Source organism: Tursiops truncatus, chromosome 3, assembly GCF_011762595.2.
Source record: "Tursiops truncatus isolate mTurTru1 chromosome 3, mTurTru1.mat.Y, whole genome shotgun sequence".
NCBI lineage: Eukaryota > Metazoa > Chordata > Mammalia > Artiodactyla > Delphinidae > Tursiops > Tursiops truncatus.
In genome coordinates, this window is record NC_047036.1 from 58,407,090 (window position 1) to 58,695,447 (window position 288,358).

Below are 288,358 nucleotides of genomic sequence, written 5' to 3' on the forward strand. Positions count from 1 at the left end.
AATTGACGCTTTTGCCTAGAAGGTCCTTTAAACCTTCTTTAGAGTTGAGTAATGCATTCATATCGCAAATGAAATAACCCCTTTCAGAGTATTTGTTTATTCAGGATTATTGAGATGCCAGCAAGGCTGCAAAAACCAGTTTGTAGCCCCATTTGCTCCCCAGAGGACGGTTCTGACAGTTCCTGCTCCTTTGAAGGAGTTTCAGTCCAGGAAAACATTACATTACTAAGAACTGTACTAACAGTAATGGGCTGGAGGAGATAACTGAAGCAATGAAAGAAACAGAACGATTACATGTGAAAGGGAGGCCAGTTTTACTGGTGTTTCTAAATGAGCTGTAAGAGATGAGGAAAGAAAAGACAAATGAGTCCAAACCCCTCTTTGCTAGAAGGTCCCCTTCAAAGGTGTGAAACATACTAGGGAACACAGAACCAAACCTTTCCAAGGAAGGAGTTCATTTTCCCAGCAGTTCCTCCAAAGCAGATTTTTAAATTTTATTCTCTTATTATTAGTAATGAGCCCATTAGTCACCAAAACAAATCAATCCATGTGTTCTGTGCTACACTTAGATACGCTTAAGTGATTCCGGGGCCAATCCTGAGAATGCTTTATTTTAACAGCAGCAAAGCGGCCATTAGCTTCCCGAACCCTGAACTGTGTAGGCCTATTAATTATTTGAGCCAAGAGTATTATATACTCTTAAGTACACAAGACAACCATTATGTACCCAGATATATGACACAGAAACACAACTTTTGTTCGCCCTGACAATGGGGTCAGCTTGACTGATTAACTCTGAAAAGCTGCAGGAAGGGCAGTTTAGATGGCTCCGTGTGTCCATACATCAGACAAGCTTATACAATGCAGGTGCAACCTTTTATAAGGACAGACCTAGACTTCTCAAAAGTTAATAAATGCCCTAAAGGGGGCTATTCTGGAGGGGGGGGGGAAGAAGGAAAAACCTTTAAAATAAGCTAATGAATAATTCTAGACAGAATACAATGGGAATAATTTTCAGCATTCAATTTTTTAAACCCCACTTCATTCTAAAAAGGGTTTGAGGAAGTTAAATTTTAAAATCTACAATTATTTCCTGGGGTGATAACAATGTGAAGTTTATTAAGTAGCCATTCGGCGTGACCTCAAGTGCTTACGTTCTAGAGCCAGACTGCCTGGGTTGATGTCTTGACCAACCCTTCCGCCTGCTAAGCCCTATGACCTTGAGCAACTTACTTAACCCCTGTGCACATCAGGTGTTTTCATATACGAAGTGCTCTCATAATAATATCCCACAGGGTTGTTGTAGGGACCAAATGAAATGATCCATGGGAAACACACAGCCCAGCTGCCGGCACACAGGGAGGGCTCGGGAGACAAGGTTCCCAACCTGGCCGTAATTAGAATCACTGAAGAACTTTCTAAAAATGCTAATGCCTGGGTCCCACCCAGACCTAATGAAACCCAGCCTCTGGAGTGGGCAGGTTTCAAAAAGCTCTTTGGGAGACTCTGAGGCCCAATAAAGGCTGAGAAGCACTGCCTTATGTTGGGTTGCAGCTGTGGTCAACACAAGTGTTTAAGTTCCGGGGTACAAGTGCTCTTATTTGTAGTTCATGTAGAACCTCTATAAGATGCGCTATATGGAGCCTGTTTCACTCATGTACGGGCTCACACAGCTAGCTCAACTATATGGATACTTACAGCTAAACTGGCTCTTACCTTACGCTCACTCTCTTTAGGATGCATTGTGTTTAAGAGGGCAGATGTTTCCAGGTGCTGACGAACGCAGTAGGGATCAGCGAATACGGGACCGTGGTTATGCTGTTCCACGCGTCCAACGTTGGATCGTAGCAGTCCAGAGTTTTGCATCGCTGAATGCCAAAGTACCCTCCAACCACGTAGAGTTTGTTTCCGGAGGCCACAGCGTGGCAGCTCATCCGCTTTGCTGTCACGTCTCCCACCTTGGTCCACTGGTAAGTCTCGCTATTGAATTTATAAGCAGAGCAGGCGGAGAACTCGGTATCTCCCCCCATAATAAAAATCTGGTTACCCAGCACAGCTGCTGCCGTGTAACGCCAGGGTTGGGGACAGGTGGCCGGGACCGTCCACCTGTTTTCACACTGATCGTAACACTGAACCTTGGGGAGCTTGTCATGACTGACGCTGGTACCTCCGAAAGCAAACAGCTTGAGCTTGGCACTCACCACTGCGGCATTGCTGACCCCTTCTCGGAGAGGGGCCACCATGGTCCATTTGTTGGTTGTGGGGTCATAATGTTCTACTTGCTTTAGAGAGACTGAGGGGGAGGCCGGGAGGCAGCCAGTGGCGGCAGTGTGCCCCCCGACCACGTACAGGCAGTGCTTCAGTTCAGCAGAGCCATGGCCAAACCTGGCCACCAGCATGGGGGCCGCCTTGGACCACTCCTCATGCAGGGTATCATAAACCCAGACATCTTTCGAGACTCCATTCTCAGACCCTCGCCCCCCAGTAATGTATACTTTGCAGCCAATTGCACAGGCACTGAACTCTTTTCTCGGGCTGGGGATGTCGGCCTTGGGAATGATCTCTTTGGCCTTCTGGTCGACCAGATACAGCTTGTCACACATGAAAGTCTGTCCTCCCAAGAGGAAGAGGGCATGGCCGGTTTTCCGGGGCCGGGCACAGAGGCTGGTCACCACACCGTCGTTCTGCAGGATTTTCAGCTTGCACCTGATGGCCTCTTCCACGATCTCCTTGCTCTTCCTCTGCTTAGTGATGAGCTCCTCCATGGCCACATTCTCCATGAGATAGATGGCCGGCAGCAGAGCCAGCCTCACCGTCTGCAACAGCTCCGGGAGATAGCAGTAGCGCTTCTTCAGGTCGTAGCTGATCCAGTTAATTGCAGACTCGTACACAAGTCTTTCGTCTTCCGTCTCCAGCTCTTCACTGGACAGGAGCTGCACTACCATGTCCTGAGGCAGCTGGAGGAAATCTTCGTTCTTCCTGATGGTCTGGAAATTGCTGAGACACATCCTCCAGGAGAGCTCGTACAGCTTGGTGCACTGGTGCGCGTCGGACAGCAGCAGCATGCCCAGGCAGTTGGTGGGGTGCAGGTTCTTTTCTAGGAACTCAGCGCAGGCATCCCGGATGTCTTGAAACTCCAGCATGTCGCCAGCTTCCAGGAGCGATTCCGCGTTTTCTTCATTGATGATGACCCGGGAGGAGTAAGCGTAGTCGAGGAGCAGCTCCAAGACTTCCGGGTGGATGGAGTTGTCGAAGTTGACTTCGCTGTCCTGGCTCTCCTTCAGGCCGCCGCTGAACATGGCTTCAAAGTAGCGGCTGCACGCGGCCAGCACTGCCCGGTGACACGGGAAGGTCCTATTTCCAGCATGAAGAAGGACGTCGGTGAAGAGACGCTGCTGGCGTAACAGGTTCAGGTGAGTGAGGACACTGTCCGCGTAGGAAGACTTGTGGAACAGATAGATGTTAATGGAGCCACTGCTGGCCCTGGACTTGCGGTTCTCGTGCACACTGACGGACATTTTGTTTCCACTCCTGAAAAACAAAACACAACTATTGAACCTGATGCTCTCAGTGTTCAGAACGGCCGAACCAAACCAGCAATTGTTTTGGACAGAGGAAACAGAACACTTCGCTGCTGGCCCTGCCACCCTACTGTTCTGAATAATGGACAGTCAGGCCTATACAAAGTCAGAGATGGCTACCTACCTATAAGGAAAGACACTTATTATAATACTGTTGAGCTATTTAAACTATACACTGTTTAAAAAAAAACAAACAGGCACTGCTTAAGAGCAGGTTCATCTTGGAAAACCTGATTGCCAACTTGCAGGATATTGAAGTCCTTGAGAATGTAAGTCAGCAAAAGCCAAGAGGAGCAAGGTCTCATTCTCACAGCTCCCTGCCCTGGTCCAGCTGATTCACTGCTGGCCACCTGAAATGCCAGGCCTCCAGCTCTTGTAACGCCGGGATGGGCACAGGCTTTAATACCCTATGCAAGCATCATAAAGCCATGTGTAAAACAAATACCTACTAATTAATTCCATTAAGAATTCCTTTGGTAAGACCCAGTGCCTTACCAAAGTAAGTGCAGTAAATGGGAAATGTAACATTAAAACCACAGGCTTAGGCCAACTTCTAAAATGACCAAACCTTTATTTATCATTACAAATAATTTGTAACCAGACACCTCTACCACTACAGCATCCTGAAAGAGCCCCAATATAAACACAACCATATACTGATCAGCAAGCTATCGTGGAAAAACAGGATAGATTCTGGCCACAGTCACCACTCCCCTTTCCTGCTCCGGACAGCTTCCAAAGTGGCGATTCGGGCACAGAAAGGGAAGAATATTTTGAATAGCAAAGTCAGGAGTTCTGTTGTTCTGTTCTCCCTGCTTTAAATCAAATCTTAGAAAACCAGTTGCAAGAACAAAGGATGTATCCACCCATCTCTCTTGATTAAACAGGGCATCACCAGGACCATTCTTGTGTACCTGCAAACGCTGGCACCTGCATCTAGGCAGTCCAAAATGCAAATGTCGCTTTATCGAAATCAAAACACACACGTGTGTGTCTATGTGTATTGCCTGCCATTGTTAATTTAGGGCCACTCTAGACTTTATTTGCTGACTAGAGTGTTTTCCTCAGTATCTAAACGGAAATTATAGCAGAACCGAATGCTCTCTTTGGCTTTCCTCAGTAATCAAACTGTAGGCTAAAGATACAGGACATGCCTATCACCTATCTTCAAAAACTGAACCATCTTTTTCCTTTTTCACCCTACCCTTCTGTTACTTCAAAGAAATAATAGCTTCAAGAACCTGCCTGTCAAAGGATTCCTAGGGAAACTGTTTATCCCAGGAGGGTAAACTGCGTGGTTACAGTATCTGTTCCAAACACGGAACAGCCAATCCTTAGGGCAGAGCTGAAACCCAAGGCCTGCTTGTTTCCTTCAACCTGAGCAGCGGAGGCAAGGCAGGCGCAGAAAACAACAGAGGCAGGTACCTAACTTGCCTTTGACACACAGGCCTCATACTATTAGGAGTTGCAACTTGTTTTCTTTCATTTGGGGCATGTAACTTTTCACTGTGAGTAAACGTGACTTAGTGGAAGAAAATAAACAACAGAGTCCTAGGGCTCTGGTGTTAAGAAGCCTTTACGAAGCACCCATCAGTCTCCACAGTGACTTGGGCACAAATGGTGAGAAGGCAAGCATCACCGCAACCCTCAAGCTAAGCCTCTGTGGTCTAATCCATTTTACCCAATGCCCAATGCTCCTAAGAGCAAGTGACAGGACCCTATGTGAATACACCAGGTTCTCCAATGTGTTAAAACAGTATTAGCATCCCTGCTGTTCTACTGCTGTAGTCATCACTTGCATTAGTACATTCAAGCTGAAATTCTTTGAGAAAGATTTTAAGCCTAAACCTCAAAAGATGGTATAAATATTCCTATGCCTTATACAGAAAGGTGCAAGAATTCCAAACGAGTAGCTATGCTTTTTTTTTTTAAGCTAATGCTTCCAAAGCAACCTCAAAAGCTGCCTCCTGTGGATGGACCTAGAGATTATCATACAAAGTAAGTCAGACAGGGAAAGACAAATATCATATGATATTGCTTATATGTGGAACCTAAAAAAAGATACAAATGAACTTATTTACAAAACAGAAATAGACTCACAGACAAAACAAACGTATGGTTACCAAAGGGGAAAGGGGGAGGAGGGATAAATTAGGAGTTTGGGATTGAAATATACACACTACTATATATAAAATAGATAACCAACAAGGATCTACTGTATAGCACAGGGAAATATACTCAATGTCTTGCAATAACCTATAATGGAAAAGAATCTAAAAAAGTATATATATATTATATATATAATGAATCACTTTGCTGTACACCTGAAACTAACAGCATTGTAAACCAACTATACTTCAATTAAAAAACAACAACAAAAGGGCTTCCCTGGTGGTGCAGTGGTTAAGAATCCACCTGCCAATGCACCAAAGTGCCTGCAGACTGAGCTGGAATTACACCCACCTGGCCCGGAAGGCGTTTCCCTAAGCAGTGTAAAATAACACTCACAGCCAGGCTTACGCTTAACAAAACAGTTTAGAAGACCTTGGGATATAGGATCTGCATCTCTTTGCATCCTGTGTTTATGCTCCTGTATTTCCCAGGTAGGTTCATAAAGCCAGCAGAAAGAGCCTAGCCTGTCACCTTGGATGCCACCCAGATGGAGAAGTGTGTCAGTCAAAATCCAACAATCTTGCAGCAATATTTGATTAAAATAAAAGGTAAACTTGAAGACCCAAGGGAAACGACTTGCCTTCTAGTTTAAAATTATGCAAATGTGAGAACGTCAGCAGAAACCACGTATACAGCCACTAAACACACCTTCAACATGAAATGAATCATCCTTCTGGCATTTTATTAAGTCCCCAGAGAAATAATATTTGCATGCCAAGTTAAGTAGCAAAAAAACACACACATATACTTAACCTGCCTCTACAAAGAAGGGGAAAAGGGCTGCTATTACCAGTGAACATCAAAAGGGATTCTAGCTACAGTAACTTCAGTTCACTTAATGCTCTTTAACCAGGCTCTGGGCCTCCAATACTTAGCGGCGTGTCACATTTCTTTGGGTTTTAAACCTGATCTCAATGCAATCAAAGGAGAAACTAGGCAGATTTTCTCGGACACTCATATTATTGATAACAACGGAACATTATAAAGAGATTGTTAACAAGAAAAGCATTTTACTACACAGTCCTCTATAACACCTGTAACGCTCTTTAACACTCTGGCCATGCCTGTGAGGGCGACACCACACACACGCCAAGTTCAACGGTTCATCTCCACCCTGCCCACCAATTCCTATCCTTCGAAACTAAGCATGGTAAGACTAAATACTTCCATGAGAAAAAACTAATTTTTCAGAAACCAGTTTTCATTCATTCCCTACAGACATCTGGCCGCAGTGAACGTGCCCTCACTAGGGGTGTCTGCGCGTGGCCCTATTGCTCACCGTGCCGGGTAGGGTGCAACGTGGACCAACAATCCCGCGCGCTCGACAACGCTCTTTCCGCTGGGGGGGAGGGGGGGAGGTGCGGGGGGGATTGATCGTATTCCGGCTCAGCTCCTAGCTCTCCAGCAGCTCGCCCGGGCGGCGCTCCACCGAGAGAAGCCCCCTCCAGCAATGCCCGGCTCTTCTTGCTGTGGGAGGGCAGCGGTGGACACCAGGTCTCCCCCCCGAGAACAGCTCCCCACCGCCGCCTAAGTCGGAGCTCCAGGCTCCGGGGCGCACACACACCCCTCGCGATCACACCCCGCAGGCCAGGCAGCCCCTGAAACCCGGCGGCGCCCGCAACAGGTCCGCGGCGATAGGGGAGACTTACAACAGTGGCGACCAGCCACAGTGCACGACCGGCTGGGTTCTTGCCTCGGTCACCGGGTAGGGAGGGGACGGAGCGGACGTCTCAGCCCCAGGAAGCAACAGCGACTGACCGGGCGAAGGGAGCGCGCATGTAACTCTGGCTCGCGGTCTGGTTACCGCGGGCGGATCGCCGCGGCCTCACGATCCCCACGTCGCGGACTCTGCGCCCGCCACCCGCGGAGCAGCTCCCGGAGTGAGCTCCGGAGGCGAGAGCGAGCCCCCGGCTGCAGGCGCCGCTGAAGGAGGCGGGCTGTACCCTCGCGGGAGGGAGCTGGAAAGCGCCTTGCGCGCCGGCGGCCGCCTGGCGTCTCGACTCGGCCTCTGCAGCGCCACCGCCGTGCCGCCTCCTCTCCGGCTTCCCGAGCACTCTGCGCCCGGCCGCCCAGCGCCCGGCTATAAGCGGAGCGGCGGGGAGGGAGGGGAGGGGAGGGAGGGGAGAGGGCGCGTAGGCAAAAAGTGACACCAGGGGAGGGAGGGAGGAAGCGCGTGAATGCGGCCAGCGGAGAAGAAGGAGGAGGAGGAAGGGAAGGAGGACAAGAGTCGGAGGAGAGTGTGTCGAGGGAGTTAGTCGTGAGAGGAAGCGGGGGAGGGGGCTGTGGCGAGTGGAGAGAGACAAAGCGCACGCGGAATCTCAGCCAAGAGCAGCTGCAACCCTCGGGGATCGCGAATAAAACAAGTTTTCCTGCGTCGGTGTGTCTGCGTCTCTAGCCCAGCCAGGTGCTGAGGGATCCTCGGCCGGGGAGCGCAGCCCCTCGCTGTGCGCTCCGAGCTGCAGGAGCCCGCCTGATGCTCAGGACAGGGCGGCGAGGGGCGAGCCGGGTGTCCGCGGCACGCGCCGTGGGCACGCACAGCCCGCGCGCCGGGTGGGATATCTGGAGGGAGGACGGTGGCGAGGTTTGGACACTCCGGGGACACCGCAGGTTGGGCAAAGCCGGGCCGTAGGGTTTCTCGGTGGCAGTGGACCAGAAAGACTTTAGCCCCTGGCGCTTCCCGCCCCCTCAGTCCTCCCTCCCCACCCCCGGCGGGTGCTGCCCCCGCGGCTGGACTCTGCCCCACGCCGCCCGGGGCAGCAGCAGCAACCCGGCGCTCTCCGGCGAGGCGTGCACCACGTGCTTTGCAGCCAATCGCCGCCGCCGCTTTATTCAAAGCGACCCGCTCCTAGGAGCTGCCCAGCCGCCGCCTCTTCGTAGCGATAAAGCGTCAATCGCCCTCTCAGTCTGGGCCCTTTCCTGTCTTTTATCGCCGGGTCGTGTTAGTTAGGAGTTCAGCAAAGAAATGGTTCAGCACACACACGTTTGAAGCGCCCTTGTGCCACGAGAAGGGAAGGCGATTAGAAAACTAATCTCGAACGGCGATCACTATTTATGAAGCCCACTTTTGATCTTCGTACCAAGGGCTTGTCTTTCCACTGGGAGCTGAAATGCCTGTTTTTCTTTTTATTGGGTATTTGGAATAAAGTATATGAGGGAACTGTAGAGATTACCGATCCAGCTCCCTCGTTTTACAGGTTAGGAAACTGAGGCCCAGGGAGATGTGAATTGTCCAGCTAGAGGGCGCACAGCTACTTGCAGTGGCCCAGCCTTATAGCTGGAGTGGGGACCCACGACGGAGTTTTCTCTCCCCACTCCACCTCCCAGCTTTCTTTTAAATATTAGATGCAGAAATGGTTTAACAGGCAGAAGAGGCTCTGCCTGGCGCGCCCAGAGCCCAGAGACTGCCGAAACCAAGGCTCTGTCGGTCCTTTAATCCCACTTTCCTTTACACGCGGTCCCTTCTGGTATTCGCGCTGAGAAATTTCGCTCCTTGCAAACAAAGAAAGACAGTGCCCTCTGAAGTCCTTTGTTAGCATTAACTCGTCAGCCTCACCACGAGCCTTTACAAATCTGCTTCGTATTTTAACGTATTATGCAGAGTCTCGGCTCGAGACTGCTTCACAAAGCCGGAGAGGCCAGATCAATTCCCGGTCAGACCCACGTGCAGGGGTCTGCCTGCTGCGAGGTAAAGACAGGGGGAGCGCCGCGAGCCGACCCGGTTCCTAAAGATGTGGATAAAATCAGCGAAGACCAGACGGATAGAAACACCGTAGACGTCAGAGATAGGTGCTGAAAAGCCGGGTGAGGGAAACGTGAAGCTATTGCACATATGTCTTTGAAAAAACATGCTCTGTAGCCTTCGGCAAGGAGTGGGGGGAAGGTGATCAGTGCAGCCCCCAAAGGCACCTCCTCCAAGCGCTTTGTCTGTCTGGGTTGTGGGTCAAAAACAAGCAGGTTGGTTCTGAAGACCAAACGTTAATGTCTTCCGCGGGGAGTGGGACTGGGGTGGGGTGGGGTGCTCTGTTTAAATTAAGAGATTAACATTTTTTTCTCATTAAGAAGTATTTCCTTCTTACTTAAATTACCTAACAAATCTGCTGGGAACTGTACCTAGATGACCCTGCCTAGGAATAAAACAGGTCCTCAGTTCAGCTGGTTGGCTGGGGATTTTGCCACAGAAAGCCACTGAGCTAGGAACAGGCCATCTATTTTGGTTGCATCTTTACCACCCGGAAACTGCAGTGTCCTTAACCGAGGGGCCGGGGGGAGAACAAAGTTTACATGTCTTTGCAAATAGCTTTGCTAAGCAGGCAGGGCTAAGAGTGAACTCGTCTGGCCATTGTGTCATCATCCACCGATGCTAATTTCCTGTGTCTGTTCTACCTAACGTTACCACCTTTCTACGCTTCAAGAAAAGAGAAGGAAAAAAAGTTGTGGCCTGGAAAATCTTGAAAGTATTCAGTGACCACATACATTTGCTTCATCTGCCTTAGGGAGATAAGCAACATGGACGAAGGGAAAAGAAATTACTTCTTATATGGGTTATGAAAACTGGAAGACAAATGACCTGCTGCAAACCGTACGCTGGTTTGCTTGAACCGATATATGAAAAGTTTTCAGGCCTATGGGCAGTGGCTAATGTTTATTCCACAGCTGAAAGTGATTTGCAAATTAGCATATTACAATCACAGCAACTAAAACTGTTATTCATCCGGCATCTCTCAGCCACACCTAATTCTTATCACTTCACTTACAGGAAGAAAAGGTGAGTAAGTCTTGTATCTGTACAGGAAGAACTCTAGACAGACTTGTGATCAAAATGGATGATGACAGACGTTGTAGATATGAGTCATAAACAACTTGGGAAACACTACAGACATCCCTGTTGTACAATGGCCACCACCTCCCTCAAGATGTTAGGCCGGTCCCCTGGGCCCCTGGGAGCTGGTCTGCGCCTCTGCCTTGTGACACCAAACCAAGGTCTTGTTTTTAATGCTATTAAGAAGCTGTGCCCAAGGCTTTGGCCTTGTTATCTCCCTTAACGATGTTATTTTGTTAGGCTGAAAAATAAACAGCATGGGGTTAAATGTATTAGCTGCCTTCAAACGTAATTTATCTTCATTCCATCCTAATTTACACTCTGTCTGAATTAATGAGAATGATTTAATTAACACCGTGTGACCATAGTACCAGGGACAGGACAGCTCAGGGGATTAGACCAAACAGTGGCTAAGCAGCTGCCATCCTGCCTCCTGTGGTTCCCCGCACCCGAAGCCCCACCCGCATTTCAGACACATTCCCTGCCAGTCTTCCCAAAGTGTCCCTGTTTGTTCTTTGCTCGTCTTCCTGAATGTGTGACGAAGATGGCTCAGCTTTCCTTCCTCCTGTGACTTGCGAAATGGGCCTCAAGACTGTGGCCTGTCGTCAGTGTGGCCGAGAGCCTAACAGCCTGACAAAGACTTGTGCTCTTCCTCCCCTAGTGTCAAATTCGTGCTGCAAGTGGATACCCAGCCAGGGACAACACGCCTCACCTTCCACCCCGCCCCCCAGCCCGCCGTGGCGCACACGCGCGCATGCGTGCTTACATCTTGGGCGCAACACCTGTGGAAGGAAAGGGAGGGAAGCAGAATGGGCAGGGGAAGAAGTTGAGCTGGCGTGCGCCCTCAGTCAAGGCCTTGGCCGACCCCAGGTGGAGCTCAAGAGCGGAAATGACCCCGCGGAGTTGTCCTCAGGTAAGGCGAGAAGGCCAGGCTTTAGAGGGCTGCTGCATTACCAGTTGCTGAATGCAGGCTGCCCAGGAAGGGGGCCACGGCCACGGTCGTGTTCCTCAGAGGCAGTTCTGAGGAGGGCAGAGAGCTGTGTGCCTTCTGCTGCCAGCACCCCCAGGGGCCTTCATTCTCCAAGGAGATTCTGAGGCGCTCAGTGCAATGCCCGCTTTGACCCTTCACCCTAACACAGAGATACAAACCTAGGAAAATGAGGCCTCAGTTCCGCCAGCAATCCTCTTTCAAAAAGAGGGAGATTTTTTTTTTTTTTTTTACTCTGACTGTTTATTAAAAAGACAAGGATAAGAAAAAAGTAAGGTAATCAATACAAGAAGTCATCAGCATTGTCTAAGTCAGTAATTTGTCTCTCTGGGCACAAACAAGAGGTCTAAACTGGTAGTTGTCTAAATTTTGGTTTACCACCTGCTGCATTTATGTCTTTTTAACTGTATTTGTGTTAAACACGTCATGATAAACTTTGAGAGTATTCTTAGAATTGGATCCAAATTGGCATGGTCATTTTTTTTTTTTTTTTTTTTTTGCGGTATGCGGGCCTCTCACTGCTGTGGCTTCTCCCGTTGCGGAGCACAGGCTCCGGACGTGTAGGCCCAGCAGCCATGGTTCATGGGCCCAGCCGCTCCGTGGCACGTGGGATCTTCCCGGACCGGGGCACGAACCTGTGTCCCCTGCATCGGCAGGCGGACTCTCAACCACTGTGCCACCAGGGAAGCCCGGCATGGTCATATTTTAAAATTTTAGTTGCTTCCTAAATCCATTATATGTGCTACCACTTTATGTGTATTTTGTGAATTAAGTTGGATTATAGTGTGACTTTTTAATTTCCAATTCCAACTGCTCATTGCTGATATATAGGAATACAGGGGACTTTTGTATAACGATGTTTAATGGAAAGTTTTCTGTGACAGTGTATTTGTGTCCTTTCAGTGCTGAGCGCTACCATCGGGCTGAGCTCCTTTATTTGGGGTTTATTTGGGAATTCATTCTTCCTTTGAGACTCTGTCACTTTCCACACCCCCAAGTGACATTGCAAGTGGTAGATAGTTTATTGGCTGCTTACAGGACTGCAGAGGGTCACATTTGAGGCACTTTTCCTTGGTATTCCTCGCTAAGGTCCAGTCATTAGTAAATCAAACCATTTAGGATGCTTCTGCTATTTCTATTGCAGGACCCTTCAAAACACTGATCTTCACATCCTGTGGCTGGTTATATATTTTAGGGTCAGGCTTTTAAAACTGCATTTATTATTTTCTCTCTGATCACAAAAGCACTGCATGATAGAAGGTTGGAAAAAAACAGAAAAGTAAAAGAAAAAATTAACCATAAACCTACCACTTAGAGATAATGACACCTAGCATTTAAATTCTAGTCTTTCTGGGACTTCTCTGGTGGCACAGTGGTTAAGAATCCGCCTGCCAACGCAGGGGACAAGGGTTTGATCCCTAGCCCGGGAAGATCCCACATGCCACAAAGCAACTAAGCCCGTGTACCACAACTACTGAGCCTGCACTCTACAGCCCGTGAGCCACAACTACTGAGCCCACGTGCCACAACTACTGGAGCCCACGTGCCACAACTACTGAAGCCCGCGCACCTAGAGCCCATGCTTCACAACAAGAGAAGCCACCACAATGAGAAGCCAGTGCACCACAACGAAGGGTAGCCCCCGCTCGCCACAACTAGAGAAAGACCGCACGCAGCAATGAAGACCCAATGCAGCCAATAAATAAATGTTCCTTTAAAAAACAAATAAATAAATAAATTCTAGTCTTTCTGTATCCACATAGTATTTTATTTTTAGCAGTTAAGTGGTTAAGGACAGAGACTCTAGAACCAAGCTGGAATTCCTGCTTTGACATTCACTAGCAAGGCTCCTTAACAAGCATATGGAAAGCGTGTAGAACAGAGCCCAGCTAGTGGTAAGTGCTATATAATGGCTCCTTTTATGATTGCGGTAGACTCTTTAAGGAGAATGATATTCCTGCAACCCCATAGCTATTTCCTAGGAACTCTCCTAAATAAAAGTGACTTGAATCCTTATTAAAGTTGCTGTTTCCACAATCTGCCCAATAGCACTGGATTAAAGGACACTTCTGGTCTTGAATGAATTTACATACTCTTTTGGAGTGTTTATCTGAGGCTCTGCTTCTCTCAAACCGAGCTTGTGCAGTGAAAGCTCATATTCACGGGAATCACCTTTGCTTCCTTCCACCTCTTACAGACACTGTCTTCTTTTTGTCCTGGGACCATCGTTCTTCAGTTGATGCTGGAGAAACAATTCTTTTTTTTTTTTTTTTTTGTGGTACGTGGGCCTCTCACTGCTGTGGCCTCTCCCGTTGCGGAGCACAGGCTCCGGACACGCAGGCTCAGCGGCCATGGCTCACGGGCCCAGCCGCTCCACGGCATGTGGGATCTTCCCGGACCGGGGCACGAATCCATGTCCCCTGCATCGGCAGGTAGACTCCCAACCACTGCGCCACCAGGGAAGCCCTGGAGAAACAATTCTTAATTCTCCATTACCTTAAAAACTAAGCTGCTGAAAGGGAAAAGTATTTAGGAAAGCACATTTTTAAAAAGCAGCTAGCTGTATTTGGAAGGCAGCAGGCCAAAACAGAGCATACGTGAAATACAGGTCCCTGCTTTTTCCTGCCCTGAAGAGCTGGTAGAGGGCACTGGGTAAAAGCTTACTCATATCTGTCAGAATCATACCAGGTCTCTGCGGGGTGTGGCCTTTCACAGCCCAGGGGCATCTGAACCATTTTCCTTCTCTTTTCCATAATTTTTGAGTGCACCAAGCCCCTGGATCTAAACTCTTAATTTGTTCTCAGTAATTACATTGAAGAATTGACCGTTGTTCCGAGCGGTGAAAATGAAGGTTTTGTTTGGCCTATAGGCTTTGCTTCCAGGGCAAGATGCCAAGTCTGAGCATGTCTGGGCATGAAGAAGGCCCCAGAAGAAGGGACCTTTGTGGCCCAAGAGCTCGTACCTTTGAATGAATGAATATTCAGAGGATTTTGTGGCACTCTGTGAGCACACACTTCACTCAGACAGGAGTCTGAAATCAGGAAGCTGCAAGTCAATGTTACGAGAATGAAGAAAGACTGAAAAAGGAGAGACATGCTGGTGAGGGTATTATCTTTATTTTTTTATTTTTATTATTTTTGCGGTACGCGGGCCTGTCACTGTTGTGGCCTCTCCCGTTGCGGAGCACAGGCTCCGGACGCGCAGGCTCAGCGGCCATGGTTCACGGACCCAGCCGCTCCATGGCAGGTGGGATCTTCCCGGACCGGGGCACGAACCCGTGTCCCCTGCATCGGCAGGCGGACTCTCAACCACTGCGCCACCAGGGAAGCCCGAGGGTATTGTCTTTAAGTTCTCATAACTGTTCCTCCTTGTGATTTTGAAAATACAACCTGAGCAAGGATATGAAGTCACGTGCATTTTACGGTCTCAAGTTTCCCTTAGCCACGTAAGTCATTTTTGACAACAGTTGCTATAAAATCCCAAATAAAGTTGGAAGACTTGCTATTCCTTTATCTGAGGATATTTGGAAATATTGAACTATCAGGAGGAAATGATAACTTTAAAAAATTATGTATATTCACATAGTACTAAATCTATTTTCATACCCACAATTATCTGAGAAGTTGTGGTTCCATTCATTCATTCGTTATTCAATCTGTCATTCATCCAGCGAATATTTATTTACAGGCGTCGTATTAATACTGAAGGCTGGGGTATTCCCCAGTCCCATCAGGGTTTTTCCAGCCTTCCACTGTGATTTCACATCCTTAAGGCTTGGCTTGCCATCAGTGTTCTCATATTTGCATTTTGAATGTCTCCTCCCAACTCTGAAACCCCGGAAAGAAGTCATATAGGGAAACTTGAGAGGAATGAGGAGGAAAAGAAGAAAAGCACAGGCAGAAAAGGAGCTCAAGTTCTGTCACCCTTATTAGACCGTTAGCCTAGAAGAGAACCAGAAGAATGCAGAGTGCCTGGGTTGTGAAATGGTGGTCTCCAATTGCCATTTTTCACCCAAGGATTATAAATAAAGCCGTTATTGCCTCATTAAAACCTGGCCTGTTAAAAATGGTAACGTGGCTCAGAATGGCACCAGCCAGGAAAGGAAAAGGGAAACGTCATAGGCAGGAGGTGAGAGTCAACATTGCAGCTCCTTGCTTTTCACAAAGGCTTTTGTTTTCGAGAGGCTCCGAGTTTTGCCACAGTGTGAGGAAACATCCCAGGGGTTCCCAAAACTGTGCATCAATTTCTTCTGCACCTTTTCTGGGTCACTTGTGATGTCCCCGATGAGCAAAAATGAGCAAGGTACACTCTGATTTTTCTGATGGTGGTGGGGCTCCAGGCAGATCCTTGATCAGTTTCATCTGCATGCCTTTTCTCTGTCTCACTTGTGTATTTTTAAAATGCCATATACAATGTTACCTAACTTAAACAAGTTAAAACTTTAAAAAGTGTCTCAATATTGTTTATATATATTTTCCTGCTACAGACAAAAGGTTCGGTTTTTTTCACCCCTTGCTGGTTACATAAGAAAGGAAACTATCATCCCGGACAAAGCCAGGAATGGGACACTAGTGCAGGACAAAGATGCAGGGCCACAGTGCAGAATTTGAGTGAAGCAACAGTGCCCTCTTCTGGTTACAATGAAGAATCAGCCAAAATTCAAGACGATTAAGGCTTAGCGATTCTACTGTACAGCATAGTGCCCATAGGTAAAAATACTGTATTGTGTTCTTGAAATTTTGCCAGGGGGTTAGGTCTTACGTTAAGTGTTCGTATCACAAAATTATAATAATAAATAAAGAGGGCGGGAAAAAAAAAGAGGGCAGGAGGAAACTTGGAAGTGATGGATATGTCCATGACCTAGATGGCAGTGATGGTTTCATGGATATATACTTACTCCCAAACTCATCAAGTTGTATATATTAAAAATGTACAGCTTTTTGTACGTTAATAATACCTCAATAAAGTGCTTTTTTAAGAAAACAAACAAACAAACACCAAGATATTGGAAAAGAGTGAACACAGCGTGGAGCCTTTGAGCAGCTGCATAGCCCTGAAGGTTATGACTCGAATGAGCACGGCCAAGTGTAATCTGGAGGCCAGTCTGTCTGCAACAATGTGATGCCACTCTTGTGCTCGACAGGCTGGCAAACAGAGGGCACAGTTGGGCCATCTGTCTCCCCAGCACAGACTGGGCGATTCCCACTGTCCAGTCCAGTGCCATTGCCCCTTCTGCACACAATGCTAATATAAGTTGTCCTCAAGGCTACTGGACAGGGACCCGTTTGTCCACGGGGATGGTCTTGGAGCTAATAAGAATGACGAGAATGCCTAGCATTTATTTTTGTCTTATCGTGTGCTAAACACTACACGTGCCTGTCTCATTTGATCCCTGCAGCAACCCAAGAAGACTGAAAGTCTCAGTGGGTGAAGCCAGAACCCAAGGTGGGTTTTATCCCACTAGAGTTGCGCTCCTAACCACTGACCTACCCTGTCTCCTCTACTTACCTGATTAGCTAGGGCCCCTGCTTTTCCACCCCCTGGAAGGCCAGGTTTGGACCCCTGGCACATATGCAGAGAATTTACAAGAGGAGGAGAAAAAGTGACTTGTTTGGTTTTCTTTGCTTCACGTTGACAGGTCTGATAAGGAGGTGACAAATGAGAAGCTGGAATCAACTGACTAAAATTGCATGTTTTTTTAAAATTCATTTTTACCCTTTAACCACAGTTGATTAAACGTCTTACCAGATCATTCTTTCATTCTGGCACACTGTACCCACTAGAAATGGGTACATCAATTCACAAGCAAAATAATGTCCTAATCAAGTTGCTTTTAAAAATGTAGTTCAGGCATAGTTTCTTAACTATGGAACGAAACACTATTTCCCCAGCTATGATTAAACACCGAATATTGAGAGTCACATCTCTGCTCACTTCAGTGTCTGCAGTCCAAATATCTAGGGAAGCTCTGTGTGTGTTCCTGGAAGGATTTGGAGAGAACATGCAATGGAAAATGAAGGAAGCACTGAACTTCTTGGCTATATCCAACAACTGTGAGATTATAGTTAAAAACCTAAGATATGGGGCTTCCCTGGTGGCGCAGTGGTTAAGAATCTGCCTGCCAATGCAGGGGACACGTGTTCGAGCCCTGGAAGATCCCACATGACGCAGAGCAACTAAACCTGTGCGCCACAACTACTGAGCCTGTGCTCTGGAGCCCACGTGCCACAACTACTGAAGCCCGCGCACCTAGAGCTTGAGCTCCGCAACAAGAGAAGCCACCGCAACGAGAAGCCCATGCACCGCAACGAAGAATAGCTCCTGCTCGACGCAACTAGAGAAAGCTGCGCGCAGCAGCAAAGACACAATGCAGCCAAAGATAAATAATTAATTAATTTTTAAAAAAAAACCTAAGATATACAGATTATGCTAAAGTTTGAAATCCTTAGATTGGACAGTGGTTTACAGATGGGAAGGATGTTGTCAGTGAGGAGACATGGATCCTCCTTGAGAATGTCACGGTGCTTTTCACTCCCTGAAGAAGCCAAACACAATAAACCTCAATTGTCTAGAAGCCAACTAGACATTAATAAAACTAGATGACTAATAAAACATCTAGAATGATTAATAAAACATTTTCCTGTGCTGAACTTTTAGAGGAAAGATGCTAAACACAAGAAAATATGTCCCTGTTGGAGCTTTTTTTATTATTTATTTATTTTGGTGGGGGGAGCTTTTAAAATTTTCTTCTTTTTTTTTTTTAGCTGCACCATGCAGCATGTGGGATCATGTGGGATCTTAGTTCCCCCCACCAGGGATCAAACCTGGGCCCTCTGTATTGGGAGCGTGGAGTCTTAACCACTGGACCACCAGGGAAGTCCCTGTTGGAGCTTTTTTTTAAAAAGCAAGTAACATCTACCCAAGAAACAAATCAGTAAGAAATATCTCAAATTGAGAAATAAAAATGAACAGTATGAAGGCAATATTGACAGATGTGGGAAACAGCTGAAGAACAGAAAACAGAAGCCATCCCACATGGCCACCTCTGCAGAGTGGGCTGGAGCTTGTGGGGTGGGGACCGGAGACACCGCCGTTCCTGTTGTCCTTCTGTGCTGATTATGCATCCACTAGTTTGGTTAATGTTAGGAATTTTTTTTTTTTTGCGGTACGCGGGCCTCTCACTGTTGTGGCCTCTCCCGTTGCGGAGCACAGGCTCCGCACGCGCAGGCTCAGCGGCCATGGCTCACGGGCCCAGCCGCTCCACAGCATGTGGGATCTTCCCGGACCGGGGCACGAACCTGTATCCCCTGCATCGGCAGGCGGACTCTCAACCACTGCGCCACCAGGGAGGCCCAATGTTAGGAATTTTTTAAAGTCAACAACAAAAATTAAAATGTTATTTTAAAAAAATACCCATTTATTATCTCACAGTGGGTCAGAAGTGCCAGCACAGAGTGGCCCAACTGTTTCCTCTGCTCAGAGCCTCCCATGGCTGAAGCTGTGGTTCAGCCAGCCTGAGCTTTTATCTAGAGGCTCTGAGGAAGATTCTCCTTCCAAACTCATTTCAGTTTGTTGACAGAACTCAGTTCCTTGAGGTTGTAGGATTGTGGTCTCCGTTTCTTTGACTCACAAACCCCTTCATCTTCAAGCCAATGATGGTGCATCGAATCCTTCTCCTGCATCTATCTGTTTTCCTTTTCTGTCTGCCTTTTCTGCTTTTAAGGACTCATGTAATTACATTGGGTCCACATGGATGATACAAGATAATCTACCTATCTCAAGGCCAGTTGATTAGTAACCTTGATTATATCCACAGTGTCCCTTTTGCTACATAATACAACATAGCCACAGGCATGACAATGGAGGGCAGAGACCGTGGGGGCCAAGCTACTATAGAAGCTTAAATATCGAGATAAAATCAACAGTTCTTGGAAATGGATGAAGAAACAATAATTATATTCTTCTTCCTTGAAGACAGATGCAAGTGGAGAGAAGTTATAGCCCAATATCAGGTAACAGGCTACTGTTCTTTGTCAGCTAGTATCATCAGATGCTTTGTAGGTCTGGCACGTAACTGTAAGTGATGGGAACTGGATCAGAGCAAGAGTGGCCTGAGCTGTAGTCTTAGCCCTGTGGGTTGTTAAATACAAGACAACAGGCCCAAAATGGAATCACTTATGCTAAGCCCCACATCACCAAACTGAGTCTTAATTACAATTTTGGCTCTCCCAGAAATGGAATTTTAAACCAGTCAATCAGGAATGGCCCGATCAGCACTAGTTAGGTCACCTGCCTGATAGCCCTGTCATCCCCTAAAGGTTGCTATAACCAACCTGCTTTTTGCCTACTATAACTTGCTTGTCCTGCTGCCTTCTGTCTGTAAGGCTCTTCCATTCTGTACAGCGCCTTAGAGCTCCTTTCTATCTGCTAACTTGGATGCTGCTCAATTCAAATAGATTTTCGCTCAAATAAACTCTTAAATGTTTAAATATGCCTCAGTTTATCTTTTAACAGCATCCTTGGGCTTCCCTGGTGGCGCAGTGGTTGAGAGTCCGCCTGCCGATGCAGGGGACGCGGGTTCATGCCCCGGTCTGGGAAGATCCCACATGCCGCGGAGCGGCTGGGCCCGTGAGCCATGGCCGCTGAGCCTGCGCGTCTGGAGCCTGTGCTCCGCAACGGGAGAGGCCACAACAGTGAGAGGCCCAAGTACTGCAAAAAAAAAAAAACAAAAAAAAAAAACAGCGTCCTTGAGCAAGTCAGTCCATCTCTTGAGGCCCTGGTTTCTTAATTTGTAAAAGGAAGGAATTGAACCAGATAGTTTCTTCCAAAGAAATTCTATTTTTTTTTAACATCTTTATTGGGGTATAATTGTTTTACAATGGTGTGTTAGTTTCTGCTTTATAACAAAGTGAATCAGTTATACATATACATGTGTTCCCATATCTCTTCCCTCTTGCATCTTCCTCCCTCCAACCCTCCCTATCCCACCCCTCCAGGCGGTCACAAAGCACCGAGCTGATATCCCTGTGCTATGCGGCTGCTTCCCACCAGCTATCTATCTTTCGTTTGGTAGTGTATATATGTCCATGCCTCTCTCTCGCTTTGTCACAGCTCACCCTTCCCCCTCCCCATATCCTCAAGTTCGTTCTCCAGTAGGTCTGTGTCTTTATTCCTGTCTTACCCCTAGGTTCTTCATGACATTTTTTTTCTTAAATTCCATATATATGTGTTAGCATATGGTATTTGTCTTTCTCTTTCTGACTTACTTCACTCTGTATGACAGACTCTAGGTCTATCCACCTCATTACAAATAGCTCAATTTCGTTTCTTTTTATGGCTGAGTAATATTCCATTGTATATATGTGCCACATCTTCTTTATCCATTCATCCGATGATGGGCACTTAGGTTGTTTCCATCTCTGGGCTATTGTAAATAGAGCTGCAATGAACATTTTGGTACATGACTCTTTTTGAATTATGGTTTTCTCAGGGTATATGCCCAGTAGTGGGATTGCTGGGTCATATGGTAGTTCTATTTCTGGTTTTTTAAGGAACCTCCATACTGTCCTCCATAGTGGCTGTACCAATTCACATTCCCACCAGCAGTGCAGGATGGTTCCCTTTTCTCCACACCCTCTCCAGCATTTATTGTTTCTAGATTTTTTGATGATGGCCATTCTGACTGGTGTGAGATGATATCTCATTGTAGTTTTGGTTTGCATCTCTCTAATGATTAATGATGTTGAGCATCCTTTCATGTGTTTGTTGGCAGTCTGTATATCTTCTTTGGAGAAATGTCTATTTAGGTCTTCTGCCCATTTTTGGATTGGGTTGTTTGTTTTTTTGTTATTGAGCTGCATGAGCTGCTTGTAAATTTTGGAAATTAATCCTTTGTCAGTTGCTTCATTTGCAAATATTTTCTCCCATTCTGAGGGTTGTTTTTTGGTCTTGTTTATGGTTTCCTCTGCTGTGCAAAAGCTTTGAAGTTTCATTAGGTCCCATTTGTTTATTTTTGTTTTTAAGAAATGCTATTTTTAATAAAATATAGAGTCAAAATAGAAATGGCTTTTCTTTTTAAATGTCCTACTGTTTGGACCATTTAGAATGATTTTCATAGAGCAATGCAAGATTCTCAGGCATCAAATAATATGACCATTCATAGAGAACTGCAATTTTTAGAGTGTTTTGTGCTTTATAATCCTCAAATGTCCTTGGCAACTAGACATTATGGTTATTGGGGCCCATTTTCCTGATGAGAAACTGAGTCCGAGAGAATATATACCTAGCCCAGGATCACATAGTTGTGAAGTGGTGGTGTTACAGCCGGCACATGGGTTCTTTTGACCTCCGTTAGACTACCTTTGTCTTTTTTCCACCATGTGTCTAGCCCCTAGCCCAGCACACAGTAGTAAAGCAATAAACATTTGTGGAATGAACAAATGAATGGTTTAACAAATGAATGACTCTCCCAACTATCTCACAAAGAAATAACCAAAGTATGCTCATTGCTCTGTACTTGCTAAGTCAAGAAATCTAACAAAACATTTAAAATAGATGTTCAACTTGGGCTAAGCCCAGATGATTCGTCTGACATGATCTGGAAAACCCCATTTCCAGAATATTTTGCCTAATCAGAGTTTCACTGGATGCCTCAAGAAATAGGACCACATTCAGAGCCATGAATTACAGGAAAGTTCCCCCAAACCTCCAAAGAAGAACCGTCATCAGCATGTGATGAATGGACCTTTGCAAACAACTTGGGTTTCCTTGGAAGCATGGACCGTTCCAACTGTTAACTAACCAGCATCTCTGTGCTTTTCCTCTCGAGATAAGAAGTGTTAAATCACCCAAAGAGCAAGCCACCCAAAGGGGAGGTAATTTATTTCTGCTCCTTGGTGATTAATTGGTCTGTACTCCTTGGTGCAAGAAATGATAAGACTTAGGTAATGGAAAACCAGAGCATATCTCCCGGTGGGAAAGCCTCACGGTAAGTCGTGGGTTGTTAATTCTAACATGCCCGCACAAATCCTCCTGGCCTGTGGTCTGGTAGGTAAGTCTATTCACCAGCTCTATGTAACAGTACCTTTATGTCAGACAAACTAGGAATTCCCTTAAAAGTCTAACCCTAACTTTTTTTGCTGGGTCTAATACTTAAGTCTGGAGTGAGGAGCCTACACAGAAATTAGTTTGAAGTCCACAGGTAATACAATACACATGGATCACCTATCAATAATAATTCATGTCCACTTACAGTCACACCACGGCTTACAGAGTGTTTTGAACGCTTAGTCATCCTGGGAGGTAGGTACTATCATTATCCCTGTTTTGTTAATGAGGAAACAGGGGTAACAATGTATTTTAATTTGCCCAAGAGCCCACAATTAGTAAATGGCAAACACCAGACCCCAGACTTTTTTACTCAGAACCTGTGTTCTTCCTAATCTGTGTGTCTTCTGGTCAGCGAAGCCGCTCGTGCAACCAGCAGGCAGCTCGTGAATACAGAGTGGCTTCTTACCTTCCTGTGTTTTCTCAATCGGTGGATACAAAAATCACAGCACCTCTCATACTTGGGGACATTCTGCAAAATTTTTTACATTGAAAGGGGTCCTTATACTTGGGTGGTAATTATGACTCTTAGGACACAAACTTAGAAGTATAAGAAATATATTTTTCTCTTTCTAGAATAGAACTTGATTTTTATTATAAGCCCCTAATCTGCTGGTTTGGTGAAAACTTAATCTGAGTCATTTCAGGGATTCCCTCCCTCACCACCCACCCTCCCACTTTTCCCCTAGGGCTGTGTCCAAGTTCCAAAGTGCTCTATAAGAGCCAGAAGGTCAAGGACAGAGGCCCATCTGGTGCCCTCCACCATCTGTCCATGACACCACTGCCAGAACAGCCATCCCCCCTTTCGATCTTCATTAGGTGGTCACTGAGTCAGCCCAGCTTCCCTGACCCTGTGTCATCTCGCTGCCCTGTTCACACTGGAAACTCTGCCCTTTCAGCCCCAACACGCCACACAGCTCGCTTCCTCTGAGGTCATGTCACAGCCCCAGGCCTATCCCATCAGGAGTAAGGGGGAAACGCCTCCTTCTCAGGGAAGTACCCCCACCTACACCAGTGACGGTCTCTTTTTATGTCAATTATTTTTAATCCCCCCTTTGCCTTCCTAAAACAGAATTTGCAGACAATATAATCTATCAAATATAACTTCACAAAAACTCAATAAAATTCCTTAACTGTAACGTAGAGGAGAAACAAATGGAAAATTATAGTAAAATCATATACACTTAAATATGTAAGTGCCCTAGCATGACTCTACTAAAAGACATCAAAAGAAGTCAGATGGCCGAACACGTATGCAGAATCATTGTGAATAAGGGTCTCCAGATGTAGCCTGACAATGGGCCTTATATTGGCCATTCAAGTACCGTGACTCACGTCAGCAACGTGATTTAACAAAATGATGATCAGCTCTTGCTAAAGTCCCAAACAGAACAAAGAGCTGTCTCTCAGTCTTCACAGTAGTCCCCCTCCTGAATAATCTGGTGGGTATTAAAACACTGCAAAGGTACTATGTGTTTATAAGTAAAGCAGGTAACATCCACTTCTGGCCAAAATGGAATCACAGGGACCAGATTTACCTTCCCACTTGAAACAGGTAAAACCAGACAAGGCATACAAAACAAGGGCCTTCAAGACCTCGGGTCATCAGGCAATGAAGGCCTGGACCTCTAAGCACCTCCTCTGTCTTTGCTTGAATGAACAGACACACATTTACAGTTTACTGAGTGAGGCTTCCACAGGAACTGTGGTGAGGTGGGTGGTGGCTCGATGTAGATTGTTTTGGCTAAAAGTGATAGCTTTAAACCCTGATAAAGTCCCTGGAATTCCGTCATGATTGACTCATTTCTGTTAATGACTGATTTCTGTTCATCACAGTGGGATTGTGCACTGTGCTGGCCTGAGAGGCATGAGAAGACACAACGTTCATCACTTAAGCCAAAATCCACCCATCAGTGTTTATGGAGCCCCCGCTATGTGTCTGGTTCTGGGGGGGTCGGAGGATACACCTCCAGGGAGCTCAGAGACTAGCCTAAGCGTTCTAAATCAGCCATAAGGCCACCTCGTGCCAAATACCTCCGTGTCCTATGCAACAAAAGATAAAGATGTCGCATATCCCGTGGACGCCCGCCTGGGCGGCTCCAGGGTATAGGTGGCGAGCCTGCCCAGCTCTCTCCTGGTGAAGCGGCCTTTGCTCCCTGTGCCCCACTCAGACGCGTGCCTCTGGAGCCAGGTGTGGCCAGCCATGCTAGTGCCCAGTGTGAAGAGCCAACACGTCTTTGGAATCTGGCCAACTTGAAACCTCCGCGCCCAGGAATTAGCAGGTATCGTGCCCCTTCTATTTAATCCTCACACCAGCGCTTCTCAAACTTCAATGCGTGTACAAATCACTCATGGATCTTGTTCAACGGCAGATTCTGATTCAGAAGGTCTGGGGTAGGTGCAGAGATTCTGCTTTTCTAACAAGCTCCCAGGTGATGCCCGTGATGCTGGGCTGCAGGCCACACCTGAGTAGCGAGGCCTCACGAGATACAGCATCATGGAAGCCATCTGTAACCACAGAATCACGCAAAGACATTCCCGTGAGTTTTACAGACAGCTCTTCAATCCCCTGGGACTATGACTCCTTGGAGGTGAGGTTAGCCTTCATTCCTTAGTTAAGGGGATCCGACACATAAATAAATACATTACATGGAATGTAAGGAGAATGACGGACTCTCTGGGGAGGTGAGGGAAGGCTTCTGGGAGGAGGTGATTTCTGAGCTGGGTGTGTAAAGATAGGAGTTCAGCGGGTGGAGAGGAGGGACAGCCATGGAGGGGTGAGTGCCTGAAGGCACGCACAGCCACACTGAAAGGTTAAACTGGAAAGACTCCATGGATCATGTATTTCAGAGACAGCACATTGACTTCTGTGTAGGGAACCAGCTAGAGAGGAAGCAGACCAGGGAGATAGCTCTGCCCAGTGCAAGAGACAGCACAAGTCTGGACTAAGTAGAGAGAGCAGGGAAGCAGGAAGCGGGATCTTCATAACCTGTGGATGGGTGCCTGGTGCCTTTTACTGGGACAGTTGTGGATGTGGAAGGTAAGGGCACAGCTGTGCAGGTGCTGAGGCTGGGTGGGGTTGAATGTCCAGGAGACGGACACCAGCTATCTGACCTTGATCCCATGAGCACAGGAGCAGTGGTGGAGTCGGGGCACTAGTCCTCCCAGGGAAGGTGCAGGTGTGGTGAGGCACTGGGAAAGCCGCACAAAGTGGTTCTTTGGCTCAGGGTGACCTTTCCCATTTCAACAATACCGAGTATCTATTAACATGAGGATATAAAATGATATGTTTGCTTCTGCCGGGCACTAATAAGGGCTGTGATGGGAATATCAATGTTATTTTAAGAATGTTCTAACCAATATCCAGGTAAGCATGGTGATACTAACCCTTAAAGTGTTGAACCTTTTTTAAAAAATTTTTGGATAGAATTTTAGACTACTGACGATCCCTCAGCATCTATAAGAATCACCATTCATTATCGTGTGGCAAAGCCAGTTAGTTAGAACCAGTCGGCAATCAGTCTCTATGCTAATTCACACAATTAGGTACTGCACTATTATTAAATGCAAATGACTTGCAGCAATGAAAAAAATCAGTTTATTTTTAAGGGAGTCAAATCCAATTTTCACAGCAAAGCCAGTCTTCTACCAATGATTATTCTTGCTACTTTATGTGTTATTTGTCAGAACTTCTACATAATAGGTTCCCCCCCCCGCAATGGATATGCATATCTTACTGGTGTTTATTTTTTTAAGTTATACTTTCAATAATCTATTATGCAACTTGAGATATACAAGTTATAGTTTGGAAGAATTTATTTTGATTATTAGTAAAGAAAATTTATTCACAGGATTGCATACTCTGAAATATGAGAGAAGCAACGTTTTCTATGTCTTTCTTGACTTATGGAGGATAAAAAAGAGATTCCAGCAATTTGATAAAACTTACTGTACTCTGATACACACATTTTTCTCTCTTCTGACCAAATCAGTCTACTACTGACATTTATGCACAGCTAAGCTGACAGTGTACAGAATCATTCATTTTAATTATTTCTTAAATTTATTTCACATATATTTAGTGAGCACACAGTAGTATCCAAATTGGTAATTAAAGGAAAAGTGATCAGTTAAAATGATGACTGTCATTTGCATTATTTTTTACATGCACAGTAGCATTTAATTCTCAAGATTCTGGGTAGAAATTTTTAAAAATTATCTTCCTTTATGGATAAGACTACTGGCACTCAGAAAGATCAGTTGACTCATCTGAGATAACATGGCCTCCCCCAATAAAGCCTTGCCTGAAACAAAAACAAAAACGAAACAAAACAAAAAACATGGCCTCAATAGCAAATTTGAGACTCCAACTGAAGTTACTTGTTGCGTGATGACAATTGCATAAATATTCTAAAGTGACACAGAGTGTTTTTTTCAATTGTTCAAGGAAAAAGACAATATTTAGAGTTGACTAGAAAAGGCTGTTGAACAGCTAGGTCATTGATCTCGTCATGGACACTATAAATAGAAATGAAACCTGAATAAAGCTGGGCCACTTTGGGGCTGGTCTTGGCACAGTGTCATGTCCAAAAGAAACACGAATCCAGCTGCAAAAAGCCTTGCAACGTGATGTAAGGAGTCTCTTGGAGAAGCAGCATGACACTGGGGAGTTTCCCTCATCTCGGTAGCTGCTCCCCCTAAAATGGCTCTTCCCCAAAAGACCAACCTCCATACCCCCTCTCTGCCGCTGTGCTGCCCCTTTGCCGGCCACCCTTATCTCTCATGCCTTCCGGAGTTCATTTCTTTCCATGGTCATTCCACAGCCTTTCTAATATAAATCAGTGTAACACTTCAGCTCCCTCTAAGGCTCTTCTGCAGTTACCTCTGGTCAAGATGATGACCATGGGACCAGAAGACAACACAGAACTCAGGCTGAGGATGGAGACGCGGAGATGGCCGTGTGTGTGTGTGTGTGTGTGTGTGTGTGTGTGTGTGTGTTACGCGAACCTTTGTTGTCCCTGTCACGCACACTTACAGTTGACATCCTTCAGTGGTTCCCATCTCCTTTCTATAGCCACGAGGCCCAGTTTATCTGGCTTCATCTCCGCTCCAGCCACACCGCTGCTTCATGTTCACACTGCTACTTCATAGTTCATCACCAGCCACTCTCCAGCCTCAGGACCTTTGCACTTTACTGTCCTGCTGAGAACACTTTTCCACAGATACCCACATGACCAGGTACCTCCCTTTACTCAAATCTCTGCTCAGATCTCTCCTGATCAGCGGGGCTGTTCATAGGCTCCTGATCAAAGATAACACGCTCTTGTCTCTCCATCTCTTCGCCCTGCTTATTCTTCTTCAGCACATTTATCACCACTTCAGGGTATATATTTATTTATTATTTGTATCTCCCACTAGAAAGCAAGCTCTGTGAGGGAAGGGACTTTGTTTTGTTCTCTGCCGAATCCTCAGTGCCTAGAATGTTGCATGGAAATAGTAAATGCTCAATAAATATTTGTTAAATGAATATAGAATGTTGCATGGAAATAGTAAATGCTCAATAAATATTTGTTAAATGAATATAGAATGTTGCATGGAAATAGTAAATGCTCAATAAATATTTGTTAAATGAATATAGAATGTTGCATGGAAATAGTAAATGCTCAATAAATATTTGTTAAATGAATATAGAATGTTGCATGGAAATAGTAAATGCTCAATAAATATTTGTTAAATGAATAGATGGCAATTATTCATCAAGATCTTATGAGAAGGCTAATAAATCCTTCACTTAAGGAAGAATATATTTTCCTTCTGAAACTTGACACTAATTGTGTAGTCACAAGTTTCCTAACGAATCTCTGTGTTCTATTTGCCCCCTTTGGCTTCTTTAGTTCCTGACTCTGTGCCTCACGTGTTGTGTGGCGCCTTCCACCCCCAGCCTGCCCCTCCCACCTGTTGTATATAAGGTCCAAGTTTTCCTGTCCAGTTTCCAAGTCAAGCCGCTTGGTCTCGTTGAATCCCCGAAGGCTTCGTGCCCCCAGATCTCCAGTTCAGGTGTTCACAGACTCTGAACTAGTTAGAGCTGGTCATTTGCCTCCAGAAGCGTCAACTATCTGTGAGTCCCCAGGGCACTGGTGTCTTGAAACACAGAAGACTCAGGAGCCCTGGCTTCTCAGCATCTCTGATGTCTGTGAGCGAGCCGGGCGGGGAGTGGTAGCTGGGGGCTCTGGTATGTGTGGCCCCCAGTGTCGTTAGGGCGTTTCTGGTGAGAAAGAAAATGGTTCAAAGCAACTGTGTGTGATCACCAGCACCGCTAACAAACTGCTGCTTCCAGGATGGCCCCATGCCTCTCTCACTTCACACTTTCCTGGAGACAGCACCATGATGTCAAGACCAGCAAGAAGCAAAGCATCCTGCTAGTAAAGAATTTGGCTTTGCCCAAAGAGAGGTCTGGCCCTTGCCCCCTGCTTCTGGAAGGCAGTCTGTGTCATTCCTGATAGAAGTGTCTTTGTTTAGGGCAGAGCCTGGACACAGCAGATCTTGTGGGGTGGGGGTGGGGCAGCCACACCCCATAGTTTTAGGGTGGGAGCTGGCCAGGCCGGAAAGACCAACCTTGTGACTTAGGATAGGAGCTTTAGGTCACACGGTATCAGTGGACCTGGAAGCTGGGATCAACTCATGGGCAGTTGGTCAGTCAACCATGCCTACAGAATAGGGCCTCCATAAAACCTCCAAACATCGAGGCTCAGGGGAGCTTCCCTGGTTGGTAATATTCCTTGTGTTTTGTTGCACATCGATGTCAGGGTGGTAATGTGTCCTAAAGACAGAAACTTTGCTCTCAGCACCCTCTCAGACTCTCCTTTCTGTGTCTCTTCCTTCAGCTAATTTTAATCTGTATCCTTTTCCTGTGGTGTTCCGTAACTGTGAGTATAATAGCTTTCAGTGGAGTCTGTAAGTCCTTCCTTCTAGTGAATTACCAAAACTAAGGGTGGTTTGGGGAACCTCCTCCCACAAACTGCAGTTGGTGTCAGAAGTGAGGGCAGGGCTTCCCTGGTGGCGCAGTGGTTGAGAGTCCGCCTGCCGATGCAGGGGACGCGGGTTCGTGCCCCGGTCTGGGAAGATCCCACAGGCCGCAGAGCGGCTGGGCCCGTGAGCCATGGCCACTGAGCCTGCGCGTCCAGAGCCTGTGCTCCGCAGCGGGAGAGGCCACAACAGTGAGAGGCCCGCATACCGCAAAAAAAAAAAAAAAAAGTGAGGGCAGTCTTGAGGACTGCGCCTCCAAACCTTGCAATTAGGCTAACTCTGGGTCCGTCTCCGTGCCATAAGGAGACTGACGCTTCTGCTGCAAGGTGTTTCAATTCAATACAACATGCATCCTTTCTTTTTCCATTTAGCTGTAACTTTTATATTTCTTTATATCATGTTTCAAAGCTTTCATAGAGGAAAGGGACTTCTAAAACAGGAGAGAAACGTGTCTGTTCTTTATGTAATATTCGCATCAGTAAGTCCCAAGATACTCTAAAAATATAAAATTTCAAAATGATTTCCCAGCACAGTATTACTTTTTCAGCATAATTCAATCACCCGCCTAAGGCCTCATAACACTCAGAGCAAAACTGAGAAAGGAACGTGAAATGCCTGATTTCCCTCTGCCCAGCAGACCATGGTCAAGACCAGGGACACACTAACCTTAGAACACACTGGAAAGGACACGAGCCCCAGTGCAGCGCAGGTGAAGGGGCCGAGCCAGCAAGAGATGAGGGAAAAGTACAGCAATGCTGAAGTGGGAGCCACAGGCAGTTCTGAACTCAAAGAGATCACAAGGTGATACATGAAGTTCCCACCAGCAGGCGATAAGAAAGCAGAAGGAAAAAAGGAGGGGGTGAAGAAAGACCCAGAGACACTTAGTAGATGTGAACACAGAGAGAAAGTGGGGAGGAGATCACAGAGCTGAGGAATAAGCCCAGCTCATCCCTGTTCTAGGAAAAAGCAAGGATTGCGCTCAATGCTTTCTCCCTTTATCTTTTCAGTCAGCCAACATGTAACACTAGGGGCTTTTAGCAGAACCTAGCATTGCCTTATTGTCAGCTGAACATGAGTGTTCTTCCTCAACCCAGGAAATTGCATTTTGATGAGAATAAATGGAATTCAAACCTTAAAATCCTGACAAATAGCTGGAATTTAGCACCATACCTCAGAAGTCAAAGAAGGCGCTTGCCTTAGAAATCACGTGCTTTTCCACCCTGAGGGTGAAGGGCGAGAGGGGAATAACCCTCTCTACACCCTGTCTATAACTGATGGAGTGGAGAAGAAGGGGAAGAGCCCAAAGGCGGAGAGGCAGTTGCCACATTACCTGAACAAGAAGCAAAGGGAGAAGGAGGCTCTGACCTTCGTCGAGGAACAAAGGGTCATTTGGGAAAGAAGCAAGAGGATAGGGCATGTGTGGTACAGAGACCTCAGCCTGGCAGAGCCCACTATCAGGCCCGACTGCAACCCCAAACACGAATGTTATGCCGCTCAGTGTGCCCAGCCGTAAGTAATGAATGCTGATTGGTCTAAGCCAATCATAGCAACCCTCTTCCTCTTACCAAGTGCTGGTTGCCCAGCCTCCCTCTTCAGCTAGGGTAGCTGTGTGACTTAGTTGGTGCCAATAAAATATAAAAGGAAGCCTGCTACGAAGTTTCTGGGAAATGTTTTGCTTTTTTGTTAGAACAAATCAATATGGCTGGTTGGATATGCAATATGGAAGCTGCAGCGGCCAACATGCAGCCGCAACGGACGGGACAGGAGAGTCACAGAGACTCCAGCCCTGACGACATTAAGTCACTGAATTGAGCCAGCAGCTGCCCACCTGCGGACGTCATGGGAGGTAAGAAAAACCAGAACTTGTCTGCTTAAGCTACCCTCGCTTGTGTCTGCTCTTCCCAGCAGCCGCTGAGTGCAGCCTCAATACAAAAGTCTTATTCCAAGAAAACATCTTTCAATCTTGATAGCCTTTATAACTGGTAAAACCACAGTTTAGGGCTTCCCTGGTGGCGCAGTGGTTGAGAGTCCGCCTGCCGATGCAGGGGACAAGGGTTCGTGCCCTGGTCCGGGAGGATCCCACATGCCGCGGAGCGGCTGGGCCCGTGAGCCGTGGCCGCTGAGCCTGCGCGTCCGGAGCCTGTGCTCCGCAACGGGAGAGGCCACAACAGTGAGAGGCCTGCGTACCGCAAAAAAAACACACCACAGTTTAGATGATCACAGGCGAAATCCTGCAAAAGAAAAAAAAGGAAAAAAGAAATTTGTCTTGGAGCTCATGGAATCCACCAAAGAGGCCTCTGATTCTCAGGGCTTCACACACTCCAGTTTGAGAACTGAACTAGGCCAGAGACGCCATTACAGCGAGGGTAAGAAAGACAGGGCATTGACTGGAAGAAAAGGGTCAGCTCAGGAAAGTGAGAACATGGGCACTGGAACATGGGCCGGCCCAGCATCTCTCCGGCAGAAGGAAAATGACAGTAAGAAATCCCTTTTGTCTCGGCCTCTACCCTTCAGGCCAAACAGCAGTGGACTGAACCGCCAGGAGCCAGGGAGCCTTGTCTGTTGGTGTTGACTGGAGGTTGAGGAGCAATCAGCCTGCCTCTGGCTCCCAGCACAACAAGCCCAGAGCTGGAGCAGAGGCCAATTGCGTTTGTACTGAGCATTCATTAGATCCCCAGAGCATTCTGGAAACTGAACATAAATTGAAGTTTACAGTCCTTGACCCCCAAGAGTTATCCTCTGAAGGAGCATGAGAATAAGGGAAAACCAACAGGGAGACAGAGGGGTGGAAAAGAAAAGCCAGAAAAGGAGCAGACGCTAGAAAAACCAGCTGAGGGCTCATGTCTTCCTCTAGTTTAAGAAGGCTTTTCTTTTTTTTTTTTTTTTTGTGGTACGCGGGCCTCTCACTGTTGTGGCCCCTCCTGTTGCGGAGCACAGGCTCTGGACGCGCAGGCTCAGTGGCCACGGCTCACGGGCCCAGCCGCTCCGCGGCATGTGGGATCTTCCCAGACTGGGGCACGAACCCGTGTCCCCTGCATCGGCAGGTGGGCTCGCAACCAGGGAAGCCCAAGAAGGCTTTTCTTTTTCAGTTCTGACTATATTTTGAAACTGACATATTTTAAAACTGAGTTCTACTTAAAGGAAATTCAATACATAAAAAAATGTTGAAACAAGATCATTCACATTGTGGATGGAGAGTTCATTTTACATACTGCAGAGGTTGTTCATAAAATGCACTCTCATAATACCTTTACTGCAAGATCTGAATTCAGCAGAATTCTTCAGTATCGTCTCCATGTACAATCATAACATCTTACCTGTGTGTAAAGCACTTCATACTTTACAAAACGTGTCCACAACTTGTTTGCCCTCATGACAATTCCATTTAAAACTTATGATAACCCTATGATTATGAAAGGAACATATTTTTCCTTTCATAATTATGTTTTAGTTCAAAGAAGACATATTCATTTTAAAAGTGGGTTTACTTTTAGCTGAGTATAAAATTTATATGTGTTCATTGCACGAAATTGGAAAATACAGAAAAGTAGAAGGGGAAAAATTTACCATACCCCAAAGAAAACCTCCATGATTTTAAACTTTTCTTTCTTTTTAAATAATTTTTTAATTAAAATATTATTGACAGATAACATCATATGAGTTTCAGGTGTACAACATAATGATTCAGTACTTGTATGTATTGCAAAATGATCGCCACACTAAGTCTAGTTAAACTCCATCGCCATACATTGTTACAATTTTTTTCCTTGTGATGCCAACTTTTAAGGTCTACTCTCTTAGCAACTTTCAAATATACAATACAGTATTGTAAACCACTGTCACCATGCTGCACATTATATCCCCATAAGTTTTTCTTTTAGTCTTTGTGCTGTGTGTGGTATTTTTCCATAGGCATAATAATATTGATTAGACCATTTTATTTTCCACTTTTCTTTCACCTAACATTATAACATGAACATTTTCTCAGGATATTGTTACTCTTACTAAATATCATTTTTTAATGATTGCACACTATAATTTACTTACGTATTTCTGATAGTGAAATACTTTACTAAAGTAAATACTTGCTTTGTTTTGAATTACCCTATCAGTGTCATTTAAGCAAAAATCTAAATGAATTATGTCATTATAAGATCTTCCAAGCTAATCGTTCTCCCTACTATTGAGATTTTCCTGGTTTCACTCGCTCTCCGACGAACATCATTATGTGCAAATCTTTTTTTTTTTTTTTGCGGTACGCAGGCCTCTCACTGTTGTGGCCTCTCCCGTTGCGGAGCACAGGCTCCGGACGCGCAGGCTCCGGACGCGCAGGCTCAGCGGCCATGGCTCACGGGCCTAGCCGCTCCGCGGCATGTGGGATCCTCCCGGACCAGGGCACGAACCCGTGTCCCCTGCATCGGCAGGCGGACTCTCAACCACTGCGCCTCCAGGGAAGCCCTGTGCAAATCTTTTTATATACTTAGATGAATTTCTTTTAGGCTAAATTACTAGAGATGGAACTACTGGTCCCAAAGGAAAAAAATGTCTTAAGGTGCTTGATTGTAAAAATTGCTTCCCAAAAGTACAATAGCCATCTATACGCCAAAGTTTCCATTTAACCACACCCTCACAGCACTAAGCAGGTGTTTAAAAAAAAATTTATCAGTAAAAAATCATATCTCATTATTATATTAATTTACCTCATCTTTGATTACCACCGAAGTTGGTACATCTTTCCAGAAATTTATTAACTAGCTCTATTTTCTCTTTTGTGAAGGATTTGGTCCTAGGTCAGAAACAGGGAAAGAATGCTAGCAGAAGTTAAACCATTCCCCCAAGACTACACAGTTATTAAAATGATTAAGTGAGGGATCCAGTTCAAGCATTTAGAGGCCTACTTAAGTAATTGCCCCTCCCACCACCGCCAGGGTTTTTTTTTAATACCTCAAACCTAGTTGCAAATATTAGCAAGATAAGCACATTTTAAAGCACACACTTCGGGACTTCCCTGGTGGCGCAGTGGTTAAGAATCTGCCTGTCAGTGCAGGGGACACGGGTTCAAGCCCCGGTCCGGGAAGATCCCACATGCCGCGGAGCAACTACGCCCATGCGCCACAACTACTGAGCCTATGCTCTAGAGCCCACGAGCACAACTACTGAGCCCACGAGCCGCAACTACTGAAGCCCGCGCGCCTAGAGCCCGTGCTCCACAACAAGAGAAGCCACTGCAATGAGAAGCCCGTGCACCGCAACGAAGAGTAGCCCCTGCTGGCCACAACTAGAGAAAAGCCCACGCGCAGCAACGAAGACCTAACGCAGCCAAAAATAAATAAATATATATTTAGAAATTAGTTCCTTTAAAGCACACACTTCAAGCTCGTAGCGTCTCTGCAGGTTTATCATTGAGTAAACCGAAGCCCACAGAAACACGTGGGCATCTGTTGCAGACCTAGAGTCGGCTCTTCAACTGGAAAGAGGGCCTGTTTCTAGTTGTGTGCTGTGTGACTTCTCTTAGGCTTAAGGCTTCAGGTGCTTACACAACAGAGATGTATATATTATGGTGAAATGTCATGGGCAAGCTAGGAGCAAACTGAGAAGAATTCATTTCTAAACAAAACTCTTAGGAGTCAAGGATTTCAGAGTCAGGCAGAGAGTTGTGGTTTGCCATCAGTGAAAACAGGTAAATCCTATTTTCAGGCAGAGCGATTGCCTAAGGGAAAAATTAAATATTGGTGAATTATCTGTGAGAGTAAATACATTTAAGAAAGACCCCGATAGAGAAATAACACAACTTCTGCTTTTAATTTTTAAAAAATGGATTGTTTTTAAATGGAATATTGAATCAGTGGTGCTGATACAATCCGTTAACCACTTAGAAAAGAATAAATTATTCCCTACTTCATGTAATATGCCCATTAGTTCTGGATAGATTGGTGTTACATATGAAAATGAAGCCATTAAAGAACTAGAAAAGCACAAATTTAAGAAAAGCCTAAATCTAGGTTCTGATTTCAAGGTGGGAAAGCTTAAAAGCCAAGGAAGCCTCCAGAAAGGAAGAGACAGAGGAAAGAAGTTTCAAACTTCTAAACAAGGGAGAGGAAGGGAAGAAGACTTGGCAAAACAAATAAAAATTTTCCAGCTCACCATCCAAGTTAAAATGCAAATATCAAACTAGGGAAACAGTAGCAACTTAAACAGCAATCACAGGGTTAATATCTTTACTATGGAACTGTTACTAATGGGAGGACCCAGAGAGCATGGTAAGTAGAACATCCTTATTCTCATAGTGGGCGTGTATGACATACATCATTACACCCTTTCTGAAGAACACTTGGGACAGTATGTCTCAAATAAAGTCTTAAAAATAAAAGCTCATACCCTTTGATCCAGCAATTCTACTTCTAGGAAAGAATCAGAGATCTGTGAAAAGATTTTTATGTAAAAATATTTATCATAGACTTTTTTTAAAATTGAAGTTGAGTTGATTTACAATGCCGTGGCAATCTCTGCTGTACAGAAAAGTGACTCAGTTACACACAGAGACTTTCTTTTTTCATATTGTTTTCCATGATGGCTTATCACAGGATACTGAATATAGTTCCCTGTGCTGTACATTAGGACCTTGTTTATCCATTTTACATGTAATAGTTTGCATCTACCAACCCCAGACTCCCAGTCCATCCCTCTCCCTCCCCCGCTCCTCCTTGGCAACCACAATATCATAGACTGTTTATAGTAGTGAACATTTCTAAAAATTCTAAATGTCCCCAAGTAAACTAGTTCAATAAGAATGGTCTGGGCTTCCCTGGTGGCACAGTGGTTGAGAGTCTGCCTGCCGATGCAGGGGACACAGGTTCGTGCCCCGGTCCGGGAGGATCCCACATGCCACGGAGTGGCTGGGCCCGTGAGCCATGGCTGCTGGGCCTGTGCGTCCGGAGCCTGTGCTCCGCAACGGGAGAGGCCACAGCGGTGAGAGGCCCGCGTACCACAAAAAAAAAAAAAAAAAAAAAAAGAATGGTCTTTCCATCAAGATTCATATTTTAAAAGAACATTTAATACAAGGAAAAATGTTTGTGGTATTTGAAGTGACAAAACTATATAGAGCATCATTGTAATTTTATAAAATGAAAAATACTACCTATACACACTGTGGTGATAACTGGATACGGTTACAGATGATTTTTTAGTTTTCTTCTTGTACTTTTTAAAAATTTTTATTTTTTTAAATTGAGGTGTAGTTGATTTACAATGTTGTGTTAGTTTCAGGTGTGCAGCAAAATGTCTTCTCGTACTTTTCTGTGTTTTCCAAACTGTCTAAAATAAGTCTGTGTGTGTGTTTCTGTCTGTGTGTGTCTTTGGTGGTGTGGTGTACAGTAGATCTTTGGAATAGTAGCCCGGTGGACAGTGCTCTAAATATCTTCGTTTCCCTCCCCCCATACACACACACATGTTAAAAACATCTTGTTGGAACCCCACAAAGGCCTATAAAATGGAGACTACACAGGTGGGTTACCAGATAAGCTTTCTTAATGAGAAACTGGAAAGAAGTGAACAGCAGGTTTGATGAAATCATTTTTTTCATAAAGCTGTAAATATTCCAGAATAGAGATAAGAACATAAACGACGGCAAGATCAAAGACCCTCTGGAACAAATCCACTAGGAGAGAAGGTAAACTTTATAGACTGAATTCTTCTTCTTAAGCCAGTTCCCCGTGAGTGTCCAGTTTAATGACGGTTTAAATGATATCTGCAATTTTCTTAGCGATTGGCTTACTTTTCAAGTTTGTAAACCAACACATCAACAATTCCCAATCAATGGGATAGCATTTCTCCAGGGAGCTATGAAAATATGCCTTGCATTTAAAGGTAATAAAAAGCATGACTAAACATGCCTCTGTTCTTCATAACACAAAAGTACCACATCTGGTCATTAAAAAAAAAAAAACATGCATTATACAGAGTTGCAAGGATGCCAGATACTTATTACAGAGAACTGTTTTATCCATTTAGCCCAATTTTCCAGATGTTTTATTACTTGGACACAGGACAATTGTTGAAACTGGTTATTGAAGCCCATTTATTTCAAGGGGTTCGTCTGCAAGCCATAGGAAGTGTTTGAGGGACAAGTAATTTATGACAGGCCACAAGGCAATGCTTGAGGAGGGCTGCTGTCTCACTGGGTCACAAATAATCACAACAAAGGACAAACTACCCTATTTTGTTAACAACCAGCTTCATTTGCAAAATTTGCCTCTTAGGCCAGCACTTAGTTGTCATTTCACATGTAAATGTGATGCACATAATTGGAGCAATTTCCATAATAGTAGGTCAAGTTGACTGTGACAGTTTAGCTGTGATTGGAGGCCTGGTTCTCATTGTCTACCAGCAACAAAATACTCACTTGGACCAGTTGGAAGTCTTGTCCTCATAAAGACAACAGGATCAGGTTCCACCGGAGCAGGTGTGGCTTCCCCCAGCCCTTCAGCAGCCGGGTGTCCCTACTCCCGCCTCCCCCATCCCTTCCCAACACCCCACACAATCAGAACCTGCAGAGTACTAGCCTTGGGACATCCGTGGAGCTGGTCCTGGCAGCCACAGTCATTGCAGCTAATTAGAAGGCATCTCACTGTGGTCAATTCTCTCCACATGTCCATCAGCGTAGGGATTTGAGCAGGGAGCAAAATCTTTTTTAGCTTTGCATCTCTGAAATCACAGCCAGACACAGTCACTCTGTGTCTTTGCTTCACATACAGATGTAGGAGATCTCAGGGCATCTTGTAGGTATGTTTTCAGGCTAAAAGGGCCGTGTTGCAAATTACCTTAAGCCAAAGCATTCACAAGCAAGTAAGTATTGGGCAATTTATTTGTTGTTGTTTTTGGTATTCTTGTACATGCTGGTCACCTCTGGCATTCGAGAGAGTGGAGACTACGTCTTCTTGACAATTTTGCTGCCAGGTTGTTTATTGCAATGAAATGGAATCTGAAACCAAATTCTGCTAAGTATGTCACAGTGTTTATTAACAAGCAGGTATAAAAATGATCATATAGTGCTCTCTTGTGAGTGGGGGAAATGTCCCCTCTCTCTTCAGGCATTCCAACTAGCTCTTTGCTTGAGAAGATTCACTCCAAGGAGGAACAATATTTTTTAGAGCAGGATTAGCCAACTTACTGGTTGGGTCAGGGGATGTGGTCACAGGGATGAGGAAAACCGCAGAGTCAAGCAAACGTCTGAGGGTCAAGTACTGCTCCAAAGGCTTGGGCTGGGCTGGCCAGATCCTCATGTTACCCAGTCCAAGCTCACTCTGCTTGCCGCATGACAGGCCAATAAATCAGGAGACAAGGTGTTGAGGCAAAAAATACGACTTTATTTGGCTTTAAGCCAGCAGACTGAGAAGATGGCATACTAATGTCTCCAAAAGAACATCTTATGGGGTCTGGATGCCAGTTTCTTTTCTAGAACAGAGAGGGGGAGGAGGTGAGGAAGTAAAGTGAAAAGGCCATTTATCTTGCAAGACATCTCACAGGGCCTGCATCAGGGAGGGGATGTGTTAATTCTTTTCTGCAGCCATTCACAGGTGGGCAGGGTCCCTGAGGCAGGCCATTATGTATGATTATAATAACAAAAGCAACAAAAGCAAAGGTTAAAGTCAAAGAAACAGATCCAACGTGGAGTCAAATTGGCTCTTCCCTGTTACACTCATACTTGCTCAGGTGAGGGCAGTAGGGCCCAGGACAGTCTTTCTAGCCAGCCACAGATTTCAACTCTGCGTTTCAATGGGGAATCATTCCAGTCATTACTTCCACTAGTTAACCAACCCTCTACTGTTAGATTTCAAAAGCAGTATTCAAATCCATAATTCTGGAGTGTATCTTCTTGATTAGGGTGCTTTAGATGCTCACTAATCATCCCCGAAGTGTGGATTCCTGATTAGGGGGCTTCAAATGCTAACTGGCCGCTCATGCATCACACTGTTTGCAGTGGATAATATTAAACTAAATGATCTCAGGTTATATGACATCCACAATCCATAAGGAGTGGGTTGGGAAGGGACAAAGCCTCCCAGAGAAAGGACAACTTGTTCTGTTGCTCCACAAAGGGACGGAGCCTGGCTTTTTGATATTCAGCCATAAAATGCCTTGATTGTGATCTATTAGGAGGCTGGACCCAGCCCAGGCAGGGTTACCTGATGGAGATAGGGAACAGGTGCAGGGGTGGGGGAAGGGAAATCCCAAGAACTGTAGCAGTGTGCCTCATCCAGCAGCTTTTCTTTTTGGTTTGTTTGTCGTTGTTTTTGTTTTGTTTTTACTTTTTACGTGGTGTATCTTTTCTTTTTTAAATTGGGGTATTGCTGTTTTACAATGTTGTGTTAGTTTCTACTGTACAGCTAAGTGGAGTTCCCTGTGCTATACAGCAGGTTCTCATTAGTTATCTATTTGATACATATTAGTGTATATACGTTAATCCCAATCTCCCAGTTCATCCCACTCCCCTTCCTCCCTTGGTGTCCATACATTTGTTCTCTACATCTGTGTCTCTATTTCTGCATTGCAAACCGGTTCAGCTCTACCATTTTTCTAGATTCCACAAATATGTGTTAATATACGATATTTGGTTTTCTGTTTCTGACTCATTTCACTCTGTATAACAGTCTCTAGGTCCATCCACGTCTCTACAAATGACCCAATTTCATTCCTTTTTATGGCTGAGTAATATTCCATTGTATATATGTATCACATCTTCTTTATCCATTCATCTGCTGATGGACATTTAGGTTGCTTCCACACCCTGGCTATTGTAAATAGTGCTGCAATGAACATTGGGGTGCATGTGTCTTTTTGAATTATGGCTTTCTCTGGGTATATGCCCAGTAGTGGGATTGCTGGGTCATAGGGTAGTTCTATTTTTAGTTTTTTAAGGAACCTCCATACTGTTCTCCATAGTGGCTGTATCAGTTTACATTCCCACCAACAGTGCAAGAGGATTCCCTTTTCTCCACACCCTCTCCAGCATTTATTGTTTGTAGATTTTCTGATGATGCCCATTCTAACCAGTGTGAGGGATACCTCATTGTAGTTTTGATTTGCATTTCTCTAATAATTAGTGATGTCGAGCATTTTTTTCATGTGCCTCTTGGCCATCTGTATGTCTTCTTTGGAGAAATGTCTATTTAGGTCTTCTGCCCATTTTTGGATTGGGTTGTTTGTTTTTTTGATATTGAGCTGCATGGGCTGTTTGTATATTTTGGAGATTAATCCTTTGTCCATTGATTCGTTTGCAAATATTTTCTCCCATTCTGAGGGTTGTCTTGTTTATGGTTTCCTTTGCTGTGCAAAAGCTTTTAAGCTTCATTAGGTCCCATTTGTTTATTTTTGGTTTTATTTCCATTACTCTAGGAGGTGGGTCAGAAAGGATCTTGCTGTGATTTATGTCCAAGAGTGTTCTTCCTATGGTTTCCTCTAAGAGTTTTATAGTGTCCAGTCTTACATTTAGGTCTTTAATCCATTTTTGTTTTTTTTAAACATCCGTGCCCATGAGCTTCTTTTTTTTTTTAATTAATTAATTTATGTTTATTTTTGGCTGCATTGAGTCTTCATTGCTGCGTGCAGGCTTTTCTCTGGTTGTGTCGAGCGGGGGCTACTCTTCGTTGTGGTGCACGGGCTTCTCATTGTGGTGGCTTCTATTGTCGCAGAGCACAGGCTCTAGGCGCGTGTGCTTCAGTAATTGTTGCTTGCGGGCTCTAGAGTACAGGCTCAGTAGTTGTGGCACATGGGCTTAGTTGCTCCGCAGCATGTGGGATCTTCCTGGACCAGGGCTTGAACCTGTGTCCCCTGCATTGGCAGGTGGCTTCTTAACCATTGTGCCACCAGGGAAGCCCAAGAAGGGCTTTTAAAATGATAGCTTCTCTGAGCCCCCAGGAGCCTCCTGCTGTGAGAAATACTGAAATGAAGCAGGACCCTATGAGGCCTTCCCGGGACAGACACTTCCCCCTCATATCCTCTGCTTTAGCTCCTCTCTGAATTACTTAGATAATAGTATCTGATGTACATTTCCTGAGTTGTTTTACAGATACAAAACCTCCCACCAAATGGAAGATGTTAACTATTTAATGACCGTGAGCACATAGCCCCTAGACCTACTGGAGCCTGAGGATTCATAATATTAACCCCTGTGACATTGCCCTGTTACCTCACCATCATCCAATCAAAGAACTGTGCAAGAGTTGATAACATACCCTGCGACCCTCCCTCAGCTTGCCTTTAAAAATGCTTTGCTGAGGGCTTCCCTGGTGGCGCAGTGGTTGAGAGTCCGCCTGCTGATGCAGGGAACACGGGTTCGGGCCCTGGTCCGGGAAGATCCCACATGCTGCAGAGCGGCTAGGCCCGTGAGCCATGGCTGCTGAGTCTGTGCGTCCGGAGCCTGTGCTCTGCAATGGGAGAGGCCACAAAGTGAGAGGCCCGCATACCGCATAAAATAAATAAAATAATAAAATAAAAATGCTTTGCTGAAACCCTTTGGGGAGCTCAGGTTTTTTGAGCACTAGCTGTCCTGGACTTTTTGCTTGGTGCCCTGCAATAAATGCTGCACTTTCCTTCACCACAGTCCAGTGTCAGTAGATTGGCTTTACTGTGTGAGGGCGAGTGAACCCACATTTGGTTTGGTACCAATACTATAACATGTATGAATCTTAAAAAAATTATGCTGAGTAAAAAAACAGGACCAAAGAAGAGAACATACTGTATGGTTCTATTTCTTTAAAATTTTAGAGAACGCAAACTAGTTTTTGTTTACAAAAGCAGATCAGCAGTTGTGTGGACAGGAGGTGAGGTGGGAGTGGGGTGAGGGTAGAGAGGGTAGGGGCAGGGGGCAGGGACTGCGGAAGGCAGGAAGAAACTTGCGGGGGTGATGGATATGTCCATTATCGATTGTGGCGATGGCTCCACTGTGACATCCCTAAAACTTACCAAACTGTACACTTTGAATCTATGCAGTCTATTGGATGTCAATTATACTCAAGAAAGTTGTAGAAGAAAAAAAAAGAATCGCCCTCATCTTCTACCTGCTGATTCTTAATGAATAGATCTGGGCCTGAACTCCAGCATCAGTGTTTTTCCTAAGCTCCTAGGTGAGCCTGAGGCATAGTGAGGTTCAGGACCGCTGGATATCTGAGCCGCTTCCTGGTTCTCAGATTCTGTCTCTTTGGAATGGGAGAACTCCTTGGTGGATACTAGGAAAGTATTTTCTTGCCCGTGTGGAGTCTGGCACCTTGGTAAAACCAGGAAGGAACCCCTCCTTTGCTGTTGGTTACTCCTGCCTCTCTTCTCATGCTGGGACTCGGGGCTGATGAGGTCTATGTGGTTTGTTCTCCTGGAGGTCCCTGTCTGAGTTCCTTCTGCTGTCCTAACGTATGTGACGCTTGTTCTCAGGCCGTATACTCTACCCCAACCCACTCTGGTCCCATGACACGATGAAGTGTCAAAAGGGGTCACCATGTGTCCCCTCATCCCCATGTCTGTGCAGGCCATTTCAGGTACATGCCCCCTTGCTCAGATGGGGCAGTTCTCCAGGGGAGCCCATGGTTCCTTCTTCTAACCAGCACATTTTCAACAAAAGGAAGCAGTTCCGGTTTAGCGCTCTTCTGAAGGCTTCTAGCTGAATTTTCTCGTCTTCCACACACCACACCACACTTCCCAGAGCATTTCCATGAGCGCCAGCTGCCTGCAAGTCCTAGTGAGAAGTGAAGCCTCACTCAGTGTCAACTTCACATTTCGTGTGTGGTTCTCTTGCAATCTCTCAGCCTCCGAAGCTGCAGACCAGACTGGATGACTCTGGCAGGGAACAAACCAAATGCTAGTCCGTAACTCCCAAGAACTTGGCTCTTCCCTAGAAAACAAACTCCTCACCTCTCTCTAGACCTCTTCCTGTGGAGAGCAGGGCAGGTTAACATTCAGGTCTGGCGGCAGTGCCCTCCTAGTAAACCCTGCCCCGGGTAGCTAGTGCCATCTCTTCTCACGTAAGAGATGTTCTCTGACAGGCCCTGGTTCATCTCCACACATCAAATCAAGTCCTTCGGTCATTACATTTCTCATTTCCCCCCAGTTCAGATTCCTCCATCATAGCATCTCACATTCCATGACAAATTGGGGATGGTGGGAGGAGGGTAAGAAGGAGGGGTAGGTGGGCTTCCCTGGTGGCGCAGTGGTTGAGAGTCCGCCTGCCGATGCAGGGGACACGGGTTTGCGCCCCTGTCCGGGAAGATCCCACATGCTGCGGAGCAGCTGGGCCCGTGAGCCATGGCCGCTGAGCCTGCGCGTCCGGAGCCTGTGCTCCGCAACAGGAGAGGCCACAACAGTGAGAGTCTCACGTACCGCAAAAAAAAAAAAAGTAGGGGTAGGAGATTAATTTTATTCTAGGGACAATGGGAAACAAGCCATTGACATGTATTGAGTAAAGAAGTGACATGACTTAGTTTACCTTTTACAAGGAAGACTTTGGCCGCTAGCTGTGTTTCCACACTGGTTGAGGTAGGGGTGAGGTCAGTGGTATAAGCAGCAGGTGGAAAGATCTTTCCAGGCCAATATCTAAAGGTCTGCCTCATTCTTTTTTAATTTCTGGGGGCAAACTAGGGGTCAGGAGGGATTATATTAACACCAGCAACAAAGGAGTGAAAGGTCTAGGAACATGCCTAACGAGAAATAAGAAAGCCCAGGTAAAGTAGACTATGGGACTTTGGCGACAAGCATAAAACAATTTTATAAATTCAGAGATTATGTCTAAGTGGAAAGATTCAATATTGCACATTCTCTCACGGAATATCTTCGGCCTAACTTTTTTTTTTTTTAAATATTTATTTATTTGGCTGCACCAGGTCTTAAGTTGCGGCGTGCGCGATCTTAGCTGCCCGGTGTGCGATCTAGTTCCCCTTCCAGAGATATAACCGGGCCCCCTGCATTGGGAGCAGGGAGTCTTAACCACTGGACCACCAGGGAAGTCCCTATCTTCTGCCTAACTTTTAACTTCCCATCTGTTCAAAACTCTGTCCTGAGGGGTTCTGATGGGAGGCTTTAATAATTAAAGCTTTATTGCAGTTATAGAAAAGTCCAGACTGAGGGGCAAATAAGCACCCGGTTATCTGGTGTTAGGGGTGGGGGAAGTTAGGTGTTCGTGGCGTGCGTTGTGCAGTTTCTCTAAGTCCAGAGGCCGGGAGGAGACCGCGAGCGCTGCAGGCACGAAGCCAGCGTCCCGCTCAGCGCCTGGAAGAGTCCGGGGTTGGGCTGGGCGGGGAGGGCAGCTGGGGCGGGGCGGGGCGGGGCGGGGCGGTGGTCGCTCTGGAGGCGGAGCCGGGGCGGAACACACAGTCAGCTGACTCTGACTCACGCGCGCGCGCGTGGCGCTCTCTGCTTCCCCGCCGGGGAAGAGAAGTCCGGTACCGGGGCAGCAGCTCGGGCATACCTGGCCGAACGCGGAAGAGAGCAGCTGAGCAGCCATGGAACATCGCGGGCTGGGGTGGCCGAGGCTCCCCAGGCTGCTGGAGCTGCTGGCGGCGCTGGCGGTGCAGGCAGTGCGCGCCTCCGCCGTCGCCGCTGCCTCGCCGGACCTGAGTCTTTGGCCCATGCCTCTCTCCGTGCAGACCACCCCGCGCGTGCTGCACCTCTCTCCCGACAACTTCTTCTTCGGCCACAGCTCCACTTCCAAGGCCGGCCCCTCCTGCTCACTGCTGCAGGAAGCGTTTCGGCGGTGAGTGCTCCCGACGGGCGGCCGGGCGGGAAGGGGACCCGGAGACCCCGGTACGGGGAGAGACAGACTACCCTGGGACGCAGTGCAGGCGCGGGGTGGGGGGGGGGGCGAGAGGAGGAACACCTGAGCGCTTATTACCACCTGCACAGCCATCCAGCCGCGCTGGCGCTCTAATCTCCATTCGACAGGGGAGGAAACAGTCTCCGAGTCGGCCAGTGACCCCACCAGTCACAGGTCTAGAAGATGGCAGAGCCGGCTCGAACCAACACGAACTGAAACCCAAGCTCTTCCCCTTCCCCTCCTGTCTCCTGAGGAGCTTCCTGGGTGCTCTGGAACCCTGCTTTGAGTGCGGGATACTGAGTGGATGGAGTACGTTGCTCAGGGTCAGTGGCCGTGTTCGCCTCGGAGAGGAGAATGGGGTAGACGAAGAGGAGGGAGGGAAACGGCAGTTTATTTGAAGGGAGTTCAGAGAGGAAGATGAGTGCTTAAAGCTTGGGGACCAGGGGTTCCCCAAAGTTGCTTGTCATTTATAGGCCATCTCTCCCCCTCCCCAAATCTGGCTACAATTCAGATGGCAGAAAGTCCGTAGGTTGGAGCACCGCCCAAACCTCCCCTTCCCTTCCCAAATCTCTATTCCATGCAAAATGCTGGATATTTTCACCTAACTACTTTGATATGGTCGCTGCGCTGCAGTATCTGCTTCTCCTTTTGTTTCCCAGAAGCACTTATGTGCTTAACTCTCCCAGCATCTTGTTTAGATCTTTATCATCTCACATTTCCACAGCCCTCTAGTCTGTAAACCCGTTGGCCACAGGGTGAATTGTGTAGTGAGGAGGGAGCCCACGGTGCTAGCTTTTGGGGTTTTTTTGCCTTTTTAAATTGATGTAAAGTTGATTTACAGTGTAGTGTCACGACGCTAGCTTTGCTAACTACACCATGTACAAGACAGATTGCACTTGGGGAGATGTTTCAGTAAGGCTCACTCTGCGACCTGTGTGGGCAGGACTGTCCTGAAGGTGTTCAGTGCCCCGAAGGATTGTAATTTGGTGCCGACAGTACTACCCCTTTTCTCCCTCAGATTTTGGCCGCCTCTGTTCCTAGAGGTCATTATAGTTTAATTGTGCCTGCAGGACACCAAGCAGCTGGTGGAAAGATGCAAAACTAGTTTAATAACACCTGCTGGCCCCAGGTAGGCCTGGAGCTTAGGCGGAAGAGGCTCAAGACGTTGATGGCAGAGACGTTTTCTTCTCCTTCGGTTGTGTACAATTAAAGGGAGATTGTTACCCTCAGTTTAGATGCATACTCCAATGAGCCTTTGATGTTGAATCTGCTAACAGGTCAGAATGGCTAGAGCCTGGATGAAGAAGTAAAATCAGGGTGGTTGGTTGCCTTGGGGTATCGAGAAGGAAAAAGTACCCGCAGGCCATCTAATGGAAGATCATGACTAGGAAATCTTTTAAGAACAAACACACCATATTTGCTTTGGGACTCAGTTCATAAATGTGGATTTTCCTTCTGTGCCATCGTGCTAGTAAAGTAAGGACTCGGTAATAAGCTGAAGTGATGGCCGCTGAGCCTGCGCGTCCGGAGCCTGTCCGGAGCAAGAAAGCGCGTCCGGAGCAAGAAAGCGTGGAAGACTTAAGTTAACCACGGTTAGATAACCAGAACTTGAATCAGCTGTGAGACGGTTTAAAAACAAATCTTGGCATCTCAAGGCAGTGCAGGTACTTATCTGAGGATTGCCTAACTAATTCATGCCATGTGTGTGAAGCAGCTATTAATTATACCCTGCATTGTTAGGAAGCAGGTTATAAAACATTAGGCCTGTATGGGGATATATGTATACGTGTAGCTGATTCACTTTGTTATAAAGCAGAAACTAACACACCATTGTAAAGCAATTGTACCCCAATAAAGATCTTAAAAAAAATAAAACATTAGCCCTAATGGCTAAGACTTGGAAGCATTCAGGTGAGCATTCTAGGAACTCAGGAGGGGCAGTCTCTACTTCAGGGTAAAAGCATGATGGGGTTGTTCCAGAAGCTCTAGGCCGTGGGGAACACACAAGTTTGTTCAGATTCTCTGGCTCCTGAAGAGCCCAGTTTCTATCTCAAACCCTGCTTTGAAACACTATGCATTTTGCAGGCAGAGTTCTGTCTGTTTGGTGCGTGGCTGCTTCCTCAGCTTCTAGAACAAGATCTGTCACATGCTAGTTACTCTTTTTTTTTTTTTTTTTTAGTTACTCATTTTTTTCTTTTTAAATTTTATTTATTTATGGCTGTGTTGGGTCTTCCTTGCTGCGCGCGGGCTTTCTCCAGTCGCGGCGAGCTGGGGCTAACTCTTTGTTGCCACAGCATGTGGGATCTTCCCGGACCAGGGCTCGAACCCGCGTCCCCTGCACCGGCAGGTGGATTCCTAACCACCGCACCACCAGGGAAGTCCCTAGTTGCTCATTTTTTTAAATGAACAAATAGCTTTGCTCCCTCAGTTCCTGAAAAGCTAAATTAACCCACAGACCTTGCACACCATTGCACCAGAACCCTTTGAGTTTTCTGTTAAGAGTTTTAATATGCAGAGCCAAGATTTTCCTTATGTGGGACAAGCCAGCACCTAACTCAAATCTCAAAGCCGCTGGCAGCTGTAATTTCCCTTAAAAATTGTGGTAAAATATACATAAGATCACTGTCTTAACCGTTTCTAAGTATACAGTTTAGTGATCTTAATTTCCTTTTCAATCTGTCAAGGCTTTCTTACGACAAAGGTCCTCAGCACCTTCATCTGTTCCACTGTCTCACTGGTTAACTTCCATACACTGACTTCCAAGTTCATCAGAACTCTCCCAGCTCTCCTTACGTCCCTGGAAAAACACAAGATGGTCTTACATATAAGTAGCATATACAACCTTCTGGCTTATCAAAATCTATTAAATATCATAGGCTTTGAGGCCTGTGTGATCTTGTATCTTCTAGCACCTTCAAATGTTTATTTAATATCCTCCTTCTCTGCTATTCGGGTACCGGCAGAAGGTAAATTTTCAAGGCCCTAGTGAGAATTCTGTGGTGTTTGTGTATTAGCTAGGATACTTTTGTTGGAAGGTAACAGGAACCCTGACTCATTATGGCTTGAGCAAAAAGAAAACCTATTATCTCTTGCATTATGGAAATATAAAAGCAGGCAGGATTTCAGGGCTGGTTGGCTAAGTGGCTCAACAGTATGATTAGGAAATCCGTATTCCTTCCACCTCTGCTCTGCCATCTTTGGTGTGGCTGCAGCTGGTCTAAGTATCACGTACAGAGAAGTTTTCTTCTTGGGGCTCACTTAGGAGAGGAAGCATCCTCCCCCCGTCCTCCCACCCCTGCCCCATCACTGGTCAGAATTGACTTGCACACCCAGGATTATTAGTTTGGTTATTGGTCCTTAATGGGGACTTCATAGGAGTCACTTGGGATTGTGGCAGGGGGACTTTTAAAATCTTTGTGCCTGGATCATGCTCTCGGAGATTCTGATTCTGAAGGTCTGGACATCAGTACTTGTTTGCAAAAGGCCCTCCATGTGATTCTAATGTGCAGCTTGGGGTGAGAGCCTCTAGTTGGACTGATATGGGGTAGCAGGGTTTGCGGAGTCAACGACAGTGTCTGCTACCACATATGTATTTAAAACTTGGCTACAGTGCTTTAAAATTTTGTTTGACTTTCTCTCTCACACAGATATTATGACTATATTTTTGGTTTCTACAAGCGGCATCATGGCTCTGCTGATCTTCGTGTTGGAGTGGAGTTGCAGCAACTTCAAGTCTCGGTTGTCCTGGACCCAGAGTGTGACGCTTTCCCCAAGATCTCTTCGGATGAGTCCTGTGAGTACCTACGTCATGTGAATGTATTGTAAACAAAGCTGCTTGTCACAGGCTCGAGTGCCAGAAGCTGGCTGCATGCCGTGAACTATTGTGAGCTCTTGACCAGTGAGTTTATAATTCCTATTTTTAAAATTACCATTAGGGGACTTCCCTGGCGGTCCAGTGGTTAAGACTCTCTGCCTCCACTTCAGGGGGCACAGGTTCGATCCCTGGTCAGCGAACTAAGATCCCACATGCCGTGAGGTGTGGCGCAAAAAAAAAAGAAAATTACCATTAAAGTCTGATGGCAAAACGAATACATAATTGTTGTAGGAAATCTTTAAGTACAGTAAGTGAAGAGGAGGAAATAAATTACTCATAACCCCAGCACTCAGAGTTAACCACTGTTATTTCAGATTTTTTTTTTTTGCAGAGTGATACATTGAAATATTTTACATAGATATAAATAGAAACATATGGTAAACAGTGGCATGAAAAAGGGGTAGTTCTGTACCTGTGGTTTTTCTGTTTTGCATAACAGTCCATTACAAACATGTATTTCACTAAATATTTTTCTATGACAGCATTTTTAGCCTCTGAATAATGTTCTACCAACTGTACGGATGTGTCAAAACTTACCTGGCTTATCCCTGATTTTTGGGCATCTAGGTGTTTACTTTGAAGACAAGTCTGTGCTGATAGGCATGCTCTCGTTTTTTCTTTTTTGGCTGTGCTGCACGGCATGCGGGATCTTAGTTCCCAGACCAGGAGCCATGCAGGATCTTAGTTCCCAGACCAGGAGCCGAACCTCTGCCCCCTGTAGTGGAAGCACGGAGTCTTAACCACTGGACCGCCAGGGCAGTCCTGGCATGATCTCTATTTATAATTTAACTTGACACAAAGATAATGCAGAACTGGGAGGGGTGAAGTGTTGCATTTTCTTTTATATTTATGTTGTATTATATATGTTTCATCTTCATTTATATTGATTGACAATGTAATCAACATTTAGCTACATGATTCTTCTTGTTTGCCTAAAACATTATTCTCTAAGGCTTTTCCTAAATTGTTCTAGAAGGAATAAACAAATGGGCAGCCCTTTTCCGTAGAGTGTACTGACTGGGAATAATGTGGAATTGTATCAAGGAATCAAAGAGCAATCAATGGGTGATATAAGATTAGTGCAGAAAGAGCAGACTGGTGAGTCAGGTGTAAAAATAGAAAGGAAAATGCATATCTTAGAGAAAAGAGTGACTCCTTTGTTCTCAGACTGCCTCACAGACAATTAAGTACATCGCTTCATCCTCTCAATAGAGATGAGATTTCTTAATACAGCTCTGAAAAATAACTTAATTTCTCTTCAATTCTGTAGCGGTTCTTAGAAGAGAAACAGGATGATTTGCCAACATCAGCCATGGGATTTTACTTGACAGTCAGCACTCAGACACTTTATTAATTAGGTTTTGCAATCTGAATTGAGAAATGGTCATTAAATTACCAAGGAATCTTTGCTGACAGGCAATACAATGACATATTGTAAATTCCAAAAAATGGAACATATCGAGGCTGGGGAGTTATAGCCTATCTTCCATTCAGCTTTTCAAACCCTCTTTTTTCTGAAAGGGAAGCTTCTGGAGACAAGCTGCCTGTGAAATTTTCTGGTTAAAGGATCAACTAGTTTCAAACTAGTTGATGATGATGATAAAAGTAACACACACAAATGGAAATAACAAGATATCAACCGTTGTCCAAGAGTATGAGGAAATCTTGGAGAAAGTGACAAGTGTTACAGCATCATCAATTAAAATAAAAATATGCATACCCTCAGAACCAGAAATAGACTAATTTCTACCGTAGAGAAATAATTACATACATCAAGAATGTTCCATGCAGTTTGCCTGCAATGATGAAGATCTATAAGCAAAACTAAATGTTCATCACTAGAAGAATGGCTAAATATATCTTGTCAGTTGACACTAGAGAATACTGTACAACAATTAAGAATAAAGAAGTGGAGTTATAAAGAACAGATGTGGAGAACTTGCGAAGATAAATTGCTGAGTTGGACAAAGAAATTTATATAATATGTACAGGAGGATACCATTTATATACCAACATGCAAAAGAAGGCACACATAAAGCAGTACTGTATTTTCTTGTTACATGTATGTGTATGAAAATGCCTAAGAAAAGGCCTGATATTTCCTCTGAGGAAAATAGGGGGAGTTGAGTGGTCATCTCAAAGGGGATTTTAGCCTTATCCGTAACATTTTATTATTATTATTTTTTGCGGTACGTGGGCCTCTCACTGTTGTGGCCTCTCCCGTTGCAGAGCACGGGCTCCGGACGCACAGGCTCAGCGGCCATGGCTCACGGGCCCAGCCGCTCCATGGCATGTGGGATCTTCCCGGACCGGGGCACGAACCCATGTCCCCTGCATCGGCAGGTGGACTCTCAACCACTGCGCCACCAGGGAAGCCCACATTTTATTATTTTAAAAAGAGGAACCCATTACTGTTATTTGTATGTACCCCCTTCAAAACCACAGTGTGGTGCAAAAAGTACAGAAAGGGATAACTGAAAAAAAAAGATGTCTCCCATCCCCTGTCAGGGAGGTAATCACTGTTAACACTAAGAATTTGGCTTTGAAATAAAAATTGAAATTCTATAGCTTATTTGTCCATATATTTAGAAACCAAAATCTCCTTCTAACTGCTCTATATCTGCGGTTTTTGCGTTGAGTTGAATCAGAATCCTTTTAAATATCAGCCCGTCCTCAGCTATTGGAAAATAATTGGCATGAGGTACATGCCACATGTTAATGTTTTTAGATAACTCTTTAGGCTGACTAATTCCAGGCTATCTCAAAACTGTAATGTGGCAAAAACTGGCTTTTAAACAGTGACCGGTGGAATGGTAAGCTCTATCTAGGTAGCTAACTAAGAATTGGGTATAGAGGGGGAGAATCGTGGTTAGATTGTGGTCATAATAGCTATAGCATTCTTAGCCTGGCCTTTAGCTAACTCATGACTCTGTTCTTCTGATGGCAAAGGCTACCTTGTCAGAAGACTGTTACCTGATTACTGGCTGTTGATAGAACGGTTTTCCCTACCTGTAGCCAATTATCGTGGGGCAGCCTGGGGTGGTCAGGGTGGTGGAGGAGGAGGATGCAGCCCAAATACGCTATTAAATCATTAACCTGCAGCCCTTGAATGTCTCTACCGTGGCAAAGTCTGCATCTGTCACACCCCTTTAGCTTTCGATCTCTCTGTGCTTTCTGGTGCTTTCCTTTATCTGTGGATGATTCCATCCCAAACCTCTCCAAAGACTAAGATGACTATTGGGGTAACCTCAGGCAGAGTATGATTTCAAGGATTGAGAGATTAGTGCCCCCTTTGCCCAGAAGCAGCTAACTGGAGCCCCGTTTTAGATGGATGTGAACTTTTTATTGAGTGGGACAAAGCTGAATTAAGCTATAGTGAGTTAAGAAGTGAGTCTTGGAACTTCCCTGGTGGCGCAGTGGTTAAGAATCCGCCTGCCAATGCAGGGGATGCCGGTTTGAACCCTGGTCCAGGAAGATACCACATGCCTCAGAGCAACTAAGCCTGTGCGTCACAACTACTGAGCCTGCGCTCTAGAGCCCGCGAACCACAACTACTGAGCCTGCATGCCACAACTACTGAAGCCCGCGCGCCTAGAGCCCGTGCTCCACAACAAGAGAAGCCACCACAATGAGAAGCCCGTGTACCACAGCAGAAGAGTAGCCCCCCACTCCCCGCAACTAGAGAAAGTCTGCACGCAGCAACGAAGACCCAAAGCAGCCAAAAATAAATAAATTAAAAAAATAAATATTTGAAAAAAAAAAGAATTGAGTCTTAAGGAAGATTTAGGATAATGTTGGGGGAAGGTAGGTACAGGGCAAGTAGGGGAGCACAGGGAGGGAAGGGACAGAGTAGAGAAGACTCTCTGGCCTTAGAGGGAATGGAAGATTGAGTGATACTGGAGGCTTCACCAAGGAATTATGGGCACTGAGGAGTTTGCACTTTTGACTTAAATTCTTAGCTTAAGTAGGACCCTACTCTGTAGTGGGGTAGTTGGAGAGAATAACTCTCCTGCAGGGGAAAATGAGGAATCATGGAGGTGACACCCAAGTTCCTGACTTGAGCAAATCAGCTGGTCGGAGTGTGGTGCGCGATGAGCCCAGAGCCCGACAGGTGAAAGAGGGAAGAGTGCAGAGTGGGGCATGTGGAGTTAAAGGAACCTATAGGACTTCTAAGTGAGGATGTACAGGAGGCAGCTGGAGAAACAGGTCTGGAGCTCAGGAGAAAAGAATGATCCAGAAATACCAATTATATGTTTAGGGAAATGTGTGTTATTGAGGGATTAAAAACAAACATTTTTTTCTTCCAGTTTTGAGATATAATCGACAGCACTGTTTAAGGTGTACAGCGTCATGATTTGACTTATATCATGAAATGATTATCACAGTAAATTTAGTGAGCATCCGTCACCTCATATAGATACAAAGTTAAAGAAAGAAAAAAATTGTTTTCCTTGTGATGAGAACTCTTAGGATTTACTTTCTTAACAGCTGTCATATACTGCATCCAGCCCTGTTTACTGTATTCATCGTGTTGTGCATTACAGCCCTAGTACTTATTTATCTTATAACGGAGTTTGTACCTTTTGACCGCCTTCATCCAATTGCCTCTCCCACTACCACCCCCCTCTGGTAACCACAAACCTGATCTCTTTTTCTATGAGTTTGTTTGCTTTTGAAGTATAATTGACTTACAACACCATGTTAGCTCCTGTTACACAACATGGTGATTTGACATTTCGAAATGATCACCATGATAAGTCTAGTTACCATCTGTCACCATACAAGAAACATTTTTTTTTTTCCAATACAGATACTTTACTTGTGAAAGGACCAGTGGCCTCGCTCACTGCCAACAGAGTTTGGGGCGTATTACGAGGTAAGTTCTATGTCATTGTTATTTTCTAGTAAGGAAATGTTTTCAGTTGCCACTTTGGGAAATGAAGCACAGCAAAACTTTGCTTCCTTGGGCTCTTTACAGAATGATTTGTTGGGTATTTCCAAAACAATGCCATTAAATATATACCACTTAAAGCATGGGAGAAAGATCATTTGACTTTTTAAAAATGCTTGAAGGTTATTACATTCATAATGCTGTAATTCATTGATGTTCTTGGGACTATAATTTTTTTTTTTTTTTTTTTTGCGGTACACGGGCCTCTCACCGCTGTGGCCTCTCCTGTTGAGGAGCACAGGCTCCAGAAGCGCAGGCTCAGTGGCCATGGCTCACGGGCCTAGCCGCTCTGCTGCATGTGGGATCTTCCCGGACCAGGGCACGAACCCGCGTCCCCTGCATCGGCAGGCGGACTCTCAACCACTGCACCACCAGGGAAGCCCTATAATTTTTTTTTTTTTAATTTATTTATTTTATTCATTTATTTTTGGCTGTGTTGGGTCTTCGTTGCTGCACGTGGGCTTTCTCTAGTTGTGGTGAGTGGGGACTATTCATTGCAGTACGTGGGCTTCTCATTGTGGTGGCTTCTCTTGTTGCAGAGCACGGGCTCTAGGTGTGCGGGCTTCAGTGGTTGTGGCACACAGGCTCAGTAGTTGTGGCTCGTGGGCTCTAGAGTGCAGGCTCTGTAGTTGTGGCGCATGGGCTTAGTTGCTCCACGGCATGTGGGATCTTCCCGGACCAGGGCTGGTAGGCGGATTCTTAACCACTGCGCCACCAGGGAAGCCCCAGGACTATAATGTTTATAGAGTTATAAACGGCTCTGACCTGCTCTGATTAAGGAATTTTGTTTTATCATCACTTCTTGCTGCCTTCAGTAGCAAGCATGTCCCTTCTGCATTTGTTTATACATTCAAACAAAAATATACTCACGTATTTTTTTCTGAACCAACCTATTAGTGCAGAAGCATGAAAACAAAGAGAATAATCATTTTCCCAGTAAAACATGTCCAACTGTCCATGTGGTGGTGATGTTTTCAGCTTGATGTGGTAAGATGCTAGTGATATAGATGCAGCATAAATGCATGTGCCATCGCATGTGAGAGTCCTTCAGCTCAACTCGGTTCTTCTCCACTGTCTCCTCATGGGAGTTGTACTTGATCTCATCACCAGCTTTCATCTGAATGCACTGGGGAATGGGACGATTCTGCTTCTGTTTCTTGGCCAGGAATCATTTGATCCTAGGAGTGTTGTGAGAAGACAAGGTCAGGAACAGAGTCAACCATACACACCATGATGGCTGAGAAAAGAAGAGAACCCTTCCCCCATTTTAAATTCCTGTGGATTTAGAAATATAACGAAGTTTGCAGGAATAGCATGAAAAGATAAAAATATACTCTAGAGTGATTGGAGGTAGTGGGCAGAGAGGAACCTTAAAAGCTTTTCCTGTGACTTTCAGTCTGAACTTCGAAGTTTGGGCATGGGACGTTCATTTTTGCTGTTCAAAAGCTGCTATTACCTCTTCTTTCAAGTAGATAAGATTTTGTTGTACTGGCTTCCAAATTAGTATAGTTTTGAGAAAGGAGAGTAATTTTCTTTAATGTGAGCAAACCAACCAAAGTTATTAAAAATAAAGAAGGCTTTGGATTTGACTCAGGTGAGTGTTATCTAGAATAAAATGATCAATGTTATACTGCTATGTGTTTTGTAGTCATAATAATAATGGTATGATTATAATCATTGTTACTGCTATATGTATTATAGTCATAATAATCGTATGATTATGATCTTATTTCAAAATATGACATGAAAATAGCTATAGATGTTTACCGCAAATGTAACTACAAACACTATCATGTAGATCATCTATATATAATGTTATGTGATTTTAAGCTTCTGTCGGTCTGATGTGCCCGTCTTGTCTGGGGCCTGTTAGGGAAAACGGCTTTATTGATGTTTGCCCTGATCCACATCAAAATAATAGAACTTTTGAGAGCATTTTGTGAATCTAGTCCAGGAAGGCCTTATTTTCTGCTTACTGTCAGACTTCGAAAGTAACAAACGTGCTCTAAATGATAATTGAGTGTATTGCCACTTAACAGAAAATTCCAAAGTTATTCCTCCTGGTTTGGGCCTGTATTGGGGGTGGGAGGGAGGCGTAGCAAAAATGACGTTGAACTTTTTATTCTTTCCTATTTTTTTTGAGGTATAATTGACATAACATTATATTAATTTCAGGTATACAGCACAATGACTTGATATTTGTATATAATGCAAAATTATCACCACAGTAAGTTCACATTGTCACCACACATAGTTAGAAAAATACTGTTTTTCTTACGATGAGAACTTCTAAGATTTTACTCTTTTTAGCAACTTGCAAATAGGCAACACAGTATTTTTTAACTATAGTCACCATGCTGTACCTTACATCCCTAGGATTTATTTATAAACGAAGATTGTACCTTTTGACCCCCATCACCCATTTTGCCTACCCCCTACCCCCGTCTCTAGTAACCACAAAGCTATTCTTTATATTTATGAGCTTGGTTTTTGTTTGTTTGTTTAAGATTCCACATCTAAGTGAGATCATTCAGTGTTTGTCTTTCTCTGACTTATTTCATTTAGCATAATGCCCTCAAGTTCCATCCATGTTGTCCCAAATAGCAGGATTTCCTTCTTTCTATGGCTGAATAATATTCCGTTGTGTATATATATATATATACCACATCTTTATCCATACATCCATTGATGGACAGGTTGTTTCCATATCTCGGCTATGGTAATGCGGCAATGAACATAGAGGTACATATGTTTGGGGGGTTAGAGTTTTGTCTTCTTTGGATAAATACCCAGAAGTAGAATTGCTGGGTCATGTGGTAGTTCTAGTTTTAGTTTTTTGAGGAACCTCCATACTGTTTTCTGTAGTGGCTGCACCAATTTACATTCCTGTGAACAGTGCATGAGGGATCCTTTTACTCCACGTCCTCAGCAACCCTTGTTCTTGTTATTTCTTGTGTTTTTGAGAACAGTCATTCTAACAGGTGTGAGGTGATATGTTACTGTGTTTTTTTTTTTTTTTTTTTTTTTTTTTTTTTTGCGGTACGTGGGCCTCTCACTGTCGCGCCCCTCCCGTTGTGGAGCACAGGCTCCGGATGCGCAGGCTCAGCGGCCATGGCTCACTGGGCCCAGCCGCTCCGCGGCATGTGGGATCTTCCCGGACCGGGGCACGAACCCGTGTCCCCTGCATCGGCAGGCGGACTCTGAACCACTGCGCCACCAGCGAAGCCCTACTGTGGCTTTGATTTGCATTTCCCTGATGGTTAGTGATGTGGAACACCTTTTCTTATATCTGTTGGCTATTTGTAGGTCTTCCTTGAAAAAATATCTGTTCACATCTTCTACCCATTTTTTAATTGGATTGTTTGTTTTTTTGCTGTTGAGTTGTATGAGTTCTTTATATATGAACCCCTTAACAGATATATGATTTGCAAGTATCTTCATCCTTTGGTAGATTGCCTTTTCATTTTTCTTGGAGGGGGGAGATAAAGGGCTGTCATTCATTCATTCATTCATTCTGCACTGGGTCTTAGTTGCAGCACGTGGGATCCTCTTTTTGGCATGCGGGATCCTTAGTTGCAGCATGCAAACTCTTAGTTGCAGCATGCATGTGGGATCTAGTGCCCCGACCAGGGATCGAACCTGGGTCCCCTGCATTGGGAGCGTGGAGTGTTACCCACTGACTGGACTACCAGGGAAGTCCCAGATTGCCTTTTCATTTTGTTGATGATTTCCTTTGCTGTGCAGAAGCTTTTTACTTTGGTGTAGTCCCACTTGTTTATTTTTGCTTTTGTTTCCTTTGCTTTTGGTGTCACATCCAAAAAATTAAATCTTTTTTTTTTTTTTTTGCGGTCCGCGGGCCTCTCATTGTTGTGGCCTCTCCCGTTGCGGAGCACAGGCTCTGGACGCGCTGGCTCAGCGGCCATGGCTCACGGGCCCAGCCGCTCCGTGGCATGTGGGATCTTCCCGGACCGGGGCACAAACCCGTGTGCCCTGCATCGGCAGGCGGACTCTCAACCACTGCACCACCAGGGAAGCCCAAATCTTTTTTAAATGTTTGGTAGAATTCACCAGTGAAGCCTTCTGGTCCTAGACTTTTGTTTGTTGGGAGATTTTTGATTACTGATACAATCTCCTAGTAATCAGTTTGCTCAGATTTTCTGTTTCTTCATAATTCAGTCTTGGTAAGTTTTCTCTCTCTCAGAATATATTCATTTCTTTTAAGTTGTCAGATTTGTTGGCATATAGTTTGTCATAGTAGTCTCCTGTGATCTTTCGTATTTCTGTGGTATGTTGTCACATCTTCTCTTTCATTTGACTTTGAACTACAGGCAAACCTTGGAGATATTGTGGGTTTGGTTCCAGACCACTGCAGTAAAGTGTCTATCTCAATAAAGGGAATCACACAAATTTTTTGGTTTCCCAGTGGATATCAAGGTTATGTTTACACTATACTGTAGTCTTTTAAGTGTGCAATAGTATTATGTCTAAAAAAAACAAGGTACATACCTTAATTTAAAAATACTTTATTGCTAAAAAATATTGATCATCATCTGACAATGCAGAGTTGCCACAAACCTTTGATTTGTAAAAAATGCAGTATCTGTGAAGTGCAATAAAATGAGGTATGCCTGTATTCTTTTATTTTAAATTTATGTATATATTTTTAAATTTATGGCTGCATCGGATCTTAGTTGTGGCACGCGGGATCTTCGTTGCGGCGTGCGGGATCTTTCGTTGCGGCTCATGGGTTTCTCTCTAGTTGTGGCGTGTAGGTTTTCTCTCTCTAGTTGAGGCACGCGGGCTCAGTAGTTGTGGCACACGGGCTTAGTTGCCCCGCAGCATGTGGGATCTTAGTTCCATGACCAGGCATTGAACCCGCATCCCCTGCATTGGTCCAGTGGGTTCTTTACCACTGGACCACCGGGCAATTCCCTATGCCTGTATTCTTAGGTTAAAATTTTCCTTGGCAATATAGTTGTCAGCTAGAATGATGAATTTTGGTAAAGTCAAGGCCAGATAGAGGAGTTGGCCTGTAATATAGAGAACAATGCACTTGAATAAAAAATGGTCAGGAGATAGTCTTTGCAGGTATAAATAAAACACTGTAAGTTGGGCCTTTATCTATAGTTTCATGGTGTTCTCTGAGCCTCTTTGCCCTCTGTTAAGTTTAGGTACTTCTAAAGTGCCTATACTATTTTATGATAAGAGTTCTTTCTTACAGTGCTATAAGTTTATTAAGGAACTGGCATTTTGTTTTATTAAATCACTATTTTGTGTTTATCGTTCAGACAAAACCAAGGGTATGGGTACAATGAAGTAAAGCATTTTTATTAGATGGCACAGGGATTTTTTTAAATTGAACTTTGATTTTAGAAAATATGCTACAGGGTATATGTATAACATTTAATTTTATTTGCCTTTTCTGCTTATGGTTCTGTGTACGGATAATACATCTTTTATTGTCTCTTTTATAAATTAATGCAATAAATTATAAATTTTACTTTCCCTAGGTTTAGAGACCTTTAGCCAGTTAATTTATCAAGATTTTTATGGGACTGTAAGTATGATTATTTTATGTTCCTAACATTATTGGGTAGATATAATACTATAGGAAAAATATAAACTTTTTAGCTGTTTATTACTTCTTGAATGTTTTTTCTCCCCTAGTGTGTATCTTATCTGGTAAATGTATATTTCACACTTTTTGTTGGTTTTAAATTAATCTTTTATCCAATACTTGCATAGATAGGTATAATTTATTTATTACATAAATAAAATGAGTACACATTTTATGTAAGACAAAATAAATAAAAATTTTCTTTTGTCTTTTAGTTCACTGTCAATGAATCCAACATTGTAGATTCTCCAAGGTTTCCTCATAGAGGAATTTTAATTGATACATCCAGACACTTTCTGTCCATTAAGAGTATTTTTAAAACTCTGGTAGGTAATTATTTTATTTTAATCCACTGTCTATTCTGAAGATGTGTCCTTTAATGTTGTTACTTTACGTTGGTTACATATGCTGTTGTGCAGGTTGGAACAGGGGATTCATTTTCCATATACTAAGTATAAGCACTGGGCTTTCTTCCCTCCCTCCCCTGGGAAGTATATTTCCTCTACTGAGAAGTGGAGGCTCCCTTAGGGAATCACTCTCTTGTTTTCATTGGGGTGGGAGAGGGGCTTAACCAGTATTCAGTCAGCATTGTTAAGAGAAAGACTCAGTTTTAATAGTGCCCACTGGCCCTCTGTGAATCATTTGTCAAATCATGGGTCTAGACTTCTGGTTAGGAATATATGGTCATTGTACCTCTAGTTGTTTTTAATTTTGTGATCTCCAGTTGCTTTTTTTAAAGTGGCCTAGAAAGGAATCTGAGAGCAGCTTCATACCTAAGGAAGTGTTGCAAAGGAATATGGAACTTCAGGTGGTGGGAGCTTGGGGGCAAGGTAGACATTAACTATTTTCTCTTTTCATTGGTTCATCCCCACCATCACTGCCAGTTTGTAGGGATCGGGAGGTTTTCTGGCCATGTTTTTCTGCACCTTCACCTGATCATTTATGAACACACTATGTTATAAAAAAAATTATTTTTATGTTTACATTAAAACTCTGAATTTCTTTCTCCAAAAGACATTATTGTAATTTTTATGAAAGAAATATATGCTTAGTGTAAAGAGTTTGAACATAGATATGCATAAAATAAGTAGCGATCCCATAATTTCATTTACCAAAGATTGACATAAATTTTTATGTCCCATTTATCTCATTTTAAACTTAAAAAATGAATACCTTAACGTATAATATGACTTCTTTTTTTTACGGAAATATAGTTGACATACAACATTATGTTAGTTTCAGGTGTACTAAATCATGATTTGACATTAGCATACATTATGAAACGATCATCATAAGTCTAGTATCCATCTCTCCCCATACAGAGTTATTACAATATTATTACATCCCCTTGACTTTATTGTATAGCTGGAGGTTTGTTCCTCTTAATCCCCTTCACCTATTTTCCCCCACCCCCTTACCCTCCTCCCTCTTGCCAACCACTCTGTATTTATGAATCTACTTTTGTTTCATTTTGTTTTGTTTTTTAGATTTCACATATAAGTGAGATCATTGATATTTGTCTTTCTCTGTCTGATGTATTTCACTTAACATAATATCCTCTAGATTTATCCATGTTGTCACAAAGGCAAGATTTCATTTTTTTATGGCTGAGTCGTCTCTGTGTGTTTTGATTGGAGAATTTAGTCCAATTACATTTTTGTTTAAGAGCCAATCATCTTTTAAATTTTTTAAAAATATTTATTTGTTTGGTTGCACCGGTCTTAGTTGCAGCAGGTGGGCTCCTTTAGTTGCATCTCGCAGGCTCCTTAGTTGCGGCGCGGGACTTCTTAGTTGTGGCATGAGAACTCTTATTTGTGGCACGCATGTGGGAATCTAGTTCCCTGACCAGGGATTGAACCCAGGCCCCCTGCATTGGGAACTCAGAGTCTTAACCACTGTGCCACCAGGGAAGCCCCAGTCCAATTACATTTAAAGTAATTATTTTTTTTTTTTGTTTTTGTTTGTTTGTTTTTTTTTTTGGTTAAATTTTTTTTTTTAACATCTTTATTGGGGTATAATTGCTTTACAATGGTGTGTTAGTTTCTGCTTTATAACAAAGTGAATCAGTCATACATAAACATATGTTCCCATATGTCTTCCCTTAAAGTAATTATTGATGGATATGTACTTACTGCCATTTTGTTAATTGTTTTGGGATTGTTTTTATAGTTCTTTTTTGTTCCTTTCATCATCTTTTGCTCTGTTCCCTTGCCATGTGATGACTGTCTTTAGCGTTACGTTCGGATTCCTTTCTTTGTGTGTGTACCTATTAATAGGTTTTTGGTTTGTAGTTAACTGTGTGTGTGTGTGTATCTATATATATATAGAGATACACATATACATACATATATATGTATAGTTTTATATACATGATTAGGTTATATATACATGATTATTGTAAGTTGACCATCTCTTAAGTTCAAACATTCTAACAACCCTACATCTTTACTCCACCTCTCACATTCAATGTTTTTGACATCATATTTTACATCTTTTTGTTTTCTGTATCCCTATGCTACTTATTGTGGACATAGATGATTTTTATTACTTTTGTTTTTTAACCTTCCTACTAGCTTTTTAGATGATTGACCTACTACTACCTTTACTGTATGTTTGCCTTCAGCAATGATATTTTTCCTTCTGTAATTTTCATATTTCTAGTGGTGGTCATTTTTTTTTAACATCTTTATTGAGGTATAATTGCTTTACAATGATGTGTTAATTTCTGCTTTATAACAAAGTGAATCAGTTATACATATACATATGTTCCCATATCTCTTCCCTCTTGCGTCTCCCTCCCTCCCACCCTCCCTATCCCACCCCTCCAGGCGGTTACAAAGCACCGAGCCGATATCCCTGTGCCATGCGGCTGCTTCCCACTAGCTACCTACCTTACGTTTGTTAGTGTGTATATGTCCATGCCTCTCTCTCGCCCTGTCACAGCTCACCCTTCCCCCTCCCCATATCCTCAAGTCCGTTCTCCAGTAGGTCTGTGTCTTTATTCCTGTCTTACCCCTAGGTTCTTCATGACATTTTTTTTTCTTAAATTCCATACATATGTGTTAGCATACGGTATTTGTCTTTCTCTTTCTGACTTACTTCACTCTGTATGACAGACTCTAGGTCTATCCACCTCATTACAAATAGCTCAATTTCGTTTCTTTTTATGGCTGCGTAATATTCCATTGTATATATGTGCCACATCTTCTTTATCCATTCATCCGATGATGGACACTTAGCTTGTTTCCATCTCCGGGCTATTGTAAATAGTGCTGCAATGAACATTTTGGTACATGACTCTTTTTGAATTTTGGTTTTTCTCAGGGTATATGCCCAGTAGTGGGATTGCTGGGTCATATGGTAGTTCTATTTGTAGTTTTTTAACGAAACTCCATACTGTTCTCCATAGTGGCTGAACCAATTCACATTCCCACCAGCAGTGCAGGATGGTTCCCTTTTCTCCACCCCCTCTCCAGCATTTATTGTTTCTAGATTTTTTGGTGATGGCCATTCTGACTGGTGTGAGATGATATCTCATTGTAGTTTTGATTTGCATTTCTCTAATGATTAATGATGTTGAGCATTCTTTCATGTGTTTGTTGGCAGTCTCTATATCTTCTTTGGAGAAATGTCTATTTAGGTCTTCTGCCCACTTTTGGATTGGGTTTGTTTTTTTGTTACTGAGCTGCATGAGCTGCTTGTAAATTTTGGAGATTAATCCTTTGTCAGTTGCTTCATTTGCAAATATTTTCTCCCATTCTGAGGGTTGTCTTTTGGTCTTGTTTATGGTTTCCTGTGCTGTGCAAAAGCTTTGAAGTTTCATTAGGTCCCATTTGTTTATTTTTGTTTTTATTTCCATTACTCTAGGAGGTGGGTCAGAAAGGATCTTGCTGTGATTTATGTCATAGAGTGTTCTGCCTATGTTTTCCTCTAAGAGTTTGAAAGTGTCTGGCCTTACATTTAGGTCTTTAATCCATTTTGAGCTTATTTTTGTGTATGGTGTTAGGGAGTGATCTAATCTCATACTTTTACATGTATCTGTCCAGTTTTCCCAGCACCACTTATTGAAGAGGCTGTCCTTTCTCCACTATACATTCCTGCCTCCTTTATCAAAGATAAGATGTCCATATGTGCATGGGTTTATCTCTGGGCTTTCTATCCTGTTCCATTGATCTATCTTTCTGTTTTTGTGCCAGTACTATACTGTCTTGATTACTGTAGCTTTGTAGTATAGTCTGAAGTCAGGGAGCCTGATTCCTCCAGCTCCTTTTTTCGTTCTCAAGATTGCTTTGGCTATTCGGGGTCTTTTGTGTTTCCATACAAATTGCGAAATTTTTTGTTCTAGTTCTGTGAAAAATGCCAGTGGTAGTTTGATAGGGATTACATTGGATCTATAGATTGCTTTGGGTAGTAGAGTCATTTTCACAGTGTTGATTCTTGCAATCCAAGAACATGGTATATCTCTCCATCTATTTGTATCATCTTTAATTTCTTTCATCAGTGTCTTATAATTTTCTGCATACAGGTCTTTTGTCTCCTTAGGTAGGTTTATTCCTAGATATTTTATTCTTTTTGTTGCAGTGGTAAATGGGAGTGTTTTCTTGATTTCACTTTCAGATTTTTCATCATTAGTGTATAGGAATGCCAGAGATTTCTGTGCATTAATTTTGTATCCTGCTACTTTACCAAAGTCATTGATTAGCTCTAGTAGTTTTCTGGTAGCATCTTTAGGATTCTCTATAGTATCATGTCATCTGCAAACAGTGACAGCTTTACTTCATCTTTTCCGATTTGGATTCCTTTTATTTCCTTTTCTTCTCTGATTGCTGTGGCTAAGACTTCCAAAACTATATTGAATAAGAGTGGTGAGAGTGGGCAACCTTGTCTTGTTCCTGATCTTAGTGGAAATGCTTTCAGTTTTTCACCATTGAGGATGATGTTTGCTGTGGGCTTGTCATATATGGCCTTTATTATGTTGAGGAAATTTCCCTCTATGCCTACTTTCTGCAGGGTTTTTATCATAAATGGGTGTTGAATTTTGTCAAAAGCTTTCTCTGCATCTATTGAGATGATCATATGGTTTTTCTCCTTCAATTTGTTAATATGGTTTATCACATTGATAGATTTGCATATATTGAAGAATCCTTGCATTCCCGGAATAAACCACACTTGATCATGGTGTATGATCCTTTTAATGTGCTGTTGGATTCTGTTTGCTAGTATTTTGTTGAGGATTTTTGCATCTATTCATCAGTGATATTGGCCTGTAGTTTTCTTTCTTTTGACATCCTTGTCTGGTTTTGGTATCAAGGTGATGGTGGCCTCGTAGAAGGAATTTGGGAGTGTTCCTCCCTCTGCTATATTTTGGAAGAGTTTGAGAAGGATAGGTGTTAGCTCTTCTCTAAATGTTTGATAGAATTCGCCTGTGAAGCCATCTGGTCCTGGGCTTTTGTTTGTTGGAAGTTTTTAATCACAGTTTCAATTTCAGTGCTTGTGATTGGTCTGTTCATATTTTCTATTTCTTCCTGATTCAGTCTTGGCAGGTTGTGCATTTCTAAGAATTTGTCCATTTCTTCCAGATTGTCCATTTTATTGGCATAGAGTTGCTTGTAGTAATCTCTCATGATCTTTTGTATTTCTGCAGTGTTGTTACTTCTCCTTTTTCATTTCTAATTCTATTGATTTGAGTCTTCTCCCTTTTTTTCTTGATGAGTCTGGCTAGTGGTTTATCTATTTTGTTTATCTTCTCAAAGAACCAGCTTTTAGTTTTATTGATCTGTGCTATTGTTTCCTTCATTTCTTTTTCATTTATTTCTGATCTTATTTTTATGTTTTCTTTCCTTCTGCTAGCTTTGGGGTTTTTTTGTTCTTCTTTCTCTAATTGCTTGAGGTGCAAGGTTAGGTTGTTTATTCGAGATGTTTCCTGCTTCTTAAGGTGGGCTTGTATTGCTATAAACTTCCCCCTTAGAACTGCTTTTGCTGCATCCCATAGGTTTTGGGTCGTCGTGTCTCCATTGTCATTTGTTTCTAGGTATTTTTTTATTTTCTCTTTGATTTCTTCAGTGATCACTTCATTATTAAGTAGTGTATTGTTTAGCCTCCATGTGTTTATATTTTTTACAGATCTTTTCCTGTAATTGATATCTAGTCTCATGGCGTTGTGGTCGGAAAAGATACTTGATACAATTTCAATTTTCTTAAATTTACCAAGACTTGATTTGTGACACAAGATATGATCTATCCTGGAGAATGTTCCATGAGCACTTGAGAAAAATGTGTATTCTGTTGTTTTTGGATGGAGTGTCCTATAAATATCAATTAAGTCCATCTCGTTTAATGTATCATTTAAAGCTTGTGTTTCCTTATTTATTTTCATTTTTGATGATCTGTCCATGGGTGAAAGTGGGGTGTTAAAGTCCCCTACTATGAATGTGTTACTGTTGATTTCCCCTTTTATGGCTGTTAGTATTTGCCTTATGTAGTGAGGTGCTCCTATGTTGGGTGCATAAATATTTATAATTGTTATATCTTCTTCTTGGATTGATCCCTTGATCATTATGTAGTGTCCTTCTTTGTCTCTTCTAATAGTCCTTATTTTAAAGTCTATTTTGTCTGATATGAGAATTGCTACTCCAGCTTTCTTTTGGTTTCCATTTGCATGGAATATCTTTTTCCATCCCCTTACTTTCAGTCTGTATGTGTCTCTAGGTCTGAAGTGGGTCTTTTGTAGACAGCACATATAAGGGTCTTGTTTTTGTATCCATTCAGCCAATCTGTGTCTTTTGGTGGGAGCATTTAGTCCATTTACATTTAAGGTAATTATCGATATGTATGTTCCTATTCCCATTTTCTAAATTGTTTTGGGTTCATTAGTATAGGTCTTTTCCTTCTCTTGTGTTTCTTGTCTAGAGAAGTTCCTTTAGCAGTTGTTGTAAAGGTGGTTTGGTTGTGCTGAACTCTCTCAGCTTTTGTTTGTCTGTAAAGGTTTTAATTTCTCCATCAAATCTGAATGAGATCCTTGCTGGATAGAGTAGTCTTGGTTACAGGTTTTTCTCCTTCATCACTTTCAGTATGTCCTGCCACTCCCTTCTGGCTTGTAGGGTTTCTGCTGAAAGATCAGCTGTTAACCTTATGGGGATTCCCTTGTGTGTTATTTGTTGTTTTTCCCTTGCTGCTTTTAATATGCTTTCTTTGTATTTAATTTTTACAGTTTGATTAATATGTGTCTTGGCGTATTTCTCCTTGTATTTATTCTGTATGGGACTCTGTGCTTCCTGGACTTGACTAACTATTTCCTTTCCCATATTAGGGAAGTTTTCAACTATAATCTCTTCAAATATTTTCTCAGTCCCTTTCTTTTTCTCTTCTTCTGGAACCCCTATAATTCGAATGTTGGTGCGTTTAATGTTGTCCCAGAGGTCTCTGAGACTGTCCTCAGTTCTTTTCATTCTTTTTTCTTTATTCTGCTCTGCAGTAGTTATTTCCACTATTTTATCTTCCAGGTCACTTATCCGTTCTTCTGCCTCAGTTATTCTGCTATTGATCCCATCTAGAGTACTTTTAATTTCATTTATTGTGTTGTTCATCGTTGCTTGTTTCATCTTTATTTCTTCTGGGTCCTTGTTAACTGTTTCTTGCATTTTGTCCATTCTATTTCCAAGATTTTGGATCATCTTTACTATCATTATTCTGAATTCTTTTTCAGGTAGACTGCCTATTTCCTCTTCATTTGTTAGGTCTGGTGCATTTTTATCTTGCTCCTTTATCTGCTGTGTGTTTTTCTGTCTTCTCATTTTGCTTATCTTACTGTGTTTGGGGTCTCCGTTTTGCAGGCTGCAGGTTCGTAGTTCCCACTGTTTTTGATGTCTGTCTCCAGTGGCTAACGTTGGTTCAGTGGGTTGTGTAGGCTTCCTGGTGGAGGGGACTAGTGCCTGTGTTGTGGTGGATGAGGCTGGATCTTGTCTCTAGTGGGCAGGTTCACGTCTGGTGGTGTGTTTTGGGGTGTCTGTGGCCTTATTATGATTTTAGGCAGCCTCTCTGCTAATGGGTGGGGTTGTGTTCCTGTTTTGCTATTTGTTTGGCATAGGTTGTCCAGCACTGTAGCTTGCTGGTCGTTGACTGAAGCTGGGTGCTGGTGTTAAGATGGAGATCCCTGGGAGATTTTCGCCATTTGATATTATGTGGAGCTGGGAGGTCTCTTGTGGACCAGTGTCCTGAAGTTGGCTCTCCTACCTCAGAGGCAGAGCCCTGACTCCTGGCTGGAGCACCAAGAGCCTTTCATCCACACGGCTCAGAATAAAAGGGAGAAAAAGTAGAATTAGTAGAAGTATGAAGAGAGAAAGAAAGAAAGGAGGGAAGGAAGGAAGGCAGGAGGGAAGGAAGGAAGAAAGAAAAGAAAGAAGCAAAGAAGGAAAGAAGGCAAGAAGGAAAGGAGGGAGGAAGGAAGGAGGGAAGGAAGGAAAATAGAAAGAAAGAAGATACAGTAAAATAAAATAAAGTGTAATAAAGTTATTGAATTAAAAAATAATTATTTAGAAAAACAAGGGACGGATAGAACCTTAGGACAAATGTTGGAAGCAAAGCTATACAGACAAAATCTTACACAGAAGCATACACATACATGCTCACAAAAAGAGGTAAAGGGGAAAAAATCATAAATCTTGCTCTCAGAGACCACCTCCTCAATTTGGGATGATTCGTTGTCTAAAGGAAGGAAGGAAGGAAAGAAAGAAAAGAAGGTAAAGTATAATAAAGTTATTAAAATTATAATTAATTATTAAGAAAAAAATTTTTAAAAAAAACCATGGATGGATAGAACCCTAGGACAAATGGTGGAAGCAAAACTATACAGAGAAGATCTCACACAGAGGCATACACATACACATTCACAAAAAGAGGAAAAGTGGAAAATATCATAGATCTTGCTCTCAAAGTCCACCTCCTCAATTTGGGATGATTCGTTGTGTATTCATGTATTCCACAGATGCAGGGTACATCAAGTTGATTGTGGAGCTTTAATCCGCTGTTTCTGAGGCTGCTGGGAGAGATTTCCCTTTCTCTTCTTTGTTCTCACAGCTCCCAGGGGCTCAGCTTTGGATTTGGCCCTGCCTCTGCGTGTAGGTCGCTGGAGGGCGTCTGTTCTTTGCTCAGACAGGACGGGGTTAAAGGAGCCGCTGATTCGGGGGCTCTGGCGCACTCAGGCCGGGGGGGAGGGAGGGGCACTGCGTGCAGGGCGGGCCTGCGGTGGCGGCGTGACATTGCACCAGCCTGAGGCCTGCCATGCATTCTCCCGGGGAAGTTGTCCCTGAATCCCGGGAACCTGGCAGTGGCGGGCTGCACAAGCTCCGCGGAAGAGGGGTGTGGAGGGTGACCTGTGCTCGCACACAGGCCCCTTGGTGGCAGCAGCAGCAGCCTTAGTGTCTCCTGCCTGTCCCTGGGGTCCATGCTTTTAGCCGTGGCTCATTAGTTGTGGTCTTTTCTGCTTAGAAAAGTCTTTTTAACATTTCTTGTAAAGTTGGTTTCATGGTGCTGAACTCTTTTAGTTTTCACTTGTCTGTAGAACTCTATCTCTCCTTCAACTTTGAATGATAGTCTTGCTGGGTAGAATATTCTTGGTTGTAAGTTTTTTACCTTTCATCACTGAATATGTCATGCCACTCCTTCTGGCCTGCACAGCTTCTCCTGAAAAGTCAGCTGACAGTCTTATGGGAGTTCCCTGGGAAGTAACTAGTTGCTTTTCTCTGGCTGCTTTTCAGATTCTCTGTCCTTAATTTTTGCCATTTTAATTGCAGTGTATTTCAGTGTGGTTGTCTTTGGGTGACCCTGTTTGAGATTCTCTGTCTTCCTGGACTGTATGTCTGGTGTTTTTTTCCAGATTAGGGAAGTTTTCAGCTATTATTTCTGAAATACATTCTCTGCCCCTGTCTCTCTTCTCCTTCTGGGACCCCTCTAGTGTGTATGTTATTATCCTTGATGTTGTCCCAGAGGTCTCTTACACTATCCTCATTAAAAATTTTTTCTGTTCAACTTGGCCGATTTCCACTACTCTGTCTTATAGTTTGCTGATCTGTTCCTCTCTATCTACAAATCTATTATTGATTCCATGTAGTGTATTTTAAGTTTCATATACTATATTCTGCAGCTTTTTGGTTCATCTTTATGTTTTCCAGCTGTCTATTAAAGTTCTGTGTTCATTCATTCTTAGGTGCAGTGAGCATCTTTATGATCATTACCTTGAACTCTTTTTTGGGTAGATTGCTTCTCTCTACTTCGTTTAGTTCCTTTGCTGGAGTTTTGTCTTGTTCCTTTGTTTAGAACATATTCCTCTGTGTCCACATTTTGCCTAATTCTCTGTTTATTTCTGTGTATTAGGTAGGTCAGCTACATTTCTCAATATTGCAGAAGTGGCCTTATGTAGGAGATGTCCTATGGGGCCCAGCAGTGCACTCCTCTGTGGTCACCAGAGCCACCTCTAGGGGTGTCCCCTATGTGGGCTGCGTGGGCCCTTCTGTTGTGGTACGGCTGACTACTATGAGTACACTGGTAGGTAGGGCTGGCCCCTGGACCAGTTGGCTGTCAGGCCCTGCCTCCTATGGTGGCTGCTGCCCTGTGGGTGGGCAGAGCTGGGTCTTGGGGCAGCTGGCTATGGGGACCAGGGTTCCTGGGACTGGTGCTGGCCTGTTGGTGGGCAAGTAAGCCCCTGGTGCTGATAGTCTAGAGGGAGGACTCCAAGATAGCACTTGACAGCACCACTGTCCTCGTGGTACAACAAGCTCCCTGAAGTGGTTCTCTCCAGTGTCTTTGTTCCCAGGGGGGAGTCCCAGTTGTCTCCTGCCTCTCTGAGAGGCTAGATCAGCAAGTGGGTCTGACCCAGCCTCCTTATAAATTACTGCCTCTGACTTGGGACTCAAGAGCCTGTAAGGTTTTAAATGTGTTTTGTTTTGTTTTTTAATTGGAGGATAATTGTTTTACAATGTTGTGTTAGCTTCTGCTGTGCAACGAAGCAAATCAGCCACATGTATACCCATATCCCCTCCCTCTTGGATCTCCCTCCTGCCCTCCCCATCCCACCCATCTAGGATATCACAGAGCACCGAGCTGAGCCCTCTATGCTATACAGCAGGTTCCCACTAGCTATGTTTTACACATGGTAGTGTATTTATGTCAAACCTAATCTCCCAATTTGTCACACCGTCCCTTTCCCCTCCCTATGTCCACATGTCTGTTCTCTATGTCTACGACTCTATTCCTGCCCTACAAATAGGTTCATTTGTACCATTTTTTCTAGATTCCATATATATGTGTTAATATATGATATTTGGTTTTCTCTTTCTGGCTTACTTCACTCTGTATCACAGACTCTAGGTCCATTCACGTCTCTACAAATGACCCAATTTCGTTACTTTTTATGGCTGAGTAATATTCCATTGTATATATGTACCACATCTTCTTTATCCATTCATCTGTTGTTGGACATTTAGGTTGTTTACATGTCCTGGCTATTGTAAATAGTGCTGCAGTGAACATTGGGGTACATGTGTCCTTTTGAATTATGGTTTTCTCAGGGTATATGCCCAGTAGTGGGATTGCTGGGTGGTATGGTAGTTCTATTTTTAGTTTTTTAAGGAACCTCCATACTGTTCTCTATAGTGGCTATATCAATTTACATTCCCACCAGTGTGCAAAAGGGTTCCCTTTTCTCCACACCCTCTCCAGCATTTGATGGTGGCCATTCTGACTGGTGTGAGGTGATACCTCATTGTAGTTTTGATTTGCATTTCTCTAATAATTAGTGATGTTGAGCATCTTTTCATGTGCCTCTTGGCCATCTGTATGTCTTCTTTGGAGAAATGTCTATTTAGGTCTTCCGCCCATTTTTTATTTTATTTTTTATTTTTTGCGGTATGCGGGCCTCTTACTGTTGTGGCCTCTCCTGTTGTGGAGCACAGGCTTCGGACGCGCAGGCTCAGCGGCCATGGCTCACGGGCCTAGCCGCTCTGTGGCATGTGGGATCTTCCCGGACCTGGGCACGAACCCGTGTCCCCTGCATCTGCAGGCGGACTCTCAATCATTGCGCCACCTGGGAAGCCCCGCCCATTTTTAAATTGGGTTGTTTTTTTGCTGTTGAGCTCCATGAGCTGTTTGTATATTTTGGAGATTAATCCTTTGTCAGTTGCTTTATTTGCAAATATTTTCTCCCATTCTGAGGGTTGTCTTTTCGGTTGTTTATGGTTTCCTTTGCTGTGCAAAAGCTTTTAAGTTTCATTAGGTACCATTTGTTTATTTTTGTTTTTACTTTCATTACTTTAGGAGGTGGGTCAAAAAAGATCTTGCTATGAGTTATGTCAAAGAGTGTTTTTCCTATGTTTTCCTCTAAGAGTTTTATAGTGTCTGGTCTTACATTTAGGTCTTTAATGCATTTTGAGTTTATTTTTGTGTATGGTGTTAGGTAGCGTTCTAATTTCATTCTTTTACATGTACCTATCCAGTTTTCCCAGCACCACTTATTCAAGAGGCTGTCTTTTCTCCATCATATGTTCTTGCCTCCTTTGTCATAAATAAGGTGGCCATATGTTGTGGGTTTATCTCTGGGCTTTCTATCTTGTTCCATTGATCTATATGTCTCATTTTGTGCCAGTACCGCACTGTCTTGATTACTGTAGCGTTGTAGTATCCTTTGAAATCGGGGAGCCTGATTCCTCCAGCTCCACTTTTCTTTCTCAAGATTGCTCTGGCTGTTTGGTGTCTTTTGTGTTTCCATACAAATTGTAAAATTTTGTTCTAGTTCTTTGAAGAATGCCATTGGTAGTTTGATAGGGATTGAATTGAATCTGCAGATTTCTTTGGGTAGTATAGTCATTTTCACAATATTGATTCTTCCAGTCCAAGAACATGGTATGTTTCTCTATCTGTTTATGTCATCTTTGATTTCTTTCATCAGTGTTTTATCATTTTCTGAGTATAAGTCTTTTGCCTCCTTAGGTAGGTTTATTCCTAGGTATTTTGTTCTTTTTGTCATGATAGTAAATGGGATTGTTTCCTTAATTTCTTTTTCTGATTTTTTTGTTGTTAGTGTATAGGAATGTAAGAGATTTCTGTGCATTAATTTTGTATCCTGCAACCTTACCAAAATCATTGATTAGTTCTAGTAGTTTTCTGGTGGCATCTTTAGGATTTTCTATGTGTAGTATCATGTCATCTGCAAACAGTGAGAGTTTTACTTCTTTTCCAATTTGTATCCCTTTTATTTCTTTTTCTTCTCTGATTGCCATGGCTAGGACCTCCAAAACTACATTGAATAAGAGTGGCGAGAGTGGACATCCTTGTCTTGTTCCTGATCGTAGTGGAAATGCTTTCAGTTTTTCACCATTAAGAAAGGTGTTTGCTGTGGGTTTGTCAAATATGGCTTTTATTATGTTGAGGTAGGTTGCCTCTATGCCCATTTTATGGAGAGTTTTTATCATAAATGGGTGTTAAATTTTGTCAAAAGCTTTTTCTGCATTTATTAAGATGATCATGTGGTTTTTATTCTTTAATTTACTAATATGGTGTATCACATGGATTGGTTTGTGTATATTGAAGAATCCTTGCATTCCTGGGATAAATCCCACTTGATCATGGTGTATACTTTTAATGTGTTGTTGGATTCTGTTTGCTAGTATTTTGTTGAGGATTTTTGCATCTATGTTCATCAGTGATGTTGATCGGTAATTTTTTTTTATGTCTTTGTCTGGTTTTGGTATCAGGGTGATGGTGGCCTCGTAGAATGAATTTGGGAGTGTTCTTCCCTCTGCAGTTTTTTGAAGAGTTTGAGAAGGATAGGTGTTAGCTCTTCTGTAAATGTTTGATAGAATTCACCTGTGAATCCATCTGGTCCTGGACTTTGTTGGAATATTTTTAATTATAGTTTCAATTTCATTACTTGTGATTGGTCTGTTTATATTTTCTAATTCTTCCTGGTTTAGTCTTTGGAAAATTGTACCTTTCCAAGAATTTGTCCATTTCTTCGTGGTTGTCCATTTTATTAGCATATAGTTGTTTGTAGTAATCTCTTATAATCCTTTGTATTTCTCTGGTGTCAGTTGTGATTTCTCCTTTTTCATTTCTAGTTTTATTGATTTGCATCCTCTCCTTTTTTTTCTTGATGAGCCTGGCTAAAGGTTTATCAATTTTGTTTTTCTTCTCAAAGAACCAACTTTTAGTTTTATTTTTCTGTGCTATTGTTTTCTTTGTTTCTATTTCACTTATTTCTATTCTGATCTTTATGATTTCTTTCCTTCTACTGACTTTGGGTTTTCTTTGTTCTTTCTCTAGTTGCTTTAGGTGTAAGTTTAGATTGTTTATTTGGGATTTTTTTGTTTCTTGAGGTGAGATTGAATTGCTATAAACTTCCCTCTTAAAACTGCTTTTGCTGTGTCCCATAGGTTTTTGGGTTGTCGTGTTTTCATTGTCATTTGTTTCTATGTAATTTTTAATTTCTCCTTTGATTTCTTCAGTGATCTCTTGGTTATTTAGTAGTGCACTGTTTAGCCTCCATATGTTTGTGTTTTTTACAGTTTTTTTCCTGTAATTGATTTCCAGTTTCATAGCATTGTGGTCAGAAAAGATGCTTGATATGATTTCAGTTTTCTTAAATTTCCTGAGGCTTGATTTGTGACCCAAGGTGTGATCTATCCTGGAGAATGTTCCCTGTGCACTTGAGAAGAAAGTGTATTCTGCCACTTTCAGGTGGAATGTCCTATAAATATTAATTAAATCTGTCTGGTCTATTGTGTCATTTAAACCTTGTGCTTCCTTATATATTTTGTTTGGACGATTTGTCCATTGGTGTAAGTGGGGTGTTAAAATTCACTACTCTTACTGTGTTACTGTCTCTTTCCCCTTTTATGCTTGTTAGCATTTGCCTTATGTATTGAGGTGCTCCTATGTTGGGTGCATAAATATTTATAATTGTTATGTCTTCTTCTTGGATTGATCCCTTGATCATTATGTAGTATCCTTTCTTATCTCTTGTAACAGTCTTTATTTTAAAGTCTGTTTTATCTGATAAGATTATTACTACTCCAGCTGTCTTGATTTCCATTTGCATGGAATATCTTTTTTCCATCCCTTCAGTTTCAACCTGTATGTGTCCCTAGGTCTGAAGTGGGTCTCTTGTAGACAGCATATATATGGGTCTTGTTTTTGTATCCATTCAGCCAGTCTGTGTCTTTTGGTTGGAGCATTTAATCCATTTATATTCAAGGTTATTATTGATATGTATGTTCCTATTACCATTTTCTTAATTGTTTTGGGTTTGTTTTCTGGGTCTTTTTCTTCTCTCGTGTTTTTTGCCTAGAGAAGTTCCTTTAGCATTTGTTGTAAAGCTGGTTTGGTGGTGCTGAATTCTCTTAGTTTTTGCTTGTTTGTAAAGCTTTTGATTTCTCTGTCAAATTTGAATGAGATCCTTGCTGGGTAGAGTAATCTTGGCTGTAGGTTTTTGTCTTTCATCACTTTAAGTATATCCTGCCACTCCCTTCTGGCCTGCAGAGTTTCTCCTGAAAAATCAGCTGATAACTTTGTGGGGATTCCTTTGTATGTTATATTTTCCTTTTCCCTTGCTGCTTTTAATACTTCTTCTTTGAATTTAATTTTTGTTTGTTTGATTACGTGTGTCTTGGTGTGTTTTTCCTAGGGTTTATCCTGTATGGGACTCTCTGTGCTTCCTGGACTTGGGTGATTATTTCCTTTCCCATGTTGGGAAAGTTTTCCACTATAATCTCTTAGAATATTTTCTCAGACCCTTTCTTTTTCTCTTCTTTTTTCTGGGACCCCTGTAAATCGAATGTTGGTGTGTTCAGTGTTGTCCCAGAGTTCTCTGAGATTGTCTTCAGTTCTTTTCATTCCTTTTTCTTTATTCTGCTCCTTGGCAGTTATTTCCACCATTCTGTCTTCTAGTTCACTTATTCGTTCTTTTGCCTCAGTTATTTTGTTATTGATGCCTCCTAGTGTATTTTTCATTTCAGTTATTGTGTTGTTCATCTCTGTTTATTTGTTTAGTTCTTCTAGATCTTTGTTAAACATTTCTTGTAGTTTCTCAATCCATGCCTCCATTCTGTTTCCGAGATTCTGGATCATCTTTACTGACATTACTCTGAATTCTTTTTCAGGTCGGTTGCCTATTTCCTCTTCATTTATTTGGTCTTGTAGGTTTCTACCTTGCTCCTTCATCTGTGACATATTTTTTTGTCATCTCTTTTTTTTTTTTCTGGGGTGGGATTGTGTTCCTATGTTACTGGTTGTTTAGCCTGAGGTTTCCAGCACTGGAGTTTGTAGGCTATTGGGTAGAGCTGAGTCCTGGTGCCAAGGTGAGGACCTCTGAGAGACCTCACTCCAGTGAGTTATTCTCTGGGGTCTGAGGTCCTCTGTTGGTCCAGTGGTTCAGACTTGGAGCTCAGGCACGACCCCCAGCTTGTGAACCAAGATCCTGCAAGCCATGCAGGGTGGCAAAAAAAAAAGGAGCTGAAGAATAACAGAGTAAAAAAGAAAATAAGATTAGAAAACTAAGAGATACGTTAGAAAAAAATAAACATATAAAAATATGGGTGAAACAACAACTGGAAAGTAAAAAAGCAAAAAAAGAGGAGGGAACAAAAAGCTGGAAAAGGCCTTGGCTGTGGGAGGCAGGGTTTAGTTGGTGGGCAGGGCCTATGCTTAGGACCCACTGGGCTGAAAAGGCCCTTCGGGGGTGAAGCTTAGGTTCTATGCAGCAGGAGGGGCCCAGGGGTGCCTCTGGCCTTGAGGGCGGTGGACCAGGTCTGGGACTCCAGCAGGCTCCCTGGGCCCGACTGGGCAGGGGAAATGCCCGCTGGGCCTCCCCTGATCCTCTGGTCCTGGGGGTTCCCCCCGCCACCATCGGCCTCCTCTTCCCCGCTCCTCCCTCCCTCCCACACCCCTAGGACCTGCGAGGCCCAAGGAGGCCCTGGAGAACAGAGGACCAGGCCCAGGAGCCCAGCAGGCTTCCCAGGGCCTGAGTGGGTGGGGGAAACGCCTTCCGCATCTCCCCTGATCCTCCGATTCCAGAGGGCCCCTTCCCGCCTCTGTCCTACACCCCTAGGAACCTCGCGGCCTGGAGGGGGCCTCAGAGAGTGGAGGCCCTGGCCCGGGAGCCCAGCAGGCTTACCCAGACCTGATTGGGCAGGGAAACACTAGGCACGCTCCCCACTGATCCTCCAAGCCCCTGAGGGTCCCTCCAGGTGTGGGAACCCCTGCCCTCTCCCATCCACCCCTCAGGGGTGCCTGTCCTGTCCGGCCTCCACTTCTCCTCCCCCCTCACTCCCCGACATGTCCTACCCGGTTGCTCGGGGGTTCCTCCCATCTCCTTGGGTATCGAGGTCCCCCACCAACATCTGCCAGGTGCCCTAGTTGTGGGGAGATGCGAACTCCTCGTCCTCCCACACTGGAGGAGGAATCTACATATGCTTTTTAAGAGCACAATCTGTTTCCTACAGCCTGCCAGCTCATCCATATGCAAGCCCTGCTGTCCTTCAAAGCCAGATGTTTTGGGGGGCTCGTTTTCCTGGTGTTGGACCCCAGGCTACAGAGCCTGATGTGGGCTCAGATTCCTCACTCCTTGGGGAGAACCTCTGCAACTGTGATATCCTCCCATTTGTGGGTCACGTAGTCTGGGGTGTGGGTCTCTCCTTGTGGTTTCTTCTTTATACTGTTAGTTGTGGAAAAATCTTTTCTGCTAGTTTTCAGGTGGTCATTCTCATCAATAATTGCTCTGTTAATAGTTGTAATTTTGGTGTGTCTGTGGCAGGAGGTGAGCAGGAGGGTCTTCCTGCTCTGCCATCTTGGCCACATCATAAGGAGAAGGGAGGCTATAAGTTTTGATTCTCTGATAGGGCAAATCTCTCCCCTTATCATTTTTCATCTTCTTCATATAGTCTTTTATATTTTATATGCATATTGTTTATTCCTCCAGAGTGTACCTAAAATCAATGTCAATTTCCCCCCAAATTTGAGAATTTTAATTAGAACTGTATTGTGTTTGTACTGAATTTCTTTCATCTGTAAGGAAGGGTTGGCACTCAAATCTCAGAATTGTGGGAATTACAAGTCCCATTTTTCCTCTGCTGCATTCCCAAACACAGTAGTAGTGGTAGCCAAGAGCTATTTTCCATTCTTGGCTAACCCCCAAATACTTACTGGAAATTTAGAAGCTTGCTCCCTTCCCATAGGGCAAAGTTATTATAGCTTACTGTTTAGAATAAATAAGAATTCTGTATAGGCTTTTTGAAAAGCAACATGCCATGTAAAGAAGATAAGGAATTTATATTTCTTCACATCAACACATATTTCTTCACCCTTGTTGAAAAAATTTTAAAAGGAAACAGACACATTGGAAATAATCATGGATGCAGATAAGTAAATTGGATTGTATAATATATCTGTGGTAATTTTTTTTTCCTTCTCTCCCCACTGGGTTTGTTCTCTTTATCTGTGAATCTGCTTCCATTTTTGTTATTCACTAGTTGTATTTTTTAGATTCCACATATAAGTGATATCATACATATCTTTCTGTCTGACTTACTTTACTTAGCATAATGCCCTCCAAGTCCATCCATCTTGTTGCAGACAGCAAAATTTTTTTTTATTGCTGAATAGTATTCCATTGTATATATATACACCACATCTTTGTCCATTCATCTGTTGATGGATACGTAGCTTGCTTCCACATCTTGGCAATTGTAAATAATGCTGCTACGAATATTGGGGTGCATGTATCTTTTCAAATTAGTGTTTTTTTCAGGTATGTATACCCAGGAGTGAGTGGGGATTGCTGGGTCATATGGTAGCTTTATTTTTAGTTTTTTGAGAAACCTCCAAACTGTTTTCCACAGTGGCTACACCAATTTATATTCCCACTAACAGTGTACAAGGGTTCCCTTTTCTCCACACCCTCACCAACATCTGTTGTGTTCTTTTTGATGATAGCCATTCTGACAGCGTGAGCTGATAATCTCATTGTGGTTTTAAGGTATATACATTTTTAACATGTTTGCTTGCAGGATGCCATGGCTTTTAATAAGTTTAATGTTCTCCACTGGCACATAGTAGATGACCCGTCTTTCCCTTATCAGAGCATCACTTTTCCTGGATTAAGCCAAAAAGTGAGTTATTCATGTTATTGTTGTTGGTATACAAAAAAAAAATTTGGGTATAGTTTCATTAGAAGTTTGCAGCTTAAATGTTTCTTCTTATGGATAGAATTGAAGTATAAAAGTTAGATATTTGGGGGACTTCCCTGGCGGTCCAGTGGTTAAGACTCCATGCTTCCACTGCAGGGGGTGTGGGTTAGATCCCTGGTCAGTGAGGCCAAAAAAAAAAAAGAGAAGATATTTGTGGTTTTAAATGTTTTTAATAGGCTTCTGCTGAGCATTTTAGATCCACAAAACTGTTGTGGTTTTGTAATTGTTATGTTATCGTAAATGTAAACAATCTCTAGGGGCTATACAAATAAAAATTTAAAAACCTTAATGAATGTAGCAGACCTGAAGCATTCGTGATTAACATAAGGTTAAGTAATTATATTTACCAAGTAGTCCAACTGTATATTTGTTTCAAACAGAATTGTTTTGAATTCTATAAATGACAACTTCTTTTCTCTCTGAAAAACTATATGAAACAGGGAATCTTACAGATAACGGCTCCTTCTTGGAAAATAATGGTGGTCTTAGGAGTGTTCAGATTCACTGTATTACAGACCAGGGAAGCTGGGAGTGAGCCTCGATACCATCTAGTTGAATCCCCCTCTAGTACAAGGCCAGTCACTGACAGCCAAGAGAAGCTGTATGTCTCATCCAAAGTTGTAGTTAGGAAGAGGCAGAGCCAAGACCCTAAATTTTGTCCTCTGGCCACAATTCCAGAACTTTCTCCAAGGCTTTGATGTAGTTTAGGTTGAAATCCTAGCAGCACTCCTGTTGTTGTTTGCTTTTAATATGGAAAACTTCAAACATATACAGAAGTAGAATTTAATGAATTCCCATTTCCTTATCAGTTAGCCTCAGTAATCAAGTAATGGCCAGTCTTGTATCACCTATACCCCTTCCATTATTTTGAAGGTAATCCCAGACATCATATCTTATTGGTTAAAAAGGCCTGTTTAAAAAGTTATAGTTCGTTATCACCGCTAAGAAAATAGCAATAATCCAGATAGCCAGTCATCATTCGTGTTTCCCCAAGTGCCTTTTTCAAGAAAAATTTATTTGCATTTGGATGCAAATAAGGTCCATACATTGTGGTCAGTTAATATGTCTGTTCTCTTTTTTTTTTTTTTTGCGGTGCGCGGGCCTCTCACTGCCGTGGCCTCTCCCGTTGCGGAGCACAGGCTCCGGACGTGCAGGCTCAGCGTCCACGGCTCACGGGCTTAGCCGCTCTGTGGCATGTGGGATCCTCCCGGACCGGGGCACGAACCTGCGTCCCCTGCATCGGCAGGCGGACTCTCAACCACTGCGCCACCAGGGAAGCCCTGTCTGTTCTCTTTTATATATAGCTGCCCATCTCTTTTTTTTTCTTATAATTTATTATTTTCATTGAGGAAACTAAGCTCAGTTTGTCCTATAGTTTCCCACAGTCTGGGTTTTGCTGGTTGCATTCCCAGTGTCAATATCTTCTTCTGTCTCCTGTATTTACTGTAAACTGGTAGTTAGATCTAGTCTTGATTCAGTACAAATTTGATGTTGAGGGTGGGGGTAGGGCAAGACTACTTTTTAGAAGTTGAGCATTTATTTATATTTATATATTTATACCTTGAGAAATGTGCCATGGTAACACCTTTAATGGACCTTTATGTTTAGTTACCACCAATATTGAGTTCTAATTTTTCAAGGACCTATAGTAGGACCAAGGGTAATCTTTAAAAACAAAAAACAGCTCACTTATCAGAGCATCTCGGGGAATTTTTAAAGCTGACAGTAATTAAAGTTACTTTGAAAGACAACAGCTATGCTTTGTAATAATGTGTGAATTTTGATTCTAAAACTGACAAGGGCAGTGTATTCAGAATTTTCACTTCAAACATTTCTGTTTTGTCATACAGTTACATGAGGTTGAAACAGCCTGACGGTAGACATTGCTGAAACGAGGTGCTGGTAGAGAGAGACAGTCCTATCAGTAAATCTGGAATTAACCCAAAGTGTGCTGAGAGCTTATTAAGATACAGTAAACAAATAATTTAAATGAGTCATCCAACATCACATAAGACTATTTTATACTTTGTAATAATTGAATAATCTGCCAGCAGATACTGAAGTACAAACAGAGCTGTAAACAGTTCATACATTTTAAGAAATATGGCTTTTACAGGGAAGCTATTCTTCGTCTCATGTTTATACTCCAAACGATGTCCGTATGGCGATTGAATATGCCCGATTACGAGGGATTCGGATCTTGCCAGAATTTGATAGCCCTGGACATACGCAGTCTTGGGGAGAAGGTAAGGAGCGTGTTTTATGAGTTGCAGAAAATGAACATTTGAGGTCCTGCATCTCATGACTTGGTGTTTGCTCATTTTGTTCTTGTGATTTGCACAAAGGTTGTGCAAACTATTGATAGTTGTAATTCAGTAACTATTATGTGTCTGTTGTGAGCAAGTCACTATCTAGGCATTGCCTAAAGTATAAACACAAGGGATAAAGGAAAACAAGAAATGATTATAACAAGTAGAATGCATAAGTGAATTAAACATTACATGAATGAAGTAACACTTAAAATGCTTTTGAGAGATCAAAGAATATATTCATGTTTCTGGTAGAGGGAATAACAGGAAAGGCAATTTAGCTGGAGTACAGTGCAGCAGAGAGTAGTTGTACTGTCGGGTGCTTAAGAACTGGCTCTGGAGCTAGATTGCCTGGATTTGAATCCTGCTTCTGGCGTTTATAAACTGAGTGACCTTGGGCAAGTCAGAACATCTCATCCTCAGTTTTCCCATCTCTAAAATGGGAGTATTAGCAGTAGCTATCATGTAATTTTTTTTTCTGAAGATTACAGAATGAATGTAAAGCACATAGCACCACACCTAGCATTTATAATTGTGCAATAAGTTTATTAGAATAGACATGGAGTACAGTGGGAAATGAGTCTGAAAAAGTAGTGTAGAGGGCTTGGGTGAGGAATGTGGGATTCATCAGGACACATGGAAGCCAGTGAAAGTTACAGAGTAGAAGAGTGACATGATGGGAGCCACACTAAAGGGAATCCTATGTGAAAGTGACAGATTTGGAAGGGGGAGGAGATTGAAGGTCCTAGACCAGAATGGTGATAGCAGGGATGGAAAATAATATACAGAACTGAGAGACATTCTGGAAATACAACCCATAGAACTTGGGTAACTGACTGACTCCAGGAGGAGAGGGACAAGAGACTTATTAGGAGGATGGTGTCTTGCTTACCAGAATGTGAAAATCAGGAGAAGCTACAGAAGGAGCTTGGGGAAGACTATTTGGTTTTTGTTAGATTATATTTGAAGTGAAGCTAGAATATCTAATTGTATCCAGCAGGGACTTTGAAATATGGTTTGAAGCTCAAGACAAAAGGATTGGGGCAAGGTTTAGATTTGGGAGTCATTAATATTTGAGATAATATTTGAAATGGGTAAAATCTCAGAGGCTGATGGAAAGGGAAACAGAAGAGGTGTACAGGGATAGTATTCAGGAAACAGTTCTTATTTGGAAGAAATTATAATAACTCTTAGTAAACACATTTATCTTTTCCTGTATAAAATCTCTTTTGGCTTCAACAAAATAATATAATCATGTGCAAAGCCGTGTCTTTGTGACTGAAATACTTCTTTAGAAAAGATTCTCTGTGTTTCCTTCCAGGCCAGAAAGACCTCCTGACTCCATGTTATAATGGAAAAGATCCATCTGGGGCTTTTGGACCTATAAACCCTATTTGGAATACAACTTACAGCTTCCTGTCTAAATTTTTCAAAGAAATTAGTACCGTGTTTCCAGATGAATTCATTCATTTGGGAGGAGATGAAGTAGATTTTGATTGTTGGTATGAAAATTTGTTAAAACCCACGTATTTCTAAAAACTTGTATCTGAAGTAGGTGTAGAGGTCTCCACATGAAAAGGGAAGATTTGGGGTAACATCTCTACGGTTTTAACTTGGCAACACAACTCGTGAGATGGTGGATTTCTGCAGAATGTCCATATGGGTGGTATGACAAAGTAAAAGCTTTTAGGAAGGAGAATTAAGATGCAGAAGGAAATGGGAATTAAAAAAAAAGACTAAAGAGTGAACAAAGAATAGCTTTAGTGAAAGAGGGTAATGATTAAGTGGGAGAGATTTTTCAAGTAAAAGTCCTCTTTGCAAATAGCCTCAGATGGAGGAGAGAGGCGGGAGGTTAAGGAAAACCATTTTTCTAGGAAATCGGCTTCTAGAAAAAAATTATTTGCACTGGAAAGCTAAGATAACTTATAATTAAATTTTTAGGTTTATTTTACTCTACAAAATTTAATAGTTTTACATGTGTATAAGATGTTAGGGATATATGCTGCTTTAAAAAGATTGGGCAGGGACTTCCCTGGCAGTCCAGGGGTTAAGACTGCGCTTCCAGTGAAAGGTGTGTGGGTTCAATCCCTGGTCGGGGAACTAAGATTCCATGTGCCATGCGGCCAAAAAAAAAAGAAAAAGATTGGGCACATTGAACTTTTAATGAAATTTTGATCACTTTTTGTTTAAGGGCATCCAATCCAGAAATCCAGGATTTCATGAGGGACAAAGGCTTTGGCAGAAATTTTAAGAAACTAGAATCTTTCTATATGCAAGCGTAAGTTACTTTAAAGCCTACTTCTGTTTTTATTTCATCAATGCCTTTTGTAAAAGCTTAAGCTGTTATTTAGTACTACTTTATTTTTCATTTTCTCTCCACTCCTTGCCAAAGTATAGACGTTATATTCTTTGTTACACAAAATATAGATGAAAAATCATAAAGGAGGGAGCAATAGCCACTATTTTCTTTAAATCAATAACATGGTGACTCTGATCCTTTTGCAGTAACTGTTGAAACACAGGATAACAGTCATCTGTTCTAAGAACTCAGCTCAGAGCCCTGGCTGCCCTGCAAAGTCTTTGTCACCATCCATCCCCTGGAATTCAGTCCCTTTTGTCAACGCCGGAGCATTTCTTTTACTTTATATCTGTGCTGTCTCGTGTGGTAGCCACAGCCACATATGGCTGTTTGTATTTAAATTAGAATTGAAGAAAATTAAAAATTCAGTTCCTCAGTCACATTAGCCACATTTCAGGTGTTCAACAGCTAGATGAGGCTAGTGGCTACCATGCTGGAAAGTGCATATATAGAACATTTCCATCACTGCATCAAGTTCTAGCAGATAGTGCTGCTCTATGCTAGGGAGCAGTAAACTTGTTCTCTGAAGGGCCAGACAGTAAATATGAGAGATTTCATCGGGCACATGTGGTTGCATACTCTTTTTTTTGTGCATACTCTTATTTTTTTAAACAATGCTTTACAAGTGTAAAAACCATTCTCAGCTCAAGAGCCATACAAAAATAGGCTGCAGGCTATAGCTTGCCAACTCCTGCATTGAGCAAGCCCAGATTCTAGCCTTTTCCTGTTCAGCTTTTTGTGTGATACAGGCTAATTTTTTTATCCTGCAGAGCACCTGCCATTGTCTGAACATCAGGAAATATTTGTGAATTGATTGTCGACACTGTTGGAAGTTATTTAGGTGATGTCACAGGCTAGTTTCTTTTATTCTAAGATACCCATGAAATTACAAAGGTTGCTGTTTATACACTTCCCTAGGAGTTGTCCCATCTTCCTTTCTTTGGGGTATGCTTAGCTCATTCATTCTGCAGTTGACTGTTGAACCCCTCTGCTGTGTCAGGTTCTGAGCCACGTGCTAGAAAGAAAGAACCACATGGGTCACCACCCAGCTTTAGCTAGTTCTGCTGTAAAGCTGTGCTATACTGAGAGGCACCTCTCAGTGTTGGGAGTTCTTGGGATAAAAATGTGCATTCTTTACACATATTGGTAAGCTTGTGATCTGAAATAACTGTAATTTTTTTCAATGGTAGGGTTTTGGATATGATTTCAGCCATAAACAAGAGCTCCATAGTCTGGCAAGAAGTTTTTGATGATGCAAGCAAGGTGAGAAGTATTAAGACTGCATTTGGTTTTGATAATATGAGAGACTTAATACTTCCTTGGATGGAAGGAACCCTAATGAAGCTTCCCTGTAATGCTGGGGAAACGAGTTTACCTTTCCATTTGAGCTGTAACACTGAGACCAATGATAATGGTACTGATCTGATTTCTTCCATTTACTTCATTCTTCAGCGCCGCCACCTCCTCATCTCCCCCATCTCCCCTCCTCCCCCGCCATCTCATTTTTAATCACAAATTGAAGTACTCTGAAGACCGTTCCTTTATTCAGAAGGGCAGAACAAACAGATAAATAAGTCTTTACTGCTGTTAAGAGAGTTTTAAGTAAAATTGTCAATGTACACTTTCTATTTTAAATGGCGTTTCTCTCTGACATACTCAGAATTCTTTATTTTCCTTTGGGGGCAACTGAGAATTTGCAAGTCCAGATACTAGTATTATCTTTCCAGAAGGGTTGGTGGCATCCTCAGAGTTCCAAAGTAAGTACAATAGTGTGGTAGAAATGGGATGAAAACCTTTAATTCATTGCACCTATATGGTATCATATGTAGACAAAGGTTAAATATCCAACCTTAAGGTTGATGAAACTTCTAAGTCCCTACAACAAATAGCATTTGCTATTAATTCTAAGGAGAAAGGGGAAAAAAGAAAATGCTGCTTTTTTCAAGGATCTTAAAAGTTATTTTCTTCGCTACAATGCCTTGGACTTTTAATTTCATCTACTGTAGTTGCGAGACCTAATAATATATATTGTGATTTGTGACTTTAATAGCTCACGCCAGGCACAGTAATTCAGGTGTGGAAAGTGGAGGACTATACTCAGGAACAAAGTAAAGTTACAGAAGCTGGCTTCCCTGTGATCCTTTCTGCTCCTTGGTACTTAGACTGGATCAGTTATGGACAAGACTGGAAAAAATACTATGCCGTGGACCCTCTTAGTTTTGAGGGTAAGTGAAGCAACCATCGTTACTTGATTTGTTAGGTTTTTTTCCCTACCCTCCCTCCAGGGAATCCTTACCTAGGTAGCATCTACCAACTATCCTCCCTTTTATGTTTGACCCTTGATTTTGTTTGTGTGTACTTAAACAGATCAACTACAATATGAAAGAAACCACATTCTTCCCTAAATGAAAGAACTTCAAAGTAGATTCCCTTAGATTTTGCTCTCCATTTTCACTGATAAGACTTGTTATCACTATGCATTTAAAGATGCCTGACTGCATTAACCTTGTATCTCCTACTCTGAGCTGCCTCTCCAATGCAAGACACCTAAGCAGGGATCCCGTCCTGTTCAGTGGCTTCCAGGTTCTGAGGAGGAGGCATCCTTGGGGGTGGGCATGTCTGAGTGGTGGGGCTTCAGACTCTCAAACCCCCTTCATTAAAAACAGTTCTACTTTGTCCATTTTTGTACACCAGACTTTAATATAAAATTTCCTTTGAGGAATAGTATTTTGCTGTTTAAGAGTTTCAAAACTGTAGGTCTATTAGGAATTGACATAACTGTTTCTCTAAAAATCTCTAAAAAGCATTTTCTGAGAATCAAAAAGTCATAATTACTATAGATAGTCTCTTTAATAATAAAATGGTATCTTTACTACCAGACTGCCTAACTACTACATTAGTTAACATATGCTAACAAATACTGTGTGAACCATGGGGTCAGCCATGGCAATAAAGTTGGCCACCTTTTTTTGTGCCACAGCCATGAACATCTCCCAAGGTCCTGATTAACAGGAGAGAAATGTTGCCCTAAGATAACAATAGAAATCAGCATTGCCTCTGTATATAGGCCTCAAGTTGCAACTACCTAACTTACATCAATGATTTTAATCTAGGTTCTCAGGAACAGAAAAAACTTGTCATTGGTGGAGAAGCTTGTCTATGGGGAGAGTATGTGGATGCAACTAACCTTACTCCAAGATTATGGTATGGAATTTAAGTGATAACATTTGAATTAAGGTGCCTGAGTTTTCCTTCTGTACCCAAGTTGGAAACCACTAGGAACTTCCCCAAGCATGTGGTTTGCTTATTTAAGAAAATAGAAAAGTACATTGGGGCACATGTGGTTTAAATTTTAGGCCTCGAGCAAGTGCTGTTGGTGAGAGACTCTGGAGTCACAAAGACGTCAGAGGCCTAGAGGATGCCTACAGGAGACTAATAGTTCACCGCTGCAGAATGCTCAGGTAAGACAGGTTTATTTTTCAAAAATGTATGTCACCTAAGAGGCTGTGATTTAATTAGGAGGAATTGGGAACTATTTCCAGTACCTATAAGGAGAAGATATGCTTGGACTTTAAACTGTTTTATAGATATATTAAATTTTGCTGTAACTTAGAACTCCACTATGAATCTCTTTTTTCAATAATTAGTGGTATGGTTTAATGATTCTGATTTGAGCTGTTAAGTTCCTTAAAAGTTCCTTAAGATGGAGATGAGTTATATCAATCTAAAACATCTTTTGTTTGTACTTTACCTGTCGTACAGACGAGGAATAGCTGCAGAACCTGTCTTTACTGGATATTGTGACGAGGACAGAATGTAAAAATGAACTGAAACAAAAGAAAAATAGGGGAAAATGCCCACAGTCATCTGCACCACGATCAGCTTGATTTTAAAAATCATGTTTTTGAATAAAATCTTTTTATTGATTGAACCTCCATCTTACTTATACGTTATACATAGAAGACTGACATCTTTCCTGTGAGCGCAGCTTAAAATCAGCCAACCAAAAACCTCGTGATATCTATCACTCAGTATATTCCAAAAGACTGAATCTTGACTACCGACAGTAATAGATACACAATACAATTCAGGTGCATTAACCTTCAACATCAAAGCACGTTTCTCATTCTATAAAATAGAATGGGCAGCACCAAGTGCCACTGTTTCACGTTCTACCTTTTCAGTTGTTCTTACGGAAAATGAAGTAGGTAGGTACTCCTGAGTTTCTCTCCAAGGACTTAGGACGAGCCACTTCTCTGGCTGAGCAGTGTACTTTGGTCTTGAGGATTCATGGCTTGATAATTAGACAGCTCTAAGGCAAAGGTAGCTGAGCCTGATGTTAACGTTCGAAGCACAGTTGAATAACCCTAATTAAAATAATTTTAAGTCAGTTGTTATCTCTGCAAAGTTAAGCCTCAAGTCTCTTCCTGCAGAACCTTTGACCATTATCAGGAAAAATTTGGTAAGTATTGTGGATGACAGAAAACCAGTAGTGTGGGTATGCTTCAGAAGTATTCCTTGGTCCCAAATGGTAAAAAAGGCTCTGCTGGCACTCAGGTGCCTGTCCTAGCAGGAGAGGCTGGTGGGGAGGAGAATGAAACTTGCCTCAAAGCCGGCAACAGAAGTAAGATAAGTGCTTGGGATGGAAAAATGGTCATTCAGGCTGGTGGCTGGTGACACATTTTGGTACAGCACACCTCAACCTCTGTAGAGGAGTGGAAAGGGATACCCCTCCTGCCCCCATGCTGCCATAATCCCCTGGATTTCTCCAGCAATTCACATAAAGTATGTGTACATTTAGTCACAAAGTACCTACCATAATTTCTGCTAAGGGAACAAATCCAATAACAACTTTGTTGTCCTGACGAGTCTGGATTTCCTGAATGTTCCCTCTTCTTTGTGCTAGATCTGCTAGGACAGGACTGAGGTAATCTCTAGTCACTGTAACCTCAAGATTCATCAGGGGCTCCAAAATTTGCTTATCAGCTTTCTTCAGAGCCTAAAGAAATGAAAGAATATTAACTCCTCTTCCTTAAACTGCAGAGCAAATTTCTGTTATGAAGGGAAGACTCATAAAAATTTAAATACTGTTCATAATCTTAGCCTAGAGCCTCTAGCAAAGAGACATAAGCCTGCTTTAACACTCTATAAGAAGTCCAAAATTTCAATATTTGCTTGTACATGCATGACAGTAGCATGTCCGAGACCTCTTGTATGGTGTGTTGCAAGGGAATGCTTGGCAAAATCTCATTATGTAGAGTACCTGTGAACATGTGCCCAGAGACAGAGGGAAACAAAATGGTTTTCCCCCTTCAAAGACTTATTTCTTCATATTTAAACCTCTTATTTTGTTTTTGATACCTATAGTTATAGTCCATGCTACAAGTCAGGGCAAGCAGGAGGGAAATAAAGGAGAGAGCTAAAAACACAGTAAGTTAGTAGAAACACATTCTCTTCTATTTGAAACAGACTGAAATCTAAAATTCTGAACAGATAACAAAGGCCAAGAAGAATAAGCACGTGGAAAGGAAAGAGCACGGAAACTATAAAAAGCTAAAACAGCATAGGGCAAATAGGAAGTGGACGAAAGCAGAGGTATAAAGACTTACTGGGGTCCTAGTCAGACGCTGTCTTTAGAGCATCATTCCATCAGGCCAATTGCTAAACGGATTTTGGAGGGCGTTTGCGAGCACCATAACTACTGATGGGTTTGATTTTAAAAGCTAACTCACTCACTTCTCCAGCCTGCCAGAGTTAAAAAATAACAATTTCCTATAAATTCTAAGCCTTTGTTTGGTTGTCAGGTGGGATGAGCAGTGTACTTTGGTCTTTATTACAACTTCCTCAGTTGTAATAAACTTAGACTTAGCAGCGGAAACCAGATAGAAGAGCCAGGGCTCTGGAATGTACCCCTCACCTTTATTTGGCTATGGCTGGTCCTCTCTCTGCTCACCTGCCACCACTCACTTAGGACCAGGCAGTATCTTCGCCTATATTGTCAAGTAATGCTCTTCTGTCCCCGATACCTCACCACCTCCTCCCTCCCCCCCACCCCTGCCTCCTACTTTCACGATCATGAAAAATGGCCAGCAGTATATTCTCTTTATCACAGAAATTTCAAAAAACATAGCACACATATAGAGTAAAAACATAATCTCAGTTCTTCACAGCAGATTAAGCCTTTAAAATCACTATCAACCGAAACAACTCAACTATAGAAAACGTAATAGTCCTTGAATGAAAACATTACTAAAAAATAATGACAGTCAACAGCAAACAACTAAATATATCCTCTGTATTTTTGCAATTCTTACCAAAAGCTTTGTGCCACTTCACGCAACACGTCTTTTAGAACAACATAATGGAGTGGGAAAAGGTTAAAAATTAAAGAGAAAAAAATGCTACAACTAAGGAAAGGACTGAGTTCTATGTAACTGAACAGGAAGTACTGTGCTTGTGGGTCTGTCCTTAGTCCTCTTTTCTTTTCACAGCCTTTTCCTTGGCAACACTGCCTAGTTACAGAGCATCAAGAACAGCTTCTACATAGCTTCCTCAAAAATTCTAAACTTTATCTAAGCCATGGTCTGAGTGCTCCAGCCTTGTACTCCACTGGTCTGCTCTGGGATAGTGTCTAAATATCTTATAGCAACCCAATATGCCCCAAACGGAACTCATCATTTTCTTTTCCAAACACTCCTGTCTGCTTTTTCCTCTTTGTTGATGGCATCACTACTCTTCAGTTCACCAGGACATGCATCTTTGATTTCCCTTTTTCTACAAGCTGTAAGATTTCCACTCCTGTTGCTGGTATCCTGGTTCAGACCTAGTCCATTCCCTGTCCTAGACTCTTTTCCCTACTCCAGTCCCTTCTGTATTCTAAGGATTATACTCTCTTCAAAAACTTTAAATTATTCACCACTGTTCTCAAAACAAATCTCAAACTTCTAGATGTAGTTTTTAAAGGTTTCTCTAAAGCCTGGCCCTGCCTTCTTTAATCTCCCCTTGTCTGGAATGCTGCCCACTGTGCCCAAATCTTCCAAAACATCACAGCTCAACAATTAATGAAACCATGTACAAGCCCCTGTTGTGTTTTGAAATAAAATGCTGACTCAAGAGTTAATGATTGGGAAATGTGAAGATGCAGAAACAAAGAACAGCTGTTGGGCTAGGGAACTGGGAACAATTTAGACTGTAATGCTGCCGCATGGCAGAATCACCGAACTCCCAGTTCCCTGAAAGATACAAAGGCCTGCCACACATTCCTAAGTTGTTTGTACAGGAAGCAGACCCCTGCCAGAGGAAAACTGCTGACCACAAGCACATAGACCCTAGACTGGTTGAAACCAGAAGGCTGATTGATGATGCTTGAAACTTCACCTTGATGCCAACCAATCCCAGAATTGTCCACGAGCTGATCACACCCCTGCTCCTTGAACACTATAAAACTCCTCATAACCCCTCCAGGGTGGATCACACAGTCTTGAGGGCGTTAGCCCTCTGTGGCCCCCTTTGCCTGGCAAAGCAATAAAAGCTACTCTCTGCTACTTCACCCAAAACCCTGTCTCCGCGTTTCTGTTCGGCACCGGTGAAGAGGCTGAGTTTCGGCAACATAAACTTCTTTCCAAGAACCCTGCCCCAATTCCCCACGTCTCAGCTTTCATGGATCTCAGTCCATTCTAATATTCTGGCTATTTGGCTATTTATTTCCCTTCTAAATCATAAGCTCCTTTAGGTCAAGAAAAATGTATGCATCCTATTTGTGCCCCTCTCAGTGCCTGGTGCACTATAAGCACACCACCAGTGGCTCAATAAATATATGAAGCGTCATTAACTTCTCATAGCAGAGAGAAGGAGCTTCCCCACTAGATGAAGTTTAACAAGGGCCACAGTATTTCCATTAGTAGTATTTAAAGTAATGAATTAAAACAAAAGGTTAAGTGTAAGCCCCATAAAGTTAATTCTTGTTCTCTACTATGATCTTAATAAAAAGGCTAACCAAGGCATATTAGATTTTGAAGGACTGGCCCATATACTGGGGCTTGGGGTTAATTTAGAAACGTATCATCTTTCAGGTTACCATTATTTCAAAACTAAAACCAATGTCAGGAAAAACTAAGAATTACTGGAAGGTAAATGTTCTCAACAATTTAATCATGACCACTTTACAGGTAATATTTCTAACTATATGCTTAGGCAAACAATATTTAAACAATTTTATTTTTGAAAGTGTAGTGTTTTTTCTTTTTAATCAAAAACTTTTTGTTTTCAAAAACTTTTTAAGAAGTATCAATTTGAACTTATCTGAAGGAGCCATTAAAGTTTAGCCTTCCTAAGTCAGGGGCTTAGGGTATTTAACTTTATAATTACGGATTCAAATAAGACTATAGAAAATCAGGTCTCAACCACAGTCCAAAACATTAGAAAATGATAATAAAGGCAAGCGTTTTAATGCAAAATCAGTCACCAACAAAACTATAGTATTCCCATACTGAGAAGAATGCATGGAATCAGCATTCAGCACACTAAGGCCCTTGGGGGTTAATCCAGCTCTGGTAGATTACTGGGGCAAGGCACTCAAGGACATATCCCCAGGTAAACACAGAAGACCAGACTGCTTTATGCTCTGAGAAGGAAAAATGCTTATTTGATCTGTTATTCAACAGGACTTATCTGATTTCAATGATCCTTGATTAATCTTATTAGAACAAACATGAACTCCAACACTGGAACCAATATTAGACCTTCAATGTCCTTTAGATTATAATCCATTTCGGGCCAAGCTGACCCCAGATATGTCTTTTACTCAAATCTACCAAGCTTGCCTCTTATGGCTGTGTATCTGGGATGGGGAAAGCAGAGACACCACTTAAAAAAACTTGCCTCTTTGCCAAAATCAGAGGATATTTAATAACTATCTGTGTCAAACAGTAATTTCTTAGATCCTCTTTTGAATAAAACCCTGATGATTAAGAAATCAAAGATTCTCCATGGTAAAAACTCTTGACTATAAGGCTCAGGATACAAAGACACAAGGTCAGGCACTGCGAGCACAGCTGTCTGTGGACTAGTGGTTTACTACTGTCCAGAGAGTCACCTTAAAGCAAAAAGGATTAGGACACTTCTATACCTTTTGTAGGCATCTTGAGACACAGGCAGAAATCATAGCTGTGGAGGTACCGGGATGAATTGCCAATGAATGTAAAGTAATTGCTACATCTTGAACTGGGGATCCAAGCAATGGTCCTAGGTAAGGGGGAAAAGATTTTATTAGGACTCAGTATTACAGTGAGGGGTAAATGAAATGAATAAAGAGATAGGCAGAGAACTTCTAGTTTCCAGTTCTGCATGTAAAGGAGCTTTGAAGTCATCACTTTGTTGTAAATAATAAGTAAAAAGCAACAATTCTTATTGAATTGGTAAGAGATGGGAGGACAAAGGGCAAACCACTGTCCCCAAGACTGGAGAGACAGGTGAGTGCGGGCAGTCACACCTGATCTGTAATTGATGAACTGCTTGAGGCTAGGTGTGGCCAAGTCAGAGTTAAAAACTCCAGGGGGGCCCAGTCTTGGGGATGGAGAGGGGCATAATTTTGTGAGCTCAAGCAGGTTCTCACAGTAAATATCAGAGATTCAGGGGGAGGGGAAAAGAATCCATTCTGAAATACTCCAAGGCACTCTATTCTTAACAAGGCCTGCCCTCACGGGAAACTAGTTAATTAGAGCAAAACCTGCAGGGATATTATCAGAGACTAACTGACTTGAGGGAAGTACCCAATTCCAGTCTACTCTAGCCATCCTGTCCCACCTAAGGGGGGTGAAAAAAACTGAGAAACACTTGTGCAGCTCCGAGTCCAAAGGTACAGGCTGACTAGAAGACAGACCTAATCCTGGGACTACAGATGCTTCCCCTCCCCTTTACCTCACCACCACATTACTAAAGGCCGGTTTATAGCAGTCCCTTACCCAGTACATCACTTCTGGCTATCAAGAAAAAATTATGGGATGAATTGGGAGATTGGGATTGACATATATGGACTAATATGTATAAAACAGATAACTAATAAGAACCTGCTATATAAAAAATAAATAAAAGAAAAAAAGAAAAACTTATAAGGCATATTGAAAGGCAAAAAGCACAATTCGAATTTGAATACAGAGAGCAAGCATCAGAACCAGATGTGGCAGGGACACTGAACGATCAGACTAAGAATATAAACAACTATGACTAATATGCTAAGGGCTTAAATAGGTAAAGTAAAGGGCATGCAAGAACAGATGGGCATGACAGCAGAGAGACAGAAGTCCTAAGAAAGAACCAAAAAGAAATGCTTCAGATGAAAAACACTGTAACAGAAAGGAAGAAGCCCACTGATGGTCTTAGATGGGACACAGCTGAGGAAACAGTCTGAGTTAGAAAATATATCAGTAGAAACCTCCAAAACTGAAAAGCAAAGTGAACAAAAGACTGGAAAAAAAAAAAACAACAATATCCAAGGCTGTGGGACAACTATAAAGGTATGACATATGCATGATGGGAAGAGATAGGGAGAAAACACCATCAAAGTTAGAAGAGAAGAATGAAACAATTTCTAATATCAGGAGGGATTAAATCGTTGAGTGTGATACTAATGCGTACTCTGATTGGAGTACCTTACCTTGGAGGCACGCACTGTGAAGGCCATTTTCAATGGCCTCTCGTGAGGCCTGAGAAAGGTCTTGGGCAACACTTGCTGCATACTCGATGACTGGCAGAAGAGATGATGTTTCCAGTGATTTTGCTTCCAGTTCTACAGTCACAAGATGCCGTCTGTCTCCTAAAGTTCTATCTAAGGTATCTGTAAACAAATCGAATATAGTACCTCAGAGATTTGTTCCAGAAAGATGTCAAGGTACCACAACTAGCAAAATTACAGTCAGCAAGTTCAAGGTCTCATGGAAGGTAAAGCGGAAGAAAATATCAACAATGACACTAAATACAGTATAAAAATGTCAGAGTAAACAGTTCTACCAAGAAAGCATCTGCTGGGACTTTCCTGGTTGTCCAGTGGTTAAGAATCCACCTTCCGATGCAGGGGATGCGTGTTCGATCCTTGGTCGGGGAGCTAAGATCCCACATGTGTTGGGGCAACTAAACCCAAGCCCATGTGCTGCAACTACAGAGCCCACACACTCTGGAGCCCGCATGGCACAACAAAATATCCCGGCGTGCCGCAACTAAGACCAGATGCAGCAAAAAATAAATTAATTAAAAAAAAAAAAGGAAGCATCTGCTTCTGTGTTTACCAACATTAAAAACCTGCTCTGGGGCTTCCCTGGTGGCACAGTGGTTGAGAGTCTGCCTGCCGATGCAGGAGACATGGGTTCGTGTCCCGGTCCGGGAGGATCCCACATGCCACGGAGCGGCTGGGCCCATGAGCCATGGTCGCTGGGCCTGCGTATCCGGAGCCTGTGCTCCGCAACGGGAGAGGCCACAACAGTGAGAGGCCCGTGTACCGCCCAAAAAAAAAAAAAAAAAAAAAAAAACCCTGCTCTGAATCACCTATTAATATTGCTTTAGGACTTCCCTGGTGGTGCAGTGGTTAAAAATCTGCCTGCCCACATATATACAATGGAATATTACTCAGCCATAAAAAGAAATGCAATTGAGTTATTTGTAGTGAGGTGGATGGACCTAGAGACTGTCATACAGAGTGAAGTAAGTCAGAAAGAGAAAAACAAATACCGTATGCTAACACATATATATGGAATCTAAAAAAAATAAAATGGTTCTGAAGAACCTAGGGGCAGGAGAGGAATAAAGACGCAGACATAGAGAATGGACTTGAGGACACGGGGAGGGGGAAGGGTAAGCTACGACGAAGTGAGAGAGTGTCATGGACTTATAAATACTACCAAATGTAAAACAGATAGCTAGTGGGAAAGCAGCGCATAGCACAGGGAGATTAGCTCAGTGCTTTGTGACCACCTAGAGGGTTGGGATAGGGAGAGTGGGAGGGAGATGCAAGAGGGAGGAGATATGGGGATATATGTATATGTATAGCTGATTCACTATGTTTTAAAGCAGAAACTAACATGCCATTGTAAAGCAATTATACTCCAATAAAGATGTTAAAAAAAAAAGAATCCACCTGCCAACACGGGACACGGGTTCGATCCATAGTCTGGGAAGATCCTACATGCCGTGGAGCACTAAGCCTGTGTGCCACAACTACTGAGCCTGTGCTCTAGAGCCCGTGAGCCATAACTACTGAGCCCATGCTCCACAACTACTGAAGCCCTTGCATTCTAGGGCCCACGTGCCTCAACTACTGAGCCCATGTGCTGCAACTACTGAAGCCTGCATGCCTAGAGCCCGTGTTCCGCAACAAGAGAAGCCACTGCAATGAGAAGCCTGTGCACCACAATGAAGAGTAGCCCCTGCTAGCCACAACTAGAGAAAGCCCGCGTGCAGCAATGAAGACCTAGCACAGCCAAAAAATTTAAAAAAAAAACAAAAATTACTTCAGTGTTAGGGTGTGTTGAGGCAGGTGATCGCACAAATTTTGTTATGCAGATTACACTTTTAAACATTTCTTATGTGACTGATATTCTTCTAAATAAAAAATTTTTATTTAAAAGTAAGACAGTACAAACGGTTATCTAATGAAAATTAAAAGGCTTCATTCACCCTGCCAACCAACAAACTTAAATTTCATACACTCTTCCAGCAATATTTTATGTATTGGGTTTGGCCAAAAAGTTCGTTTGGGTTTTTCCATAAGCTGGTATGGAAAAACCCAACGAACTTTTTTTTTTTTTTAATATTTATTTGGTTGCACTGGGTCTTAGTTGTGGCAGGCAGGCTCCTTAGCTGTGGCTCACCGGTTCCTTAGTTGTGGCATGCAAACTCTTAGTTGTGGCATGCACGTGGGATCTAGCTCCCTGACCAGGGATCAAACCTGGGTCCCCTGCATTGGGAGTACAGAGTCTTATCCACTTGCACCACCAAGGAAGTTCCCCGAATGAACTTTTTGGCCAGCCCAACATTTAATGTTTATGACTCTTCCCCCAAAACTAGTTATCTATTTGTAAAAATGAAAATAGACTCCCTCATTAGCTAACAACCAATAGCTGTCAGTGAAACCGAGTGGGGCCCTGTGGGGCTCCGAGGCATGGAGGCCCTTTTGTCCCCCATTTCTTGAAGGCAAGACTCCAGCCTCCATGACTTTCCTTAGTTCCAAAGGGCAGATTCGAACAGTTGCTAATCAAGGGAGGAAGCAGCCAAGAAACCACCTTTGGCAAGATTAAAGGGACCAGAGAAGCTCCTCAAGATTAGGAGACCACCTGAAATGAGACGAAGGAAGTGAAAGCCCTGTGTACACCCTGATGTTGTCAGAGACCCCACCTTTGAACCACTGTTACAAAACCCTCATCAAATCCTCCCAGGTTGGGATACAGTTTTTCGAGGCAGGAGCCTGCTGTGTCCCCCTTTGCCTGGCAAAGTAATAAGGCTATCCTTTTCTACTTCACCCAAAACTGTGTCTCTGAGATTTGACTTGGCACCAGTATACAGAGAAGTTGAGCTTTCGGCAACATCACCAATCTCCAAGATTTTACTAAGACAAAACTATGTTGTATTTATGTGAGTGACCATGGAACACAGTGACTCATGGCCCAAGTTCAAAACTAAGAACTAATTATGCTCTATAATTCCTCTTCATAATTCCTTTTATATTATGAAATATAAAACTAACTTTTATATTATGAAATATTTTATACTTAAAAATACATGCATAACCTAAAAACAAAATGAACATTCATAACCTAAAAACAAAATGAACATTCATGAAACCTAATACTACTAAAGAAACAGAACATTACCAGTAACCTAGAAGCCTTCTGAAGAAACAACCACTATCATGATGTTGTATTTAAACATTCATATGATTTTCTTTAGAGTTGTATCACAGACGCAGGTATCCCTAAACAATATAGTTTACTTCTGCTTTGTTCTGAATATGTTATTATACTGCATGTATTCAGCAACCTGCTTTTTTTGGTTCACATTTGTGCGTCATCTGGGCTGACACCTGGTGATGTAGTACATTCTTTTTCACTGTTATATAGTATTCTGTTATATGAACAGAGTACAATTTATCCACTATGTCCACAAATATTTGGATTTTTTTCACCTAAAGTTTTGTTTTATTACAATGCAATTATGAAGGTTCTTGTATCTGTCTCTCAATGTACATGTGTAAGATTTTCTCTAGGGCATATACCTACTAGTGGAACTGCTGAGTAGTAAGGTCTGCACATTGTCAACTTCATAAGAAAGTTGCCAAACTGTTTTCATAGTGGTTATATAATTTACACTCCCACCTGAAGTTTTTGTAAAACTTTCCATTGCAACTTTCCATAAAACATCTCACCAACACTTGGCATTGTCAGATTTGCATTCTTGCCAATTTTGTTGGTATAAAATGCCATCTTGTCCTTTTAACTTGCATGATCCTAATCATTACTGAGATTGAGAATCTTTTATGTTCACAGGCCTTTGGGGTATCCTCTTTTGTGAAACGTCTGTTCAATCTTTTTTGCTCACTTTTCTACTTGGTTGGTTATCATGTTTTTAGTGATCTTTTGAAGTTCTTTATATATATTCTGGATACTAACCTGTCAGTTTTATATGAGGCAAATATCTTCTCTCAGCTTTTGGCTTGTCTTTTTGCTTTCTTTATAGTATATTTGAATAAATTCTTAATTTCAATAATACCAACTTTAGTAATCTTTTAGTTCATAGTTTCAACCTTATCTGGTTAGTAAAACAATTCTATATTGTCTTCCAAAAATTCGAAGGTTTCCCTTTCATAAAGTTTTGGGTTTTTTTTTCTTTTTTGCATATATTAGCATTTATTCTCTTTATTCTTTTGTGCTCAAAGAGAGATTTCCAACTTTTCTTTCATATTTAGGCTTTTAAATTCACCTGGAATTGACTTTTGTATACAGTATGAGGTAGGAATCTAAATCTTTTTCCATATGAATAATTATCCCAGGCCCCTTTATTGAATATCAGTCCACCCTTTCTCACTGAGCTGCAATATCACTGATGTAAATCCAATTTCCACATAGATATGAGTCTGTTTCTAGGCTTTCTGGTTTGTTCCACTGGTATATTTGTCTATTCTTAGCTTGATTTGTGTCATAATGACTATGGCTTTCTAATAAGTATTAATGTCTGATACAGTTCTTTGGGTAGAACTGGTATGTTCATGATATTTAGTCTTCTTATCTATGAATAGTATGGTTTTCCATTTAACTTAGGTCTTCTTTAATGTCTGTACATTTTGATAATTTTCTAGATGTACACAAATGTAATCTGCTCCTCCTCAGTGACGTGATCATTAGTGATCTGACTGTCCAGTCAGGGTGTGGTCTGATTGCTGCAGCATCTGGTTACTAATTTTCACCTTGTAACTAATAAGCAATCTAGAGCGAGACGCTTGAAGACCATGCAAATATGCTGCTCAACAATGTACTCAATATTAAGCATTCACCATATTACAAGATGACGATTTCTTATTCCAGCCCTCCTCCTCAACATCTAACAGTCAGCATTTGGCACTTCAGTGTAAGGAAGAAGAGTCTCTTCTTGTTGATCTATCATCAGTATGGACTCATGAGTTCCAACTTTTTCTCAGTGGTCTATGATTATTGTTCGTAATTATTTTGGAGTTCAAATTAACCCAGATTTAGCCAGTGGAGCCTCTTCGGGTTGGTTCCTGTGTCCTTATGACAAATCCCCATTATTTTTTTGAGCATTTCCTTTCTTTCTCAGATAACATGATGTTCTGTTGCTTGCTTATTTTTGATAGTCTCCTATTTCTAACTAATACTTTCTATCCCCTTTCTTATTTCTTCAAAAATAATACTTATTTTATACTCAGCATATGATAACTCTAGTATCAGAAGCCTTTGCTGGTCTGCCTATGATGTTTATTGTTTCTGCTGCCTTTTTTGCTCCTTGTGCCTTTGCTCAAGGTTTTATGATTAAAAATAAATAAATAAATAAATATATATATATATGTATTTTTTTTGCGCGGGGGCTTCCCAGGTGGCAGTGGGGGTAAGAATCCGCTTGCCAATGCAGGGGACATGGGTTCAAGCCCTGGTCAGGGAAGATCCCACATGCTGCGGAGCAACTAAGCCCGTGTGCCACAACTACTGAGCCCTCGAGCCACAACTACTGAGTCCTCAAGCCACAACTACTGAGCCCACGTGCCACAACTACTGAAGCTCATGCACCTAGAGCCCATGCTCCGCAACAAAGAGAAGCCACAGCAATGAGAAGCCCGCGCACTGCAACGAAGAGTAGCCCCCACTCGCTGCAACTAGAGAAAGCCCGCGCGCAGCAACGAAGACCCAACAGAGCTAAAAATAAATAAATAGGTAAATTTATTAAAAAAATTTTTTTTAAATTGTGAGTTCATATTCCTTTGTGGGATTTTCTTTGAGGCCTGGATTGAGGATACATTTATCTAAAGAGGCCCTACATTTGTTTTCTCCAGGTTCCTTGGTATATTACCAATCCATAAGCACTTTACACTAAATTCTTCTCTGTTTGGAGTTTTTCAGGTCACACTGGTTCTATGAATTTAGGCTGAAAATGCTATCAGAAGCCTACAGTTACAAATTCTCAGAAATTTTGCCCCTTTGCCCCACAGTCAGTCAGACAAGTTTCCTTGTCCTCTTCTTTTATGGACAAGATTTTCCTCATTACTTCCATGAGGATGTGGCCCTCAAGTTCTAGGTTAGACATTACCACAGATTTCTCCAAGATAGCTAGTGGCTTAGGTGCTGGCTTATTTTCCAAGATTCCTGCTCCAGTTTCCTTTTTGGCCTCTAGAAATTTCCATTACATTCTAACCATCTCAGACATTAATTTAAAAGATGTTATTTATATTTTCCCAGAATTTTTGGTTTTTCCAGATATAAAGTCCAGAAAGAGAAATCATCGTGTCATTTGCCCCTATATCCTGCTTGTTTAATTTTTCAAGTTTCAATGAAAAATAACCACCTGGCCTTTTTACAAATCGCTGAGTTGCTTAAAAGTTCCTAGTTATCCGAAACATATCTTTTCTATATTTTTTCACAAACCTGCCCATGTTTTCTCCTTGGTGGGGGGCGGGTAGGAATGATTGTCAGGTTCTTTTGTTTAAGGGAACCAAATTGAAATTATCATATGTAGAAAAATCATGAATTCTTACATTTTGGGACAGAAATATAAAAAGTACACTTTCTTAAGAATACCATCAGCACAGGATTACCATACTTATTAAATAGTGGAAATTATTTTCCACTCTATTTTTGGTTTTTTTCTTTTTAAATTTTAAAATTTTATGTCTTATTTTTTGAGATATAATTGACATACAGCACTGCCGGAGTTTAAGGTATACAACATGATTTAAGTTACACAGATCATGAAACGATTACCACAGAAAGTTTAGTGAACATCCATCATCTCATCTAGACACAACATTAAAGAAATAGAAAAAAAATTTTTTCTTTGTGATAACTCTTAGGATTTACTCTCTTAACTTCCATTTATAACGTACAGCAGTATTAATCATCTTTATCATGTCATATATCATATCACTAGTACTTATTTATCTTATAACTGGAAGTTTGACTACCTTCATCTAATTCTACCTTCCCCACCCAACATTTCCATTCACTTTATGGAGTAAAACTGACACACCAACTTCAAATTGTTATACTCCTTCTGGTAGTGAGGACTGGGATGAGCTGTCTACTTCAATGGCTGATACCACTGCACACCTGCTTGATGAGTGGCTCAGCCAATATATGTAATAAATGAGTTGTAATGAAATAGAGCTGTGTCTAAAACAAACAAATGCTAAAAAACAAGAAAACACACACATAAAACCTGTCCCCACTGATGGAAGACACTAGTGACTATAAACCCTGCCTTATGCAACTAAACTGAGATTCAGAAAACAGGTCCTGGAGAAAAAGAGAGCAACAGAACCAGCGAATTCTAAATGCTATGAATTCGAAATGTATTTTTTACCTGTGGCACGAACTGAATTTAGGATGGTCTCTCGGTATGCCACCTGGAGGGGCCCTAGATAGGTTTCCAGTCCATATTCCCTCTTGATTCGGTCATGAATTATCTCAATATGTAACTCCCCCATGCCACAAAGGATAGTCTGGTTAAAAGAGGAAGAAAACAAAGATCAAGGAAAAAATTAAGTTTATCACAAAATACTAATAAAGGTATATCAATATATTTTATTTTTCATTACTTACAAAATGAATTTCTTCCGTAATTTTTTTTGGCTCCTACATCAAAACACTGCTTTTAACTTTTCTGATTGAAATAATAAATCAATTAAAAGTGAATCACTAGGCCAATCTCTTATTCTTTGATAGCTGAATTATCAGCTGGGTAAGTGGTATCTAACGAGAACCACACTTCCCAACCACAAAGGTAAGTTCTGGCCAGTGAAATATAAGCATAAATGATGTTGGTAACTTCTGGGTTATGTCTTTAAGGGTAAATAAAGCCCTTCTCTTAATGAAGATATAGACAACCGTCTTGAAATGTGAATGAGGGCAACATCTTGTGAATGGGGGGAATAATCCCTCCCTCAAACACTGCCAACCACATGGCTATTTCCAACCATCCTGGGCACCTTACAGTTTTGTGGGCAGTTGAAACTTCCAAAGTAGCTTGGAACTTTACGTGACAGAGAAACTGACTTTTATCTTCTTTGAACCAATGTTATTTTGGGTCCTTGTTAGAACAAATTTGCATCAAAACCAATCAAAACATGTTTTTGTTTTCAGAAAGCAACAATGGTTATTCCTGAAGAAGGTCTTTGTGTATGAGAGAATATAGTGCAAGGAATCCACATTTGCCCTATTTTATTCATATACCATCTGTGTAGTAAGGCATTAACTTTACCCTAAAGAGAGATCTGGCCCCTGCCTTCAGCTACTGGGAAGTTATCTCTAGGCCAAGATGCTGCCTGATAGAAATGTCTTTGCTTGTCTGGGGCCTTTGTCCACTAGATAGTCTAACAATGTGATTTATGATGTGGCTTTGGAATAGCTGTACCCATTTACAACCTAGAGAGTAAAGGTAGTAGCCCAAACCTACAGGAGGCACTAGAGATTAAATGTCAACCACATAGACAGTATGTGATTATGCCCTAATAAAAACTCTGGGCATGGAAGGCCTGGGTGAGCTTCCCTGACTGACAATACTCTATGCCAGGAGGATGAAGAAAAGCCTTGCATTTAGAACCTCTCAGACTGCCCTAGGTGTCTCTTCCTTTGGCTGGTTCTGATTTGTTTCCTCTCACTATAATAAAACTATAATTGTAAGGAACAACAACAAAAAACTATTTGGTGTATGAGGGCTATACTTTAATATAAAGTTAAAGAAGTAATTATTTGGAAAAAAGCCAGTTGTAGAATAATACAAATAGAATGACTTCTTATATATCTGTACATATATATTTGGAAACATAAATACTGTGTTTTATAACATTGCACAGCAGAAAAATGGATGTTTGGAAAAGTGTGAAAGGCTATTCACCAAGTTTTCACAGTGATTACCTATGTAGAAAAGGATAGAGAGACTGAAAGGGAGACTTTAATTCTTTACTTTGTACACTTGAATGTTATTTGCTATTTAAAAAAAAATATGTATTGGCATTTTTTATATAAAAAGTTTCTGTTTTAATTGCTGTTGTAGCCTTCAGAATCAATTAAACTAAATTGCTACCTCATTTAGCTGGCATTTGGGAAAATAAAGTACTCCATATTTTTCAGATTAACTAAATCAGTTTATCCTTTTTAAAGGCAAATTTATAATTTTTTAAGGAAATTTTTCTAGAATTTTATATAAACTCTACCCTGCCCCCCTAAAAAGAAGATGCAGAATGAATATGTGTTCTTCTACTGTATTATATAATATACAGCACAGTCCTGTACCTACTTTAGGTCTCTATTTCCTCCCACATTGTTAGGCTGTAATCTATCACTTCTCACCCATTTTAGGTGTATTATCATCATTAAAAGTATACCTAGGGCTTCCCTGGTGGCGCAGTGGTTGGGAGTCCGCCTGCCGATGCGGGGGACGCGGGTTCGAGCCCCTGTTCGGGAGGATCCAGCGTGCTGCGGAGTGGCTGGGCCCGTGAGCCATGGCTGCTGGGCCTGCGCGTCTGGAGCCTGTGCTCCGCAGCGGGAGAGGCCGCAGCGGTGAGAGGCCCGCGTACCGCAAAAAAAAAAAAAAAAAGTATACCTATGCATCCTCCCTTTAGAAAGCTGCTTCTATAAGTTTTAGCATAAGAGCCTTAAGGTTTTGTCTTGGGGTTGAACTTTATTTCAAAATTTCACAAAAGGCTGTCTTCTGGAAGGTAGAAATGTTGGGAAGTAGTTTATATAAGTAAGGTATAATCATACCGAGGAATTAGGAGAATTTAGCTTGACAGTCAAAATATAATCAGAAATTTATATTATGAGAACCAAAAAAGGCTTTCTCTTTTAGGGGCACAGACCAATCAATGTTTTGGATATATGCACTTAAACACTCTCTCTCACACACACAGATGTTTTCATTGAAAGATTCTGGGGATTAAATAATAATATGCATACTTGTCCAGAGTCAGGATCTAGCTTCACTTTCAAACTGGGATCTTCACGCTGAAGGCATTTCAATGCATGATCCAAATCTAGAGGATAAACAATAACTGTTATCTTTATGTTTCATTTTTTTTGATAAGGTACTATACATTCTAGTGGGAAAATAGATGAACAAGCAAATTTTGAAAAAGAAAATTTCAAACAGCCAGAAATGTTCTGTAGAGAATAAAACAAGGTGATGAGATAGTGATGGGAGGTTACTTGAGATTGAGAGACCTGGGAAGACCTGTCCAGGATGATTTAGATAAAGACACAAACCAAAAAGAATGACATCGCAAGTAAAATCCTGAAGAAAAAGAATTCCAGATAGAGGAAATGGCTGTGCAAGGAACGGCTTCTACTGGAGAAACAAGAAGGCTAGTGTAGCTGGATATTGGTGGACAAAAGGAAGAGTAGCATCAGATGAGGCGGGAGATGTGTGACAGGGAGCACACCATGTAAGGTATTGAAGGCCATGGTGAAGAGTTTGGATGTGCACTGGGAAGCCACTGAAGGGTTTAAATGGGACAATAACATCATCTGATTATGTTCTGCAAAGGTTAAGGAACTGACAAAAAAAGCAAAAAAGACTTTAGAAACACATACAATAATAAGAAACTGGCAAAAGGAAGCTAAATTACATCATGAATAAAGAGATACTAATGTGATCACTCTATGATGAATTATCACACCAAGGAGGAAGTAAGAATACAGCTGACCCTTGCACAACATGGGTCTGATGTGGGTCTGCTTATACGTGGATGCAGAATCGGAGGACCTAAGTATAGGGAGGGCTGACTGTAAGTTATACTGGGATTTTCAACTGTGTGGAGGGCTGGGGCCCCAACCCTCCTCTTGTTCAAGGGTCACCTGTATGTTATTTGCATTAAATATGCCATCTAAAGTAGATACTTTGATACAATCAATTAACTGATATGCACATGCTCCCTCTTTAGACCTGCACTGTCCAAATGGTAGCCACAACCCATCTGTACAAGATATTACTAGTCTGAATTAACGTTAGCTGTAAGTGTAAAATTCATACCAGGTTTCAAAGACTTCACATGGAAAAGAAAAAAGAAAGTAAAGTAGCTCAATAATTTTTATATTATGTTGAAATAATATTTTGATATACTGAGTTAAGTAAAATACATTACTAAATTAATTTTGCCATTTTAACTTTCTTTAAATGTAGCTATAAGGAAATTTTAAGAAGCGGGATGGAAAGACTGGAGCTTGGGTGCCTGATGACGTGTGGAGTCATCCTTGAACCCCTGGGATACCAATTCAAGGCATATTTTACAAGAGAAAGAAGTGAACTTTGGTCATTAAAGCAACTGCTATTTGGGGGTTTTATGCTCTATGTAAGCAAATCTAACAAGAAATGTTACAGCTGGAATCATGAGCTTTACTATATACTATACTAAGGAGTTTGGGTTTCTGCTATAAGTAATGAGAAGCCACTGAAGTATTCTGAGCCAATATGCTAAAGAACAAACTATTTATCACTCAAAAAGGTCAAATGACATTAAACATACTATATAAATATCTTCACTGAGTTCTAAAAGTTAAGCCAGAAAACAAGGGAAAGTTGATTTTTATAAATGGTGATCGGAAACTGAATCGGTTATGAATTGGTTACCATCTAATCTAATACACTGGAAGGGCAGTCCTGAGGTCAATTACTTAGAATCCCATAGATAGCACCACAAGAACAGAATAAGGAAAAATATGGTAAGAGAAAAATGGCAAAGCTGAAAGAAAAAAAAATGAAAAGAGTTTGTAAAAATCAAAACAAATTAAAAAACTAGACCAATCATAAGAAATACTTACCAATAAATGCTCATAAAATTGAACTCAGTGACATAAGAAACCTTTTGAGGTTAAAATGTAACTATTTAATCTAAATTATCAGAGCACTAATTAATTGATGCACCAAGATTATTTATACCTGGCTGCTTAGCCACTGATGGAGGTTCTATGGTACAGAAGAAAACAGGTTCTGGAATCTCCACCCCAGCCAACAAAAGCCTCTCTGCTTCATCGTTTTGTCTATGCTTCTTTTCTCCCTCCCTTTCTGCTCGACGACATGCAGCTAAAGCACTGGACTTGGATGAGACAATGGTGTCACCAGTGGCAGTCTGCAAGCAAAGAAGATGCCTTGGGACAAAACAGGCTATTGGCAAGCACTCAGCTTCCACCAAGGACCACGAAAACCAAAGAAAAATTTTAAGGTAGCACTTCCTCTTCATCAGAACTTAAAAGAGAGACAAATTCATTAAGCTCATTATAACTCTGCATTGGTAAAGCTAATTTAAGTTGTAGAAGAATTCTGTCCAAAATATTGCTGTAATAAGTTCTAACAATAAAACATTCATACACACAAAAAATACATTTAAAACTCATTTGGTAAAACAAATTCATCTTTGAACAAGAGACAAAAGAACGAAAGAGACAAAAATCCTTGCCCTTACAGAGCCTTCATTGGCAAAATATCTTCACTTTTTAAAAAACCTGATCAGTTATAAAGTTAGATTTAATTGTCTGCAATAATCAAGATAGGAAAAAAACAATAAAAATAACATTATTTTACATAAACTTAAAACATAAGTATATATCCATAGTGTGTGTATTTTACTTGGATTTGAACTTTATATGAATACAATCCATTCTGTAATTTACTTTTCTTTCTATTAAATGTTTGAGATTCAACCATGTTGATGAATACACTACAATATTCATTATTCCACTACTGATAGCTTTTGGATTGTCTATGGGCTTCTGCTATTACAAAATACCTACTTTTAATTAAACATTTAATCTGTTATTTCCTAGAGAAAAGATTTGGTCACTTACGTGTTTAAGCCCAACAGTCAAAGCAATGTTACCAGCAGTCAGTGAAGGGATTTCTACATGCTGGTCAGCAAATGGCAAAAGCAGACGACTTATTCTCTCCCTGTAAAACCATGATTTATATTAGTAAAAGTATATTTAAAGAAATGAGTGAAGTTTTAGAAAATAACCTAGGCTTCTACTTACGTGCAGTTTCCATTAATATTATGGATGGCCAATTGGCGTTTTATCATGCCTGAGTAAATGCGCAAAAATACCAGTGGGCCTCGTTGCTTGTCATGGAGAACTTTAAATGCCAGGGCACATAAGTCACCCTTATACCACTGCCTATAAAATTAAGAAGTTCCAGAAAAGCCACTTTAAAATACACTTCCTATATATCTATACAGATCAGATCAGAATCACTGCATAAACCTAACCTTGATGTCCTCAAAAGATTCCTCATATCTTCTAGTTTAGCTACCAAGGCCAATTAAATAATGTATTATGTACCTCTCTTCCTCCACCGGACTAAATTATTCATTGGAGATCTTACCGTTAATTCCTCAAAACCAAAAACAATGGATTCTCTTCCAAATATTACCTCTATTAGCAAATAATTCTTGCCTAGATTTCCCTCCTCAAAAAATATACCTAGGAACATCACACCACTTCTTAAAACCCCATACAGGGTAAACAAATAGGTACTTTCCAATTATTGCTTTCACTCTCTCCTCCCACTCTTCTTCAGCTGCATAGCCATATAAATTTACACTATAAACTTGAACTTGTTTACACAGCGAACACTTACAGAATGATGTCCTTAAATTGGAGTTCATTACTAGGTTTCAGAAAGTTTGAATCCCTCTCAAATTGCCAAACTTTGCACATAGGTTCATTTTTCTGAGGAAATATGGAAATATTTCTCCATATTTTCATCAGTTTCAAAGGAGTTCATGATTCAAAGTAGGTTAGACACTTCTATTATTGAATTTCTCTAATCTTATTCCTGTTTCCTCCAAATTTTAATTTTATTTAACAAATCCTTATATAGAGAGTTGATCATATACTAGGCACTGTTTTATGTGCTTTATCAATATTAGCTCATTTGATTCTTGTAACAATCCTATGAGATAAGTCCTATTCTCTGCATCTTATAGATGAGAGGTTAAAGCAACTTGGAAGACCTGAGATTTAAATCCAGGCAGTACACAGTCTATGCTCATCTCACATCACCATAATGCCTCTCCACTTGAGAGATATGGAAAGTGACTCAGGTCCTAGTTAATAGGATCAAAGTTCACCTCTGTTTGCCATTTGGCACAAAACTCACTGAGATTTTAGAGGGTTTATTACGAAGGACAAAGCTGTTAGTGACAAGAGGAAGAAAACAATGGACCTTTCCTTACAGTTACAAAATATTATGAAAAATCTTGAAATCCAGAATATAAATGTATCTATAGAATATTTATCAAACATCCCCAGTATACTACTTTTTTTTTTAACTAAGATGGCAGAGTCAACATTTATACTTTTACACAGCAAAAAAGCCATAAATTCTTATTTAGCTCCATCTGTAAACACAGCAGGTTACAAGAGATGATGACAAATATCCCTTTCAAGTAAAAATTACTATGGCTCTATATTATATTATTTAGAATAATATTCTTCACCAATGTTATTCAAAAACTGTGATTCAACTACTCTCTGTGAAACATGACCTATCTGTCTACCTGTCTTTTCAAGGCTATACGATTTTAATCTATGCACTTGCATACTTACAGAAATTCATAGTTGCGTTCTTCAGGTGAAGGCAAGTACATAGTAATAGCATCTAACAAGGGCTGGACCCCTTTGTTTTTCAGGGCACTTCCACAAAGCACAGGCACTGCTGTCTGAGCCAGTGTTACTCTGTGTACTGCAGTTTGTAGCTGTAAAGCAGAGATATAAATGTTTTATGTGTAGTATTCTGGTCTCAGCCAAAATATCCCAGAATTAGATGCCTCCCCTAACCAACCACGTAAAATATCACTCCTCAGCACACTTCCATCATTCTTTATGGCCTCATTCTTCTTTATTTTTCATTGTAAATAACATTAATCACTACCTGGTATATTAGCTATATATTTATTACTTTATTATCTGTGTCCCCAGTCACTAGAATGTAAAATCTATATAAGCATTATAGTAAGTCCCATAAAGATACTGTAAATCACAAGAAACTGGAAAAGTGCTTAAAATAAAGTAGATGCATAAAAATATTTCTTGAATAAGTGAATTAATATACTTGTGATTTAACCTCGATAGTCTACTAGAGGAACTGGTTAGAAATTAGAAATATAAATGAGTTACAATTTCTTCAAATAAATTAAATCCACATTAAATAAAATCCAAAGGAAAATGAGGTATCAAAGTAGAAACCATTTTTAAAAGACCTCAAAAACCAAGAAAAGCTTAGGTGTGCTTGCAAGCTATTGATAAGAGAAACGGTGGGTTAATTTTAGATTGTAAGCTCTTTGAAAACAGAAATCATGTTATGTGACTATAGGGCACAATAAACATCACATTTAAGCATTCAAATACTAAACAAGAAAAAAATTCAAACTTACAGCTTTTCATTCAAAAGAAAAGAAATAATTTTTTCCACCTCTAACTTCAAATGGCTCAAAATTAATCTACAGATCTTGTGTTTTTCTTTACTTCTTTTCATGAAAAATAACCAAGTGAATTTGCTGGGCTCATCTTGGAGCCCACTTAAAACACTACCACTTAAAAAACTTTTCATGGGGGAAGGTTCCTGGCAGAAAAAATAAAAAACGCCTTGAATAAATCTGTCATAATTCAAATACTACCAGTATTTTACTGGCCTATTCTCTGGTTTAATATATTTCAAAAGAAAACCAAAAAAAGGGAAGACCTGGAATAAGTTTCCACTAACAATTAAAACAGATTCAGAAAAAATGTTCTGAGAAAAATGACCATTATAGTATCCAAAAGACCAGTAGATCAAAAAAAAAATTCTATCTGTGATTTCCCTAATACTACTTAGTGAAATGATCACAATGAAGGGAAAAGGCTGCAGTAAATGAACAATGTCTTCTAATTTTTAACAGTGTTCTCCTAATTTTTAAGTCTGCATTTTCTAATGATATGCAAAGTTGAAAAAAAAACCCACCTACAATAGAGTAATCAAACCACATCCAATTAGTAAAACTTGGTCAAAGTAAATGAATAAAATTTACCTTTTCAGCCGGTAGCAAATCAAAATTCTCACTAAATTCTCCTAAAACCAAGTCAGCAAATTCATCATCCAAATCTGCAACCTACAAAGAAAGGCTTTAGTTCTGTAACTTGCATTCATCATCACAACTATTATCTTAAGTCTATACACCATAAATATTCATTAGCCAAATATTTCAAGACAGCTACATGATCTAACTTATCCAGACCAAGGAACTCTTCACATCTTCTAAAGAGATAAAGAGTTTTTCTTTCAAAGGAAACGGGATTGAAAATTGAAGATACGCTCTCATAAGTTTCCTAAACTCATGGGAAGCCAGAGCCAGACAGAGCACCTCAATGAAGTGTGCTACCTACTCAGTGCTCAAAAGAAATAAAAAGTCCACAGCTGATAGCCAATGATAATATATACAATGAATTGCTGTTTTTAAATACATTTGGGGGGGGGGTCTTAGTTCATAAAAAAAAGTTTCATTTGGTAATCCTCTAATATTTTGAATGTTCACCAGATCTCCAAGACGTTCAAAGTAAAATGACTGAACTTGTTTATAATCCTTCACTGAGGGAATAAATTTAAGTTGAGGAGGTAGTGGTATAATTTCAATAATAAAAATGTAATTATCTAATTCATGTTCATTTCCTAATCATCTGTGCTTATATGACAGGAGAATTCAACTGACAATAAAATTAACAAAAGAGTTTCAAAAGTTTATAATAGTAAAAGGGAGCAAAACATTCAACCTTGGTGAGAAAAACACATTTTTAACAGCTAACTATAGTAGAAATGTACCCAACCATCTTTCCAAAAAGCAGCAAATATGATGATTAAGCATAGCTTCTGGAATCAAACTGTCTGGAAATGGCTCCACTACTTACAAACTTGTTCAAAAAAACTTTAGTCAAGTTACATCACCTCTCTTTGTCTTGGTTACTCATGGAGATAATACTAGTACTTATCCTATGGTGATACTGGGAAGTTTAAATAACCAATTCCAATTATGCTTCCAGAATATACAGTAAGTATATAATAAGCATTGTTTTCATCGCTGTTCACCTTTAGAACACAGGAAGTTGATTCTAGTCCACACTAATCTTATTCTCTAATTCAAAAAAATTTTTTTAACTTTGATAAAATATAACAAACATAAAAGTACCACCTTAACCATTTCTAAGTGAATAGTTAGGAAGTAGTAAGTATATTCCACACCGTTGTAAAACTAATCTCTAGAACTTTTTCATGTCACAAAACTAAAACTATACCCATGAAACAACTCTTCCTCATTCTCCCCTCCCCACAGCTCCTGGTAACTACCATTCTACTTCCTGTCTCTATAAAGTTGAGGACTCTAAATACTTCATGTATCTGTAAACTATGAAGTAAAGCAAATGAAAGATAAACACTGCAGTCAAGATAGTGGTGATGGTGGGGTAGATGATTAGTGGAAGGGAGAGAGAAGAGCAGGGAGTAGCACAGGGAGATTCAAGAGTATTGCTGATATTCTATCTCTTAAGCTGGGTGGTGATTACACTGGTGTGCACTGTATTATACTTTACATATTCCATATGTAATTTTAGATGAAATTTCACAATAAATATTTTTTAAAGTTTCTAAATATTTATGCAATTTTAAGCTCAAAGTATTTATTTTACTTGTTCAATTAAGGCATTCCTTGCTTCCGTTATCTCCTTCAGCAATTCAGGATCACTCATTTCCAAGAGGGGTTTTCTCTCAAAGTCTTTTCCATCATCTGAATTGGGATTCCAAAGAAGTTTTTCTTTACTTACTACATCCACCACTCCTTTGAAAGTTTTGCCTTCACCAATTGGTAACTATAAGTCAGAGTGAGATTAACATTTTATTAAATGATCATTAGAACTCAATTAGAATTGCACTGGTGATAGAATTTATCTCTCCCCACTCCCCCCCAAATGTCTCTTATCATTATTGCCATAATCTATACTTATTTTTATTTATATCCTAACTTCTTCCAAAAGGATTTGCGAAAGCTTCAAAAATGTATATAATATGCCACAATAAAATACGTTGATGAGGAAACTGAGAAGGACCTCTTCATATTAATAAACCAAATATTAATCAACCAACCTGTAAAAGCAAAGGCTTTGCCTTCAACTTCTCTCTGATGCTTTCAACTGCATAGTTAAAACTGTAGAAAGTAAAATCATTTAAAATGTTAAGATACTTAAAACAGGATTTAAGAATGTACTCTAAAATTATAACCCTCAATTGTTCCTAACGTTTACCATTTAACAGTTTTCCACAGGACAACATCTTGTCTAATCTTTTAACATTAACTTCAGATAATAGTGACTGAGTATCTACCATAATTCTGCCACACAGGTATTTAGGGTATCATTATTGTGAGCTTCATTTAACTAAAGTTTGAGGTTAAGTGACTTGATCAAGGTCACACATAATAAACTGGAGTTAAGATTCAAATGCAAGATTTGTGATTACAAGTCAAAGATTCTTTCTTCTAACAACTGTATTTGTTATCACACGACTACCCACTTTCTTCCAAGAGCCGGCCTAATCTTTCTACACTTTTATCTTAGGCATTGTTCGTATCATATGCTATGCTGTTCACTTCTGTGCTAACACTAGGGTTGGCTACCTATGGAACACATGACACATCTTTGGCACGTGGGCTGATTCATACACACATGCAGATCATTCTGGTCCCAATTCTTTAAGAAGCAGCCTAGTATCCAGTCATCTCCCTCCCCATCATCACAGGTGCTGTCAGTCAGTATAGGCAGTATTTCCCTCAACCTCAAGGAACTCCAAACAGAAAAGGGTCAGAACTTAAGCCTAGCACATTTTGAAGGTTGCTGTGCTTTTACTAATCAAGACAAAAGTCCTCTAAACCAGCAGCTTTAGAATTACTGTAGAGAGTTACAGAAATACAAAGCATACTGTGTGATATCAGGAGAGACACGGTTTATGTTTTTTTATTGCCGCTCTCATACCACAGATCAGGATCTCTCCCTTTCACATTTCCCCAGTATCCTTTGATGCTTAATTCTTGCTCTTTCACATTTTCTCCAAATCCTTCATCGTTCTTGATTGTCTGGGTTCTGTTCTCAGAACAACGTATCCATTTTGGATTACCACTCTGTAAGTCTGCAGTATTACCACTACATCTCAGCATTAACTCTTTTGCCCTATATGCAGGTCTCAAAACATCTACATTCTCCTCTCCTAGTTTCCTTTCATTGAGAGCATTTTACCCATTAGCTAAAGAAAATCGGGGACAAGGAAGAACATCATTCTCTGAAGCAACTACAAGAAACAATTCTCTTCCCTCCCCCATTAGCAATGACAGTGAGCACCGTAACATTCAGCAATACACGGACTCCACCATACAGCTCTAAATAGAAGCAATGGATTCAGCAAGACATCACTCTGTCAGGAGCCTAGAAATCAGGATAAAGCCTCTCTACATTAGAATCAGAATGATTCATCATCTATCAGCTCTCTATTAATCCCACATTGTTACTTTACCTATGAATCAACTGCTCCGAAATTTTTTTAAATGGGATTGAATTGGGATTCTATGGAATATTTATACCTTATAGGGAACAGCTGTTTATAAATTTAAGTTATAGTGCATTAAAAGCTCAAATCATATTCTTACTTTGATAAGCCAAAGAAACACACGTTAAATACCTTGCTCCAATTTTGTCCATCTTGTTTAAAAAACAGATTCGAGGTATCTTGTGTTTATCAGCTTGCCTCCATACTGTAAGAGTTTGTGCCTAGAGCAAAGATAAGGAAAAAGCCCATATTTGACAAAAATAACTATGTTACTACACATGGAATAAGCATACCTAAGACTCTATTATAACATAGAACAGGGTCCTATTCTAGCATAGAATTAGCGCCATTGCACACATACCTCTGGACCCACTCTTATGCTATCAGGTTAAAACAGTTAAAATGATCAAGCATGACTGAAGATTATGCTTCAAACTGAGAATACTTTGGGTGAACTAGGTTGCAACACAAAGGGAATTAACAACTGGGAAGTACTGGGAGTCACAGAAAGAGGACTTAACCAAGAATTACAAGACCTACTTTTTGTTTGGCTTCACCTTACTTAGTAACGTCACACAATACTGAACTCATCAGTTTTCTGATCTGTGAAATATGGACTTTTGCCTTAATTAATTCAGACGGTTGTGATGTAAAAAGAATAGGAATGTACTATAAAATGCTAGTATGATAAAAATCGTGTATTTTTACTGTGAATGTTTGAACGTTCATATAAACTGAAAAGGATTTAAGGAGGGGAAGGGAAGCCAACACCTGTATTTCTAAGTTACAATTCTCATATGCGTTTCTATTTAGCTTTCTGGTTATTGTTAAACAAGTAATTTTTAATATTTGGCTTCTTTTAATTCCACTTTCTGTACATGTTAAATATAAACAGTTTGCCTAGTACAGTCTAATAGCCCTGAAGCAGAGCATTAAAAGCCTAATGTGCTGACACTGTTAAAACAGAAGCCAGTTTGTCATTTGTTTTATTAGGTAAAATTGATATACAATAAAATACAGTTGACCCTTGAACAATATAGGGATTAGGGGCACCAACCTCTGCAAAGTCAAAAACCACTTACAACTTTACAGTTGGCCCTTCCTATGTGCTATTCCGCAACTGCGGATTCAACCAAGCACGGATTATATAGTTCTGAAGCCCGTATTTAGAGGAAAAAATCCACATATAAGTGAACCCATGAAGTTTAAACCCATGTTGTTCGAGGGTCAATACAGATTTTCAGTTTATACTTCAATGAATTTTAATAAATGCATATACTTGTATAACTATTACCCCAATAAAGAGAAAGAACATATAGAACATTAGAGATTTTTATGTCCCTCTCCCCATAGCAACCTGTTCTGATTTCTGCCACCATAGATTCATTCTGCCTATTATTGAACCTCATATAAATAGCATAGCTTCTTTCACCCAACATAATGTTTCTGACATTCATTCATGTTGTTGGGCATACTGGTTCAGTTTTACTGCTAAATTCCTTTGTATAAATGTACCAGTTTTTCTATCCACATGTGGATGTGCACTTGTGTTGTTTCTAATTTGGGAATATTATGAATTTAGCTGCTATAAACATTCTGAACAAATCTTTGGTGAACAAATGTTTTCATTCCCTTGGATAAAGATGGAGGAGTAGAACTGCTGGGTTATAGGACAAGTGTATATTTACCTTTAAAAGAAACTGCCAAATAGTCTTCCAAAATGGTTATAATATTTTACAGTCCACCAACAATGTATAAGAGTTCCAGTTACTCCACATCCTCAACCACGATTTGCTATCATTGTTTTTAATTGTAGCCATTCTTGTGGGTATGAAATGGTCTCTTCGTAATTTTAATTTGCATTTCCCTAATGACCAATGAGACTGAGCATCTTTTCATGTGCTCACTGGTCATTCACATGTCTTCTTTGGTAAAGTACCCATTCAAGTCCTTTGTCTTTTTTTTTAATTGGGTTGTTAGTTTTTATTATTGATATGCAGTTCTTCATATATTCTGGATACAAGTCTTTGGTCATACACATGTACTGTGAAAATTTCAGCACATACTCCCTACGACAATAATATTCTCTACATAATCGACTATTATTGCACTCTGGAAGTTTAACATTCATATAATATTTTATCTAACATTATAAATTTTCTCACAGTCTAAGGTTTGCCTTTTTTTTTAAGTTTCATGCACATAATTTTGAAGAGGTCCAATTAATCAACTTGTTTTTGTTTTATGCTTCTTGTGTCTTCTCCAAGAAATTGTTACCTACCACTCCCTCCACCCATGCCAAAGTTGTTAAGATAATACTTTATTTTCCCTCTAGAAGGTATATGGATTTAGCTTAACACTATGATCCACTCCAAACTAATTTTTATGTGGGGGTGGGGGGATATATACTATAAATTTCCCAAGAACTAAACATACTAAAAAATAAAACAACAATTCCCATCACCCCACCTGCCAGCTAAAAGTCCATCTACTGTTTTAGCAAACAGTAGCCTCCTGTATCACAAATTCAGAAACTTCCTATTACAGCATATTTCAATCTTGTAAATAATGCAATCTGAATGATTAAGTGTCGAATTTATGTAAAGAAGTTATAATGACAGGAAGGATGCAACCATTAGGAAATGAAATGACTCTAAGAAATAGAAATAATAGGTGTATAATCAACCTCAGACATCAGTGTCAGGCTTTATATCAAGCAAATATCACTGTCTGTCAGGGGTCCTCAATAACTGTATTATTTCCCCTCGAACTAGTACAATAAGTATCCACTTAGTCTTCACCTAGATTCACCAAATATTAACATGTTACACTTGCCTTTTTTCTCTCTCTATAAAACATTATGTGTCTGGTGGCTGGGAAAATGTGCCACTTGGAACTACTATAAAGAGCATGATTAACTGATGGTTCCAACTGTTACCCTTCTAGATCTACCACCGTGTATTCTCAAGGCGCACCTTCTTGGGGGCTGTTTCCAGCTAATGACTGAGCTCAGCAGAAGGACAAATGGAGGCCCATTCCCACAAGACATGGGTTCCTCTAACAGGTAACATTAGCTTGAGGACTCCCCATGAGCGAAGCCAAACGCTTTTGGAACTGTACTATGGCCTGAGACTCTTCCTGCCTAATCCCCCATCCTTCCCCCTCTCCTTCAAAGGTGTCAGCCTGCCCTGTGGTCTGAACGCCCTCTCCCACTTCCCTCTTTTCTCCCTTATTCTTCGCAGGTACTTCCTCCCTGATGAATCTCCTATACATCTAATCCCATCTTGGCATCTACTGATCAAAGTACCCAAACTAACACCATGTGTGTATGTGTGGGTGGATGGGAGCTGAACCATGAGAGCAAGTTGTAGACACCATGAGACTTTAATTCTAAATACTTCAGCATGCATTTCCTAAGAATAAGGACATTTTCCTACATAATCAATTTCAAAGACCACATTCAGGAAAATTTAAGTTGACACAATACTTTAATATATATATATTACATATTCAAATTTCTGATTTTCCCAGTGATGTGCTTTGTAACTTTTTCTTTTTGATCCAGGATTCAGCCAAAAAGGATATATTACGTTTAGCTTTCTTGTCTCTTTAGAATCCTTTAATCTAGAACAATTCCACAGCTTCCCCCCAACCCCAATTGTTCATTTTCCTTATGTTAAAACATTTTTTTTTTGAATTTCTGAAAAGTCTTGGCCAGTTGTTTTGCAGAATGTCTTTCAATTTAGATTTGTTTGTTTTCTCATGATTTGGGCCAAACATTTTTGCCAGGAATACAACATAGGTAATGTTGTATCCTTCTTAGTGCATCATATCAGGAGGCCCATGGTGTCAATCTGTCCCATTTTGGGGGATATTGATTTTGATCCCTTAATTAAGGTATCGCTTTTAGTAATTTTAAGATTAGAAGAACTAATGTGGGTTCTATATTCTAGATAAAGCCAATCTTGAGATTATAAAACAAATGGAGTACCAGCTAAAGAGAGCATAACTGACCCCAGTAGCAATTTTATTATAAACCCACTTTCAGGATTTATTCACGGAGTTATATATTAAGTTTTGGGAGAAAATCCTTCATGGGTCGCTCACATTTCTGCATGTTTTGTCAGGAGAGGCACTGACTGACTGCCTTTATTCTGGACTATCTTTTCAAAAATGTTTGTATAGCGAACAGTTTAGAAAGATATTGTATTTCCCTTCAGAGCAAAAGGTAGGTTGGCTTACAACCCTGGAAGATAATGTATTCCTTCAGAGCAAAGAGCAGGCACTTTTACTGCCCATTATAAAATACTTGCATTCTCTAAGCACAGGGTTCCACTGCAGCTGTCACCTGACTTCCCTTTGTCACCCTATGGGAATTAGGGCTTGAGGAACCAACACAAGGAAATGCTGATACTCTGGATATTGCTATTTTGGAGATTAATAAAGTCCTTCATCCCTGACTCAGAAATCTTGTGTCTTCTGCCAGAATCCATAAAACTATGGCAGACGAACTTGTTAGCTTTAAAGTAAGAATCTCAGCCTCTTCACAGTTCTCAAAACTTTCATATTTCCTACAGAAAAGCAAACTTTACTTTCCCTTTTACTATGAAGTATATTATATGAGATCATATATAGATCATATCTCAATATTCAATTCCAAATTCCTTTAACCATAATTGGATTTATATGAGCTTACCAAATAAAGGGTTATAGTTAAATCAATCTGATGCATTCTACTTTTTTAAAAAATCATGCTGTTCTATCTTCACTTTACTTTGACAATATTTTTTACCTCTACACCAGCAGAGGCATCAAACACAGCCACTGCACCATCTAACACTCTTAGGCAGCGCTCAACTTCCAAGGTAAAGTCCACATGACCTAAGAAAAGGATGAGAAATGTAACACCTAAAATCTTTAAACCATCACCACCACCACCACCACGTGATCCAGCAATCCCAGTTTGGGTACATACCCAGAATAATTGAAAGGATAATCTCGAAGAGATATTTACGCCCCCATGTTCAGAACAGCACTATTCACAATAGCCAAGAGGCAGAAGCAACCCAAATACCCATCAATGGATGAATGGGGGGGGGGGGGGGGGTGGTGTGTGTGTGTGTGTGTGGTGTGAGTGTGTGTGTGCATGATTTGTGTGAGTATGTGAGTGTGTGTGTCTGTATAAAATTTTGTATATATACAAAATGTGTTACTTATGGGCAATGGAATACTATGCAACCTTAAAAAGGAAGGAAATCCTGTCACAGGCTACAACATGGATGAATCCTGAAAAATTTTGCTAAGTGAAATAAGGCAGTCACAAAAGGACAAATAGAGTACGATTCTACTTATAAGAGGTATCTAAAGAAGTCAATCTCATAGATCTACAAAGTAGAATGGTGGTTATCAGGATTCAGGGGAGAGGACAAAGAAGAAAAGTCATTTTATGGGTATAGAGTTTCAGTTCAACAAAATGAAAAAGTTCTGGAGATCTATTTCACAATAATGCGAACATACTTAACACTACTGAACTGTACACTTAAAAATGGTTAAGACAGTAAATTTTATTATATATATTTTTTTACCACAATTAAAAAAACCCCACACATACACAAACAGAAAAGCCTCAAAATAATGCAGCACCTCTGCATTGCTGAAACAGCACTATACCTGGTGTATCAATTAGATTGATTCTATACCCCTTCCAATCGAATGTAACAGCAGCTGACTGAATAGTTATGCCTCGTTCTCGCTCTTGAGCCATGAAATCTGTCACCGTGTCTCCATCATCAACATCTAACCAGGAAAAAAAATGACATAGTTAGGCTTAAAAGTATATTTTATAGGTCTTTGATATCTACCTGACATAGTTTCAGAAAAACTGTTCATAAATATTTGGTTTAATATTTAGAGCCCTTAATCATTCTCTAAATAAATCGTCATTCTAGAAAAAGATTTTTCAGCAGATGAGTAATTTTTCCATAAAAATAATCTTTCTGTAATAACTAAGATTAAAATCTTCTAATATTTTAATTTTACTGAACCATATACTTCTTCCATTTTTTTTCTAGTTTAACTTTCATTATCCCGTCCTTATCTGACGTTCCTCACACCTGATCCCTTGACAGGAGGCAGAGTAATGCCCTAAGAGCAGACAGACCAAATTTAAATCCCAACTTTATCACTTCTCTACAATCTTGAGCAAGTTACTTAACCTAGTTTTTAAAATATGGCTAATAAAGCCAACCTTGCTGGACTGTTATAAGAATGAAATGAGACTATATATATAGAGTACCTAGCTCAGTAAATGGTAGCTACATGGAATAAGGTAAAGACAAAATTCCTCCAAAGTTAAATCATCTCTTACAAACCTTTCTCATTACTTAACTCTCCTTTTAGGATTTATTTATACAAACATAAAGTCTTCTGTAGTATAAAGTCATGGATAAAATTTATCCTGACTACCAAAAAGGTCACTCAAATTACTCTGCAGGGCTTCCCTGGTGGCGCAGTGGTTGAGAGTCCGCCTGCCGATGCAGGGGACACGGGTTCATGCCCCGGTCTGGGAAGATCCCACATGCCACGGAGCGGCTGGGCCCGTGAGCCATGGCCGCTGAGCCTGTGTTTCCGGAGCCTGTGCTCCGCAACGGGAGAGGCCACACAGTGAGAGGCCCGTGTACCGCAAAAAAAAAAAAAAAATTACTCTGCAGTAAAATTCTTGGATTATGCATTTTACTCTTACTCTTATTCAGTAAAAGAAATGACAAAGAGCTGATCTTTACCAATCAAAATTCAAGTTATCATGGCCTTATACTACCACTGCTTATGTCAGCATTAAACCTCTAAAATGCTAGCTAGTTACTCCATATCATTTTTGTGTGTGTATACGTGTGTATAAATATACATACACACACAAATGCACCAACAGAGGGGAAAACAGCAAGAAAAATGTATCTGTTAGCAACTCCAAATATCAGTGTTAAAGAATTGTAGCAGTATTGCCAGTTATTCACAATATAACTAACCGAGAAAACAAACATCATTAAGAAGACAAAGACCGGGGCTTCACTGGTGGCGCAGTGGTTGAGGGTCCGCCTGCCGATGCAGGGGACACGGGTTCGTGCCCCGGTCCGGGAAGACCCCACATGCCGCGGAGCGGCTGGGCCTGTGAGCCATGGCCGCTGAGCCTGCGCTCCGCAACGGGAGAGGCCACAACAGTGAGAGGCCCACGTACCACCAAAAAAAAAAAAAAGAAGACAAAGACCAAATAACTAACCAGAGGTTCTAAATAAGGCAGTAAGTTTCTAAGACACTCAAAAAATAAAAATTTGCACAAAGATAAAGATCTTTATTTCCTATTATTTTTTAAAAATATAAATTATTTATTTATTTTTTGGCTGTGTTGGGTCTTCGTAGCTGCGCGTGGGCTTTCTCTAGTTGCGGTGAGCGGGGGCTACTCTTTGTTGTGGTGCACAGACTTCTAATAGAAGTCCTCCTATTATTTCTTTATGATGACACATATGGCTAATAAAATCAACCTTGGATCAACAAATTCTGCCACAATTTGGATAGTTTCTAGGCCTCTGGCCTGAACCAGAAAAGAACTTCAAAACATATCTAGTTTATGTGTGTGTGTACATGTGCGTATATATATGTATCTAATATATATATATATATATATATATATATATATATATATATATATATATATATATATATTCCTAGAGTAGTCAGATTCATAGAAAAAGAAAGTATAAGGGTGGTTTCCAGGGGCTGGGCAGAGGGGGCAATGGGGAGTTGTTGTTCGATGGGCATATAGTTTGGGCTTTGCAAGATGAAAAAGTTCTGTAGAATAGTTGCAAACAATGTGAATATACTCAACACTATTGAACTGTACACTTAGAAATGGTTAAAATGGTAAATTTTATGTTATGTGTTTTTTTACCACAATTAAAAAATAACTGTTTACTTGAAAATTGCCTGCGTCCACCTCATCTGGACCCTCGACTCAAGGATACACTCGGGGGGCTTCCCTGGTGGTGCAGTGGTTGACAGTCCGCCTGCCGATGCAGGGGACGCAGGTTCGTGCCCCAGTCCGGGAAGATCCCACATGCCGCGGAGGGGCTGGGCCCGTGAGCCATGGCCGCTGGGCCTGCGCGTCCGGAGCCTGTGCTCTGCAGCGGGAGAGGCCACAACAGTGAGAGGCCCGCGTACCTCAAAAAATAAAAATAAAATAAAAAAATAAAAAGGATACACTCAGGGAATATGAGGGAAGGATTCTAATCAGACTCGTGATACAAAAGAGGAAGCCTAACAATGTTCAGTGTTTTGCTGTCTGTTATTTCCCCATTTACACAGCAATAAATTCTATGAGAAATTCATGTGCTTATACATTTAGGAACCTATCATCATGAAGATTCTAATCGTGAGTGGTTTTCTCCTCTATAAACATTAAGTCTCAGCCAATTCCAAGGGTCTAGAGAAATAGGTCTCAATAGAGCACATTTCAAAATCACTGTGGAGCGTTTGAAAAAGACATTAATTTCCACTTCTGGTATTCTGGACCTGATGACCTCCATGTCACATTTCAAAACAAACTGTTTCACCAGAGATAAAGAAAGGCACTTCATAATGATAAAAGGGTTGATTCATCAGAGAAATATAACAATCATAAGTGTGTGTGAATCAAATACAAGTTTCAAAATACGTGATGCAAAAATACAGACATCCAGGCCATACCCAGACATGTTGAATCTTAATTTTCAGAGTGGAGCTAGGGCACTGTTATTTAAAAACAAAACAAAACAAAACAAAATCTTTAAAAGATACATGGGCATTAAATGTGCATGCCTGGTCAAGAACCACAGTTTTGGGACTTCCCTGGTGGTGCAGTGGTTAAGACTCCATGCTCCCAATGCAGGGGGCCCGGGTTCAAACCCTGGTCAGGGAACTAGATCCCACATGCATGCTGCAACTAAGAGTTTGCATGCCACAACTAAAGGAGCCGGTGAGCCGCAACTAAGGAGCCCTCAAGCTTCAACTAAGGAGCTCGTCTACCGCAACTAAGACCCAGCACAACCAAATAAATAAAATTTTTAAAAAAAAGAACCACACTTTTTGACATACTATAATAAAAAAGTAAATTCAAAACTTAGGTAAATTATACTACTACTGGGGGTTAAGGATTAATGAAATCCTTTCTTGTTCTGCATGGGAATTTGACCTCTGGTTAACTTTCTGGCTCTCTTCTCCTAGAGCCCAGAAAACAAGTATGCCAACTGCATTGCTAGGCAACACACTTATGGAAAAAATAATTTCCAATTGGTAAACTACATCTGACCTGGGAAGAATAAATAATGAATTATAAATACCTGCTGAAGATACATAGCTTTAGGCTTCCCTGAGTGGGGTATGGCATGCCCCTTGTGGGAAACCAGGAAGATGACCCACGGAGCTGTAACAAGAGATGCTCGTTCCTACGGGGCATGAGTCTTCTAAGCTAGGGTGGCTCCTGTGAATCTTGTTACCTTGCAACTAAGCTATCGCTTTTGGGTGGCCAAAGAAGACAGTTCCCACACAGCTATGTGGACTGCTATAAGAACTTCTATAGAAAGAAACATCTATTGCTGGCAAGCTATGTTTCCTGTCTCACAGCCTTCTGAGTAGACCAGTGCCAACTATAGCCCAAGATAGTCTTGTGAGTCTGATTGTTTAATTGAACCTAAAAAGACCCTTTGGAGTACTGTAACTACCTTAACTTTATGCTGTGGTTTAGACAGCAGTGCCTCCATGCCATACTCAAGGTCTCTAGGTCGACTTCTTAATCAAAATATTTTCCATTGATGTTTTTTTCTAATGGGGGGGGCAGGGTGAGAGGAGGAATCCATTCTAACCTCCCAGTGATCTTGTGTATCCAGAATAATACAATATTCTTTCTGTGGTGGTAGTTTTTCCTGCATCGATATGAGCCATAATTCCAATATTACGGATTCTGTTTAAAAGGGGAAAAATTAAAAAAAGACATGTATTATAAGGTGGACATTACTAAAATTGTAAAACCAAAATATGCTGCACAAATTTCAAAGCTGGTTGGTATTTCAACAATTTATATAATGGTGTAAAAACTAGAAAAATGGAAAACATATCACTATCACATTACTCTGACAAAACAGCTAAGTAACAAAAGAGCTAACTACAATTTTGTGACTACCTTATATTAATTTCTATGAAAAGTGTGCTGTTGCTACATTAAAAATTTTTAGCATCGAACTGAGACAAGAAAATAGCTTTTAAGATACATACCAATATCTATTTATAGTTAATTAGCTAGGGCAGGAAGTTACAGAAATTAGAGCATTCACTAAATGCTGAATAAAGCCTATGTGAAAAACCTGTAACTCTTCCTGGCAGCCTATGGAAAAGACAATATCAATGACAGTACTTACTTAGCAATAGGAGGATTGATGATGGAATGAAGGGACTTGATATCATTTCCTATTAAACCTAATGGAAAGAGTGTTAAAACCCAACTGTTAAATTTAAAGAAAATTTCCTTTAATTTATAAATGAAAGAAATTAAAAGAATTTTAAGCAAATAGTAAAATTACTATTAAAGTAAATCCAATTAAAGTAAAATTCAAGCTAAATATAACACTCATTTACCTAAAATTTATTTTCTTGCAATCTCTAAAAAAAACCTGTGGATGACAATAAAACAAGATAAAGTTTTTAAACATCAATTTCTAGATTATATCCTTAGAAAAATATAGATTTACCCCAATCTCTGCCACCTGCTACAATTCTATAATAGAATTCTATAATAAATAGAATTTCAAAAGTAGAATGTTCATAACAATAATCTTCAGACACTAGTAGATCTTGAACCAAAAAAAAAAAAAAATAAGCACAGTCCTGTAAACCTACATTGTCAAGGCTTGAAGAGCAAAGAGTGATACTCATATCAGCTAATAATGAGTTTTTGTACAGCTTGAAACCTACCTTCCCTCAGCAATTCCAAGGACATGATACCTATAAAGATAGCCTGGGAGGTAACACTGAATAGAAGCTATAATAATCTAATACTTGTAAAGGGCCAACTTGTAAAAACTAACAGTATTTCTGAGGAAAAAAAGTCCATAATGACTTACTCCATGCTTACCATTTATTCTATTAATACTAAAGAAACAATGAAGTTACATTTATAAATTTAATTTATACCTTCCTGCTATTTAAACCAGTTCTCCCAAACTTCTATAATAAATTATGATGACTTCTATTACATTTTGAAAACCTGATAGCAGTTTGAAGACTGAAAGATAATCTGTACTGCTATAGATAAATTTGTACGGGCAAAATATAGAAACCCAGATATACACCAATAATGCAGAACAGTAAATTCACATGCCTTTAACAAGTCACACAGCCAACTGGTATTTTTACTCCATTATTCTCACATGACAAAGATGGTAATGAGAACAGCTACAGAATGAAGCTACAGGTGACCCCTGAACAACACAGGTTTGAAGTGTGTGGGCCCACTTATCCAAGGATCTTTTTCAATACATGCATGCTACAGCACACGATTTGCAGCTGGTTGAATCTGCACACGGAACTGCAGATGCGGTGGGCTGACTACAGTTATATGTGATTTTCAACTGTTTGAGGGGTCAGCACCTGTAACCCCCTCATTGTTCAAGGGTCAACGGTAGTTTCACTAAGTCTCCCACATGCTTGCTTACTTCAAACACAAGAAGCACATTCAGAATTACAGTACAAATGACCTTTGAACAACCTGAAGGTTAGAAGGGCCAACCGCTGTGCAGTCAAAAATCCAAGTATAACTTCACAGCCTGCCCTGTGCACACATCGTTCCTCTGTATCCTCAGTTCTGCATGGGCAGATTCAACCAACCGTGGATCATGTAGTACTGCAGTACCCATTTAGTGAAAAAATTCTGCATATAAGTGGACTCTTACATGGTTGAACTTATATCGAAGCTCAAATCTGTGTTCAAGGGGCAACTGCAGCCAGTTCCTCAGCCTTCAGGCTTTTAATAGCCATATTACCTAACCTAATCTATTCCAGATAAATATTAAACCAAACTACTCTTAAGAACCCTCAAAATAAATTATCCTGTTAAACCTCTATTAACAGAAAATACTTCTGTATAAAAACCAGAAATGAACTAGGAAAATCAACATTTTACAGCAAGAGCACTCTACAAGTAGACTCACTGCTAAACCTCTGAGCCGACCCTTCCCTTTGCTCAGCTCATGAGGATGGACAGCAGATGAGGAACACAAGTCTACTGGTACTACCTCCTAGCATCTATCAGAATACTCCAACTCCTAATAATCTCAAGGAAAGAGCCAAGAAGTAAAAGGGAGCCACTGTTTTCAAAATGGTTGGAGACCCCTAATAAGGGAGAAGATTGCAAATGAGAGAGAGAGAGACAGAGAGAAAAGGGAGAAAGCAAGCAAGCAGTTTAAGTAAAATGAGAAGAACCTAACATTTGTACCTGGTAGGGAACTGTAATTTCTTCCAAGAAGCACATGTAGCCTTAATCTTTTTAGACTTGCCCTTATTTTTGAGGAACACATATTCTAGCGAGGAGAAAAAGAAACGTTAATTTTATTTTAGCATAACTCACTACTGTAGTTTTAACATCATAATTATGCTTTGAATCTCCATATAGTAGTCTCAATTTATTAACTCCAATTCTTTTAAAAAGTGACAACACAAAATTACATTACAATAAAAAATAAGGATTAAAATTAGTACTGCTTGCTCTTTTGAGCTGACCTTAGATGATGGCTCTCCTAGACATGCAGCATTAGCATCACAGGGATCTTATTTGAAAGACAAATTCTCAGGACCCACTCCAGAGAAGAGAATCAGAAACTCTAGGGATAGCGTCCAACAATATGTTTTAACAAGCCCTCCAGGTGATTCTGATAGCTGCCGTTTGAGAATGACCCTAAAGTTTCCAGAGAGCCAGAAAGGTTAAATAAGGTTGCTAACCCTGGATACCCCTTGGTTCTCCTTTAAGCCTATTAAGAGCTGGTGCGAGTCATGAACTCTGAAACCATTAGGTGTTTTCACCTAGATTTATAACAGCGGCTACATATTAGAATCACCTGGAGAGCTTTTAAAAAGGAAGGGAAGTTGGAGGAACTACAGCATTTTTAAAAGCTCCCCAGGTATCTTCTCCTAATATTCCCACATAGAGGTTGAATGTTCTCCATCGATTTATTCCTGGACCACTAAATACACATTTAATGGCTGTCAATATATTTGGAATTGTAGTTAGTGTATGTAGTGATTTTGGGCTGCCACAATCTGCCTTTCATGATGTCACAGAATGCATACCTGTGCCTTCTGTATTATTTCTACATTAGTTACCAAGTTTCTGGCAATAAAACACTATTATTCTAAGCAAGTATATTAAGAGTAGAGAAGAGACTCAAACTATTTAAATTTCTACTTCATAATGGCCAGGGTAAGACAGCATCACCTATCACAGGGTGTACAGTCTGAAAGCATCAGAAATGAAAACACTGAAGAAAAACTGTGCAACTCCTTGGGCTGCTAACGACCTCAAAAATGGAACACAGATAGTCTCAAAATGCTGCACAGGTGATTTTAAAGTAGCAAAATGAATTTATAGACTAATGATAAGGCATACTTCTTGTTGATTACAGGTTCCCCCATACCCCCTGTTAAGAAACTGTTGATATACTAGTATATGAGATACACTAGACCTTTGGGGAAGTCAAGTAACTGAAGCTGTTGAAGTACATTTAATTTTACAAGAAAAACTTACGTTAATGTGCAAGCTGGATATTTTCTTATGATTCACTGCAAATATCCTCAGATTGGACATCTTGGACCTCTAAGCTGTTATTCTCTGAAAAAGAAATATACAAAATTACAAAACTAAATTTATGTATTATATGTAAGACATATGTAAGTAAGGCAAATGTAATATATTAGGTAAAAATGTATTACTTTTAAAAAGTAGGAATAATATTTGTAGCTATCAAAAAGAAAATGTGCAATTCAGAAAATGAAAGCTCAAACTAAACATGAGAATATGGTCCCTTATGTTTTCAACATCCTTTAACTCTTCAAGAAAGATATGAAGAGGGACCTCCCTGGCGGTCCAGTGGTTAAGACTTCGCCTTCCAATGCAGGGGGTGCAGGTTCGATCCCTGGTTGGGGAGCTAAGATCCCACATGCCTCGAGGCCAAAAAACCAAAACATAAAACAGAAGCAACATCTTAACAAATTCAATAAAGACTTTAAAAATGGTCCACATCAGGGCTTCCCTGGTGGCGCAGTGGTTGAGAGTCCACCTGTCGATGCAGGGGACACAGGTTCGTGCCCTGGTCTGGGAAGATCCCACATGCCGCGGAGCAGCTAGGCCCGCGAGCCATGGCCGCTGAGCCTGTGCTCCGCAACGGGAAAGGCCACAACAGTGAGAGGCCCACGTACCACCCCCCCCCCCAAAAAAAAGGCCCACATCAAAAAAACTTAAAAAAAAAAAAAAAGAAAGATATGAAGATACTGTAGGAAAAGATATACTGAAATTACAAAAATATATCATACCAACCAAAAAGCACTTTTATGTAAAAATAAAAAACAGAATTAAGTATAGAAAGGTAAGCATCTACATGTTAACTTGGTAATTTCTCACTGATAGTATAAGTTTTTGGTTTATTTGTATATTGATTTTCCTAATATATTGATTTACCATATTTGTATATTGATTTACCATAAATATGTAAATATGTATTTCTACCATGTAAAAAATATACAGAAGTAAATCCTCTTCTTCTATGATCACGGAAACTAAGCATCTTTAGTTTAAAAACATTTACTAAATATTCACGATGCATCAAGTACACTGTCAAAGCTATGAGAAATGCATGGAAGTATATGAGACTGAGGAAGGTGGGCAACAACAGAAAAGGTTAAACCACTGTGCACCATGTTATGTAAGAAGGCATGTCAAAACTCATTATTCCTCCTAAATCTGCTCCTTTCTGTATCTTAAGACAGAAACATTCACTACCCTTATTTAGGAAGTTACCAAGTCCTTTTATTTCCTAAATATATCTTGAATCTATTCCCCCTTCTTCATTTCCAATGCCAAAGTTCAAAATGTTTGCAAAATCATGCATGTTAGATCCATTCTAAAACAGAACAATGGATTCTACAAAAGCTCACTAATATGGTTTGATCCCACATTGCAACTAACCTTTAAGAAACCATCACTTGTCAAAACCTGGTATAACATCTAAGACGGTCCACAATTTTCTGAAAAGACTATTAAAATACTCCTCCTTTTCCCCACCACATATATGTATGCTGCTAGATTTTCTTCAGACACTTCAACCAAACATTTTACAAATATATATACAGTAACATAATAAATACAGAAGCAGATGTAAACTGTTTTCTGTTAAGCCAGGCATTAAAAAGACTTGCAAAACTGTAAAGCAATATAAAACACTCTTCAAACAAAATCATTTTTGTTTTTGAAAATATATTTTTCATAAAAGTATATTAATTACATTAATATTTAATGGTTTATTATTTTTAATGAATTATTAAAACATTTTAAAGATTTGTTTTCATTTCTGGTATTTGAATATAAATTACAACCCATACAAACAAAACTGTTCATTTGGACTCATTTTTAAGTGTGAAGGGTTCCTATAGACCAAAAATTTTTTAAACTTATTCCAGCACTGTTTCTTGAAGTGACTGCCCATGATTATTTTACGTTATAAGTAAAAAAACAAAAAAACTGAACAAATGTTAGAAACAATAGCCAACAAAATCTGTGATCTTGTAGTGTTGCTTATGATGAAATTATCTACATAAAAGTGTGAATTTAAGGAAAAATATTAAGTAATTAATAGCACAGGTAATTCAGTTGTCAGTCTTAAAAAAGTAGTACTCGGATCACTTAAGTGGGAAACACTTCTTGAATCCATTCTTGACACATACCTTTGAAGTAAACAACCTCATCTTGTCAATTCCCTACTTAAAAACCTGTAAAGGTTCTTAATACAACAAATTCTGTCCCTAACTACCTTCACAGCCTTGTACTCGCCTACTCCCTACTCTATTCCAGGGGCTCTAGCCAAAATTCCTCTAAAACACTGCGCTCTAACACCTTTGCATGTAATGGTGCCACTGTCTGAAAGCAGTCCTCAAATTCCCAAAGTCACACACCTGGCAAATTTCTATTCAGTATTCAAGCCCCAACTTGGAAGCCTTTCTTAATCTCCTACAAAGTTTTAATGCTACCTTGTCTGTGTTTTCATAACACTTGGAACTTATATTTACTCATGACAAATATGGTATTTCCACGTTATCTCCACTACTGGGAGCTGCCCAAAAGGTGGGATTTTCTACCAGCAGCCTAGCACAATTCCTCAAACATTTTTTTGACCTATAAAGTCATTTAGGGCCTGCCACTGATTTTCTTCTTCCGCATGGCTCAATGATTTTCAACAAAAATGGTTTCCTACTGGTACTATCAAGTGAGTTATTCTACAAGGCCCAGACCTCCTTAGGCCTTGGACAACACATAAGTGTAACAAAGCAGGGCCCTATGGGCCCTTCCCAGAACAGACTCCTCTCCCAAGTCCTCTGTCTGCCCCTTGTCTGTAGAAAAACTTTAGCCTCCTAGGGCTTCCCCAAGTTCCAAAGAATAAATTTAATAAGAGAAGTGAGAAAGTGCAGAAATAAAACAGTCAAACAAGACAAAATAATAATAGTTTAGCCATTAAACAAAGTCAAGGACCTTTTAGTTCCTCCTAAAGGGCTACAGATAATATTCTGAGCCATGTCCTTTGAGTTATTTTGCAGATACTGAAACCCCCACCAGGCGGAAGAAGTTAACTATATGCTGCCCACAAGCATGTAGACCCCAGAACTGTTGGAACCAAAAGGTTGATGATGTTGACTCCCGACTATCTCACCACCAACCAGTCAGAAGAGTGTCCATGAGATGATCACACACCCCACAATCCCCCTCCCTCTCCCTATCTTTAAAACCTTTCCCTGAAAGCCTCTGGGGAGTTTGGGTCTTTTAAGCACTAGCTACCTAGACTCCTTGCTTAGTGCCCTGCAATAAGTGCTGCAGTTTCCTTCACCACAACCCGGTGTCAGTAGACTGGCTTTATTGCTCTCAGGCAAGTGGACTCAAGCCTGGTTTGGTAACGTAAGTACTCACCAAAAACTGTGACACCTGATGGTATAAAAACGGCAAGTAATGAGAAAAAACAGGTAAATACCCATTCTACATTATCAACAAGTTCACAACCAATAAACAAAAGAATCCATGGACTTTTTTTTTTTTTTAAAAATCAGTAGACTATCACGCCTGTAAGGCTTAATACACAAAAACAGGAATCACGGTACACTAAAGTACAATCACAACATACATTAGCATAAAAGCACAAATGAAGATGATGTTGCTGATGATAAAGTAATGTAGGAAAAGAGATTCTAAAGCATCAAGTTAAAATAGTGTTTTCATATGGTATTTGTTACTGTACTTAGTAATTTTTCCTAAATTAGAAACTTCAATTTAGATTTGTGTCATATTCACTGTTTCTTAAAAAAGTATCAAATATGAATTAGGCCAATATGTTCATTATTGATTAACGTCAATCCCTAATGTCATCTTTGCTCTTTTTCTCTTTATATTGAATAGATCATCTCAAGCTATCTATCTAAACATTCATTTTCACTACAGAATTTATGTCACAAGTTCTAAAACAAGCTACTTATCTAAATTTTAAAAATTAGTTCTAGCCTTTAACTTCATTCAAGAAAAAAGCTTGGCAAATCAACTTTTACTCGCTAAAAAAAAATGCTCAGTAAAGATACTCTTAAATTTAAGTCACCTGGACTGAAAAAGCCCCTTCCAATTCCCTGTTCATCTAACATTCATTGGAGCAACACAAGGAGTTGATTATTGGAAACATGAAAATGAGTAACACATGATCCCTATCCTCAAGAAAAATATTAGGTTTAACAATCCTGCATATCACAATAACAAACATTTCATTCATAATACTTTCTGCATGGCTCTTACTACTGTACCTGTTCTTCCTCTTTAACACAAATAAGCTTCATTTTTTAACACCATGCAATTTATAAAGCAGCTCTCACATCTCCTGGCTTATTCTTCTCAACTATACCAATAAATACTGTCAAAGTTTCACACAGATCGAAGGAATACATTTTTATGCTTCTGACTGCCAAAATGCAAAGACTGGGTATCTAGTATATACTTGTAGATGTACCAAAGTAGTGGTGATACCCAACTTGGCTACTGCCAGTTACACAGGAAGAAATTTTTTAAGAGACCTTTTTGCTGACATCGATCAGTTTAGGCCATTTTTATCCCACCATCACAGCTGAAAGAACAAATGATAACCCACATAGCGATAACTTTGCCTTGTCTATTTCACACAAATCAAAATGTGACTATTGCTTAACCTCTAAAACATTTATTTTCTATTTCTGATTCAGAAGAGAAAAGGGCATTATGGCTTTGAGAGTTGTAAATGAAAAAACATGAGTTCACAATTTAAACAAACCTATTAAAAATTTCTATAAACTGACAGGAAACAGGGTAAATCTCACAATGTTAAGCAAAAGAAACCAACACAAAAAAGTTCATACTATATGATTCCAATTACGTCAAGTTTAAAACAGGCAAAACGAATCCATTCTGTTAGAAGTCAGGATAGTGTGTACCCTTGGGAATGACAGTTACTAGAAAAAGGCACGAGGAGGGCTTCTCAGGTGCAGGTAATTTCTTGATTTGGGTGCTGCTTATACAGGTATATTCAGGTTTTAAAGAATCCACTAGGAACATTCATCTACAATATGCATTTGTCTGCCTGTCATAATTATAACACATCAATAAAGTCTTTTTAAAACTCTCCATAAACTTTTAATTACACCAGAAATGTCAAGTGGGCCCTTTACTTGTGGTGGAAAACGCCAGACTAGGCTTTACAGTCAGAGGACTTGCTGGAGCCCCAAGTCTTCTGTGATCTCTGACAAGTCACTTCAAATCTGAGTCTGTCATTTCATCTATCACATCACAGGATCCACATGAGAAGTAAATTCAATTATCAACAAGAATATATTTATTGTGTGTCTACCACTGCCTTCTAAGTAATAGGGTTAAAAGTAGTGAAGAAAAAACAATCCAACAATCCCTTCCCTCATCCTGTCCCTATCGTAATCAGTGGATACAAACAATAAACAAAATAAATAAAATACATAGCATCTCCTATGGTGACAGGTGCTACAGAGAAGAATTAAGCAGGAAAGGGGAACTGGGGCAGTAGTAACTATAAAAAAGGAGCTCATGGAAGGTCTCAATAAAACAGTGACCTGAATCAGGTGAGGAAGGCAATACCAGGGGGAAGTGTATCCCAGGAAGAGAGATTACATAATTTACTGTACTTGAAAATATACAAACGCTAGTTAGAATTAGTTCGGGTTTTAAAGGAAATAAGTCCCATTAGAAGATGAAGCCTTAAAAAAAAAAAATGCCTCAAATCCAAGCTCTAAGACTTAGGGAGACGAATAACAATGACGTTCCAGACCGTGAGGGTAATTAAGGGAACTTCAACGACCGTACATTAAAATGTAAAAACCGACAGCTTTCCTCGCTACCACTAGAGGACCACTAGATGCAAATCCACTCGGCACCGTCCTGGGCACCAAAAGGCCTCAGGAATTTCAGAAATTAGTACAGAAAAACAGGACGTTGTCTTTCTTTTCTAACAGCTGTTAAGGCCCAGTAATTTACTTTCCTCTACAGTTAGTTTTCATTCCCCTGCATCCTTCTCAATTGTGCACACATTACACACGGTGACAGGAACCAAGACCAGTCGCTCTCGCCAAAGGCGAGACAGAAAGGCCCACACGTAGGCGGACACCGAGGTGATGGGGCGGGAGGCCCTGCAGTCCTCGTGCTTGCCTGGCTGTAGCATCCTGTAAGGTCGCCAGTGGCCATCGTGGGCCTAGGCACGCAGGAGTCACACGGCACGGCCCCGTACCCACCTGGCACTTGGTCGCATTCCGGAGGCCGGCTTTTCCCCGCCGGGCTGGTTAGAGCCGAGGTGCGGGCTGCACCCAACAGTGCAAAGGCCTCACCTCGCGACGCCCTACCTCGGAGAACGCCCTACCCGTGAGCGGAACTTACGTTTTCTTCCCTCTGCCTCCGGCGACGCCGCTTTTCATCACTTCCGGCGGTGCCTCACTCAAAAGCCGCCGGCCAGCAACTTCCGTCCTTCTAGCTGAAAGTGGAGAACGGAGGCTCGGAACGGCTGTGTAGCGCTTTCTCTGGAGTCGGTCGAGTTACAAGCGTCCCTTTCCTGCCGCGGGCGGCGTGGAGTCGGCTCGTGGGTCTCTAAGACCAGAAAATTGAAAGCTTCTTCGCGCCCCGGCGGCTGCACCCGGTGGCGCGGCGGCCGTCACCATGGTGAGAAGGTCGCCTCAGGAGCTCGCCACTTAGGGCGTCAGAGGTGGCGGGGCCCAGGGGCGCTGGGGTTAGCGGTGAGGGGTGGTAGGCGGAAGTGAAGTGCAGTTGAGGGAATGAGAGTGGGGTGCGCTCCGAGGAGTGAAAACAACTTCAGTCTCGGGCCATAGAGTGGGGTATTTGCCCGAGCACAGGCTTTTAGAGCCAGACAGGTTTCACTCTGTTAAATTCCTGGCTTCGCCCAAAGTTGTGTGACCATCAGTGCCAGAGCCTAGTGATAACTCTATACCGTAGAGTATAGAGGAAACCGAAGGTATGCCCTGCCACCGGCCAAGCAGCTAATGAATTGCAGAGCCGGGCTTATAGCCCAGATCTGACTGCCAGACCCTTTGTCTTTCTACCACATGTCTAATCTCTGTTTCTCTGCAAAGTGGCATTCCACATACCTTTTTCATGGTTGCTGCCAGGTGTATGTGATAGCAGTTGAAAACACCACACAAAATACCTAGTACCTTGTTGATTGTTACATAGCATTATTCTCCGTGCTGGAGTTGGCTTTACACCGTTGTTTTATTTTTGTAGTCTTAAAGTACAAATAGACTGGGGCCGCGTGTTGAAATAAAACAATATTGGTGTATAAGATAAAACAGGCACTTAAAAAGCAAAAGGGGATCCCATACATTGCTCATGAAACGCAAAATAGTACAGCCACCTTGAAAACAGTTGGGCATATGTCCACACAAAGACTTAAATGCAAATGTTTATTCACTAAGAACTGGAAACAACCCAAATATCCATCAACTGGTAAACAAATAAACAAATGGTGGTATATCCATAAAATGACTACTTGTCAAAAGAAATGAAGTATGGATACGTGCAACAACATAGGAGAATCTCAAAAGCCTTATGCTAAGTGAAAGAAGCTAAATGCAAAAGGCTACATACTGTAGATTCCATTTACATTTCATTCTGGGAAAGGCAAAAGTAGGACAATAGATATCAGATTGGAGATGGAAAAAGAGGATTGACTTCAAAGGGGAACTTTCTGGGGTGTTGGAAATATTCTCAATTTTGATTGTGGTGGTTACAGAGCTGTGTAGCTTGTCAAAACTTACAACTCTATATCTATACCTAAGAAGGGCACACTTCATTGTATGTATGTAAATTATACTTCAATAAAACTGAGTAAAATGTTATTAAATTTTTAAAAAGTATGATGATGATATTGAAAGACCAGATTATCAATGTTCAGAAGAGAGAGATCCTAGAATCAGATCATCCCTTTTGTGGTCCAGTGGATTTTGGACAGTTCTCTTCAATGAACAGTAACTTTCACTGAGTTTATTACAGATGTAAATCCTGATGCCTCATATCATTCAGGATCAAAATTTATTTAACTTACATCATGTGATTAGGCTTAACAGTGCAAGAGTTATTTAATCAAGTGATCAGTGGATGACCTAGGACCTTCTATACGTTATATGCTACTCAAAAGAAAGTATTTTAGGGCTTCCCTGGTGGCGCAGTGGTTGAGAGTCCGCCTGCCGACGCAGGGTACACGGGTTCGTGCCCCGGTCTGGGAAGATCCCATGTGCCACCGAGCGGCTGGGCTGGTGCGCCATGGCTGTTGGGCCTGCGCATCTGGAGCCTGTGCTCCACAACGGGAGAGGCCACAACAGTGAGAGGCCCGCGTACCGCAAAAAAAAAAAAAAAGTATTTTAGAATAATTCTGTCAGTGATTTTTTTAAAATTAAAGTAACATTTCTTGCATCGTTATAGCCACAAAATGAATATATCGAGTTACACCGTAAGCGCTATGGATATCGTTTGGATTACCATGAGAAAAAGAGAAAGAAGGAAGGTCGAGAGGCTCATGAACGTTCAAAGAAGGCAAAAAAAATGATTGGTCTGAAAGCTAAGCTCTACCGTAAACAGCGCCATGCTGAGAAAATACAAATGAAAAAGACGTAAGTGATCATTTATTTGTTGTACCAAGTTAGTCTTTTGAGTAATAATTATTAAAACCAATAATCCTGAATCTTTTTCATTCTTGATAGTATTAAGATGCATGAAAAAAGAAACACCAAACAGAAGAATGATGAAAAGACTCCACAAGGAGCAGTACCTGCATATCTACTGGACAGAGAGGGACAGTCTCGAGCTAAAGTACTTTCCAATATGATCAAACAAAAACGAAAAGAGAAAGCGGTAAGCAATAAAAATTGAAATCTTTATTTTTGTTGCCGTTGTTCATGAGAATTATTTAAATACATATTTGAGGTTCTTAGTTGTTTCTTCAGTTAAATGGAAAAATGAAGTCCAACTATTCCATTATTTAGATGTTGAAGTCTTTGTAAGTTTCATTTTATATAAAATGTTTAAGTAATAAAAAAATGTGCTTTCTCACCATGAGAACATTCAACAGGATTTAAAATTTTTTTTAGAATGCCATGCGTCTTTAGTTTTAAAAAATTATTTAAAACAGGTTCTTATACTTGACAACTCCTAATGTTGTGCTGTTGTGGAGAAGGATACAACTGCTTCTTGTTTTTGCTGCCGTGCAGTGCCAAAACTGGTTAAAAAGTAGAATAGTGGAAAGCATCCTAAGTGATTTGACTAGATAAAAATAGAGCAATTAAAAAAAATAAATACTTCTGGGTTGCACTTGGTGTCAAATTAAGTTAAATTCTGCTAAAAGCAGAGAAAAAGACATAGATACTATTTTTAAACACCTGTGGATAGACTGACAGAAATCTAGGTATCAGCAGAATATGCAGTATCTGCATTTAAAGAACTTAGTCTCCAGATTGGATTTTTAAAATCTTACTGCTTATTTTTTGATATGTAAGTATCAAAATTAGAATGGTAGAACTTTAGCACCAAAAGAAACTTCAGAGATTATCTACTTAACCCCTCTTCATTTTACAGATGAAGAGACTGGAATCTAGGACGTTGTAAATCACTCTTCACAGGCGCTTATCTGTGAAATGGTAGAGTTGCTTCTAGAACCTATGCCCTTAGTGATAGGTCCAGAATTCTTTCTACTGCCTTGCACTGCTTCCATTTTTTCATGGAATCTGCATTCTAGGGAGGAACAAAATATGGGGTGATGATTTCGTCTTACTAGTAAATGTAATCTAAAAATCCATTCAAGGTAGAAATATAAAGATATGTTAAGAGGTGGAGACAGTTTACAATAATCAGGACATGGAAGCAACCTAAGTGTCCATCAACCGATGAATGGATAAAGAAGATGTGGAATACAATGGAATATTACTCAGCCATAAAAAGAAATGAAATTGAGTTATTTGTAGTGAGGTGGATGGGCATAGAGACTGTCATACAGGGTGAAGTAAGTCAGAAAAACAAGTACCGTATGCTAACACATATATATGCAATCTAAAAGAAAAATTGGTTCTGAAGAACCTAGGGGCAGGACAGGAATAAAGATGCAGACGTGGAGAGTGGACTTGAGGACACAGGATGGGGGAGTGGTGGGCTGGGACGAGGTGAGAGAGTGGCATGGACATATATACGCTACCAAACGTATAATGGCTGGCTGGTGGGAAGCAGCTACATAGCACAGGGAGATCAGCTCGGTGCTTTGTGACCACCTAGAGGGGTGGGGTAGGGAGGGAGACACAAGAGGGCGGGGATATGGGGATATGTGTATACGTATGGCTGATTCACTTTGTTATACAGCAGAAGCTAATGCACCATTGTAGAGCAATTATACTCCAATAAAGATGTTAAAAACAAAAGGTGGAGACAGTCTTCCAGTTTTACCCTATTAACTATTTAGTAGTAAACTTAACTAGTTCCAATTAATTTCAGGAGACAGTGCAGATCTCTAGAAAAAAATTGAGCCAAAATGTTGGTTACACAAAAAAGTGAATCTACTACTTTGTACAACTAAAAAATATTTGACTTTTTATTCTCATTGTCTTTTACTAACAATATAAATTTTAACTGTGGCCTGTTTTAGGGAAAATGGGAAGTCCCTCTGCCCAAAGTTCGTGCCCAGGGAGAAACAGAAGTATTAAAAGTTATTCGAACGGGAAAGAGAAAGAAGAAAGCCTGGAAGAGGATGGTTACTAAAGTTTGCTTTGTTGGAGATGGCTTTACTCGAAAACCACCTAAATATGAAAGATTCATTAGGCCAATGGTAAGACCCTGCTAGAGTGCAATGGCTTAAATATCATTTCCTATGTTAAAACTGGATAAAGTACTTGACAGTTTCCTGAAATTCCTAAAACTGATAGAAAAGAACAGGTTGAAAGATGTTTTTAGGCTATTTTTGTTATTTTAAGTTATTGATGGAATTGGTTAGCACTCTTCCACTACTGTCAAGAATCTTCAGCTTCATAGGATATTTGAGATGAAAAAGAATTTTCATTACAGAGATTGTCAGTGAATCTTGACTTTTAAATATGACATATTAGAATCTTCATTTTCCACAGTCATTTTACTCATTGAACAAGTGATCTACTATGTGCCTGACACTTGTCTTTGAGAACAGTTAGAAAATGAGTACAATTGTTTTTTTCAAGAGTTAATTCCAGTTTAGTAAGGGAAGTATCTTAATGCTTTTGAAAATACTTAGTATGCAGTCATTGACGAAAGAGAATATTAAAATGGGACTTTAATTTCTGTTGACAGCAGTGATGGTCAAAACCAATCTCCTCTCCACCTCCCCAAATAAAATTGAAGATATATTTCTGCAGAATGTCTTTAAACAGAATGAATTAATCTGCCCACTGGATACCAGCCTGCTTACAAAAACAAAGAGGGGAAAGTTGGCAGTGTTACTCTAGCTCTCAACCTGAATAATTTTCAATGAATTAAAATGTTGTCAAACAGCCTGCTTCTATTAAAAAAAAAAAGTTCTATTGGAACACAGCCGTGCCTGTTCATTTACATATTGTCTATGGCTATTTTTTTCTACAGAGTTTGAGCACAGTATTTGTAATAGAGACCATGTGGCCTGCAAAGCCTAAAATAAGAGCTTCACTATATGGTTATTGACAGAAAATGTTCACCCATCCCTGGATTCCATCATGGACTCCCCTTATTTTGACTGTATATTCATAATCTTCTAAATACATTTTGGTAATCTTAACAAGTTCTACAGGGAGAGAATATACTAGTCAAGGTGTTCTAGGCTTTCTGTAGTTTGGCAGATACGTTTCTTATTGTGAATTAATCATACGGCATTCTGAATGTTATGTAAGCTTGACAAATGAGTCTGTTACGAAGAATTTGATTTACTGTCATTTGCCCCCTTCCCCCCATACAGGGAAAAATCAAATTTAAAAGATTGCAAAGTGTTGTGGCTTCTAAAGTGCCTTCACCCCAGAAGACCGTATCTAGGTGACTGGGTGAATCTGGTCTCTGTAACAGAGATCTCTCTGGGCTCTCTCCAGTTTTTGACCAGTATTAACCATCAACGTAAAGAAAGCTGACAATCTTTCATCATGGAAGGTGGCTGAAGTATACAGACTTGGAATCAAGATACTTAAGTTTGATTCCACCCTCACACTATTTACCCTGGGAACAAGTTATTTAACCTGCTGATCCTTGTTTTTATCGTTTAAAAAAAAAATAGGGAGAGTTGTAAGGCTATCATGTTTAAATGGTGCTGTTTGTGAGCTCTAGCATAGTGCCTGGCATGTAGCAAGTCCTCAGGAAGTATAGGTAACTGGACAGGAGAAAATCTGAATATGATGCTAGGTAGCTGTTCCATGGTGAAAACTTTTCAGAAGTATGTGTTTGGGTTTTTCCCCCACATACTTTTCCTGTTAACTATGAGGTTTTTAGTCTGTAGAATTAATTCTAAGTATTTTCTTCAATGCCTTAAGATTAGACACTCAATCCTTTTGGGGCAGGGTGGGGAGATGATTGGAAAAGATAAGCAAAAAGGATCAATATTCATCATTAACATTTTCGACTCAAAACATTGTGTTTGACTTACTAGGGATTACGTTTTAAGAAGGCCCATGTAACACATCCTGAACTGAAAGCCACCTTCTGCCTGCCAATACTTGGTGTGAAGAAGAATCCCTCATCCCCACTATATACAGCTTTGGGTGTTATTACCAAAGGTACTGTTATTGAGGTGAACGTGAGCGAGTTGGGCCTAGTGACACAAGGAGGCAAGGTCATTTGGGGTAAGTACAATTTTGAATATGGGCTGCTAATGTTATAATCCTAAGATAGAAGTTTTTAAGTTGACATAAAGTATAGAGCAAATTTTAATGCAGTTAAACTTGATGTGAATCAGATTTAAATCTTTAGGAAGAACACTGTAGAGAGTTATGAATGCAGTTCTTCTTTACTGGTTTCAGTTACGTAAGGTTTACTACATTGCTAGATATTTTTTTGATGCTTTTTATTTAAAAAGATATGAGAAAAGCAGATGGGAAATTGTAACTGAAAAACATTGGAAGAAAATAAATTGCCCACAAATGGGGGAAGGGAGGCAGACAGCGAACACTGTAGCCACACTATTTCAGTAATAATTAAAGCCTGAAATATGTCATGCAACAATTTACAATTTTTTCTTCATTTTCTTAGTTTTCTGCTTTCAGTACCCAGATATTTCTAAACTTTAATGTTATTTGAAACATTAATGTTCTTTTAAACTGTATAGCTTCTTGATTGAATCTTCAGTATGAGTCATTGGCACATACTTCATGTTAGTTGACCTCGGTTGTTTGTTTTAAATAAATTTATTTTGGGGCTGCATTGGGTCTTTGTTGCTGCGGGCGGGCTTTCTCTAGTTGTGGTTAGCCGGGGCTACTCACTGCGGTGGCTTCTCCTGTTGCGGAGCACGGGCTCCAGGCGCGCGGGCTTCGGTAGTTGGGGCACGTGGGATCAGCAGTTGTGGCGCACAGGCTTAGTTGCTCTGCGGCATGTGGGATCTTCCTGGACCAGGGATCGAATCCGTGTCCCCTGCATTGGTAGGCGACTCTCAACCTGCGCCACCAGGTAAGTCCCTTGACCTCGGTTTTAAAATAGGTTAAACTGATTTGAAACTTAGTTAATACCTGATGCTTTTTCCAGCAAGAATCGTGTGGAAAAGGAGCATTGCTCAGGTCAATCCATAAAGGCTTGTTAATATAACATAGTAACAGAATGAAGCTAGCCACCATTTATAAAAACAATATTTATATAAAAATTGTATGGAGAACTCAAGCTTGGTCTTGAGTGATTTCATTTTATAAAATCTCATTTATATACTATGGTCGTCCATTTTTTCTTTCTTAAAAGTGGTAATTGTAAATAATTTGGGCAAAGATTATATGTATTCTTTAAAGGTAATATTTATTAGCTAACATCCCTCCTTTTTGTTTTGTTTTCCTTAGGAAAATATGCCCAGGTTACCAACAATCCTGAAAATGACGGATGCATAAATGCAGTCTTACTGGTTTGACAGCAGATACATACAAATAACTCCTTATAATTATTGAAGACTACACACCAATCAGGAAACCATTACTCTGATATTTCTGAATACTGCCAATCAGCCTTACATGTCTGCAGTCATCAAGAAAACTATTTATTCTATTGTTTTAAAAAAAAAGATTAAAATGGCCTAGTTTTACAAATTGGTCTTTTGCATCTGTTTAGCGTTTAGATGTTCATCAAATTGCATGATTAAAAAATCAATTATAGAAATATCCTACTTCATCAGTATCTGTATTAATAAGTGGTACTAAGCAGTGTAGATCTGTCATTGTTGGAAAAGCCAGTGCAGTCGAAAACACATTTTATCAAAGGTTTGTGCACACTTTACTGTGAGGAATAAGCCAAGAAACTTTTTGTCACATCTAAGACCTTACCTGAGGTCTCCTCCTCCTCACTGTAGATTATTAATCCTAAGAAATGTAGCATTAACACAGCATTTTAATGAAAATATAAAGTGTATGAGAAGGCATACTACACTATAAAGTTCAAAAGAACTTAGATAAAACTTTTTACTTCTGATTATTCCTATAGTAAGTCAGGGAATTAGTATTTTAAACATTTTCCCCCTCTCATTCATCATATATAATGCCATATACTTGGAACTGTATTTTCTACTCAAGATAGATACATGAAAAACATACCAACCAAAATGTTTATACTTTTAGCATTTCCTGTATTCTACACTTAGGGTAGTGTATTTATATTTTTAAAGTGGTAAAAATTTAAGTAATTCTAGGTAAAATAGTTTTAAAAAGAAAAAGGCTGCACTGATGTCCTTAAAGAGAAATTTATTTGCAGTTACTTAGATAATATTAAAAAGGTCATGTTTTAGTCAAAAGCACATTTGTGATTTGAGTTATGTTTGTGACTTTGAGCTTTAGGGTGTCTATAATATTTATTTATAATCACATTAATTGTTTTCAATTCTGTTTATTTTTTTTTTAAGTCTGTCTTGAAAGTACAACCAACGTGATTGTGCCTTAAACGAAATCAGTGTCTAAACAAATTCAGTATCTAAACACAGCTTCACCAATGAACTTAGGGGAAAGGGAAGGAATTTCAAAACACAGACCAGGAAAACAATCACAAAATATAGGTTTAATTACTACTGTTAAAAATAAAAAAAAAAAATTAGAAAAAAAGAAACTACCAAGAAAACAAACATAAGTACTTGAGTAAGTCTTGCTATTCTGAATAATGTAACATCTTTTCTAAATTGTATAAACACAGTAGAAGTTTTAGAACACACAGACACTAAGGAAAAGAAAGGCTAGTTCCTTGGGAATTACTATGCAGTATGATACAATTACTTCAGGATAACAGAAGCAGAACCTTCCTTACAATTAGATTTTAACAAATGATTTTGCCGCTAATAGAAATGGGGAATGTGTGAATGACAAATTTTGGAGGGTGAAAGAAAAAAAATCTACTGAAGGTAAGCACTGGATACAGAACTGAGGTTTGCTTATTTTTCACAACCAAAAATAAGCAAGTTAAACTATCTGTACAAATAAAGCTTGATACTAAGTATGCAAACAGAAGCATAAACATTTGTAACTAATCACACCCATGAAAGACTGGGTTAACATTTCAAACACGGTATTGCAACTAGTGGACATACAAGGCAGAAATTTCTAAAATACTGTTACACAGATGAGTAATGTTAGTATAAATTCTTTATTTACATTAAAATCTGTTTCAGTTTGCTGGTGTGACCAAACCTTAGAAGGTATAATCCCTAAGGGTAAATCAGAATATAAGAGCAGATATTTAGATACCAGGTAAAGGCTCAATTCGAGGCAATCATAAACCTTCAAGATATTTTTCTAAAGTCACTGAAACCATTTTAGGTGGTGTTCTGGTGGTCAGCTAAAAGTGAACCGTTAATCACTAGTAGTTTTTATCCTTGCCATGATAATTTTCTGCACTGAATGGAAACACCATGAATAGAGACACATTTTAAGTAGTAGAAGATTGACATTCTGTCATGCTATTTGATTTTATAAAAAATCATAATAGACCCTCTCACTGTTAAAAGTTGTAGAGGAACTTTATAATAAATTCTTAAATATATTTCTGTGATGTCTAGCAATTGAATAAACTTGAAAGTAGAACAAAAATTTTGCTAATAACTGCTTTATATTACACAAGGAAATATATATGTATTTACACAAACTGAACTGAACTCCCTTCTCCACAAATAAGACTTCTAAACAGAAAAAAGTTCACAAAGGACTATAGAATGTGACTGGACACTTAACAACTAGACTACCTGGTTGAAATCAGATTTCAGTCCTCTGTCATTCTCAGAGTTTTTCTAATGCCTTTTGCAAAAAGTACAAGTAATGTGATTAAGTTTTATTTAGATTCCTTATTGAGGATAAATTGTTATAAATTCTACACTCACTCACTGAGCATAGAACTCATTGTTACTGAACATGAAAGTTAGGTTTTTTTCATGTGACCTAACTTTCCTCTACCAACTATAAACTCCAAAATAACATTTTCTGTCAGAGATAATATGGACAAAAATTGTGTGCTGAACAGAAAGTTTTGAAACTGCTTAAAATGCACCTACTGTTTAAACCAAACAAGTTTAACAAGTTTAAATTTATACTGCGAGTCCTTAGTGGTCATAAATAAACGTTTCTCTTTTGTAAACCTCAGCAACTATATTCACACATCGAGTTGTCATCGAGTTAAACTACACCTTTTTAAAGAAAGTATTTTAAAGAGAACAATGAAGAATCCAAGTAAAAAAGTAGGTGTTAGGTTTTTAAATCTATTTTAAGAAATTAAAAATGGAAAGGTTAAGAATTTACTAAATCCTTATTTCCCTAATTGTGGTATTAACAAAAATTTCACAAAATGTATAAAACAGCATAAACATTCAACAGATAACACTAATATCAGTCATACTTATTCTTTCACTTGATTAGCATTTGTTGGGAAAACAAATGGCCAAAGTGCTTAATTTTCATTTAGAATGGAATAATCTGGCCTAACTGACCAATAATTAAAGAAAATAGTAGAGGATACAAGTATTCAAAGTTTTACACGAATAAGGAGGGTTTGCTATTTTGTCTGCTAAAGAGTTTTACCTCAACTTTAAATCTTCCTAAAATGCCAACATCCCAAAATAAAATTTAGTATTATCTGACTGTAGACTGAATAAACCTTCAACATCAATCCTTAGCACCTCAAATAATGACACAAAGTCATAACACATTTTTTTTCATGTAAGGACCAAGCAGTTTTAAAAACAATCTAAATGGCCTCAAAGCATTCTCAAACTTACATGAAAATTTGAGTACACATAATACTTCCAAAGAGTAGGACTGTTTTAAGATTCTCTTTGGATTCTAAGGATAACCATTTTGTTCATTTTTAAATAAATTATTATACAAAAATAAACAATTGAGGATGTTCTTTGTTTTTAGTTTACCCAGGCAAAGGCAACCACAATGTACACACAGGCTAGATTGTAACCTGTCCGCACAGAACAAATCAAGAGCGAGCAAGCCAAAAGGGACAAACGAAGCCTCCAATCTGATTTAAGCTCTTGTAACCATGGCTCCTAGAGCAGCTTATTCCTGCCATCTAGGTCTAAGATTGTGGGGCGCAGTTCCAAACCTACCAAAAATGGAAGCCAAGGGCATAAGCTGGCAGGCAGGCAAAAAGATCTTTTGACAGGAATCACTCCATGAGTTAGGGAAGTGGATGGAAGTGAGGGGAATATAATGAAGATTCTAGAATAAAGGCAGTGGCAGGATTAAGGAGAAGCCTTAGGAAGGGTTCTCACACTTCTAAAGTATACATGTTAACTGGGTGAGGACAAAAGTACAGTCCCCAGATTCAAATGAAATTTTAAATAATTATACGAGTGCCTACAGGCCAGAGTTAAATCCCTAGCAGTACTGTTAATATCAGATGTTATCAAGAGTGAACTGGAAACAGATTTTGTTTGTGCCTTTCCACAGACATTGAAGTCAAAGGAAGAAATTGCACCTACAACTAAGAACTAAGAGGCCAAAATACCACCTTCATAAACATTTGACCATAAATTTCCAAATTTGTGCTCTCATTTAGTTGAAGTTGCATTTATCCTAATTTACTGACATTTTTGTTTAAGCATGCCTACATTTTAAAAAATGGTGATTAGTTTTGAAATTTAAATCTTCTAGAACCTTCACCAAGATTACTATTAAAACCCTTAGTATAAAAGATTTCTGTGATCCTTACAATTGATGGAAGCCCTACTACTTTCACATTTTTTAATTTATATTTTGTGAAATATTAATGGTCAGATATCCCCAATTGCTAAAGAAAATATAGTATGATCTGGTTTCCCAAAATCGAAACATGGTTAATAAAAATAAAAAAAATTGTATTTACACAAAATAGCCTGAAAAATTAAAAAGAACGGTGAATCCTAGGTCCTACAGGGGAGGGAAAAGCGGCATCATAAATAAGTTCAAATTGAAAATTTGGAGTTTTTATCCTGTGCCCCATGCTATTTATTAACTGCCATATTTTAAAAACAACAATTACGTTACAAAGAAGAGGATTTATCATCCACATTTCTTCCTCATTCAGGTCAGCTTGGCTTTCTTCTTCGCAGGTCCTTTGTGCCCTTTGGCCTTTCTTCTTAAATTCCGCCTGTCGACCACAGGCACTTCCACTTCTATCTCCTCTGAGCTGCTATCCACAGTCTTCTCTGTTGATTGTGTCAACTGATCCAGTTGCTCAGAAGATGCTTCAGACTGCTCCTCTGACTGGTTCTTCTGTCCTGCATTCTGTGAAAATGGCACATCTTCAAGTTCAACCTCTATTAAAGAGCTCTGAGGAAGAGCTGGAGATGTTTCCTGGGGCTCAGCTACCCCCTCCTCACCCTGGTCTTCCAATGAGGCAGTAGTGTTGGGTGATACATTTTCAGGAATCGATTCTTCAGAAAATTCAGTTATCACGGAGTTTGGAAAACCACTGTCGGACCGTTCTTCATTTGGGCTAGTAGCTACATTGTCTGAACTCCCAAAATGTGCTTTCTTTCTTGAAACTAGAGGCAGCCTCTCTTCAGTGTGCCCCTTGTCATCAGATGGGCCTTCATCTAGCAACATTTCTGAGTCAGTTACATGTGAAGTCTAAAAACAAAAAACCCGGTGAACAACTTTTGCAGTATAGTTCTTACATAAATTATTCTCAGACACTAATATGCAATGACCCTGAACCACATTTTAAAGAATTCAGTACTCACTACTTTTGTTAATCGTGTGCACATGTTCTGAATACAGCTCAATTTCTTCGAAACTGTCTTACATGATAATTTGGATTCATTAAGTTCTTGCTTTAAAGATGCAATAAAAGTAATGATTTTACCCCAAAAAGTACTTAGGGCACAAACTTTATGTCAAGATTCTTCAAAACCATGAATCAACTCAGTTTTTAGTTTCCTGGTGTTACTGGAGCCAGAACCGAGAATCCTGGGACTTGACACTGTGCTACCCCACTGAGTTTGACTATTAGGTGAAAGGTGAGGGCAGCGAAAATGTTATTCATGTAATTATGTGAGACACTAATAAAATAATGCGATACAAGAGTTTTTTATCCTTAAATTGGAATATTCAAAAGTAGAAATTAAATTTCCTTTTTGATGTGGCACCTATATATACAATGGAATATTACTCAGCCATAAAAAAAGAATGAAATCTTGCCACTTGCAACAACATGGATGAACTTAGAGGGGATTATGCTTAGTGAAATAAGTCAGACAGAGAAAGATAAAAACCATATGATCTCATTTGTATGTGGAATCTAAAAAACAAAACAAAATGAAAACAGACTCAGATAAAAAGAACAAATGGGAGGTTGCCAGAACGGAGGGTGTGAGGGGACTGAAAGAGGTAGGGGATTAAGAGGTACAAACTTCCAGTTACAAAATAAACCACGGGGATGTAATACATAGCATAAGGAATATGGTCAACAATATTGTAATAACTTTATATAGGGAACAGATGGTTACTGGACTTACAGTGGTGATCATTTCATAATGTATGCAAAAATCAAATCACTATGTACTACACATGAAACTAATATTGTACATCAACTCTATTTCAATAAAAATAAATAATTAAATTTCTTTCAAAATATTCCATCAAGTTTTCCCCACTAATCTAATCTGTCTCCCTAATTAAAACAAATTAAAATGACAGTACTGGTCACAGACTATGTAAGTAATAGGTATTCAAATATTTGGTAAATAATGCTTTACCCATTTTTCTAAGCATTTCCTAAATCTACAAAGTGAAACTCATTTTGTTACCGTAAGTCAGACGAATGAAGTTACAAAGATTTGAATTTTAAAAAACATTACTGATTGCATCTTCTTAAAACACCCAATGTAGTAAAATTTATTTTTCCTGAAGGACTGTACATGTTAAAGTAGAGGAAGATATATATCCCACACTGCCCTAGCCAAGTCAGCAACACTGGACACTATAACTATAAAAAATTAGGATATTTCTCCATTACCTTATCCTGTGCAACAGCCTCAGGAGATTTTGAAGATTCTACCACCAGTGGAACAAGATTCGTAGAGTCTTCACTGGAATTAAAAGACTGCAATTTTAATTCTTCACCTAACACTTCACTAGTGGAGTCCTCCTCTTCTGTTATAAGTGAAGTCTTAAGAGTATCATCCATTATCTCACCATTCATAGGCTCTGATTCAGATTCCTACACCATCGAGGGCAAAAAAAGTCAGGACAGAATTACAGATTAACTTACTTGCCATACAAGGTGGGTCCATTCTCAGTCGCCCTGTCAGGCACCAGGACTCAAGATACATTCTACCACGTTACAGGACACAGGTTAAGGAACAGCAGAGTCAGTAAGAGAAAAGAATCCATAAGTACCCCAATTTCCCTCTGTTCTCATGGAGAAAAGACAGGACCAGGATGCTCTATGGACCCAGTGTGGGCCTGAGATTCAGTGAAGAGACCCTGCCTCCTTCTTTCTCTTCCTCCATATAGGGCAGTGACAGGAAGAACCTTTTCAGCAAAAAGCCACCAGAGAATGTCTAGATTTGGTGCCAGCTCTTTACAGAACATCAGCTGCTCAGCGCTCGGAATCCTTGGGGCCCCTGGGAAGTCACAGTTTAGCATGCAGGGGGAGGAAGCAGTAGCAGTCTTGTGGGAAGCTGAGTTTGGGTACAGCTTCTTGCTGGGAGGAGAGAGCCCTCAGTCTTAGTGAGCTCATTCTCCTGTCAACAAAGGGTCATCTTTGAACAATGCTGCTCCTTAAATCACATTAAAATACGGAAAAGCGATTTGATAACACTAAGTCTCCAATTTCTGAAACTCCTCCTCCAAGGTTTATCAATTTACAAGATTTTCATTAACATCTAATATTTCTAATTAATCCTAATGACATTCTAATAATTAGAGATCATTTTATTTAATTATCATTTAAAAAATTAGAACACTGGGCTTCCCTGGTGGCGCAGTGGTGAAGAATCCGCCTGCCAATGCAAAGGACACGGGTTCGAGCCCTGGTCCGGGAGGATCCCACATGCTGTTGAGCGGCTAGGCCCATGTGCCACAACTCTGAGCCTGCACTCTAGAGCCTGCAAACCACAACTACTGAGCCCGCATGCTTAGAGCCCATGCTCCGCAGCAAGAGAAGCCGCTGTAATGAGAAGCCCATGCACCGCAACGAAGAGTAGCCCCCGCTCACCACAACTAGAGAAAGTCCACTAACAGCAACAAAGACCCAATGCAGCCAAAAATAAAATAAATTTAAATTAATTAAAAATAAAATAAAAATTAGAACACTGATGCACTCAAATTTTAAGAAACAGACTTGGCTGGATTATATAGAACCCCTGAATTCATATAATGAATGCTTTCCTAAGGGATACTGAAATCACAGACTTAGAAAAATTAATCTGGCCAGAGAGTATAAAGAATAAACTGCACACAGAAGGTAATTATAATAAAACTCACAAAAGGACCAACTACGGTAAGAGAAATGTTAAAAGGAAGGAAATGAGAAAGATATAGCAAAAGTTTTTATAAAAAAAAAAAAACCAGAATTTTGGTGAGTAGCTACAAGGGAGAAGCAACAGAAGAGAAAAACTCAGTCCTTCAAGTTCTAGGTTTGGGAACAATGAAAAATAAGAAATAGGAAAAAAGGCTCAATAGAGAAGTGATAGGAAAGAACAGAGATGTTAAAATTTAAGATGATAAAAGACATCTGTCTAAACAGAAATATTCAGAAGGCAAGTAATACTGAAGTCTGGATCAATATTGAAAGTCTGGAGTTATTGGTCATCCCCACAGAGATGACCATTCAGCCATTAGACTAGATGCATTTTCAAAAGAGAAGAAAGTCAAGAACTGAGTCTTCTAGAATGTCCACAAATACAGGGGAAAAAAACAGGAAGCAGAAGAGTCAAAAAGCAAATAAATAAAACCAAAACAAAACTTCAGAGAGGAAAACCAAGAAACCAGAACACAACAGTGTTAAAGCCAGGGTACTAAAGAATCCGGAGGAAGAGAGAGTAGTCAACCTAGGTAAGGAAACCCACCAGAATTGAGTGAAAGTGTCACTGGTGACCTACAAGAGTAGGTACTCACATGTATTGTTGGACAAAAGAAACAGGTTACATGAAGGATGTACAGTATAATCTTAAATTGAAAAAAAAAAAAAAAACCACAAAAATATACATTCCCGTAGACATCTAGAAGCATATAAATCCCTTTTTTAAAATATGTTTTGTGGCTTCCCTGGTGGCGCAGTGGTTCAGAGTCCGCCTGCCGATGCAGGGGACGCGGGTTCGTGCCCCGGTCCAGGAAGATCCCACATGCCGCGGAGCGGCTGGGCCCGTGAGCCATGGCCGCTGAGCCTGCGCGTCCGGAGCCTGTGCCCCGCAACGGGAGAGGCCACAACAGTGAGAGGCCCGCATACCGCAAAAAAAAAAAAAAAAAGTGTGTGTTTCCCTAATTTTTACAAGAGAAAAAATGTCATTTAAAAATACAACTTCATGAAGTAGAGGAAACAGGAGCTAAATTGGAGCAAGTTAATAAATAAAATCAGTAATGCAGTTTCACTTGCTTAGCTCCTGGCTGGACTTGACAAACAGGTAAAAGATTTTTAAAGAAACTTAAGTATGTTTCAAAGAAGAAATAAGGAATCTGTAAGAGAGGAAAAGATTGAAGATATTAAAGAAAAAGAAGGATAGGAAATAGAGAAAATGAAAAAAGAAACGAAGCCAGATAAAGAGTTTTTTACTCAGTCACAAAGGATTTTCCTCCTTGTTTTCTAGTTGTAAAAAAAATGAATTTAGTTATTTTTCTAGGAATTTGTAAATCAACTGTAGTCAAATACATATGTTTTTTCTGGACAACTAATTCTATCCTTCTAACCAAAATAGGGGTGCAATTTAGGGCTTGTTGGACATTAAGGCGTTCTAACTGGTTTTATAAGGTAGACCTCTTATAGTCACATTTGTCACTTCTTAAGTATGTTTAATTCTACAAATTAATTTGTATTTTAAATACACTGAGGGACATTACTAACTAAACATCCTCTATTTTATCTTTGCAATATGTCAAACTTTATAAACTCAGTTTGAAATATAAAATACTCGTAACTTTATCCTCTACTACCGGACCTTGCTTTAGACATATATGCTTTTTTTTTTTTTTTTAATTTATTTTGGCTGTGTTGGGCCTTCGTTGCTGCACGCGGGCTTTCTCTAGTTGCAGCAAGCAGGGGCTACTCTTCATTGCAATGCGCAGGCTTCTCACTGCGATGGCTTCCCTTGTTGCAGAGCACGGGCTCTAGGCTCACGGGCTTCAGTAGTTGCAGCACATGGGCTCAGCAGTTGTGGCTCGCGGGCTCTAGAGCGCAGGCTCAGTTGTGTGGCACACAGGCTTAGCTGCTCCGTGGCATGTGGGATATTCCGGGACCAGGGCTCGAACCCATGTCCCCTGCATTGGCAGGCGGATTCTTAACCACTGCGCCACCAGGGAAGTCCTGACATATATGCTTTTTAACATTAAATACTATTTCTACTAAGAGTCTAAAATACATCGTTATGCTTTTCTTACAATATATGACTAAGAAAGTTAAATTTTACTTCCATTCATTTTATTTAATAAGTGAATCTCCTACCTTTTCACCTTCTTGCTTTTCCAGGCCTGGCTGGGTTTCTGGTGCTGGTCGAACATTTTTATCACTACTTTCATCCTCAAATTCAATCACACTCTGTTCAGGTTCTTCTTCCAAGAATTCTTCTGAGCTCTCTGATGTTCGTGCAGTAGACTCCAATCTACAAAACCAAAAAAAACATTCTTACTTGTTTTATTAAAGATGAATATAAAATTTCAGGAATCTGTTAATAAAGTAACACTTTAGAGAATCAACTAAGTGTTGTTCAGACAACAACTTCAAATTTTATAGGTCCAAAACCAACCTCTTCATCTTCTTACAAGTTTGTTCTCTTTCCTACCTTGTTCTCCAGTTCGATCACCACCTTTTCAATTATGTAAACTAGACCTTTCTTTTACTCTATCTATATTGATTGGATCTTACTCTCCTAGGATGAGCATACATCTCAGCTTACCTGGGACAGTCCAGTTTACAACTTTTGTCCCTGGCATAATTACGGGCATCCCTCATTTTATTGCACTTTGTTTTACTGCATTTTGAAGATACTATGTTTTTACTAATTGAAGGTTTGTGGCAATCCTGTGCTAAGCAAGTCCACTAAAGCCATTTTTCCAACAGTATTTGCTCACTTCATGTCTGTGTCACGTTTTGGTAATTCCCACTATACTTCGAACTTTTTTTGTTATTATTATATTTGTTACAGTGACCTGTGATTAGTGATGGTTGATGTTACAATTTTAACTGTTTCCAGGTGCCACAGGTCACACATATGACCAACTTTTTTTGTAATGAATTTTTATATTGGAGTATAGTTTACTTACAATGTAGCGTTAGTTTCTGCTGTATAGAAAAGTGAATTGGTTATACATATACCTATGTCCAGTCTTAAGATAGCAAACTTAACTGATAAATGTTGTGTGTGTTCTGACTATTGAAACTGATTGGCCATTCCCCATCTCTCTCCCTCTCTTTGGGTCTCCCTATTCCCTGAGACAAAACAATACTGAAATTAGGCCAATTAATAACCCTGCAATGGCTCTAAGTGTTCAAATGAAAGGAAGAGTCACACATCTTCTCACTTTAAATCAAAAGCTAGAGATGATTAAACTTAGTGAGAAAGGCACGTTGAAAGCTGAGATAGGTAGAAAGCTATGTCTCTTGTGCCAAACAGTTAGCCAAGCTGTGAATACAAAGCAAAAGTTCTTGAAAAAAATTAACGGTGCTACTGTAAGTGAACACACCAGTGATAAGAAAGCAAAACAGCCTTATTGCCGATATGGAGAAAAAGTTTTAGTGGTCTGGCTAGAAGATCAAACCAGCCACAACATTCTCTTAAGCCAAAGCCTAATCCAGAACGAGGCCCTAACTCTCTTCAATTCTATGAAGGCTGAAAGAGGTGAGGATGCTACAGAAAAGGAGTCTGAAACTAGCAGAGGTTGGTTCATGAGGTTTAAGGAAAGAAGCTCTCTCCGTAACAGTGCCAGGTGAAATAGCTAGTGCTGATGTAGAAGCTGTATCAAGTTATCCAGAAGATCTAGCTTAGATAATGAATGAAGGTGGCTACACTAAACAACAGATTTTCAATGCACACAAAAAACCCTATTGGAACAAGATGTCATCTAGGACTTTCAGGGCTAGAGAAGAGAAGCCAATTCCTGGCTTAAACTTTCAAAGGACATCCAAAATATATAAACAGCTCATGAAGCTCAATATTAAAAAAAACAAACAACCCAATCAAAAAATGGGCAGAAGACCTAAATAGACATTTCTTCAAAGAAGACATACAGATGGCCAAGAGGCACATGAAAAGCTGCTCAACATCACTAATTATTAGAGAAATGCACATCAAAGCTACAATGAGGTGTCACCTCACACCAGTTAGAATGGACATTATCAGAAAATCTACAAACAACAAATGCTAGAGAGGGTGTGGAGGAAAGGGAACCCTCTTGCACTGTTGGTGGGAATGTAAATTGATACAGCCACTATGGAGAACAGTATGGAGGTTCCTTAAAAAACTAAAAACTGAATTACCATATGAACCAGCAATCCCACTACTGGGCATATACCCAGAGAAAACCATAATTCAAAAAGACACATGCACCCCAATGTTCATTGTAGCACTATTTACAATAGCCAGGTCATGGAAGCAACCTAAATGCCCATCAACAGATGAATGGATAAAGAAGATGTGGTACATATACACAATGGAATATTACTCAGCCATAAAAAGGAACGAAACTGGGTCATTTGTAGAGACGTGGATGGATCTAGAGACTGTCATACAGAGCGTAGTAAGTCAGAAAGAGAAAAACAAATATCGTATATTAACGCATGTTTGTGGAATCTAGAAAAATGGTACAGAGGAACCAGTTTGCAAGGCAGAAATAGAGACACAGATGTAGAGAACAAACGTATGGACACCAAGGGGGGGAAGCGGGGGTGGGGGGGGCAGGGGGGATGAATTGGGCGATTGGGATTGACATGTATACACTGATGTGTATAAAATGGATAACTAATAAGAACCTGCTGTATATAAATAAATAAATAAATGTAGCACAGCCACAGATGTATCCACCCACTTAAAAAAAAAGTTTCAAAGGACAAGCTGACTCTCTTGCTAGGCACTAATGCAGCTGGTGACTTGAAGTTGAAGCCAGTGCTCATTTACCATTCTGAAAATCCTAGGGCCCTTAAGAATTATGCTAAATCTACTCCATTGTCCTCCATAAATGGAACAACAAAGGCTGGATGACAGCACACCTGCTGACAACGTAGTTTACTGAATATTTTAAGGCCACTGTTAAGACCTATTGCTCAGGAAAAAAAAATTTCTTTCAAAATGTGACTGCTCATTGACAATGTACCTGGTCACCCAAGAGCTCTGATGGAGATGTACAATGAAATTCATGTTGTTTTCATACCTGCTAACACACCATGCACTCTGCAGCCCATGGATCAAGGAAGCATTTCGACTTTGAAGTCTTATTATTTAAGAATTACAGTTCATAAGGCTATAGTTGCCACAGATAGAGATTCCTCTGATGGATCTGGGCAAAGTCAATTGAAAACCTTCTGAAAAAGATTAACCATTCTAGATGCCACTATGAACATTCACGATTCACGGGAAGAGGTCAAATATCAACATCACCAGGAGTTTGGAAGAAGTTGATTCAAACCCTCATGGATGACTTTGAGGGGTTCGAGACTTCAGTGGAGGAGGTCACTGAAGATGTGGTAGAAATAGCAAGAGAATCAGAATTAGAAGTGGAGCCTGAAGATGTGACTGAATTGCTGCAATCTCAAGATAAAACTTTAATGGATGAGGAGTTGCTTATTGTGTATGAGCAAAGAGACTGATTTCTTGAGATGGAATCCACTCCTGCTGAAAATGCTGTGAAGATTGTTGAAATGACAAAGGATTTAGACTATGACATAAACTTAGTAGACGAAGCCACATCAGGGTTTGAGAGGATGGACTCCAATTTTGAAAGAATTTCTACTGTGGGTAAAATGCTATCAAACGGCATCGCATGCTACAGAGAAATCGTTAGTGAAAGGAAGAAGTCAGCCAATCTATGTGGCAAAGTTCATGGCTGTCTTATTTAAAAAATGGCCACAGTCAACCCAACCTTCAGCAATCACCATCCTGATCAGTCATCAGCCACCAACATTGAGGCGAGACCCTCCACCAGCAAAAAGATTACGACTCATTGAAGGCTCAGATGACAGCATTTTTTTTCAACCAATAAAGTATTCTTAAATTAAGGTATGTACTTTTTTTTTTAAACATAATGCTATCGCACACTTAACAGACTACAGGATAGTGTAAAAAACTTTTATGTGCACTAGCAAACCAAAATATTTAATTTATTGTGATGGTCACTTTATTGCGGTAGTCTGGAACTGAACCTACATCTCTGAGGTATGCGTGTATTAATAATGCCCCTTTCATTCTCAAAAATTTCAGTTTGGACAATAAACGACATAGTTTAGTTCTACCTGTGAAATGCCTTTCAAACAAATACGTAACTTTATTCCCATTCTCATCTTCCTACTTCCGGCCCAATTCTCTCTGGACACTGTAACTTCTTCCCAACTCATGTTCAGACTTGCAATATATACATTCTTTAGTAAGGTTTTCAGAACTATGTTTCTTTTTTTTTTTTTTTTTTGCCTGCATCCATGGCATGCAAGATCTTAGTTCCCCGAAGAGGGATCGAACCCAGGACCCCTGAAGTGGAAGCGCAGGGTCTTACCCACTGGACCGCCCGGTAAGTCACCAGAGTTTGTTTCTAATACACATATCTGTACCAGTGACAGTCCAGCTCAGAAAATTCTGATGGTTCTCTATGGCTTGGAGAATAAAGCATACCTCCTTTCAAAGCCTAACATGACCAGACCCTTATATTTTTACCTCCTACTCGATGCTACCATTTACCTATACATCAGTTTTCCTTACCAACACTCCTCCCAGCTTTGTGCCTTTGCTCATGTTACTCCTGCAGTCTAGAACTGCACAGTGCAATACAATAGCCACGAGACACTTGTCATTATTTACAGTAATTAAAACTGAGTGAAATTAAAACCTCAGCTCCTCAGTTGCACTAGCCATACTTCAAGTGCTGGGTGATGAGCAAACTGAGTAGTGGCTGCCATGCTGGACAGGGAAGGGCAGACAAAGAACATGTCCACCATGACAGAAGGTTCTTTGAACAGCCGTGGTGGAGACCAGGGGTGAGCAAACTTTTCCTTTAGGTTTTGTGAGCCATATGGTCTCTGAACAACTACCCAACTCCACCAGGGTAAAGCAAAAGCAACCATAATAAAAATGTGAACTAATAAGCACAGATGTGTTACAATAAAATTTTATTTACAACAATAGGTGGTGGGCCAGATTTGGCCTATAGACCATAGTTTGTAGACCCTCGAACTAGAAAAGAAAGTCTTCTTTCCCAACTCTGCTTGTTGAGTTTCTACTTATCTTTGAAGCCCTGGCACAAATGTCAAATTTCTCTATCCCCTCAATTAGAATCAATCACACCCTCCTTTGCATCCACAGCACTTTGCACTTCTATTATTATATCACAATCCACCTTGCAGTGCTCTTAACCTGTGTCACAGGTACAGATATGTGTATTAGAAACTTATAGACAGTCAATTCTTCAAGGGCAAAGATGAAGTTTTGTTCTTCATAGTGTCTGAGCACTTAAGCATTTAGTCTCACTGTTACTATTTTATGAAAAGCAAAAAAAAAGTCCACAATAATTCTGAGATGTTCAATTTAAAAATTTACTGTTACATTCCCTTCTAAAAAGGGTATGACAACAAAATGTTGCTCAGTGAAAAAAACTATAATTATCTAAACTCATTACTCTTTTCACAAATTAAATATTTACTTAAATTTGACTTTAAAGTGATGAATTTTTCATTAAAATATAACATTTACATAATTATCCAAATTTAAAGTTACATACATAATGAAATTGGCAGAGTTACAGAATTCTCTACCTGAGTAGAATAATTTCACAACTAAAATGGCAACACTATGAATGGTTGACTCAGGAACAGTTAGCAAGACTATCAGAGCAAAAGCCTAATTTAACTATAATATTGAAAATCTTGCTTTCTTTAAGATTCAAAGGAAGATGGAGAATAAGGTTTTAATCCAAGTGGTCTGTTGATTCAGCTGGCTATTAAGTTTCTGGAGGAGTTGACAATACCATTTATGGCTATCACTAATTTGTTATATTCTATAACCCAGTAAAATGAATTCGTTATAAAGTAAAATTGAGGGTTTTTTAAATTGACTAAACCTCAGCACTGCTAAAAACCATAGCTACTGTCAAATTCAAAGTTGACAATAATGACTCATTTGGGATAATATAATCACTAGAATATTCTCCTGGATTTTCACACAAGAGACTAAATCATGAGTTTATTCCACTCTCTTACTAGCAACTTCTCGCTATACCACTGTCAAAGTGACACTTACCAAGTGTAATCAATAATCTTGTGGAAGAACTCAAATACAAAGTTCTACACCAAGGTCATTTACTACACAAACAATAAACTTCACCTTAAAAACTAAACACTAATAATATGAAAATAAGAATAAACAAAATAACGAGAGTAAAATAAACAATACTTCACTTGTTCACTGAAGCTGTAGGTGAAGTCTGGGGAGTCTTTTCATCTTCCCCTTGAGAACTACTAAATTCAGAATCCTGAAACCGTTTTCCAATCTTTGGCCGCTTTAGATGACTACTTCGAGTACGAGTGGAAACAGGTGTTTTACCGTGACCTGAGGAAAAAACGGCAAAACTATAATTGATTGATTATGTATTCAAAGGATTACCTATTAAAATACACAGAAATGAAAAAAAATACACAGAAATGCAAGAACTACGCTAGTTTACCTAAATCCCCAACATTACACACTTCCTCTCTGTCACTTCAGGTTAAGAAACCATGTCAGTGTCTTTTTCTAAACTATGAAATAACCTTGTCAGTATTCATTCCTCACATTTCTGTGTCACCTTGAGTTTTTGCAAAGTGTTTCTGCATTTTCACTTAGACCCCCTTCCAATAATCTTGGGAAATGAACAAGGTACACATTACTGTCCCTATGTTACAGGTAAGGAAATGAAAACAAAAAAAGGCAAAATAGCTTACCTAACTGTTCACACAGCAAAATCAGTGGTAAAAGAACACAGATCTAGATTTTAGGGCGGGAGAAGTCTTCACTTTACTCTAAGGGACACACCCACACAGACACAGACACACACATAATTCTAACTGTCTCAAACACTTACTAATAGACCAGCTGAATTTCTTACCTTCAGAAGTACTTGCAAAGGCATCTTTTAGAGAATCAATCTAAAACAGAGATACAGATTAAAACCACAAGTTTTAGGTCCTTTCTTCTCCCTATGGATCTACTTCATACAGTTACAAAGAAAATCCTTTTAAAAGTTTTTCAAATAGCACCTTTTGTACTCACTATTCATCGACTAAGAAACTCACTTAGGAAGTAAAGAAGTTATATTATAGCTTCAGTTTATTATGAGCTTAAGAACTTAGGAAGCCATCTAACATGCTATAGTGATATACACGGGGTTTCTGAATGTTCTGTTCTTGGCTCCCTTCTCTTCTCAGTCCTCATCCTCCTTCTATGTAACTGTATCTACTACCTTTACTTCAACAGCTATTTGCTGATGAATCCAAATATACAATTTAATCTCCCCAACTCTCGCCCCGATTTTCAAAGCTCTATTTCCAGTGAAATCTCTCTCCAGCGGATACTCCACCAATTTCACATCCAACTTGTCCCAAACTGAAATCTTACATTTTCCCAATATTATCCTCTATCTTGGTTAATGGCAATAACAATTCAGTATGCCATTCCAACGAAAATCCTGTGAGGCAGTAATGCTTTCTTCTTGTCCCTCATTCAATCAACCACAAAGCCTGTCAATTTTGACTCTGAAGAATCTCTCAAAACTGTCCCCTCTTTTGTACTACCAATGCTTTAATTCAAGCATTTATCATCTTTATCATGAAGGTGTACACATTATATATGTACAATTTTTGTCAATTATACTTCAATAAAGCTAAAAAAAATTATGTAGTTAAAATAAACAAACAAAACCACTTCCCCATGTGGCTACTGATTAATAAAAAAGATAAAAAAACAGTTTAATATGAGAAATATTTTTCCTTGAATTAATTAAAATATTAAAGTAATATAAGGAATATGAATTTCTAAAATGAAAAAAAGTCTAATTTATATTGCCAACCTTATAATATGGTGAAATCTTAATATGTTCTCATTAAAATGACACATTTTAAACTATATGGCTTAAGATAAAAGTAGATCATTGCTCTCACCACAGGTATGAGAAGAGTAGATTTTTCTACTTTCCCTGGTCTTATGATATCTGACCAGGACTAAAATGCATTTGAATATATCTGAGGAATTTGGAATGCAGTATAATAGAACTGGGGCTTATTCTGAAGTCTGAAATTCCAAAGGTAGAAAAAAAAAACTGAACTCCTTATATATAGTTACTGTATCAATATTATTTATATTATCCTTAAAAATGTTTTTAAAAACTTTTACTCAAAATAGTCAACGCTCATGCTAACTAAGACAGGAGAAAAGAGGCATAAATAGGGCCTCCCTGGTGGCGCAGTGGTTCAGAGTCCGCCTGCCGATGCAGGGGACACGGGTTTGTGCCCCGGTCCGGGAAGATCCCACATGCCGCGGAGCGCCTGGGCCCGTGAGCCATGGCCTCTGAGCCTGCGCGTCCGGAGCCTGTGCTCCGCAACGGGAGAGGCCACAGCAGTGAGAGGCCCGCGTACCCCAAAAAAAAAAAAAAAAAAAGGGCACAAATAATTCCCCAAAGCACTGTGTCTCCAAAATGTACATGCATTTACAGACATATTCAACACTCACTAAAAATATATTCAGATACCCGTGTACAAAACAAATATGACTGTATTAAACGCCACCACAACAAAACACTGCATAAAAATAGACCTCTAGGACCCCATCAATGAACATGTATTTTAAATAATATCAAGTAGTTTCTAGAAAAGTACCTGGTAAATCCTCTGGAATTCAGTAATGGGACCTGCCCTTCTACTTTCACGTTACCTAGTATTTGCAAAGTATATTACATTCTACAAAGACCTAACACATATAGCCACAGACTTCCCAAAGTAACTTCATAACCTTTGACCTACTACTAATTCCACTTCTAGAAATTTATCTGTGCAAGGAAATAATTATATTTGCTCAAAGATTCATATATAAATGCATTCATGGCTGGGTCACTTATAAATATAAAAAACTTAAGTATAAATGTTAAGGAAACAAATGCTGATATTTATATATAATAGAATAGTGTACTATTTAACAACGATTTAAAACAGTAATGACATAGAAAATGCTTACAATATTATGTTAATGGAGAAAAGCAGTTAGAAGCAGCATAAAAGAATAAAAACAAAAATGAAACATATGCAGATACATGTTTCATAATATATATTAAGTACATATACAAAAATGTTAGTTGCTACATCTAATGTAATGGAATTATAGCTTTTTATTTTCTTCTATATTATTTTGTGTATTCCAAATTATTTTTCAAAGAAAATTAAATCTTAGAAACCAACTAACATAAAATGCCAAGTAACTAACACAACAGAAGTTACATAAGTCTGTTGAATGAACAATAACATTAAAAAAGTTAAATATTAGTATTAGCTGAACCTCTTTTTTAAAAACAGCAAAATTATTATTTCCTACAGTAAACAACAGTGTACCTACCGTTAGCTGCATCTCACTAGACAGACTGTCTTCAGCTCCTGCTTCATAGTCTGGAACAGATCCAAGACCGTATTCTCCAGACACAGGTCTTTTAGCTTCATTTTGAGAAACTGCTGTGTGTAAAAGAATTTTTTAAATTGTAAACCAGTTAGTGTCTGCTTTTAATTGTAACACTCTTTGTACTGATTTTTACAAAGCCCTAAAGAAGGGTGTTGAAAATCCAAGTATGGGATATCCCCTTCACCAATATCTTATAATGAAGCCTTGCAATTGTAAAGAGTCTTAAACAGTTATCTGTATGTAGTGACTTCAAGGGGAGATGCATGAAACTGGGTACTACCTTTGATCCACTGATGCCTATTCTATGCTGTTTGAGTAAACTGTGTTTATTTCTTATCCACCAATTCCTACTGGACTACTGGGCTACGTTCTACTGGACTACTCTAGGTCCTCTGACTATTAGTGACTCAAATGTTTACATATAACAAAAATTCAAAGTTTAGAAAAGGAGGTCTGTTACTAGAGAGATCATATTACAATACACCACTATTCTGGACTATAAGACACAACCATAATTAGGCACTGCTTTTTTAAGCTGGACTTGTGTTCAAACTGAAACATTCTTACCTGTAATTTTAAATGTTTCTCTTTGTAATGCTCTGGTGATTGGTATTCTCTGGTACCAGTGTCCAACACCTTCAACTTCCCAAAGCAGTTCATGGTCTCCTGGATATTTTTCAAAGTACTGGTTGCAAGCTGAAAAACACATTGAAAGTTTTCTAGAAATCCCCGAAATCAAATGTTTGGGCAAACAGAAGATGGAAAGTAAGCTGTCCAAGTCACTTAATGGGGCTAGCACAACTTTGATACCAAAAACACCAAGGAAACTCAAAAAAAGTATACAGCAGTCTCATTTATGAATAAACAAAGATAAAGATGATAAACCTCACCAGCTGTGAAGGAAATATAAGATGAAACAGCAGGATTCCATTTTCACACCCATCAGATAATAACAAGCATCAGAAAAATAAGGGAAATGGAAACTCCCACACTGCTGGTGTGAGAACAATTTTAAAGTGCTTAGGCAAGTTGAAGAAAAATATTTTATGATCCAATTCTACTTCTAGGTATACACGATAATGACTTAAACATATGCAGAAGAAGGCATCTATAATGATCATTACAGGACTGTTTTAGGCAGTATAACCTCAGTGCCCATCATTAGGGGATATATGAATAAATTATGTATACAATAAAATACTATACAGCAACTACAACCAATAAACTACAGCTACATATAATCAACGTTGATAAATCTAAAAAAAAAGTCAGTAAAAAAACAAGTCAATATTACCTACAAAAGGATGTCATTTTATAAGTTTAAAAACACATTAAACAAAATGATGCAGCATCTAAAAAAAACAAAATAATGCCATTTGCAGTGACATGGATGGACCTAGAGATTGTTATACTGAGTGAAGTAAAACAGAGAAAGACATCATATGATACCGCTTATATGTGGAATCTCAAAAAAGGTACAAATGAACTTATTTACAGAACAGAAATAGAGTCACAGATGTAGATAACAAACTTATGTTACCAAGGGGGAAAGGGGTGGGGGGTTGAATAAACTGGGAGACTGGGTAGTGTACACTACTATATATAAAATAGATAATAAGAACATACTGTATAGCACAGGAAACTCTACTCAGTACTCTGTAATGACCTAAATGGGGAAAACAATCTAAAAAAGAGTGGGTATATGTATAACTGACTCACTTTGCTGTACAGCAGAAATGAACACAACATTGTAAATCAACTATACTCCAATAAAAATTAATTTAAAAAATAATAAAATAATTTAAAAAATGATACAGCCTCTGTGGAAAATGGTTTGACAATTCTTCAAAAAGTTAAACATAGAATAATAACCCAGCAATTCCACTCTTAAGTTTATATCCAAAAGAACTGGAAGCAGGGACTCAGATATCTGCACACCCATGTCCACAGCACCATTATTCATAGAAACATAGAAAGGTAGAAACAACCCAAGCATCCATCAAAAGATAAATGGATAAACGAAATGTCACATATTCACACAATAAAAATCTACTCAGCCATAAGAAGGAATGAAATTTTGATATATGCTACAAAAAGGATGGAACTTACACATTATGCTATGTGAAATAAGGCACAGAAGGGCAAATATTGTATGAATCCACTTATGTGAGGTACCTAGAATAAGCAAATTCATGACAGACAGCAGAAAAGAAGTTAGAGAATGAGGGGAGAGGAGAAGGGGGATTATTGTTTGAAGGGGACAGAGTTTAGACTGGGGATGATGAAAAAGTTTTGGGTATAGACAGTGATGATGGGGACACAGTATTGGGAATGCAGTTAATGCCACTGAATTGTACCCCTACAAATGGTTAAAATGATAAATATTATGTTATGTATATTTTATGACCAAAAACTGTTGAGGAGACACTGCTCTGGGAGAGATCCCCGGTGCTCTCCTTACTTACTGCAAGTGGTAAGTTCTCCCACTCTACGGCCTGGTGTGTCTTCTGGCTCAACAATCACCAAGAGGCGAACCCAGTTTCCGGGCAACACCTCCAATAGGGCAAATGAGGGGAACTTCGGTGCTATTTAAATTATATTTTGGGAAGTGTGAAAATCTAAAGTAACTGTTTAAATAAGAATATATACAAAATAAATCTAAAATTATTATTTTTAAAAACTCTAAATTTCTTAAAATAAAAAAGCACAAGAAATAATGTTTTATAGTATTTATAGACATAGACTTATGTGTGAAAACATGGGCAGGAAGGATATACACCAACTTGAGAAACACAATTATCTCTGGGGAGGAAAGAAGAAAGGGGAATGGGATTAGGGAGGGGTCCAAAGAGAACATCAACTGTATCTACGTTTTGTTCGGGTCTCCCAAAAAATAAATGAAAACAAATATGGCAAAATCTTAACATTTGTTAATCTGGACACTGGATATGTGGACACAAGGATACCATTTGCTCACTTTTCCCCCACATATTTGGCAATATTTCTCATGTTTTCTGGTTGTAGTTCCTATACTTATTAGGAAGGGAAAAGCTGGAGAAAACCAACAGGCCACACCGAGTCCTCTGCCTGAAATAAAATAACTAAAATAGCAGAGGATACCTTACATAATACATAAGCACCTATAATTCACTTGGTATTCAATTTATTTATCATGAGAATCCTAAAAAAGGGTAATAAGAGAGTCTGCCTGCAGTAGATGTGTTTGCATTCCTCCCCAAATTTAGTAAAGCAATAATCAGACTTTAAGAGGAAAATCCATTTTCATATTTTCCAAGGGTATACAGGGTTCATTCCATTCTCATGTATGGGTCTAGACAGAAGCTGTGATTCAAGATGGACATGCAACACTTGGCTCTTGTTTTATGGATTTTTGGTATTAAAAGGGGGGAAAGAAACTTAGAACAAAAATATTTTTTCAGTGGAAATAAATATCTGATGTTAGGTTAAAATCAATGGTAAATTATATTTTATACAAGTTTTCTAATAAATTACTTTCCAGGTTAAATATTACTTCATTAAGAAAAGAGTAGTGCTATGGACTTTACACAAGTGCAAACATAAATCCACTAATTGCTTTTAAAACACCACAACACAATATATCCACACAATGAAATACTAAACAGCACTAATAAAGAATAAATAGAGCTACATGAATCCACGGGAATGAATCTCATAATGATAAAGATGAATAGAAAAAGAAAACTACAGAAGAATTCATACAGTACATATTATTTATATAAAATTCTTTATTTTTTTTCTGCACTGCGCAGCTTGTGTGATCTTAGTTCCCCAACCAGGGACTGAACCCCGGGCCCTCGGCAGTAAAAGCACAAAGTCCTAACTACTGCACAGCCAGGGAATCCCCTAAACTTTTTAAATATGTAAAACAATATGACATTGTTGGAGGATGTATACGTATGTATTAAAAGTCTAAGAAATGCATGGGGAAAATAAATGCCAAATTGAGGATAGTGCTTATTTCAGGGAAGGGAGTAAGCTAATTGGATAGGACAGAAGTTCAACTTATATTGGCAATGATCCACTTCTCATGGATGGTACATGCTGGATGATACATGAGTATTTGTTACCTTATTCTTTATATTTTTTGGTATATCTGAAATTTCTTTTTTTTTTTTTTAATTTAAAAAGCCACCACAGACAAATAACCCAAAGAAAGAATGGTTAAAGGATGTAAATAGACATTTTTCCAAAGGAGGTACATAAATGACCAATAAGCACATGAAAAGATGCTCAACATCAAATGCAAATCAAAAGTACAATGAGATGCCACTCCACATCCACTGAGATGGCTCTAACAAAAAAGACAAATAGGGCTCCCCTGGTGGTGCAGTGGTTCAGGGTCCACCTGCCGATGCAGGGGACACGGGTTCGTGCCCCGGTCTGGGAAGATCCCACATGCCGCGGAGCGGCTGGGCCCATGAGCCGTGGCCGCTGAGCCTGCGCATCTGGAGCCTGTGCTCCGCAATGGGAGAGGCCACGACAGTGAGAGGCCCGCGTACCGCAAAAAAAAAAAAAAAAAAAAAAAAGACAAATAATAATGAGTGTTGGCGAGGATATGGAGAAATTGTAACTCTCATACAATGTTTATGAGAACGTAAAATGGTGCGGTTGCTTTGGGAAACAGTTTGGCAATTCCTCAAAAGGTTATGGCCAAGCAATTTCATCCACGCCTAGGTATATACACCAGAGTAATGCCCACACAAAAGCTACACAAATGTTCAAAGTAACACTATTCGTAATATCTAAAAAGGGGAAACAATCCTAAAGTCCATCAGCTGATGGTAGATAAACAAAATGTGGCATATCCACACAAGGGAATACTCCTCAGCCATTAAAAAAATGAAGCACTGATTCATGCTACAACGTGGATGAACCTTGAAAACATCTATGCAAAATGAAAGAAGCTAGACACAAAGGACTTACAATATAATTATATCATACAATTCCATTCATATGAAATGTCCAGAACAGGTAAATCCATAAACACAGAAAATAGATTAGTGGTTGATTGCTAGGGGATAAAGGAATGGGGGAATAGAAGAGTGACTGCTAATTGGTACAGGTTTTCTTTTTGGTGTGATGAGAATGTCCTGGAATTAGACAGTGGTTATGGTTGCATAGCTGTGAATATAATAAAAAACCACTGAATTGTACACTTTAAGAGGGTGAATTTTATGGTATGTGAATTATATTTCAACTTTTTAAGAAAGTTACCACACCCCCAAAATGCCATTTATGTGGAGGTAAGGGCACATTTGCAAAATTAAGCCCTAGAGAGCCAAGGAATATAATTTACTTAATATTGATATATGCACATTTAAAATATCCTGCAGAAACAAGTCAGAAGTGACACCGAGACAAGTTTAACTTTCTAAAAACTTAATCCAATTACCTATGTACATGAGAGAGGTCAGTGGATACCGCAAGCCAAGTGCATCTTCTGTAAAGGAATCAACAAAGTCCTCCAGCATATGAAGCCCAAAGTCTTTGCCTCTATATTTCTTTCTAACGAACATTGTATCAAGAACTGGCAGTTGGTAGCTTTGGGTAAGAAACGAGGCACATATGCTTCCTGCAGGAATAAAACAGAAATCCGACAATTTTTCACATTTAAAAGGCCACATATGTATATACATTTAGAGAACATGAGTTAAATCTAAAATTGGTTAGTTTTTCTTACATCAAGAAAAATGTTAAAGACACACTTAAGTTTTATAATATAAAATGCTTTCCAGCTATTACGTATCATAATGTATACGAGATGATGAGAAGAGCTATTTATTTTACGTTTGCCAACAGTATCTCATACAAGATAAACAACTATTACCATTTGATGAACTATATACTAGAATACATATCACTGTCCATAGACTTGCACAGCTTTAAAATTCATCAATTATTAAAATTTCAAATTTAAAGAGTATTTGGTGATTGTATATAGTTTATATTATAATACATGAAGTATCTAATTCCAACCTTAGTAATGTGAAATAGTCATCTTTTCCCTTTACTTTTTGCCTAGTGATTACAGTCTCATTTGTTATCTATTTAATGATGGCAAAGAAGTGAATTAGTTCTCCAAATTTTTAAGGACTATGGATTAGGACTAAATGGAAACATCTGTTTTAGAAATGGCTAAGTCAGCAATCTTTCTGCTGTGAATATATGTTTTAAAATATCTTGTACGTTTAAGGTTTAACAGGAGAATGTTTGTAGTAGTAATTAAATATGTCTCTCCTTGTTACATTACAGAGCTATTCTGATTTGTCTTTTAAGAACCCTGATTTGGGTTTTGACCCTCCAAATAGATGTGTAAGCGCCTGTAATGTATCTTAAGATAGTTTATAAGTTGAGGGCATCATGGTGGGGCGGCCCACTTTCTATTAATTTTAGTATTAATTCATAGTTAGCTATCAGTCAACATTCTACTTTTTTGTGCCTCAAGTAAAACAATCTATTATTCTCAGTTACATTATTCACATGGTTTTGGATAATTATAATAACGTAGTTCAAGAAAGAAACAAAATTTCAGGTAACAAACACCCCACAAATTAACTTTTACCAATCATATCATTTGATGAGTTGGTCAATATAACAAGGATTTTTTTAGTTCAACCAAATAATGAATTACTTATGATTAAATTGGAGAACTTCAATAACTTTTTGCAATAGACTCTAAGACTATCAACTAACTTAAATTCAGAATAGTTAACGCACATTGCTACGTACTTAGATCTTAACTGCTGACATTCAGTTCGGATACTGCTAAGGGTCAAAATGTCTTTATATAGTGATTTAGTTAACAATATTGTATTATATACTTTCAATTTACTGAAAAGGTAGATCTTAAGCGTTAGCACCTCAAGAAAAAAAAAAGAAAGAAAATGGTAACCATATGAGGCAATAAATATATTAATTATCTTGATTTTGGTGAATATATCACAACGTACATCAGATCATCAAGTTATACACATTAAACATATACAACTTCAAATTATCAATTATATTCAATAAAGCCAAAATAAATAAATAAATTTTTAAAGAATCTAACAGGTAGTCTCACCAACAAGCTACTGTGACCATTATCAGTTTTTAATGCCTTAAAATCAGGGTTTTCTCATAGCAACTGCTAGAAGTGATAATGAAATCAAAGGAGACATTACTTTAGAAGTAGCAGTAGTTCAAAGGACAAAGCAAAAATGAGAAGAGAAAGCACTATTTAGTTCTCAATACCATCTGAGGATCTGCTGGTATTTACTATTATGCGTGCCTCAGAATACCAACTATATGAAGTAAATTTCCCACAAATTATTTTTTTTTCTGTTTTCACACAAACATTCCTTTAAGTAGAGAAAAGGTAAAGTCCAGCATCTAATAGTGTTCAAATGATCAATTTATGGAACTAATAGTGTTCACGAAGTGTAAAGTTCTACCATTTACTCACCATGTACATATTCATTTCAAAAAATCATGCTAATTCTCTTTTGCCTACACCTTCAATACTTATTTTTGTATTTGTATCAGGTTCTACCCTGATACAAAAAGCAATCAAATAAAGGGCAGAAAAAGAAAAAAAAAAAAAAAAAAAAAATAAAGGGCAGAAAACCTCTGCCCTGTTACCAGAGATTCTTCAGACACATCAAACAGCTGCAGTTAATAGCACAATTACTTAGTAAAGTAAAAACCACAACCTCCTAACTTAGATGAAGTTTTCATTAAAATAAATCTACTAATTGAAATAAAATTAAACTTAGCATTGCATATGGCAGCTTGAATATTTTCCTCAGAGGACCACTTTTGGCCACCTTCTTTTTCTACATGCTCTCTCTGGGTAATCTCACCTACTCTAAAGCCGTCTACCATTTATCCAAATGCTCATGACCACTAAACTCTTATTTCTGTAATACATGAGACTTACTACAAGATGAATGGAAGAGCTCATATAAATGTAAATACAACAAAAAACACATGATCATCTCCAAAGACAAAGCAAAATTCAGTACATTCATGATAAAAATACTCAACATCCTCAACCTGACAAGGGATCTATGAACAACCCACAGCTAACAAACATCACACTTAATGGTGAAAGTCTGGATGTTTCTGCCTAAGATCAGGAACAAGATAAAAATGTTTATCCTCGCCACTTCTACTCAACATGGTAAGGAGGTTCTAGCCAGGGCAATTAGGCAAGAAAGGGAAATTAAAGGCACCCAGATTGAAAAGAAAGAAGTAAAATCACATTCACAGATGACATGATCTTGTATACAGACCTTAACATTTTCATCTTAAGAAAACCACTAAAAAATTATTATTATTTTTAAAATATTTATTTATTTGGCTGCACTGGGTCTTAGTTGTGGCACATGGGATCTTTGTTGCCAAGTGCAGGATCTTTTAGTTGAGGCATACAGGATCTAGTTACCTGACCAGGGATCAAACCTAGGCCCACTGCATCGGGAGCACGAAGTCTTAACTACTGGATCACCAGCGAAGTCCCAGAAATCCACTAAAAAATTATCAAAACTGATTTTTTTTACAAGTTCGGCAAGGTTACAGGATATAAGATCAATATACAAAAATCAGCTGGGGACCTCCCTGGCAGTCCTGTGGTTAAGACCCCAGGCTTCCACTGCAGGGGGCACAGGTTCGATCCCTGGTCAGGGAACTAGGAACCCACATGCCACGCAGGACAGCCAAAAAAGAAAATCAATTGTATTTCTATACACCAGCAATGAACAATCTGAAAATGAAATTAAGAAAACAATTCCACTTACAATAGCATCAACAAATAATAAAATTCTTAGCAATAAATTTAACAAAAGTACAAAACTTGTATACTGAAAACTACAAACATTTAAAAGAAATTAAAGAACACTTAAATAGGGCTTCCCTGGTGGCACAGTGGTTAAGAATCCACCTGCCAATTCAAGGGACACGGGTTCGAGCCCTGGTCCAGGAAGATCCCACATGCCGTAGAGCAACTAAGCCCGTGCGCCACAACTACTGAAGCCTGTGCTCTACAGCCTGTGCACCACAACTACTGAAGCCCATGTGCCTAGAGCCCGTGCTCCAACAACAAGAGAAGCCACCACAACGAGAAGCCCACGCGCCGCAACTAGAGAAACCTCAGGCACAGCAACAAAGACCCAATGCAGCCAAAAACAAATAAAATTTAAAAAAAAAAAGAACACTTAAATAAATGGAAAGACATCCCATGTTCATGGTTCAGAAGACAACACTGTTAAGATGTCAATACTCCCCAAACGGACCTACAGGTTCAAAATTCCAGCTGGATTTTTTGCAGAAATTGACAAAGTAATCCTAAAAATCATATGGAAACGCAAAAAAAATACAAACAGCCAAAACAATCTTAACAAAGAAGAACGAAGCTGGAAGACTCACACTTCCCATTTTAAAACTTACAAAGCTACATAATCAAGCCAGTGTGATATTGGCACAAGAATAAACAGAGACCAACAGAACAGAAGTTCCAGAAGCAAAACCTCTTATTTATGGTCAACTGATTTTCAACAGGAGTCCCAAGGCATTTCTATGGGAACAGAATAGTCTTTTTAAATGAATGGTGCTGGGACAACTGGATATCCCTATATGCAAAAAAATGATGTTGGACCCCTCCCCCTTTCCTCAGACCATATACAAAATTAACTGCAAATGGATCATAAACATAACTTTAAGTGCTAAAACTATAAAATCTTAGAAGAAAACATAGAAGTAAATCTTCATCACCTTGGGGTAGGAAAAGCCTTCTTAGCTACAACACCAAAAGCGCTACACCACCAAAAGCAAAAGTGACACGTAAGAAGAAGATAATTGGATTTTATCAAAACTAGTGCTTCAAAGGATACCATCAAGAAAGTAAAAAGACAACCCAAAAAATGAGAGAAAATACTTTCAAATTATATATCTGATAAGGGACTTGTATCTAGAATGTATGAAAAATGCTTACAACTCAATAATAAAAACACAAAACCCAATTTAAAAATGGGTTGAAGGGCTTCCCTGGTGGCGCAGTGGTTGAGAGTCCGCCTGCCGATGCAGGGGACACAGGTTTGTGCCCTGGTCTGGGAAGATCCCACATGCCGCGGGGCGGCTGGGCCCGTGAGCCATGGCCGCTGAGCCTGTGCATCCGGAGACTGTGCTCTGCAACGGGAGAGGCCACAACAGTGAGAGGCCCACGTACCACAAAAAAAAAAAAAATGGGTTAAGGATTTAACAGACATTTCTCCAAAGACATACAAATGGCCAACAGGTATATAAAAAATGTTCAATGTCACTAATCATCAGGGAAATGGCAAATCAAATGAGGTATCACCTCATACCTGTCAGGATTGCTATTATCAAAAAAACAAAAACAAAAACAATGAAGACAACAAATGCTGGCAAAGATATGGAAAACTGGAACCTTTGTATACTGTTAATGGGAATGCAAAATGGTGCAGCCACTATGAAAAACAGTATAGAGGTTCCTCAAAATATTAAAAATAGAACTACCACATGATCCAGAAATCCCACTTCTGGGTATATATCCAAAATAATTGAAATCAGGATCTCAAAGAGATATTAACAATCCAGTGTTCACTGCAGCACTATTCACAATAGCCAAGGTGTGGTAAAACCTAAATGTCCACTGACGGATGATGGATAAAAAAATATGGTATATATATGTACAAAAGAATAATATTCAGCCTCAAAAAAAAAAGTAAATCCTGCATACAACATGGATCAACCTTGAGGACATTATGCTAAGTGAAATAAGCCAGTCACAGGACAAATACTGCATGATTCCAATTATATGAGGCATTTAAAATAGTCAAACTCACAGAAGCAGAGAGCAGAACAACGGTTGCCAAGGGCAGGGTGAAGGGGAATTGGGGAGCTGTTAATCAATGGGTTTAAAGCTTCAGTAAGGCAAGTTCCAGAGACCTGCTGTATAACATTACACCTATAGTCAGCAGTGTTGTAATCTACAGTTAAAAATCTGTTGAGAGTAGATCTTATGTTAAGTGTTCTTACCACAATAAAGATTACAAAACATTTTTTAAGATAAATAATCTAGACAGAAAGGAGATTAGTGGTTTCCAGGAATTTCAGGGTAAAGGAAATGAGGAGTGATAGCTAATGGGTACAGGAATTCCTGAGGTGATGAAAATGTTCTATATTAGACAGTAGTGATGGTTGTACAACTCTGTGAATATACTAAGAATCACTTCAGGGTGAATTTGATGATATATGAATTATAGTAGAATGGATCTCAAAATAGCTGTTCTGAAAGAACAGACTAAAAAAAAAATGTATATACTGTATGATTCCATTTTATAAAATTCCAGAAAAAGCAGGCTAATATATAATAATAGACAGCAAATAACTGTTTGCTTGGGGTCAAACAGGGGGAAGGAAGGATGGTTACAAATATGCACAAAGAAACTTTTGGGGGTGACAGATACGTTCATTATCTTGATTGTGGTGATAGTATCACAGCTGTATAAATAAGTAAAAATACAACAAATTGTAAACTTTAAATATGGTCAAGTTTTTGTATGTCACTTATACCACAATAAAGCTGGGGGGGGGGGGAGATTTTTTTTAAAAAGGCTAGCTCGATTTAAAAATGGGCAAAGGAGGGCTTCCCTGGTGGCGCAGTGGTTGAGAGTCCGCCTGCCATGCAGGGGACGCGGGTTCGTGCCCCGGTCCGGGAAGATCCCACATGCCGTGGAGCGGCTGGGCCCATGAGCCATGGCCGCTGAGCCTGCGCGTCCGGAGCCTGTGCTCCGCAACGGGAGAGGCCACAACAGTGAGAGGCCCACGTACCGCAAAAAAAAAAAAAAAAAAAAAAAAAAAAAGGGCAAAGGATTTGAATAGACATCCCAAAGAAGACACATAAACAGCAAATACGCACATGAAAAGATGCTCAACATCCTTAGCCATTTAGGAAATGCAAATCAAAATGACAATGCCATCACTTCACACCTACCAGGTTGACTATAGTCAAAAACATAGATAGGGCTTCCCTGGTGGCGCAGTGGTTGAGAGTCTGCCTGCCAATGCAGGGGACAGGGGTTCGTGCCCCGGTCTGGGAAGATCCCACATGCCGCGGAGCGGCTGGGTCCGTGAGCCATGGCTGCTGAGCCTGTGCCTCCAGAGCCTGTGCTCCGCAACGGGAGAGGCCACAACAGTGAGAGGCCCGTGTACCGCAAAAAAAAAAAAAAAAAAAAAAAGATAAAAATAAGTGTTGGCTCACAATGCAATGCTTAAATGAAATGTTTATTTTTTCACAATTTTCTGTGCATCTATATACTTTTGCTGAACAAAAAGAATCATTGCTTTATATCATGTTTACTTTTTCTTAAATAGTCTATTTTCCCATGTCATTAAATATTCTCTGAAAGCATTTTAAAAAGTATCGGCAAGGATGTGCAGAAACTGCAGTCCCGGTGCATCGCTGGTGTGAATGTAAAACAGTGCGGTTGCTTTAGAAAACAGTCTGACAGTTCCTCAAAAGGCTAAATTTAGAGTTACCATATGAACCTGGAATTCCACTCTTAGGTATATAACCATGAGAAATAAAAACCTGTACACAAATCTTCATAGCAGCATTATTCATAATGGCAAAATCATAAAAACAACTCAAAAGTCCATCAAATGATAAAAGACAATGTTAGAATATCCATACAAGGGAATACTATTTGGCCATAAAAAGGAATGAAGTGCTGATTCAAGAATGGATGAAACCTGAAAACAGTATGCTAAACAAAAGAAGTCAGATGCAAAAACTATTCTGATTGTATGATTTCATTTATATGAAATGTCCAGAACAGGCAAATCTACAGGGACAGAAATCTATAAGCAGATTAGTGGTCGCCTCGGGCCAGGTACCAAGGGCAGGGAGGGAATGGAGAGTGACTGTTAACGAGTACAGGGCAGGGTTTTTTTTGTGGTGACGAAAGTGATCGAAAATTGGTTACAGTGAAAGTTGTACAATTCTGTGAATATACTAAAAAAAATTGAATTGTATGCTTTACATGTGTGAATTGTATGCTATATAAATAAACCTTAATAAAGCTGTAAAAATGTAAATAAACAAAATTTATACATGTGACTCCAATAAACCATTTATAATTAGGTTTTTCATATACTCCCCAAACCTGCTTCTCCCCTCCTGTTTACTGATTTTTCAGTAAATCTCATCACCATTCTACCAGTGGCTCAGAGCAAAACGTGAGATCTCATCCCTGACTCTTCCTTCATAGGCCATGTACAATCCATCAGAAACACTGCAGCAATAACTTCATAATTTATCTCAATTATGGTGACTCCCACCTCCTTCTTCCTTGCCCGAGCCACCATCACCTCTCACCAGGGTTTTCTGCAATAATAACCTCTTAACTAACGTAGCTCCTAACCCTGCCACCTCTCTTTCTGGTTTTCTACACAACAGAGCTACCTTTTTTAAAAGGCCAATCAGATTGTGTCATGCCCATGCTTAAAATCCTCCACTGGATTCCTATCACCCGCAGAGTGAAATTTAGACTCTTTCCTTGGCCTACTGGACGTGTCAGGATGTGTGCCGGTCTCTCTCCATCCCCATATCACTCAACTCCCTCTACTCTGGCCACACTGGCCTTCTTGTTCTTTCTGAAACACCCTGAACTTTCTTCTGCCTCATGGCCTTTGCCTTTCAGTTCTTTGCCTGAATACCTCTTCTCTTGAAACTTCACATATCTCATCATTCCCTCACTTCCTTAGAGGTGCTTCCCCGACCGCTCTATTTAAGATAGTACCCCCCAACACACACTCTCTATTCTTTTAATCTACTTTTTCTTCACAGACCTGAGAGCATATCGCCTATTTGTCTATTCATTGCTATCTTCTCCTCTTAAATGTAGGTTCTGTGATGACAGTTTACTTACAAAAATTGTATTACTATCTCTCAATTTCTCCATCTTGCTCCTTCTCCTATTCACCCTCCTCCCCTTTCCCTCTCCTTCCCTATCAATATGGCACAAAAAATAACTTTTGAATAAATGAATAAATTTCAACAGTACCATTCAGGATCTACGCATCACATTCAAGAACAGCTATTCTGCTGCAACTGAATAACTCTCTCTTTTCATGGAATTACCATTTCTTCTTTGTCCAACCAGTAATGTGTCTTTCCTGACCTTCATAAAACCTTCATAAAGCCAACAATGTGTGACTGTCTCCACAGAGCACAACATAAAGTGAATTCTAAACAAATAATGTGATTATCTTTACAGGAGAGATCCTGTCATACACCACTAGGCAAGTACTCTCGTTACAGTCTTCATGCTTTATAAATTGGTTAACATAACGTTAGCTGTTATAACAAACCAAATCTGGAAAGCTTAACATTAAAAAGTTCCATTTTTGTTTAAGTAATAGTCTCACATAGCTGTTGCTGGGTAGTGGACGGCTTTCTGACTCACAATCATCCAAGAACTTTTTCAGTTACCTATTGTTGCCTAACAAACCAGCCCAAAATGTACTGGCTTAAAACAAAATTTATTATTTCATTATTTATCACAACTCTCATATGGTATCAGATGGGCCACTGGCACAGCTAAAGGTCCAAATGGCTTCACTCCCACAGCAGCAGCTAGCCGGCTGCTGACTGGAATTGCAGCTGGCCTTGCCAGCTGGGCACCTCAGTTCAATGTAGTTGCTTGAGCTTCCTCACCACGTGGCGGTCTTGAGGTAGGTGTGTTTCTTCCATGGTGACTAGTCTCTAAGAGTACCAAAGTGGAGACTACCAGGCTTCTTAAGGTTTAGGACAGTGTCACTTGTGCTGCTGTCTACTGGTTAAAGCAAGTCACAGGGCCAACAGATTCAAGCAGGCTACACAAGGACATAAATACTGGAAGCACGGTTCACTGGGGGCCCTCACAGTAACACAGGAACTCATGTTCCTTCTATCTTGTGGCTTCTCCATCCCCTAGCTCTTCAGAATCTTTTGCATTTAGCAGACAGATGAGGAAAAGGAATGCATCTTAACCACTCTGCTCTGATGTCATACATATCATTTCTCTCATTACCATGGGAAGAATTAGTCACACAGCCCCACCTACTTGTGAAAGCAACTGAAAAACATAATCCCTGACTGGACAGTTGCTGGCCAATGACAAGAATACAGAAGAGGAAGCACAAATATTTGGTAGACAGCTAGCAGCCTCAGCTAACTTTCTGCTTTCTCTTTTCTCCCAGTAGATTAACACTTCCTTTTCAACTTTCAGGAAATCAACTTTGCATCTCAGCAGATAGTACCTTTTGCTGGCAGACTCCTTTCACAGTTATGTTTGCTTATCTCAGGCTATTTTCAGTAACTTATAGCCTAACACCAATATTGACAAATACACATACTCATGTTATACAATAGTTTTGACTGACCTCATTCACATTTTAAGATTACACTAACTTCTGTGGCCCACACAAATATCCACATCTCCCCCATGTGGTCCACCTTACATTTCTAACTACTCCCCCATGTGGTCCACCTTACCTTTCTAACTACGTATCTCTTATATGTCCCATAGGAACACTGAACTTTACATATCAAAACTGAACTCAAGTATTACCAAATCCACTGCTCGTATATTCCCAATTTTAGTTAACAGCTTCCCACCTAGGCACCCGAGTCAAAACCCTCAAGATTCATCACTGGTTCCTCCCCTCCCCTTCCCACACACACGCACTGCAGTCACCTCACTCTGTCCATCCAGAAATCTCCCTCAAATCTGTTTCCTTCTTTATCCCTATTGCCTCTTTCCTAGCATTGGTCCTTCCTTCACCTGGATGACTGAAATAGCTCTTTTAATCGAAGTCCCTGACTTCAGAACACAATTTCTTTATCCATCACCAAGTGCTACAAAAATTATCTCCCTAAAATACTTAACCATGATGCCCTTAAATAAAATTCTTTGATCCCTTCGTGCCAATAAGATGAAGTTCCAATGTTTAGTATGGCATTTAAGAACCTTCACAAGGGGACCTCCATCTTTACCTCTCCCCACCCTACAATCCTTTTAGTCCCACCAGCTTGCTCAAGGTGGTGTTATAAATACACTTTGAACTTCCATGATTCTGTTCCTTCTTTCACATTTACATTCATCTGTTTACTAAGAATTTTCCTTTTCTTTCCCCTTCTCTGCCTACTGACATCCTACTTATCCTTCAAAGCCACTTTTAAATATCTCTTTCTCAGTGACACCTTCCTCCAGGCAAAATTACCTGCCCCATTCTTCCATGACTACTACTGTTGATACCTCAAATACAGTACTTATCAAACTGAGTTTTGATTAGGTAACTAGTTTTCTGTCTCATCCACTAGACTTTTGGTGCTTTGAAGGCTCACCCCATGACCAGTCATTTTTGTGTCTCTACTGAGAATGGAATCAGCCCTACCTCCCCAATAAACAGAAACCTTATTGGGAAGTATATGCTTTTTAAGATGGCTAAAACTTGACCTGAAAACAAAGTACCCACCTCATTTCCCAATGATACATTTCAGGCAGCCACAGAGTACAGTGGGACTCCCCCATGCCTTTGCTCACCACCTTAAGAAAAGGATTAAGCCTAGACAGTCTCAACGCCCTAAAATATAACCTCAACCCTTCTCAAACACAAACTTCCACTATGTTTTGCCTTTAGCTATATGTATTATCAATACTTATCATTTTATATCACAGTTTTGTTATTCCTTAAATAATCTTAAAACAGAAGGGCCAGATATCTGAATTTCAGTGAACAGAAAGTGAGTGATCTGCCCAAAAGAGGAGGTAAGATCATAGCTATAGCTCTCAGTAAAAAAGTTGGAAAGTCATAAGGAAAGCTAACTAGCAAATGAAGAGAGGAAAGAATGCTTCCACTATAAATTATTTCAAATGGAAATTACAAAAACCAAAACTATGTCTCCTGGTATTGATCATAATTCCCTTTAGAAGTGAATCAACAAAACTGATTTTAAAGTAGTTGTTGATTAGATTCTGCTTCTGTCATATGGTTCTTGTGCTTTTCCAAAACATGAGTCTTCAAACTGGACCAGGGTGATTCACAGTTGAGGCCAAATAATATTTCCAGGGCTTCCCTGGTGGCGCAGTGGTTGAGAGTCCGCCTGCCAATGCAGGGGACACGGGTTCGTGCCCTGGTCCGGGAGGATCCCACATGCCGCGGAGCGGCTGGGCCCGTGAGCCATGGCCCCTGAGCCTGCGCGTCCGGAGCCTGTGCTCCGCAATGGGAGGGGCCCCAACAGTGAGGGGCCCGTGTACCGCAAAAAAAAAAAAAAAAAAAAAAAAAAAAGTCCAAAATAGCACCTAATGATAGTGGCCTCCATTTTGTTTTTTTCTCAGCTTGTCTACACTAAAATGTGATATCTGATTTATACACATTTATATCTTTTGTATTTTTTGACATAGGACAGTTAACAGAACTTCCACTGAATTAACAAGTGGTTTTCTTATTTTTCATACCTGTACGAGATTTTTTTCCTTAGCCGTTTTCTAGTTAGCACAGCCCTTTTAACACGGGGACGTGATCATCATAGGCCCTGTGAGGATTTATAAACTTCATCTAGTTTTGCGGTAGGCACTGATTAGACTCTGGGAATAGTTCCTTCTCTGATCATGTTTACTTCTTACTTTTAATCAAAGTTTTACATGTACATTGTTAGCGTACAACAGTCCTCTAAGATTTGTTGGGAAAAAAAACGTCCTGTGACTGCCTCCCTGATCCACACATACAAACACACTTTCCATCCCGCAGAAACGCACACTTTGATCTTTTTCGGTATTAACCCCCATAACTCTAAGTAACTTACTACTTCTTGCCTTTTCCATTTTAGGCATAATCAACTGGCTTCCCAGTATGGAAGATGAGAATTTAGCTTCTATATACATGTACATACCCTACTCCCAATACACCATCACCATACTTCCTCTACATGCCCTGCCCTATTACCCCAATACAGTAATTTATAATTTTGGCTAGGTCAATTCTCAGCATTTACATTACACACACACACACACACACACACACACACACTTTTGATAACTGAGCCATGTAGTATATCATGATTGTTTTCCTTTTCCTGCACTGCTTTTTTTTTTTCCTGCACTGCTTTTTGATTTGCCTTAATAATGGTTTATCACTCTTTATTTAGTATTTACCTCTAACTTACCCCCCAGTGTCCCACAACTGTAACACTTACGTTGGTAAATGCAAACACATCAGGTATTCCATATTCTTGAATCAATGACCCAGAGCTTTCTGACTTACTACAATCTAGATTAGCCAATCTCTAGAAAAGTGCTGTCCAAAAGAACTTTCTGCATTGATGGAAATGTTCTATATCTCTCTGTTCAATGTGGTAGCCACTAGCCACATGTGGCTACTGAACACTTACACAGTGGCTAGTATGACTGAGAAACTGAATTTTAAATTTTATTTCATTTTAATTAATTTTCATTTACATAGTCACATAAAGCTAGTGGCTACCAATCTGGACAGAGAAGCCTCAGAACTATCAAACAGCTGTGATGTGGGGATATTTCTCTCCTTATTTTCCTGATCTGGTATCATTCTTTCCTGACTTCCTTCCTTATTTTAGTAGAGCATAAATTCTGTTAGCTTCCTGGAAAATGATGCATGAGAGGTAAAAAAAAAAAAAAAATTAAAAAAAAAATTTTTTTAATTAACCATGTAGAAATTTCCTTCTGTCACTCTCATACTTCATTCATTATTTGGGCATAGAATTATATTGGAAATCACTTCCTCCCAGTATCTTAGAGGCACTGTTCCACTTCTAGTGTTCAGTGCAGTGCTGCTTTTGAGAAATCTAATCATTATGATTCTTGATCCTTTGTATAAATTCCCCCTCTCACTCTGTAGAGGATTACAGAATCTTTTCTCTATCCCAGATGTTCCGAAATTTTGCAACAATCTACCTCAGCGTGGGCCTATTTTAATTCATTCATTGCGATGGATGTTCAATGGGCCTTTTTAACTTGGAAATACATGTGCTATAATTCTGAGACTTTTCTTGAACTACTTCATTCGTGATTTCTTCCCCTCCAGTTTCTCTGTTCTCTCCTTCTGAAACATCTATTATGCAGACTGCTCCTCTAATTTTATCTTTTCTTTCCTATTTTCCATCATTTAGGGTTTGTTGTTGTTATGATTGTTCTCCTTTCTAATCAACATCAACTTTATCTCCCTTATACTGAGTTTTTAATTTCCAAGAGCTCTATGGATATTCTTTTAATATATCTTGTTCCCATTATGAATGTACTAACTACTCTTACGTTCCACAAATATTGAGTTGTTTTGTTTGTTTTTGCATTGTCTGTCTCTTCCAAATTGCTTTTATTCTTTTTTGGTTTTGATCTCCATCTTTCGTATCAGTGACTTTTCCTAACTAAGCTATTTGTTCATAGTTAAGAATGAAACATTAGAGACTTCCCTGATGGTCCAGTGGTTAAGAATCCGCCTTCCAATGCAGGCGATACGGGTTCGATCCCCAGTTGGGGAACTAAGATCCCACATACTACAGGGCAACTAAGTCCGCACACCACAACTACTGAGCCCACGCACCACAACTAGAGAGCCCATGTGCTGCAACTACTAAGCCTGTGCACCATATTAGACAGCCCAAGTGCCGCAACTACTGAGCCCGTGCACCACAACTACTGGGCATGCACACCACAACTAGAGAGCCCACACGCCACAACTGCTGAGCCCGTGCACCACAACTAGAGAGCCCGCAAGCCACAACTACTGAGCCCACACACCACAAGTAGAGAGCCTGTGTGCTGCAACTACTGAGCCCACATGCCACAACTAGAGAGAGCCTGCATGCCGCAACTAGAGAAGCCCGTGCACCACAACAAAAGATCCCACGTGCTGCAACAAAGATCCCATGTGCTGCAACTAAGACCTGACTCAGCCAAATAAATAAATGAATATTTTTTTAAAAAAAGAACGAGACATTAAAAAGTTGATCAGTGTGCGAGGTGGGGATTGCTGACAATGACTGGAACCTTTCCCAGGGGAACCATTTATACTGGTATTTTTAGAATATTTTTTCTCTTGGCCCAGTCAAATTCCTCAAAGAGTACTTTTTTGCTCATGTAACCATTAAATAATATTGAAATAGATGGCATGTATTCACACATTTTGGTAACATTTAAAATTTCCATCTTAAGTTTCAATAATTACAAAGAATGTAATTTCTAACATCTTATAACATTAACTTTTTAACAACTATTTATCATAAAAATAACTTTAGACTTACAGAAAAGTTGCAAAAATATACAAAGAGTTCCCACATACCCTTCACCCAGATTCCCCTAATGTTAACATCTTACATAGCCAGAGTACTATTATCAAAACCAGAAAATCAACATTAATAAAATACTATTAGCTAAACTACAGGCCTTATTCAAACTCTGCCAGTTTTTCTACTAATTTTTCTGTTTCAGAATCCAATCAAAGATTCCATATGGTATTTAGTTTAATGTCCCAACTCTGATCTTTGATAATTCCTCCACCTTTCCCTGTCTTTCATGATCTTGATACTTTTGGAGGTTACTGATCAGTTATTTTGTAAAATAACCTTCAATTTGGCTTTGTCTAATGTTTTCTCAAGATAAAATTGAGGTTATGCATTTTGGGCAAAAATACCTCAGAAATGACGTTATGTCCTTCTCACTACATCATAAATTGGGGTCTCTGATGGTGATGTGTCTCATTGCTGGTGATGTTAACCATGATCTATTAGTTAACATGGTGTCTGCCAGGATTTGCTATGTAAATTTACTATGTTTCCCTTTTCAATTAAACAATATTGATTAAAGAAAAACACTATATCACTACTCTTTTAAATGCATCAAATGGACCCTAAAAACTATTATCAATTTGATTTGATAACTGTCATCCTCCATTGAACAACCTGTTCCTTTACTATTGAACTAACCACTCTTAACACTCAAAAAGCTTACATTGTTCCTTCTCCACCCCTGACCTTCTATTTCTATTATATTTATACTACAGACTATTACCCTAATGTAATATATTTTTATACTTGGATTATATATTGATTATCTAATCATTCTTCTCTGCAAAAACGTATCTGTATATAAAAATATACATTTTTTAAGTTTCTTGTGACCATAAGATTCTAAGTATCAATTCAAAAGAAATTCTGAGTTATCATTATAATTAATATTAGTATATGATGGATCAAAACACAAGTATATTATACATTTGGAAAACTATTATACATTGGGAAAACTAATTATTCAGCAAAAAATAAAGTTTTATTGAAAATACATCTCAACGAAATACATGGAGCTTACCTTTTTTTTTCAGTTTATGAGTCCATGAACAAATATTACTACCAGAATGTGACAAGGTTCAGCATTAATCCTGTTCCTATTTTTTATTTTTATAGATTAAAATGCTTAATAACCATAGAAGGGACCAGAAAATCTTATTATAGTGATGTTACTCAATTCTGCAAGTTCCCTTTAGAGTTATGTACCAGATATTACACAATGACCTACTGTTAAAAACTATTTTTAATGATCTGACATCTACCTAACCCAAGAAACAAACAAACTACACATCCCTCATAGTAATCTCTTTATTTCGGGCAAAAAAAAAACTTATATACTTTCTTGAATTTCATTATACTATAATAGGATTTGACCTCATAAACAAATATATATATTTGTTTATATATATATATAAACAAAAAGCCTCTTATATATCAAGGCTATATTTATGTTCCAACTAATATCCCTATATACTGATTTGCTATTTTATTTTTAAAAATCATAAATAGGGCTTCCCTGGTGGCGCAGTGGTTGGGAGTCCGCCTGCCGATGCAGGGGACATGGGTTTGTGCCCTGGTCCGGGTAGATCCCACATACCGCGGAGCGGCTGGGCCCGTGAGCCATGGCCACTGAGCCTGCGCGTCTGGAGCCTGTGCTCCGCGACGGGAGAGGCCACAACAGTGAGAGGCCCGCGTACCGCAAAAAAAAAAAAAAAAATCATAAATAATAAGTGATATCATAAGGCTTTTATTCAACTACAAATGTATTTAATAAAGATCTTATCTTTTTGCTTCTGGTACAGTTTTTTCCTGATATGTACATTAGGAATACTTCTATCACAAAGTGTTTCAGTATTTGTTTTGGACAATTTTTTTCAAATTATTTTATGTTTGGGTTTACTTTGTAGAAAAAAACACTGCCAGACTGAATTAGATGGTTACTGAGCCAAAGGCTAGCATAAGCACATCTAATGCCATTGTTCTCTGGCAGATGAGAGCCAGAGCTTAAAGCAGGAAAACACTGAAATAAATAGTAAGGAAGTAAGGCAATTAGTAGAGAAGTATGGAAAGTGCTAAAAGGGGTAGACAAGTAGTACTTGGAAGCTCCAGCATATAAAACTGAGCTGACTAACAGAAAAAGTAAAAATAGAAGCCAGGTCCCAAAGGAGTGGAGGAGCCCCCAAAACACAGAAAGCAAAGAGGAGCCAATGCCTGGAATCAAATACTGATCAGAAATACTGAGGGGGAATGCTATGTCCTTTCTTAACTGTATGTCTTTCATCTACAGATGCTCTAAATGAGAAAGCATAAACTCTTATGTACTTCACATGTCTATGAGCTACTTTCAAGTAGGAAACCCCGCTGCAGCCAGCGTGAGCAGCAAAAAGCCTCCAATTCCATAGGAATTACTTGTATAAAATAAAGCATAAAGTAATTAAACCATATTCCAGCCTCAAACTTATGAAAACATTTTAAAAACAATAAAGTGATGCCTTTTATGCAATGCAGCACTAAGCTTCCATTTAACAAACATTATTATTCTGCCTCTGTATGATGATATCTTTCTGAAGTTGCGTAAATTATTGGTTCTACTTCAAATTTATACAAGAATAAAATAGCATATTAAGGGAGAGTTAAAGTATTTACTAAACAGCAAAAACATTTAAAACTATAGATCATAGTTTTTTTATTGAGAAAAAGTGACCTTCCTTTTACTGACTATATGTACTCATCCTACTCATCGTGACTGATGTTCTCATCATAAATGTGTACTAATTATACTATTAAGGTATTAGTCACAACTGTCCTTCAAATTAGCAGGAAATTTGGTATTATCTTTAGACTGCATCTGACCACAAGAGCTAAATTTGGCAAGTGTGAAATATTAAAAAGACAAAAATAATGTGAGTACTCTCTGTGAAAGGTGTTTTGGCCAAGGTACAGAACAAGGCTGCCTTTGTTGTGTAGTGGTTGTAAGGTGTGGGGTATATGTGTACATGGAGTAAGCAGGTTTGATTTTTCTGGCTCCAGTAGCTCTAGGGAACTGAATGAACAGGAAAACAGGTAAAGCAAGATGAAGCTGCACTAGTCTTTCAGGAAAAGGGTATAGTTGGGTCTTAGGATCAGAAATAAAAACTTTACAAGATTGACTATTTCAAAGCTGTTTGGATTCTCTAAATGTATTGAAGTGCTTTGCTTTAGCTGCTTTACTGTATCAGGCTGAATCAGCTGCACTAGAAGAAAAAGCCTACGCATTTGGTCCACAGGTAGACAGGGGATTTAAAACGAGCCAGTAATAGTGAGAGCAGCAGGAATCAAAGTAAAACAAAGCCCTTTAAATAAAGGGAAGGCAACGAGAGGGAAAGAAGACAAGGCTCAACATACAACTCTCTGTCCACATACGTGGAGAAATTTTCCACTCTGTTAAATGTTTACTTTTTTTTCAAAAGACTTTCCTAACCAATCCTCACTTACATAGAATCAAAGTACTCCCAAGAAATACTGAGTAAAATCATCTCAATTCGTACTCTAGATACTAATTTAAAAGGGACATTGATACAGTTGGGGTCCAAAAAGTGGGTTTACAGAATATATATTTTAAATAACTTTTAAAGACTCACCTGTAGGCTTAACTGAATAAAACCCAATGGCCTCTCCTTTCTTCCACAGAATCTTAGCATAATCAGTACTGCTATGACACAGGAATGGGATCTCATTTCTCTCCATTTCCTGCTTTCTATAAATAATTCGATTCAGAACATACAGAACCACTCTCTCCCCAAGAGTTCTCACCTACAAAGAGATGAGACACCAGGCACAACAGTTAGCATCAACTCAGAGATGCAGTTTACCTTGCTCCCTGCTTCCATACCTTGTACTGACATTCAAAGGACTTTGAATACATTCAGAATGATTTGTAAACCATTTTATTATCACAAAGATGAGACCAGTCATTCATACCAATAACAATCCATTTCTATGGACACAAATTATGCATGAAATAATGCCTCTCAGCAAAATTCTAAAACAGGCAAAACAGGTTTCCAATATACCAATCCCCAGCATCTCCACGTTAGCAGTCAGTGCTCTTTCTGCTTCCAGCTGCCCAGATCCCAGGTCTCCCCCACTCTAACTGCTGCCCCCCACCATTTCTAGTGCTTCTTTTCCCCCCATTCCAGCCTACACATTAAAAAAAAAAAAAAGAAAGAAGGAAAAGAAAGTGAAAAAAGCTTCGTGTTATGCCCTGAAGACTTTAAAAACAATGATTATCTCATTTGATGAGCAAAGCCATAATTATGCTCTTGGGAAAGGAATCTCTCTCATCTTTTCTAGGTAAAATGGTCATTTAACAGTCATGTCTTTGTTGTCGAACTATAAGGAATACCTGTCTCCCCCTACACACATACACACATAACCCTCTGCCAGACCAGATAGGCAATGACAGGGGCACCAGGGCAGTCTGATGAAAACAAAACTTGGGGCAATCACAGAATGGAAACAACCTCACTTCCTACAGGCAGGTCTGCATGGTCACAGGGACACCCTCACCAATTGCCTGACATTGAACAGTGGGGTTTTCCCCATAGACATCTGTCACTGCTAAAAACAAGAGTCTATCCATGAAATCTATCCCCCCTACCCCACCCCAAGTCTCCTTAAAGAAAAACAAGAATGTCCTCTAATTAGGCGAGAGGAGAGAAAAAGCATTAGGCATACACACACTACTCTCAAAAACCTCCCCGGTAAGGAATTTCCAATACCGAACACCGCATGAAATGACAAAGCTCTCCAGCTTACAGGGTATCCCACACCTTCCTTGAACAGCTCTGACCAGAATGAAATTCTTTCTGATACTGAGCTGAAATCTCTTTCCCAAAGCCTATACTTTGATATTCTGGATCACATAGTCTACAAATATTTGAAGACAGCCATGATATTCTCTTAAATTTCCTATCAAAGCTAAACAGAGGAAAAGACTAATCTAATATGATTTGGGGTACTCTTGCCACTTCAGTCTTCTCCCTTCAAATTGCTTCAGATCCCTAACCTTTTTTCTTTCTCTTCATGTTGGGCATGCAGATATTACAGGTATAAACATCGAAGATATGGGTAAGATAATGGGGCTTTTCTGTATAAACTTAAGGTTTTTATTAGCTTTTTTGCTTTCTTTGATTTTACTTCTAATTAACTAAAGCCCAATCTTTTTCATATGTGCTGCTGTTTTAGTATGGTCTTCATGGTATACAGTAGAGTTAAATTTTTGAACCCACAGATACTACTTTACCTTTCTCACTAATTTAATTTCATCATGTTAGATCTTTCTCTTTGTTTCTTAATTCTGCCTTTATGGATTAGTTCTCCCATCCAGCACTGTGGCATGCAGAATTGATAAGTATGCCAACTATGTCTTCTTCTAAGTAACTGATAAAATGGTGACTAAGACAGAATAAAGGACCCAGTTTTACAGCATGCTGCTGAGGACCTCCCTTCCACTACACTGTTTGGAACACTGAATAGACCACCCAAAATGGCCCTACTGATAAGCAAGTTTACTGGTCAGTCTCTCCTAGAGACAGAGAACTTAAGCAACCACACAGAGATAAGCTTTTTCCCACCCAAAAAGAAAAATCAGAAACTAAAGTTGATATGGGTAACTACAGCTTAACTAAACCACAGGTACTCATTTTTCCTCCCCCAATTCTCAGACACTTTCACATAAAATCAAGGAAGCCCAATCTAAGTGCCAGTTTCACTGTTAACAATGGAACTCTAAGGGTTTAATATAACCCGGTATACTAAAATGGAGAAAAGCTCAATAACTTCAAAAACTATCACTGTTTATGGGAAACATATTGTGAAATGGCCTCCTAAACACTTTTAAAACTACAGGATCTTGTTACCTGCTTAAGTCCCTCTCTAGAAGGGACAGATGTTTTCACAATATCATCAATAGCCCACCACTGATCAGCAAGGTAAAGTGCCACAGCTAAAAGAAAATAAATGATTGTTAACATTTAAGTCTTAAAGTACACGATATTACTATTCGGTAAGGTTTTCAAGGATACCCTTACATATACCCATAGTTTACAATACAATGTGGCAGCCCCATTTATACCATTTTTATTGTATTTCACTCACTAAACATTTAATTATAAGCAACTGAGAATTTTATTTTCCTGAATTTACAGTTTGAAATAAGTTTTCTTTTTAAAAATTCCTTCATGTAGCTATCTTTCAATAAATTTCTAATTGTTTGAAAAAAATTCCTCAATTTACAAATATTAAACAAAACAGAGACCTGTGAGTGAGTCCTCAGGTGCAAAAAGAGCAAGAACTTTCTGGGTCTGATCTCCACCATAGAGAGGTACATAGCCTACATTTGACAGGCTAATAGGAATCTGAAACGACAATTTATTAAAGATTAGTGAAGAGTTGGTGTAAGAAAACATCACACAAAAACACCATGCTTCTATCAAAATGTCAAACATACGTTAACGCTAATTATATAATTTCATTTCATAGGAGACATTTCTAGTCTTAAAAAAAAAGAGCAAATCAGATAGACTTCGCTTTTGCAGGAATTTTATTAACTTAGGCGAAAAAATGAAAGTCTATTTCAATAAATATTATTGCGCTCTAGCTACGCATATGAATAAAAACAAAAGCATGATATGATCCATAAAGTTGTTAAACTTTATCATCTGTTATTTAGACCACCTGAGGGAGAAAAAAATTCCATTTTCTAGTAAAAACCACTAGGGTAAATTCCTTTTTCCAGTAAGATATATGCAATACTTTAAATTTTTTCTGCTTTCATTAATCCAACGCTAATTCCCTACTTACACACAATATTGCCATTCAGAGAATTACAAAATATTGATGTTGGAAGAAACTTTAAAGAATTCTTTGAATAAACATCATCTTCCAGAAGAAAAACCTGAGGCCTAAAGAGGTTAGAGATTTGCCTATCATCAAATTCACACTAGAATTCTAATAATTTCATGTCTAATGATCTATCAAAATATATCTCAGTTTACTAATTAGAAATTTTATTTTAATATTTTGGGAAAAGGAAGATTTGTGACACAAAAATGTGTAATGTAGTGTTTTGCTGACATTTTTTATTAAAAAAATTTCTAAAATAACGATTTCCAAATCTAAAGTAGACTTAATTGGGTTAGCTCAAATATGGTAATCAGTCTTAGCAAAACTAGTAAACTACTTACATATAATTTTAAAGGCACAGTACAAATAATAAGCAACTGCCTGTAAAGTTAGTCTTTTTAAAACTTGATCACGCTGCTGTACTAACTAATCAATATTTATCCAGTTTACTGAAAAGTCTTCTGATAAAATTTTTAAAAGTGATTAGGTAACACTTTAAAAGATAATAAAAGGATACTGATTTCATGGATAAACTCAACTGAAAAGATCGATAAATCACTGCAGGATGCCTTACCGTAATATTGAGAAGAGAAAAACATTCAGGATTTTCAGGGTCCCCACACCTGAGATCTGACATGTAATCTTCAGCAGAATTTTCCATTTCCTCATGACTGCAATTATCCAGCATATCCACAGGGAATGCCATCCTCTTTAACAAAAAACATGAGACAAAATGTTTCAGAACATGAAAGGCTATCTTCCTGTACTGAGAAAAAACTTTTTATTTTAATAGCGCAGCATTTTATTGTAAGGAGACTTCTTTTTCACTATGCCAAGACAGACTACAACTTAAGCCTGCTAATCTAAATGTATGTCAGAAAGAAAACTTAAACACTCACTTGTATTAAAAACGAGCAATGAAATAAGAATTAATGCACATGCACCTACGGTCAATTAGTCTATGACAAAGGAGATAAGAATATACAATGGACAAAAGACAGCCTCTTCAATAAGGAGTGCTGGGAAAACCGAACAACTACATGTAAAAGAATGAAATTAGAACATTTTTCTCACACCATTTACAAAAATAAACTCCAAATGGATTAAAGACCTAAATTTAAGACCGCAAACCATAAAAGTCCTAGAAGAAAACATAGACAGAATACTCTTTGACATAAACCGTAGAAATATTTTCTTGCATCTGTCTACTAGGGCAAAGGAAACAAAAGCAAAAATAAACAAATGGGACCTTATTAAACTGAAAAGTTTTTTCACTGCAAAGGAAACCATCAACAAAATTCAAAGACAACCTACTGAATGGGAGAAAACATTTGCAAATGATATGACTGATAAGGGGTTAATATCCAAAATATATAAACAGCTCATACAACTCAATATCAAAAAAAACAACCAATTAAAACACGGGCGGAAGACCTGAATAGTCATTTTTCCAAAGAAGACATACAGATGGCCAACAGGCACATGAAAAGATGCTTCCACATCGTTAATCATCAGAGAAATGCAAGTCAAAACCACAATGAGATATTACCTCACATGTCAGAATGGTTATCATCAAAAAAACCCCACAAATAACAAATGTTGGAGAGGGTGTGGAAAAAAGGGAACCCTTGAACACTGTTGGTGGGAATGTAAATTGGTACAGCCAATGTGGAAAACAATATGGAAGTTTCTCAAAAAAACAAAAAATAGGGAATTCCCTAGTGGTCCACTGGTTAGGACTTGGCACTTTCACTGCCGTGGGCCTGAGTTCAATCCCTGATCGGGGAACTAGGATCCCACACGCCTTGCAGCACGGCCAAAAATAATAATAATAATTAAAAAATAAAAATAGGAGTAACATATGATCCAGCAATCCCACTCCGGGCATATATCCAAAGAAAACAAAAACAGTAATTCAAAAAGATTCATGCACCCCACTGTTCATAGCAGCACTATTTACAATAGCTAAGATACAGAAGTAAACTAAGTGTCCATCAACAGATGAATGGATAAAGAAGATGTGTTAATATATACACAATGAAATACTACTCAGCCATTAAAAAAGAATGAAATTTTTTCTTTTAAAGAATAAAAGAAAAAGAACAACATGGATAGACCTAGAAAGTATTATGCTTAGTGAAAGAAGTCAGACAAACACTGTATGTTATTACTTTTATGTGGAATCTAAAAAATAAAACAAATAAATGAACATAACAAAACAAACTCACAGATATAGAGAACAAACTGTTCATTACCAGTGGGGAGAGAGAAACAGAGAGGGGCAAGACAAGGGTAGGGGATTAAGAAGTACAAACTACTATGTATAAAATAAGCTTACAAGGATATATTGTTCAGCACAGGGAAATATAACCATTATTTTATAACTTTAAATGGCGTATAATCTATAAAAACATTGAATCACTATGTTGTACACCTGAAACTAATATTGTAAATCCACTATACGTCAATTTTTAAAAATGAATAATTCCTTAAATTATAAAAATAAATATTTATAAGGTATAGGATATAAACACACATACATACAAATATATCCTCATATACCTCCCAACACAAAAGTCATTGTAAAAGGACACAAGGGAACTTTTCAGAATGATAGAAATGTTTACAACTACATTGTAGTGATGGCTGCACAACCCTATAAATTTACTAAAAAAAACCACGGAATTGTACAGCTGTAATCGGTAAATGTTACAGTATGTAAACTGTATCTCTCATGTATACAGCTGTTAAAAAAAAAAAAAAGCCAGCACCTTAATGGGAAAAACTCTAAAGACTTTTTCACTAAAGTCAAGAAAAATAAGGACTTAACTAATAAATAACATTAGATAGGTACTTGCTAATGCAATTAGACAAGAGAAAGCAATTAGAAGTATAACAATTGGGGATGTGCATGGCTTGGGGTGAGGGGAGACTATCTCAACCTCAATTCGCAAATAATAAATTTAATTGAAAAACCCAAAAGAATCAATGGAAAAATTATTCCAAACAATAAGAAAATGTAGTAAAATGGTAGGACATAAAATTACATACAGAAATCAAGCCCTCATATATATAATAATAATCAGTAAGGAGAAATAATAAATAGAAAAAAATGAAGTAAAAATAGAAAAGACAACCCCATTAACAGTGGCAAAGATAAAAATAGACTTAAATTTAACAATAAACAATATAAAACATATAAGAAAAACTATAAAACAGCATGCCTGAAGGAAGCAAAGTGAACAACAGGGAAGACAAACCACATTCTTGGAAAGGAAGATTCTGCATCATTAAGGTAGCAGTTTCCTCTAAAATAATCTCTTAATTTAATGCAATCCTAATGAAAACATCTCCAGGATTATTGTTTCCTGAAGCAAGACAAGTTGATTATAAAGTGAATTTGAAAGAATAAATAAGAATAGCTAGAAAAATCCTAAAAAGGCAGAGCAATGATTGGAGAAAAGTTCAAACCCTCTAAGATATTAAAGCACGTTATAAAACTTCTATGATACAAGCATATATAAAACTTCTATGCGATACAGGCATATAAACAGACAGACCAATGGAGCAAGATAAATATACCCTAATGCCTATAGAAATTGCGTATATGATTACAGAGCTATTTCAATCAATGGGAGAAAGAAGCACTTTTTAATAGGCAGCATTGTTTCACTGGCCTTACAATATGTTTAAATGAGAAATTAATTTTGCCCATTTTTAACTTCTTATATCTGAAATCATATAATATGCTCTCTATTGCATCAACTCTTTTCACTCAACATTATTTCTGTGAGAAACACAAGCAGTGCTGCATCTATCATTTAATTTGTTCCCTTTTATTGCTATGTAGTATTCCACAACACACATATACAGTTTATTTACCAATCTACCGCTGATGGGCATTTGGGCTGCCATGAGCATTGCTGCAGGAATATTTCGGTAAATATATGCACTCACTTCTGTTTTTTTCCCAAGGTATAAAATATTTAATAATGCGTTGTTGATTTATGTTTTTTTAAAATGCACTCCTCTGTGATAGGCCTGCATACCCCGACTTATCAATCTTACTAAAAGTAAGACAAGCAGTTATTGTATGTAGTTTGATGTAATGCAACAAGAAAATTGGATCCAAATCTACCTATTAGACAAACGTGAAACGATGTTTAAAGTATGCGGCTGGCCAAATGTAGAATAACTCAGTTTCTTCAATATATATACAGAATAGAGTTTAAAGAAAAAAGTGGAAACTAATGTAAATTAAAAGAAACTTAAGAGACATACTGATCAAATGCCTTGTGGAGAGCATCCTGATTTGTGTATTCTTGAAAATTTCCATGAGAAAAAGTTAAAAAAAAAAACAACTTATGAGCTATGTCAACTACTGATCTACTAGTTCTTAAAGGAGGTACAAATAAAGCTGGTAAAGATTATCTTGTCTTAAAAGTTACCTGCTTTGTATTTACCCACAATAAAAATTGCAGAGCCGAACAGCTATATCTGTCAAAAACCTCAATTTTAATTTTTAAAAAAATGTATAAATGGAAAGGCAGGAGAAAATAAATTGAAAAAATAAAAGTTACTTTTCTCGAAGGTGACCTTCATCAAATCTATTTTAACACAACAAAAGTATTAGTAGACAAGAAACTGAAAATCTAATGGAAATATGAGATAAACACAAAAAAGACAGGACAAACATATATTGTAACAGTTATACATAGTTAAACATATTTTCATGAATTTCGAAGATATGATAATGAGAGGAAGTTACTTTTTTACCGCAATCTGAAATCTTGGTGCTAAGAACTTTAAAACTTGATATACATATGATTGGGGCCCTGATTTGTATATATAAATTTATATACATACAAATATGTATTTTTTAATTACATTGATTTTTTAATTTTTAAAAATCAAAACCTAGAAATAGAACACATAAATTCAGCCCATCTGTTAGTAAATGTAAATGTCTAAATAAAAGGAGAAAGCAAGAAAAATTTGTGAACCATTTATGAAAGCAATACCACAGAACTTCCAGCCAACTTACAAAAAGGAGGAAAAAAGACTGAATTTCAAGAGAGAACCATCAGGAGCTTATCTAAAAAGATGTTATACTTAGAAAAGGATCATAAAATAACACAGTAGCTCTGCATTGAAGGACGCTTATTTGTTAGTGTGGCAAATCTTTATAACTCTATCAAAGTCAATATGCAAAAGCAAACTAAGGAAATACAACATTATGTTCTATAGTCAGATCTAACAATTGTAGTGAAGATTAAGATTTAGACAAAACTAAAAACATGAAACAAATGGTCAATAGTGGGTGAGAGAAGCATAATGAGGATGCTAGTTAAAAGAATGTTAGTAACTGTTTTTGCTCTTTTGTAGACAAGCTCCCAGCTTTGTATCCAAGTAAAACATTCAAAAACATTTAATATACTATAGAAGCTCAAAAAGTATTAATATAAAAGCATTCCTGGGACTTCCCTGGCGGTCCAGTGGGCTACCACTGCAGGAGGCGCAGGTTCAATCCCTGGTGGGGGGGGGCAGGGGACTAAGATCTTGCATGCCGTGGCCCACCCCCCCAAAAAAGTATTCCTCTTAAACCAACTCAAAAGACTCTAGAATATTAGCTACCAAAACAAGGTATGAATGAAACATTTAAAATTTTCACTTGCTAAGAGTAATCATGATTTAAAGGATAAAATGTAAATTAATATTTGAAGATTGCTGCCAAAAACTTGGTCTACAAAAGCATAGTTAATTACAATCCCATAAAAATAATACAGTATTCTAGACAAAATGGACCCACAAGGAAGAGACTGGCAGAATAGCAAGTTTATCGGGGATTGGTTTTTTTAATCTATTACTAAATTAACTTTCTTAGGGACTTCCCTGGTGGCACAGTGGTTAAGAATCTGCCTGCCAATGCAGGGGACATGAGTTTGAGTCCCGGTCCAGGAAGATCCCACATGCCGCAGAGCAACTAAGCCCATGCGCCACAACTACTGAGCCTGTGCTCTAGAGCCTGCGAGCCACAACTGCTGAGCCCACGTGCCACAACTACTGAAGCCCGCGCACCTAGAGCCCATGCTCCGCAACAAGAGAATCCACAGCAGTGAGAAGCCCACACATCACAAGGAAGAGTAGCCCCCACTCGCCACAAGAGAAAGCCCGCACGCAACAACAAAGACCCATCGCTGCCAAAAATAAAAATAAATAAATAATAAAAATTAAAAAAGAAGACACTACTACAGATCAAAGGCAAGTATAACATGACTAAACTCAAGTGTAAAAAGAGAAAGTCATTATCCTTCATTCTTAAACCTTTTTAGATTGAGGTTTTTAAAAAGAAAAATAATCTCTTCTGGGCTAATTTTTATTATTAAAGATTATATAGGGCTTCCCTAGTGGCGCAGTGGTTGGGAGTCTGCCTGCCAATACAGGGGACGCGGGTTCGAGCCCTGGTCTGGGAGGATCCCACATGCCGCGGAGCAACTAAGCCCGTGAGCCACAACTGCTGAGCCTGTGCGTCTGGAGCCTGTGCTCCACAACGGGAGAGGCCGCCACAGTGAGAGGCCCGCGCACTGCGATGAGGAGTGGCCCCCGCTCACCGCAACTGAAGAAAACCCTCGCACAGAAATGAAGACCCAACACATACAAAAATAAATAATTAATTTAAAAAATTATATATACAAACACAAAATGAAACAATCCTATTTTCCTGAAATCCAATCATTTAAATACTCTGAAATTTACATAAAGAGCGTTACTGGAGGGAAGAAACTTCACTTAATTAGAGGTTGTGATTTTTAACAACTAACTTTTATTAAGTGCCAGAATGTGTCAGAACTGTGCTAAAAGAATGCCATTCACTCTCATTCAAGCCTTGTAGCAAAGATATGTGGTGGACCCGACTAATATTCTTATTTTATAGAAAAGTAAACCACCTTGGAGAGGTTAATCATTTCCCCAAAGTCACATGGAGAGCGGGTGGCAAACCTGAGATCCAGCCCATCCTACAGAGTTAAATACTGGGTACTGCATCACATTCAAGGCCCTTTAAGAGCACGTTTTATAGTGAAAAACTTTAGACTTGGAGCACTAGAAATCTGGCAATTTCCAGATACATCTGACTTGATTTTAATATTGTTGATCTAAAGGCCTTTTTTTAATCTTTGTTTTGAGATTTGGAAACATAACTAAACAAATCCTTAAATCCATCATTTTTGTGGCAGCAAAGCTAGTTTAAAATGAATGTATTTCTTCTTCACTATAGAAGGAATTATTTCACTCTTTTCTCTCTCATCTCACCTCCAGGGCATCTCCCAACAAACTTAAAAGTTGTGATTTCTGGGGTTTCCCTGGTGGCGCAGTGGTTAAGAATTCACCTGCCAATGCAGGGGACACAGGTTCAAGCCCCGGTCCAGGAAGATCCCACATGCCGCGGAGCAACAAAGCCTGTGCGCCACTACTACTGAGCCTGCGCTCTAGAGCCTGCGAGCCACAACTACTGAGCCCGCGCACCTAGAGCCCGTGCTTCGCAACAAGAGAAGTCAGCACAATGAGAAGCCCGCACACCGCAATGAAGAGTAGCCCCTGCTTACCACAACTAGAGAGAGCCTGTGTGCAGCAGCAAAGACCCAATGCAGCCAAAAATAAGTAAATAAAATAAATAAATTTATTATTTTTTAAAGTTGTGATTTCTGAATATAGTTTTAAAACAACTACAGGGCTTCCCTGGTGGCGCAGTGGTTGAGAGTCCACCTGCCGATGCAGGGGACACGGGTTCGTGCCCCGATCCAGGAAGATCCCACATGCCGCAGAGCGGCTGGGCCCGTGAGCCATAGCTGCTGAGCCTGCGCGTCCGGAGGCTGTGCTCCGCAACGGGAGAGGCCACAACAGTGAGAGGCCCGCGTACCGCAAAAAAAAAAAACAAAGAACAACTACAGCATCAGTTTTTAATATGAAAAAAATTAGAAAATGTTTCCCCAATTCCAAAAGCCCAGACACACACCTCTTCTAAAATACTTCTGTGTTATCAAATCTGTCCTTAAATCTGTTACGTTTATTACTGGTCATTCTCAGGCTAAATTGTATTGGCTAAACAATCACCAATTAATATTTAAAGAAGATGAAAGAACTAGCAGTTATTATAAATCGGTAATAGCAGGTAACATTTACTGAGAAATGACCACACACCAGACTTTAAAGGGACTGTGGCATGTAATACGTAATGAGGCACTTCTATCAGCCCCATTCTATAAAGAAATGGAGCTTTAGAGATTAAGATTTGATCAACGTCATACCACTAATGGAGCTAGAAGAATACGAATCCAGACAATCAAACATATATTCCAATATAATTATTTGTACTCAATATGCAAAATCAAATATCATAGTCTTTGTCATGGTTATAAGAAATTTCCTTTTGCAAAATATCACAATAATTACCTTTTATTAAATATTCTATTCACATATTACACCAGAAAAAGTACTCGCATTGGAATCCTGTGACCTTGATTCCCAGGTCAGCTGTGCTAACCAGCTCTGTGATCCTAGGCGAGTTACTCACCGCCTTTAGGCTTCTGTATTCTCATTGGTAATGTGATGCAACTGGACAGGATAATCCTAAGGACCTTTCACCTCTAAATGTTTTTAACAGTTTATTTAAAAAAATAGCGGTTACTTAAGACTGTGTAAACTACTAGCCTTAAGCTGGTTCTGCTAGTTCAGGGAGGCAAGAGAAGGGTAATAAGGTTCTGGAGAGAAATATAAGTTGCTGTGAAAAAAATCAGTCACTTCTCTCTCTTTTTTGTTGTTTTTAAGCTTCTGTTCTATGTTACGTAACTGTAAAGCTGTCAGATCAAATTCTGTCAAGTACTTTATGCTCTGCCCATGAGATGAACCAAAAGGCCTAACTAGATTCTACATGAATGAGAAAGCTTAATGTCGCCTTAAGCGAACTAACTCGTCAAAAAGTTTACGCAGAATGGACAATGAAGTGTAAAAAGTGTCCAAATTAATTTATAAATTAAGCAAATGGCATGCTCATTAATCCTAGATAACCTGTAAAAAAAAATTAATGCTCACACCTCTTACGTAAGAACTCTAAGATGCCCACCACCTATTTTACACCCATCTTTTAATAATTTCATCCTTTTCTCCTGAAAAATTATCTATTTGCAAGAATGAATGCTCTTAACAAGAAAGAAAATATAAGAGTTAAAAACCGTACTCCTATTATTGTGATTTTTTTCCCCTATTTAAGGTTAATTACTGGATATCAACTATACTCTTAAAACAGGGAAATATATTTTTTAACTTTAGTTCCTAAATAATTTCAAGATTCTTATAGATTATTGCTATTATCTGGGGGCTTTAGGAGGAGGAGAAGATCCAAAAAATTACGGAAATTTTAGAGCTGAAAGAGTTCTTAGAGAAAAAACAATTAGCTCAACCAATCCAAGGCATGATCCTACCTCTCTCTCCTCATTGTTCCCCCAACACCAAAAATAGCTTAGGTGTCCCAGCAACATAATCCGCAAAGCTCTCAACCTTTTACACAAAAGGCCTGTTTCTGGACCTTATTATGATTCTCCTCTTGATTCTTCCCTTGTCTCTTTCTAACATCATAACCTTCCCTAACGAACCTAACCCATGTACTACATCAGCTCAACTGAACTCTCTCCTACTCACCTTTTATCCTTCTATCCCTCCTACCCACACAAGGCCCTAGTTCCTAGGTTAATCCTTCTTTGCTCTTAGAGCTGAGTTTTTAAGTATGACAAAAATGAAACCACTGAACAGACTGCTACAACTATCAACTCTCAAGTGGGCTCAACACTACTCAGAAATCCTTTTCTATCTTCTGAGAGAGGAAAAAGATTTGATTACATATAGGTAAAGACTACCTATAAGTTTATGGGTAATGGGGCAGGAAGTTAAATGCGGTTCATACCTGTTACCTCTTTTTATTTCAAGTAGAAAACAAAATCATCTTTTGAAATAATCATCACTGAGCCAACAGTGGACTACACACCTGGTTCTATTTGAAACATTTCACATGTATCCCTGATAGAGTTTTTATACCAAACCCATGAAGTGGATAATTTATCTCATTTGTCAGATGAGGAAATTAAAACACATAGCAGCAGAGTAACTTATTCAAGGCACACTATAGTAAGTGGCAAAGCTAGAATCTGAACCCAGGCAGTCTAGCTGTGAGGCCTATCCTTTTAGTTACCACGCTATGTCTGAAAGCACAGCGCCTTAGGACCCTAAGATGGTATAAGATTGCTTATACATATCAAGAGAAATCTTAACAGTTTTCTTTATAAAGGTTTAATTCCTCTCCATATCCAGAAAAATGGTCCTAGATCTAAGAAAACATTTAAAGATGAAGGTACTGGGTACCTGGTATGTTTCAGGGCTTACAAAAGCAAAATCCAGTCATATGTCATAGAATTTTGTACACGTGAAAGGTGGAATATGTAGAATACTAGCTAAGGGAGTGTGTTCTTGAGCCAAACTGCCAGGATTACTAGCTGTGTGACCACAGGCATATTACTTGAACAGATAGAGAAAAAGAAACTCTGAGGAAGGAATAAATTGCAAGGGTAAAACTAACTTTGAATACATAGTAAAATTTTTACATCTAAAAACAAAAAATTCAGAGGCAAACGTTATATAACCAATATGACCCACAAGAGTTAGGTTGCTTAATACAAATACAATGGTTTTTAAACTAAGATGCAAATAAACAAGCAAGTGGCATGGCCAATTCATAAAACAGGACAAACACCAAAAATGCTCAACTCTTAATTTCTTTTTAAAAAGCCTATTGCATGTACTTTTAAAACTAATTTATGAAAAATATTGGTATATACTTGCATGTTTATACAGAAGATGATGTGGAAGGGCATACATTATATTGTTATTGTTAACAGTAGTTATTCTTGATGAAGGAGGAAGGAGGGACCCAAGGGAAGAGACATGCGGGGAAGAAAGGAGATTCCATATAGAGCCTCTTCCTCAATCGTTTTTGTAGTGCAGTCTCTCTTGGATGCATCCGATTGACAAAATTTAGGTTACATGCCTGCATCCTACCTCCAAGGGAGACAGAATTTGATATGGGGGTTCTACCTTGGGGAGGCAAAACAGGGCTCATAGGGCTGAAATGAGACTCCTAAGCAAAATGAGTCAGAACACAAATACTAAATGACCACACCCAGGAATGGATGCTAAATCCTTTTCTAACTACATATACACTTGCAGCAAGATATAGAGAGCTACTTACACTCCTCAGATACATATGCAAAAGCCTAACAATAAATTAATAGGTGATATTTCCACTACTGGGCATATACCCTGAGAAAATCATAATTCAAAAAGGGTCATGTACCACAATGTTCACTGCGGCTCTACAATAACCAGGACATGGAAGCAACCTAAGTGTCCATCGACTTATGAATGGATAAAAAGATGGGGCACATATATACAATGGAATATTACTCAGCCATAAGAAGAAACAAAATTGAGTCATTTGTAGTGAGGTGGATGGACCTAGAGACTGTCATACAGAATGAAGTCAGAAAGAGAAAAATAAATACTGTATGCTAACACATAATATGGAATCTAAAAAAAAAAAAGGTTCTGAAGAACCTAGGGGCAGGACAGGAATAAAGACGCAGACGTAGAGAATGGACTTGAGGACACGGGGAGGGAGAAGGGTAAGTTGGGACAAAGTGAGAGAGTGGCGTGGACATATATACACTACCAAATGTAAAATATCGATAGCTAGTGGGAAGCAGCCGCATAGCATAGGGAGATCAGCTCGGTGCTTTGTGACCACCCAGAGGGGTGGGATAGGGAGGGTGGGAGGGAGATGCAAGAGGGAGGAGATATGGGGATATATGTATAGCTGATTCACTTTGTTATAACGCAGAAACTAACACACCATTGTAAAGCAATTATACTCCAATAAAGATGTTAAAAAAATTTTTTTAAGTTATACAAAATTTTTTAAAAATATGCTTATAACTGAAGCTTCCACTTGACTGACTACATATAGTACTACAGAATACACGTGCCTCTAGAACATGTCAGCTACTATAGCCCTTCATGACCCAGCTTACCGAACACTGTTTATCTCACAGGAGCGGTGGTCTACAAACATCAGGAAGGGCAAAATAAGAACTACTGAAATGAATACACCATAAAGTTTTGTCCTTCATTTCAACATTAGACAATCTATTTTTTTCTTTAACCTTGTTTCTTTACCATGGAACAGGTCTGATTTAATAGTGCTTAAAGTTAACAGGGGTTTGGTAGAAAACCTCAAGGACACAGGCAATTTTTAAAAACAGGAGTCCAAACAACATGCATATTGTTGTAGATATCTTTAACATAAAATATCACAGGTTTGTCTCATTTAGAACCACGAAGATGGATATTTTCTTTTTTTTTTTTTTTTTTTGCGGTACGCGGGCCTCTCACTGTTGCTGCCTCTCACGTTGCGGAGCACAGGCTCCGGACGCGCAGGCTCAGCGGCCATGGCTCACGGGCCCAGCCGCTCCACAGCATGTGGGATCCTCCAGGACTGGGGCACAAACCTGTGTCCCCAGCATCGGCAGGCGGACTCTCAACCACTGTGCCACCAGGGAAGCCCTGGATATTTTCATTTTAAAGGAAATACTCAGAACAAAAAGCAAAAACAAAACAAAACTTGGTGCTTAATTTTGGCATATGATTTATGAAATATTCTGCTGAGTCACAATCAGCACCACCAAAACCACCCCACCCCATCTCCTAGTATTTTCACTGCACAACAAATAAATGTAACCAAGGGCTGCTGCTATCTGCAGAGTATCACCCCAACTTGGAAAACCAGCAGCCTCCAACCCACAGGCTAACCACTCCGCTCTACGTTCCAGGCTTCTCCAACTCTGCACGTAAGACTCATGGCCCCATACACCTGCTCTTGCAATCCTCGTGCAAACTCAGGTGTGTATGCTTACCCAGGTCAAGTGAAATCGTTTCCTTACCTTTCACTGGCAGCAGTCCCAGGGAAAAAAAGAGATAGTAGTAGCCTTCCTCTCTGGCTTCAACACATATTTACTACATAAATGAATGACTGAACAAAGGTTTGTATAAATAAACCACACACTGGTGCTAGGAGCAAGAGCTGCCAAAGATGAAACACGTGAAGTTCTGCTGCTAAAGGAAGAGCAATAGATAGTCTCTCAACAGGCAAAGATAGAAGTGAAGACCCTCTAGTAAAGCAACTATACTCCAATAAAAATTAATTTAAAAAAAGAAGAAAGGAAGACCCTCTAAGAAGATGGGAATGCTAAATGGAAGCCAGAAAGCGTGCTGAGAATGGCAAGTAGTTGGATTCACCAACAGAGTTAAGGTATATAAAAAGTAGTAGTGGTAGGTACACTAGGAAAATAAATTGATAGAACGTAACAGGCCAAGAATACCAGACTAAAGAGTTTGGACTTTATTTGGCACACAGAAGGAGGCAATTTAAAGATCCTGAGCAGAAAAGAGACATCCAAGGCTATGCTTGAAGACAGTTTATCTAGCAGCTGTGTGTAGGATGGATTAATAGGTAGAAATGAAGGCAGACAAGTTGAGAAACTCATGAGTTTCTCCTAAGTTCCTTGTGCATACTTCTTTTAACATACTTATCACATGAGAGTGTGATTTACTTTTCTTCGTCTATTCTACCAGGCTCAGAACTCCAGAGAAGCATAATCCATTTTTCCAAACATATAAAAAGTAGGGATGAATCAAATGATGTCTGATGTCCTTTCTAACTAGTAACTTAGGTGTCTATGTTCAATTACTTAGAGAACGAAGATAGGAAATAATTTACAAAGGGGTGGTATCAGCAAATTCATTTATAACCACTTTTTATAATTCAAAATGTTTTCTGATGATGGAAGATCATTCATCGCTTGCTTACCTTGCACAAGGCATTATGTTCAATACTCTACACATATTATATCACTTATTCCTCAAAATGACCCTATGAGGCAGGTATTCATACATTCTTCCAACGAGCCTCAGGTGTAAAAAGGTTAAGTAAGTGGCCCAAGTTCACACAGTTAGTAAGCGGCAGAGTCAGTCTCTAAACCTAGGCAATCTCTCTCCAGAACCTGGATTTAACCAGGTTCCCAGGTCAAGACAAAAGGTCAGTATAACCCATAATGTATCTAATCATACAATTATCATAGAATATATCAAGCATATTGTTCAGTCACTCTTTAAGTGTTAGATTTTTAAAAAATCTTGCAGTATCCTCTCTTCAGGCTTTAGATACTTGAAAAATTTGAAGAGTCAATACGCAGATGAAAACTTAAGACTTTTTCAACATATCTCTAAAGAGTAAAAGAAATGGGCCTTCCCAACAATAAATTCTACCCACAAATGTATCACGCCGCATGAAAACACAGACCAACCAATTAGCTGATCAGAGTCCTGTTAGTGACAGCTGATACATTCCAACTCTGGTTGGAGTAACATCTCTCTGCCCTGTTGTAAATAAAGAACATCCGTGCGCCAGTTCTAGAAAGGAGAGCCAAGAGCTTCTAGACTTCAGTTGAGTGGTTGTGTATGAAACTGTAAAATCATATGAATCATTTTATAAAATAGAACTATGCTTTTTGTTGTTGTTGTCGCCATTCTGAGAAGCTACTCAGATACAAAAAGTTAGTATTCTCCAAACAAAATTTACTCAGAATCACTTCCATTTCTTTTTCACGGTTTAGAAAAATTTAGCAAGAAATCTCCTCAGCCTTGAAATTAATTTCAAGGACTTTCAGATATGCATTAACTTACAAAGCTAAATATCAAGACTTCTAACATGTGGTTGCTGTTTGCTAAGTATAGCTCTATTTTCCACTCATATGATTAATTGATAGAAAACAGATTCTTAGTCTGGGATCCACAAAAGCTATAAAGGGGACTACATGAATTACTTTCAATTTTTCAAAAAACACGTATTTCCCCTACATAATACACAAAATAGTGAAAACCAAAGATTTTCTTGGTTTTAACTAGAATTCTACCAACTCAACTCATTTTGGTTATACTTTATCTCAGGTAAAGCAAAAGCTCTGACAAGTGGTAGAGAAATCACAATTTTAAAAAAGAAAAAGTAAATCAGTGCTTTGAAATGTACCTCAAAAAAGTGCTGTACGTGGCGCGATGTGGGGAGAAGAAAATAAAAGGGAGAAAAAGATTAGAAACACTGAACTAGATACCAAAAAAAACAAAAACAAAAAACGATCCTAATCTCACAGATGATAACATTAGTTGTAGCTCACCTTTAGGAACATTGTAACATTTACCTCTGCCAACATTTTGAGATAAGCTCTGTTATAACTACTCTTTTATAAAGCCAGGGTTCAAACGTATGTCTATTTGGTTTAAATTGTGGAATTATACTGCCTCTGAATAATAACTACTGTTAACTTAAGAATCAGAATAACTTCATCTGATATATCAGGGGCTGGCTGATCTAAACCTGAAAGCATTGTTAATACGTATAAGACTTTAGAGGGACTTCCCTGGTGGTCCAGTGGTTAAGACTCCGTGCTTCCACTGCAGGGGGCTCAGGATTGATCCCTGGTGGGGGAACTAAGATTCCACATGCCTTGCCATGTGGCCAAAAAGTAAAAATACTTCAGACTAAAAAGTTCCTTATCAGTACAGTTTATTACTTTATCAATCATTGTACAACAAACAGTCAAGCTCATTGACTTTTTCTCCACGGCTATTCATTCTTAAAATTGGCTTCTCCCCTTATCGCTATACTTATATTACTTTTCTTAAGGCCTCCAATAACCTCTCAATTCCCAAATTCAAGGGATTATTTTCATTCTCACCCCTCTTGTCCTTATGACAGACCAGACCCAACTGACTATTTTCTGCCACTTAAAAGTTTCCCTCCTTCCCTGGACAACACTCTCTCTCAATTCTATTTTTTAGCTTCTTTCCCTCAGTTTCTTTCAGCAACTGAACCCTCTCCTCTGCATAATCCATAAATGCAGGGGTCCCCCAACATGCAGTCTGGCACTTTTTTTTCTTTCTTTCTTTCTTTTTGCGGTACGCGGGCCTCTCACTGCTGTGGCCTCTCCCGCTGCGGAGCACAGGCTCCGGACGCGCAGTCTCAGCGGCCATGGCTCACGGGCCCAGCTGCTCCGCGGCATGTGAAATCTTCCCGGACCGGGGCATGAACCTGTGTCCCCTGCATCGGCAGGCGGACTCTCAACCACTGCGCCACCAGGGAAGCCCTGGCACTTTCTTAAAGAATACGATTTACTAAGTTTATTTGTTCCCTATACATATTTGCAAAAATCTTTTCTGCATTTAGATTTTAAGGAATTTTTAACATTTTAATCCACAATACTTCACTAAACTATAAACACCATGAGGGTGGGGTCTATTTGGTTTTGTGGTCCATAACATAAGACACTCAGTGTTTGCTGAATACATGAAAGCTCCCTTTGGTGTAACCTAGACCTAACATCTCATTGGAGCAGCTGGTAACTAAAATCATGCTTTTTTTTTTAAAGTATGTGCTAAGTCACAAACTTTCTGGCCCAAAAAATAGGTTGGACTAGATGAGTAGATTCCTCCTACAGAGCAGATAAACCTTAAGGTTTCATATACCAGCTCTAAAATTCAATGAGTCTAACAATTATCAGCTGTTCCCAGATTATCTTTAAATCATCACACCTCTTCCTTAATAAATACAACCTCGAGTAATTTTGTTGTTGTTGTACTAAAGAATTGTGAAATACCCCTACTACCGATGAAGCATGCCAAATTTAGTACTTTAATTTCAGCGTTAAACATACAAAGGATCAGAAGCCTAAAGGTGTGTGAAAAGAAAATCACTGTAAACACAATAATCGTGCAATTCTTTTTTTCAATTTAGAATCATAAAATCTTAGAAATGGGAATAAACATTAAAGTTTTGTTTAACTTCCTACTCAACCAACGATCCTTTCTAAAGAATCCATGATATTTTTTGCAAACCTGCCCGAATACTCAATCCTTTTGTATTCTAATTAACTCTAAAAAGTAAATCTTAGGCACATGACTGGACCTAACACACACAGAAGGCTTAAAAAGGGTTAGGTAGGAGATAAGTAGAAAAATGTTAGGTTTTTCTTTCTCTTTTCAATTTCTCAACCATTGGTATAATAATGCTCAAAATCTCAAGCCACATTAAAGATAAAAAAGCACACCAAGATCACTTCCAAACTCAGGTTAATTAAATTCATTAGTACCAATTCAGTACTGACACGTGTATTAAGAGAATCAGTGTAAAGATATAGGGATTGTGTTTGACTATGTGCTGAACTTGCCGGCAGGAACAATCTCAATCCCTTGGGACCTAGCACAGGTCCAGTCCTTAGCAGGCAATCTTTACTTCCTTAAGTTCTCTGAAACAAGACATCTCTCAGCTCACCTCTTGATGTCCAAGGTCCCTTTCACCTCCATAATTCTTCCCACAGAACATGTCATTAAGGAGTGGCATGACACTTCTGCTAGGGATGGTACATGATATGGAATCATGTGTTTGCAGAGATACTAAGTGAAAGAGTCTTCAACTAATCAGAAAAAAAGTTCAGAGTAATTTAATAAAGAGGATGACTCTCAAAAGCATCTAACTATAAAATATTTTGTTTTCTCCAAATCAGAGTTAAGCCTTTTGTTTGACATATATTGTATCTTTATTAGAGAAATGATACCAGTTGTAATGATTCGAATACTCTTTCAAAGGTCAGTCTCATTTGGAACTTGTTAGAACCTAAAATCCACAGGTAAAGCATCTTAGGTTATAATCACTCAAGCAGCAGACCAATGGTGCTACTCATATAAGCTAAGTTCCCTAAGCCAATCCTCATCATAAATTCAAAGAGAGGAGTTCACTGTGACAGCTACAAGCTTTCCGTGAAAGGCTCTGATAGTTTACCTTTATTTGTACTGGAAGTCTTATCACAAACGGACTTTTCGCAGGCTCCTCTCACCACCACATTCCCTGGGCTCCCCCCACCAGAAAAAACAAACAACAACAAACAAGCAAAGGTTTTTAAAAACCAAAAACTTAGTCTCATCCACATACCAAAAACTTAATCTTGTCCATGTTAGTCACTAAAAATCGTTCCTCTTGAAGGAGAAAAGCAAAATACGGTTTGCAAAAATAACCTACACATCTTTTGTACATACACACATAAATGCAAGCAGACGATACAAGGCACATCAAACCCAGATCCATTTTAGTGAATTCCCTCCAGGGCCCAAATGTGTGTATTATGCAACTGCCACCATTCCAGACTTTAATCCCTGTCTGTGATGCAGTGATAAAATACAGATGACCGGAGTATAATCTACTAGGTACGTACGTATATTTGCGAGGAGACAAGTTAAAACAAGAATTACCAAATTCTCTGGAACCGTGAAAATGACGGAAGGTGTAACAGTTCTAAATCACAACTTTTCCTTTGGGTAGTCTTTTAGCAACCTGTCCCTACCCCCCTCAAAATCCTCACACGAGAGCGTTTTCATTGAGGTTTTGAAACGATATCCCAAAAGACGAAGGGGTAGTGGTTATTTTAGAATCTACTCCAGGCAAGACACTCATACCACTTTCCAGAAGCTGAAAAGCCAGTGAGATACTTGACCCCCTCTCCCAAAGGGCGATAATGGGAGTAAATGTAACCCAGATCCCTGAGCCATAAACAAACCAAAGCTTCACCCACTGATTTCCGAGGGCACAGGCCTCGAAAAATTGCATAATGGACAACTAAGAATTAGAACAAAATTGTAATGACCTACATTCTAGAACGGAATCTATACAATACCTATTCCAAAAGCGGTTAAAGGTAAGAGCAGCGGTCAGAGCATCCGTGGCTGAACCCGAGTCCAAACGCTTCCGCCCCACCAGCCACCAAGTCCGCTTCCCCCACGCCGAGGCGACCGACCGGGCGGACAGGCTCCAGGTGGGAGAGGTGGGAGGGGAGGGGAGGGGAGTAGAGGGGGCACAGCAAGCAGCAGCTGGGGAACGGGCCGCGGCGGGCGGAGGAAGAAGGAGGCATTCCCTCACACAAAATGGTGGCGCTGGCGCGGAGGCCGGCGCACCTGGGGCGTGCCACACGCCCCTCGGGGGAGCAGGCCAGTTACCCGCAGCTGGACGCGCGCCCCGGGCCCGGGCGGCCGACGTGGGCCTGCGTCGCGCCCGAGTCCTCGGGGCAGCCCGCAGCTCTTGGTCCAAGTCACCGCCCGCGCACGGGGGTGCGGGGCCGTGGCCGGCGGGGCGCGAGGCCGGACCGGGCAGCCTCGGCCTGGGCCCGCGGCCCCCGCCCGGGACGGGCCGCGCACTCACCTCCGACGCGCCGCCGGAGCCCGGGAAAGGAGGCGGAGCCGCGGGAATGAATGAAGCCGGCGGCGGCTCGCTGGCGACCCCCAGCCGGGCCCGGGCCGCGCCGCTCGCGGCTGCGGGGGCCGGTACAGCCGCCTGCCCCTCGCCCGGGACGCCCGGCTCCTGGTCGGCGGGTCGGCCGCAGCCCACCGTGCCCTCCGCCAGCGTGACGCACTCGCGCCGCAGCGTCTCCAGCCTTTGCAGCCGCGCGGCGCCCGCGCCCACCGCGAATCCCCCCGCCTGCGCCGCGCGGCCCCTCCTCAACGCTCGGGACGCCGCCCTGCCTCCCGCCGGGCTCGCCGGTTAGGCGGGCGCCGGGCAGGTGCGGGCTTGGCCGGCCGGAGGGCGCCACGCGGCCGCCGCCCCGCCACCCGCGCCCCCTCTCCCCGCTCCCGCCGCCGTCGCTAGTCAGAGCGCGACGCCCCAGCTCAGGCAATGGCCGGGTATTAAAGAGTGACCTTGGCTTAGGTATAAAAATAGGTGCGGGTAAGCTGCGGGGACCACGACGCTGAATTTGCGTATTCCTTTAATGTCAACATTCGCAGGATCCCGTTTGCACGCCCCAAGGAGTTCTCCTCTAGCGAGGGGCGGGACCTCCGGGAATTTATCCAGGGTGGGCGAGGCCTGCCGGCCTCGGACAGGGATGCGGAGGGTGCGGAAGAAGTCCACAGGCCCTCTCCGGCCACCTCCCTCCGAAACCCACTGCCACACTGGAGGATGGAAGGCGAAAGGAAGTCGAGAGGCCCCTTCACAATTTGGACAAGCCCAAGTGCCCAGACTTCCATCTTGAGATTACAAGGAACCACCAGATTCCTGCGTTGAGCTTTTCTCTTTCAGAAACTAGCACACGCAAAACTATCCCTAACCCAGGAGGACCGCGCTCCACCCTCCTTCGCTTCCTCTTCCTATTCATTTCCCTTGCTTTAGCGCCCAGGGCCCTTTTGCTAATTACACTCCCAGGAGAGAAAGATAAACTCTCAAGTATTTAAAGCATGGTAGATTTCTTTAAAGTAATGCATGCCACGGTTTAAATATGTTTAATAAGTGAACTGAGGAATAGTATTGTATTTGAGTAATTTTAAGACTTCCTATTATCCATAAACTCTGGAAAATAAACTCATCATTCAAGAGGCGTGGCACTGTTTTTAGCTCATCCAGTACCTTTGAAATTGCTTCTTTAATTCCTCAGAAATATTTAGCAATCATAGTACCGACCTTTCATGAAGTTACTAACGATCAATGAGATCAATAAATACTTCAAAGAATACTTGTTGATGCAGAGATATTTGGCTCAGAATTTTTTCATCAGATAGAATTTTCTACCTTCAGTTGCTCGTAAGAATCAACCTCACATCTGTAATGTTTTTTTATTTGTAATATTTAATTAGCAGAAATCTTAAATGTTATACATAAAGTAGTTACCATTTTTGTGGACCTTAACAATGAACTAGATTTAATTGAGCAGGAATTTTGAATAGCTGGGTTTTTTTTTAATTTTTTAATTTAATTTAATTTTTTTATACAGCAGGTTCTTATTAGTCATCCATTTTATAGACATCAGTGTATACATGTCAATCCCAATCTCCCAATTCATCACACCACCATCCCCACCCGCTGTGGCTTTCCCTGCTTGGTGTCCATACGTTTGTTCTCTATATCTGTGTCTCAATTTCTGCCCTGCAAACTGGTTCATCTGTACCATTTTTCTAGGTTCCACGTATATGCGTTGATATGCGATATTTGTTTTTCTCTTTCTGACTTACTTCACTTTGTATGACAGTCTCTAGATTCATCCACGTCTCTACAAATGACCCAATTTCGTTCCTTTTTATGGCTGAATAATATTCCTTTGTATATATGTACCACATCTTCTTTATCCATTCATCTGTTGATGGACATTTAGGTTGCTTCCACGTCCTTGCTATTGTAAATAGTGCTTCAATGAACATTGGGGTGCATGTGTTTTATCCACAGCAAATCTTGAATGAATGAAGTTATATAACTGTGGAATTTATATTTCTAGGGCTGTATGTAAGTGGGAGTCCCCAGGGCAATTCCAAACAATTGCCACTTGGGAAGATGTTCTTTTGGCTACCACACTACAGGTGTTGAAGCCTTGGGCCATAGAGTAAAGCTAGCCAATGCAACTTTTTACATTTGAAATGCATGAATGTGATTGGCTTTTAGCTATTATTGTAGTCAGTGGCTACTTGTGCCTGGGAAGCCTGTCTTTCAAATGTCTGGCCACTCAGTTAGGAATCAAAGCCACACTCACCTAGCCCTATAAAAGAGAGGGTCCAGTGGCCTCTCATTCAAGCAGCTAAACCCAGCTCTCTTCCTGCAGCAAGGGTCTTTCCTGCAGAGACCTGCTAAAGAAGTGCTGTCTCCTACCTATGAGGAATGTCCTGTGAGGAAGCTCTGGCTTCGTTCTCTTTACCTGCAACGTGATAAGGCTTTGAGTGTTTTAAGAAAAAAAAAATCACCATTTACGTTCCTCTTTGGCTGAGATACATGAAATCTTGCTTCTGTGTTTACCCATATTCTGAAAATCCATGTGCTCTTAGTGCGCAAAGAATTAAAAAAAAAAGTCTTTATCAGATTAATACATGCTGTAAGTCACTACCAAATAATTTGAAATATGCTTTGACTCTTTTGTCTAAAAAGTTTTGCAGCAAGTAAAAGGATTATTGCTTTGATCTTTGTTGTTGCATATGCTTGCTTTAATTATTATTTTGTTAAGTTATAAGCAGAAAGAAACATGTTGAGTTCTTACTGCATTGTTAGTATATGTCAAAAGTAGAATGAAACCATGTTAAGAGAGACTTGTTACAACACTGGACTTTGGAGACTGCTGATACAAATGACCCAGAAAAGAGCCCTTAAACTGTACTGGAAAAGAGAAATTCCTAATGGCTAAAATAATGGCTAATGTTTTTGATTGTTAACAAATTGCAAGGCACTCTACTCACTTCTTTGTGGAAATTAACTCATTTAATTCTAGTAACCATCCTTCGAGGTATATACCAATGTTATCCCTGGTTTACCTACAAGGAAATTGAGGCACACAGAGAAACTAAGTAATTTGCTCAGGGTCACACAGCTAATAATCCTGGCAATTTGGCTCAAGAGCACACTCCCTTAACCAGTGTTCTATACCGCCTTTCATGGACACAAAATCTTATGCCATATGATTGAATTTCACTTTTGAAGCCCTAAAACATACCAAATACCAATGCCTTCATGTTTAAATGATTTCTTAGATCCAGTAGTATTTTCCTGGACATGAAGAGGGAATTAAACCCTTGGTTAGAAAACTTGTAAGACTTCCTCACATATATATTAAGCAAAATTATATAATCTGTTAGTTTTTGAAAAGCAAAAAAAACCAAAACAACAACAACAAAAAAAAAACTTTTAAGGTTAATTGCTTTCCAAGTTTTTTTTTTTTTCAGGTTCCAGAGAGCAGTTATAAGTTTTATTTACACATGTATTTAGAGAATGGAAGAAACACATTTCCTGAGAAAAGATTCATCACCATCTTTGACCCTCCATTAGACTTAGATGGGTAGAATTAGGGTCCAATGTATACAATACACATGTTTTAAATTCATAAAATTACAATGAAAAGGTTTTCATGACTGAGGTAGCCCAGGGACTTCTAGATCTAAAATATTAGCCAGTTAGTTAACTAGTTAGCTAATAGGGTCAGCCATGGAAAATGGGAAGCGGGAAGGTAATCTTTCCTACTCACCCTAGAAGAATGCTTTATTTTTTCCTCAGGTATATAAAGTATGTCACAGGAATGCTTTAATTATTTTTTAACACTTTTATTGGGGTATAATTGCTTTACAATGGTGTGCTTTAATTATTAAAAGCAGTATTTTGTTGGGGTTTTCTTTGTCAAACACTACTACTATCTGAGGATTTCAAATTCCTGAATGGTACTATGCACTGAGAAAAAGAAGAAAAAAGAACCTGAAGAACAAGAGAAATAACAGGTTTGAGAAGACCAGTTACATTTCTTCTTCTGGTTTGGTTTGATCTAATATGAGATACAAATTTAAGCACAGAGTACTTGGTAAGTTTAGGCTCAGTTTAAGAGAAAGAAGCTGTGGTATTTTTCATATTACTAAAGAAAAATTACATATTTATATCCATATATAGCAAGATGCCTAGTTAATATCCATTTTCCCCTTCTCTCTGCCAGACCCAATTTTGTTCAGGGTGGCAATGTGTCCAACCAAAACTATTTTCCTTCCCAGACTCCTCTTGCAGCTTATGATCATTTTGGTCAATGAAATGTAAGCAGAAGATTATTTGGTATGGCTTTCCAAGAAAGCTTTTTTTTTTTTTTTTTTTCCTGATAAAAGACACGCTGAGCTATCCCTTTGCCTTTTGCCATTTGTGCTTTTTTCTCCTTCCTGCCTGGAAGAAGGCCTTACCTCTAGGATCAGAGCAGCCATCTTGTAACCATGAGCTGACCATGAGAATGAAACCCATGTATTAACTATGCCAGAGTCAAGATATAGTAACATGGGACAATCATGACGTGATGGAACTACCACACCAATTCCAGACTGCCTACCCCCAGTCTTCTTGGTCACTTGCCAACAAATGCAATCCTCACTAAAATTCAAAGTTAAACACTGTCTCCTTGCTATGGCTAGAAAAAAAAGAACACACTTCTATAATATGTATACTATACTTTATAGATGCTCTTCTATGATTTTGCTGCTGTCTTAAGGAACTGCATTTTGCAGAAATCAGTGCTCTCTGTGACTTACCTACCTAGTATTTGATGAAGAAAACACACTACTCCCTGACCATGAAAAGAATATCTTATACTTGATCATTTAGTGCATTTGATTCTAAACATTTCACACATGACCTCAGTAAGTCTGGAATATCACTGTGAGGAAGGATAAGAAGTGGCTGTAGTAGTCTAGAAACAAGTTACTGGCCAAAGTAATCGCCATGCCAAGTGTATAAGGAATGTACAGAAAAGTATAATTATGTTTTTCATTTTTAATTAAAAATAAGTAGAAGAATCAAGGCATCAAGAGGGATCCTAAGATGAGAATAAGTAGTCTATACTTCATAGAAAGCCACCTGGCAATACGTATCAGAAGTGATGAAAGTGTGAATGTTCCCCTTAATACTTAAGGAAACTTTTAAAAAGAAGAAAAAATTAACTACAATCTAATGTTTTTTATTGAGTCTATTTCCTAAAGTGGCTATTGAATAAACGACAAGAAAATAAGTAAAAATTTCAAAACAGTGAAAAAGAAGTTATGTGCATGATGTCACTAAAGCATTTTTTTAAAGCCAAAATGTATAAATAATACCATGAATGTCTAAAGAGGTATATTAATATTAATCAAAGAAATACAAAAAAGTTTGCCTATCTTATTGCAGGCAATAAGAGGTATTATTTTTAATCACTAATAGCAACCACAAAGCTTATTGAAACAGCTACTCACTCTATAATAGGTTGACATGCAAATGGACTGCCCATCTGGAGGCAAAGTATCATGGTCACCGTTGTCATTGTTGCCGGGTTACGTTTATTAAACACTTATGTACCAAACATTGTACTAAATGTTTTACTTAAGTTGTCTTGTTTAATCCTCACACTATCTATTTCAGGTAGATACTATATCCTTATTTCAAAGATGAGGAAACTGAGGTTTAGGGAGATGAAGAAATTGACCCAAGGTGGTAGAGCAGGAATTTGACCATTGTCCTGAATTATACTAGACTTTAAATGCTAGACTTTAGACTTAACTATACTGCTTCTCAGTTAGTATATATCCAAGCTTCTAGAAAATATTTATATTAACACCCTCTCACCCAATATTATATATTTATTAACTGAACATTTGTCTTTTGAAAAGTCTGTTATGCCAGGCACTGTGCTGTATAGACCCTGTGATGTGACAAATGGGACAGGCAGAGCCAACAAGAAATGTGGATGTGCCTGTAGAACAGTGGTTTGCTGGCAGAACTGAGAAGACAACTAGTGCTTTTAGCAGAGTGCAGGGTGTCAAGAAATGAGACCAGAGAAACAGGCAGGACCAGTTATTCCTCTAAAAAGCCCTGGTCAGCCATGGTCAGTATGGACTCCCTCCCAAAGGCGAGGGAGAGCTGTTTAAAAAGTTTAAGTTTCAGAGTGACACATGTTAGCAAATTTTCTCAGGCTGCAATGGGGAAAATGAAATGAAGAAAATATGACTGAGGCAGGGAACCAGTTTTGGAGCTGATTAATTAATCTGGGTGAGAGAGGGCCGTCTGGTCTAGAGGTCACAGTGAGGATGAAGAGAAGTAAATGAATTCTAAAGCTCAAAGGTGGGAAGTGGAATCAACAGGACTTGGCAAAATGTGCAAAGTAATAGAGAAGAGAAGCAAGACAACCAGGCTTCTGGCTTCAACCAGGGTAGATATCGGTGCTGCTTACTAAAATAGGCATCACTAGAGAAGGAGAATTTAGGAGGTAAAATCATGAATTCCATTTTGGCTATGTTGAGTTTTCTGTGCTGTGAAACATTCAGGTGGGAACATCTGAAACAGATCTTTAGGAACTGGAGCTCAGGGTTGTCGGGGACAGGGGGGCAATTTCCCTCTCTATCCCTCTTGAGTTCTTGTGGTGTAACGAAGCAGGATCCTATGGGGTCTTCCCAGAACAGACTGCGCCCTCCCATTCCCTCTGCTTTAGTTCCTCCCTGAAGTACCTAGATAATAGTATCTGATGCACACTTCCTCAGTTGTTTTACTGAGATGCTAAAACCCCCACCAAATGGAAGAAGTTGACTATTTGATGACCCGAACCTACTGGAGCCTGAGGATTGATAATGTTAGCTCCTGTGATCAGCCGGTTAACTCATCATCCACCAATCAGAGAATTGTGCATGAGCTGATCACATACCCTGCAACTCCCCTCCGTATCTTGCCTTTAAAAATGCCTCCCTGGACTTCCCTGCTGGTACAGTGGTTAAGAATCCACCTGCCAGGGGACACAGGTTCAAGCCCTGGTCCAGGAAGATTCCACGTGTCGCGGAGCAACTAAGCACATGCGCCACAACTAACTGAGCCTGCGCTCTAGAGCCTGCGAGCCACAACTACTGAAGCCCACGTGCCTAAAGCCCGTGCTTCACAAGAGAAGCCACTGTAATGAGAAGACCGCTCACCCGCTCACCGCAACAAAGAGTAGACCCTGCTCTCCGCAACTAGAGAAAAGCCCCCGCACAGTGACGAAGACCCAATGCAGCCAAAAATAAATAAATAATTAATTTTAAAAAATAAAGAATAAAAATGCCTCCCTGAAACCCATCAGGCAGGTTGGGTATTTTGAGCACTAGCTGCCCTGGACTTTTTGCTTGGCACCCTGAAATAAACGCTGCACTTTCCTTCACCACAACCCAGTGTTGTTACTGGACACAAGTTCATGTGCCCCATGCACAGTGAGGCCAAACACACCAAAATGTGGGAGTTTGGAGCAGAGAAAGGTTTATTGCAGGGCCAAGAGAAGAGAATGAGTGGCTTGTGCTCAAAAACCCGAGCTCCTCGAGAATTTTTGGGAAAAGTTTTTACAGGCAAAATTTGGGGTGAGGAGGGTGTGTGATTTTCTTCTAATTGGTTCGTGGTTGAGGTAAAGGGGCGGTGCCCCAGGAATCTTGTGCTCAGCCTGAAGTTACCATCCTCCACCTGGGTGGAGGCCTTAGTTCCTGCAGAAAACTCAAAGATATTGTATATTCCTTGAGGAGGCACCAGGATCCTGCACTATAGTTTCTTGATTGTTACTCCTTTGTTTCTGCATTTCCTTACTTCCCTGATTAGCAACTGTTTGAATCTGCTCTTTGGAGCTCAGGGAGGTCTAGGAGGCTGAAGCCTTTATCCTGCAAATAAGAAGCGGGAAATGGGACACGGGACACGGAAAGTCTTTTGTACCTGGGAGGGCCCCGCAGGGTTTCAGTGTCAGTAGACTGGCTTTACTGGGCACAGGCAAGCGGACCCGCGTTTGGATCAGTAACAGTGGCTGGACTAATATACAAGACAGATGAACAAGAGAAAAACCAATTAAATTTCTTGCACATAGGAGATCATAAAATGATGCTCAGAGAGTGACCAAAGGCGGGTAGCTTTTATATTTTTTCACACAAAGAAACAATAAATTTGTGAGGATTTGACAGGACAAAGAACCTTAGGTTTGGATGCTTAATTAGTAAGGAATTTAAGCAAAGTTTGGGCTTGGATAGTAAATTAGTAAAGGAGGAATAAGGTTTATTTATACAGGCTTCTCAGCCCCGAATGCCCTACCTCTGGTGATAAGGATATCTTTCTACCTCCTGGCACAGGGAAGGCACCTTTCACATGGGAGATTTATTTCCCGCTTTCAGGGGGACAGAGAGGAGGGTCAAAGTGTCTCTACTGCATTGGCTGTTTTTTAAGTTTCTTTTTTTTTTTGGCTGTGCCTCGCAGCTTCCTCCCCAGCCAGGGAGGGATTGAACCTGGACCCCCCGACACCCCCCCCCGCCCCCCCCCCCCCCCCCCCCCGGCAGTGAAAGCGTGGAGTCCCAACCACTAGACTGCCAGGGAATTCCCTTAGGTAACTTTCATTCAACATAATCAATATGCCACTGAGGCTTGTTGATTATTGAGGTGGCCTGCCCTGGGCCCCAACAGGGGAGACATCTAGACTGAAGGTATAGATGGGGAGTCATTGCATAGGGATGGAAGTTGGAGGAGCCATGGGATGAGTGAGCTTACTGTGGGAGACTGGGAGGAAAAAGCACAGGCACAGGAAAAACCTAACAGAGACCAGGAGAAGGTCCTACATGGGAAGCAGAGACGTAGCCAGAGAGGAGAGGGCAAATGTGGGATATTGAGGCCCAAAGAAAGGAGTTGAGTCATCAGTGGAGTTAAACGCTCCATTCAGAATTTATCCAAAGGAACTAGTTAAGGGTGAGCACAAAGAGTTGCAAACAAGATGATTTCGATATTGTTTGTAACAGGAAAATACTGGTGGTGGGGAAGCCCACCAAAGAGTTGTTACTGAAAGTGTTGGTACCTCCATACAGTGGAATGTGCTGTGGTCTTTACATCGCCTTTCTGAACAATATTTATGGACATAGGAAAATGTTGAGTAGCAAAGACATCGGTCTAAAGAGTATGATACCACTTTTGCTTTTAAAATTATGCTCAATTATACAGATATATTCAGAGAATGTATAAACCATAAGGATAGATATTGAAATGTTAACACCAAAAGTTGGAAAATGAATTCAAAAGGGGAAAAACTGGGTAGTGGCATTACTGAATAGGTAATTTATATTTTTTATATTATTTTTTCATGATAAACATATAGTCCTTTTATAATAAGAACAAATTTAGTGGGGTTTTGGTTAAGAAATGTGTGGCACATAACCCATAACATGCAGTGATTAAGTATTATATTTATAGAAACTAGATATCAACATGGAAAAATATGTGTGCTAGAACATTAAGGGATGGCAAGTTAAATTACTTTTATAGAAAGGAGCAGGCCAAGAATTGGTAGAACCATCAAAGACAAACAAATCCACACACTAGTTAAAGGGGATAAAGACAGATTTTATTCAGTAACTACTGCCGCAGGGGAAAGAGCCGAACTCAATTCTGATTTGCGAATTGGGCATTTTAAAAGGAGAATTAGGGATTAGGGAGGGGGGAGCAAAGCAGGGAGGGAGAGGCGAGCAAAATTAGAAAAGGGAAAAGTTACAAAAAGCGGGTAAGGAGGTTGGTTAACGTGAATGTGAATGTGATTAGGCCTTCTGTGTCTGCTAAGTGGAATTCATCCAAGTTAGGCATCTGGTGTCCCCCAGAGACTGGGAGGCAGAGGCCCTATCATCCTGATGATTAAGCTTCAAAGAAATGGCTTTCAGGTCTTTGAAAAAGACATTCTTGGGTTGTAGGAGGCTCACATATATCTCAAAGGGACAGAAGAAGAATTTACAACTGTAACTTTTTTCAATAAATGCTCTGAGAATGGGAGGTCAAGGGCCTATGGTCCGGTGTTGGCTGGAACAAACAGTAATTCCTTTGTCAGCTGAGAGCTTTTCCAGACAGGAACTTAAGGGGGGGTGGACGGTGGGTCATGCCAGGGCCTTAGGCTGCAAGAAGCTGGCTAGAGTTTGGTCAAGTCTCTTAGGATGAGGGTTTGGATGGAGTTATTCGTACCCAGAGTTTTTGCAGTTTTCAGGACCAACGTGTCCAAGATCAAAAAGAGGGGACAAAAAAAAAAAAAAAGGTGACAGATCAAGGAGAGGCTGTGTAGGTCCTCTTCCTACACAACTGGGTAAAGGCCTCTGCCCCATCAGTCTCGTAATAAATGAGTCCCATACTTTAATCCTTGCCCACTCCCCAGCAGAGTCGATTCCTAGCTGAAGAGGGACCCTGAGAATACACACTATAATGTCCTTGCTCCATGGTCTTTATACATGCTGGGCCTGGCACAAGGCCACACACCAGAGGGCACGAGAACAGGCTAAGATCCTACCTGGGCTCTGTGTGCCACACCAAGTGCCTTAACTCCATCAGCCAGAGGATGGGGCGCCTTTTTCTTTTCTCTCTTTTTTTTTTTTTAATTAATTTTTATTGGAGTAGAGTTGCTTTACAATATTGTATTAGCTTCTACTTCACAGCAAAGTGAATCAGCCATACATGTATATATCCCCCCCCCCCACCCCATTTAGGACACTACAGTGCATTAAGCAGAGTTCCCTGTGCTATACAGTGTGTTCCCGTTGAGGCAGGAGATAGATGGGCTCCAGGCTAGATATTTACAACTAGCCTCCTGTTCACACCTCCTGGGGTGAGAAGAAGATGAGCTCCAGGCTCATTACCAGCCCCCTGTTTACATTTCCTAAAGCAGGAGACAAATGGGCTCCAGGATTACATATTTATGGCCGGACTCCTATCTATATTTCAAGATCTGTACCTTGATATAAAAACCAGCGACAGGAATAGGGTAAATAACCGGACATTGGGCATTTTTATGGCGGGGATAGAGTGGGACTAAACCCTGTTAAAAGATCAAGCGTTCACACATTTCCCATCCTTGGAGCAAGGGAGGCACTACTACACATGCGCAAAAGCCTTCACGGGGTCAAAAAGGCAGGAGATGCCAGACCACAGTAAGTCCTACTATCTCCTCCCAGACGCCTTTGCAGTGGGATCCATCTTAACCGAGGGGTGTGTGCGCACCCAGGGGAGGGTCCAGAGGCAAATTAGCCATGGGGTCAAAACAATACGATTGGTCAAAAAGAAGACAAAGACTCGGAAGACTGCCCCCTTATAAAGGACTTAAACTCCCCAGAAGGGCAACTCTGGGGACTCTCTCTCCCTGAGTTCGCCCATGCGTCTTTCCACAGGTACTTTGCTTTCCCAATAAACTGTTCTACTTTTCTTTTTACTTTCTGCCTCCTTGCCTGAATTCATTTTTGACAAGATGGGCAAGAACTAGGGATCCAGGCCCTAGCTGCTGGCCCCTGTAGTCCAGTGGTTACAATTCCCGGCCCGGGAACTAAGACCTTGCTTGCAGCTACTGCTCCCTGCTGCTGGCTGCAAGCTGACACTTACTGCTACCTGCAGCCGAAATCACTGTCAGTTGTCTGTTTTATACATAGTATTAGTAGTGTATATGTGTCAATCCCAATCTCCCAATTCCTCCCACCCCACCCCTTTCCCCCTTGGTTTACATACATTTGTTCTCTACTTCTGTGTCTCTATTTCTGCTTGGCAATTAAGGTCATCTAAACCATTTTTCTAGATTCCACATATATGTGTTAATATACTATATTTGGTTTTCTCTTTCTGACTTACTTCACTCTGTATGACCGTCTCTAGGTCCATCCACGGCTCTACAAATGGCCCAATTTCATTCCTTTTTATGGCTGAGTAATATTCCATTGTATATATGTACCACTTCTTCTTTATCCATTCCTCTGGTGGTGGACATTTAGGTTGCTTCCATGTCCTGGCTATTGTAAATAATGCTGCTATGAACATTGGGGTGTACATATCTTTTCAAATCAAGAGTTTTCTCTGGGTATGTGCCCAGTAGTGGGATTGCTGGGTCATATGGTAGTTCTATTTTTAGTTTTTTAAGGAACCTCCATACTGTTCTCCATAGTGGCTGTATCAATTTACATTCCCACGAACAGTGCAAGAGGCTTCCCTTTTCTCCACACCCTCTCCAGCATTATTGTTTGTAGATTTTTTGATGATGGCCATTCTGACTGGTGTGAGGTGATATCTCCTTGTAGTTTTGATTTGCATTCCTCTAATAATTAGTGATGTTGAGCATCTTTTCATGTGTTTGTTGGCCACCTGTATGTCTTCTTTGGAAAAATGTCTATTTAGGTTTTCTGGGGTGTCTTTTCCTAATTTGTCTATTCTGGAAATAATTAACCTTTTTTTTAACCAAACAAAGTGTTCCTCTACACTAAGGTGATCCTAACAGTATTAGGTGAAGGATCTTTGATACTGGAAAGCAGATCTAAGATAATTTGGGATTGGGAATTCCCTGGCAGTCCAGTGGTTAGGACTACATGCTCTCACTGTCGGGGGCCTGGGTTCAATCCCTGAATCCCTGGTCTGGGAATTAAGATCCCACAAGCTGCACAGTGCAGCCAAAAAAAAAAAGATAATTTGGGATCACCCTTTATGGGACCTTATAAACAGACATTAACTCATTTTATTTTTTGTTTGTTTGTTTTTGTTTGTGGAAATGAACTAGATTTATTGAATAAGTTAATACCTATGTTGTATTATAGTTTCTGGATGCTGTAATTGAAAGCCCACTTCATACAAAGATATAAGGAGCACATATAAAAATGAAAATTTTATATAGTTTTGACCTTTAAATTAGATATTTTTACTAAAACTATAATGTGTAAAAATATACAAAAGAAGCGACTTGATAATTGTGTTGAAGATGTCCATGAAATTTTCCATAATCTGTATACATATATATGCTCCATGGATTAAATGATGGACATAAAATTAGTGAATAATCACTAAGTACCTTTCATTAAACATATATGTCTTTTTTTTCTTAACATCTTTATTGGAGTATAATTGCTTTACAAAGGTGTGTTAGTTTCTGCTCTATAACAAAGTGAATCAGCTATACATATACATATATCCCCATATCTCCTCCCTCTTGCATCCTCCTCCCACCCTCCCTATCCCATCCCTCTAGGTGGTCGCAAAGCACCGAGCTGATCTCCCTGTGCTATGTGGCTGTTTCCCACTAGCTATCTCTTTTACATTTGGTAGTGTATATAAGTCCATGCTACTTTCTTACTTCGTCCCAGCTTACCCTTCCCACTCCCCATGTCCTCAAGTCCATTCTCTACGTCTGCGTCTTTATTCCTGTCCTGCCCTTAGGTTCTTCAGAACCATTTTATTTTATTTTTTTAGATTCCATATATATGTGTTAGGATATGGTATTTGTTTTTCTCTTTCTGACTTACTTCACTCTGTATGACAGACTCTAGGTCCATCCACCTCACTACAAATAACTCAATTTCATTTCTTTGTACGGCTGAGTAATAGTCCATTGTATATACGTGCCACATCTTCTTTATCCATTCTTCTGTTGCTGGACACTTAGGTTGCTCCCATGTCCTGGCTATTGTAAATAGAGCTGCAATGAACATTGTGGTATATGACTCTTTTTTTTTTTTTTTTTTTTTTTTTTTGCGGTATGCGGGCCTCTCACTGTTGTGGCCTCTCCCGTTACAGAGCACAGGCTCTGGATGCGCAGGCTCAGCGGCCATGGCTCACAGGCCCAGCCACTCTGCGGCATGTGGGATCTTCCCGGACCGGGGCACGAACCCGCGTCCCCTGCATCGGCAGGCAGGCTCTCAACCACTGTGCCACCAGGGAAGCCCCATGACTCTTGTTTGAATTATGGTTTTCTCAGGGTATCTGTCCGGTAGCTGGATCGTATGGTAGTTCTATTTTTAGTTTTTTAAGGAACCTCCATACTGCTCTCCATAGTGGCTGTATCAATTTACATTCCCACCAACAGTATAGGAGGGTTCCCTTTTCTCCACACCCTCTCCAGCATTTATTGTTTGTAGATTTTTTGATGATGGCCATTCTGACCAGTGTGAGGTGATACCTCACTGTAGTTTTGATTTGCATTTCTCTAAAGATTAGTGATGTTGAGCATCCTTTCATGTGTTTGTTGGCAATCTGCATATCTTCTTTGGAGAAATGTCTATTTAGGTCTTCTGCCCATTTTTGGATTGGGTTGTTTTTTTTTTTGATATTGAGCTGCATGAGCTGCTTATAAATTTTGGAGCTCAATCCTTTGTCAGTTGCTTCATTTGCAAATATTTTCTCCCATTCTGAGGGTTGTCTTTTCATCTTGTTTATGGTTTGCTTTGCTGTGCAAAAGCTTTTAAGTTTCATTAGGTCCCATTTGTTTATTTTTGTTTTTATTTCCATTTCTCTAGGAGGTGGGTCAAAAAGGATCTTGCTGTGATTTATGTCATAGAGTGTTCTGCCTATGTTTTCCTTTAAGAGTTTTATAGTGTCTGGCCTTACATTTAGGTCTTTAATCCGTTTTGAGAAAGACGTAACTCATTTTAAATGAAAATGAATTACAGCACATTATTTTGGGTTTTGGTGGCACATTCCACACACTGAGTACACTGTTGTGCAAACACTCAACTAACCAAAATGTATAAAGTACCTACCCTTGCGTTTACTAAAGATGGGGAGGCATTACAATCCCACCCTGCCATTCACCCTCCTCCCCACCCCTCCAATACCCCCAGGGCCTTCCCAGGACAGACCTCCTCACCCATGTCCTCTGCTTTAGCTCCTCTCTGAAGTACCTAGATAATAGTATCTTATGCACATTTCCCAAGATGTTTTACAGGTACTAAGACCCCCACCAGTTGGAAGAAATTAACACATCCCCTCTGGAACCAGGAAATATGTGCAACAACTTATTGCCTTTTACTTTACCTCACCATCAACCAATCAGAGGATTGTGCAGAAGCTGACCACACACCCTGGGACCGACCTCCCTCCCCTGGCCTTTAAAAACGCTTTGCTGAAACCCACTGAGGAGTTCAGGCTTCTTGAGTATTAGCTGTCTGAACTCCTTATATGGTCCCTTACAATAAACGCTGCACATTCCCTCACCACAACCCAGTGTCAGTGGATTGGCTTTACTACACATGGGCAAGCGGACCCAAGTTTTTTTCCGCTAACACCACTGCCCGCTTCATTTACTGATTTTTTAAAATATTGCAGAGCAGAAGGCGGCAATATTACCAATTGGCTTTTTTCATGTCAGCTTAGTTACCAGAACGAGGAATTTGCTCAACAGCTAAATTCTGTCCTACTGTTCCTAATGCTGGAACTAAAAATGCTTTCAAAGTAAAAATTTGCATGTGGAAGCAATAGACGTTGTAATCAAGAAAACATAAAGCAAAGAATCCTTTACCCCAACTTCAAAACCAAAAATCAATCAATAAAACAAACAAACAAAACCCCACGAAACTCTGAACTAGGATGACTAGGAAAAAAAAAAAAGAAGATCAGGCAAAACTCTTGATTTCTTTTATATATTGGAAAGGAGCAAAAAGAAATGAACTTTCAATCCAAACAAAGGCACATCCGGCTATGAAAGGCATGTCCTGCCAAGGATTAGAAGAGGGACAGTCTTCTGCTTCCCCCACATCAAAGCTAAACAATGCACAGTGTCTCTCAATGTTTCAGCTTGGCCTTGGTTTGAAAATGCTACAGTGGAACTGATCAGCACCAGGGTGTGGGCTGGGCTGGAATTGGCCTTCAGTGTGCAGGCTCCCTGTGCGCCCCAGCTTCAGTGTTAAAATGCAGAATCCTGAGTCTCTTCTCTCTAAACATTCCAATCCCGGACGTCTAGAATGGGACCAAAGAATCTGCATTTTGAATAAGTATCATGGGTATTACCTTTATTAAAACTCTGCAGAGGGTGAGATTATTCACGCAACAGAGAAACTAAGATGAGACAAAGTGAAGGGATTTAAACTTCTGATATTTAAGTTTGAACTAAGGCATCACATTTATAGGAAAGGGCATAAGTTGTCTAATGTTAATCGTACAGTTCAATGAATTTTTTTTTTTTTTTTTTTGGTAGGCGGGCCTCTCACTGTTGTGGCCTCTCCCCTTGCAGAGCACAGGCTCCAGACGCGCAGGCTCAGCGGCCATGGCTCACGGGCCCAGCCACTCCGCGGCATGTGGGATCCTCCCGGACCGGGGCACGAATCCGTGTTCCCTGCATCGGCAGGCGGACTCTCAACCACTGCGCCACCAGGGACGCCCTCAATGAATTTTTAATATGTGGGCACCTAGATAACTACCACCCAAATCAAGACAGGGAACATTTCCAACATGTCAGCAGGCTCCCCCATGCCCCCTCCCAGTCAATACCTCTCCCCAGGGGTAACCATCATTCTGACACCTGACGTCATAGACGCCTGTTTTGAAATTCATGTAAATGGAATAATGTAGTATGAACTTTTTTTGTCTGACTTTTTTGCTCAGCATTATGTGTGTGAGACTCATCCATGTTGTTGAGTGTAGAAGTAGCTTCCTCTTTTTGATTTCTGTGCACTATTCTATTGGATAAAAATGCCATCATGTATTCGCCCTTCTCCTGTTGATGGACATCAGTCATTTCAAGTTTGGCATTTCCATCTTATTGTGTAGTGGTTTGATATGATTTCAAATCCACTTGTTTATGACAAAAATGAAATTGTTGTTAAGAGTGAAGTTGTGGGGCTTCCCTCGTGGCGCAGTGGTTGAGAGTCCGCCTGCCGATGCAGGGGACACGGGTTCGTGCCCCGGTCCAAAGTTGGCCGCTGAAGTTGTTATTTTGATATAAAAGTGAAATCATATGTTGGGATGTCATCATCCACATCTGGGGCTGCTGATAAGCACTCAGTAACTCAGCTGCTGAGGGGACCCACTGGAGGCTGATTAATAAGAACATATGAAGAAGCAACTATTATGAGGGGACATTTAGGCTAAAAGTACCTACAGTTTGTGAGGACTATCCAAGAGTGTTAGGTATGGGTAAGGCCACCCTTTGCTGATCTAAATAGCCTTTGAAGATCTTAGGGCATTAGCTCCTGCCATGGTAAAGGCAACTTTTATCCACAGTGGCAAAAGCCATGCAGTGGCCCAAAGAAGAAGATCATCTTGCCTGCCAACACCAGCGCCATGGTTCCCTAGCAATGTGTTCTAGCAACAGGGGACTTTTCACTTTTGTTTTGCTGGCAGCTGGATGTCAGCTCACTGTTGGCTAAGCTGCCTCTCCCGAGAACCAACTTGTATAAAGGTATACCTTGAACTAAATTTGGACTTTATTTCTTTTATCTCCCTTGCCTGGAACAATAGTATCTTTGATCTATCATTTGTTTGGAGTATGTTATTTCTTATCTTTCTTTCTTTTTTTTTTTTTTTGATGTGGACCATTTTTAAAGTCTTTATTGAATTTGTTAAAATATTGCTTCTGTTGTATGTTTTGGTTTTTTGGCCACAAGGTATGTAGGATCTTAGCTCCCCAACCAGGGATTGAACCCGCACTCCCTGCATTGGAAGGCGATGTCTTACCCCCTGGACCTCCAGGGGAGTCCCTGGAGTATGTTATTACATTACTGACTTATTAAGAGACGTTATCCTGTATGCTATTGGCTTGCAAAATTATTATAATTCCTACAGTAAACGTGTGTCAAATAGATACAAAAATATCGGCAAAGACAATCTCAGTCTCTGAGCATAGTTTGCCATCACCCCCAAACAAAACACATATGAATTTTAGAATCATTTTGTCCATTTCTGTAAGAGGCAATTGAATTCTTGATACAGATTGCATTGAATCTGTAGGTCAATTTGAGGAGTACTGTCATCTTAATATTATGTGTTTCAGTATGTATACACTGCATATCTTTTTATTTCTTTAGATCTTAACTTTTTTTTTAAACATTGTTATAGTTTTCAGTGTACAAGTCCTATACTTCCTTAGAGAAATTTATTTTATTCTTTCGGATGCTACTGTACATGAAATTGTTTTCTGAATTCAGTTTTCAGATTGTTCACTACTAATGTATAGAAATAAAACTGATTTTTGTGTACTGATCTTATATACTGCAACTTTTTTTTTTTTTTTTTGCTACGTGGCTTGCAGAATCTTAGTTCCCAGGGATTGAACCCGGGCTGTGGCCTTGAAAGTGCCAAGTTCTAACCACTGGACCACCAGGGAATTCCCTCCTGCAACTTTAATTTGTTTATCAGCTCTATTATTTTTCTGGATTTTTTTTAGGGTTTTCTATGTAGAAGATCATGTCATCTCAAATAAAAATAATTTTACTTCCTCCCTTCCAATCTTGATTCCCTTTTTTTTTCTTTTTCTTACCTAGTTGCCCTAGCTAGCACCTCCAGGACAACACTGAAGAGAAGTGATGATATCTCTGTCTTGTTCCTGATCTTAGGGGGAAAGTTTCCAGTCTTTTCTTATTGAGTATGATGTTAGCTGTGGGTTTTTCATGGGTGCCCTTTATCAGGCTGAGGAAGTTCCCTTCTATTTTGCTGAATGTTTTTTATGATGAAAGGGTGTTGGATTTTGTCAAATGTTTTTTCTTTGTCTGTCGAGATAATTCTGTGGTTTTTCCTTTATTTTATCAATATCATGTATTATGTTGATTGACTTTCATATGTTGAATCAACCTTGCATTCTTGGGATAAATCCCATTTTTGCACCTATGATCATAGGTGATATGGGTCTGCAGTTTTCTTTTCTTGTGATATCTTTGTCTGGCTTTGTTATCAGAGTAATACTGAACTCATAGAATGAGTTATGAAGTATTCTCTCCTATTTTTTGGCAGTGTATGAAAAGAATTATTGTTAATTCTTAAAATGTTTCATAGAAGTCAGCTGTGAAGTTGGTGCTTCGGCTTTTTGTGTGCGTGTGTGAGTAGTTGTTGATTACTAATTCAATCTCTTTGCTTGTTATTGGTTGATTCAAAGTCTCTATTTTTTTCTTGAGTTGGTTTTGATAGTATGCTTTTAGGAATTTGTTGATTTTATCTAGGTTACCTAATTTGTTGGCATACACTTGTTCAAAGTATTCCTTTATAATCCTTTTTATTTCTGAAAGGTCAGTAGTAATGATCCCCTTTCATTCATGATTTTAGTCATTTGAGTCTTCTCTTTTTATGGTCAGTCTATCTAAACCTTTGAAAGGATTTCAGTCTAAAATGGACCAGAGGGGACTTTCCTGGAGGTCCAGTGGACAAGACTTCATGCTTCCAAGGCAGGGTGCACGGGTTCGATCCCTGGTCAGGGAACTAAGATCCCACATGCTGTGCGGTATGGCCAAAAACAAACAAACAATAAAATGGACCTGAGGTATGAAAGGGAGACTCTCACTCATACACCCTCGGAAGAATGAAACATAAGAACTGAGTGACTACAAAATATTGGCTATATTCCCCCCTGTTGTACAATATATCCTTGGGGCTTATTTTATAAATAATAGTTTGTATCTTTTTTTTTTTAGTTTGTGTCTTTTAATCCCCTACTCCTTCCCTGCCCCTCCCACTTTCCCTCTCCCCACTGATACTGCTAGTTTGTTCTCTATTTTTGTAAATCTGCCTCTTTTTTTGTTATATTCACTATTTTGCTGTATTTTTTAGATTCCACATATAAACGATATCATACAGTATTTGTCTTTCTCTGTCAGACTTATTTCACTTAGCATAATACCAATCAAGTCCATTCATGTTTTTGCAAATGACACAATTTCATTCTTTTTTACTGCTGAGTAGTCTTCCAGTGTGTGTGTGTGTGTGTGTGTGTGTGTGTGTATCACATCTTCTTTATCCATTCATCTGTTGATGGACATTTAGGTTACTTCCACATCTTGGTAATTGCAAATAATGCTGCTATGAACATTGGGGTGCATGTGTCTCTTATAATTCATATTTTTGGTTTTCTCAGACATATACCCAGGAGTAGAATTGTTGGGTCATATGGTGGTTCTATTTTTAGTTTTTTGAGAAACCTCCATACTGTTTTCCACAGTGGCTGCACCAATTTACATTCCTGCCAACAGTGTAGGAGGGTTCCCTTTTCTCCACATCCTGGCCAACATTTGTTATTTGTGTTCTTTTTGATGATAGATCTTTCTTCTTTTTTAATGTACATATTTGTTTTATAGGCTAAAATATAGTTTATCCTGGAGAATATTCTATGTGTACCTAAGAAGAATGTGTATTCTGCTATTGTTGGATGAACTATTGGGTGACCCATTCTGTATATGTCTGTTAAGTCTAGTGGATAAGTAGTGTAGTTGAAGTCTTCTATTTCCTTGATGATTTTCTTTTTAGTTACTCTACCCATTATTGAAAGTTGGGTGTTCAAGTCTAACTATTATCACTAATTGTCTAATTCTCCACTTAATTCTGTCAAGTTTTGCTTCATGTATTTTGGGGCTCAGTTTTAGGTAAGTATTATGTGTATAACTGTTACATCTTCCTCATACTTTTATCACGATAAAATGTGACTTTTTAACTCTAGTAACTCTTTTTGGTATAAAGGTCTACTTTGATATTTATATAGCCACTCCAGTTCTCTTTTGCTGTTTGCACGGTATATTTTTTCCATTCTTTTACTTTCAACCTATTCATATCTTTGATGAACAATATCTTTTTATATGCTTATTGGCCACTTGACTATCCTCTTTTGTGCTTCTTCAAGTTTTTGCCTAATTTTTTCGTCTACCTTTTTTTCTTTTCCTTATTGATTTGTAGTTCTTTTTTTGTTCTGGATATAAGTGCTTTGTAGGATGTATTATTGCAAAAGTCTTTTTCTAGTTTGTAGATTCTCTTTTCACCCTTTTAATAGTGTTAATAAATAGTTAATGAAGTTCAATTTATCAAAGTTTTCTTTAATTTCTTTTCATTTTTCTTTTGTATCCTTTTAAAGAAATCTTTGCTTATTTGGAGTGGTTTTTTTACAGAGCATTATTATGGCCATGGCTGACTAATGCACAAAATACTGCCAACTTGCTCTCCAAAGCAGTTGTACTAACTTATACTCAGATCAGCAGTATTTTAGCACTGCATTGCTCCACATCTTCCTCTTGTCAAACTTTTAAACTCTTGACAGGATGATAGATGTAAACTGTATTCTTACTGTAGTTTGAATGTGCGTTTTCCTAATTAAAATGGGATTGAGAATATTTCCATATGTTTATTGGCCATTTGGATTTATGCTTCTATTTATTGACTACTTCTTATATATATTCTTCTGTATGTTTGAAAGATCTAAGAATAAGCTAAAAAAAAAAGGAAGGTGCAGAACAATAGATATAGGTATACACACACGTGTGTGTGTGTGTGCTTACATATATGCAATACACATATATCTGTATTTTTTTGGTTTGCTTGTTTGTTCTGTTTTTTTTGTTTGGCCATGCCACGTGGCATGTGGGATCTTAGTTCTCCGACCAAGGATTGAAGCCGTGCCCCCTGCGGTGGAAACGCAGAGTCCTAACTACTGGACCGCCAGGGAATTCCCAGTATGTTTTTATATAAATAGTATATTTTTGAAAAATAGGAAGCAATAAAGTTGGAAGAGTTATTTAAAAGACATTTATAGTGACCTGTAAAAAGCAAAATGACAAAATGCATGATAATCTGTCAAACTTATGGCAAAGTTTTTTAAAAAGTGAAATGAGAATAAAGCTCCTGACGTGTGTGTATGGTAAGCAGGTAAAGGGATGGGGGTGGTGGGGCTTAAACATGGTTAGAATCTTGGTGGAAATGAGGAAGACCCAGAGAGTCAGCCAGATGGCCAAGTGAAATTGATCTCAAGTGAATCCATGTGAAGTCTTTCATCCCTCTCTGGTAAAGGAGTTCAAAGGAAATCCTTTGGGGAAGGACTAGCTCAGTAAAACTTCAACCCTGGCTGCGTGCTAAGATCACGGGAGGAGATTTAAAATAAGGGCCTTAGCCTCCACTTCAGAACAATTGAATCAAAATCTCTGAAAGTAGCTCTGGAAACTTCTCTTTTTTCTTAATTGAGGTATAATTGACATATAACATTATATTAGTTTCAGCTGTACAACACAATGATTCATTGCTTGTATATACTGAGAAATGATCACCACAATAAGTCTAGTTAACATCCATCACCACACATAGTTACACATTTTTTTTCTTGTGATGAAAACTTTTAAGATCTACTTTTAAGATCCAAGCAACTTTCAAATATACAGTACATGGGAACTGTATTTTTAAAAAGTTTCCCCTGGTGATTCTTATGGGCAGGCAAGGTTGAAATTCCATAAAGTAGACACCGATATGCAGAACATCAAATTACACTGTTTAGAGGCACATGAAAAGATGCTCAACGTTGCTAATTATTAGAGAAATGCAAATCAAAACTACAGTGTGGGGGCTTCCCTGGTGGCGCAGTGGTTAAGAATCCGCCTGCCAATGCAGGGGACACGGGTTCAAACCCTGGTCCGGGAAGATCCCACATGCCACGGAGCAACTAAGCCCCCACGCCACAACTACTGAGCCTGCGCCCTAGAGCCCGCGAGCCACAACTACTGAGCCCGTGTGCCACAACTACTGAAGCCCGCATGCCTAGAGCCCGTGCTCCAAAACAAGAGAGGAGACTGCAGTGAGAAGCCCATGTGCTGCAACAAAGAGTAGTCCCCACTCGCCACAACTAGAGAAAGCCCGCGCACAGCAACGAAGACCCAATGCAGCCAAAAATAAATAAATAAAATAAATAAATTTATTTAAAAAAAAACCCTACAGTGCAGTACCACCTCATACCAGTTAAAATGGCCATCGTTAAAGTCTACAAATAACAAACTCTGGAAAGGGTATGGAGAAAAGGGAACCCTCCTATGCTGTTGGTGGGACTGTAAGTTGGTGCAACCACTGTGGAACAGTATGGAGGTTCGTCAAAAAACTAAAAATAGAGTTGCCATATGATCCAGCAATCCCACTCTGGGGCGTATATGCAGACAAAACTCTAATTCAAAAAGATACATGCACCCCTATGTTCATAGCAGCACTATTCACAATAGCCAAGACCTGGAAACAGCCTAAATGTCCATCAACAGATGAATAAAGAAGATGTAGTACATAAACGCAATGGAATACTACTGAGCCATAAAAAAGAATGAAATAATGCCATTTGCAGCAACATGGATGGACTTAGAGATTATCATTACCAAGTGAAGTCAGACAGGGAAAGACAAATATCATATGATATCACTTATATGTGGAATCTAAAATATGACACAAATGAACTTATCTATGAAACAGAAACTCGTGGTTGCCAAGGCAGGGGGGTGTGGGAAGGGATGGATTGGGAGTGGGATTAGCAGATGCAAACTATTATATATTGAATGGATAAACAACAAGGTCCTACTGTATAGCACAGGGAACTATATTCAATTATCTATATTATCAGTTATCCATATTATCTATATTATTATATTCAATTAACTATATTATCCTGTGATAAACCATAATTGCAAAGAATATGAAAAAGAATGTATATATAACTAATCACTTTGCTGTACAGTAGAAATTAATACAACACTGTAAATCAACCAGACTTCAATCAAATTTTTTCAAAAGCTGAAAAAAAATTAAACTGTTTAGGAAAATAAGCTTTTATTTTTTGCTATGTGGTCGTTACAGTCAGGTTTTTTTTTAATTGAAGAGTAATGAAATTAGGAAAAAATTGTAGGTTTATCATAAGCTACATCAACAGAAGAAGAGAAGGAAAATATCACTTTAAAATGGTTTCTATCTCAAGACCTGGTTCTTTTGAATGATTTTCATTCAAGGAGCATTTATTGAGAATCTATGACATGCAAAGCCCTGTGCTAGAATTGTGAGATTTTTTTTTTTTTTAATGGCTAGAGAAATGGCTCTGACCCTTCAAGTTGTTACAGTCTGGTTCAGAGATATAAATAACTAGTGATAGAACAAAGCAGAAAGAAATGCCATCCTTGAAGAAATAAAGTGCCATGGAAACATTGAGGAGGTGACTCTGGAAAGGAGACTGGGATTGGGGAGGCTTTATGGAGAAGCCAAGATTTGAACTCGTCCTTGGAGGATGAGCAGAATCTCAGTAGGTGGAGAAGTTGTGATGGGAGACAGATTCCTGATTTGGGGAGGCGCAGAGCAAAGGATCAGCAGTGAAAGAGTGTCTATAATCCACACATCATCCTCTCCTGGATCTGCTGCAAAGGCCTCCTGACTGATCTCCAGCCTGTACCCGCTCCACCCTCTGCAGCCCCCCATCCCTACCTCACACCACTGCCACAGCCCTTATTTCCACAGAACACTGGGCATTTATTCTAAAATGTTCATTATTAGCCTGTATCTACATAATCCTTAAATTTTTATGCTTTTGAGACTTTTATATTACAAAATCAGTGTATGCTCTTGTATCAAATTCAAATAATCCTAAAAGGTATAAACAGGATGTGAAAGTCCCCCCTCCAATCTGCCTTCAGAGGTAACCACTGTTAGTAGTGTAGGTAGGTATCCATCCAGTTTCTCCATCTCTCTACCTCTCTCTCTCCAACTGTTTGTTTCACCCTCTATACAGAATATAGATACGTATACACACATTGCATACATACATATAAATATATTCTTTATATATACATACCAGACGGTATATGTATAACACACCATATGTGTGTGAATATAGTAAACTAAGCAATTATGTATACATTTATATACATATTTGATACATTTATAGAGAATCTATCTAATGCCTCTAAATAGTGTGTCTATTTATCTATACATGCACATATGTGTATGTGTGTGTAGGAGTGCGTGTTTGCTCTCAGATGTGTAGGGCTTTTTGGACTAATCCTTTGCCTAAAACCTTTTGCTGGGCACATCACAGACCAGGTTAAGTCCCAGCGATTAGCAGGTTTTCCCAAGTCCCACGTGGTCAGGTCACTGTCTACCTCACTCTGCAGCCACTTTTCAGAGGGATGTACAGTAGGGAACAAAAGGAAGAGTGCTCCGCCTGAGCGCCTTCTTCAAAACGGGGGTCCTTTCAGCAATTATTTTTCAAGATTAATATGTTAACATGACTTGTTATGGCAATAACGAAAAAAGCTTAGGGGAAGCAGTGTGAAAGCAGAGGGGTAAACGTGCAGAGAGGAAGTGACATGCCTGTTTAACGTGCTCCCTCGCTCCTCCCAAGACACAAAGCCCTCCCCCTCCAATCTGACACCTCCGTGTTCGGGTTTGCCCTTGACACTACTGCAGTCACACTGCAGTGTGTGTGTGTGTGTGTGATATATTCTCCTGGTCCATGGCTTGTTTTTCACTTAAAAAAATCCTTTTTGCCTCAATTTCCTCATTTGTTAAATGAAGGTAATATTATTAAGCAAGAATGTATTATTGTTATTAAGTAATAATATTAAGTATTATCAAGCAAATATGTAACATATTTAGAACAGTGCCTCACATCTAGGAAGCACTCTATTAATGTTTATTATTATCAGTGTCTTTTGATGAAAAGTTTAAATTATTTTTATAGTATCTTGATGAATAGACATTTTTAGTTTTAATGTCTAAATTTACTAATCTTTTCTTCTACGGTTTGTGCTTTTTGTGCCTACCACTGGCTTCTTATAGTTGTTCTCTGTTTTGCCCATTCTATGAGTATTTTTACAATTGAAGTTTTCCCTAAAACACTCTGGTACCCATTATAATTGGGAGAATAAGGAGAACACTTAAATCATTGTCTTTTTGTTTTAAGGGTCGGTAGGTTTTCCTTCTAGACACTATCATGAATACCAAAACCATGCTTTAGTTCACTTAGTTCACTCTATAAAAGAAGACTTTTATCATGACATCTTATTGAGCATATATTAGTGGTTCTTACATGGTATTTACATTTAAAATTTTTATTTTTTGTGATTTTTTTTCCATTTTCTTTCCTATGGTTGCTATTTTTCCTCAAATGTTAATATTTTACATATATGCCAGAATTATTCTTTCACTCTCATAAAACTTACTAGATTCCAACAAATACATGAATGCTTTACCAATGACCATGTCTGTTCAGTGAACTGAGTTGATTTGCTGTTCTGTGAAAGAAAACCCTACATATCACATTAGCTATAGGTATTATAGTCGTCTTGCAGAGTCATTCTCCATGATTAAAATCACTTCCAGGCCCCTTTGTGGTCGATTATTCCCTTCTGCTCTATTGAAGACATTATAATAGTTTTTGGGAAAGTTTCATGGCCACAAAAGTAGTAGCAGTCACTATTCAGTGGAGATGCTGGTAAATACAGAGCAGCACTGTCCAAACTCGTGATCAAGATGGGCTATAAGCCACAAAATGTAACTTCACAGGACAACTTAGATAGCGAAAATAAATGCTGGGAAAGTTCCAAAGCTGCTTCCTGGAGAAAAGTCTGCTTTGCCTAGATACCCCTGGGATTCTCTTCCATTTGGAGTTCCTCAAAGACCATATATTGAATTTTCTGTCATTCAGTTTGTATCAGAAATCTAGCCCAAAGAAATGATACTCAGGGAAGATCACCTCTAGTTTTCCAAATTTGGGGGGGTCATGAAATTCTTTCTCTAAGACCATATTATTCAGAAGCTACTCTGGTTGAAGTGGGAGAGAACATTCAGAACTTTAGTTTCTTGAAAGAAAGGAACTTATATCTTTATTTCTTTCCAATAGTGAGAGTCATATATTAGAACACGTATCCTTTGTTACCCTGGCCAGGAAGCTTAATGCCCAATTTAAATTTCAATCATATGTTAAAATGGCCACACTACCCAAAGCAACCTACAAATTTTTTTTTTGCGGTGCCACGTGGCTTATGGGATCTTAGTTCCCTGACCAGGGATTGAACCTGGGCCCACGGCAAAGAAAGCACAGAGTCCTAACCACTGGACTGCCAGGGAAGTCCCAATCTACAGATTTAATGTGATCCCTAACAAATTACCCATGACAATTTTCAAAGAACTGAACAAATAATCCTAAAATTTACATTGAACCATAAAAGACCTAGACCCACAATTGCCAAAGCAATCCTGAGGAAAAAGAACAAAGCTGGAGGCATAACCCTCCCAGACTTCAGACAATACTACAAAGCTACAGTAATCAAAACAGCATGGTATCGGCAAAAAACAGACAAATGGATCAATGGAACAGAATAGAGAGCCCAGAAATAAACGCATACACCTATGGTCAATTAATCTTCAACAAAGGAGGCGAGAATATACAATGTAGGAAAGACAATCTCTTCAGCAAGTGGTGTTGGGAAAACTGGATAGCCACATGTAAATCAGTGAAGTTAGAACACACCCTCACATCATACACAAAAATAAACCCAAAATGGCTTAAAGGTTTAAATATAAGACATGACACAAAACTCCTAGAAGAGAACATAGGCAAAACATTCTCTGACATAAACTGTAGCAGTGTTTTCTTAGGTCAGTCTCCCAAGGTAATAGAAATAAAAACAAAAATAAACAAATGAGACCTAATCAAACGTACAAGCTTTTGCACAGCAAAGGAAACCATTATCAAAATGAAAAGACAAACTGGGAGAAAATATTTACAAACAATGAGACCGACAAGGGCTTAATGTAGTGGAATAACTGAGGACATGAAAAGGAGACGTGACCCATGAGCCCCCCCCCCCCAGCAAACTGGGGGCTGGCGAATAAGCCAGAACTGCAAGCAGTCCTGACTGCTTTGAGCACCCCCCACCCCAGCAAACCGGGGGCCTGCGAAGAAGCATTGAGTGCTTTGGGCACTTATCAGTGAGATGTCCTCAGTATAATCAGAATGGTGGGAACGCAAGGAAATGTCCTTGTGCTACTTCAGTATAATCAAAATAATGGTGGGAACTTTGTGCTGTTCTTGCGCTCAAGGACGAAGCATGGCATGTTTTCAAGAAAGCCAATTATTGCTTGTATAATTAACAAAAACATAGGTTGCTGCTTTGGCATTTCTGAAATGTTAAGAAAACAAGTCTTAAAATGTAAACGTAGATAATGCTTTAATAAAAGCTACCACAGCAGGACAGACAGCGCTGTTTTGCCTGAGCGAGCGGCAGCCCTCTACTGCTGTGCTTCGGCACAATTCATCTCGTGTGATGAGCTTACTTTCGACCCTGTCATAAGATAAACTACAACAGCTTAATTTCCAAAACATAAAATCAGCTCATATAACTCAATAACAACAACCTCCCCAACACAAAACCCAATCAAAAAATGGGCAGAAGATCTAAAGAGACACTTCTCCAAAGAAGACATACAGATGGTCAATAGGCACATGAAAATACACTCATCATCACTAATTATAAGAGAATTGCAAATCCAAACTACAATGAGGTACTACCTCACACTGATCAGAATGGCCATCAGTAAAAAGTCTACAAATAAATGCTGGAGAGGATGTGGAGAAAAGGGAGACTTCCTACACTGTTGGCGGGAATTAAATTGGTGCAGGCACTATGGAAATCAGTATGGAGATTCCTTAAAAAGTTGCCATATGATCCAGCCATCCCACTCCTGGACACAAATCTGGACAAAACGATAATTTGAAAGGATACATGCAACCCAATGTTCACAGCATCACTATTTACAATAGCCAAGACATGGAACATGGAAACAAACTAAATGTCCATTGACAGATGAATGGATAAAGAATATGTAGTGTGTGTGTGTGTGTGTGTGTGTGTGTGTGTGTGCGTGTGTGTATATATATATATATATATATATATATATATACACACACGCACACACACACACACACAATGGAATATTATCCAGCCATAAAAAAGAATGAAATCTTGCCATCTGCAGCACACACACACACACACACAATGGAATATTACCCAGCCATAAGAAAGAATGAAATCTTGCCATTTACAGCAACATGGATGGACTTAGTATTATACTAAGTGAATTAAGTCAGAAAGAGAAAGACAAACAGCATATATCACTTATATGTGGAATCTAAAAAATGATACAAATGAAGTTATTTATGAAACAGAAACAGACTCACAGACATAGAAAATAAACTTATGGTTAGCAAAGGGGAAAGGGGTAAATTAGGAGTTTGTGATTAACAGATACAAATTACTATATATAAAATAGATAAACACAGAGGGCAGACAGCAGAAGAAAGAAGAACTACAATCCTGCATCCTGTGGAACAAAAAACACATTCGCAGAAAGAGAGACAAGATGAAAAGGCAGAGGGCTATGTACCAGATGAAGGAACAATATAAAACCCCAGAAAAACAACTAAATGGAGATAGGCAACCTTCCAGAAAAAGAATTCAGAATAATGATAGGGAAGATGATCAAGGACCTCGGAAAAAGAATGGAGGCAAAGATTGAGAAGGTGCAAGAAATGTTTAACAAAGACATAGAATAATTAAAGAACAAACAAAGAGAGATGAACAATACAGTAACTGAAATGAAAACTATACTAGAAGGAATCAACAGCAGAATAACTGATGCAGAAGAACGGATAAGTGACCTGGAAGACAGAATGGTGGAATTCACTGCTGCAGAACAGAATAAAGAAAAAAGAATGAAAAGAAATGACGACAGCCTAAGAGACCTCTGGGACAACAGTAAACTCAACAACATTCTCATTATAGGGGTCTCAGAAGGAGAAGAGAGAGAGAAAGGACCTGACAAAATATTTGAAGAGATTATAATTGAAAATTTCCCTAACATGGGAAAGGAAATAGTCACCCAAGTCCAGGAAGCGCAGAGGCTCCCATACAGGATAAACCCAAGGAGAAACATGCCAAGACACATAGTAATCATATTGGCAAAAATTAAAGACAAAGCAAAATTATTAAAAGCAGCAAGGGAAAAATGACAAATAATATAAAAGGGAACTCCCATAAGGTTAACAGCTGATTTCTCAGCAGAAACTCTACAAGCCAGAAGGCAGTGGCATGATACACTTAAAGTGATGAAAAGGAAGAACCTACAACCAAGATTACTCCACTTGGAAAGGAGCTCATTCAGATTCGACGGAGAAATCAAAAGCTTTACAGACAAGCAAAAGCGAAGAGAATTCAGCACCACTAAACCAGCTCTACAACAAATGCTAAAGGAACTTCTCTAAGTGGGAAACACAAGAGAAGAAAAGGACCTACAAAAACAAACCCAAAACAATTAAGAAAATGGTCAGAGGAACATACATATTGATAATTACCTTAAGCGTGAATGGATTAAGTGCTCCAACCAAAAGACACAGGCTTGCTGAATGGATACAAAAACAAGACCCATTTATATGCTGTCTACAAAAGACCCACTTCAGACATAGGGACACATACAGACTGAAAGTGAGGGGATGGAAAAAGGTATTCCATGCAAATGGAAATCAAAAGAAAGCTGGAGTAGCAATACTCATATCAGATAAAATAGACTTTAAAATAAAGAATGTTACAAGAGACAAGGAAGGACACTACATAATGATCAAGGGATCAATCCAAGAAGAAGATATAACAATTATAAATACATATGCACCCAACATAGGGGCAACTCAATACATAAGGCAAATGCTAACAGCTATAAAAGAGGAAATCGACAGTAACACAATAATAGTGGGGGACTTTAACACCTCACTTACACCAATGGACAGATCATCCAAAATGAAAATAAATAAGGAAACAGAAGCTTAAAATGACACAATAGACCAGATAGATTTAATTGATATTTATAGGACATTCCATCCAAAAACAGCAGATTACACTTTCTTCTCAAGTGGGCATGGAACATTCTCCAGGATAGATCACATCGGGGTCACAAAGCAAGCCTCAGTAAATTTAAGAAAATTGAAATCATATCAAGCATCTTTTCTGACCACAACGCTATGAGATTAGAAATGAATTACAGGGAAAACAATGTAAAAAGCACAAACACATGGAGGCTAAACAATACATTACTAAATAACCAAGAGATCACTGAAAAAATCAAAGAGGAAATCAAAAAAAACCTAGAGACAAATGACAATGAAAACACGACGATCCAAAACCTATGGGATGCAGCAAAAGCAGTTCTAAGAGGGAAGTTTATAGCTATACAAGCCTACCTCAAGAAACAAGAAAAATCTCAAATAAACAATCTAACCTTACACCTAAAGGACCTAGAGAAAGAAGAGCAAACAAAACCCAAAGTTAGCAGAAGGAAAGAAATCATAAAGATCAGAGCAGAAATAAATGAAATAGAAACAAAGAAAACAATAGCAAAGATCAATAAAACTAAAAGTTGGTTCTTTGAAAAGATAAAAGAAAACAAAATTGATAAACCATTAGCCAGACTCATCAAGAAAAAAGGGAGAGGACTCAAATCAATAAAATTAGAAATGAAAAAGGAGAAGTTACAACAGACAGTGCAGAAATACAAGCATCCTAAGAGACTACTACAAGCAACTCTATGCCAATAAAATGGACAACCTGGAAGAAATGGACAAATTCTTAAAAAGGTATAACCTTCCAAGACTGAACCAGGAAGATATAGAAAATATGAACAGACCAATCACAAGTAATGAAATTGAAACTGTGATTAAAAATCTTCCAACAAACAAAAGTCCAGGACCAGATGGCTTCAAAGGTGAATTCTATCAAACATTTAGAGAAGAGTTAACATCCATCCTTCTCAAACTCTTCTAGAAAATTACAGAGGAAGGAACACTCCCAAACTCATTCTATGAGGCCACCATCACCCTGATACCAAAACCAGACAAAGATACTACAAGAAAAGAAAATTACAGACCAATATCACTGATGAATATAGATGCAAAAATCCTCAACAAAATACTAGCAAACAGAATCCAACAACACATTAAAAGGATCACACACCATGATCAAGTGGGATTTATCCCAGGATGCAAGGATTCTTCAATATACACAAATCAATCAATGTGATACACCATATTAACAAATTGAAGAATAAAAACCATATGATCATCTCAATAGATGCAGAAAAAGCTTTTGACAAAATTCAGCACCCATTTATGATAAAAACTCTCCAGAAAGTGGGCATACAGGGAACCTACCTCAACATAATAAAAGCCATATATAACAAACCCACAGCAAACATCATTCTTAATGGTGAAAAACTGAAAGCATTTCCTCTAAGATCAGGAACAAGACAAGGATGTCTACTCACCACTGTTATTCAACATAGTTTTGGAAGTCCCAGCCACAGCAATCAGAGAAAAAAAAGAAATAAAAGGAATACAAATTGGAAAAGAAGAAGTTAAACTGTCACTGTTTGCTGATGACATGATACTATACATAGAGAATCCTATAGATGCCACCAGAAAACTACTAGAAGTAATCAGTGAATTTGGTAAAGTTGCAGGATACAAAATTAATGCACAGAAATCTCTTGCATTCCTATACACTAATGATGAAAAATCTGAAAGAGAAATTAAGGAAACACTCCCATTTACCACTGCAACAAAAAGAATAAAATACCTAGGAATAAACCTACCTAAGGAGACAAAAGACCTGTATGCAGAAAACTATAAGACACTGATGAAAGAAATTAAAGATGATACCAACAGATGGAGAGATATACCATGTTCTTGGACTGGAAGAATCAATATTGTGAAAATGACTATACTACCCAAAACAATCTACAGATTCAATGCAATCCCTATCAAATTACCAATGGCATTTTTTTTTTTTTTTTGCGGTACGCGGGCCTCTCACTGTTGTGGCCTCTCCCCTTGCAGAGCATAGGCTCCGGACGTGCAGGCTCAGCGGCCATGGCTCACGGGTCCAGCCGCTCCGCAGCATGTGGGATCTTCCCGTACCGGGGCGTGAACCCGTGTCCCCTGTATCGGCAGGCGGACTCTCAACCACTGCGCCACCAGGGAAGCCCCACCAATGGCATTTGTTACCGAACTAGAACAAAAAGTCTTAAAATTTGTCTGGAGACACAAAAGACCCCAAATAGGCAGCGCAGTCTTGAGGGAAAAAAACGGAGCTGGAGGAATCAGATGCCCTGACTTCAGACTATACTATAAAGCTACAGTAATCAAGACAATATGGTACAGGCACAAAAACCGAAACATAGATCAATGGAACAAGATAGAAAGCCCAGAGATAAACCCACGCACCTATGGTCAACTAATCTATGACAAAGGAGGCAAGGATATACAATGGAGAAAAGACAGTCTCTTCAATAAGTGGTGCTGGGAAAACTGGACAGCTACATGTTAAACAATGAAATTAGAACACTCGCTAACACCATACACAAAAATAAACTCAAAATGGATTAGAGACCTAAATGTAAGACCAGACACTATAAAACTCTTAGGAAGAACACTCTTTGACATAAATCACAGAAAGATCTTTTTTGATCCATCTCCTAGAGTAATGCAAATAAAAACAAAAATAAACAAATGGGACCTAAAGAAACTTCAAAGCTTTGGCACAGCAAAGGAAACCATAAACAAGACGAAAAGACAACCCTCAGCATGGTAGAAAATATTTGCAAACGAATCAACGGACAAAGGATTAATCTCCAAACTATATAAACAGCACATGCAGCTCAACATTAAAAAAACAAACAACCCAATCCAAAAATGGGCAGAAGATCTAAATAGACATTTCTTCAAAGAAGACATACAGATGGCCAAGAAGCACATGAAAAGCTGCTCAACATCACTAATTATTAGAGAAATGCAAATCAAAGCTACAATGAGGTATCACCTCACACCAGTTAGAATAGGTATCATCAGAAAATACAAACAACAAATGCTGGAGAGGGTGTGGAGAAAAGGGAACCCTCTTGCACTGTTGGTGGGAATGTAAATTGATACAGCCACTATGGAGAATAGTATGGAGGTTCCTTACAAAACTAAAAATAGAATTACCATATGATCTAGCAATCCCACTACTGGGCATATACCCAGAGAAAACCATAATTCAAAAAGACACATGCACCCCAATATTCATTGCAGCACTATTTACAATAGCCAGGTCATGGAAGCAAGCTAAATGCCCATCGACAGACGAATGGATAAAGAAGATGTGGTACATATATACAGTGGAATATTACTCAGCCATAAAAAGGAATGAAATTGGGTCATTTGTTTAGACGTGGATGGATCTAGAGACTGTCATATAGAGTGAAGTAAGTCAGAAAGAGAAAAACAAATCTCGTATATTAACGCATATATGTGGAACCTAGAGAAATGGTATAGATGAACCGGTTTGCAGGGCAGAAATTGAGATACAGATGTAGAGAACAAACGTATGGACACCAAGGGGGAAATCTGCGGGGCGGTGGTGCGGGGGGTGTGTGATGAATTGTGTGATTGGGATTGACATGTATACACTGACGTGTAAAATGGATGACAATTAAGAACCTGCTGTATAAAAAAATTAAATTAAATTAAAAAATTTAAAAAAAGATAAACAATAAGTTCCTACTAGATAGCATAGGGAATTATATTCAATATCCTATGATAAACCATAATGAAAAGGAATACATATATATTCTGAATCAGTTTACTGTATACCAGAAACTAACACAATATTGTAAATCAACTATACTTCAATTAAAAACAATTTTTAATGTCAATCATAGCATCTGTGTTAATGTTTATCATTAGCACCTACGCAATTCTATTTTTCCCTTGGTCCTGATTTTATATTTCTATTTTCCTAAATTATTACTTATGTCCCAAATATGTGTCTCCAGCTCAGATCACTTTCCAGAGATTCAGAACCAATCTTCTCAATATCTCAGTTAAATTGCCACAAGAATCTCAAACTCAAAAATGTCTAAAACTGCACTTAATTCCCCACCTAAAAAACCAAAACAAAATATCCAGCTCTTCCTCCTTGCTTTTCTCAGGCTCAAAGAATGTTAACCCCATCCATCTAATAGCCCGAGTCAGAAATCTTAGTCATCCTTGGTTCTTCTCTTTTTCTCACTCTCGATATATGTCAAGATGTGCTAGGTTGTATTGCTGTATAGCAAATAACCCCCAACTCTCAGTGGCTTAATACAATGCAAGTTTATTTCTCCCGCTGACTACTGAGTCGGAGCTGGGGCTCTGCTCCACTTTGTCACACTGCCTCTAGGTCCCAGGCTGAGAGATAAGCCACTATCTCGGCATTCTTGGTCACAACAATGAAGGGAAAAGAGCTCTGAAGAGTTTCATCTTGGCGATTTCGTGCTCAGCCCAGAAGCAACACACATCACCTCCGCTAGAGCTGATAACTTGGCCCCAACACCCAACCACAGAAGGCCAGGAAGCACAGCCCTACCACATGCCCAGAGGCAGAAGGCAGAAAAATTAATAAGCAACATTAATGACCACCACACTGTCTTAGGATGGACTCCCCAGAAGCAGACTCTGAGATGAAGATTCATGTGAAAGCGACTAATTAGGAAGTGCCACTAGGAAGAAACAGTAAGGGAGTGAGGAAGAGAGACATGGAAGAGAAGGTAGTTAAGCAAGTGTTTGATATCAAACAAAGTCCCGACTGTGGTGGCTGGGGAGCTCGAGGTGCCTGTAGCTGCGGTGCTGAGGTTGGAGCGTCTGCATGTGTGCTGGCTCCTTTTGTAGCAGCTGCTGCTGGAGCTGGAACATTTCCCGAACAAAAGACTAAACTTACAGAAGAATGCAATCAAGTGATGGCTTTTTCTTCAGAATCTGAATAGGGAGGCCACAGGAACAGACGAAGTTGACAAGCTAGAAACTAAATTTATATCTGCTTGGAACAACGTGAAATATAGTTGGGTGTTGAAAACAAAGACATATTTTAGTAGAAATTCCCCTGTTTTATTGCTTGGAAAGTGTTTCCATTTTAAATATGAAGTTGTTTAGACTACAGGCATACCTCAGAGATATTGTGGGTTTGGTTCCAGACCACTGCAATAAAGCAAATATTTCAATAAAATGAAAATGAACTGTTACCTGCAAGATCAGGACGTACAATAGAAGATCATGGAATTGAGGGAAACGTAGAAGAATTTCGTAAAGGTTTCATTTCAAGAATATGGCTTACCCACAAGGAAGAATTTCCTCAAATAGAAGGCTCAGCTTTGACAACAGACTGTGCTTGGAGCTGTACATTAAGAACTGGCCAGATGCTATTGGCTCAAGGACTCATTCTACACTTGCTTGGTAGAGCTTAGACCTGGCTGGCCTGATGCTTTGAACACTGAAAATTCAGACTCTGAATCATGGACTTCCAACACTGTAAAAAAATTTACTGCATCTTTCGAAGCATCGCTTTCAGGGGAAAGAGAACTCAAAACCCCAACAATTTCTCTGAAGGAGACAATCGGGAGATATTCTGATGATCATGAAACGCAAAATGAAATTTATCACAGGAAAATCATCCCTTGGTTTGGTGATTCCCCCTTGGCTCTCTTTGGTTTACACCAACTAATAGAATATGGAAAGAAGTCTGGGGAAAAAGCTGGAGATTGGTATGGACCAGCTGTGGTTGCTCACATTTTAAGAAAAGCAGTTGAAGAAGCAAGACACCCAGATTTACAAGGAATAACTATTTATGTTGTGCAACATTGTACAGTTTACAGTTCTGAGGTAACTGATAAACAGTGCGCTTCCATGGCCTCTGATAATACAGATGACAAAGCTGTTATTATTCTAGTTCCTGTTAGACTTTGTGGAGAAAGAAACAATGCCGACTATTTAGATTTTGTAAAGGGTATTTTAAGCCTTGAATACTGTGTGGGTATTATTGGTGGCAAACCTAAACAGTCATATTGCTTTGCTGGATTTCAAGATGACACTTTGATTTACATGAATCCTCATTACTGCCAATCTTTTGTAGATGTCAGCATAAAGGATTTCCCTCTTGAGACATTCCACTGCCCTTCTCCTAAAAAGATGTCATTTCGAAAAATGGATCTTAGCTGTACAATAGGATTTTACCGTCAAAATGTTCAAGACTTCAAACGAGCTTCTGAAGAAATCACTAAGATGCTGAAAGTTTCTTCTAAGGAGAAATATCCATTATTTAGTTTTGTAAATGGTCATTCCAGAGACCATGATTTTACATCTACTACAACCAACGAAGAAGACCTTTTCTCAGAGGATGAAAAGAAAAGATTAAAAAGATTTAGCACAGAAGAGTTTGTCTTGCTGTAAAGATTAGCATATTTGTGCTCGATGAGAAGAAATCCTTTGAAGGAGGAAAAAGGAAGAGAAACAAGTATACTTGAAACTGGTTTATTTTCACAAATATCTTAATTTTATGTTTTTTTTAAAAAAGAACATTTGAAAACGTACAAGTTTTAAAGCTATTTTTCTGGAAGAGAAATGATTTAGTAAATCTTGACTTCTAATAAATATCAAGTGATTCTGGCTGCATTCCTATTTCCCTAAGATCTGCTGGTGATAACTCTACCTTAACTGCAAGTCTTCCAGTCTTCAAATTCTTCCACCTGGGTCCACTATTCTCCTGAAGGTTTTGTGATATTGGGTCCCAAAATGGGATCACCAAATAGTTTCAAAAGCTTCAGTTTATACTAATGACCAGAAGACCAGAGAATGAATGTTCAGTGCTGCCTAAGCCTCCTGATATTAATGCAACCAAAGGATGCTTTTGGAGGTATCTTGACATTTTAAATAGTAATTTTTAGCTGTGATATGATATAATTACATGAGCAGAATTTTGAGTTAAGGTAATACTTAGCAATCTGATTTTACAATGGCACCTAATTTTACTTGCTGTTGAGCCTTCTCTGGGGAGTGAAGGTAAAGTATTGGTTTTCCCCACAGATTTAAAGTTTATGTTATTAATAATAACTATATCCAATCTAACAGATAAAGGCAAAATTGTTTCCTATCTCAAAAATGAAATTTTATGGAAACTCTACTTATTATGCAGTTTTAAAAGCTGAAGATAAGTACCAGGAAAGATATCAGTAGATGCTCTCCATGTGATTTTTGCTATTTGTATAAATCAGTGCAGTGGTGTTTAGGAGCTGAGGCCACGTATAAGGTAAATCTGCCTTAAGTGTATTATGTCTTATTTAAAGGCAAATTTGTGATGTAAAAGTATGAGTTATTATTGAGCCAGGTTTATAAAGTACTTTAATAAAGATATAAGAACATTAAAACAAACAAACAAAGGAAAAAACAACAAAGTCCCCAGGAGGGCAATTTAGGCTTAACTCCGTGGAAGAGCCTGGAGACAGTCGTACCTGAGAGCTGTCTGGACCAGGGGCAAGGAAGCTGGAGGAGGTATACTTCCATGCCAGGAGTCATTTGCTCCGGCTCTCCCCTGGGGGATGTAATCCCACAGAGTTCTGGCTCTCCTCGCAGGTGTTGGCTGCTTGAAGTGAAAGCACAGCATGAAGATGGTAGAGGGATCCAAAAGCACACAGGTGGAGCACAGACATCATCTGCCACAATCCCGCCTCCCAAACCGGTAAATCACAACATCCTAACAGTTCTACCTCCCGAGTGTTTCCTAAATTGTCCCATTTCTCTCTCCCCTTGGTTGCCCCCTCCGTCGAGTACACCTCGAGCCCGTTATCCTTGATCTTCTGCACTATTGCAATCAGAATATGACCTTCAGTCCTGACATCTCCAATCTAGATGTCACACTACAGTCAATAAGAATCAAGGTTTTTTTTGGCTGCGTTGGGTCTTTGTTGCTACGTTGTGGGCTTTCTCTAGCTGCGGCGAGTTGGGGCTACTTTTCGTTGCAGTGCGCAGGCTTCTCATTGCGGTGGCTTCTCTTGTTGCAGAGCACAGGCTCTAGGTGCGCGGGCTTCAGGAGTGTGGCTCGCGGGCTCAGTAGTTGTGGCTCGTGGGCTCTAGAGCACAGGCTCAGTAGTTGTGGCACATGGGCTTAGTTGCTCCACGGCATGTGGGATCTTCTCAGACTAGGGATCGAACCCGTGTGCCCTGCATTGGCAAACGGAAAGAATCACGTTCTGATTGCCTGGTGACATCTCAAATTTGTCATGCCTGCTTTCTAATCAAGATACAATCCCTATTTTGCAGATGAGAACGTTGAGCCTCAGAGCAGTGACTTGCCAATTCAGTTAGTAACTGGCAGAGCCAGAATAAGAATCCAGTATATATTAACTCTAAGACCTTTCCCATTATATTTCACTGTTTCAGGATCATGATTAACTGTCCACCTTACCCTGATTAATACCCAATTCTATAAGTTTCAAACTCAATGTTTTAAACCAAATTTATCATATTCCTTACCTCTCTCACCAATGTCCTGCTCTTGAGTTCCCAGTGTCGATAATGACCCCGCCATCTTTTGGTGTCATCCTTTACTCTTCTCTTTCCTCTTTGTTTTTCCACAGTTACTGTACTTCTGACTTCTCAGTGCCCATCGCTACAGGTAGGACTGGCGTTATGTGCCTGGCGAGTACCCACTATGTGGGAGGTCCTGGAGCTGGGCCCAACGAGGGCTCATTAGTAGTGGATATCATTCCAATGATATTCTGTGCCAAGAAATGAGATCAGAATCCAGGGAATGAAGCCAAAGTTGGCCAGTCAGTTTGCCAAGCTGGAAGTTCTTGGGCAGAGTTATAAGCAGAGGGAAAGACACCAGTGGACAGGGAGAGACTGACTGATGATGGAAATGAAAAAAACAGTGATGCATGGAGCAGGGTCCTGGGGGAGGCAATGAAAGGGGTCACCATATGGCTCTTTGGTAGTGGACTGACTTTGAAGATTGGGATCCTGAGGAGAAGGAGGTATACACATGCCTTGTCTATACTAGGTGCTCAAAATGATATTGAAAGGTCTTAATGAAAATATCTGTTCCCTATTCCCCAGAGGCACATATTTTGAACTAATTTAGCTTTTTTTCTAAACCTGGCATTTATCTTCATATTTCTAAGTAATATATTTATACTGCGATTTCTTGATTTATCAGTTTGAAGCTATTAACTTCCTATTAAGTAGATGATAATATAGTCTGTTGTATTACCACCTCCTACTTCCTCTCTCCTTCTCCAGGATAAAAAATTCTAGCTAAATCAGTAGTCAATATTATTTTGGCTACGCAAATATAGTTTAGTGATGATCCAGTTAGTTTTATATTGTATCTCATACAAATTTTTATGTTTCCTGGAATTAATAATTTTTAAAATTCTGTTTGCTCTGTACTGATCTTTAATATTTTCCCAAGTGGTCCATCTGTTCTGTCAAATACTCTCAGCAGGTTTTTTCTTTCCCCACAATGCTCGAGCATATTTCTCGATAATCTATTTCCATTTTTTTCTCTGAGGCCTCCCTCCCATAGCACTCTACCTTCCTACCGCAGCCTGGATGGGTTGCTCTTAAGCCCTTCTGCACAGCTGTAATCCTGAGAATTCCCTTCTCCATCAAACTGTTTCTCTTGTGTTGGGCTTCCTTTTCCTGGATCCAACGATATTCTTTCCCTTGGTTTGTTTGCTCTCCGCATTTGCTGAAGCACAGCTTTCAGCAGGCTCTAAGGAAGGAGAGTGTCTGAATCAACCCCTACACTGGATTCATGGTTTGGCTGGGTAATTTTAAAGGCATAACTACCTTATCATCTACTATCCAGTGGTGTTGAGAAGTCTTATGGCACTCTGATTGTCATTATTTTATATGTAACCTGTTTTGTCTCTCTGAAACTTTTCATGTTGCCTCTTTAAGTCAGATGTTCTGAAATGTCAGGGATGTGCCTCCTCGTGGACGTTTTGCTATTCAGGTTGCTAGCACTTAGAGGGCCCTTTCAGTTTGGAGGCTCTATGTTCTTCATGTGTGGGAAATTTTCTTGTACTTTTCCTTGGGAAAATTTCTGTCTTCCATTTTTTTTTCTTTCTATGATTTCTGATCTCTCTGATTGATGCTTTATGTCCATGTCACCAGCCCCTTTCTGTTCTATTTTCCTTTTCTCTTTTTGTTCCTCTTGCTGGACAATAACCTTGACTTGACTTTCCAACTCTTCCATCACAATGTTTTATTTCAGCTTTCATATTTTTCAAGTTTCCAAATGTTCATTGTTAGTTTTTCATAGTACCCCATCCTTATCTGATGGATGCAAAATCTTCTATTATTTTCCCAAGGATATTATTTATTGGTTGGTTTTCTTTTCTTCTGTTCCGGTTTGCTTCCATCAGGTTCCTTTTTTTTCTGTTTGTTTTTCCGCATCTTTTCATGTTGGAGTTTTTATCAAATGGTTATTGTTTCTGGTATGCAATATGCAGAATCTAAATATCTACATGAATTGTGACCCGAAAAACAGGAAAAAAATGCAATGATCACGTTCAAAGAGGACTAATAAGAATAAGATATATGTAGAAAGAATCATATGCAGTGTCATTAAAACAACCTTTAAGTCACGCAGAAAGACATTATAATAGCTTTTAAAAGCCAAATAAACACACATCTAAACAAGGAACAAATAATGGACTATAATTTATGGAGAGGGCAGGGTAGGGTAGAAGATTCAAATCAGACAGAAAAATAGGTAATGTGTGATTTGAATCTAGGAGATGTGTTAGCCCAAGACCATCCCTTTTAAGGTATAGAACTGTATTAAATGGCTCATAATGTCCCATTAGCAAAGTATAAAAAATCAAATCCCAAGTCTCACTTAAAGAAAAATCCCTCTGGCTGATATACAACCACAATTGGCTGAATTAAAATAAGAATCCCAATTTGCATAGATGATATAATTGTTTTATAGATATCTTTTGACTAAAGGAAGATTAGAATTAGTAGAAAAAAAGAAAGTAAATCACATCCATAACATTAGTACTTCTGTGTTAAGATTAATAATATATTAGTTTTCTATTGTTGTGTAAGAAATTACTACAAACATAGTGGCTTAAATCAACACACTTTTTTTTTTTTTTTTTTTTTGCAGTACGCGGGCCTCTCACTGTTGTGGCCTCTCCCGTTGCGGAGCACGGGCTCCGGACGCGCAGGCTCAGCGGCCATGGCTCACGGGCCCAGCCGCACCGCGGCATGCGGGATCTTCCCGGACTGGGGCACAAACCCGTATCCCCTGCATCGGCAGGCGGACTCTCAACCACTGCGCCACCAGGGAAGCCCAACACACGTTTATTATCTCACAGTTTCTGAGGATCAGGAGTCCTGGCTGGTCTTCAGCTCAGGCTCTCACCAGGCTTCCATCAAGGTGCCAGCTGACTGCATTTTCATCTGGAGGCTTGTCTGAGGAAAAAAATCCACTTCCAAGTGCATTCAGGCTGTTGGCAGAAGGTATTTCCTTTCTGCTATGTGACTGAGGACCCTGACTTTTTGCTGGCTGTTGGCTGGAGGGCTCCCTCAGATTCTAGAGGTGTCCACGTTCCTAAATGCGTCCGCAGTGCTACGTGGGCTTTTTCTTAGTCCATTTGGGCTGCTATAACAAGGTATTATAGACTGAGTGGCTTATAAACAACGGCAATTTATTTCTCCCAGTTCTGGAGACTGGATGTCAGATAGCAGCATAGCCAAGTTCCAGTGAGAGCCCCCTTCTGGGTTGCAGACTGTCAGCTTGTAGTTGTGTTCTCAGGTAGCAGAAAAAGGGCACCAGTGCTCGCTGGGGCCTCCTCTATAAGGATATTAATTCCATTCATGAAGTTAATGAGGTCATTCTCATGACCTAATTACTTCCAAAGACCCCACCTCCTAATTCCATCACTTTGGGGGTTAGGATTTCCACATATGAATTTTGGAGGAATACAAACATTCAGCCCACAGCAGGCTTTCCCAACATGGCTGCTTACTTCAGCAAGTAAGATGAAATAAGAGATGCTTACATCTCCCACAAGGAGAATCACTCCAGTCTGCTAAAACAGAGTCTTTTACGACATAACATAATCATAGGCGTAATGTCTGGTCATCTTTTCCATATAACACAATCTAACCAAGGAATGGATTTCACATCACCTTTGCCATATTCTATTGGCTAGAAGCAAGTCACAGGTCCTGCCTGCACTCAAGGGGAGGGAATTACACAAAAGTATGGACACCGGGACAAGGGAAATCATTGGGGATCACCTTAGGGTCTGTCTGCCACGAGGAACAATCTTTATTTGCTTGGTATTTAAAGTATTTGTATTGTTAAGAAAATTTGGCAAATTATAGCATCTAATAGGTTAGCTTTGTGATTCCAATTTAAAATGAGTAAATAAATGATTTAGATTTGGAATTTGAGCTAAGAGGTATAAGAGAATTTTTAATGTTTGAAAATTATATTGAACCATTTAAAATATCTTAACATCCACCATACTTATTTAATATATTATAGATATTAGAATTATTAAAGTACTTGAAAGGGTGACAGCCCATCTCTAAAGATAGCCAAATCCAATTCATGCCCTCCCTGTATGTGCATTTTGCTCTTCATAACAAGAAGAGGAGCTCATTTACCCTCCCCTTCAACCTGGGCTGGCCATATCACTAACTCTAATCAAGAGAATGTGGCAGGGCTTCCCTGGTGGCGCAGTGGTTGGGAGTCCGCCTGCCGATGCAGGGGACGCGGGTTCGTGCCGCGGTCTGGGAGGATCCCGTGTGCCGCGTAGCGGCTGGGCCCGTGGGCCGTGGCCGCTGGGCCTGCACGTCCAGAGCCTGTGCTCCGCAACGGGAGAGGCTGCAGCAGTGAGAGGCCCGCGTACCGCAAAAAGAGAATGTGGCAGAAGTGACATTCTGGACTTAAGCCCAGGCTGTACAAGGACTGGCAGCTTCTACTTTTTGCCTCTTAAAAGGCTCTTTCTTAGAACCCAGCTGCTATGCTGTGAGGAAGCAAATCATATGTCCGATTGCAGAATATATAAAGAACTCTTAAAACTCAATAATAAGATGACAAAATCCAATTTAAAAATGGGCAAGTTTTTGAACAGATATGTCACCAAAGAAGATACAGGAAAAGCCAATAAGCACATGAAAATAGTCTCAACATCATCAGTTATTAGAGAAATGCAAATTAAACTCCAAGATAACACGTCACACCTGCTAAAATTTAAAATGGCTATAATAAAAAAGACAGGTCATCACTAGTGCTGGTGAAATTACAGAGAAAGTGGAACCTTCGTACATTGCTGAGATGAATGTAAAATGGCATAGACACTTTGGAAAACAGTCTGGCAGTTTCTCAGAAAGTGAAACATATGTGTATTAAGCATGTCTTTTCATTCTAATGTTTGACATCTGGAGCCTTACAAATACTAGGTGGGGAGTCTGTCCTCCCAGGTCCAGCTAGAGAGTAAGCAACTCTCCAGGAGGGCGCCTTTCATATGCAAACCAACCAATCCAAAACCCAACCCCACTCCCTTCTTTATGGAGCTGTGCACACAGAGCCACTATCCTCCTGCTGGAATCACCTAAGGGCCGGGTACCAGACAACTAGGGGCACGCTCTAGGCACCATAACTTACTGAAATTATTTAAACCAGCCAATCGTAAATCCACTTACCCTGCCTTGCCGGTACCTTTCTGCAGAAACCAAGATAAAGTCCTTTGCTCAGATTTTCCCTTTCTGTCTCCTGACCAACCCAGTGCTTCCCGATACAGCCTTGCCTGCCTGGCATGCCCCCTCCTCCCGGGAACTGTGAGTAACAGACTATCTTTTCAAAGAACATCATCTCTTGATCTGTTGGCCTCACTATACAGGAATAAAAATAAGACCAACATTTTAAAACAATATGTTTGCCATATGATCCAGCAATTCCATTCCTAGGTATTTACTCAAGTGAAATGAAACTATGTTCGCACAAAGATTTGTACATGAATGTTCATAGCAGCATTATTCATGATAGTCAAAAAGTGGAAACAACCCAAATGTCCATCAGCTGATGAATGGATAAACAAAAGGTGTTATATCCATACAATGGAATACTCATTCAGAGATAAAAACGTTTGAACTACTGATAGATGCTAAAACATGGACAAACTCAAAAATATTTATCTAAGTGAAAGAAGCCAGGCACGAAAGACCACATACTATACGATTCCCTTTATAGAAATGTTCAGAGGTTTTCCCTGGTTGCCTAGTGGTTAGGATTCTGGGCTTCACTGCCAAGGCCCAGGTTCAATCCCTGGTCGGGGGACCAAGATCCCATAAGAGGGATGGTGCAGCCAAAAAAAAAAATTCAGAAAAGACAAATTTATAGAGAAAAAAAGTAAGTTTGTGACAGTCCAGGACTGGGATGGGAACAGGGATTGACTTCAAATGGGCATGAAGGTTCTCTTTGGGTTGATGATAATATTCTAAAACTGTAATGATTGAAGGTGGTAGATACAGAGCTCTGTAAATTTACTAACCATCACTGCTTCTGTTCTTAAGTAAATTTTATGATTGATAAATTATTCCTTAATAAAGTTGTTTAAAAAAAATAAGAAAGTCTGAATAAGGAAGTCAATGCCTTGCTTCTACCCAGGGGATGAATATAATGTTTCAGAAGAAATGTCAGGATGTGGTTCAATCTTCTGACAGCTACCAGATCATGTGAGGTGGAAGTTCTGTGGTTCACCCTAGAAGCAATCCTCACCGGACTGAACAAAGTCTGTGCAGACACAGTGGATCCTCAGCACGGAGCCATAAGTCTTAATGGTTTATTGTATGCATGTGTAGGGAAAATGTGCGCTTCAAAGGCAAACGACAGCACACCCTTCCACAGTCCAGATGCTAATTCTATGGGAACTAGTTTACAGCTCTGTACCCCATAGATAACAAAAATGCAAATTGATCTTTCTAGGCCTGCAAATGTCTACAGACACGCAAATTCTATTCTGTCCAACAGATGTTCAGTTGACTTCCCTCCCCCACTGAGGAAGAAGTTCATTTGCCTCCATTGGCACATTCATCACTATATTCCCACTATATGAATGTGTCTGTTCTTTGACTTTTCCTTTGAACCGGTTTTAACATCTGCCTGATTCCCTAATTCTGAGTAAAACGTAATCTTCAACATGCTCATTTTGCTTCTGAATGAGAATCATGATTTTTGGGTAAGTTATCTTTAACATATTGTTTTTAATAGACTTTGTTCTTGAGAGCAGTTTTAGGTTCACAGTAATATTGAGCAGAAGGTAGAGAAAGTCCCCATACACCCACCCTGGTCTCCCGCCACTGCAGCCTCCTCCACTATTGACATCAAGCTCAGGGTGATACATTTTTACAATCAATAATTTTTTTAAAATTGGGATATAGTTGCTTTACAACGTTATGTTAGTTTCTGCTGTACACCAAAGTGAATCAGCTCTATGTATACATATATCCCCTCCCTCTTGGACCTCCCTCCCACCCCACTCCCCATCCCATTCATCTAGGTCACCACAGAGCTCCAAGGTGAGCTCCCTGTGCTATACAGCAGGTTCCCACTAGCTATCTGTTTTACACATGGCAATGCACATATGTCAATCCCAATCTCCCAATTCATTCCCCCCTCCCCCCTGTGTCCACACATCCATTATCTCTGTCTGTGTCTCTATTCCTGTCCTGCAAAAAGGTTCATCTGTACCATTTTTCTAGATTCCACATATATGTGTTAATATACAATACTGGTTTTTCTCTTTCTGACTTACTTCACTCTGTATGACAGACTCTAGGTCCATCCACGTCTCTGCAAATGACCCAATTCCATTCCTTATTATGGCTGAGTAATATTCCATTGTATATATGTACACATCTTCTTTATCCAATCCTCTGTTGATGGACATTTAGGTTGCTTCCATGTCCTGGCTATTGTAAATAGTGTTGCAGTGAGCAGTGGGGTACATGTGTCTTTTTGAATTATGGTTTTCTCAGGGTATATGCCCAGTAGTGGGATTGCTGGGTCATATAGTAGTTCTATTTTTAGTTTTCTGAGGAACCTCCATACTGTTCTCCATAGTGGCTGTACCAACTTACATTCCCACCAACAGTGTAGGAGGGTTCCCTTTTCTCCTCCCCCTCTCCAGCATTTATTGTTTGTAGATTTTTTGATGATGGCCATTCTGACCACTGTGAGGTGATATCTCCTTGTAGTTTTGATTTGCATTTCTCTGATAATTAGTGGTATTGAACCCACACTGAAACATCATTGTCTTCCAAAGTCCATATAACACATGCTTTGTAATTATCAATATGTTTTTTAATTAATTTATTTATTTTATTTATTTTTGGCTGCATTGGGTCTTCATTGCTGCACGTGGGCTTTTCTGTAGTTGCAGCGAGCGGGGGCTACTCTTTGTTATGGTACGCGGGCTTATTGCTGTGGCTTCTCTTGTTGCGGAGCATAGGCTCTAGGCGCGCAGACTTCAGTAGTTGTGGCTCACGGGCTCTAGAGCGCAGGCTCGGCAGTTGTGGTGCACGGGCTTAGTTCCTCCGTGGTATGTGGGATCTTCCTGGGCCAGGGCTCGAACCGGTGTCCCCTGCATTGGCAGGTGGATTCTTAACCACTGTGCCACCAGGGAAGCCCCTATCAATTTTTTTGTCATTCATGAAATCTCAAGATGACCTTTCGAGGAATCAGTCTAGATAGATCCTCTGAAGGAGCAAAGTCAGCCTGCCCTTTCAGAATTCTGCCTTAACGCTGTTCGTCTCCTCTTTGGTATGCTACGTGTTGTAATAAGATGGTGTTGACTGAAAAAAATGCACAACCTAAAAGTTGAGAGTTATGTTTTACTTGGCAGACAAAACTGAGGATTTTAGCCCGGGACACAGCATCTCAGATCACTCTGAGAAACCGCTCCGAAGATGCAAGGGGGGAGCCAGGATACACAGGAGTTTTTGCAACAAAGGCCAGGTAGTCGGAACATCAAAAGATTACTGTTAATGAAAGAAAACCAGCCATCTCAAGTTAAGGAATGTAGCACTTTTCTGTGTATGGGAAGATGCAAGAGTCTGGGCTCCCTGAAATCATTCCTTTGATATGCACATCAGCTCTCTGGGGCCAGTATCCTGTGATTTGTCACCTTGAGTCTCCTCAGGGTGCACTGTCCGGGGGTGGCTACAATGTCTGATGATTTGATGGCAGGCATCCTGCCTCCATCCTGAGTTCCCTCAGGGCTCACTCTTGGGGCGGCTGTACTGTGATGGCTTAATGGCTGCAACATCCTTTGTTTACTGACACGACAGGCAATATTTTTCATTCACAATGGCAAATTCCATCCACAGAGAAGCCTGTGAGACTCCTCAGAGAGGCAGAGGAGAATGTACCTCTTCCAGCTCTCTTTATCATAAATGCACATCTTTGTGCTTTATTTCATGAAAGAATTAAATGGAATTGAGCTGAGTTGAATTTCACAATCCACCTAGTTGCTTTTGCCAGAAGCCTGATATTCATTCTAGAGTCCCTCTTTCTTCCTTTTGAGGGGGCTATGTTCTAGTTTGGTGAGAATAGGACTGAGTTGACGCCCTGCATTCAATTTGTGCTTTTCCTGGAATTTCTTTTCTGTTCTTTCCGGAGGGGGAGGGCCGAAAAAAGGACCATTCCAGGGCGCGGCGCTGGGCTTGCCACATTTGGGAGCGCCGCCTGAAGTTGGGCGCACAGCCTCCCGACGCCCTGCCGTTGGGCTGGTGGAGGCCGCAGCACTGCTAGGGTTGTATCAGTCCTCCTGTTTGCACTATTTCTTTTTGCGACCATGGCCCCGCCTTAAGTATTTCTAATTAAGAAACAAAACCTCAGGAGACCGAAACTTAACCAGCCGCTCTCGCTTCTATAATTACGCTTGCTGACCCCCCCCCCCGCAACCGTCCAACCAATCAGACGGCGACTAGTGTCTCTGTTTAAAAGTCAACCAATCGGCGACTAGCGTCTCTGTTTAAAAGTCAACCAATCGGTGACTAGCGTCTCTGTTTAAAAGTCAACCAATCGGTGACTAGCGTCTCTGTTTAAAAGTCAACCAATCGGTGACTAGCGTCTTTGTTTAAAAGTCAACCAATCGGCGACTAGTGTCTCTGTTTAAAAGTCAACCAATCGGCGACTATATTTGTACCGGTCTATAAAAGAGCTGTACTAATCTCCGCCAGGGCCTCTTAGCGTCACGGGCAAGGAGTGCGCGGAGGTCCAGGTTCGAACCTGCAATAAATGACCCTTGCCGTTTGGCTTTGACTCTCGACTCTGGTGGTCTTGTGGAGGGGCCTCGCGACCTTGGGCATTTCATTTGGGGGCTCGTCCGGGATGCCCCCAAGCCCACCAGACATCAGGTCAACGGGTCATCGCTGACAACCGATCGGTAAGTAAGCCGGCTCAGGGTACCTTCTGTTTTGGGGACTAGGACAGTCCTGGCGGACGCGCTATAGGACACCTAGTCGGGTGTGGTTGGAGACGTCCACCACGACCCATCTGGGGCTGGCAGCCCATCTGAAGCGCGCACGCGATAACCTCCCCTTCCTCCTTTTACAGACTCCGCTATTGGGACTGCTCTTAATCACTTTTGTTTTCAGAGTAACCTTTTCTAATCAATCTCTTACAGGACCTAGACATGGGCCAACCACAGAGTACCCCCCTCTCCCTCCTTCTCGCTAATTTCGGGGATGTAAAGTCCCGAGGACACAACTTCAGTCTGGATATCTGGAGAAGAAAACTAATTACCTTCTGCCGCTCTGAATGGCCAACTTTCGGGGTTGGCTGGCCCACCGAGGGTACCTTTTGTCTTCCTATAATCCTAAAAGTTAAATCTAGAGTTTTCTTGCCAGGAAAAGAAGGCCATCCGGACCAGATCCCCTACATCCTGGTATGGCAGGACCTGGTAGAAAACCCTCCTCCCTGGATGACCCCCTTTTTGTCATCAGGGTCATATAAGATCCTTGCGGCCCGACCAACTAAACCTCCCAAGCCTCAGACCCGAACTGCACCCATACTCTCTGACAGCCAAGACCTCCTTCTCCTAGACCCCCCCCCATATCAATCTCCCCCTGTGGCCCCACAACCAGTCCCCCTTCCTGCTCCTGGCTCTGCTCCTCTCCCCTTGGTAGAACCTCCTGCAGCCCCTCCCGGAGGGCCACCCAGGCCAGAACCGGAGGACCGAGAGGCAGAGGCACTACCGGTCCCCCTGCCCAATGAAAATAATTCCCAGGGGCCGGCTGGGCGCACTCGCGGACGCACTCAGCGCGACCCAGGGTTCCGCCATCCTGATTCTACCAGAGCCCTACCCCTGCGAGAAATAGGCCCTCCCGATGAGACAGGGAACCCCCGACTCCAGTATTGGCCATTTTCTACCAGTGACCTATATAATTGGAAAACCCAGAATGCCCGTTTTTCTGATAATCCTAAAGACTTGATAGCTCTTCTAGATAGCGTTATGTTCACTCATCAGCCCACCTGGGATGACTGCCAACAGCTCCTCCGGATCCTATTCACTACCGAAGAACGGGAGCGAATCCAGCTGGAGGCGAGAAAACTGGTTCCTGGAGATGATGGTCAACCCACCGCTAACCCTGACCTCATCAATGCAGCCTTTCCCTTAACTCGCCCCCCGCAGGATGATTGGGACTATAACACCGGAGAAGGTAGGGGACGACTGCTCATTTATCGCCAGACTCTAATGGCGGGTCTCCGGGCTGCCGCGCGTAAGCCCACTAATTTGGCCAAGGTATATTCAATCATGCAAGGTAAAACAGAAACTCCCTCCTCTTATTTAGAAAGATTAATGGAAGCCTTTAGGCAGTATACCCCTATGGATCCAGAGGCCCCCGAAAATCAGGCCGCCATTGTAATGTCCTTCGTTAACCAGGCAGCCCCTGATATTAAAAAGAAACTCCAGAAGTTAGAAGATCTGGAGGGCAAACAGATACAGGACTTACTCCGTATCGCCCAGCGCGTCTTTAATAACCGGGACGCCCCAGAGGATAAACAACTTAAAGCCACTGAGAAAATGACTAAAGTCTTGGCCGCCATTGTTCAGAAAGACCAAGAGGGCCCCCCAGCCACTCGACCTTCCAGGCGACCATTGGATAGAGATCAATGTGCCTATTGCAAGGAAAAGGGCCACTGGGCTCGGGAATGCCCCAAGAAAAGGCAGCCTCGCCCCAACCAGGGGCAATGGCAACCGAACGCCACCCCAGTCCTGTTTACACATGATACAAAGTAGGGGGGACGGGGTTCGGACCCCCCCCCCGAACCCAGGGTAACCCTACGAGTGGAGGGGAAACCAGTCCAATTCCTGGTGGATACAGGGGCACAGCATTCGGTCTTGGTTAAGCCCCACGGGAAAATTTCTAACAAATCCTCCTGGGTCCAGGGAGCTACGGGAGTTAAACGTTACCTTTGGACCACTCAGAGAACTGTGGACTTGGGCACGGGAAGGGTAACCCATACCTTTCTGGTCATTCCCGATAGCCCTTGCCCCTTACTGGGGAGAGACTTACTCACTAAAATGGGAGCACAAATTCATTTTCGGCCAGAGGGGCCAATCGTAACAGACCCTCACGACCAACCCATATCTGTGCTCACCCTGAACTTGGAAGATGAGTACCGACTTCACCAGGAACCACCCTCCCAAAATCAAGATATAGAGTTATGGCTTCAGCAGTTCCCCGAAGCATGGGCAGAAACAGGGGGGATGGGACTAGCCAAACACCGCCCAGCCCTATTCATAGAGATCAAACCGGGGGCAGATCCTGCACGTGTCCGACAGTATCCCATGCCCCTAGAGGCCAAGACTGGTATCACTCCTCATATTCGCCGGCTTCTTGACCTGGGGATACTGCGTCCCTGCCAGTCGGCCTGGAATACACCCCTGCTGCCAGTCCGCAAACCTAACAGTAAAGACTACCGCCCAGTGCAGGACCTGAGGGAAGTTAACAGACGGGTCATAGACATCCATCCTACTGGCCCAGATCCATGGGGTTCGGGAAGACCTACGTGACCAGCCCCTACCGGATGCACAAGTCACATGGTTCACTGACGGCAGCAGCTTTGTCCAGCAAGGTCAGAGGTATGCGGGGGCAGCAGTAACATCAGAAACTGAGGTGATATGGGCAGAGACTCTCCCCCCAGGGACCTCAGCCCAAAAAGCTGAATTAATTGCCCTGACCCAAGCTCTCAAGATGAGCAAAGGCCAAAAAGCTACCATATACACAGACAGCCGGTATGCTTTCGCTACCGCACATATACATGGGGCAATATACCGAGAGCGGGGACTACTCACAGCAGAGGGCAAAGACATCAAGAACAAAGAGGAAATCCTGGCCTTGCTAGCGGCCATATGGGAACCCAAAAAGCTAGCCATTGTACACTGCCCGGGGCATCAAAAACCCACGAATCCAGTCACCCGAGGCAACAATTTGGCAGACCAGACGGCTCGAAAGGCGGCACACACTCCAATACCATTACTTCCCCTGCAACTGCCGGATCCAGGCCCCCGGGAACTACCGCCCCAACCCGACTACTCGGAGGATGACATCAGATGGATGAGCAAGCTTCCTCTAACCCAGGTTAGAGACGGATGGTGGCGGGACGCTAAAAACAATATCCTCCTTCCTGAGAGACTAGGAACCCTGGTCCTTGAACGGATCCACCGTAGCACCCACTTGGGCGCCCGACGGCTACAGGATCTCATCAGGCAGACTGGACTTAAAATTAAAAATGTCTCCGAGAAGACTGAACGACTGGTTGCTGACTGTGCAGTCTGCCAACTCCATAATGCCAGCACCCACCCATCAACCACTGGCATCCGGGAGAGAGGAAACCAGCCCGGAGCCTACTGGGAAGTGGACTTCACGGAGGTAAAGCCTGGCAAATATGGGTATAAATATTTACTGGTGTTTATAGATACCTTTTCAGGTTGGACTGAGGCATTCCCAACCAAGAATGAGACTGCACGAATAGTAGCTAAGAAGCTACTAGAAGAGATCCTGCCCAAGTATGGCTTTCCAGTTATGATAGGGTCCGACAACGGGCCAGCCTTCGTTTCTAAGCCTTACAGCGGATACACGAGACAATCTGGCCCAAACTAAAGAGCTATATGCAACAGGACCCCCACCTACTCCACACCAGCTCCGGCCAGGTGACTGGGTCCTTGTCAAACGCCATCGACAAGAGACCCTAGAACCCAGGTGGAAAGGACCTTACCAGATCATCCTGACAACGCCGACAGCCATTAAGGTGGACAGCATAGCTGCCTGGATCCATCACACGCACGTCAAGCCGGTGGACCCATTTTCTGACCTCATCAAGTCCACTAAAGCTGACGTCACCTGGACTGTTGACCGGAGTAAGAACAATCCCCTCAAACTGACTTTGCGCCGTACCCTCCCCCATGATGACCAAGGTACTGCTGATAGCCCTAATGATAGTCCTAACCCTCAACCCTCGGGCCACGAGAGGAGGATTCGGCCCTCCCCCCAATAAGAATACTTTAATACAACTACTATATGGTGCACCGTGCGAGTGCAGGGGAGGTACTATGGAGACTCCTGTTGTTCCCCGAGGGTATACTCATATGCAGGACTGCGGGGGCATAACTGCGTATCTTGTTCAGGAATATAGGGTTACCGGGGCCTCTCAAAACTGGCAATGCTACCATAAGCCTAAGCCACTTCCCCCTCGAGCTACTTGCCCCTGTTCTACCTTCCAGGAATCAATGCATAGCATGTGCTATTCCTCTTACCAGCAATGTATAGGGGCCAATAACAAGACTTATTTCACAGCCATACTACAGAATAATAAAAGCCCCACCATTAGTGATGATAATAAATACCTTCAGGCTGGATGCACTGGCACCCCCGGGACCCCGGTATGCTGGAATACCAGGGCCCCCACACATATGTCAGACGGTGGGGGGCCCCAGGACGCAGTGCGCCAGATAGAAACCCGAAGACAAATAGAAGAGGCCTATCGGCATCTGTACCCACAGCTCAGCTACCACCCCCTAATTCTCCCTAAGGTCGATCCCTCTGAATTGGACTCCCAGACCATGTCCATACTAGAAGCTACTTTTGCGCTTTTGAATACCACCAACCCCAACTTAGCACAGGATTGCTGGCTCTGCCTTCCTCAAGGACCGCCCCGCCCTATAGCCATCCCCACCTTCGCCAATTTAAATATCAGCGAACGATGTAACCCTACTTCACTCCCCGAGCCGTTCCCCATACAATTTTCAAAATTTTCAACCACCTTTAATACCTCATGCTTTGTCAAGAACGATTCCCTCTCTAACGCCAGTATTGACTTGGGAATCCTTTCATCCACTGGATGTAGTCAATATATCCCCGTGAACTCCTCCCTCTGTAGTCCTAATACCACTGTCTTTGTCTGTGGAAGTAACCTAGCATACACCTATTTACCCCCGAATTGGACAGGGGTCTGCACCCTGGCCACCCTTCTCCCCAATGTAGACCTGATCTCGGGAGACACCCCGTTGCCCATTCCCAGCTTTGACCTCTGGGCAGGCAGAACCAAACGAGCCATTACAGTCCTACCCCTCCTGGTAGGATTAGGAATTACAGGAGCTGTGGCCACAGGGAGTACAGGTCTTGGGGTCTCCCTTCACTCCTATAGTCAGCTGTCTAGGCAATTAATAGAAGATGTAGAAACTCTCTCTGGGACCATTCAGGACTTACAGGACCAATTAGATTCGCTGGCCGAGGTGGTCCTACAGAATAGGAGGGGCTTAGACTTACTGACAGCTGAACAGGGTGGGATATGCCTCGCCCTAAAAGAAAAATGTTGTTTCTATGCAAATAAATCAGGCATTGTAAGAAATAAGATCCACCAGCTCCAGGAAGACCTAGCTCGCCGCCGGCAAGAATTAGCGGATAATCCCCTTTGGTCAGGATTTCATGGGATGCTCCCCTTCCTCCTCCCCATCCTGGGCCCTCTACTATGCCTCCTTCTCCTCCTCACTATAGGCCCCTGTATACTCAGTAAAGTCATGAATTTTGTTCGCGAAAGAATAAATACAGTCCAGCTAATGATATTAAGAACACAATATCAGCCCTGCGAGGCCTCAGAAATTGAAGAAACGGAGCCTTGAGGACCCAAGATTGGCTCCTCTGGTTCATGAGAAAGGGGGGAATGAGGGGGCTATGTTCTAGTTTGGTGAGAATAGGACTGAGTTGACGCCCTGCATTCAATTTGTGCTTTTCCTGGAATTTCTTTTCTGTTCTTTCCGGAGGGGGAGGGCCGAAAAAAGGACCATTCCAGGGCGCGGCGCTGGGCTTGCCACATTTGGGAGCGCCGCCTGAAGTTGGGCGCACAGCCTCCCGACGCCCTGCCGTTGGGCTGGTGGAGGCCGCAGCACTGCTAGGGTTGTATCAGTCCTCCTGTTTGCACTATTTCTTTTTGCGACCATGGCCCCGCCTTAAGTATTTCTAATTAAGAAACAAAACCTCAGGAGACCGAAACTTAACCAGCCGCTCTCGCTTCTATAATTACGCCTGCTGACCCCCCCCCCCGCAACCGTCCAACCAATCAGACGGCGACTAGTGTCTCTGTTTAAAAGTCAACCAATCGGCGACTAGCGTCTCTGTTTAAAAGTCAACCAATCGGTGACTAGCGTCTCTGTTTAAAAGTCAACCAATCGGTGACTAGCGTCTTTGTTTAAAAGTCAACCAATCGGCGACTAGTGTCTCTGTTTAAAAGTCAACCAATCGGCGACTATATTTGTACCGGTCTATAAAAGAGCTGTACTAATCTCCGCCAGGGCCTCTTAGCGTCACGGGCAAGGAGTGCGCGGAGGTCCAGGTTCGAACCTGCAATAAATGACCCTTGCCGTTTGGCTTTGACTCTCGACTCTGGTGGTCTTGTGGAGGGGCCTCGCGACCTTGGGCATTTCACTTTATGTTTTTGTATTCAACAAATAGCCATCAAACACCCACTCTGGGGCTTCCCTGGTGGCGCAGTGGTTGAGAGTCCGCCTGCTGTTGCAGGGGACACGGGTTCGTGCCCCGGTCTGGGAAGATCCCACATGCCTCGGAGCGGCTGGGCCCATGAGCCATGGCCGCTGAGCCTTAACGTCCGGAGCCTGTGCTCCGCAACGGGAGAGGCCACAACAGTGAGAGGCCCGCGTACCGCAAAAACAAACAAACAAACAAACAAAAACAAATAAACACCCACTCTGGGCAGGCACACTACCAGATCCTGGAGAGACAATGATAAGTGGGGTCGCTACTCCATGGAACTTATGACACATAGGTAATCACCAAGTATATACTGAAAATGTGCTATGAGAGACACCCATGCCTTAAAATCAGGGCCTCTGATTTAGTTGGGCAGTGGGGTGGGATCAGGTTAGACTTCTCTGAGAAAATGACATTTGGGCTGAAACCTGAAGTTGAAAATAAGTTAGCTAGGATGTGTGTGTCTGTGTGTATCTCTCTGTGTGTGTGTGTGCGTGTGTGTGTTTGCAGGTGGGTGTGGCAGTTAAGTAGACCTGACCGGGCAGGTGAAGAGGCTAGGATAAAGTCTTTGGGGAGAGAAAGAACATTCTAGTTGCTGCAAGGTCACCATGGTGGGAGTTTGGGCAGTGAGTAAGGTGTGGAGCGATGAGGTTGGTGATCTAGACAGAGGCCAGTATTTGGAGGATATGTTTTTTTTATTTTAAGGGCAAAGGGAAGCCATTGCAATATCTGTACCCTTCTTAAAATATTCCAAATTTGAAAAGATCATTTTATGGACTATGGTCAGGTGACACACTGGATATTGCAGCAGTTTAGGGTTAAAATAATGTTTTATGAACTAGGATCGTGACAATGAAGTTGGAAAGAAATGAAGAGATGCAGGAGATACTTTGGTAAAACAGAAAGGTCTAGGTGATGGGCTAAATATGAGAGGCAATGCAGGAGAGGTTCTAGTGAAGGATGAGTCCCAGGTTAGTGGCTTGCACTACTAAATGGGACCCTTCTCTGAGGCAGGGAACATCAGAGGAGACTGCACCCCGACATGCCCTGCTTTAGTCTCAGGAAATCTCTCCAGCTGCTCTCACTGGGTTTGGTTCCTTGCATGGAAGGCCATGAGTGGTCAGTCTCCTTTCGCCGGAAAGTGATCAGTTTAACCCCAAATGAGCCTAGATTTTACAAAACAAAAGCCAGGAAAGGGGGCTGTCTTAACGCAACATCTCTTTTTGGTCTTTACTACACAAATGCCTCTGAACAAGGACACATAAAAACTTTTCTAAATGGGGAAGGGAAAATGCTGGGAGAAAAAAAGACACTGGGTAGTAAAAAATAAGTAGGAGGACTGTGGGATACATGGTCCTTGAACTCAGTGGAAAAGTCATCTCTCTGATGATAATTCCCAAATAGGTCACATCAAATTAATCACAAGTCCTATTGATCCTGCTTCCTTAATAGCTTATAAGTTAATCCTGTCACCCATAGCTTCATTTCACTGTCTTAGTTCAGAGGGGTGGTGTGGTTCTCATTACGTCATTACCTGAATTGCTGTAGTAACAATCGTATCAGGATTGCGTTTGGCTGCATGTAAAAGAAACCCAAACACAGAGTCTTAACCAAAGAGAAATTAACAGCGCAGAGCTGGTGCAACAGCCCAAGGAAGTTACCAAGGACAGACCAACAGCCTCCTAACTGCATTGCAAGTGGGAGGAGTAGTGAGAATGCAGGGCAGCATCTTATCAGGAAAGTGAAACATTTCTAGAAATTCCCAGCAGAATTCTACTTTTGCCAGAACTGTTGTCACAGCAGTTTCAAGGGAAGAGAGAAATAATAGATACTTAGCAGTTTTCTTTTCATTTTTTAAAATAAGGATTGGATAGGGCTTCCCTGGTAGAGCAGTGGTTGAGAGTCCACCTGCCGATGCAGGGGACACGGATTCGTGCCCCGGTCTGGGAAGATCCCACGTGCCACCGAGTGGCTGGGCCCGTGAGCCATGGCCACTGAGCCTGCGTGTCCGGAGCCTGTGCTCCGCAATGGGAGAGGTCGCAACAGTGAGAGGCCCGCGTACCACACACACAAAAAATAAATAATAAGGATTAGATAAAGATGGATAAAGAATAGGTCACTGATAGCATTTGCCACAGAGGCCTAACTGGTTTCACTGTTGCTAATCCTGCCCCTTTGGGCAAACCTTCTCCCTGTGTCTGCTAGAGGCATCATTCTCAAGTCAGATTGCATCATTCTCTTGCTTAAAATACTTCAGTGGTAATCCATGGCTTTCAGGATAAAATTCCAACTCCTGGCTTAGCACACAAGGCCCTCAGGATCTGGCCCCCGCCTCTCTCTCACTGCATCTCCCCTTTCTCTTCTGCAGGCCTCACTGCTCCAGCTACTCCTGCACATCCCAGAACTGACGACGCTGTTAAAAATCCACACATTTGTATGCTCATCACCGTCTCTCCAGCGTCTAGTAGTGTGCCTGCCCAGAGTGCACACGTGACAGCTCTTTGTTGAATACAGAAAATAATAAAAATAAAATAAAGTAAAGGAAGGAGAGAGGTAGCTTAGAATGAATAACAGGCTTCTGGCACAAGCACCTAGGTGAATTGCAAAATTCAATTCAGCTTAATTCAGTTTAATTCTTTTATGAAATAAAGCACAGGGATATGTGTATGCATGCTAAACAGATTTGGAAGAGGTACATTCTCCTTTCCTCGGTTTTCTGAGGACTCCCACAGGCTTCTCTGGGGATGCCATTTGCCATTGTACTATAACATATGTTTTTTAATTAACAATAAGGTTTTTGCCTTCTTGATAAAAATCTCAAGGTAACCTTTTGAGGGATCATTCTACCGAGAGACAGTCTAGATTGGTCCCCTAGATGAGCACATTCAGCCTGCACTTTCAGAATTCAGCCTTGACATACAATTCATCTGCCCAAGTGGGCTACTATTATAGCCTTACCTGGATTACCTTTCCCCTTTCCTTCCAAGCTCAATCCTAGTTTTCTTCAGACTTCAGTGGGGGTGTAATTTCTTCCTAGAACTATTTCTGGGTCTCCTTTTCCTCTCCTAGTGTTTCCCGAGTTTACCTCTGTCTTAGACGGCACTTCTCACACTACCTTCTTGTCATTGGCTTGCTGGGTAGTGAGCTCCTCAAGGGTAGAGGCCGTGTTTCACTGATATCTGTTCTCAGCGGTATGTGTCGTCAGGCATCGTATTCTGAAGGAGTGAATCCAGCCCCACCTGGAATCATTGCTCCTCTGTAGAGTAGATGGATGTAGAGAGCCGTCCGTGTTGCTTATATTTAACAATCTCCTTTCCTGAAGGAGAAGCCAGAAAGTGAGAGACGATTCTTCAGTGGGGATCTTTGGAGTAGTTAAGAGCTTCAAACCTCCTTTTTCAGAGAGTGTTTTCCAAGCCAAGTGGGAAATAAAACTTTCTTGAATCTCACTTTCTCTCCTTACATCGTATATCCAGCCTTGGTGGAAATTCCAAAAGGTAATAAAATAAATAAAGCACAAAGAAACAGAAAGAGAGTTTGTGCCATGAATTCCTACATTAGTGAGAAGTGGGCAAACATTGTCCCTCATTCATTTCTAAAGACTTCATAGCCTGTTTTGGGCTGAATGCTTGTGTTTCCTGTCCTCAGTTCATAAGTTGAAGCCCTAACCCCCCAGCGTGACTATATTTGGAGTGAGGGAGTAATTATGGTTAAATGAGGTCATAAGTGTGGGCCCTGATCGAATAGAATTAGTGTCCTCATAAGAAAAGAAACCAGAGAGCTCCCCCTGCCCACCTGCACAGAGGAAAGCCCACATGAACACAAAGAGAGAGGGTAGCCATTTGCAAGCCAGAAAGAGGAGTCTCACCAGACACAAGATTGACTGGACTTGTAGCCTACAGAACTGTGAGAAACTAAATTTCTGTTGTTTAAGCCACCTAGTCTATGATATTTTGTCATGACAGACTAAGACACAGCAGACTAAGACACAGCCCTTGGAATATACTTTCTCCACAGTGAGTATTCAATAAGTATTTGTCAAATGTGCACATATATAATGATATACCTATAAAAAAAGTTTAAAAATAGCTATCTGTGGGAATTCCCTGGTCGGGGAACTAAGATCTTGCAAGCTGTGTGGTGCGGCAAAAAAAAAAAAAAAAAAAAAAGGTACCTGTGAAGATTGTGACTATGGGTGATTTTCATTTTTGTTATTTATATTTGTATAATTTGAACTCTTTATGGGGTAGGTATATTATACTGTAAAATTTTTTAAAAGCAATTTAAAAGTCATAACTAGCTGGTTTGATATGCAGAACAGACCGGGATGTAATCATGGGTCTTGGAGACAATGTTCTGGACCTTAGAGCAGCAGACACTTCCTGTGTGGGCTGCACACGATGTCTCCCATCAAGGCAAAAGCATCTGTGGGGGTGAATTTCCCGAGAGTCTGCTTAGAGGTACTAGGAAGGAGAGCGCAGGTGTGAGCTCTGCAAGGCTGGGGTCAGTGTATATTCCCAGCACCTAGGATAGTGGCAAGTGGTAGCGAATATTTATTTGCTGAGTTAAAAAAATGTCCATCATTCTACTGGTTAAATATGAAAAGAGTAATAAATATTTGCAGGACAATCAAATGAATGACTCAAAGGCACCTCAGGCTTAAAGTGATTATATTTCTTTTGAAATTTGAGAGTGACAATATCTAACAAAAGAGTCAAGTTATGGGGGATCTTGATAGGGAAACGAAGGAGAGTGGGGTGTGGAGTGCACAGTTCAACCTAGCTTTGTGAATTACTGAGCTACTGTCTCTTGTTCTCTTCAATAAGTTTTGTCCATGTCCAACAGCCTGTTCTTATGAGGCCAGGACAATTGTTTGGAGGCTCTAAGATTGAAATTAATGAAACTGTCCACTCCAGAAGATGCTGCTGACTTGTTGAAACTTGAGCCCAATAGACTTCAGATTTTGATATAATATGTGTGCTAGGAACCTCTTGTGGTAACTCTGTGTACTTCATCTTTTAGCACCTAGAAAACACACACACACACACACACACACACACACACACACACGCACTCAGAAGTGAAATGATTATTGTTATTTGGGGAACAAGCACAAATTTTTTTTTTTAACATCTTTATTGGAGTCTAATTGTTTTACAATGGTGTGTTAGTTTCTGCTTTATAACAAAGTGAATCAGCTATACATATACATATATCCCCATATCTCCTCCCTCTTGTGTCTTCCTCCTACCCTCCCTATCCCACCCCTCTAGGTGGTCACAAAGCACCGAGCTGATCTCCCTGTAAGTGCAAATGTTACATGTTAAAAATGTAGAAGTACAGATGGTCAGTAAACGTCTAAATTTTTTTATATCTTTATTAATTAAAGAAATGTAAAGTGTGTGTACAGGGGCATGTGCGTGTGCGTGTGTGTGTGTGTGTGTGTGTTTAGTACTGAGTTTTAAAGAGAGTCATACCCAGTACTGGGATGAGGAAAATAGGCGTTAGGCATTCCTTTAGGCTTGGTGGGAGTGTACACTGACATAACAATTAGTAAATTAGGTCTTAAAATTGCTTTAAAATGTTCACATTCCTAACCCAGTAGGTCTACTTCTAGAAAATTTTCCAGTGAAAATGATTGAGGGAGTTCCCTGGCAGTCCAGTGCTTAGGGCTCCGAGCTTTCACCATGGCCCTGGATTCAATCCCTAGTCAGGGAACTAAGATCCGGCAAGCCAAGCAGTGCAGCCAAAAAAAAAAAAAAAAAAAATGTTGAAGACACAAGTAAGTTTTTCATATTTGCACATTGTATGGCAGAAAGGGGGAAATGTGCAAAAATAGGAATATGGTTAAATAAATATTTCCACATAAAGGAATATTACTTAACATTTAAAATTGTGTTTCCAAGTAATATTTATTGACATGGAAGCATATAATATAATGCTTATAATTAATGCTAAGAGAAAATTCTAATTCGAAAAGATACATGCACCCCAATGTTCAAAGCAGCACAGTTCACACTAGCCAAGACATGAAAGCAGTCTAAATGTCCATCGACAGATGAATGGATAAAGAAGATGTAATATATGTATATATATATGTATATATACACAATAGAATATTAGTCATGAAAAAATGAAATTATGCCACTTGCAGCATGGATGTACCTAGGGATTACCATACTAAGTAAAGTAAATCAGACAGAGAAAGACAAATATTATACGATATCACTTATACGTGGAGCCTAAAAAATGATACAAATGAAATTATTTACAAACAGAAACAGATACACAGACATAGAAAACAAACTTATGGTTACCAAAGGGGAAAGGGGTGGGGGAAGGGATCAATTAGGAGTTTGGGATTAGCAGATACAAACTACTATATGTAAAAGAGATAAATAACAAGGTCCTACTGTATAGCACAGGGAGCTATATACTCAATATCTTGTATTAAATTATAATTGAAGAGAATATAAAAAAGAATATACATATATATAACTGAATCACCTTGCTGTACACCAGAAACTAACACAATACTATAAATTTTTTTACTTCAATAAAAAATACAGTGCTATGAGAGTAAAGCAGAATTACAACTGTAATACATATATCTCTATACATACACACATATGATGCAGACAGATGAAAGAGAGAAAGAGAGAGAAATAGAGAGACAGAGAAGCTGGAAGGAAATCCACCGATATGTTAATAGGAATTATTTCTGTTGGGAAGTGTTATGATTCATTTTCAATTTCCCTTCCTAAACCTTTCTGTATTTACCAAAATCTAGACAATGAACATTATATTAAAGAATTATGCAAATCATACACATATATTCTTATTACAAAACATTAGTTTGACTTTAATTGTTTTTTAACTTATAGAGGTACTACATATATTGTTCTAAAACCGGTTTTTTCATTGTATGCTTTGGAGCTATTTCTATGCTAGTACTAATAGTTCAAACTCACTTTAATGAATATAAATTTTTATTTACAGAAAAAGGTATAATTTAAAACTGCAACTGTATTCATTGCTATCAGTTCAGTTTCAGATACATCCTTTGGGGTGGAATATCTAGTTCCACCAAAGAGGATGTGAGAGGTTTGATGAGGTCATCCATTTCCTCTCTAATGAGAATCTAAGATTCTATCTTAGAAAGAACTGCACTGCCTAGTGAGCAGATAAAGTACTTAAAAGCAGGCATCTCTGCTGCGACTTGGATAAGCGCTCAGCACGTTGTTTAGGCTCCTTTGTGAAGCTGGAAGGTTAGAGTTTGCAGTTACATGAGTTCCTTAAAGGAGAAGGTTGTATGAACCTAAAGCAGTTTGGTTGCAACTTGCAACAAAAGGTATATTATTTAATGTAGCGGAAACTAGAAGTAAGAGCCCCTCTCAAAAAACATAGGTAGATCTTTAAAATTAAACACACACACACAGAGGAAAATATTCAAGCAATATAAAAACATCCTCCTACCTCAGATCCCCAGTCCACTCTCCAGAAGGAACTGTTAGCAGTTATTGATGTATTATTCTAGAAGTATTTTATTTTATATCAAAGTAGTGAATACAAACATATATCTCCCCCTCTTTACTAAAACACAAGTGGAAGCCTACTATATAAATACTCTTTGGCATCATGCAATTAAAAAAAAATCTAACAATATATCTGGTAAATGTTTTTTTGTGTTTGTGTGTGTGTGTGTGTGTGTGTGTGTTTTAAAAACATAATGGGATTTCAGTAGGATTTTAAAAGATAAGTTGGGGAAATTTACATTTCTGGCAATACAATTGATATCCTGGAAAATGCTTCTGCTATAGAATACCTATGAATGCTAAATAAAATGCAATATATATATATATAGATAGATAGATAGATCCAGAGAGATGAGTGAGTGCTGAAAGGTGCTGCCCTAAGGCATCTGCTTACCCTGTATGCCACCTAGTCCATGATGTATGGATGCAGTACTTAAGACTGCTTGCTGTTTCTAATATAGCAGAATAGTTGATGCTGTCAGAAAGTTTGAAACTCAGGCAAAACAGAGATTGATCTGTTCCTACTGAATTAGAGTTTCACATCTTTTACCATTGTTTGAAAAGAATTACTAGAAGGGTACATAGTTTGTCAGATTAATTTTAGTGCATGGTAGTATTTGATGTAGTTGTGTTTTCCTTAAGCATTTTGATTTCCTTTGTCATCAAGTGGATTTATGATTCACTCCATATTTCTCTTGTTAAAGTGCCTTTTTTTCTGTATTATACTCTACTATAGAAGGTAGTTTTAAGAAACATAAATGCCACTCTTGTTATAAAATCTTTTTTGTTTGCTTTGGTTTTTAATTGTGGTAAAACATACATAATATGAAGTTTACCACTTTACCATTTTACCTTTTTTTTGCTGCACCACGCGGCTTGTGGGATCTTAGTTCCCCTACCGGGGATCAAACCCAGGCCCTCAGCAGTGAAAGTGCAGAGTCCTAACCACTGGACCACCAGGGGATTCCCTCATTTCACCAGTTTTAAGTGTACAATTCAGTGGCATTAAGTACATTCACAATGGTGTGTAACTATCAACGCTATCATCCAAACTTTATCACCTAAAACATAAACTTTAACACGCAAACATAAACTCTAATCATAAGCAATAGATCCTCATTCCTCTTTCCCCCCAGCCCCTGGTAACCACCATTCTACTTTTTGTCCCTATGGATTTGCCCATTCTAGATACCTCATTTAAGTGGAATCATGTAACATTTGTCCTTTTGTGTCTGGCTTTTTAACTTAGCATGGATGTTTACCCTTATCGTAGCATATATAATCCACGTACTCATCCACGATGAAGCAAGCAAGGTTCATCCGTGTCGTAGCACGTATCAGAACTTCAATCCTTTTTATGGCTAAGTAAAATTCCATTGTTTGTATATACCATTTTGTTTATCCATTCATCTGTTGACGGACACTTCAGTTGTTTCCATATTTTTGGCTATTGTGAATGATGCCGCTATAAACACTGACATACAAGTATCTGTTTGAATCCCCATTTTCAGATCTTTCGGGTATGTACCTGGGAATGGAATTGCTGAGTCATATGAAAATTCTGTTTAACCTTTTGAGGAACCGCTAAACTTTGTGAGTGACGGCACCATTTTACATTCCAACCAACAATGCACAAGGGTTTTAATTCCTCCACATCTGTCAATATTTGCTGTGTTCTGTTTTTTTTTCTTTTTGTTAAGTAATAGCCATCCTAGTGGGTGTGAAGTGATATCTCATAGTGGTTTTTTTTTTTTTTTTTTTTTTTGGTGTGCGGGCCTCTCACTGTTGTGGCCTCTCCCGTTGCGGAGCACAGGCTCCGGACGTGCAGGCTCAGTGGCCATGGCTCACGGGCCCAGCCGCTCCGCAGCATGTGGGATCTTCCCAGACCGGGGCACGAACCTGTGTCCCCTGCATCGGCAGGCGGACTCTCAACCACTGCGCCACCAGGGAAGCCCCTCATAGTGGTTTTGATTTGCATTTCCCCAATGATTAATGATGCTAAGTATCTTATTGGCCATTTGTATTATATTTTCTTCAGAGAAATTCAAATCCTTTGACCATCTTTTGGTTTTTGTTTGTTTGTTGCTTGGCTGCACCACATGGCTTGCAGGATTTTAGTTCCCTGACCAGGGATCGAACCCGGGACCCCTGCAGTGGAAACATGGAGTTCTAACCACTGGACCACCAGGGAATTTGTTCCTTTGATGATTTTTTAATTACGTTGTTGTTTTTTGTTGTTGTTGAGCTTTAGGAGTTCTTTATATGTTCTAGATATTAACCTCTTACCAGATATATGATTTGCAAATATCTTTCTCCCATTCTATGGGTTGTTTTTTCACTCTCTTGATCATGTCCTTTGATGAACAAAAGTTTAAAATTTTGATATAGTCTAAATTATCTATTTTTTCTTTTGTTGCCTGTGCTTTTTGTGTCATATCCGAGAAACCATTGCCAAATCCAATGTCACAAAGGTTTTTCCCTGTGTTTTCTTCTAAGAGTTTTATAGTTTTATGTCTTATGTCTTTGATTTATTTTCAGTTAATTTGTGTATGTAGTATAAGGGTCCAACTTCATTCTTTTTTTTTTTTTTTAATTTAAAAATTTTTTGGCTGCATTGGGTCTTCATTGCTGCATGCAGGCTTTCTCTAGTTGAGGCAAGCAGGGGCTACTCTTCACTGTGGTGTGTGGGCTTCTCACTGTGGTGACTTCTCTTGTTGCGGAGCATGGGCTCTAGGCACATGGGCTTCAGTAGTTGCAGCATGCAGGCTCAGCAGTTGTAGCATGTGGGCCCAGAGCATGTGGGCTTCAGTAGTTGTGGCACTCAGGCTTAGTTGCTCTGCAGGATGTGGGATCTTCCCAGACCAGGGATCGAACCTGTGTTCCTTGCATTGGCAGATGGATTCTTAACCACTGCGCCACCAGGCAAGTCCCAACTTCATTCTTTTGCATGTCAATATCCAGTTTTCCCAGCACCATTTGTTAAAAAGACTGTCCAGGGCTTCCCTGGTGGTGCAGTGGTTGAGAGTCCACCTGCCAATGCAGGGGACACAGGTTTGTGCCCCAGTTCGGGAAGATCCCACATGCCGTGGAGCGCCTAGGCCCGTGAGCCATGGCTGCTGAGCCTGCGCATCCAGAGCCTGTGCTCCGCAACAGGAGAGACCACAACAGTGAGAGGCCCGCGTACTGCAAAAAAAAAAAAAAGACTGTCCATTCCTCATTGAATGCTTTTGGCATCCTTGTTGAAAATCAATTGCCCATACATGTGAGTGTTTATTTCTGGGCTCTCTATTCTAGTCATTGGTCTATGCATCTGTCTATATGTTTGTACCATACTGTTTTGATCACTGTAGCTTTTGCTTTTTTTTTTTTTTTTTGCGGTATGCGGGCCTCTCACTGTTGTGGCCTCTCCCATTGCAGAGCACAGGCTCTGGACGCGCAGGCTCAGCGGCCATGGCTCACGGGCCTAGCCGCTCCACGGCATGTGGGATATTCCCAGACCGGGGCACGAACCCATGTCCCCTGCATGGGCAGGCAGACTCTCAACCACTGTGCCACCAGGGAAGCCTGATCATTGTAGCTTTGTAGTAAGTTTTGCAATCAGGAAGTGTGAGCCCTCCAGCTTTGTTCTTGAGTTCCTGTTTTAATCACTGTGTAGGTGACAGAACACAAAGTCTAGTATCCTCAGGGCATATACAATGCAGGGAACAGGAGGCAGCATTCTTAGTGAAAGGGCAAACTAGGACAACACCTGCCCCCCCCCCCCCACCGCAACACACATACACACACAACAGTAAGAAAACTCATATTCGTGGAGGAGGAAAGTCCCCCATGAAACTGTTCATAACCATTTTTAAAGAATCGTTGCCATAAATAATGTTCCTGTCAACTTAAATGCAAAAGCCTCCACCCTATCTTCATCATATTCAGTCTTTCCCAAACAATCATCACAACTAGACCTGAGTACATGCCCTTCAGATGGTCTGTCTTTCGGGTCAATGTAAAGCTGTTTTGAATGTTCCTTAGATGCTTTAAGAAAACTCATTGACATAAAGCAGAATCTCTTTGGCTCAAAACACTTGAAGATCTCTCCTTCCAGGTAGTGCTAGATGCCACCAGGCTTAATGTAAATGAAAAGTGTGCTTATTGTCGGCCATGATCCAAGAAAGCTGAGATGAGGAATAGAACTACTGCTGTGGGTGTGGGTGTTGGTGAACCTAACATCATGATTCTGGATTAATATACACCTAGTAATATGACTTAAAATATACATAAAGCTAAAATTAACATCAGTACACGGATCAGTTGAAAAACTCACAGTGGAAGATTTTTCTTTTTCAAAGAAAAATATTGAACTTTATTTTGCACTTGAGGTTCCGTTGTGTCTTTAATGAATTTCTGAAGTTATAATACCTAAATAGAATTCCATGAGGCACTGGGATATTTAATATAAAACTAAATTTACTTTCTTCTTTCTTACAGTGGAGGATTTTAATATATCACTCAATAATTCTTTTTTTAAAAAATAAATCTATTTATTTATTTATTTTTGGCTGTGTTGGGTCTTTGTTGCTGTGTACAGGCTTTCTCTAGTTGCAGTGAGTGGGGGCTACTCTTCATTGTGGTGCGTAGGCTTCTCATTGCAGTGGCTTTTCCTGTTGTGGAGCATGAGCTCTAGGCACACGGGCTTCAGTAGTTGTGGCACATGGGCTCCATAGTTGTGGCTTACGGGCTCTAGAGCACAGGCTCAGTAATTGTGGCACACAGGCTTAGTTGCTCCATGGCATGTGGGAACTTCCTGGACCAGGGCTCAAACCCCTGTCCCCTGCATTGGCAGGCGGATTCTTAACCACTGTGCCACCAGGGAAGTCCCTCTCAATAATTCTTAAATCAAGTATACAAAAAAAATCAATGAATATATAGAAGAAGATCTGAAGAACACAAATAAGTAAGTCAATATAAATATAAACTCAATGCCCAGGATTTGGAGAATATGCATTTTTTTAAAAACATCTTTATTGGAGTATAATTGCTTCACAATGGTGTGTTAGTTTCTGCTTTATAACAAAGTGAATCAGTTATACATATACATATGTCCCCATATTTCTTCCCTCTTGTGTCTCCCTCCCTCCCACCCTCCCTATCCCACCCCTCTAGGTGGTCACAAAGCACCGAGCTGATCTCCCTGTGCTATGCGGCTGCTTCCCACTAGCTATCTATTTTACGTTTGGTAGTGTATACACGTCCATGCCACTCTCTCACTTTGTCCCAGCTTACCCTTCCCCCTCCCCATATCCTCAAGTCCAGAGAATATGCATTTTTAACACAAATGAAGCAGTTATGTTCTAGATCAGGGTTTGGTAAACCTTTTCTGTAAAGAGACAGATGATAAATATTTTGGCTTGGAATACCATATGGTCCCTCTCTCAACTACTCAATTCTTGCTTTTGTGGACATATACAATATGTAAACAAATGAGTGTGGCTGTATACCAATAAAACTTTATTTATGAAAACAAGCAGCAGGACTTCCCTGGTGACGCAGTGGTTAAGAATCCACCTGTCAATGCAGGGGACACGGGTTCAATCCCTGGTCTGGGAAGATCCCACACGCTGCGGAGCAACTAAACCCGCATGCCACAACTACTGAAGCCCGTGTGCTGCAGCTACTGAGATCTGTGCTGCAACTACTGAAGCCTGTGCCCCTAGAGCCCGTGCTCCGCAACAAGAGAAGCCACCGCAATGAGAAGCCCGCGCACCACAACAAAGAGTAGCCCCGCTTGGTGCAACTAGAGAAAGCCCCCACACAGCAACGAAGACCCAATGCGGCCAAAAAAAAAAAAAAAAAAAGCAGAAACAAAAAAACAAGCAGCAAGGGAATTACCCGGCAGTCCAGTGGTTAGGACTCCGGGCTTCCGCTGCAGGGGGCACAGGTTCAGGTTCAATCCCTGGTCAGGAGACTAAGATCCCGCAAGACATGCAGCACAGCCAAAACAAACCAAACAACAAGGAGCAAGCCACATTTGCCCCATAAGTTGCAGTTTGACAACTCCCATTCTAGACCATAAAGCAAGTGTCAATCTAGTTCAAGGACTCAGTCTCATGAAAACTATGCTATTTGACTATAATAAAATCAAATTTTAAATCAATAACAGGGACTTCCCTGGTGGTCCAGTGGTTAAGAATCTGCCTTCCAGTGCAGGGGACGCAAGTTCGATCCTTGGTCAGGGAACTAAGATCCCACATGCTGCGGAGCAACTAAGCCTGTGTGCCACAACTACTGAGCCTGCACTCTAGAGCCCGTGAGCCACAACTACTGAGCCCGCGAGCCACAACTACTGAGCCCACGTGCCACAACTACTGAAGCCTGCGCGCCTAGAGCCCGTGCTCTGCAACAAGAGAAGCCACAATGAGAAGCCCGCTTACCACAACGAAGAGTAGCCCCTGCTCACTGCAACGAAGAGTAGCCCCCCGCTCGCCACAACTAGAGAAAGCCCACATGCAGCAACGAAGACCCAATGCAGCCAAAAATAAATAAATTAAATAAATAAATTTTTTAAAAAAGTAATTCTTCACTATATCTTAAGAAGAATAGGTGAAAACAACAATAGTGGGCTTTTAATGAAACCTCTTTGAAACTCTTATGATAGTTCAGTGAAATGTAAGCATTTTCAAGAGTTCAAAAATTTTCCTAGAATTTCCCGGGGCTGTCACTGGAGCTGACTTTTAAAAAAAGGCAAATACCACCCCTAGAGAAGAGGGGTAAATTGGTTATGGTTAAAGAGGGGGAGGTGGGAGGGAGGGTATCAAAAGAGTTAAGTGTTGGCTAGAATTGGGTCATAGATAGAATAAGAGAACTCTTATGACATCTATTTTTGGATCAACAATATTAAAAAAACTTTGCTTTTCAGTTGTACAACATAAGGAAATCAGCCTAAAACAATAAAATTATGTTAGACGTTTTCAAAATTCTCTTTCTGTAGCCAAAAAAAAACCTCACAAAGGGATTATAGCTAGTCCATACAACTGGGTGATCTATTTCATTGTATCAATACAAATGATCATCTTGTTTGTGCAGAAATATATATATATATATTTTTTAGAAATATATATTTTTAATAGTAGGATTCAAGTACAAAATAACTTGGAGAATGCACATACGGGTTATTATAAAAATTGTACAAAGAAGTCTTCACCTACAATAAAGATACTTGTTCAGATTGGAGAAAGATGTTCAAACACATATACACAAGGATGTCCAAAACTTACACCCTTCAGTTCTTTCAGGATGAGCCAAAAGGAGGCTTTCAGGTTTAAAAGAAAAAAAAAAAGTTTATTTTGACTGAATGTCACATATGAAAGTAAGTGACTAATAATAACAGAAGCATGAAAATCTAAGCACCATGAAGCCCACTGTTAGAAAAATCCTTCTATTCAGAAGTTCCTTTTGATATGTGCTAGCCATTGTTGTTGCCAGTGAGCACCAATCTCCCCCCACCTCTCCCTAATAGACATAAAACAGACCTCAAATGACGAAGGCAGGGTATATTGCCTTTCTACTCTGGTAAGGTTTGTGTGCAATCACATTTTTCATCTCTAGATGGTGCAAGCTGAAAGTAATTTCTCTTTTTCAGGGTTTAGCTACATGAGATGATTTGTAATATCTTCAGGTTTACTTTTTCTGCATAACCGTAGAAAAGGCATTCCTGACCTTATTTATTACAGTTTGCTTAGTCTATTTCTTATATACATATGTTTTCATATTCTTTTTTCATTATGGTTTATTACAGGATATTGAATAGAGTTCCCTCTGCTATACAATAGGACCTTGTTGTTTATCTGCTTAGTTTATTTCTTAACACATTTATCTATGATCTACAGAGGTCAATAAATACAGAAAAGAAACTTTACTAAATGTGTCCTAACAGCCATCTCCTATCAGATTCTATTGAGTTAAATTTCTAATGTACAATAATTATTTTAAATGGTCTAAAATATTCTGGGGAAAAAAATTTTTTTTTTACTTAAAATAATAATTACATTAAAATCTAGTAGAATCTCCTTAGAACATAATTCAACACAACAGATTCAGATCTGTTAAAGGTCAAAATATTACCACGACTGGCAAACTTTTTCTGTAAAGGGCAAGATAGTACATATTTGAAGCTCCATTGTAGCCTAAAAGCAGCACCGACAAGATGCAAACAAGTGGGTGTGGCTGTGTCCTGGGATTCCTCTGGGCTGTAGTTTGCTGATTCCTGTTATTTACGGCAAAAGCCTGATTTCTTACGATAAGTCACCGCTGTTTTTAAACACCCCCCCAAAACTGGATGCCTGTGCTCTCTTCAGCAGCACACATACTAAAATTGGAACGGTACAGAGAAGATTAGCATGGCCCCTGTGCAAGGATGACACGCAAATTCGTGAAGCGTTCCATATTTTTGTAAAGCAATTATACTCCAATAAAGATGAAACAAACAACTAAATAAATAAATAAATTAATTAATTAAAAAAAAACAACTGGATGCCTGAGTCCGTTACAGATTATATTTAGTTTGGGTCATGATATGAAAAATAGTTGAGTTCACATAAAAATCCAGATTTCCATCTTCTCTTGGGAAAAAAACCCCTAAGGACCTAGAAATACTGAGCCCAGAAAATGAGCTGAGGTTGAATATTCTGTCCTCTCCTTGGACGGATCAGGTGCTCTCCAGCTGCTGCTGTTCCCACAGGCTGGCTTGTTCACTCACCTTTCCACAGCGCTGGGCACTGGGACTGAGACCTCTTAGAACTGGAAAACCTCCATCAACTCTGTCCCCTAACACTCTTCCTTATGCCCTTTCACTGACTACCCATTTATCTCCTCCTACCCTGGCCTACATTCTTCTATATTTCAGCTCTCATTGTTTTCATTTAAATGCATCAAAACACCTAGTAATAATAACATGATAGCAATGAGCGATTATTTACGACACACTTTTGCTGCAAAAATGAAAACAAGAGTTCGTATTAGTAAAAAATCTTCATTTTGATGAACTCTCCTCATATACATCATAAGAATGAAATAATATTACTATGTCTCAGATACAAACCAGGAAACATTCCAATTTTTAAAAATCTTTATATAAAAAGTAATCATTTTTCAATTTAAAAAGTAATCTTTTGGGCTTCCCTGGTGGCGCAGTGGTTGAGAGTCCACCTGCCGATGCAGGGGACACGGGTTCGTACCCCGGTCTGGGAAGATCCCACATGCCGCGGAGCGGCTGGGCCCGTGAGCCATGGCCGCTGAGCCTGCGCGTCCGGAGCCTGTGCTCCGCAACGGGAGAGGCCACAACAGTGAGAGGCCCGCGTACCAAAAAAATCAATCAATAAATAAAAATAAAATAAAAAGTAATCTTTTTATAGTAGTCTATATTTTTTCAAAAAAAGCTTTTATATACATTAATTAACTTTAACATCCATGGATTTCTGGAATTGGAATTGAATAATAAGTCTGAATAACTTATTGAATTACTCAGATTGTATTATTACCTCATTCACAGATTTTTGCTTTATATTCATCAATACATGTCTGAATCAATGTGAGAAACGATTTCCAGATCAATGCCCTCATGAGAAAGACACTACGCCCTGCACTGTGTGAACTTCTCACATTTTTACCTTATTTACTCCTGTATTTTCCTCTTTCTGTATTTCTTTCCTCTTTCAATGTTGAGGAGAAAATGCAAATATTTTCCTTTCTTCACAGCATTTTCTTAGGTTTATGCTTAGGTTTGAGGTTCCCGTGTGCTTGACATCGTTTGTCCTTCTTTACTTCCAAAATTAGATGCAGTTTAAAAAGTCCTTTGATTTTTAAATGCTTTGGTTTTGTTGTAGGTGGATTATTCCTGAGCCTTTGTTAGACACAGCTAACATGGCTTGGTCTCACTGGTGCCCAGTTCCCATCCTGAAGCTAGCCAGGAACCCAGCAAGAGTTGCCTTATTAGAACAAAGGACACTCCTATCACCCAGGAAATTGCAAGGGATTTAGGAGCTCTGTATCAGGGATCAGAGTCAAAGACCAAATATTAGAACAAAAGATGCTCCTAGCACGTTTATCACATAGGAAATTACAAAGGCTTTAGGAGCTCTGGCCAGGAGCCAGGGACAAAGACCAAAATATATATTAATATTTCTTATTACATCAAAATATCATATGTATGTACCATCTGAACCACTATTTAAATTTTAATTGATTTATCTTTATATACATTATTTTAAAAAGAAAAATTGCCATTTAAAAAGGAAACATTTGATAGGAAACAAAAACCAGGATTGCTGACTATGACTAGAAGATAACCATAGGAATAAGTATGAGACTATAAAAATTAAGATATTCTTTAAATATACCACCAATATATTTCATCAAATGTACCACTAATATATTTGAGAAATGCTCTTAGGTTTCACCAGCTTCTAGACCTAGTGTGAGAAGACTTCCAAGTGCTACTTGGGCACAGGTAGTTTGATGGAAACGTTTCCATTAACCCTTTGCTACAATGCATCTGCCTGAGAATGTGCCCATGAGAGGGTCAGGGTCTCCTTTCCCTCCTCCTTTTTCAAAATCTCACTTCTCCTGCTTCATAAAAGACAGAATTGTTCTATGGTTTTTCACCTGGGAGACATGGGTGTTATTGGGCTAGAAAACAAAATGGCAGTTTGAAATATTTGTGTCAGTTTTTTTTTCAATTTATTTGGCTGTATAGGGTCTTAGTTGCAGCATGAGGGATCCTCGTTGCAGCACGCAGGATCTTTTGTTGAGGCACGTGGGCTACTCTCTAGTTGTGGCAGGTGGGCTCCAGAGCACGCAGGCTCAGTAATTGTGGCATGCGGGCTCTCTAGTTGTGTGCGCGGGCTTAGTTGCCCCACGGTATGTGGGATCTTAGTTCCCTGACCAGGTATAGAACCTGAGTCCCCTGCATTGGAAGGCAGACTCTTAACTACTGGTCCCCCAGGGAAATCCCTTGTGTCAGTTCTGAAAAAAATAAATGAGTCCAAGACCAGATTTAAAAATCCTTTTGTCAGGCTTCCTGGTGACACAGTGGTTGAGAGTCTGCCTGCCGATGCAGGGGACACGGATTCGTGCCCTGGTCCCGGAGGATCCCACATGCCGCGGAGCGGCTGGGCCCGTGAGCCATGGCCGCTGAGCCTGCGCGTCTGGAGCCTGCGCTCCGCAGTGGGAGAGGCCCACAACAGTGAGAGGCCCGCGTACCGCAAAAAAAGAAAAACAAATCCTTTTGTCAGTCCGGTGGTTTCTCGTTTTTTACTTTCAACAAAATAGATGGATATAATTTACAACAACTTTCAATGATAGCTTACTGTATACATTTTGGCATAAAACTCAGGAGTTCACAGAGCTGAGTGATATAGCTCTAAAAAAACATCTCTTCGCCATTTTAAACACATTTGTGTGAATAAGGTTTCTCAGTGCTTATAATGGATAATGGTGGATATCATTTTGCTATGATATTCAGATTCCATTGGCTACTTTAAAAACTGTAAAGGGATAGTTTTATTTTAAAAACTCAGTATATACCATGTTGGAAAATACATCTTTTGTAGCTATTTAAACTTAGGATATAAACTTTCATATGTCAATTTTAAAATGTGTGACAGGGACACTGTTTTACAAAATTCTTTTTGAGATTATGGAAGCAAAATAAGTTGAAAACCAGGAAATCTTAAATATGTCAGAGATTTTTAAATCTACTAATTGTGAAATAAAGAATGTTGCCACCATCCAGTTCTACAAGAATCAAGTCACTAGCCACTACAGTTGCTGACCTACAATACACCCTGAAAGGAATTCAGGGTGTAGATCAGGATGAGTTACTCTGTGCTCTGGGGAAACAGGCAAAACAGGCCCTTAGGTAGAAATATTTCAGGAGAAATTTTTTATGAACCTGGATTCTTGCATCTTCCATACTTAGAAAAGCACTAAAATCATTAACTGAGATGTCTGTTCCTTGTGACTAGTAGCAACATTCTACCAAGATGTGTGCTTGAGTGCATGTACCCCTTTGCCCAAATCACACATATACTGACCTACCTCTTCAGAGCAGTTCCTCAGAGCTGAGAGGCTCTCTCCCAGGCTATAGTCCTTAGTAAGCCCCCCAATAAAACTGAAACTCATAGCTCTTACATTGTGTGTTTTTATTTCAGTCCACATATTCATGAATCCTTACTGAAAACATTACTCAAATACAAATTCCAACTGCCAGAGTAATACTCAAAATCAAGACTGGAAAAGTCAGAGTAAGAAAACAGAAGTGGAACATCGAAAACAATTCACCTCACAAAATTGAGTATAAACAGCTGTGCTATAATTTGTTTTCAAATTTAAAATTTTTCAAAAGTGAGCTCCCAATGAATGCAAACGTTAAAGCCAGTTCTTGGCGGGCGGGACCAGGAGAAGCCTGATGGATGGCAGGTACGGGAGGTGGGCCAGAAGCCGGTTGGAGACTGAGACGTCCTGTAGTTGTCTGAAGAGTCTTCAATCGCTATGTCAAGTGATACAGATGTTTCTTCTTGTTCACATGATGAAGATCAGGGATCTAAACTTATTAGAAAACCTAGAGAGGCACCAGTTGTCCCCCTTGGAATGGCACGTTTTGCAGCAATTATTGCGTATGGATTATATATTTAAATTGAAGAGCAGGGGAAATACTAAAAAGTCTGTTCACCTGTTCCACATGCACATGGCAGCCCAAGGCTTTCTTGGTCTTGTTAGTGGTGCTTGCTTTAGTTAGACGTCTCATATTGAGGTTATATGTTTATGTTGAAAATAAATTCTTTGGGTCAGACAATAACATGGTAATTTGAATACTGGCTTCCTTTCTTGCAGGCTTGATTTGCCTGGTGACCAAGTTACTGGTGACTAGTTCACTAGCTAGGTCATTCAGGGGAGTCAAGTTAGCACAAAAGAAACATGTCAATTTTTTTTTTTTTTTTTTTTTCGGTACGCGGGCCTCTCACTGTTGTGGCCTCTCCCATTGCGGAGCACACGCGCTGGACGCGCAGGCTCAGCGGCCATGGCTCATGGGCCCAGGCGCTCCGCGGCATGTGGGATTTTCCCGGACCGGGGCACGAACCCGTGTCCCCTGCATCGGCAGGCGGACTCTCAACCACTGCGCCACCAGGGAAGCCCAACATGTCACTTTTAAATGCACTTGATAGTGGTACACTGTCCACCTGCTTAAACTCTTCTGATGAAATTAGTTTTAAAGAGGACAACATGCCAATCCTGAAATGCTCCCAGTTGCTGCAGAATATCATATGCTTTTGATGTAATGTAGGAATCCTATTTACCCCAGTTAATTTAACCCTTTCTGACTGCCTTGTGGAATGAGTACTGTTTTCAGGGCTGGTTAGCTCTTGAGGAACCCTTTCAGAACAGCACATGGAATACAACATTATAAACCTCCTGGCAAGTATGTGTGTGTGTTTTAAACCAAACCTAAAAAGCTGATAACAGAGTTGCTTAGAATATATATATTTTAAAGAAGATGTTGGGGGTAGGAGTTTATTAATTGATTAATTTATTTTTGCTGTGTTGCGTCTTCGTTTCTGTGCGAGGGCTTTCTCTAGTTGTGGCAAGCGGGGGCCACTCTTCAACGCGGTGCGCGGGCCTCTCACTATGGCAGCCTCTCTTGTTGCGGAGCACAGGCTCCAGATGCACAGGCTCAGTAGTTGTGGTTCACGGGCCTAGTTGCTCCGCGGCACGTGGGATCTTCCCAGACCAGGGCTCGAACCCGTGTCCCCTGCATTGGTAGGCAGATTCTCAACCACTGCGCCACCAGGGAAGCCCCTAGAAGGAATATTTATTTCAGAATCATAGTTGTAAACGTGAGAATAACTCAATTGTAGATCCCCTTTTAGCTCTTTTGAAATTGCAGAATTATATTTTGCTGCTGTTATACTAGAATAATTTGTCAATGACATTTTGAAGTAGAAATGTGTATTTTAAGTGCTAATGCAAAGGTAAATGAAAAACAATTTTTATTTATTTTTTAAGATTTATTTTATTTTTTCATTTTTGGCTGCGTTGGGTCTTCGTTGCGGTGCGCGGGCTTCTCATTGCGGTGGCTTCTCTTGTTGCATGCAGAGCACAGGCTCTAGGTGTGCAGCCTTCAGTAGCTGTGGCACATGGGCTCAGTAGTTGTGGCTCATGGGCTCTAGAGTGCAGGCTCAGTAGTTGTGGCGCACGGGCTTAGTTGCTCTGGCATGTGGGATCTTCCCGGACCAGGGATCGAACCTGCGTCCCCTGCACTTGCCGGCGGATTCTCAACAACTGCGCCACCAGGGAAGCTCCCAAAACCACTTTTTAAATGTCTGCAGTATGTTTATTATCTCTATAAGAGTCATAAATGTTAAACTAAGTAAATTACCTATAATGGAAATGGTTTATGAGCAAGCTGGATTGGTCAGACTTTATACAAACTTTGGTATGCTATAGAATGCTTTATTGTACTTGTGAAATTCGCTTGTCTAACCTGAATTTACATTCCATGGTGATAACATGGTAATGTAGTGATATTAAAGAAAGTGAACACACACGCACGCACACACAGAGCAATTCTTGAAAAGGATTTAGATGGTGAAAAGAAAATACCGTGGGCATACAACCCCAGGTTAAATTAACAACAACTGGAGTAAGGCAAAGTAAATGATTGACAGCTCTTGAATGCATTCATTTGCTGACAGAATACCTGAGTGTTGAGTTCCAGCAGTGTGCCAAACACTCTCGGAGGTGCCCAGACTATATCACTAAACAAAATAGTCAAAGATCCCTACTCTTGCAGAATTTAGAATTTTCTTCTTGTAGATGTAATGTATGGCTTGGGGAAAGGGAAGTAAAGAAAAGTTATTTTGTTTTTGACTATCCTAATTCGAGATATTGAGGTTTTTTGGGTTTTTTTTGCTGTACGCGGGCCTCTCACTCTTGTGGCCTCTCCCGTTGTGGAGCACAGACTCCGGACGCACAGGCTCAGCGGCCATGGCTCACGGGCCTATCCGCTCCGTGGCATGTGGGATCTTCCCGGACCGGGGCACGAACCCGCGTCCCCTGCATCGGCAGGCGGACTCTCAACCACTTTGCCACCAGGGAAGCCCTGAGATATTGAGTTTTAAGTTGGTATTTAATAAATGAACTTGACTTTCAGCTGAAGAAATATATAATCTAAAAAGGAACACCATATGAAAGGAGTGATTTCAGTGAGCCCAGAAAAGCGCTAAATTCCTTAACTTGAGATATCTAGTTTTCTTTAATGAACAATAATCTTTTGACGTTCAGACTACTTTTCCTTTGTTGCAAAATTCCTGTATATCCTAGCTCCCCCTGTGCCTCCTTGGAGCAGTTCTCCCAGAGTTACTTGAGATGCTGCCTCCCAGGCTTGAAGTCCTAAAACTTTCTGCCGAATAAAACATAATTCTCAACTTAAAAAGAAAAACCATTAAGCAAACAAACAAAAAGAAACACCAAGTAAGGCAGGGAAAAGGAAATGCTAAAAAAAACAAAACTCAACTATATGAGTATATAAATATTACTCTGTGAAATGCAGGATATCTGAATGCTTGGAGAATATTCCTCCTTACCCACCAGATACTCTCTTTTTTCCCCTCTAGTTTTATTGATATATAATTGACATGCAGCACTGTGTAAGTGTAAGGTGTACAGCATCATGATTGGACCTACACACATCATCAAATGATGACCACAGTAAGTTTAGTGAACATCCCTCATCTCATATAGATACAAAATTAGAGACATAGAAAAAAATTTTTTTTCCTTGTGATGAGAATTCTTCTTAGGATTTACTCTTTTAACAATTTTGATATATAACATAGAGCAGTGTTCATTATATTTATCATGTTGTACATTACAGCCCTAGTACTTATTTATCCTATAACTGGAAGTTTGTACCTTTTGACAGCCTTCATTGAATTCCCCATCCCCCTACCCCTGCCTCTGGTGGGGTGTGTGTTTGTTTTTGAAGTATAATTTACCTACAACGCTATGTTAGTTCCTGTTACACAACACAGTGATTCAATACATAAACAAAAAATGTTGCCTGCCATTCCAGTTCTACAGAGATCAAGTCATTAACTGTTGCCATTACAGACCTACAGTACAACCTGAAAGGAATTCACGGTGAAGCTTTCTGTGTTGTGGCTATATGAGCCCCTAGATAGTTAAGATACATATCTAAGGAAGAATTTCAATGACCCAAGATTGTTGCATCTTCCCATCCATAGAGAAGCACTAAAATTATTAACTTGTGATATGTTTTTTGTGATTGGCTGTAATCTTTTAGCAAGATGTATGCTCCATTACATGTATTTCTCAGCAAAACATTCATCTACATCCTGGCCCCTCCCCTACCTCTTTGGAGCAGTTCTTTGGAGCTATCTGAGAGGCTGTCTCCTGGGCTCTAGTCCTCAGTAAGACACAGAATACAACTCAACTGAAAGCCCTTATGGTGTGCG

The 288,358-nt window shown here is 40.3% G+C and overlaps 8 protein-coding genes and 1 non-coding gene across 24 annotated transcripts in view; 6 read left to right on the plus strand and 3 right to left on the minus strand.

Annotated features, from left to right (window-relative positions):
• The window catches only part of ENC1 (ectodermal-neural cortex 1), a 10,226-nt gene extending 2,404 nt beyond the window's left edge, over positions 1 to 7,822 (minus strand). Inside the window, exons 1-2 of one of the 3 annotated variants that reach the window (XM_073802211.1) lie at positions 7,403 to 7,822; positions 1,717 to 3,531 (exon numbers count right to left, since the gene is read on the minus strand). In XM_073802211.1, the coding sequence (XP_073658312.1) occupies positions 1,749 to 3,518 (1,770 nt within the window). In that variant the 5' untranslated portion in view covers positions 3,519 to 3,531; positions 7,403 to 7,822 and the 3' untranslated portion in view covers positions 1,717 to 1,748. Of the gene's footprint in view, positions 1 to 1,716; positions 3,532 to 7,032; positions 7,052 to 7,402 lie in introns of those variants that run through there. The other 2 variants (XM_033852938.2, XM_073802210.1) reach the window with 2 other exon arrangements.
• Positions 7,823 to 45,080: 37,258 nt separating this feature from the next.
• HEXB (hexosaminidase subunit beta) lies at positions 45,081 to 87,761 on the plus strand. Of its 3 annotated transcripts, XM_033852942.2 has the most exons (14): positions 45,081 to 45,428; positions 49,136 to 49,281; positions 54,173 to 54,238; positions 59,824 to 59,870; positions 60,146 to 60,256; positions 78,983 to 79,084; positions 81,279 to 81,408; positions 82,793 to 82,973; positions 83,663 to 83,749; positions 85,021 to 85,093; positions 85,881 to 86,055; positions 86,944 to 87,034; positions 87,187 to 87,291; positions 87,593 to 87,761. In XM_033852942.2, the coding sequence occupies exons 1-14, from the start codon at positions 45,178 to 45,180 to the stop codon at positions 87,648 to 87,650; spliced, it is 1,623 nt and encodes a 540-aa protein (XP_033708833.1). In that variant the 5' UTR covers positions 45,081 to 45,177; the 3' UTR covers positions 87,651 to 87,761. The 3 variants fall into 3 exon arrangements, with proteins under 3 accessions (XP_033708833.1, XP_033708834.1, XP_033708835.1); XM_033852943.2 differs by lacking the exon at positions 78,983 to 79,084; XM_033852944.2 differs by lacking the exon at positions 60,146 to 60,256.
• Positions 85,347 to 134,400, minus strand: GFM2 (GTP dependent ribosome recycling factor mitochondrial 2). 7 transcript variants are annotated; one of them, XM_019929831.3, is made up of 21 exons: positions 134,255 to 134,400; positions 127,971 to 128,054; positions 126,666 to 126,750; positions 124,594 to 124,651; positions 124,042 to 124,139; positions 119,819 to 119,944; positions 118,941 to 119,029; positions 114,281 to 114,369; positions 112,697 to 112,757; positions 112,243 to 112,422; positions 110,595 to 110,675; positions 109,135 to 109,283; positions 107,560 to 107,700; positions 107,377 to 107,476; positions 106,472 to 106,661; positions 104,494 to 104,570; positions 101,900 to 102,038; positions 94,485 to 94,664; positions 92,958 to 93,073; positions 88,647 to 88,829; positions 85,347 to 88,197 (listed from the first exon to the last, which is right to left on the minus strand). In XM_019929831.3, exons 2-21 carry the CDS (start codon positions 128,028 to 128,030, stop codon positions 88,069 to 88,071), a joined length of 2,331 nt encoding a protein of 776 aa, XP_019785390.1. In that variant the 5' UTR covers positions 128,031 to 128,054; positions 134,255 to 134,400; the 3' UTR covers positions 85,347 to 88,068. The 7 variants fall into 7 exon arrangements, with proteins under 7 accessions (XP_019785390.1, XP_019785391.1, XP_019785393.1 ...); XM_019929832.3 differs by lacking the exon at positions 107,560 to 107,700; XM_019929834.3 differs by lacking the exons at positions 126,666 to 126,750; positions 134,255 to 134,400.
• A 118-nt stretch (positions 134,401 to 134,518) lies between these two features.
• On the plus strand, positions 134,519 to 142,279 carry NSA2 (NSA2 ribosome biogenesis factor). Its single transcript, XM_004316898.4, has 6 exons — positions 134,519 to 134,675; positions 136,452 to 136,639; positions 136,730 to 136,880; positions 138,658 to 138,837; positions 140,647 to 140,839; positions 142,037 to 142,279. The coding sequence occupies exons 1-6, from the start codon at positions 134,673 to 134,675 to the stop codon at positions 142,102 to 142,104; spliced, it is 783 nt and encodes a 260-aa protein (XP_004316946.2). The 5' UTR covers positions 134,519 to 134,672; the 3' UTR covers positions 142,105 to 142,279.
• Positions 142,280 to 143,217: 938 nt separating this feature from the next.
• Positions 143,218 to 208,530, minus strand: FAM169A (family with sequence similarity 169 member A). 6 transcript variants are annotated; one of them, XM_019929830.3, is made up of 13 exons: positions 208,398 to 208,530; positions 189,570 to 189,704; positions 188,409 to 188,508; positions 188,011 to 188,096; positions 185,731 to 185,902; positions 167,138 to 167,317; positions 162,271 to 162,399; positions 161,644 to 161,753; positions 159,149 to 159,188; positions 158,463 to 158,613; positions 152,313 to 152,469; positions 148,668 to 148,871; positions 143,218 to 147,280 (listed from the first exon to the last, which is right to left on the minus strand). In XM_019929830.3, the coding sequence occupies exons 2-13, from the start codon at positions 189,699 to 189,701 to the stop codon at positions 146,732 to 146,734; spliced, it is 2,010 nt and encodes a 669-aa protein (XP_019785389.1). In that variant the 5' UTR covers positions 189,702 to 189,704; positions 208,398 to 208,530; the 3' UTR covers positions 143,218 to 146,731. The 6 variants fall into 6 exon arrangements, with proteins under 6 accessions (XP_019785389.1, XP_019785384.1, XP_019785387.1 ...); XM_019929825.3 differs by having other exon boundaries at positions 161,644 to 161,756; XM_019929828.3 differs by lacking the exon at positions 208,398 to 208,530 and adding an exon at positions 208,196 to 208,329 and having other exon boundaries at positions 161,644 to 161,756.
• Positions 208,531 to 243,992: 35,462 nt separating this feature from the next.
• LOC101336232 (cysteine protease ATG4C-like) lies at positions 243,993 to 245,679 on the plus strand. The gene is given in 4 exon segments (XM_019929153.2): positions 243,993 to 244,088; positions 244,210 to 244,378; positions 244,459 to 244,700; positions 244,702 to 245,679. Coding segments are annotated over 4 exon segments (1,485 nt in total).
• A 12,269-nt stretch (positions 245,680 to 257,948) lies between these two features.
• On the plus strand, positions 257,949 to 260,333 carry LOC117311869 (uncharacterized). Its single transcript, XM_033855045.2, is given in 1 exon segment — positions 257,949 to 260,333. A coding segment is annotated over 1 exon segment (2,385 nt).
• A 1,539-nt stretch (positions 260,334 to 261,872) lies between these two features.
• LOC117311870 (syncytin-1-like) lies at positions 261,873 to 263,441 on the plus strand. The gene has a single exon (XM_033855046.1). The coding sequence runs from the start codon at positions 261,873 to 261,875 to the stop codon at positions 263,439 to 263,441; it is 1,569 nt and encodes a 522-aa protein (XP_033710937.1).
• Positions 263,442 to 280,170: 16,729 nt separating this feature from the next.
• LOC117312063 (U6 spliceosomal RNA) lies at positions 280,171 to 280,277 on the plus strand. The gene has a single exon (XR_004526231.1). It is a non-coding gene; the product is annotated as a U6 spliceosomal RNA (small nuclear RNA).
• Positions 280,278 to 288,358: the final 8,081 nt, after the last annotated feature.

Coding starts and splice junctions, on each gene's coding strand:
- HEXB (XM_033852942.2), top strand. CDS start 45,178: ATGGAACATCGCGGGCTGGGGTGGCCGAGGCTCCCCAGGCTGCTGGAG. Junction 49,282..54,172: donor GATCTCTTCGGATGAGTCCT/GTGAGTACCTAC, acceptor TTTCCAATACAG/ATACTTTACTTGTGAAAGGA. Junction 60,257..78,982: donor AGAGTATTTTTAAAACTCTG/GTAGGTAATTAT, acceptor GTTTGCTTGCAG/GATGCCATGGCTTTTAATAA.
- GFM2 (XM_019929831.3), bottom strand. CDS start 128,030: ATGTCCAATCTGAGGATATTTGCAGTGAATCATAAGAAAATATCCAGC. Junction 109,284..110,594: donor ATTTGCTACCGGCTGAAAAG/GTAAATTTTATT, acceptor TCTGCTTTACAG/CTACAAACTGCAGTACACAG. Junction 104,571..106,471: donor ATCAGTGGCTAAGCAGCCAG/GTATAAATAATC, acceptor TTTATCCTCTAG/ATTTGGATCATGCATTGAAA.
- NSA2 (XM_004316898.4), top strand. Junction 136,640..136,729: donor AAAATACAAATGAAAAAGAC/GTAAGTGATCAT, acceptor CATTCTTGATAG/TATTAAGATGCATGAAAAAA. Junction 140,840..142,036: donor AGGAGGCAAGGTCATTTGGG/GTAAGTACAATT, acceptor TGTTTTCCTTAG/GAAAATATGCCCAGGTTACC.
- FAM169A (XM_019929825.3), bottom strand. CDS start 189,701: ATGGCATTCCCTGTGGATATGCTGGATAATTGCAGTCATGAGGAAATG. Junction 185,903..188,010: donor CTAGAGAGGGACTTAAGCAG/GTAACAAGATCC, acceptor ATCTCTTTGTAG/GTGAGAACTCTTGGGGAGAG. Junction 167,318..185,730: donor TTATTCAGTTAAGCCTACAG/GTGAGTCTTTAA, acceptor TTATTCCTGCAG/GAAGCATATGTGCCTCGTTT.
- LOC117311870 (XM_033855046.1), top strand. CDS start 261,873: ATGGAGACTCCTGTTGTTCCCCGAGGGTATACTCATATGCAGGACTGC.